This window comes from Haemaphysalis longicornis, unplaced genomic scaffold (genome assembly GCF_048455015.1).
Source record: "Haemaphysalis longicornis isolate Haplotype H1 unplaced genomic scaffold, Haemaphysalis longicornis Haplotype H1 scaffold_10, whole genome shotgun sequence".
Classification (NCBI taxonomy): Eukaryota; Metazoa; Arthropoda; class Arachnida; order Ixodida; family Ixodidae; genus Haemaphysalis; species Haemaphysalis longicornis.
The window spans coordinates 137610793-137854585 of record NW_027526204.1 but is presented as its reverse complement, the minus strand read 5'-3'; the positions used below and the strand labels follow the sequence as shown (position 1 = coordinate 137854585).

Genomic DNA, 243793 nt, shown 5'->3' with positions numbered 1-243793 from the left:
TATGACCACGTTTCCCAACACGGGCGGCTGATTAATAGTTTAGTTTTATAAAGTTAATTTTTTTCCATCACCCTGTGTCATTCTGTATGACGCTGTCAGTGTGACCCTTCGTCATACTTGCAGGCATTATTGCGAGAAAGATTGTATGCGTGAAGGCCACACGAAGGCTGGGGTCATTCCACCAACTACGCCGTAAGGAGCGCCTCCTTGCTGGGCCATCTCTGAAATGGCTAACTGTTCACCGTAATCGTTGCGTAAAATCTCGTGGAATTAAATACAAACTCGCCTTTCAAGCCGTTATACACATGCAAAAGTTCCCAGCAGCGCGAAAAACGGTGTGTGTGGGCAACAATCGCCTCGTCTGTCTTGCACTTAACAGATACGGACAATTAGGCATTTATCGATGCATTCCTTTCATTTCCCACGCCCTGTAAGGCTGATTCTAGCTCAGGGGACACGAAATGACCGAATGCCCGATCAAAAGGAAATGGGTGAAATAATATAGCGCTATAACGAGAAAAAGAACACGTAGAAAAATATACGATATGATCGATGAGGTAAAACATAGAGCTGGACATCAAGTTTATATTCTACGATACTGAGCAAACGAAAAGTAAGCATATATAAAATAATATCAGAACTGACGACCGGAGTTCTAAGCAAATAAGCCGGAGTAAAGCGCCCGAAAGAAATACGCACACATTGTGCAAATGGTAGCCCCGGCAAAGGAAGCGGAGCCTCAGAACTGAAACTCGATTTGTTAACCTTAACCGTATATTGTTAGCGCAAACGTTCAACGTCCACGCACGAATTCCAAGATCAAGTTAAGCGAAGGGGGAAACTGTTACAATCTGTCGACATCTACTTCCACGCTCTTTTTAAGGTACGCCTGTGATCAATTTAGTAAACTCTGTTAATGGTACTGATATTATAGAAGTATGGTTTTTCTTAACAGTGGAGAGTGTATGTGGGGGCGGGGGGGGGGGGGGGGGGGGACAACGGAAGGTGTGTTGTATACTTAAAAACAGTGTTGGGTTTGGTAACCGGCGTCCGCAAATCGAATGCGTGAGGTCACTGAATACGCCTATCATTGATTAACGACTACATAAAAATGACAGAAACTTGGAAGTTCACCAAAGAGTTCAACTTAAATTGAGAACGACTCAGCGAGCAATGGACCGGAAGATGATAGGTGTGACATTAAGAGACAAAAAGAGAGCGGAGTGGGTCAGTGAACAAACGCGTGTTAAGGACATATTAGTAGAAATTAAGAAGAATAAATGGGCGTGGGCAGGGCATGCAATGCGAAGGCAAGATAACCATTGGTCATTAGGGGAACAGAGTGGATCCCTATAGTGGGAAATCCTGGCAGGGGGCGGCAAAAAGTTAGATGAGCAGATGAGATCTAGAAGTTTGAGGGGATAAATTGGTCGCAGTTAGCGCACGTCCGGGATAATTGGAGACCTATGGAAGAGGCCTTTGTTCTGCAGTGGACTTAGATAGGCTGATGATGGTGATGATGATGAAGAATTTTATGCCCCAAGGGTTGCATGAAGCTCACGCAGCTTGGGCGGCTGCTCCCGCCAGAATATTAGACATTTCACAGTGCCCCTGACGTAAATAAATAATAACAAAAAATCCAAAGGTTTTGTACAGTACGTCAACAACACCCCGAAGTCCTTGTTTTAAAATTCTGCGAGTGAGTTTTGTGGCCTTCCTGTTTTTATAGTTCTTGTTAATTCTTGCAATGTTCTCTCTTGCTCTTTCATTCCCTGGGTCCACCCCCCCTCCCCTTGTGGAATCCTACACTTACACTAGTAGATCGACGACCTACGCTTTAACGAACTACACCACAAAGAAGATTAATATTCTCTGATACGGTATATAGGGTACCTGGTAAAAAGGAGAGAGAAGCAACGCCACTTGTTGAAGGTTAATTTTGGCCATAAACGGGTGCAAATCGGCACGTGACCTTGAACCTCCAAGGTGCATTTCGTCCGTGTTGTGAGACCCATTGCCGCTGCTCAGGCAGCGATACAGCCTTTAACAAATTACGACGATGAAAAAAAGGCGATACAAAATTATTTCCCCACTAAAGGCTCTTTTTAGTGGTATAAAAGGGTTCATACAAGTGTTCATACATTCCTGCAATCTACTGGTCTCTGAGAACTGTCTGTTTTCCGCTTCTCGGTGTCGCAGTGTGCGCGGGGTCTGCATGCTCGTTTTAACCGAGTGAGCATAGATTACCTTCTCAGGTGCCTAACGCAAAAGAAAGTAGGCATGGATAAAGACAGCAATAAAAAACACTGAACCAATTTTATTCATTACAACAACAGAAAGAAGCAGGAAAAAAAGAGTAGGAGAAACTATCTTTTTCTCAGCGCCTACTGGAATACGTTTCGATCATGCTAAAATTTGTCGCATGCCTCAGGAGGAGGAAGACGTTCTCCACCTGGATGGCACTTGCACCGGATTCGTTGCTTGAGGCGCATTCTGAAACGCAGCCGGGTGAGTCAACCAGGACAAGTCTATGTGCGCCCCGTTCCTCTTGGCGGCGGCGAAAAGCGCGTGCCTTAGCGTGGGAACAAAGTCTGGGCTCTGCTCGAGAGACATGTTTTGCAATATAACCTTTAGGGGCGCTAAGTTCAGGCTGCTTGAGAAATTAAGGCATGGACTGCCGCGGTCGATGCACTGCTTCAAAATTCCCAGAACCAGGTCGTTGTGCCTGGGCCTCGTGGAAGGGAGCTGCCCGACGACTGAGAGGAGGATTTTTCTCGTATCCCGCATTTCAGGTCCTAGGTGGCTGAAAGAGGCATTGAACACCTCCAGGAGGCGCTCGGCGAGAACTGACTTAATATTGGGCCTCTTTTCGATCTGGTAAGCGTCATAGAGCTGCGTCAGTAGAGGTACCTTCCCTCCAGACTGGCCGTCCATTGCACGTTCCGCGGCCTTCAAAGTAACTCTTTTCTTCGCAAGGGGCAGGGGCGTTTCAAGCCAATCCTTCAGGTAGCGTAGCTCGGAAGGTGAGCTAGCGGAAAGGTAGTCATGGTGTCTGGGCTTCAGAATGATAGAGCTGCGTTTCCATCGCCTTATCGATATTGAGTCGATGTAATTGTCCTTGAGCGTGAGGATGAACTTTGTCACCTGGTTTTTGAGGTCCGAGGGCAAGCCGAAGCCATCGCGAATGCCGACGTTGCAAAGAGCGAATATTAGGTTGTGGATGTCGCTGGAGCTGAGCTTTCCGCACTCATGACCATCGCACTTGAGTGCAAGTTTGAGGAGGCGGATCCTTTCTTCTGTTTTGAGAGAGATGCGCTTGCTGTGGACGAGTTTGAGAAGCGCGATGAAAGACCTCACGGCTGGCTGTGGCAGTTTCCCGCCTCCCATTTTCCAGACTTCTTCGAGGTCATCGAGTCTCAGCTTCCGTTCAGCCTTGGCCACTTTTCTCACTTCCGCGAAGAACTTGCCGTACAGCAGGGCCTTCTCTTCATCGGAGATGGTGGGTTCCCGCAGTTCTTCCAAGAAGACGTCGTAGTCACCCATTTTGTAGTATACCATCTCATCACCGTCTTCGTCCTCTTCCGGTTGCAAATTAAGAGCCTTGGCAATGTCCAGCATGAGCCATTTTTTTTCATGAGCTTTATGCGGGAAGTACCGGTCCACGAGCATATCAATTGTGTCCATCACGTTTTCCGGAACCTCTTCACAAAGGATGCCGGCACACGGAGACTCTTCCACTTTGGTTCTGTTGCGGTCAGCGTAAAGAAGATGCACTAAGTGTTCCATGTCAGGGCACGAAAGCTCACTCGCCACGCTCTCCGAGATTGATATCATGTACGCGTTCTCCGACAATAGCTTCGTGATTATGGCCTTGTGATCAATGGCGCACAAGAATACACCTACAGACTTTACGACGACATTGTGGGGTATCTTCGTTCCATGCGATTTCAGGTAATGGGCGATCTCGTACGCAACTTTGATCCTTTCTGAAGGACCCAAATACTTGCACGATGCCTTAAAGTCTTCCAGGGCGATAAGCATGATTTTGTATGCTTCTTGAGTGCCAACTCTCGTGGTTTTAAGTAAGAAAGTATGCAAGACCGTAGCATTCACCTTAAACAACTTCAAATCAGCCCTTATGATAGCAAGCAGGGACCTTATTTCCTCTGTGTCAGGATTAATCAAGTCTGGGGGAAACGGCGTACTCATAACTTCGGCAATGACAGCCACACCACTAGATTTTGGAGTCATCGAAACGGAATACGGGGATGATTCTCCGAACTGGGCTGCGGTACTAACAGTAACAACTGTTGGTTGGGTGACTGCTGTCTTGGGGAATGGCGATTGCCAAGAAGAGCTGCCGCTGAAAACAGTTGGTTCAGAGACAATTTCACTTACAGTGGGTGCCCCAAAAGTTGACCCAAAAGGTGCTCCCGATGGCATTGGCAATTGAGTTGTTGGTATGAGCGAAACTCGTGGTGGTGCATAGGATTCTGTAAAAGGCGACAAGGTAGCTGGTATAGTGTGGGTACCAACAAAACCGCCATGCACAGGCAGTGTCCCCGTAGAGTGCGATGATGAAAGAATAGAAACTCGAGGTACGGTTTCACTTTCTGATGAAGTAACACCGCTTAAAATCTCTGTTGTAGTGGCCTTTGGACCCGCGGATTCTGATATTACTGTGGACACCATTGGAGTAACATTAATTGACTGGAGTGGATATCCCGACAAGCTTGGCACTGCAGTTGTGGGGACAACAGACACGCTTGCCACCCGTGTTCCTGTTTCTCCTTCGAAAGTCGACGCTGCGGGAGTGCCGGTAGTGGTTTCAGGAACTGAAACTCGTAACGAGACTGTTGATGCCGACCCTAATGTATGCGTTGGCCTTTCCGGCACTTGTGACACTTCGGTTGTAGGTACAACAGAAACGCCGGAAGGCATTGTACCTGTCATCCCCCCTTGGAAGTATGTCGCAGGAGAGCCTGTATCTGATATTGAAACGCCTACCGAGACTGTAGGCACTTTTCCTGGAGTTTCTGGCGAGATGCGAGATGGTAAAGACACTTCGGTCGTGGCTACGGCAGAGACACCTGAAGACAGAGGAGCTGTTACTTCCTTCTGAGAAAACGATGCGGAAGTGGCGGTTTCTGTTTCCACAGCTGTAACTCCTACTGAAACCAAGCTTGCAGTCTCACCCGGTACACCAGATGGCAGGGACACTTCAGTTGCAGGCACCACCGAAACACCTGAAGGTAGTGTTCCTTCCGGAATCGTCGCAGGAGTAGGAGTGCCCGTTTCTGGTATTGAAACGCCTACCGAGACTGTAGGTACTATTCCTGGAGTTTCTGGCGAGATGCCAGATGGTAAAGACACTTCGGTCGTGGGTATGACAGAGGGCAGAGTAACTGTTACTTCTTTCTGAGAAAACGACACGGGGGTGGCGGTTTCCGTTTCCACAGTTGAAACTCCTACTGAAATGGTTGGTACCAAGCTTGCAGTTTCACCCGGTACACCAGATGGCAGAGACACTTCAGTTGTAGGCACCACCGAAACACCTGAAGGTAGTGTTCCTTCCGGAATCGTCGCAGGAGTAGGAGTTCCCGTTTCTGGTATTGAAATGCCTACCGAGACTGTAGGTATTATTCCTGGAGTTTCCGGCGTGATCCCAGATGGTGAAGGCACTTCGGTCGTGGGTACGACAGAGGGCAGAGTAGCTGTTACTTCTTTCTGAGAAAACGACAAGGGGGTGGCGGTTTGCGTTTCCACAGCTGTAACTCCTACTGAAACGGTTGGTACCAAGCTTGCAGTCTCACCCGGTACACCAGATGGCAGGGACACTTCAGTTGTAGGCACCACCGAAACGCCTGAAGGTAGTGTTCCTTCAGGAATCGTCGCAGGAGTAGGAGTGCCCGTTTCTGGTACTGAAACGCCTACCGAGACTGTAGGTACTATTCCTGGAGTTTCTGGCGAGATGCCAGATGGTAAAGACACTTCGCTCGTGGGTACGACAGAGGGAAGAGTAGCTGTTACTTCTTTCTGAGAAAATGACACAGGCGTGGAGGTTTCCGTTTCCACAGCTGTAACTCCTACTGAAACGGTTGGTACCAAGCTTGCAGTTTCACCCGGTACACCAGATGGCAGAGACACTTCAGTTGTAGGCACCACCGAAACACCTGAAGGTAGTGTTCCTTCCGGAATCGTCGCAGGAGTAGGAGTTCCCGTTTCTGGTATTGAAATGCCTACCGAGACTGTAGGTATTATTCCTGGAGTTTCCGGCGAGATCCCAGATGGTAAAGGCACTTCGGTCGTGGGTACGACAAAGGGCAGAGTAGCTGTTACTTCTTTCTGAGAAAACGACGCGGGGGTGGCGGTTTCCGTTTCCACAGCTGTAACTCCTACTGAAACCAAGCTTGCAGTCTCACCCGGTACACCAGATGGCAGGGACACTTCAGTTGTAGGCACCACCGAAACACCTGATGGTAGTGTTCCTTCCGGAATCGTCGCAGGAGTAGGAGTGCCCGTTTCTGGTATTGAAATGCCTACCGAGACTGTAGGTATTATTCCTGGAGTTTCCGGCGTGATCCCAGATGGTGAAGGCACTTCGGTAGTGGGTACGACAGAGGGCAGAGTAGCTGTTACTTCTTTCTGAGAAAACGACAAGGGGGTGGCGGTTTGCGTTTCCACAGCTGTAACTCCTACTGAAACGGTTGGTACCAAGCTTGCAGTCTCACCCGTTATACCAGATGGCAGGGGCACTTCAGTTGTAGGCACCACCGAAACACCTGATGGTAGTGTTCCTTCCGGAATCGTCGCAGGAGTAGGAGTGCCCGTTTCTGGTATTGAAACGCCTACCGAAACTGTAGGTACTATTCCTGGAGTTTCTGGCGAGATCCCAGATGGTGAAGGCACTTCGGTCGTGGGTACGACAGACGGCAGAGTAGCTGTTCCTTCTTTCTGAGAAAACGACACGGGGGTGGCAGTTTCCGTTTCCACAGCTGTAACTCCTACTGAAACGGTTGGTACCAAGCTTGCCGTCTCACCCGGTACACCAGATGGCAGGGACACTTCAGTTGTAGGCACCACCGAAACACCTGAAGGTAGTGTTCCTTCCGGAATTGTCGCAGGAGTAGGAGTGCCCGTTTCTGGTATTGAAATGCCTACCGAGACTGTAGGTATTATTCCTGGAGTTTCCGGCGAGATCCCAGATGGTAAAGGCACTTCGGACGTGGGTACGACAGAGGGCAGAGTAGCTGTTACTTCTTTCTGAGAAAATGACACGGGCGTGGCGGTTGCCGTTTCCACAGCTGTAACTCCTACTGAAACGGTTGGTACCAAGCTTGCAGTCTCACCCGTTATACCAGATGGCAGGGGCACTTCAGTTGTAGACGCCATCGGAACACCTGAAGGTAGTGTTCCTTCCGGAATCGTCGCAGGAGTAGGAGTGCCCGTTTCTGGTATTGAAACGCCTACTGATACTGTAGGTACTATTCCTGGAGTTTCTGGCGAGATGCCAGATGGTAAAGACACTTCGGTCGTGGGTACGACAGAGGGCAGAGTAGCTGTTACTTCTTTCTGAGAAAATGACACAGGCGTGGCGGTTGCCGTTTCCACAGCTGTAACTCCTACTGAAACGGTTGGTACCAAGCTTGCAGTCTCACCCGTTACACCAGATGGCAGGGACACTTCAGTTGTAGGCACCACCGAAACAACTGAAGGTAGTGATCCTTCAGGAATCGTCGCAGGAGTAGGAGTGCCCGTTTCTGGTATTGAAACGCCTACCGAGACTGTAGGTACTATTCCTGGAGTTTCTGGCGAGATGCCAGATGGTAAAGACACTTCGGTCGTGGGTACGACAGAGGGCAGAGTAGCTGTTACTTCTTTCTGAGAAAACGACACGGGGGTGGCGGTTTCCGTTTCCACAGCTGTAACTCCTACTGAAACCAAGCTTGCAGTCTCACCCGGTACACCAGATGGCAGGGACACTTCAGTTGTAGGCACCACCGAAACACCTGATGGTAGTGTTCCTTCCGGAATCGTCGCAGGAGTAGGAGTGCCCGTTTCTGGTATTGAAACGCCTACCGAGACTGTAGGTACTATTCCTGGAGTTTCTGGCGAGATCCCAGATGGTGAAGGCACTTCGGTCGTGGGTACGACAGACGGCAGAGTAGCTGTTACTTCTTTCTGAGAAAACGACACGGGGGTGGCGGTTTCCGTTTCCACAGCTGTAACTCCTACTGAAACGGTTGGTACCAAACTTGCAGTCTCACCCGGTACACCAGATGGCAGGGACACTTCAGTTGTAGGCACCACCGAAACACCTGAAGGTAGTGTTCCTTCCAGAATCGTCGCAGGAGTAGGAGTGCCCGTTTCTGGTATTGAAACGCCTACCGAGACTGTAGGTACTATTCCTGGAGTTTCTGGCGAGATGCCAGATGGTAAAGGCACTTCCGTCGTGGGTACGACAAAGGGCAGAGTATCTGTTACTTCTTTCTGAGAAAACGACACGGGGGTGGCGGTTTCCGTTTCCACAGCTGTAACTCCTACTGAAACGGTTGGTACCAAGCTTGCAGTCTCAGCCGTTATACCAGATGGCAGGGACACTTCACTTGTAGGCACCACCGAAATACCTGAAGGTAGTGTTCCTTCGGGAATCATCGCAGGAGTAGGAGTGCCCGTTTCTGGTATTGAAACGCCTACCGAAACTGTAGGTACTATTCCTGGAGTTTCTGGCGAGATGCCAGATGGTAAAGGCACTTCGGTCGTGGGTACGACAGAGGGCAGAGTAGCTGTTACTTCTTTCTGAGAAAACGACACGGGGGTGGCGGTTTGCGTTTCCACAGCTGTAACTCCTACTGAAACGGTTGGTACCAAGCTTGCAGTCTCAGTCGTTATACCAGATGGCAGGGACACTTCAGTTGTAGGCACCACCGAAACAACTGAAGGTAGTGATCCTTCAGGAATCGTCGCAGGAGTAGGAGTGCCCGTTTCTGGTATTGAAACCCCTACCGAGACTGTAGGTACTATTCCTGGAGTTTCTGGCGAGATGCCAGATGGTAAAGACATTTCGGTCGTGGGTACGACAGAGGGCAGAGTAGCTGTTACTTCTTTCTGAGAAAACGACACGGGGGTGGCGGTTTCCGTTTCCACAGCTGTAACTCCTACTGAAACCAAGCTTGCAGTCTCACCCGGTACACCAGATGGCAGGGACACTTCAGTTGTAGGCACCACCGAAACACCTGATGGTAGTGTTCCTTCCGGAATCGTCGCAGGAGTAGGAGTGCCCGTTTCTGGTATTGAAACGCCTACCGAAACTGTAGGTACTATTCCTGGAGTTTCTGGCGAGATCCCAGATGGTGAAGGCACTTCGGTCGTGGGTACGACAGACGGCAGAGTAGCTGTTACTTCTTTCTGAGAAAACGACACGGGGGTGGCGGTTTCCGTTTCCACAGCTGTAACTCCTACTGAAACGGTTGGTACCAAGCTTGCAGTCTTACCCGGTACACCAGATGGCAGGGACACTTCAGTTGTAGGCACCACCGAAATACCTGAAGGTAGTGTTCCTTCCGGAATCGTCGCAGGAGTAGGAGTGCCCGTTTCTGGTATTGAAACGCCTACCGAAACTGTAGGTACTATTCCTGGAGTTTCTGGCGAGATGCCAGATGGTAAAGGCACTTCGGTCGTGGGTACGACAGAGGGCAGAGTAGCTGTTACTTCTTTCTGAGAAAACGACACGGGGGTGGCGGTTTGCGTTTCCACAGCTGTAACTCCTACTGAAACGGTTGGTACCAAGCTTTCAGTCTCACCCGGTACACCAGATGGCAGGGACACTTCAGTTGTAGGCACCACCGAAACACCTGAAGGTAGTGTTCCTTCCGGAATCGTCGCAGGAGTAGGAGTGCCCGTTTCTGGTATTGAAACGCCTACCGAAACTGTAGGTACTATTCCTGGAGTTTCTGGCGAGATGCCAGATGGTGAAGGCACTTCGGTCGTGGGTACGACAGACGGCAGAGTAGCTGTTACTTTTTTCTGAGAAAACGACACGGGGGTGGCGGTTTCCGTTTCCACAGCTGTAACTCCTACTGAAACGGTTGGTTCCAAGCTTGCAGTCTCACCCGGTACACCAGATGGCAGGGACACTTCAGTTGTAGGCACCACCGAAATACCTGAAGGTAGTGTTCCTTCCGGAATCGTCGCAGGAGTAGGAGTGCCCGTTTCTGGTATTGAAACGCCTACCGAAACTGTAGGTACTATTCCTGGAGTTTCTGGCGAGATGCCAGATGGTAAAGGCACTTCGGTCGTCGGTACGACAGAGGGCAGAGTAGCTGTTACTTCTTTCTGAGAAAACGACACGGGGGTGGCGGTTTGCGTTTCCACAGCTGTAATTCCTACTGAAACGGTTGGTACCAAGCTTGCAGTCTCACCCGGTACACCAGATGGCAGGGACACTTCAGTTGTAGGCACCACCGAAACACCTGAAGGTAGTGTTCCTTCCGGAATCGTCGCAGGAGTAGGAGTGCCCGTTTCTGGTATTGAAACGCCTACCGAAACTGTAGGTACTATTCCTGGAGTTTCTGGCGAGATGCCAGATGGTGAAGGCACTTCGGTCGTGGGTACGACAGACGGCAGAGTAGCTGTTACTTCTTTCTGAGAAAACGACACGGGGGTGGCAGTTTCCGTTTCCACAGCTGTAACTCCTACTGAAACGGTTGGTACCAAGCTTGCAGTCTCACCCGGTACACCAGATGGCAGGGACACTTCAGTTGTAGGCACCACCGAAATACCTGAAGGTAGTGTTCCTTCCGGAATCGTCGCAGGAGTAGGAGTGCCCGTTTCTGGTATTGAAACACCTACTGAGACTGTAGGTACTATTCCTGGAGTTTCTGGCGAGATGCCAGATGGTAAAGGCACTTCGGTCGTGGGTACGACAGAGGGCAGAGTAGCTGTTACTTCTTTCTGAGAAAACGACACGGGGGTGGCGGTTTGCGTTTCCACAGCTGTAACTCCTACTGAAACGGTTGGTACCAAGCTTGCAGTCTCACCCGGTACACCAGATGGCAGAGACACTTCAGTTGTAGGCACCACCGAAGCACCTGAAGGTAGTGTTCCTTCCGGAATCGTCGCAGGAGTAGGAGTTCCCGTTTCTGGTATTGAAACGCCTACTGAGACTGTAGGTACTATTCCTGGAGTTTCTGGCGAGATGCCAGATGGTAAAGACACTTCGGTCGTGGATACGACAGAGGGCAGAGTAGCTGTTACTTCTTTCTGAGAAAACGACACCGGGGTGGCGGTTTCCGTTTCCATAGCTGTAACTCCTACTGAAACGGTTGGTACCAAGCTTGCAGTTTCACCCGGTACCCCCGATGGCAGAGACACTTCAGTTGTAGGCACCACCGAAACACCTGAAGGTAGTGTTCCTTCAGGAATCGTCGCAGCAGTAGGAGTGCCCGTTTCTGGTATTGAAACGCCTACCGAGACCGTAGGTACTATTCCTGGAGTTTCTGGCGAGATGCCAGATGGTAAAGACACTTCGGTCGTGGATACGACAGAGGGCAGAGTAGCTGTTACTTCTTTCTGAGAAAACGACACCGGGGTGGCGGTTTCCGTTTCCATAGCTGTAACTCCTACTGAAACGGTTGGTACCAAGCTTGCAGTTTCACCCGGTACCCCAGATGGCAGAGACACTTCAGTTGTAGGCACCACCGAAACACCTGAAGGTAGTGTTCCTTCCGGAATCGTCGCAGGAGTAGCAGTGCCCGTTTCTGGTATTGAAACGTCTACCGAGACTGTAGGTACTATTCCTGGAGTTTCTGGCGAGATGCCAGATGGTAAAGACACTTCGGTCGTGGGTACGACAGAGGGAAGAGTAGCTGTTACTTCTTTTTGAGAAAACGACACGGGGGTGGCGGTTTCCGTTTCCACAGCTGTAACTCCTACTGAAACGGTTGGTACCAAGCTTGCAGTCTCACTCGGTACACCAGATGGCAGGGACACTTCAGTTGTAAGCACCACCGAAGCACCTGAAGGTAGTGTCCCTTCCGGAATCGTCACAGGAGTAGGAGTGCCCGTTTCTGGTATTGAAACGCCTACCGAGACTGTAGGAGTTTCTGGCGAGATGCCAGATGGTAAAGACACTTCTGTCGTGGGTGCAACCGAGGGAAGAGTAGCTGTTGCTTCTTTCTGAGAAAACGACGTGGGAGTGGCGGTTTCTGTTTCCACAACTGTAACTCCAGCTGAAACGGTTGGTTCCACGCTCGCAGTCCCACCCGGTACACCAGATGGCCTGGACACTTCAGTTGTAGGCATAACGGAAACACCAGAAGGTAGCGTTACCGTAATACCCTCCTCCGGAATTGTCGTAGGAGTAGCGGCACCTGTTTCTGGCATCGAAACGCCTAAAGAGATTGTGGGTACGGCTCCTGGAGTTTCAGACAACATGCCAGATGGTAAAGAGACTTCTGTTGTAGGTACGGTGTAGACACTAGAAGGCGGCGTATCTGTTACGTCTTTCTGTGAAAACGACGCAGGTATGCCGGTTTCTGGTTCCTGAGGAGAAACGCCCGCATTGATAGTTGTTACAATGCCTGAAGTGTGAACAGGCATCTCAGAGGGTGCTGTCACTTCTGTTGTAGGTGCAACAGAGACACTTGAAGGAAGCTTAGCTGTGATCACCCCTTCCGGCATCGTCTCAAAAGTAGCAGTGCCTCCTTCTGATACTGAAATGCCCTCGGAGAGTGTGGGTACGAAGCCGGGAGTTTCAGGTGAGATGCCCGGCGATAATAACACTTCTGTCGTCGGTACGATGAAGGGAGCTGATTGTGCGGTAGTGAAGGTATCTTCTTGCGGGAGCAATGTAACGGGCGTAAATCCCGTTAAATATTCGTTTGACTCGTCAGTCACAGGTGCCGCGGTAATCGTGTAGTCGTGAATTGTTGGAATCTTTTGGGTATGCTCAAGCGTTCGCAGTGTTGTAGAGGTGATATTGTACCAAGTCCCCGGAGTTTCAGCCGCCGGTATTGTGGGGAAAGTTCCAGGAGTGGGCCACACTGCAAATGAGAAAAGACTAATTTATTTAAAGGCAGAGGTTAAAGATAAATTTCAAGAAAATGACTGCTTTTTGTTCGCAATTAAGGAAGTTCAGTTACTTTTGCACATTTCTATATTGGCAGTTTTCTTAGGAAGTCGTATTTCTCTCTCAAAAACAGTTTTTCTGTAAGCAAGTAGCAACTGACCGCATCATCTTTAAGAATGTTTTTCGTATGTATTTTTATTTTTTATCACGAAACTTCCAGTTCCAGATCAAAACGCTTTTCTGGGACCAGCTTTATTAAGAAATTGCATAGAAACCATTGCATAGCTGATTTTTCAGCGAGGGCAATCAAAAGACGCTGTTGCACGTTTTTTCCACATTTGTCCTTCGGAGACGCACGCGAAAAAACACCTTTCTTGGGCTTCACAAACTCAAGATTGCAACATTGTATGCTGTTCTTTCATTCACTGATGATAGCAACGCATGAGCCAGCATTTTGAAATGATTCGGATCATAACCTGGACCCAACACCACCATGAAGTTGCTGAAAGAGGTTGACCACAAGCGAAAATATTTTGCGATGTATAATGGTGCACAAAATAGCCAAAGAGGGACAGACTATAGGCTGAAAAGCAAAAAAATGACGTCGATGGTGATTACAAAGCTGGGGCTTTTTAAATAAATGGCTGCAGTAGTGTGTTTGGCAAAAAAGTATTGCTTATCACATATATTTTACTTTAAAATCAATTATCTCAAACCAATGTTTTTATTACATAGGTACCATTATTTCCTATATCTTCTAGGACAGCGAACTGATTTCCCCCCTGTCATCTACATAACCTGTCACACCTACTGTACCAGAACTGAAAATACGCACGCAACCGCCTTTATGTTACGCAACTTTTATTACTAAAATAATGCCACAATTTAGGTACCAGCGGAAAAAAATCATTTTAATTTAATTTTTGATGGATCTTCCTAATTCTGCTGCAGTTAAAAGAGCGCAAAATGTGAAAGAAAATTGTATGTACATTATGTAGATACCTTTATTAGGTGCCGAGAAAAATGTACCTCAATATGGCCAAAAATGCACGGGAAGTATAGGGCTTACCCTGTGCCCTTAAAAGAGTACTGAAACGCAAATTCGCTTTTCAGAAAGTAATGTAATTCGCTTTGTAAAGGAACTAGGATGCCTTCCGGCGGTTATAGGTGTCAAACGTAGCTTGGAACCAGTTTAAAGGTTATTATATGCCGCACTCTGGAAAGGCCAGGAATTGGCGAGGCTCGGGTGCTGTGTGACGTAGAACTACATTACGGAGGTATGTGACGCAGACTATTCTATCTGGTCAAACCCGCTGCTGTCTGACCTAGTTTCACTAGATAAGGTTACACAGTATCGGCGCTCCTTTCTTCGATTGTTCCTTGCCCCGCCGTGATCGTTGGTCATATTGGATCCCGTGACATTTGTTTACACTGCGACGGTTCATGGGCACCGCGAATTTGTTGTTTATGCGTCTTCTGTCGGACAACTGTGGTAGTCTCATCTTGTCCACCCTGCTCCGCGGTTGCGCGTGACTGCCGCCGTTCCGAACGCGAATCAAAGATAACGCCGTTCAATGCATTTCAGCTGCAGAAGTGTGTCAGAAGATGCCGAGTTGCTGAGTCTTCGGCAGTGTTGTTTACAAATGGCCTCGTCAAAGTTATCGGGGAGGCCGCTGAAGCGTCAGTCTGTCAACACTGATAAACACCAAAATGGCCACCGTTGCTCAGTTGCGTGCCTCAGTGACAGTACTCTCTATCTTGTCTAGTGACACTAGTCTGACCCATCCCTCTACGGGAGCTTCGCCGCTGCGACATTCCAAAGAGAACACAAAAAAACAACGTGACGTCGTGGGCAGTCTACTCTCGCTACCAGGCCGCTGCTTGGTGATGATCTCTGCGCCCTCATGCGTAAGTTTCTTTTTTTTCTTCTGTTTACATTTTTCGTCGTGCCCATAATGGCAGCTTAGAGCTGTGTTGCATGTGCACAATGTTCGGTCGCAGTTTTCAGCAGCGGCAGTGGCGGGTTAACCACCGATTGCCAGCGATGCAAGATAGTGAGTGTGGTGAGTACTTCCAGTTAGTTACGATTCAATGCTTTTAATGCCTCTGCTTCTCCTTCTTTGCTGTGTTGCCCCGTGACTGTTGTATTCGTGCGGACAAATTAAACGGGCGATGGCCGTAAATTTACTGCAGCCTCTCGTGACTGTTGGAATGCGTTTGCACTAGCTGCTAATAGGCCTAATCTTAGATTTTTCTTAACCAAGCTGGATGCTTAGCGCCAATGCAAACGAATGAAAATACAACAGAGCCCGCGAGGAGGACTAGACAACTAGCTGCCTTGGCATTTAATTACAGCAAATTATTTGCATTATGAAAATTGGTGAGCTGTCGCGATCGGTATACACCACGTTAAAATCACATTATCGCAATATTTGTTCCTTAATTGAACAAGGTACAAAGGTTCCTTCTTCTCGAACAAACAAGAACAAATAAAACTACAGAACGAACAAAAAAGGTGTAGTCACGTGTGATGAATTACGCACGCTCAGACACACCCGTCAATCCATGTGCCAGGAAACCCACGAAATCCAATTTCTCTCTGATAGGTGCAAGGATTGCACGCCGATACAGCTGTCTCGCACTCTGAATGTTTACTGCTTCTACTATCTCCCTCGTGCACCTGTCCCTCAATTTGAAGAGCGTCTCACATTTGTCAAATAATGAACTGCCAGCATGATGTTTGCAGTGGGCAGCTAAATGTCCCTCAATGCTGCGGTGTACATTATTTGCCAAGGTACCGTCCCGTTTGGCCTGCGTAAGGCTTTCCACATTTCAAAGGAAGCCGATAAACGTCAACACGTCTAAACGACCTCTGAAATATGGAAAGTCTTACGTAGGCCAAACGGGACAGTGCCTTGAACGTTTGTTTGCATGAACATGCAAATAATGTACGCCGCAGCATTGACGGACACTTACCTGCGCATTGCAAAGATGGTGCTTCCAGTCTCGGATTTGACAAATTTGACAAAACTGAGGTGCATATCAAATCAAGGGAGATAGAAGCTGAAAATATTCAGAGTGTGTAAGAAAGCTGTATCAGTGTGCCACCGTTGCACCAGTCAGCCAGAGACGGTCAATTTCTTGGGTTTGCTGGTGCGCGGGGTTGACAGCGGGTGTGTCTGAGCGTGCAGAATTCATGTTCTGTGACTACCCCTTTTTGGTTCTTGCTTTTTATATAGGTTTATCTGTTCTTAGTATGTTAAAAAGAGGGTGTCTGTGTACTAAAATTCAGTTGTAGTAGCGCACTTGTCTCTTGTCCTTTCACAGACCTGGTCCATTTTTTGCGCTCAACTGTGCAAACCATGGAGAACAGTACATATAAAATTAGTTTACAGGAACAGATAGAAAACTTGTTCCTGCTGCTGGATGTTTCTCCCGTTTCCGCTTTTCTGGCAATAGGTCCCTTAAATACGATTGCTTAGATTTCTGGTTTAAGCTTGTGAACTGCTCAGGGTATCTCCAATGTATACAGAATCAGTGCATTACTTACCACGCACAACGCCTTGCAAATACTTCCCAGTGTCCGACATGTCGTTGTAACATCCCAACCCTGCTGTGATGAATTTGCAAGAACAGCCAAATTCTTGGATTATGTGGCAATTTAATGAAAGTGTTAAGAGTAATAGTATTGTATTTTCAGTGCCCATCCTTTTTTTGTGTTCACCACCCTGACCCCAAACCCCCAACCCTGAGCAGTGGGAGGCCGAGCTGACCATTTCAGTACCACAGCGACAGGAACGTCCCGTTGTTTTCTTTGTGTTCTCTTTGGAATGTCGCAGCGGTGAAGCGCTCGTCTTCACTCTCAGCAAGCGACGGTTGATGAGCATGTCTTCGCCGGTTGCTTCGTACCCTGCCCCCCTTCCCACTATTTTGCGTGGGCCCGCAGCCAGGATTGTAGAGAAAAATAAAAATAAATCAAGAACAGCAGTGGCACATAGCTTGCCCGCAGAGTGGGAGACGCGCGCATCAGCAGCGTGGGCTCGCAGCGCCGGCTCCTGGCACCGGCCGCAGGCAGGAACTAGGCCCCTTGCGAAGGCCGTACCAACGCGCGCACGCCGCCGCTCTAGCCCGGCCGTGATACGGTATATCTTCGGATTGTATACGCACCGACGCAACGCAGGCGATGAGGCGCGCCGTAGTGGAGGGCTCCGGATTAATTTTGACCACCTGGGGATCTTTAACGTGCGCCGAAATCTCGTACATAATAAAACTTGCTGCTGGGCTAGTTGGTTCATGATCATAACAACTGGGATTAGCGCTTTAAAGAACAGGACACACGTAAGAGAAAACGCCAGTCCTGTTTGTTTTCTCTTATGTGTGTCCTGTTCTTTAAAGCGCTAATCCCAGTTGTTAAAATCTCGTATACACGAGCGTTTTTGCTTTTCGCCTCCATCAGAAAAGCAGCCGCCGCCGCCGGGAATCGAACCCGCGACCTCCTGCTCAGCAGCGCAACGCCTTAGCCACTGAGCCACCGCGGCGGGTGATATGGTATATCTTATGGGGTAGCACGAGTAAACCAAGGGTAATTGCACTCCTACTCGCATTGCGGTTAAGAGTACGAGAGTTGCTATAGTGCTTGGGGAGGCGTTTTCTGTGCAGTATAGCAGAGCACGAGGCGTGTTATTTCTGTATTTTCTGCTGAAACTCCTTCAAGAGGAGATGCTGTAACTAATGGTGGTTCCCACGACAGAGTTTCTTACTATATATACTAGAGAGGAATCGGGCGCTAGCGTCTATGCGGCTATGCGTCATGGGTCGCCATAATACCATGCGCTCGCCTTTACTGTCATCATTGGCTTGGATTAAAACGCCTGAGTGGCTGCATATTCGAACACAGTGCCACAAAAATGTAAACAATGCTAAGGTATTGTAAGTGGAAAATAAAACAGGCTGCTCTAAAGCTATGAAAAAAAAGGAAGTATAGCGTATTTTGCCAGAACAGTTGTGCCTACTACTCTGGAGACCAAGCTGGTAGTTAACTGCAATATTAATACTTTGGGGGAAACTTATTAGGGACTTGATTTTATTAATTTTACCATTATTTCAAATAACTTGTTTGAAGAGGCTGGAAATATTTTTGAGCGTGCCTATGAAAACGTCGCCTTCGTGGCGAACCGGTGCACTGACCGCCAGCTACAGTTTAACAGAACCTCTTGCCGAGCGACTTGGTTCATACTGGAAGAAAAAGGAAAACGTGGCGTTCAATTCGGGGGCGAAAACAAGATATCGACGGCCATAGGCGCCCGTATCTGTTGTATCTGGTCTGCGTCGAAGTACTTTTGATTTCTTTTTTTTTTTCGTCAGCTACAACTTTCGCGGCGGCATATTACCCGCTCAGTCGTACGTTCCTTCGACTCCGGCATGACCAACGTTAAGTGCGATCACGCACTGCCTGCTCTTTCAGCGAACACGCAGTTGCGACGGCTCACGGCTACCATATAACAGGGAGGATTCCGGCTACCTTGTATCTCGTAGACGTGTGAACACATAATGAAGAAAGCAAATCCAAAAAGCCGTTGAAGAATCCAATCGTCATGCCAAGTCCAAGCCAGAAGCTGGGGTCTCACCACACAGTAACAACATGGACACCCAGGTGCAGTTTCTTCTCTAGTATACTTACTAAGAAACTCTATGGTTCTGACCCTCTGTCGCGGCCCGCGGGAGGGCACGCGTCAGTTCGCGCCATACAGTTATGGCGCGAATGCCTCTTTTTGCAAGTTGGTGGCGCCATCTCTTGGATTTCATGCAAAACGCAATCCAAGCGGAATTCTCCCGGCACATACAAACACCATCTAGACGTACCTTCTCCCTCGGTAAAGACAGGTTCAGTTTCTGTCGCAGGATACTCAGTGGTGGCCACAGTAGGAAATGGCGGCAGGGTCGTTGGCGGTACTTTCCTTTCGAACGCACACCTGTCCGTGCCTGCGAAGGAGGAAAGGTGCGCCTTATAAACGTCACGCTGTTTCTGCGACCTGCGCAGCGAAGTACCCCGTTGTCTCAATTCTCAGCACCACCTAATTCCGGCCACCCTCCACAGCTGTCAAAGTTTTTATCAAGATATCCATCTCAATATTGTAGGCCTCAAATAAAAGCACCTCTTTCATGCGAAGTACATGCATGCGCGCTTAAGAGAGGGGATGCATAGAATCGAGAAGTTAATGCCAGGGCAGCGAATAAAGGAACGATGCGTCACGTGCGTTAAGTTTCAAGTCAAGACTTCAGTGGAGTGGTCACCCGAAGCGAGGCCTTCAGAGACGAAGGGTTTGTTTAAACCGGAACTGTGAACGAATGAGTGAAAGTTCATTCCTTATGTACCACCAATCTCAGTATCACCTGCGGGGATCATTAGTATCTTGTGCATTGCTTACTGAACATGCGTAACAAGTACAGAAAGTGTGGAACTCCCTAACACGTTTGTCTTTATACTTATTTTTAATGTTATATTAAGCGCTCTGTTCAGTACTAATTAAGGTTGGTGTAAGTGATATTAAGCGCGGTAGAACGCTCGCGTTCGAAGGCGATTAATTGCTTTCAAAATGTCGCCATCTTATATCTATGTTTGGAAGTTATGAAGCCTTTATGTGCCTTCGTTGAACTGAAAAAGGAAAGGAAACGAAAAAGTCCACACTCGATTACTTTTGGGAATCTATATGTGGCTGAGCATGTTGCCGTAGAGCAGTGGTGTGTGAAATATTCCTAGTGACAATAGGCGAGGCGAAAGGGGCTCTCCGTCCCCCACCTTCGCAACTCCTAGATAGCGTATGGGCCGGCAATCATTGCAAATTCAAAACGTATAAAATGTGTAGTTGAGAAGAAGGAGGAAAAGGAATGTGCCGGCGTGTTGTCAAAAATTACGAGTCTTGCGATACCTTTGCATCTGTTGTAGTCGATGTATAATCTTTTGGGATTATATTTTTGTACCACCAGTTCGACAATGGATGTCATCACGGGCGAAATAAGATAGATTGTGTGTGTACCAAGGCCTACCCGAACCAATGTTTTTTGCGGCACAAAATATTCACAGACAGAAAACTCACGCGTGCTGCTAGCAGAGCTTCGATAAACAGATGACGGCATGTGGGGTGTACTCTTTTCGCTATACTGACGCCGCCCTTATTCAGAAAAATTACCTGCCAAATCGTCCGGCTCTTGATGCTTTGGTAGTAATGAACAAAACTTTTATTTACAACGACATTGTAGAGTGTAGGCGACCCTTGTATCGGCCTCCCCATAGGAATATCTCGGGAAATAAAAGAAGGTGTTGCGGACTATAGTTACTGATTGACTGATTATGAGTTTTAACGCGGCGACGCTACACGGGCGATGAGGCGCTCCGTAGGGCTTCGGATTAATACACGTCACAAAAAGCATTACACTTAATACACTTAATACACGTAACAAAAATATGCCAGCAAAGCTTTCGCCCCTAAAGTCGATACAGAAAGTTCGAGAGAATGCTTGCCTTGACCTTTGCCGTCATGTTCACCATGAGATAGGGAGCTCATTGCTCTCGCGCGCCCAGAGACGAATACCCATGGAGGAAAGAAAAGGTTAGGAGAGGCCCTGACGTCACATTTGTGAAGCCGAGTCCCGCCATGACTTGAGCCCACTGAGCCCAGCACTCTATACCATCATCCTTTGCTATCTCCGGTTTGATTTGACTAACATGGCGTCGCCCTGCCCTCCCGCTTCGCAGCGAAAATAGCTTCGTCGCTAATTCCTCGGTGCGATTCCATGTTCTAAGCTGTTGATTTCGCCTTAAATTTGCCCATTCTAACCCTCACCCAAAGTTTCAATCGAAAAACGGCCTTGGTTTTTGAGATAGAAGGACGATTTTTCAGCTCTTAAGCCTGGCAAAGTAGCGTTTGTCGTCGTCGTAGCAACAGGCTCGAGGGTAGCCGAACGCATACGAGTTAAGGCCGCCTCCGACGGCGGAGTTTTCAAACTGGCCTAATCTAAAAACGTTTGTCGTAGTGACTGTACTGGTTTGCAAGCGTTGCGAGGCAGCCACATACCAAGCGCATTAAAAATTTGTCCGTTCTATTTGCCCAAATTTGGCCGCCGCAGTTGTAAACAAGTAAGCAACATTGTCCATGGGCTCAAGAAAAATGACGCCACTTCCTCCACACTTTTCGCAATGCATTGGGATGCTAGGGGCCTCTCCTGAGTTTCTTTCCTCCATGCGAATACCCTTGCTCACACTGCACGCTGGGCACTTGGGGAATCTTATATCCGATGTTAAATCCGCGCTCTGCACGCCACGGTCATGGGTATCCGATGACGCCTACGCTCAGTCCGTCGACTGGCCAGAGTGATCGGGTGGCCCCTGAGAAACGTCGTGATGCCGTCATTCTACAAACGTGGTATGAATGAACTGATTTCCCACAGAAGCTGAGCACGGCAGTTATACGATTCTTAAGAATCTCTAAGGCTTTGGAGAATTTGCGAGGAGCCTCCACAGCCACGCATCATGGCAGCGAATGTACACGGCGTGTAGAGTTGCTGTCCCGATAGGGGACGAGAAATCTACATGGCAGAGCGAAAGTTTGATGATGCACTGTGCTTACGGAATCCCCACTAAAACAACCAATGAGTGATGGTAATTGGCCGAAGCGTTTGCATGAACGTATGTGCGGTTCCCGCTGTAAAATATGCTCGAGAGTGCTTCAGCGCTAGATTCGGCCATGGAATTCGGAGGACTGCGGATTCGGAGGACTGCAATAAATTCATCCCATGGCGCTAGTATCCCCTGTGACAAAGCAACCTTGATAGACGTGTTAAACCTTTGCCGCAAGCAAGTCTTTCCCAAGGCATATGGAAGCGGTGGGGACGCTAGAGTCAACGGTGCCTGTCGCGACTTCACGTTCGCGCCTCCTGTGGTCCCCACCATTTTGACGTCTAGTCGGCGTCACTGTTTCGCCGTACGATAGAGCTATTTTGATTAAGGAATGAACTTGTGGGAATGAAATGAAATGAAATGTTCACTATTATAGGAGGTCCCGTTTCAGTCCCTGACTATGGGACCTCCTTCTGTATAGAAAAATTTTGTAATCTATCGATTGCCTAATAAAATCCTTTTCTGATTCTGATTCTGATTCTGACACTGCAGCCCTAATATAACGCATGACGAACAGAGTGCGGAACGTGCTCGATGACACGTGATGTAGAGTGAGATTCCAATTACAGAAACGACATGAAGGCACACGACAAAACCCACAGCTTCACCTACAGGGGGGAGACAAATGTTCTGAGTGGGCAGAGATTAATTTGATGGTTTTCGCGGGATAACAGTGGTTGGATGCCGCCGCTGGGACCGTCGTTTCTCCCACACACAAGAAGGCAACAGAAGGGTGGTGGTGGCGGAAACACCCTCGAATCTGTCCAAATCGCGCCAATCGATTTATTTTGTCTGATTACTCCCACCATTCAAGCGTGCTAGCGTTAAAAGGAGAACTTATCTTTCCTACACTTCAATATCGCCACAAAATAGCTCGACTGTATCTTTACCACAAATTCGTCCACTCACAACAACTTAGAAATGAGCACTTCCTACTAGCCCACCGTATATCCCGTGCTAGTCACACCAACGCAGCCTATCCGGAACGTGCCCATACTAATACATTCCAACAGTCATTTTTCATACGCACATCCCGAGACTAGATTGACCTGTAGTACCTGCTAAAGTTGTTACCATCATTGACCAATCCAGTTTCAACCACGCCATTGAAGAAGTGCCCCCATAATTAGTGTAGCCAGTCTGTTGCTGTTACTACGTTGTTGTAACCCTACTATCTAGTACTGTATCATACCCGCCCCTTATATAGAAGTGCCGCCATAATTACTGTACATTGTCTGTTGCCGTTACCATGTGGTTACCCTTCTTTCAAGTGCCGAGTCATGCCTACCTGTTGTGTAATGTCCCAATGGGACCTTTGAGGAATCAATAAACCCATAAATCGACAAAAACGACTACCGCCATGATATATGTGGAACGTTCACCACAATCAGTGCCGAGACATTACGAGCCGGCCCGGCTATTACGATATGTAGTGACGTAGTACTAAGCCCAACACGCAGAGGCCCATATTGGAAATGGCTGACGTTACGCCCCCGTCAGGAAGTCAGGAGATTTGAGTTGTGTCCTCGTCGCCGCCTTTTCGCTTGTGCTTGGGCGTCAAAAAAGAAGAGCGGCTTCCCCCCGGCTCGGCAGAAGTGAAGCTAACGACCGTTCCCACCAAGAACTGGGTCACGCGCCGATCGTATTTTAGCAGAGATCGTGCTTCACTTATGTCAACCGGTGACGATTGGCGAGGGAAGAATAAGGCCACCGGGGGCGGGGGCGGACTCGGCCTGGCACGTCGTTCTTCTCCGATGCACACCTGTGTTTTGACCCGCGGCAGAAGCGCTCCCCGGAAACACCGCGGCGCGTCTACGCAGGGTTGCGCGCAGGTTATTGAAGTTGTCGGTGGCGGCGGAGCAAACCGTCTGAAATTTCAGCCTGGCTCCGGTGTGGTCCCTCACATATCTAGCACTACGCTGCAGACAAATTCACAGATTAGGATATCAGGTTTAACGAGTGTTGGACGTTTGCACACCGTAGCTTCACCAGTGTGTACGCAGTAGCGCCTAATATACCCACGGGGGCACAGGTGAATACGCAGGTGGTGAACCGTGTACACACCGGGTACGGGTTAATACAGTCATCCGGAGGCTCCCTTAAGTTCGCCGCAATCTTGAACGGGCCGACGTTTCTGTATTCGTCTCTATAATAAATTCAGTGAGATGGTTAGGACTGAAATGTTCCACCCCATGCACCCATGCAATAGAATGACGGATATGCTGTTACCCTACCGGATAAATTTCCCCCACTGGAGAAAACCAGCGGCCCTACTGGAGAAAGAAAGCTTTTATTTAATGCATCTGCCTCATCACTGTAGCAGTTTCACTACCCACATTCGCTTCATTGCAGTATATATGCACGGTGCCTTACTTCGTAATGTCGCCCCTTTTCAAAGTAAATCATACCGACGATACAGTGCGCAAAGATTTATCCTTGAGGCTTATTGTGTTGCGTGGTGGTTAGCAATTATTTATTCGTAATTAATGTAAATATTGCATGGTACGTTGGACAAACGACCACGAGTGTGTGCCACGTCCACAAAGAAAAAAAGGTGGCGTGAGTTAAACCGGTCTTCTCAGAGTGCGTGGCCGTTACGAATTCAGTATTCCGTTTTTTATTTACTGAAAGTCAGTTCGTCGTGACGCAGCCAGTTAACGCAGGTGTCAGCACCGTTTCGCCGCATGCACGCTAACAAATCTGCGGCAGTAAAGTAGGAAAGGAAAAGGCATCCACAAATGGCCAAATGAAGTTATCCTGATGGCCGACAGGCCACTTCGACCTCACGGTTTACGGCCGTCTGTTGATCGAGGAGTCCTTCTGTTTGCAACTAGCAGTTCCGGGAGTTATACGCTCCAGCAGGTGGCTGCGCACAAGCGAGCCTCCTGTCTCCAAGTTCGGCTGCTATAGAGTACCGCAATAGAAACAATGAAAACAAAAACCGGTCTGTTCTGTTCCGGATGAGAGGAAAAGCGTCGAGGCCTTTTCCGATAACGCACTGGCCGTCCCAATCGCTCAAGCGACCCCGCCACGAAAGTACAAACACACACACGAGCGAAACAACCCGCAGCTGTTTCCGTCGTTCTAAGCATACCAGCCAGAACTGCTGAGAAATCTTTTCGAATAGCAAGCTTTCCTACCTTAATTTTGTATGTGCACTACATGTGTCCTTCAGCGCACTATTCCAGATCATGGGAAAACTGGTGAAAAGATGGAAGTTGATAGCAGAGTGATATAAGCTGCACAAACATGAAACAGGGCGAAGATACAGATGGGAAAGAGGACCGAAATTCGCACGTTTTTCCGTTCCCTCAGTGATGGCGATGATGTTCATGATTATGATGATCTTATTTATGTTGACTACAAGTCTAAAACGTCTCGTATCTTTCACAGACTTCAACCAGCTCCACCTATATAAACGACCACACCCGGAAGAATTTGTATTTTGCGCACTGGTTCCACTAAAATCACTTCGTGCTTTAAATTACTTAAGATTGATGACTAATTCTTCCACTTTTAAATATGCCCGTTTTATTGGGACTTTTCGAATTACCCCAGATGTCCTTAGAGGATTTATGAGAGAAGCGAGGCATGTCAGTCACCCGTGCCCCTTTGCTTCGGTTTGAAACAAGGCTCCCACTGCCGTAAGCGTCGCAGTCGACGTTGATGCGGTGGCGCTTTTCCTTCGCACGGAGCACGTTTCCCTCTCGTTCCTTCTCGTATCAGTTCTACTTCAGTTACAAAGTTGGCAAAGCCACATTTCCCAACTTTGTAACTCCAATTAGGTCACGCGTAAATTTGATTTGCACGGAAAGAAACCGCGCTGCTTGCGCGTTTCGCTTTATACTTTTGTGATCGCGTTACATTTGTACATGACCATACATTTGCGGAACTGAAACGACGTCTTAATATAGAGCGCTGGATTCAAAAACCGCTAAAACAAACGGTAGTATCAGAGTTGGCGGTACGTGATCGTAGCTTCACAGCAAAAAGAGGTGGGTGGAAATGTCGTTATAGGCGAAATTGCAATCGTTTCACTCTCACCATTCAAGTGTCATCCCGTTCAATTCTGTTGGATGTAACGCGACTCGCAATAAACAAGATGTCAGTTGTTATACGGAGCAAAATATACGCCCCTAAGAGATGGGAAATTACAGCGCCAATTATCTGTCACCGCTAAATGTATAACTTGTTATTTGAGAACTATCGTGATGCCAGTAGTCAACAGTGGTTGCGGATAGAGCCACCAAAAGAGCGGCTTTTGCTTAGTGCATAACAAGGAAACTGGCCAATAAGACTCTTTTGAGACACATTTTTCTTCACTGTCTGACTTAGCCATTGGGTTGGTTTAACCAATGTGGATGCTCCCCTTTTGCTGGCAAGGAAAATAGCGTTCCGTTCACCACCTCCATTCACAGATATCGCACGTGGAGCAGCTTTGATTTGGATCAGTTACCGGCAAGCATAGGGCAAGCGGAGAACAAAACTTCTTTTTCTATGCAGCGAATGGTCTTCGCTGAAACCGTGCTTCATAGGGCGATAGCGTTGTATACCCATTGGTGCCGTAATAACCAGAAAGGCGCAACACGTCGCACGTGCACGAATTCGAGTAAATCAACGCCGAGGGGGCAGACAGCATCACGACCGTCGATTACGTGTTGACGAGGACGTCAAATACATCACACCCCTCAATTATGCACGTCCACAATGAGGTGTCAGGTGAAAGAAAAAAAACAGGCGCAGTATAGCGTAGCCTCGTTCTTTCTACCTGCAGTACGTCTCCTCCGAAAGAGCTCTGATCTGCGTATAATCGCAAGTGTAAAGGCGGAATGCATTTCACTCTCCCCTTGTATCCTAGAAGCTTTCCCTCATTATACTGTTTTCGGATTGCGAATGCCAGCAGCAATCGTCAATCAGTCCTAAATACTTTACGCGTGTCGCTTTTTTGCGGAGCATTGCGATTCCTGCAGCGTGACTCCTGCACTTACCTTAATTCAGACTTACAAAGGTCATGGGCAGCAGGTATTTACACCGTGTGTAGACATTGGCCAATGGCTGATGGCAAGAGGAGAGGGGCAGTCTTCTGACGCAACTTTACCCTGGCGAAGATGAGCCGTAGCGGTATGGTAGGAATGTCCTTAAGCATGCCGCCTCTTATGCGGTTTTCGAGCAAACATGAGTTCCGAGATAATTGTCATACGCAGTCTCAGTAATTATGAATAACCGTCCAATCCAAGCGCAAAATAAAGCAGCCTTTAAAGCATCTCCAAGCTTTTGAGCAGAGGATAGTTTCGAAACCGCGAACTACCACCCGCCCTACCGGCTCAGTAATCTCGCGTAAGGATGATTTAAGGCACCAGGAACCACAGCTACCCACGCGAAATATTTTCGAAGGGAAGGCAACGATTATTCTGCCTCGTGCCCGCGGCAAAGCGCGGATTGCTTTGTGCTTGGTGCCGACTTGCAAGGGTGGAGAGGCCCGTCAAGAAGTGCGCATTCCCTTCTTTTTTTCTCTTCATTCCCACTTCGTAAAATTGATTGATTGATTGATTGATTGATTGATTGATTGATTGATTGATTGATTGATTGATTGATTGATTGATTGATTGATTGATTGATTGATTGATTGATTGATTGATTGATTGATTGATTGATTGATTGATTGATTGATTGATTGATTGATTGATTGATTGATTGATTGATTGATTGATTGATTGATTGATTGATTGATTGATTGATTGATTGATTGATTGATTGATTGATTGATTGATTGATTGATCAAACGATCGATCAACTGACTGGCTGACTGACTGAATGATTGAGCCAAAGTGACACTGGTCCGAACCGAATGTTCTGAGGAAAGCTAGCCTGCATTCTGTTGGGAGGATAAATTGACCTCAGTTAGGAAGTTCATTTGTGGCCGCCTGCTTTACATACAGGCATTACTTGGTCACGACTATTGAACTGGTAATGGAACACGCGCTTCACTTGGCCCATGGATAACACAAATAACAGAGCCCTGCGCAGCCGATCGGCAAAAACAAAATGTAAATGATAAAACCCAATGCATGGTTCAAGCCGATCAAACCGATAAAGCCGTTTTCAAGCCGATCAAACCAATTCCGTTAGTCTGTTTGAGAGCGCGCTATCCATGTTAACCCCGGCTGATAAGGCTGAAAAAATTGCCGCCATGTGAAAGAAATAAGTTTAGGCCTGCGAATGACTTCACTGAGCTAAGCGTTCGAGGTTTGAAAAAATGATAGCTTGGACTAAACTTTAGTCGGTACCGGAAAAGGTCATGTTGTTGGGGCCTGTCGTGCTCATTTACAGCCCACAACACAGAAGCCAAGAAAGGACTGAGCCTTCACACGGTCACATTTTCCCGTGAAAGCAACGGAATTAGAATGTTTTCATTCGCTGATTTACTTTTATAAACCCGTTAGCGCAACACTGCCGTAGCTTCACGTCGAGATGATAAATATTAAAGCGGCAGACAACCAAATTTTGTTGGGTATATTTTCTTTATCCCAAATGAAAGGGCATCACTCAAAACACCTTAACCCGATATGGTCTTGGTGAAAGCGCTCTAGAACTTTTGAAATCAGAATTTTTAGATTTACCAGCCAAACATGACTCGCCAAAATGAATGCTGGCAACCATGGCAGTGTGCTGTGCGGCAGCATACTGTTAACAGCGCGTGAGATTAAAACAGGAATACGAAAACTTGGCCCCGGCTAAAACAACAATAAGGTGCAACCTTTCCTATTCCTTCGTGCGGTTTTCGAATCACGCGCTGAAATCGATGAACTTGTTTCGACATACGTGGCCTCCGCGATCGGCTGCCGGCGGCGCGCCGTTGCGCCGCCGGCAGCCGATCGCGGAGGCCACGGGACATATAACGTAGTGTCACGTTGAGACACTAGATGGCGCCACCTTTCGGACTTCCAAAATTTTATGACAAAATTAAAATGATTTCCACCTATTTATTAAAAAATTCCTTTCGGTTACCCCAGTACATTAAACGCTGGCTTTCAGATGAGCTAGACGGCATGCACTCCACAAGAATCGGTTGTCTGTCCCTTTAATAATTATCATTCCATCTCTTCGGGACGCAGTGACCAAACGCACTGCACAGGCTTTGCCCAGTTTGGCCGAACGTTGTGGCGATTAGGACTCACTTCTTCCTCGCTCGAGTGTGCAGGTGAACGAGTTGCTGGCGTCCCTGCCATCCCTGAAGATGATGACGGCGTAGTTGTGCGTCAGCTCCACCGGTAGCCTGCCCGGCACGTTGCTGTCGCAGTACCTGCGCCGTACAAATCGCACATTGCCCGACAATACGCAACGCGTGCCTCTCGGTGCTGTGCCAGAAAAGAAGATACATTCACGTGTGGTACGCTCGTACACCGTAAGACATGTCCGCCGTGCATTCGGCTTCTGCGATCCCAGCCTACATGGTGAGCTTGGCAGTCTTAAGCTAGGAATATGCAGATACAAGACAATGGCAGCTAGGGCTTACGCAGAAAGTCCGCTCTCAGGGGGTGCGGGTAGAGGTTTCTTGAAAAAAAAAAAAGGCCGTGTCTAGAGTGTCGTCCACCGTTAATATAAGCACTCCACTATGTCGACGTCCACAGGCGTTTCGTAAAAATAAAATGGCACGTCTGGCTCCACATCGAGTTGCCTAACGTAAAGAAAGGCAACTTAACCTAAACTGACCTACACTATCCTAATTTAACATGAAACGACCAACATTTAAAACAGAATAAAATGACCCACGAAAATTTTAATGCAATTTAGAGATTAAAAATAAATAATCGAGGCAAGAGCCGGTCTGCAACCACCGTCGTTGGCATAAAGAAGCTATGACGGAACCCCTACGCCACAACACAGTCCTAAATGTTTGAATGTCGTTGGACGGCACTATAGCCATTCCTACAGCGCTGAGCTAAAGCGACATCGGAGGGCGCTCTAGACACTGAAAAAAAAACAATACGGTAAGAAAAAATCGAAACAAAAAATTGGCCGCGCTTCTGCTCACTTCGTTGCAAATGGCATTTCAAGACGATAGTCATTTGGCGGACCTAGTTGCCCCGGAATCAAGTCAAGTTTACCGCGCTCCACGGCTCCGCTATGAGGCCCTTCACGCCATAAAGTTTTACACAATATTATATGAAACTCTTATATGAAAAACAAGAATCAGGCTGGAGGCAAAGCAGTTGGGAACTACGGTCTGGGCTGTAGAAATAGCAGGGGGTACCTACTAGTCGAGTTCGCTGAACGGAATAACCTACGCATCATGAATACCTTCTTCTGCAAACGGCACAGCCAGAAGTGGAGGTGGAGGAGCCCGAATGAGGAGCATAAAAATGGAATAGACTTCATATTATGCGATAACCCTGGCGTCTTGAAGGATGTGGAAGTGATCGGAAGGGTAAGTTCTAGTGACCACCGCATGGTAAGATCTAGAATTAGACTAAATTTGAGGAGGGACATTAACAAGCTAGTACGAAAGAAGCCGATTAATGAGCTAACAGTAAGACGTAAAGTAGAAGAATTCAGGATCGCGCTTCAGAACCGATATTCAGCTCTTACCGAGGAAGCAGATTTACGACACAGGAAGCCAGCGACGACCTTAAACGCACTATCACAGAGTGTGCAGCAGAAGTCGGGGGCACAATGGCTAGACAAGATACTGGTAAACTTTCCTAGGAGACGAAAGATCTAATTAGGAAACGGCAAACCATGAGAATCTCCACCCCAGCTGACAGAATAGAACTAGCGGAGCTTTCGAAGTTAATCAATAAGCGTAAGACAGCTGACATACGGAAGTATAATATGGAGAGAACCGAATACGCTGTAAAGAACGGAGGTAGCCTGAAAGCAGTAAAGAGACGTCTTGGCGTGGGGAAAAATCAGATGCATGCACTTAAGGATAAGCAAGGCAATGTCATCACAAATAGGGATAAAATAGTCACAGTGGCCGAGGAGTTCTATAGGGATCTGTACAGTAGCCGGGACATACAGGATAATGCCGAACGAGACAGTAGTTCAGAGGAGATAGACATCCCACCAGTAACGACCGAAGAAGTAAGGAAGGCTTTGAAAGAAATGAAAGGGGGCAAAGCACCTGGTGAGGATCAGATAACAGCAGACCTCTTGAAGGATGGCGGAGACATTGTACTTGAAAAACTGGCAAACCTGTATACGCAATGCCTAATGACCGCAATGGTACCGGAATCTTGGAAGAACGCGAACATCATCCTAATCCATAAGAAAGGCGACATGAAGGACTTGAAAAACTACAGGCCGATCAGCTTACTGTCAGTCGTCTACAAGATATTTACCAAGGTAATCGCTAACAGAATTTCTGCAACGTTAGATTTCAGTCAACCTACAGAACAAGCAGGGTTCCGTAAACCCTATTCAACAATGGACCATATTCACACGATCAATCAGGTGATAGAGAAGTGCGCTGAGTATACTGAACCCCCATATGTAGCCTTCATAGATTATGAGAAAGCATTTGACTCGATCGAAACCCTAGCAGTTATTCAGACATTACGGAACCAGGGGGTAGATGAGCATTACGTAAGAATACTAGAGAATATCCACAATGGGTCCACAGCTACCATCATCTTCCATAAGGAGAGCAGTAAAATACCTATAAGGAAGGGTGTCAGACAAGGAGACACAATCTCTCCAATGTTATTCACAGCATGTTTACAAGAAGTATTCAGAACGTTGAATTGGGAACAGGTGGGAGTAAGGGTTAATTGAGAATACCTCAGTAACCTCAGATTTGCTGATGACGTTGTCTTGCTAAGTAACTCGGGGAACTAATTGCAAAGCATGCTTTCCGCACAAAGAGAGAACCGTGGGCCTGGAAATTAATATGCAGAAAACCAAAGTAATGATCAAAAATTACACCATCTTCCCACGTGGGAACCCTGAGGGGATGCAAAGCCGTGGAGTAGTAGCGTGTTAATTGGTTGTTAGAGTAAAGACACGTGTAGTAGCGTATTAAATGTCTTCTTTATTTATCAAGTAGTGGGGAACGTTTTGCGGCTTCTCGTTCTCGAAGCGAGGAATCCGCTCTTCGACGCTGGCGTTTCGAAGCGTTGTCACGTTGCCGAATGCTATCTGAATCAGCTACTCGCCGCTGGCGTTTCAAAGCGGCTTCTCGTTCTCGCAGCGAGGAATTCGCTGCTCGACGCTGCCGTTTACGTTCGGCGTCGCGAGCTCTCCTCTGTGAAGTCTTGTCTTCAGAGGTGCTCGCGGTTCTGACAGTGTGCTGGCAGGCGCTAGTTGAAGGAGTGCCAGCCAGTTCGCTGACGGAATCGTTGGCGTCCATTTCCAGTCATCCGACGGCGCAGCACCGAAGAAGCAACTGAGCGGAGCGCGGCCCGGGTTTATTTGCAGAGTAGAGGGAGTGGAGAGGAGGAGCAGCGCGCAGGCGCGTGATTGGACAGCTGCTGTGTAGAGGGGAGAGGAGCGCGCGTAGCGCACGCGTAGCGGACAGGTGGTGTGGAGCGCGCGCAGCGTAGCAGCGCGCGTAGCGCACAGGTAGTGTGGAGAGGAGGAGGAGAGAGAGCGGTGTTATCAGAGCTGTTGTGGAGAGGAGGAGAGGTGCGGACGCCGGACCCCGGACGACGGAGGGTCGATAAGAGATGCTTTGCCTCTAAAAAATTCGGGACAGCACAGCGGTTTGAGACAGGTGGCGAGGCAGTGGAAGTGGTACGCGAATTTATCTCTACTTAGGCCAGGTTGTGACCCCGGATCCCAACCTGAAGGCAGAGATAATTAGAAGGATCAGAATGGGGTGGAGTGCATACGGCAGACATTCTCAGATAATGAATAGCAGTTTACCATTGTCCCTGAAGAAGAAAGTGCATGACAGCTGCTTCTTACCGGTACTCACCTACGGGACAGAAACGTGGAGGCTCACTAAGAGGGTTCAACTTTAATTGAGAACGACTCAGCGGGCAATGGAGCGGAAGATGATAGGTGTAACATTAAGGGACAAGAAGAGAGCGGAGTTGGTCAGAGAACAAACGCGCGTTAAGGACATATTAGTAGAAATTAAGAAGAAGAAATGGACGTGGGCAGGGCATGTAATGCGAAGGCAGGATAACCGTTAGTCATTAAGGGTGACAGAGTGGATCCCTGAAGAAGGCAAGCGTTGCAGGGGGCGGCAGAAAGATGGGCAGATGACATCAAGAAGTTTGCGGGGATGAATCGGTCGGAGTTAGCACAGGACCGGGGTAATTGGAAATTAATGGCAGAGGCCTTTGCCCTGCAGTGGGCGTAGATAGGCTGGTGATGATGATATGAAACTCCATGCTTCATGCCAGGTTGCCTGGATGCACACGCTCCCAGCACTCCTCAGCGGGTGTCAGCGCGTGCACCCAGGCGCCCTACTCCACGCGCGGTCCACGCGCCATCTACCAGAATCTCTCATTACTGTTGAACAACTGCGAATGCTGCGAGGAGCTATGGTGGTGCGAGCTATAGCAGGCGAGGGCGTGATACAGCAGATGTAATATTTCATGAGCTATCAAGCACCTTGAATTTTTTTATAAAGGAACACTGCAAATATCCCTTATGTATTCATTCTATGCAACAGATCCGCGTTAAGTCTTTTTTTTTGTCCGACAATGTAGACAAATATCAACACTGCAACGACACCTAGATGATTACGAATGGTTGTGGGTATAAGAACGTCTTGTTCAACGTTAGCTAGACTTTAGCCGGCTGTCTGAAGGAGGGACAGACAGACATATTCCGTATATTGCTGCATTTTTGAAGCGAATGTTTTTGTATCCTTGTTTCCCTCGCATGTTAATCTTTCGGTTGTTAGAAACTCTAAATGTTTGTATGCTAATCTTTTATCTGCAATCAACTTGAAACTGTTTGTGTGTATCTGTAAGTGTCTGTAATTGGCAGCCTTCGGGTTCCGTTAGCTTTGTAGCAACAGGCTCTGCACTTGTTTAATTGTTTCTGGTTGTTACGTTGTATCATCGATACCAGGATTTTGTTATAATAAATTCCTTTCAAGACACACGTACCAAAATTTATGCGTTCAAGTCACCGAAGAAAGACTATCGTCCTTACGGAGACGCCTGTGCACGTCTTTTTTTCATACAACACGGCCCACTACTTTTGAGACGAAATACAGGCTTTCTTTGGCACGCGATAACAGCTAACCTGGTCGGGCCTCAGGTACCGAAGTGCGGCGGCGGAATGTCCGGTCCTTCACGATTGTATTTTCGTCCTGGGCCTCCACTCTCTCTGGAGGGCACGGGTGGACGCGGTTCAGTGCGCGGTGAGTCCAAAACCGTCCTGGCGCCAATTCGTTTAAAAGTAAACTGGACGACGAGTGCACTAGAGGGACCCGAGTCGGAAGACACACTGCGCGAGGTACTGGTGAAAGGTGGTAAGGCGGCGAGTTCCTTGAAAACAGAGGAGGCCATCCGCTGGACAAACGCCTATCTGTCTCACCTTCTGATGCCATGTCGCACATACGCTGCAAGGGGTGCATGGGCATTGAGGACATGCACGCCAGATACTGCACGTGGCAGTACTTACCTTATCCGTCTCTTTATTTCTGTTTTCTTTTCTTTTGATTTCTCTCGTCAAGCCTGATTCATGCTTTGTATATATACCGCAGAGTCCGAAACCTGTTATTGGCGTTTTTTCCTTGATGCATTGTGAAATTAGCTTTTCATCCTAGAAGCCTCGTTATTGTCTGCAACCGAGGCCCTTTTCTATGTATGTATGTGCCTGTGTGTCTTGTATTAAAAGCCTTGTAGGTGCTCTTGAGCTTTCACGTCATATCCCTTGCCCCGTGTCAACTGTACTTATATTTATTTCTGTAAATAAAGTTATTGTTTAAATAAAAAAAACACTAAATCGGAGAAGCGCAGCGACACGCCTTAGCAGCGGCATCCAGACGGCCGATGTTCGAAAGAGAAATTACGGCCCATAGCTCATAAAGACCAAAATTAATAACTGCACGTATAACCCCTGTACGCCGTGTCATCTAGCTATGTAGTATTAAATTATATTTTACGCTTGTCATGACCCAAATGTGCATTAAATGGGCTGATACAACGTGCACAGCGGCAAAAGCAGATGCCCAACCCCTCTGTAGGATAAAGCACCTGCGAAACACAGGAAATCGTTCCCCAGCGCCCGTTAAGACTACATTGTCAGTGCGCCAGATTAGGCCGAAAGAAAGTTTGCCCTGTTGAGAAAGCATGTTCGTGATCCTGGCAAAACTTAATTCTACGCCAACTGCCCACCCGATACGCCAAATACTGTATCGCACTCACTGTCGGTCGTTGATTTTCAGGTAGCTGTTGGAGCAATCTTGGCCCGACTGTATGTTGAAATCCGAACAAGTCATGATGACTTCGGAATCAGGTGGAGCCTGCAATAGCGCGCTGTCAAGCACTCCGCAAGATAACAAAAAATAAAAAGAGAAACCATAAGAGGTTTACAAATGAATCGAAGAGGCAATGCGGCGCAACAAGACTGATACAACTTCGCACACGCAAAACGGGACACTGCGCACGCTCACGCAATTTTACCCGAATGTCAGCATATCAGCATACACCCTTCCACAGTACTTCAAGCAAAAGCTAAAGTTACTCGTAACAACTCTAACCATGCAAATGAGGTGCTTGAAAACACCAAAAAGCGAAAATCAAGGAGCCTTGCTAGTCGCGTAGAGACTGAGTGATCAGATGCGACGATGTGGCGACGTCGTTATGGATCCCATCAAGGTTTATTTTCAACTTTTATTTATTTAAATCAACTTAAAAGTCAATTCGCACCACATGCTAGCATGATCTGTTTTTCGATGACAGCGCATTTATTTCGTATTAGGCCAATTCTTGCCGGCTACCAATCACTGATTGATTGATTGTGGGGTTTAACGCGCCGACGCAACGCAGGCGATGAGGCGCGCCGTAGTGGAGGGCTCCGGATTAATTTTGACCACCTGGGGATCTTTATCGTGCGCCGAAATCTCGTACACACGGGCGTTTTTGCTTTTCGCCTCCATCAGAAAAGCGGCCGCCGCGGCCGGGAATCGAACCCGCGACCTCGTGCTCAGCAGCGCAACGCCTTAGCCACTGAGCCACCGCGGCGGGTGCTACCAATCACTGTTGGCTGCAAATTTTTTACCATGTTCTAGCGGCAACGGGACTCCTGCTAAAAGAAAATTACCTTTGAAGTAGTGTCATGGTTCAATTTTAGCCTCTAACTTGGCGCGGCTAATTCAATGACATCCTCCATATCGAGATCACAGGGATCTCCTTCTCCACTACATACACCACCAGGTACATACAAGTCACCAGGCCGTCCGCACTTTCAGGTATGCGGTGGCTATCCGGACAATGAACACTTATATTGGCGCTGTGTACGGGTGACTTCGTCTTCCACATTTCTTTCCACCAATCCCTTCCCCCCTGATATTCCCTGCTCGTGGTCTAGCTTTGCAGCTCCCCCCGAAAACCTACGGGCCACCCTGCCTTTTGGCTGCCCACACTGAAACTCTTTGTGCACCTCCGCCAAGCCCGGCACCCTCGGAGGATCGTGGAACACCCCCTTCCTCCGAGGACTGATGACTCTCTCTCTCTCTCTCTCTCTCTCTCTCTCTCTCTCTCTCTCTCTCTCTCTCTCTCTCTCTCTCTCTCTCTCTCTCTCTCTCTCTCTCTCTCTCTCTCTCTCTCTCTCTCTCTCTCTCTCTCTCTCTCTCTCTCTCTCCATATCGAATTACTTGGTGTTACGTAAGACAGTTGAAATTTGTGGCGGAAGGAGACCATACAAGCACACTTGCGCGTGCACCATTTAAACATTTTCTTAGCGCGAAATACCCCGCGGAAATTCAGTGAACTCGCACGTGCCAGACGTCATGGAGGTTTTGTTGTTGGGAAAGTAGCTTATGTGCTTAGGTGCGATGTTAGGTTAGCCGATTTTACCAGTGCAAGTTGATTAATGCACAAAAAATGCAAAAGGACCAACTCAACGACATTTCTTTTGGGGCTCCCGCCATCGTCTTATGTGTTCACTAGCCCCAAACACGGCATTTATTGGTAGCTCACTTCGAATCTGTGTGAATTTTCTTGAGTTTACAGCCATGTCATGTATGCTTTGTCACCTGCCTTGATAGGCAAATTTATACTGGCGCCTATGCACCCAGGTTTCACAGTAAACAGAGGCACTAAACTAGTATTAAAAAACAGGATAAATCTGCACCTACCAGGACGTAGTAGGTGATGGTTTGCGAGTCGTGGGGGAACATCCTTCTCGAAGGGTGTTTCTGAATTGTGGCGGAGTTCTTGGAGAACAAGTCCAAAGTGTATGTACCTGAAACCTATTCGAAACTTAGCCAATTTTCGGGAACACGTGTAAAGCTCAAGAAATTCATCAATTCACGCAGAAAACAGACATGTATATCAGAGCGCTGTGTTTCCAGATGTGAAAAAATGTAGACAAAAAGAGAGCGTAGACACTCAATTGAGTAGATCTTGAATTACGTAGGGACATCAATTGCACTTCGTCGGAGGCCGGTCGCCGGCAGGAACGCTAGGGCAATTCCGGTCCCAGCGACAGAAAAGGTTACGTTCTATAAAAGACAATTATGTTCAAGACTTTTCCCAAGCTGCTGGCACTCTTACAGTTCTAAGGCATGAGGAGAATGGTTTGGCAACCTTGAGTAGTACTGCGTGAAGGGCTATAGATTAGCCTTTTTCTACAGCTCAACTGCGGAGACAAAGCCATCCTATCACGTATTTTTCGTCCTGGGAAAGGGCAAATCATAAATACCTTGATAGGAAAAGTCGGATTAGATGCAGGGACTGTCATTATGTTTTTTTTTTATTTCATGAATCAAAAGTTAGGCAGCACGAGCATACCACTATAAAAGAAAGAATGTGCGAACGATGCGCAAGAATTAAAAAAACGTTTCACGTTTCAGGCATTTAGTATAAATAATCCCTCGAATTCGACGTGTAATGGCGTTTCAATAAATTGTGAGGACTATGCAGGTTCAAGAGGTTTGCTTGCAGAAAAAAAGATTAAATATTCATAACCCAGTTGTATGCCGGCTTCCATTGCTGCGGTCCTGGTTCGAATTCTTTTAGGCCTAGAGACGTTTGCCATGGCCTGGAAAATTTCGGCAAAGGCTGTACATATCGCGGCCAACCTGTCACGCTCACGATTTGGCTGGCTGTTTCTAAGCTGCCGAGGACATGTTTCGGTGCCAGATCCCACCTGCACAATTGTCCGCTTGTACTTTGTTTTACTGTATTCTTTTGTACTCTAATGTACTTTACTGTGCCTTTCCCATATTGTTCTTTAATGACTTGTGCTCTACATGTTACTTGTATTTTTATAACTCAAACATTAGAATTTCCAGCTTATTTTATTTTGCTTCTTCATTGTACTGTACCAGAGGGGGCTGGGGCCTCTGTCAGGCTTTTTGTAGCCTTTAGTCCTAGCCTGCCTCCTCGTAGTTCTGAGGAAATAAAATCTTTGTATTTGTATTTGTGTTTGTAAAAGGACTACTCTATTTGTCACTTTAGACTGCCCAGAACTGCGCCAGAACTACTCCTGAGCAGCCTAATATTTTGTTTTCGTAGAATTTCTATTACGACAGCCGCCCTGCACTGCCCGCGAACTACTCAAAAGTATTCCGGGGTGGTAAATCGAAGAGAGCTAAGGTTCGGTACGTTGGTGCAAACTTCTACAGACGCGGGCCTCTGCCAGCCTCACCTTTCGTCTGCGGCTCTCGGTAGAGGAAGCACGAGAAGCGTCCCTGGCGCACCCCCGCCCGCTTCTTGTACGTCAGGCTGTACGTCCCCGGGTCCTCCAGCGAGCCGTACGAGTACGTGAAGTCGCGTGGCCGGGAGTGACCGCACAGCCTGCGGGAACACGCGCGCGACACGTCATCGAGAAAGTTCCGAGATGTTTGATAGCGCGAGGGTGCATCATTCGCTGCGTATATGGCATCAGTGTAAACATACAAAACCAACACATTTATGGTAGACCTGCTATTGCTGCAGCATCTTAAACAGAATGTTAGAGCTCGAGGTGTCCCTGATTTTTCCAGAGTTTCGAGCCTTGTTGCTGCAAGAATCAGCGCACATTAGCTTTTAAGCATTTAAGCAGCATTTCAAAGGTGAATACTAAAACTCGCGCTGGTAGGGAAGGCGCAGGGGATTCACAGCCGAACACAAAATAACGCCCGCTCAATTGTGGCATTGGCTTGGTGTGCCTGCAAATGTGATAGCTGCAATGTCTGTCCAGAAAACGACTCATTCTAGCGGCATAAGTTGGCGTGCAAGTTATTGATGGGCGACGTAAACCAACGCCTTTTATATACGTGAAAAGCCTACGCGTCAGCCACTTATCTATGGTTTTGTCGTTGAGTGGTTGGCCACCATCAACTCACTGCAGTTGCATTTCATGATCTCTGTCATGAGGGAGGGTCAAACGCATGTCGTTCCTTTGACTGCCAGGACGCAACGCAGGTGCTTGCTTCCTGTTTGCCAGGCGTTGCCTAAACACCACTTTTCCCTACTTAAAAACATGACTCGGCGCCTTGTAAGGCCCTAATATTTCTTGTCTGTGGCAGGTTTGGTTATGACGTGTTCTGCGCATTTATTTCAGTGTAAGTATTGATCCTACGCACTTAAACAGAGGTACAAATTATATTTATACACTAGTAGTTACCAAAGGGGTCTTGCCTGTGGTTGTAGTTAAACCAGTGCAGCCTTTCTTTCGAACAGTCTGTGTCGAGCTTGAAGTCGTTGCACCACAAGTAATGAACCATGTGCGGCACGCTCTTTGGAAAGAAAGATCGGCACAACACATAAGTTATAGGAGCCTCTTTCCATGGGGGATTCCCTCTGTTTAGGGATTGCAAGACGAGCGGAACGCAAAAGACTACATTAATGTGGCAGCTCGGACAAGAGTGCCCAAAACTAACAGACATTTTGTTCAGTTTCTTTCCTCGTAATTGGTTAGCATTCATATTATTATGCCGAGTAACTATTACACATTTTTCATATTACCAGGAACATGAAAAAACTACGTTGCTCCCTCACTGCAAGCGTGAGTTTGCATTACGCAAAAAAGGACTCTGCATTGGTCTTATTTCTTATTTTCTATATTTTATTCCAGCTAAGCTGCGGTTTGTTTGTGTTTATATTTTTTGGGGGGTTAACCTTGGGGCTCCAAGTTAGTGACCTTAACGTGATGAACGTAGAGTCAACCATCAACATAGTTTTCATCCTAACTAAAACAAACATCTGCTGGGACCTCTGGCAATTAGATTAGGTGATAAATTTATGAAGCATACCATGACTTCGTAGCGAACGGACATGTCCATCTCGGTTTCCATTTCATCCCTGAAGGGTGAGACAATCTTCACTATCGGGCTGGCAATCATATTCACGCAGATATGAGCTGGAAGAAGGGAAAACATTTCTATATCTTGCAATATTTAGGCCTTTACGTCGACGAAAAAAAAGAACAATGTTTCTTCCTTTGCAATATGCAACAGAAAGATATCAGACCCCAAGATCATTCGTTAATTATATCTGTGGCACATGGTTCAGTTGACTGCGTTTATAAATAATAATATGTGTTGCAAGTTATTGTGCCAGGTGCCTCACAGGACTACAAAAAATGGCGAGATTGGGGGCTTACGAAATATTTCCTCGTCCCGAGCATCGCAAACGCACTGAACCCCCTATGTGCACTACGAGCAGCGCCAATGCAAGAAAGAAATAAGAAGAAACATCGAAGGATTCTACCAAGAGCATTCTTGACTGTCGGGTGTTGTCTGTTGACACTTCAGCTGTTGAACGCGATTAGTAGTCGTGACAGTTTCGAAGTTGTGAAAAATACAAAAGCAAGAAAAAGGGGAGAACTGGAACAAGCGATACCTCGTTGTTCTGGGATTCCGACGTAGGTGGGTGTGTTGGGGGATTCCACACACGCGGTCTTCTTTCCTGGTCACAGGGATGACAACACAAAGTACCTTAACAATGATTTGTCAGGGTGCTCCTGGTAAAAGCAAAAAGCTTCGATGATTGATTCAAGAAGAAATGTACGTACAAATCGAATTAAAATTGCATTCCTCACTGGAAAAGACAGTCGCTCAATTGGGTAACAGAAAACAAATGTATCTCCCAATGAGCGGAGCATGTAGTACCAAGCCACGTATCAAGCTACGTTGCAGCCTTGCAGGGCCACCTACATGTAATGTCCTGGCTACGTGCAAAGAGCGTATAATGAAGTGTGCACACGAGACTACGACTCGAAATGGCCAGACCTCGCAATTTCACCTCGTAAAAAATGGTACGAAGCCTGGTGCTTGCCTTGTGTACAATAGATACGTGTACATTTATAGTACAGAGGGTGAGTACCAGGTTTTAGTGGCCTGAGCTTAGATCCACATTTCAGCACATTAACTCTTTCGGGACCGCTCCTATAGGCCATCGGTCACATATGATCGATGGTTTCGCGAGCGTGCAGAATAAAAATTTTCGCTCGATGGAACACCTAACGACATCTAGGAGATAGTTTGAAAACTAGAGTTTTCTCTTTTGTGAAGTTTCTTTTTTTATCGCCAGGCGGCAACGCATCAGATATTTTATTCTGACGGGAGGTGGTTCGGAATGTAAACATACTCACGCGCGAGCGCGATAAGAGATCCGCGTCGTCTAGTCTCGCATATCTTCGCCTTCTACGGTGGATTTTTACGATGAGAGTGGCAGTGAAGAGTCGAAATGCGACTTTAGAGATCGCATTTCAGCTCAAGTGAGGATTCGGGTGTCGATCAGCCTGGAACATGAATCGCGCTCAAAGGTGGGTGTTGGTTTCGGTTTCAATTGACTCTGGAATAGGTATGTGCGCTCGAAATATGTTCTGGCTAGTTTATATCTGGTCGCTAGGGTGTTAACTACCTATTGTGGTGATCTCCTGCCACCAGCGCAGAAACGGATCAAGTTTTCGCCGAGCCGAGAGCCCGGCGTGTACCTGGGCGACGACGTAGCCATGGCCCTAGTGCCAAAGAAATCACACACAAAACAAAAAACCAGTTACACCTAGCCGCATCAAACTTTCGTGATGAATAAACAAAGCATTGTGTTAGATTTTGTATATCCTGAAATAATTTTATTCTTTTTAATTATTCTTAGATTTACGCTTTTTTCTATCTTTTTCAGTAGTTTTTTTGCGAAGTTCTTACTTTCTGATTTTTTCATGGTGCTATCGTCAGTGTTGAAGTAAAACACGGTATTGTATGTCAAAGAACATATAATTAGCTGCATTTTGGTATATGCTAAAGCAGGATGGTATCTTTGCTTCATGTAATAAAAAATTTTCACCGAGACCTCCCTTTTTCATAACTTTTTCCGGCGGTCCCGAAAGAGTTAAATATTTGTGTCCGATGCACTTTTTCTGTCTGTGTTTTGGGCTGTGCTCACGGCACACAAAAAACCATGAACCTCTTTAAGTTCTAATTACAGCTAGGCCTGTCGAGAAAAGCCTGACCAGCTGATGCGGTATTAAAACGTTTGCTCGTTCTACTGCAGGTTTCGCAAAAACAAAAACAGAAAAGGTCTGCGCAATGGTCATACTCTTCTAAATGTCCGATATCTTTAATTCTACTCAATTTGTGCGTCGCAGCGTAAATAATATGTTTCCCTCTTAAAAGAACTGCGAGAACAGCTTTATCCACCTTTATAAAAGACCTTCCCAGGTGTATTATCCACATCTCGGTACATACGAATACATGAAACAAAAGGTATTGATGTTGCATAATAAAACGAGGAACTTTTAATGCAGCATCAACCGCTGAGGCCTTCCTCCACAGGCCTATCTGTAATTAGAACTTAAAGATGTTTGTGTTTTCCTGTGCACAGTGAGCACAACACAAAACACAGACAGGAAAATTGCATCGGACACAAAGATTTGAAAATACCGGAAATTGCGAGCTTTTTTTCGACTGCAACGTGGGCATACCACTCATGCAGAGGGGAACAGGTGATGCAGAATAGCTCAGTCAAGACCACGCGCAGTACAGCCGTGGAGACATGTTCATTTGGCCCAGTAGTTGCATCGCATTGGCGTGATTTTGGTGAAAAGAATTCTCTACGTAAACAAACCTGCATCAGGTTGATTCGACCGGAAAGCATAATATAATGCTCCCCTGGATGCGGGAATGGCTTCAAAAAAGACTTCTTTCCTTTGAGAAATTTCGATGACAAGGTATTATTAAGAAATTACACGCATATAAAGCTGCATCCGACATAATAAATATCTTCTGTTCCTTTGGCACGCTCCAACTTCTGCGACGCGTTTGGTTCTCTCCAAAAACTGCACAATTACTAGAGGAAAAGATTTATTGTGGAGTTTAACGCGCCGAAGCTACAACTGAGCTGCAAGGCGCGCCGTCCGCGTCCTTGGGCTCAGCAGCACAACGACTTAGCCACTGAGCCACAGCGGTGAGTTTCTAGACAAAATGACCAACTCGCTGCACGCCAGCTGCATCACACGAAAACAGAAAGTCTATGTCACTGTGAAAGCAACCTGATGAGTATACCAAAAGAGGGCAATCTTACCGGCTATCCTGTGTAAAACGCACTGAACTCGATCCGTGATTGCTGAAGCCAGCCGTACTTTTATGGACGCCGTACTTGTCGGTGGTATTTCGATTTCGACCTTGTGCGCGGTGGGAAAGTGGCAATACCTGCGGCGTGAATATGGTAACAGGTTAGAAATGTGGCGACGGTATGGAAAGTTAGGGAGGTTTTGCCGAATGTACGTAAACTTTCTTGAAATATCCTAAGAAATCACTGAAGGGACGTTTTTATACAACAACATAGGTAAACCTTCACTGGATGGTGGCCCTGGCGTCTAGGTCTTGCTATTTTTAAGTGGAAGTTGCAGTGCTGCGGGAAGTTTCCCGATATTATGCCACGAATGTCGTTTAGAGTTTGACTAATTAAGCGAGATGGTCACGTGCTGCGTGGCAGATGCGCCTGATGTAGGCTAACGTAAAACACTGGTCGCAAAAATTATTCAAAGCTTGTTTAGAAATCGTAACGTAACATGCCTCTACGCTCTGACCCGTCATCAACACATTATTGTCTTTATCCGATATAAGTTTAAATAAAAATATGCGCCTGTCGTTTACAGCGTGAGCAAATAAATGCCAGGACGCTGAGACACACTAAGCGACGTATACGGGAGCAATTTTGTCACTTGCTGCTTTGAGCCTCGCTTCCGCCTCGTATGTCAGCGGTATACCAGTTTTCTTAAGGTCATCAACTAACTCACTCGGGAACAAAGAAAATAAATTCACCGTCACTGGGGGCTTACTTTTGCAAGTCGATGGTTATGTAGCTCTGTCTACACGGCCAGTAGTCGCTCACATCAAACACTGGACAGCGCATGACGACGAATGATTTCCTAGGAGCCTGCGAGAGTTTTGAGGATGAAGATGAGACGAGATTGCGTATCAAGCAAGAATGTGCTATTATAAAAGAGTAGGCTATTGCCAGTACGTCAGAATACCTCGCGGTGTTGAAGATTGGTATATTGAGAAAACTTAGAACAACTGCCTCCAATAAATGCGAAATAGTATTCGGCGCAGTGAGAGATCTTTAATTTTTTTCATGCCATTGAAATGATTCGAAGGAGCGTCATTCCGCGATCCTGCCGTGCACCACCGTTTTGCATGAGTGCGTCAAAAAACACCAACGTTTACTACCCCGAGATTGCTTAGAGCCTAAGAAAGCGGCGTCCCCAAAGTACGGCAAGCGCATCGGTAACCTAGTGATGCAATATTAACTTTAACGAGAGCTGCGACTATTTCCTGCTATCATGCGTGCCGTTCCGCCTGTATAGCTGTAAGGATGTGGAGTTAGCTATAGATATAGTTTACGCGTCTGGATCTGGTTCACTGAGCGCACGGTCGTGAAGTCTCAGTACGATGCAGTTGCGCCCATTGCCCGCTCTAGGCGCAAGCTAAGTCAATTTTTTTATTCGAGAATTGCTTCAAAAAATTTCACTAAATACACGTCGTCTCTCTGCTAGTACGCGTCGTATAACAGCAAATAAACCTTTTTAGCGACAAAAGTCTCCCGTGAAGCTCTACGATACATAAGACCACCCTACAATTAATAATTTAATGTCGTTAGTACGTCAATCACCTTTGCCTGTTTACATCATCTTCATTTTATTTTGTTTTATTTCAGAACGATGAAGGTTGCGAGCGCGACGGCACCACGACAAAGATATCTGCAATTTCAAACTTGTATAATGGCTCCCTTATATTGTGTGAATCACAGCAGGCTACGCATGAATACTGTGCCTGAGCGTATATCTACGTCGTGCTTTAATTTTGTACCGTTTCTGTATAAAAATGATCAGCTGAGTTGGCTGGCGCAGAGTGGTTGGGCGTGAATATTTGTTTTCGTCTAAGATCTTTGTTCCCCTCATCTGTAAATCTCTTGCATTTTTATTAACGTGCACATTAAATAATAACAAACTTTGTTCATTTAGCTTTGTTCGGTTTCAAAGTTGTGTAGGAAGATTCATGTTAAAGACACAAAAGAACGATGCAGAAGGAACCGTTCATGCGCTCATTTAGGATATTACCCAGACGCAAGAACTAAGCATGTTAGTAGAAATGTGGCAATCAATTTTTTTTTTGCCTATTGAAGACTGCTTATTTCTCATATATGCGGTCCTACTAAATCTTAAGAACGCGATTCTAGAGATAGTTGGGATAATGATATTAAACGATCTGTAAATCCGGTTTACAGTCGTGCTATTTGCTTTTTATTACAATTCTAACAAAAAAATCGGTTGCCTGAAGCATCATGGTAGCAACATGGTAACGAAGGACCGGTGTACGCCTCCAGGATTTCTGGCAAAAAAAGAGCCTCAGGGATACTGCCTGCTGCACTAATAGCTTAAAAGCTATGAGAAAGTAAAAAAAAAAGATGTAATTATAAGGTTGGGGACACAACTTCCTAGCGAAAGAGTTCAGTTTTCTATAGGCAGTTGGACGTTCTTTTCTCTCCCAAGCATATTTGCGCGCAAAAACCCACTGCGCACACTCGCATGCTCACACACGCGCACAACTCGCACAGACACGTATAAGCTCACCAAAATGACGAACTCCGATTCGTCCCTGTGTGTCGTACCACTGACGTCAAGCGTGTACTCGACGTTTTTTATGAGGTCGATGATCTTTTTGTTCTGCCCTGGAAACAACGAGACGACAACACTTTCAACAGAAATGTTTTATCCAGAGAATTTCTTCCCTGAAGTCGAAACTTAGCATCACGAAAGACCGCTGCGACGGAAGTGGCAGTAGCAAATCCCAAAATGAGCTTACAGACGGTCAAGCAGAAAAATATCAAAGTTTTCCGTGCGACACGATTGTCTATAAAACAAAGGCATGTGTTTAAGAAGAAAGATAAGTGTAAGGGATAATAGTTGGGCGTCCCGCAGATCTGCAGTTTGCATGCTTGCGTCCTTTCCAGTCTGTTTTCTTGGCAATCATGCGTTAGATGTACGCCAGTTTTAGCATAAAATCATTAATACATTGTCCAGTGGGCAACGCAGTATGTAGGCATGCTGTGTACTCACTACTGATAACTTGCAGCTCGCAGTTGTAAGCGGCCCGCTCTGGATTGGCCGTCTTGAGCACGATCATGCTCTCCTGGGAGCCAGGGTTGCCCGACATAAACGTGTACGGAGCCTGCGGAAACTTGTTGTTGCAGAACCTGCACCGGGGATAGGCACAGTGAATGGCCTCAAGCGGAACCGCGGGCCTGGGTCGGAAGTTCTTTGAACACCGTATTGCCAGAAAAAAGCACCAACGCTGTCTGTTTGAAGTCAGTGACCACATGAGAACTGGTTTACGTTAAAATACTGCTTAAATGTATTGTACATTTGCAGAGAAAATATACAAAGGCACGAGGCCCATCCCTCAAACGGATATAGAAAGGGGAGAAGCAAGAGGTACGCCAAACATTGATCACTGAAGCAAGCAACCGAGGAGATGGTGTAAGGGAAAGTCAGGAATTACGTGCGTGCTCTTTAGTCAATTTCTATCAATTTTTAGCGATAAAGGGATGGTGGAAATGACGGCCAATGCTGGGATGGTGGAGATGACGCAAATGACGACCAAACTACATTGATAACCACTTTTAGAAACTTGTAGCTTAAACTATAAATCTGAAAGTGTCACTTGTTCTAAAATCGCAACCAACAAAATGTCGTTAACAAAATCCTGCGAAATTCTAAAATTCTGGAGCCCTTCTTAATTTCAACATTCAACGTCTATAGGCTATTCCTTATAGTTATAACTCTTGCTTAATGTGTAATTTCGTGCGGCTCCGAAACTCCGAGGCCCCTTACACGCCCCAGTAGCTGCCCCTTAGATCGAGAGTCCTCGTGACACGGAACAAAAATTTTGGTGCGAGCTCAAGCTGCTCCGTAGCCAATAAGAGCAACGCAAAACGCACAAAAAAAGAGTGCCTTCCCTACGTTCCCGTAGCATAGCGACCGCCGCGGAGCCTGCTGTCCTCAGGCTCCTCATAGACAGGCCGCAGACCCGCTCTAGACAATCGACACGTCGTAGACACGCGAGTCACGGCAGCGCCCAGGGTTAAAAAGAAGGTGCCTTCTCTCCAAATTGCCGGAGCGGCACCGTTATACCATCCCCAAGCGTAGGAAACGATTACATGCACATATATACTCAATAAAGTGGAGGGGAGCACAGCCTCTCTGCTAGCCTATAGTTGATACGACATCGGACCCGGAATTCCGAAGGTCGTAGGTTCCGGTTCCGCCTGGGAAGCACGTTCCGTTACTTTATTTTTTATTTTAGAGAAAAGGCACTCTAACACGGAAAACGACTGAATTAATTTCCCTTTGCCTTCCTTGCCTTCCTTGACTGCTGGCCTTCCTTACTCTGTTCCATCAACGAGCCTCTCATTCCCCATTCTTATTTGCAACATACATACATACATACATACATACATACATACATACATACATACATACATACATACATACATACATACATACATACATACATACATACATACATACATACATACATACACTGATTGTCGGGTTTAACGCGCCGACGCAACGCACGCGATGAGGCGTGCCGTAGTTGAGGGCTCCGGGTTAATTTTGACCACCTGGGGTTCTTTAACATGTGCCGAAATCTCGAGCAAACGGGCGTTTTTGCTTTTCACCTCCATCAGAACACCGGCCGCCGTGGCAGGGAATCGAACCCACGACCTCGTGCTCAGCAGCACGACGCCTAAGCCTCTGAGCCACCGCGGTGGGTGCATACATACATACATACATACAGACACACACACACTCATACACACAGAAACCAAATACATACATACATACATACATACATACATACATACATACATACATACATACATACATACATACATACATACATACATACATGCATGCATACATACATACATACACACACACATACATACATACACACATACATACACACATACATACATACATACATACATACATACATACATACATACATACATACATACATACATACATACATACATACATACATACATACATACATACATACATAGAAAGGAACGCCAGTAGTCTATAGCGCTAAGGAAATCATAGGAAAAGTAGAGAGTTTTCAGAGAGAAAGAGCCATATTTTAAATGTTCGAGACAAAATGGAGAAAAACACGCCCCAGTTGGATACCAAACCGCCAATCTTTGGATTACGCTTTCAATGCGTTTCCAATTCGGCTACCGGGCCGGCCTTGTTCCCTCTCCTTTCTTAGGCGTTGATGTGTACCAAGTGCTAGCTATCCTTGCCGGCGGTAGGCTCAAGAACTAAAAGGGGCAAACAAGGCTGCCCTTACCCTGCTCCCCCCCCCCCCCCCCAGGAACAGTCGGCGAGGATACTACAAGTTTCCGCCTGGTAGAGTGATCAGCGACGCATTGTGGTATACAAGCAGCGCAAACTGCGGCTTTACAATCCCCAAGCAAGCGGCGCGGCTCTGATCACCCGCACTCAAAAGAATTTCAGCTCGCCGAAAAAGAAAACACTCGTTTGGCGATCTTCCGCCGTGTTCCCCTCAAAGGCTGCCGCTTTTCTCGACCCTTCGGCCTAGTAGTGAGCATCTAGTATCGTAATAGGACATTGTTCGCCGACATATCTGCATGACATTAAGCCCTGGCCAAATCTGTCTGGCTACACTTGTCCGTCGGCTTAGGGTGAACTGAGCTTATTATGATACAGATCCCCATAAGGGAAGTCGCGTCTGTCCCTTGTCATTCATGAGGGCCGTAGCAACAACGGCTTAGCAGAAGCACGTCTCGGGCGATGAATTTTGTTAACACGGGCGCTTGTGGAAGCGGCACAACAAAACGTTACAGCTGCTTAGGATAATGTACAGCCCAATTAGACTGGGCGTTTGATTTGTAGGACCAACGGGCCTCAGTCTTTTTAATGTAGATACAAAAAAGATTGCTTCTTCATGCTCGATATCAAAAATAACGAAGCCAGCGCGTGGCATGCACAGATACCTAAGGTATCCGAATGGGATCTCATAAAGGTATACAGCATCATATAGTACACAGGTGAAATTTGCACGCCCACAATTCCCAGACTTTACTGGCTTATAACCGAATTGGTAAATTCATAGCAGCAGCAGAACATAGCAAAATAATAATTATGTGAACGGGAGCAGACTTGCTCAGTGATTTATTGTCGGCTTTGAGAAACATTGCTGTATAGGATTGACGCTCGAAACAATTGCTTTTGGCGCGTACTTGGCGCACATAAATACTTTTGCTACAATGCAGATTGTTGAAATAGCTTCACTCTTTACTGCCTACCGTGATACTTATTGCGTCATCTTAATTTTGTGCTGAAAGTAACACTATATTTAACTTCAAGGCTGTTTACTAGTTGCAACTATCCTTGTTATAAATTTGCCACAACTAAAAAAGGAAAATGAAGGAGGGAGAATTTCTAGATGTGTTCAAAAATTCTAAAAAAACTTCAAACGCGATGGTAGTCAGCTGGCAGGTTCAGTAAAAATAAAATTTAAGCTGTTTTACTGTTCCATTGTGTTAACGAATGAGACGCAGAAACCCTATGCTAGATGCTCTCGGAGACAATAAAACTTGCAATATGTGTTAATGAACCTGCTTATGGCAGCGGAAACCCAGAACACTGGCAGATGCCTACTTATCGTACGGGTTACGGTTTGCAAAGTGTATCGAACATGTTGCCGTGTCTTTTAAAGAAATTCCATTCCCGAAATGTTGATCAGAAATAAAAATTTCCTATGATAGATACAAGCCCATGTTAGTACTTATCATTTTGTATCTTTATCTTCTCGTATTCACCGTTTTTACACGTACGGATTATTGTTTTTGTTGTTGTTGTACTTTACAAATTGTAAGTGTTGCACTTTAAATCTTGCTATGCCAGAATGGGCCTGACACAGGCCGCTCAGTGGAAAGATGAAAGTGTCTACGGCCGTTTCTACAGTTTTCTGTGTGTGAGCTTTATTGTCTACACTGCCTGTCAAACCAGCTTCGTTTCTTGAGCATATTTTTGCCCCCCCCTCTCTTTTCATTTCTCTTTTTTTTTCGGGCTGCAATGTAAGGCGGTGATGTCATGCAAACTCGATAATTTTTTGTATGTGTGTGCTGCTTCAGTTGCCTGCAACTACATGTCCTGTTTAATTGCCCACTGCTGCCATGTCAAGCTGCTTTGGAGTTTTTTTTCCTCAGCCCTTTTCACGTAATCAATGTATAAACGGGCAAATAAACTTATCTTTATCTTTATCTTTATCAATAGTGACGTCTATGTTCGAAACCGGTATGTCTTTGCAGTATTCAGTCGCGTATATATTAACTTAATTTGGAAGCGAATTTTCTTGAACGACCGATTTGCTTGATCGGTTGTCTTGATTTGAAGCAGACATTCAAAAAGGTCGGCATCTCAAATAAAACTCTTTGGTGATAGCTTTTTGACAAACTTTATATGTACAAACTTTTTACGGAGAGTCTTGTTCCACGAGTGAATTCTACCAAACGATGCTTTGTTGTATAGCTGCTTCGGTAACCCTTCTAAGGCACTGACCCGACGTAAAGTTGCGAACTGAGCACTTTTTTTACTTTAATGTTAAACGTGTCGACGAGAGTTGTGTGTCCGAAATTAGTCATGCGTTAGTGAATTTCCAAAGTCTCTGCGATAGCACTTTCTACAAAAAAATGTGCGACACGTAGTTGTCGAACGACAAAAAAGAAGAACTTCACTAAATTATATATTCACAAGAGGAAATGTGGAAATTTTTTTAAGCCTGCATGAAAAGACCTGAAATTGGTATAGGAAGGAGATAAGCAAAAAGTATGTATATTCACCTTAGAGCAACTTTATTAAAACTGTTCTGCGGCGAGATTTTACTACTGTTTGCTTCGACCAATGGTTAAACCACAAACAATTGTTAACTTTTGATAACGCTGCATAGACGGAGGCGGTAGCTTACTGTTGGACGCTCCTAGCTTTAGGCTTTAGCGGCATAAAGAAAAGCTTGTGCTCTGATTACCTCTCACTGTTGATCATGAGGTAGTTGTGGGAGCAGTTGAACGTTGGACTCGGCACCCTCACCGTAGAGCATGTCACCTGTATTGTTGAGTTTGGTGGAATCTGCGGAAATCCAATAAGGGAGGTGAAGAATTGCTTTATTGCGGCACGGAGTGGGGTAGGGAAGAGTGATAAAAGTAGTAAGAAAGAAGGAAGGGCAGACATTAGAGGATCAGTAAAACGTTCTGCCATTGGGAAGCTTGATTAATTTGTTTGGACCACTATGCTCCACACAGACATGTCGATTTCCCCAAAACCTCTACACAGACGTGTTTGCCGGCGTGTTAATGAGAAGCAAAATATCAACCGTAAGGCTTTTTATTGCTTCCTTGGCAGCTCCCCAGCCGATCCAATGCGAAATAACAAAAGTACGCCTCGATATTTTCTATTCCAGTGCTTGGCTTAGAAGAATGCCTGGTATTCCTGAAAGCAGACGTTTATAGTGAAGCTTTGTAATGATGTTGGGCTAAAAATTTGCTATGTTGCGTTGAATAGTAATCCCCTCAGAAAACATTTTACTCGTATTTTCTCACCCGAAGCTACATCGGTGAGTTCACAAAATTAAAACATAGGATCCGGTCAAGTTCTTTAAATACCATCTGAACTATTGGAAGAGAGATCTGCTAAAGAGCAAGAAAGAAGCCAGACCACGCCAGCGGTACGAAACACACTCGAGCGTCCGCACTTTTCGTGCGGTGTTGCTCTCTCAATGATGGCCAAATTCCTCCCTCGAGCTCTAAGCGATAAAAATCCAACATTACGATTATTTTATAGGGCACACGCTACGTCAGTACAATTATCTGTACAAACGGTTGGTGCATTTGGACTCCAGACAATGTTTTGAACTGCGTATTGCTGACCATGAGTTCGTAGCCCTCAGAGTAGACGTGTGTGACCCTGGTAAGAGTCTGAGTGAGCTTGTCGAACTTGATGTCAGGAACCGAAGGAAAGCTGGTGACGCGAGGCCCCGCCACCACGGCGCTGTCGCTGTTCACCAGGTCGATGCACATCCACTTCTGCACCTCTGCGATAACATCAGTCGGCGGGTTTAAGCGGCAGAACAGGCTTGCAAAGAAATTAGGGCCCACCAGAGAAAAATTGAAGAGAATATGCTGAGTACTCTGCATGATTACGTACATCTTTCTTAACCGAGCTTTTGTCACCAGCGGATCCAACAGGGAAGGAAAATTTGACATCCACCTAAAATGCAGCCGTATGGCTTAGGGCTGGTCCTGAATGTCAGCACGGCTATCCTGGACCAGGACGAATTTTTCTTCAACTGCGAAATGTCGAAGAAAGTTGTATGGCCCTCCTCTGTAGCTGCGGGGCTGCATTTAAGGTGGCTGACAAATTTTCCATCGCAGAAACTTACCCCATCTTGGGGATTTCGCCTAAATGTGGTGGAGGTTAAGAACGATAGACATTAGGCTCGTAGGAAGGGTAGCGTTATATTCTAATATCCGTAATTGGAACGCTGCATGTTACTGTGAAAGCTATCCTCCTGGCGCTTTGTTACGCCTATCAGAAACGCAGCGTTCCAGAATTTTTTGACAGGGCTGGGTTTAGTAACAAAGACACACAGGGAGGGCAAGACACAAACTTGTTAGTTAGTTGCACACCCTTTACGCCGCAATTCCAGTGTCCTTCTTTGTAAGGGGAAAATAATGGTGCACGCCCTGGTGTAGTTAGAAAATTGTTCTAACGTACACTATTTTAACCGTTCCATGCGCTGATGTGTCTTAGAAAAAAATTACGCAATGTGATTGTTCTGATTCAAATCCCCGAGTTCGCGTGTCCGTGACTGTGCGTTTAGTATCGTGCAGTGGAATAATTCACAAGAAGAATGCACCGTGAAACCTCGGGATTCACATTTTTCTATTCTGGCTCTTACCTTGCATAGAAGCCGGGGCAGCCGCTTTTTTTGTTAAGCATGTTTCGGGCCCTACGCTACGGCCTTCTTCTTCAGTAGAACGGAAAACTGAGCTAGATGGACCTGATTCATGTTCTCATTCTACTGTTTCTTCTACCGTATGCGTAGCTGTAACATTACATATATTAATAAAAATAATTGTAGTTTTATCTCAGTTTGATAGAAGTGGCGATCTTACGTCCTGTAGCTTTATTAAAGCTCATTTAAAGGAATTTATCTTCCTCCCAAATGACGCCTGATTTGCCATGCATTCGGTGGATGCATTTGGGAAGAAACCGCGATATAAAGAGGATATGAAGGAACCTACACGACAGGATAGGGCGCTACTCGTCACCTATTCGTAAGCAAAACCTTACATCCACAATGCGTAAACAATCAGGAAGGGCAAGTGGTGGAATAACCGACGAATAAATAAAACAAAAGGAATTGTTCTAAGCAACGAAAAACATATATCTGTAATCCAAATGATGGTACCGTTGATAACCTCATGCAGGCACTTTCATTCTTTTTAGGCCCCACAACACGTCTGCTCAACAAGCATTAGTATATTTGATAATTACGCCAAGAAACTATTGCGAGCAAATTCCGCGAACTGCGCGGTGATTCCCTGGTCCGAGTGCTCAATAGGGCTTGTCGAACATCTCGCCTTATTCAAGGCCATACAGCAGTCATGTTCCAGTCAAGCGAGAAAAAACAAAGAAAGACGTCAGGAAAAGGCATCAAAACGAGCCTCAGAACCACGGTCTCTTAGAAGACGAAGTTAATGTATGCGCGTTCTACAACGAAGAAAGGTGTGGTGTGTGAGTTGCTTCCCTATTAAGTATGTCATTACCCGAGCCACGTTTTCCATTTGAAGAAATAAATAACATGAGAACACTATTATTACGAGGCGTCAAGTGGTCCACACGAAAGATGTTAAGTTATCAATGCCCCTACACCTGTATAACTAAGCGATGTTCAGTGTTGAAATGCTAAACCTTGGACAACGTCTAACGTCGAACAAAATTACATAGTTTAGGTTTTTCTTAGAGTGCATTTCTTTACCTGTTTTAAATTGTCCCCTCCACTCCTTCAAACAATCTGAGTCTGGGAAAATTAGTTAATTGTCCCTGGCTAGGTTAGCCAGCTTTGATTACGGCTTGTTTGCTTAAGCTCTTCGATGTGTTACTTTGTGTTGCAGGTAAAATGAGCTTCAACACATGCTTATTAAATCACAATCAAAAGTTCCGTTCCCGTCGAGGTTTCCTGGAGTGGCAGATTACAAGGAGCGACTCTCCGCTCTTTGAGCGACACCACGCGGGACAAGACTTGTAAGCATTCGTATGCCATTGACTCTGACAGCATATTCTGGATGCCCGGCGGCGGACTGCGCAAGCGTGATGAAGGGGGCCAACTTTGAGTCCGTTTAATAGTGGCTTTGCAGATCACCGGTCTTACAAAATTCGGCAAGTTGTCTGCCCCCTAGTACTGACTTGACACTGTACATGTCTGTACTCTGGCTGAAGGATCGTCCCAGCGTATACGCTTGACCATTGCATTAGAAGACCTCTTTATACCACGGGAACATTCCGGCACAGCGCTTCACACAACAGAAGCTGTGCTGCGCTTTTTGAAGGACGGTGGCCTCTCAAAAACGCAGTGAATAACCTTGCAAACCAGCCTGTCTGCGTCTTTATGTGTGGATATGTGTTAGTGAACAACTTGGAGTCATCTTCATCCCCACCTGACGTATCATGGCTAGCCCACGAGACTCCCTTCGTCAGTTAAATAAATCATTATATCTCTTTCTTTCTATCGCTCTCTATCTCATACACACGTGAGTACGAAAAAACAGAAGCAAAGCTCTTACCTTCCTCGCAAATGTCCGAAGTGCTCGTTTTTCCTTGCTCCACCGGCGGATAGCCGCCTGCTTGTTCATCTGGGAAGTGCAAAAACGTGCAAAAAATAGGCGCGGTAATCTGAACTTAGCTGGGAAGTCATATTGCTGCATGGATACCTGACACTACAGACAATTGCCTTTTTGTGGTACGTACAACGCGTTGGGAATATTGCAGGATGTTGACATCGTGCGATGCCCCCGTTGGGGGTACGTGTTATGTGTGGTAGGCTGTCCTATAGCCTGAAGGCGTCGGCGTTTGAAGCACGAGATATTCGCACGTGTGTTGGGATGGATCAGCCATACATATCGAGAGCAATCGTCTGAGCGTCCATGCTTCCTTGCCTCTACAGTAAGGTGCCACGCCTTCAAAATAGGTTTACCTCCTGCCTGCATTTTGCGTCAGCGCTATCGAGACGGAACAGTATGTTTCAACGTTTCAAGGCACACGAACTGGATTATTTGCTGACGGCCAGCAGCACTAGATAGGACAGGCAGAAAACTGCGTTAAAAAGGCGGCCCTCTGTCAGTCTCCTAGTAACTTTAGGCAAGAATAGATTGCTGGCAAAGCCGCTTAGTAAACGTATTTGCTTTAATTTTTGACAAAATGACCTATAGTAGCAGCAATCTGAAAACAGTATCGCTTCCCCGAACATAGTTCGTATTGTTACTCAGTTTGCGACCAGCCTATTGTTTCCTAACTGTCCAAGTGTCGCTGTTGAGTGAATGCTGGGGGAAAAGATTTCAGCTCGTCATCACAAATATGCCGCATACATTTCTTGAAAAGCTTAACTGTCGCCAAAATTTCTCTTCCGAAGAAACGGCCCACCCAGCCCCATTTCGAGGAGCGCGAACGTATAAGCGAACAGAAGCTGCCCCACGCCGCTATGCGGCCAAGACGCGTGAAGCCCGCGCTCTCACACAAGGCAGATGGCGTAGCCCCATACGAGCAGCCTCCTGAAAGTCGGAAGCACGGGAGGCCGTTCAGGAGCAGCGTCGAGAAGTCGGCGAGCTGAAGCGAGCGGCCCGAGCGGCCGCGTACTCCTCCGGGACAGTGGACGGCCAGCTCGAGAAGCACCTCACTAGCTACCGGTTCACAACGTTATATAGCGATTGCAATAGAATCTGATTCTCATAAGACGTCCAGCCATGTATTCATGAGTCATCATTTCATGTCTACAAAACAAGGAATACTTCACAGTACGTTGAGTTGAAGTGGAGTCGTTGCTGCATGAATTCTTTATTTTCTATTTTTTGTGTGCGGATGGTCTGAACTTGCATCATATTCATCAAGGGAAATAACCTAACAAGTTCTACGAACTTTTTAGGGCGTTTCTAGCTCCTCTTCCCGACTTAACGACGTTCTAAAAGTATTCTATAGCCCTTACATGCGGGATATGACATGGTTCTACTCGTCTCACGACTCAAAAGCGGGGGCAATGTGTCCCCTGAGAAAGGTGTGCTCAGCTTGATTTATTGCGGATGCTTAATCTAAAATTATATTTGAAAGGTGAGGGACGGCAGCCGTTTTCAGATTTTCTAGGGTATATAAAAGGAACACCCGGTAGATATTGCGTAACTTTTCGGCTTTGTTTTCTGACGTGAGGACCCACTTTATTCACCCGGCTTCTGCATTTATAAAACACGAAACTCATAAGTACCTGCTGGCCCTTTTAAAAGAATGATCAAATTAATAAAATGCCACGATGAATCTCAGCGCGGATGTTTCCTCCTGAAAGAACAATTTAAGTAAGAGCATAGAAAGACAGCAGACAACAAAAAGAAACAGCAGAGGAATGGCTGAAATACAATTCATTGAAGAATATGCGACAGCGTTCTGCTTTTTTGCCGTCGATAACCTCCAAAACGTGCCGCGTTCCACACAAATAGTTTTCGCCTGCAAGCAGGGTTTAATCAAGGCCGCTAACGCGGCCAGCGGACATAATCGTTGTCTTACAAATGTGCCGTGGCACCACCTGGTAATGTATGGCACATATTCGCATTGTTCATGTCGGTTTAACTGCAGCTCTCTTCTAAACAAGCGCACTTAACGTTTAAAATAAAAATTGAGCGCGTTGCATTACCTGGAACGATAGCATACGTCGTAAATTACAGCTGCTCTGGCAGGACGAAACACGCGCATTTCCTCGTGAAATCTCAGTGTTAGCTTGAACAAGGTAGCCGCGCTCTGTGCAAGATCTCATTTTTCCGTACTAGTGGGGCGTAGCTTGAAACCTGAATAAATAAACGTTTCTGAAAGTAAACATGCTTGAAAAATAGAGCTTTATCTGGTAGGGTTTTAACACTATACTATAAAACCACAGCCGCAACCAGGTCCCTAAATAAGCTAGAAGAACAGGTCCCGATGTTTTACAAATGGCCTTAGTCTATTTTGGAAACATATAGGCAATCCACACAAATAAAAAAAAATGTAATAAGGGCTGTACTAAACATATTTCGTGGTGGTGGCCTTCATAACGTATTTTAAAAAATAAGCACCCTGTTATTGCATGGTTGTGCGATTATTACTGTTTTCTAAATATCCTTGCCTCTTTGTTGGTCTTTAAAGCACAAATACGCAAAGGTAAGCAACTGACATGGCCTAAACTATTTATTTATTTATTTATTTATTTATTTATTTATTTATTTATTTATTTATTTATTTATTTATTTATTTATTATTTTTAATCATTCATTTACGAACAGTGATGCGGTGCAACATGCGCTTGATCTCTATGGATAGAGACAGGAAATGCCGTGAAATTCCGAACAAATTCAAACAAATGCTAGGTTCGTGTACTATGCACTGTCAGGTTCGACAATATATGAGTTTACGAGTTCCTCCAACGTCAAAGCTCTGCTAGCGTAGTTGGCAGCCGCGGTCCGAACGCAGCTCGCAGGTAATTTTGCTCGGTAAAGTACAGGGACACATGCAAGGGAGCACTGAAATAAATAGACACACGAGGAAATATTACGATAGCGACGATGACTTATGTGGCCTTTTCGATGGCCCATCGGCAGACTGCGGCTGAGTGCCTGGGCACATATGCAAGCTAACGAGCTTAACAAGCGTTTCTCCCACTGCTCTTAACACCAAGCTTCCAGTATTCCAGCAACTAGTAAACATTCTCAGTTTTTCTGATTTTAATACGTTTATCTTTTGATCTTGAATGCTTTGGTCCCCAAGTTCCTACCAACAACAAATGTTTTTTTAATCAGTAAAATTTGATTGTCTCACATCGTACTGCTTTGTTGTTTTTGAACTTATTCTGCTTGTTTTGCAAAATAATTTTTTTTTGTATTCTTATACCGGCAAAAAATTTTAAAAATTGTAGTGATGCCCGTAACGGAAGATTGTGGGTTGGATGCAGAGAAAACCAGGAGGCCGGAAATCGACAGTATCAAACACCTCCAGATAGGCTTGCGTTAAGTTATGGCAAAATGAAATGAATTTCGTTGAACGTCATTATCACTCAATCGGTCACCTGATAGCGCTAGCATAAGAATCTGACGATTTCATAGCCCAAAGAACGAGGACAAGAAAGAGGACACACAACACAGCGCTGTGTTGTGTGTCCTCTTTCTTGCCCTCGTTATTTGCGCTATGAAATCGTCAAAATCGCCACACCAACTTGCCCGAGAACCCGTACTCGTGAACTTTACAGCATAAGACATTTTAATTTAGATTCAAGCGTGCCCTTCAATATACAAGTAACGACCCATGTATTGGGGCTCTATAAATACGGATATAGGGAATAATGCGAACAGCCTGGCGTTAATCGCTCAATTGTCGCAGGGGATGGTGGGCGTTATACGCGGCAATGTTAAAACGAGGCTATGGGGCCCGCCGTGGTGCAGGGCTAAGAATTCATTTAGACCACCTGGGGACCTTCAATGTGCGTCCAAATCTCGACATACTAACATTTTCGTTTTTCGCTTCCATCAGAAAAACAACCGCCAGAGCCGCATTGAGCCCCGCCACTGGGCTCAGCGGCACAACCCCTTGGCAGCTGAGCTACCACTCGCGGAGGGTGCGGGATTTATCTTGTGACGAAATCTCACGCATGCTGACTCTTGTGGATTCCTTGTCATCGCAAAATACACCGGAATTAAAACGCGCGACTCTAGGCGTGTCCAGTCGACATCTTTAATTTCGACGAGAATTTTATATATAGCTCCCTGTGCACAGGGAAGAACATATGTGAAGTTATTTTGCGGGAAAACATTCCCTTTCTCAAAAAAACTTTCCGTAAGCCGGCTCGGGTCACTGACGCGTTGAGCGGCTCGCGGAAAATTGGAAACTTTTATCGCTGTAAATCAAGAACTACTGCAGCCGTCGCACTAGTTATTTTTATGTAAATACTTCACATACTCTGAAATGATTTAACATATTCGTGTTCGGCGTGTAGAGCCAATTACGTTAACATAAAAATTTCCCAATTACAAAAAAATTTTGAAAATTGCCTAAATGTGGGGGCTTTTTTCTCGAAATTTATAAAAGCTAGGTGGTTGAAATTTTCTAGTGCTATTCGTCTATCCTTCTTTATTCTTCGCAACAATTTTAGTTTATATGATCAAGACGGTTCAGTATGAAGAAAGTCCTGTATTGCCGCAAGGTAACGCATTTGGCATATTTTGAAAGCTAATTAAAAAAGACCATCTTCAATTTTTTTCAAACTTTTACAAATTAAAGACAAGGTTGCTCTCTATCACCTACATCAAAAACATGTTGCACTATTAAACCGAAGCTTTCTAGCTCTACCAGCCAACGGTTCTTTAGTGGCGTGCAGGACAACAAACTCCCAACGCGGTGGAGGCGGCGGCAGGGGGTAGGGGAGGGGGGGCGGGGAGCAGGGGGTTTCACTCACGGAGCACACTGTAGATAGCGCGGAGAATTTGCCCAGCGTTCCCCGCGCGGAAGTGCCTGCCAACCGGCGGCGGCGTCAGCGGAACGGCTTTGTCGTCTGCTTTAGCGACGGTTGTTTTGGGCCTGGTTTGGCGCAGCTTCGCGTCCATTGCGCGGTGCCTTCGCACGGCTTGATTAACTTATTCGACAGCACCTTCATCGTAACCCGCACCCGACGGAATTAAGGTGTCGTACGACAAACATACGTTAAGGATTGGTTTACAGGGCGGGAAAACAAAATGTACAAACCACATACAGACATCTGGCCCCTAGAGAAACGCTTCCTTTTGCGCAATGCTTGCCACGAATAGGACTCCGTTTTCTAAATTGGTGGACACCAATTCGGTTGTGTTTTAAAAGGCATTACAAAAGGCGAAAGTAGCAACTGGTTCTGATCAATAACAATTACACAAGTTCCCTCAGCTTTCTCGCAATTCTCAAACTTGCTAAACCAACTAGTTTAAATCGGTATAAATGAAATTACTAAGCTCACAGACCTAATTGATTCGGTGTCTGCGCTTGTGTCGCGTGGTGGTGTAGCCCCAAGCTAGCACATCAGAATGGCTAGGTTCCGCTGTCTCACCCTTCGAAAGACGCTCCTCTCCGCGTCCGCCGCTGTAGCCCGGCCGTAAATCGGGAGGAAGAAAGCGGAGAGGAGCGCCTTTCGAAGGCTGCCCGCCGCTCTAGCCCGGCCGTGGCCGACGCTTCTGGTGTGTTTGGGACGCCGCCCCCGCGAATTTTGTTGTTTTTCAGCGGCAAAGTGCCGAATAGGCCTTGTTAGCAGTATTTCGGTGACATACCCAAATGGTTTGTAAGAAGCTTACGACCGCAATGTAGAGCGAGAGATGGCTATTACAAAAATAAAATCATTAAATAAGCATAGCAGTGAGCATGCTTGAAAGTAGGCGTGAACGAAGTAACCAGCATTTTAACAAGTCGTAGAAAGGATCCCCAAGTGGGTTGTTCAAGCTAGCGCACTCGTTGATTGATTGATTGTAGGGTTTAACGCACCGACGCAACGCAGGCGATGAGGCACGCCGTAGTGGAGGGCTCCGGATTAATTTTGACCGCCTGGGGATCTTTAACGTGCGCCGAAATCTCGTACACACGGGTGTTTTTGCTTTTAGCCTCCATCAGAAAAGCGGCCGCCGCGGCCGGGATCGAACCCGCGACCTCGTGCTCAGCAGCGCAACGCCTTAGCCACTGAGCCACCGCGGCGGGTAAGCTAGCGCACTCGCTCTTCTGGAGCATCTCTTCATGCGCTGCTCAGTGTTGTTGTGTGAGCGTTGTGTAGGCCCACTCGCATATACAGACTTGGCATGACGATCCGGACCTCTCACGAGCGACCTAGGAGCACAAGCTAGGCTCGAGCTTAGTCTAACTTGCAGCGTCGGGGTAAGAGTTCTTGCGGAAATAAATAACTACTGAAGGATGGCGGCTGAACTTCCTGCATAAATTCAGAAAGATATGATGTCATGGTTCCCAGCAAAACTAAAAGTATCAAACAAAACAACTAGCCATGACCTACCCACCGTGAGCGATAACAGAATCAGGTGGCTTAAAAAAACCGCCCTTGCTAGCAACGGTTCCTGCCTGATCATCGCCTACGGCGATTCACGGACATCCCCGTGTCAAAGGAGGCTAATAGCCCAAAAGTAGTGAGGAGTGCTTGCTTTGGGCTGAGTATTCAACCGGGCATAAGGAAAAAATTGTCTCAAGAAGGAACTTCCTTAACGTGAAAGACTTGTACCCTGGAACAAAAGATAACGTTCAGCCGGCTAACCAGCATGTACGTCCTGGTCTGTATTGAAGGTCGTTAGATGACTGCCGCCCTGGGACTGTTAGCATCTAAAAGGCGTTGGTTGCCGCTATCCCGATATTGACCATTTTAATCAGCCCCACTGTCCTCTTGCTCCACGCTCAAGTGAACGACAGTGCAGACGTGCGGCCTCGTCGGTGCTAAGTGCTCTGCAGTAGCATACAGTACCACAGAGATCCACGGGATGTGTACTTCGTTCATGTGTACTTCGATTTTCAGTGTATAGACAAGTGCACAAGGGTGCTATTTCTGAAGTTCGAATACAGCGCAAGTACCAGATCAGAGACCTGAAATGCATATGGTTCGAACATAAAGATACGTTTTCAGTCTCGGTTCATTATAGACATTTTTGTATCCGTCCATGACTCCGCTTTTTTCATCCAAAATATTACGGCAATCATTTGAAGCCCAGAACTGAAAAAGGCCAGGCCTCGAGTTGCGCGGTCGAGACCAAACCAGTCGATAGTTATACACACGACCAAACATGGGCTCGGAAGCCGAAGCTTGAACACGGTGTTTAGGTGCAATCTACTTTATACGCGTCCAATTTCAAAAAAGGGTGCTGACTGCAATGTTTTTTTTAATGATTTTCTCTTTGTAATGGCCATTTATCGCTAAACTTTGCGGTCATAAGTTTCTTAGAAACAACTTGGGTATGTCACCGCAATACTGGTAACAAGACCATATTTGGCGCTTTGTGACTGCAAAACAACAAAAATAGTGCAGTACGTTTTTGATGTATTAAACGAAGAGTACAAAACATTGTTTTATTTGCTTTTTATTTTCAAGATGACACGCCATCACCCCGTTTCAAAGGGGATACCACTAGCAATCAAGTAATCAATAAAATGTTGGTGACAGAGAGCAATCGTATCTTTAATTTGTGAAAGTTTGAAAAAAATCGAATATTGCCTTTTTTTTATTGGTTTTCAAAGTATACCAAAGCGTCTTACCTTGCGGAATTATAGGGATTTTTTTTTTACATTGAACGGTTTTGACCATACAAACAAAATTAGCGCCATGGTTGAACAAGGATAGACTAATAATACTACAGAATTCCAACTACCTAGCTCGTTTAAAGCCCGAGAAAAAATTCCCACATTTGGGCAATTTTCAATTTTTTTTTAAATTTGAGATTTGTTTAAAGTGATTCGCTCTGCAGGCAAAAACAAACACGTTAAATCATTTGAGAGCATGCAAAGTTCTCGCATAAAGATAACTAGGGCGATAACTGCAGTAGTTTTTGTTTTGCAGTGGTAGAAGTTTCCAATTTCCCGCGAGCCGCTCAACGCGCGAGTAACCCGAGCCGGTTTTCGGATTTTTTTTTTTCAGAAAGGGAAACTTTTTTCCTACAAAATAACTTCACATATTTTTTTCCCCTGTGCACAAGGGGTTGTATATATAATTGTCGTCAAAATCAAAGATGTCGACCAGACACGCTTGTACGGTCTCTCGTGAAAACACCCTGCTGCCACTTTGCTACCACTATGGGAAACATAACTAGCGTTGTAAACATAATAGTATTAGCACTGAACAGATACGTTTACTGAGAAACTGTTGAAACACGAGCACGGATTCCCATATTTTAAGAGTATGGATCACCATTTGAGGCGTAAAGATTCAAGGGACAATTATCACTGCGCCCTGGTTTTAGCCCGCTAAGCTGTCGAACCGTGGTTCCGCTCATTTGAAGCAAAATCAAACGAACAGCTTACATTCTTCTGTGGACTCGGATGATGAGCTTTCTTCTATCTGAAAGTAAACACAATGGAGAAAAGAATGTACGGCTTAGAATTCCATTTCTATTGTCGCAAAACGGTGTATTCCTTATGGAGATTTTGCAGCAAATTTATGTTAAACAGTAAATTTACTTGCTTATGTTGTTTGGGCACTATACATATAAAACATTCGGAAGCTGCGTACGTCGCGGGTTTTATTTATAGTTACAAAAATGCGACGCGAACAAATGATTTTGTTAATGAACCTGGTGAGGTTCCCTTGCTCTAATGTCACTATTTTATGCAAACGAACGAAAATAGAACATGCATACTGCTTTTTAACTGGTTGCTGCGTGTTTTTTTTTAATTCACGGTTATTTTGAGCGGGATACCAAGGCGTTTCAAAAGTTTCTCGAAATTCCTAATGACTCAGTTTAGAGGACGATGTCAAATGAAATGTGCAAACTTTATTTTTTTCAAACAGTCTCTATTTTAAGATAGAAATTTGGGTAAGATAACAGAATCTTCGTGAGCACAAAGGTAAAAGTATCCACATTACAATATTCTTGTAGTGTTCATGTACACAGGAGTGCAGGGTTGATAAAGTTACATGGGCACATAAATTGCTACCGTGGCCTACGCCTTTAAACCTACACCAGGTAACAGTAGGTATCGCCCTTGCTTCTTAAATTACTCCTGCGAGCTCAGGTCACGTGTACGAAATGGTCAGATTAAAGTGTTAGTGTTGGAAGCCTGACTGGGCGAGGCATCATAGATTCCACGTCAGCGTCTGCGCCCGAGTCTTTATCGCTGTCCCGGCAGGTTTGATGTGCCTTGAGTGCTTTTAGAGCATAGGAAGAAGGAGAGGGAATCGGAAGCAATTTTTGTGTGTGGAGCATGTAATGGAAGTGAAATCACGCACATCATGCACATCCAGATTCCTGTTCTTATCGATCCATATGCGTACCTGCCAGGTTTCCCGAGTTGTCCGGGACAGTGCCGAATTTTGATGGTTTTGTACGAGTGTGCGACCAAATCGAAAACATCCCGAATACGCACCCGTGTTTTCCCAAACCTTTTTTCCAGTCGGGCAACTCCGCGCCGTAGCTACCTGACTATTCAATCCAATCCTATACCAATTGACATAGTTGTCAGTGAACAGCTTAAAAAGCATAGTCGTTCATGCGCGCAAGTTGAACTGGTTAGTACCACAGAAACGCTGAATGCGAAAGCAGTTCAGCATATGAAAGAAACATTGCACTCAGTTCCGAGAATCCATGTCTCCCATCATCCTCATTCGCGTCCTTTTGGCGAAGTGTCGCAGGAGTGAACATTGCTACGCTCGACAGTATTCCTAGGACTTCCTGAAAAGGGCGGCGTCAGCCACGTCTAAGATTTGCAACTGACCAGTGGGGTAGCGTGTCAGTAGTTTTCACGAAAAAGTTCAGTTACTTCTCTGTTGTAACCAGCTTAAAAATGCATGTAAATTATTGCATTCTGTTGCTACTGTCTAGTCTACTGTCTAATGAGGGAAGTTTTCTTACTTCTAACAAGGGAAGCGTAGCTGTATTATTAGAGGAACTCTCGGATATTAAGTGGGATATAATAGGCTAGCTGAAGCGAAGTTAGATGAACAAGAGAAGGCATCATGGGACTCACTAGCGGGAATATTCTGTACTATTTAAGACGTCAACAAAAGAGAGAGCCCGGCGTGGGATTCTCAACCCAAAAGGAAACAGCATGAAACATGGAGTAATTTGATAGCATCAACGAAAGTGCGATACAGGCTAAATATAGTACAAGCCTACGCGCAGTTTCTACAAGGTCGTCGAATCAGCAATAAAGAGGAAAACAACACAATTAACGATTGTGAAGGGAGACTTTAACGCAAAAGTAGGTGAAAAGCGAATTGAAGAAAGGTCAGTGGGAAACCTTGGAATAGGAAGTCGCAACATTCGAGGAGATACACTGGTGGTATTTGCGGAAAGAAACAACCAAAAATAATGAACACATTTTTCTGCAAACGAAAGAACAGGAAATGGGCATGGAAAGGTCCGAACGGTAAAACAAAAAAAAAGAAAGCGAAATTGACTTAATTATAAGTAACAACCCAGTTATTGTGCAGGACGTGGAAGCAAGATTCGAAGCAACAATAATAGCCGGGTTAGGTGCAAAGTAAGTCTGAATATCAAAAGAGAAATAACAAGGCTAGCGAAAAGTAAAAAAAAAAAAACCGACATGCAGTTAGTCAGAGTCAGGACACTGAAGTTTAAAATAACTCTCCAGAACAAATTCGGGCTTTTAAACGGGGATGACGAGGAAGGTGTTGCACGTCTAAACGACAACCTAACAACGGCTATCATGGAATCAGAAGCAGCTGTGTGACAAACAGCCTGTAGGAAACAACCAGAAGAAGAGACAAATGGGCGAGTTGACACAGCGCGCACAGACGAAAGACAAAGGCAGAGAAGGCACAGACGAAAGACAAAGGCAATGAAGGCTCTCGTCCGGTCGCCTTCTTTGCCTTTGTCCTTCCCTTCATCTGTGCGCGCTGCTAGTGAGCGTGTAGGAAACAAACAGGAAAACTAACTCAGAAAACAAACGAACTGATTGTGAAATGTAAAACACGAAACTGCCGAGTACGGCGGATCAGATTTGTTTAGCGGAGCTGTCAAAATTAATTAACAGACGCAAAACGAGCGACATTCGTTGGTACAACATGGCAGTGATTGAAGAATTACTGGAAAATTGAGGAAGTTTAGGAGAAACTCAAACAAAGCTAGCGATAGGCAACGACAGAATGTACGCACTCGGGAATGAGCAGGTTAATATTATACAGAACATGGAGGAGGTAAAGTAGCAGAGCGAGTCTACATCAGGCTGTATGCCTTCGACGTTAGACCAGGGGAAACAACTAAGAGTACACGCCTAGTTAATCGACCAGATTTATCAGAATCCCCAAGGTGAGTAAGATTCTGTGAAGGAAATTTTGACATCCACTTAAATGCAACCGTATGGCTACAAAGGAAAGCGATACAGCTTTCTCAAAAACGAGTTTCTTTTCAACTGCGAAGTTTCTGAAGGAGCTGTATAGCTTTCCTTTTTATCCGTACGACTGCATTCAGGTGGACGTCAAACTTTCCTTTGCAGAAACTTACTCCAAACCTGGTCGATTAACACCTGTCCATCACTTCAAGTTGTTGATCAATTCGTTCTCGCGCTACAAACGACTAGCCTCCTGGTTAGCTCAGTTGGCAGAGTGACTGCTCCGGTTAAGCGGTGGTTCCGGGTTTGAATCCTGGACCAGGACGAATTTTTTTTTCAACTGCGAAGTTTCTGAGGAAGCTGTATAGCTTGCTTTGTAGGCCTAGTTAACGAAGTCCCACTAATAACCAAAGACGAAATTGAAAAGGCCTCAAAAACATGCAAAGAGGTAAAGCTGCAGCTTACGATGGCATAACCGTGAATATTTTAAAGGAGAGAGGAGATATTGCACTGGAAAAACTTGCTCCACTACTTTCGGAATTCTTAAGTACTCGAAAAGTGCCCATAGCTTGGAAAAACGCCATCATTATTCTGATTTATAAGAAGGGAGATCCCAAGGACCTCAAGAACTACAGACCCATCAGCCTGCTCTCAGTTGCATGCAAGCTGTTTACCAAAGTAATGGTTAGCCCAATAAGTAACAGCCTAGAAAGTATACGCAACCATCGATCACATCCAGGTCGTCAACCAAGTCATAGAAAAGTCCGCAGTGTATAATCAACCCCTTTACATGGCGTTTATCGACTACGAAAAAGCATTTGATTCAGTTAGCATCGCAGCAGTGCTGGAAGCACTGATAGTCCAGAGTATAGAAGAGACCAACATAAGGCTCCTAGATGACATATACACGCTGTTTCAGGGAAGATTTTAGGTAATTCAAAAAATAGTCTTTCGTAGGTAAAATTGTTTTTCCTGCGAAAGTGATCAGGGGCCGGGGCGGACGCAATAAAGCCTGTTCCAGTTGCTATTTAGGGCAAAACTAACTAGTACTTGTTAATTAACCTTTTAATTACTGCAGTTTCACTTGTGATCATAACGTGGAAATTGTAGAGAATCATCAGTCAACCCAATATCCTGCGTTAGATTTGCGAAAATTTTATTGCCCGCAGGCCTATGGACTGAGTTGAAGCTCGGCGTCTGCAAAGCGGCGCAAAGCCATGCCCACGTTACTCGGAGCACGCCGGCCTACTTTTCGCTGAAGGCAAGATAAATACACGACTGGTCTACAGCGGCGACGCTCACCCGCTCTAGCCCGGCCGTAATAAAGCGCGGCGTGCGTGACGTAACTGAGTGACGTCACGCATAAAGTCATGCTCTGGTGACGTCAACACGTGGGCATGGCTTTGCGCCGCTTTGCAGCCTCCGAGCTTCATATGCCCACGTCCGGAGGACTGAAGTACTCAGCCCATAGGTCTGCGGGCAATTACATTTTCATAAATCTTACCCTGGATATCGGGTTGTCTGATGATCCTCTACAATAGCGGGTGGGAAGTAAACTCTAGGCACGGCCACCAAAAAGAAAAAAAAGAATAGAATAATAAACAAGTAAACAATACAAACCGTGGAGAATCGACCCCGCGACTACAACGTCCGCAAGCTGAGGCGATGCCTCGATACCAAATCCCAAGGCGAGAAATGGCTTCTTATCGGGTGGGCGTTTTGCATTCCGTTTGGACGAAACTTTACACCTGCAAAATTTGTTCCGTCTGGACGGAACGCTAAAGCCCTCATTTGGATTCCGTTTGGACGGAAGCTTACCCGCAGCACTTAGTTCCGTCTAGACAAAACTTTACCTCTTGATATCGTTCCGTCTAGACGGAACTTTAGCACTTGTTATCGTTCCGTGTGGACGGAACGCTAGACACAGCCTAAAGAAAAAGAAATGGACTTGGGCTGGCCACGTATATAGTTAGGCGAAATGGCAATCGGTGGACCACCAGGGTGCCAGAGCGGACACCGAGACAAGGGTCTAGAAAGAGAGGAAGGCCATCCTCTTCAAACAGGAAGCCAGAGGAAGGGGATCCTCGATGCAGGGACGCAATAAGGCATTTCGGAGGCAAAGAGTGGACTCGAGCGGGACCGGAACAGTTGGAGGTCGATGGGAGAGGTCTTCTTCCTGAAGAGGGCTGTTGATGATGTTAATTTTTCTATCTCCGGGCAGATCTCCCTAATTCCACCCTGGCGAACCTGGCAGGTATGCATGTGTCTATGATGGGTGGAGTCTTAAACCCATTGCTCACGCCAATGTGTCGTAAAAAACAGGACGAGTATGCCGTTCCTTGGCCCGATCCTTAATAATGTGAGCTGCGAGACGGGGAACAGAAGATGTGTTATTCTCACAATATGAAACCGCACATACGCTACATTATTAGCATGCCACGAGCTACTGCTACGCTAGGTTGGTCCCCCTCGAGCACCACTTTCATGACTGATTTTCAAACGCTCAGCTGCCCTCGAACACAACACAGTCTGCGGAACTAATTAAAATGGCACCCTAACGTTTGTGTAAGCGAAACAAGACGTTCCGCCCTACCAAGGATGCTATTTTTACTGCCTCCACCATCGCGTAGCCATCAAAGGCATGAAAATGTCTTTGCCTTTTCTGTACCAACTTTAAATTTTCAAAATAAACTCGTACCGGCCCGTCCGCTATTTGTCCCACTCCGGTACTTTCGTATTGCTCTGCATATTGATGCGAGGAGCGGATGCCGTGTTAATTCGACGACCAAGAAGCTGTGTGTAGTGCGTAGCCTGCGCCGTCTCAGTCATGACTGTGTCTTGTAAATAGATCGTTTCGCCACCTACCATTGTTCATTAATTTCTTTCTGCCGCAAAGTAACAATATTAACCATCACAATTACACTTCCGTGCCGGCAGTAGCAGGGTCGACGCTCCTAAACATAATTTCCATCGTCGTCCACATCATCGTCATCAGATTTTAGTCCTCCGCAGGACAAAGGCCTCTCCCATTGACCTCCAACCCTTTCTCTCCTAAGCTGCCCGAGTGCGTTTTTTGTCCTGAAATTTTCTTAATTCATGCATTATTTTCCCGTTCCCACTATTGAGAACTATATTTGGCAATAATTTTGTCCCTTAACTTTTATAAAAAGAGACTTAATATTTCCTCAACATTTTGCGAATGTGTTTTCCATGGTTTGCGGGCTCACACGTTGTGTAAGGCTTTTCAGTGCGCACCAATCCGGCACCTTTTATGAAAATACGTAAAATGAAAATACAGGGTACAATAAAAATTTCGCACCAGCCGTTTCTATGTGTTATTTTGAGTTATTAGTCTTACACAGTGCGATTACTTTTATACCTGTATGTGTTGCTTAAAGGATGAACCAAATGTAAACCTTTTCAGTCATGAAACTGTGTGACTTCGCTTTTAGTGATGTCAGAGCGTTTTAATGCCAGTAATATGCCATGTCAGGGTGTAATTGCAGACCATGATTACTGAAACAATTCTGTTATTATACATTATTATTGTGCGCTTTGTTGACATGCTTTTAGTACTCGCTATCACATTCTGTGATGCTTTTTTTACACTCCAATGTACTTTTTCCCCACGTGCTATGATCTCTCACGAGATTGGCAGTATGTCTAAATAAATAAATAAGCCTCCATTACACAGTTATGTACTATGTAAGTGGGCACAATCTCGCGCACGCACTCATGCACGCACGTAATTGGATAGAAAAACTCGCGCTATAGTGCCGCTAGTGCCCCGTCCCAACCACCCTTTGAAACGCATTTCATAATTGCTTCACCTTCCTTCACAGCAGGACCGTAATCGGTCCGCCTACCTCCCTCGGACCAATGGCGTAGTCAGAAATATATATATATATATATATATTTTTTTTTTGGGGGGGGGGGGGTGTTAGGCCCCGCCGTTAAAAAAAAATAAAAAGTATAGTAGGTGGCCAACCAATATCCTATTTTAGTTTCCCCATCTTATTCTCATTTTTGCATTTAAATTAACAGATCAAGTGGGTAAAAATTGGCTGGTGATTACGATCCTCCCTAATGCGATATTTGGGCGCAGCATCAGTGCGCTGAGGCAGCACTCACTCGTGGGTTCTTTCGACAGCAGCGATGATGAGCCTCTGCGTCGTCGGCGCGAATCGCGTCTCAGGAAGGGACCGCGAACGCACATCATAGTCACGCGCACGCCCCTCTCCCGTTTTCGCCAAGCGTCGCGCCGTCGAGAGCCTCGTGCGGGCACAGCATACTGCCCCCCCTCTCCCCCACTGCACACTTTAGGAGAGCGCTGGCTTGCGCCGCCACGGCGAACCACCCTCCCATCCCAAATTCGCGACACTCGCCTCCTTTGCTTTCTTTCATCGTTTGATCTTTCTTTCACTCGTCGGTCTTATCATCGTTCACTCGGTTACGCCGACAACGCGGCTCAGGTCAGAGACTGCCGCTAAAGGGCTGCGCCCTAAACGGGCGGAAAAGCAGGCCGAAAGGAGGGGGTGGGATGCGCCACTTACAAACTTTCTGGGGGTGTCCTGACACCGAAACACTCCCCCCTCCCTCTCCGGCTACGCCCTTGCTCGTGTCTGTATGAACAAGTTTTGACACACGTCGGCCACTTTGCTGCTTTGCTACTTTAAACTCCAAGTTACAAACAATGCCAGTGCGTAATTTCAAGCTTGCAGTGTTGCCCAAACCTAGCAACAACTATTACATTTTAGTCTCGGGAGCAATCGCAAGAAATGTTATCGGTATTTTAGCAGCGTGCGAACCCTCACTAAACTTCCGAAACAAATTATCTTTTGCATCGCAATAATGTTTGTTTACGTGGAGTCCCCTGAGCGAAGATTCCCTTAAGCCCACTTTGCTACAAGTTTTCTTGAATGTGTCTCAAGCGAAGCTCTACTTGACACATACTTAGCACTATGCACCTTCAGAGGGTCAATAGCGGCGTAAAGTTTGGATGTCTTGTTTCTTGTTTTTGTCTTTCAATTTGTTGCAAAGGTTTTTCGTGCTGCCGTTGCGCGTTCCTGCTCCTTTCGTGATTTCTCGTGGTGTGTGCCCTTAATCTGCGATTTTACAATAGCCTTTTCACCTTTTATTTCACACTTCGAGAGATAGCATTGTTCAGAAGCGAAGAACCTTTAGGTGTCGGCTGCGCTACGCATTTAACCATCTTCTAAGATTGTACGGAGAACAAACATACAAAAAAATACATAGATAACAATAAAAAACATTCCCTGTCTAGGGAAAAAAATATTAGCATTACATGAAGTAAAGCAATCTCACGATTTTGTGCACGCGTCAGTTTCGCAACTTGTTAAAGATGACTTCGGGCATTTTTTTGAAAATTATGCGCCGTAGAAACTAATTCCCATATGTCCTTCTATGTGTTGGGACATATATAACAACTACAAGTTCAAGCTTGATGCTGGTAAGACAACCGAAATATATCGAACATTTCTCACGGAATTCTGCTTATGTTTTACAGCAAAGCTGTATATCTCTACCCCAACGGTTCCATCTCCGTGGGCAAAAAACACAAAGGCGCCAAGGCCTGAGACTGCGAGCGTATGCGTCACGCTAATCAGGCATACAGCATAGAGCTCAGAATTTTTGTATCCTTTATTTTCCCCCAGGGCATGATGAGGGGGTATGAGTTGATGATGACGACAGTTGATTAAACTAACATGAAAATGTTCAGTAGAACAGACTGTTGGGAAAATTGGTGCATACTTGGTAAAACTTAGAGTGCGATTTAACAAGGATGATAAAAAGAAAACGCTTGTGTTTGTCTTCTTTCTATCGCCCTTGGTAAATCGCGCTCTAAGTTCTCCCATGAAAATGTTCGCTTCGCGGATGAGGTGGAGGAGGGAACGATGATGAGGCCCTTGTATCCACGTGGTGTATGCGGTCGCGTCGTCTACGCGGAGGCCCGTGGTCGCAAGATGTCGCATCCTCGTTGGACGCCTCGTTTAAGGAAACCACAAAACAAGCATCGACACCGCATTATGGATGATAAGGCGCCTGTAAACGATGGGACCCCCCCCCGCACCCCCCTTGTGTTCCTTGTAAAGATTATAATTACAGATTATCCTTGGAGGCTAGGTAGGACCCCTGTCAGAGAAGCCGAGCGAAGTGTCGTAGATAAGGTATTAGAGTACCGCCACTGAGGCACGCAAGCCGGCAACGGCGGCCATTTTGGCGTTCATCAGTGTTGCTAGATTTCCGCATCTACGGCCTCGCCGTTGACCTCGACCGGGTGGTTTGTTAACAACACTACCGAAGGTGCAGCAAAACGGCATCTTTGGACACGCTTCTGCTGCTGGGGTCCTATTCTCGACTGCACAAATTGCCGGCAATTCGCCCATGTTTTTTTGTGTAAGCACGACGTAAACAATCAGTGATGTGCTTCCCCTATAGCTATGACGACATGCAGTGTAATTTGACGAGTCACTCATAAAGATCGCTACCAAGGTATCAAATATTGTGCAAGAAAGATATAAAAACACTTGGCATGTACTATAAAAATTAAGACGGTACCTGAGGCTGGCAAGAAAAACACATTTCTGGAGGTCAAATTTGGCTTCAACACCACAAGGCGATCGAGTAACGTTGATCCAAAAGCGAGCGAAAGGCGGATTTTGAGCTAAAGAAAATCACACAATTTTTTTTACCGTATCTATTTATTTCTTTCAATCGCTTTTAGTAACATAGCTGGGCTCTCTGCTTCAATGCAAGCTTTGTTGCGTTATCACCTTCCCTGCCGCCACCGCCGCCACGCCATCGTCTGCTGCTATGTTACAAGTTTATGCGTGATCACAGAAAAAGACGGCCGCGACCATCGCTTCTATGACACATAAGAGCAGCGAAGCGCTACGCCTGATAACCGCGGAGCGCACGGATGCCACCGATTCCCTCATTCGTCAAGCTCGACTGCAATCAGCGCTGTAATGAACCAAATAGTCACCTTTCTTTGTTATTTTTCTCTTGAGTTCGATCATGTGACCCAACAGCTTACTAAGAAGGGTATGGACAAATGCCATGCATTGGGTTCTCTTTGTCATGTACAGGCTTGTACTGTCCTCTTATGTTGTGGTTACGCCAAACAAGTAATTTTTATTTTGTTGCCAAACATGAAAGCAAAATACGTCACGTTATTTGTGTGCTTCATGATCGCTGACTTGGAAGCAGTTAAAACTATAATTTGTTTCAATAGGAAACATGCTTTAAAAAGCGCGCATGCGAAACTGCGCATGCTGCAAATTGCCGCACATTTCGCAGGCCGTAAGCCGGGGCAAATTTTTGCCCTATTTTGCTTGTATTTTGGGACAAAAACAGCCGCCATTTTCAAGCTGTTACGTAGCATTACGTCACTTTTACGCAGGCTGAAGTTGCCAATGCATGACGTAATCGTTCCCGCCAACGGTTTAAATTACGTCACGCCTTCTCAGCCAATCACAGAGGGGATGTGTATTACAAGCAGTATTGTTGTTGAATAGCAAAGACAGGCTTACGTTGTCATGTCCGCTGCATTTAGTCTGGTTTTTCATTGCCGGCCAAGAATTATGCGCCTTCAGTAACGATAAATAAGGCAAACTTTAGAACTGGTGTCCGTAAACGACATGACACGTCAAAATGACGACAGCACACACAACCGCTTTGTCAACCGGAAGCACGTGACCAAAATTGAAAGCCAATCAGAAAAGACTTCCGGTAAATTGCCTGAATTGCCGGCAATTTGTGCAGTCGAGAATAGGGCACCTAAAATGCTGTTACACGCGTTATCTTTGAGTCGCATTCGGAATGACGTCAGTCGTGCGCACCCGCAGAGCAGGGAGGACAAGCTAAGCTTACCGGAGTTGCCCTATACTAAAACGCATGAACAACAGAATAGCGGCGTCCATGCACCGTCGCAGTGTAAACAAATGTCGCGTAAAGCGAACTGATCAGTGATCATGGCGGCGGCACGGAACAATAGGAGAAAAGAGTGCCGATACTCTGAATCCTATTCTAGTGACACTAGCCGAGCGCAAGCGACAAACCCGCCGAGACGACGAGAAACATTTCATACCCTCCGCCATCCCTATTTGTAGTGGTTTACAACAGCTTTGGTGAACATCTACTTTGTCAGGACGCGATGGCAACCACAATTTTATGGCCGGAGATATCTGTAATTTTCTCGATTTTTCTAAAATCATGTGCACGTCCGCGACTCTTATAACAATGCCAAATTAATATTGTGCACGTATGGTAAAGCGGTGTTGGAACCACCCCAATCAATCTGCATTGCAGAGTTGTTGACGGCAACATTGACGCAGAAACAACTCACAGCTGACCACCGGGATCTTCATTGTTCGGAGCTGTCTGAGTGCCTCAACTTGTGCCAGGAAACGGTCAGCGATAGTTAACTTTGTGATATATTTCGCATTACATTTGCGACTGCAATAGCTAGAGTTTTTTTAGTGTGCTTCGAAACCGATGCGTTCACACAGTCGCCTTGCGTGGTGCCATGTGCGGGGATATTCAAGGGGAACTCTTCGATACCGCTGGCATTGTGTAAGGAAAAGAAAGCCGTTTCAAGCAAATTTCACTTCAGGTTGTATTAAACGACAGAACCACAGCTATGTGTCATAATTACCGCTTTTAAAGTCGATGTTTTTATGGGCTGGGGAAGTTCCCAAGTGCGTCCTCTTCTTCTGCTGGCCCCAACTTTGCTTTGTTGGTTTTATCTATTGCCTTGTCACACTTTTTTTACTCCAGAGCAATAAAAAAAATCGCTCTAAATCACGCCCCTGTCCTTAGACGATGAAAAAAAGCCATTCATAAATTATGGGCAAAGAAAGAAGCAACACAACAGCAAAGCATACAAAACATAAAAAGGCATTCACCGTTCGCTGCAGCAGGTTTATAGGCTTCAATAGAAGCTTTTTTGGTTGCGCTAGTCTGTGCGTTCAATGAAATAAAAGAGATAGAAGAAAAGAAGTAGTTGCCAAGATGCCGGAACCGTCTTTGAGACTCAAACTTGGTTTCTCCGCTAGTGTCGTCTGCGCAGTGCTGTGCTTGTGCTGGAGGGGGCTTGTGCCTCGTAAAGCCGCTTTCTGTCAACATGTAACCCTTAGGAACATGATTTAGGAGGCTACTCAAAACACCCTGTTATTCGGAGATGGCAGAGCCTAAAGGAGCCTGCGGAACAGTTAGGTCATATTTTAAGCTATGCAAACAAGATTGGAGAGAGAGAGAGAGAGAGAGAGAGAGAGAGAGAGAGAGAGAGAGAGAGAGAGAGAATGCTCTTCATGGTGAACTGGTGAGGTCAGCCCTGCTAGGGACAAGGCTTGCTACACCAGATGGGGGGGGGGGGGGTGACTACGTAATGAGCGGTGAATATTAGACATTAGCGGTACAGCAGGAAGAAGACAAACATGAAAGAAGCGTTCCACTTCATGCAATCCGAAAGCAACATATGACTTCTGCTCCGTCAGTGAGTTTTACAGTTCGGAAGCCTTTCGCAGTGCCATCGCTCTGGCAATTCGCAATTGAGGCACGGTGGTTCAGCAGTGTCCACTGCACTGGAAATCGCTTTCTGTACTACCTACTATGCAGAATGCGTTGATAAAGCTAAGGTTTGGAGCGAAAACTATGGTTTATACGCAATTGGGCTACTGTTAGAAGTACATTCATGCTTCCCAGTTTTGGCTTCACATGTCTATTATTCATACATTCATTGTTACTTCGTTGTATGCTTCCCTAAGTGATCCGCGGTTTTTGTGGGATGGACCAAAATTTTGGTCCCTTTTTTCGTGTGCTGCCAAAAATTACTAACGCCATATGTGTGTCGGTACGGGAATGTAGCATCTGAGCAAATTTTGCCGCAATAAAAAACACGTTTTCCATAATAAAATGCGCGAACACGTGGTAAAGCCTCATAGAGTGGGAGAGAAAACTGTGCCAGTTGCTCCGTATTCGCACCTTTAACAGACATACTGGGTGATGCAAAGAAAGCAAACCAGTGCTCGCCTCCACGCGCTGAACTCTCGTCCCACGGGTTTACCCTCGTGATCCTCCGGATGCTTTTTTGCGCTAAAAATAAATTATTATAAAACTCCTGCAACCAGAGATTCTGACCAGGGTCCTCTAGTGGCCATCAGCATGCTTAAAATATTGTACAAGGAAGGGTAAAGATAACCAGCATTGAAAAGTACCAAACGGAGGCCTTTTGAAATGGCTGAAAAAAAAAAGATGGCGACCTTAAGGCACAAGATACCAACACAAAATAACAGTGTTACTGCACAGCACTCGGGGAACTTAAGTCAATACAAAACTCCGAGGACACCTAAGCACTGCTTATTGCTTCTGAATATGAAATAGTTAATGTTGAAATAAACGCGATAGAGTGGAAGCCTTGTGCTTGTTAGTTATTCACATTCGGTTAGAATGCACAGCGCGAAAGACCAGGACAAGAGACAAGAGAAGTTGCAGGACAGGCGCTGTCCTGTGCCCCCTCACCTCTTGTCCTTGCGTTTCGCGCTGTGTGCATTCTGGTCAAACAATTGAACGCCGCTGAGTTCTAACCGCACAGCTGTTTAGGCCGACACAAATCCGTCCAGCGTAGACAGAAAACGCCGAGCGCACGCTAGCGCATGGCTTGGCGCGACCGCCCGGCGTCCCCAGCGCGAGACGCCGGGCCCGACCTTCGCGCAGTGGCTTTAGCAAAAAAAGAAACCCGGGCACACGTGAGCGCGTGCTTCGCTATGCCCGCGCTTGCGCGCGGGCATACGCCACATGAAGAGCTCCCGTTTTCGTCGTCGTCGTCGTGTAGCGACCGGCGCGTCACGGGTCCGCCGCGCCGAAGACGATGACAGCGAATCTGTCCAGCCATCTGCTCACAATCTACACGCGGAGACGGCCACCGAACCAACTGACGAAGAAGTGGAGGTCTACCAAAGCGAGGACGCGCTACAAGAAGATTTGCTCTACAACAAAGAGGATGACGACAAATGCTACTGAATAAAGCACTGCACATACTTTATGGTCTTTGCTTTGAAGTGTCGTCCTAAACTGATTTGCTCTGATGGGGTCCGGCTGTTCCCTCTCGCCTGGGATCCGCCGTCAGTGTGGGGAGAAGCTAGGTCGACCCTCAGCTCTGCTGGTTCTCCATCCTTGCACCACTAGTGCAAGTTGCGCCATTTTTTTTTTTTTCACTCCAGGTAATGTTTTCTAATTGCTTTGCGACGCATCAGCGTAGCACTGGTGTGGGCGGCCGCCATTCGATACTTCCCAGAATGTGGCCGCCCGGCAATGCAAATTTTTCAAACTTTACAGCAGTACGGTGCGTGGTTGGGCAAAAGAACCTGGTTCACTGTTGACTGTTGAGCCACTGGGTGAGGCGGCTATACGCGCTGCTGTGTGTGCATGTAGCACCATGTGACTATTGGGGCTCGCACGAAACAAAAAACCTCGAAGTAAGCATTGACCAATACACCCCTGCGGGTATGTTCCGTCCACCTTGTTAGGTTTAACGTACAGTAGTCCTAACATTCCCCCAACAGTCCCCAAGAACTGTGAAACTTATCATAGGTACATCAAGTTGTTGGCACCCGCTTACGTTGTTAAACCTCTAAGTGTAAGTTTAGGCTCAATGGCGGAAAAAATCCTCGGAAAGCTTTGGTCAAACGTGTGGTACACCTAGCAGCCAATCAGGAGTTTAGCAGCCGTTTTGCCGCTACAAACACGACATTCTGCTTCCAGGTCAGTGCACGACGGGACATCTGGGGTGATGAAGAATTTTAATTGAACGCGATAAAAGGCACACCTTCACATTTAAACTGACCTGAAAGATACCAACCAACCATTATTTACAAACAAAATGCACAGCACTGATCCGAGGAATAAATGTAATAGTCGAAGATATCACTAAAAAAACCCTGAGCCATCTCCACTAACGTGGAATCTGGGGAGGGGCGAAGCATGCAGTGTATTCAATGATAATAAGTCTCGCTCTTTACCACAGCGCGCGTGATTGGGCGCCGGAGAAGCACCGGTGGGAGGAGCAATCGCGCGCTTGCTGAGGTGGTGGCGCCCTCTCTCGCGTTGAACCGGATTTAAGCAATTAAAGGAGATACAGGCTGGCCGTAAGTTGTCTTCGTGTCCCACGCGACAGCATGCAAAGAAGTATGCTTTACAGAAGAAAACCTGGAGTTTGAAACCAATTTTGAGATGGATTTAACAAATTTTTTTGTTAATAATGCAATTACATCCTGACTACTCCTGTATTTAAAATTTGTCTAAATCTTGTTAGTTTATCTTGAACCGGTTTTATTCGTTACACACTTGATTTTTGACCATAGTTTGACTTTATTTAATGTGACGACAGCAGACGACGACAGGAGACGCCAACAGCCTGAACCCCTTAAAAGGGGCACGAATGCTGGGGCTCGAACCGAGGACGTAAGCGTTAGAAGCCCGACACTACCCGCTGAACCGCGGAGGCCTACCAGCAAGGTCGTTTCAGCAGTTCGTCAAGAAGATCGCGGCAGTGTTCAAAGCTAGTCACCAGACGTCGTTGGTTGTAAGATGAAGTGGCCGGCCTGCACTGACATGTGAGCGGAATGTCTTGCAACAAACACCGTACGCCAACGGATGACAGACGCTCGCCATTTTTTGCTCTTTGGGCCATCTATGGCTTTCCTATTTAAAAAGTAATAATAGGGACATTGAAATAAGTTCAATGAACTATACTTAAAAACCTGTGCGACAAATGCAAAGCTGCATTCCGTTCCAGCTTCTCAGCATTAAAAAGTCCGCTGCATTAGCCATCCCTGGAATCCGTCGCCATTATCACCGATTCTTTTACTCTCTCCTCCGCAAAAACCAAACCAGACCACAGTTCCAGCGCATCGTATATCTCGTTATTCTCACCCTAATGCCGCGTATTTGCCACGGGCCCTGACCACAATTTTTCAACGTTCATTCTTTATCTTCATTGCGAATGAATAGAACAACCTCCCCGCCAACATTGCCAATATGCTCAGCAATGTCAACTTCAGGAGTGTCATACAGCATGCGTGTCTTCTTTTATCTTCTTCTTTCCTTTTGTTGCCATGCTGCTGACGTGTTTGCCCACACCTCATGTCATACCCCAGTGGGAGATTTTTCGGGAATAAACAAATAAATAAATAAATAAATAAATAAATAAAAATAAATAAATAATATATGTCGCACATAAAATGGTATAAATGTTATGCCTGCACCGCCGTCGCAACAATTCATTTATCATATTCCCGAACAGGTGCGTTGTGACGCCGTTTGCATTGACTGACTGTAATGAATCAAAATTCCATGAGTAGGCAGGTGTTGTTCCTGAAAGAGTTAGAGCACATGTTTCCGTAAATCTGGCCCCCCATTTGCATACAATCAGCAAGAGCGCATCGGCCAAGAGAAAGCCACATAGACTGCGGAGCGAAGACAGCAAGCGTTCTTAGACAGTGAATTGCCAGGCGCGGTGAAATGAGGAGTCTTCGCTGTGACTCAACGCTTAAGAATTGTGAGGCCTTAGTACTGGTGCAATATTAACTGCGCCATTTGATTATCTTCTGAAGTGCATTAGCAAACTGCTCACATTCTGTTCTGGTGCATGACTTAGCGGTACTGGGAAACTGAACAACAAAAAACTGGGCAAGTTGGCATGAATTCCCTTACCAGCAACGGCGCTAAATCAACGAAACAAAAAAAAGAATGCTGCTGCTGTAAGGCGTTGTGCTGCTGAGCCCAAGGACGCGGGTTAAATTCCCAGCCGCGGCGGCTGTTTTTCTGATGGAGGTTAAAAGTAAAAATGCCCTTGAGTTCGAGACATCAGAGCCAGTTAAAAATCCCCCGGTGGTTAAGATTTATCCGGATTAATCCGCGTTAAACCGCAATCAATCATGCTGCTGCGGCTTAAAACTTAAAAGAAAGGTGAAAGAAGTGTGAACGCTTTCTAGTGAGAAAACTGCGTCAAAATTCTGTCAGAATCTTCGCTGAAAGTGTGTCCAATCGATCGTAAAACCTCCAAAGACCCAAGTCGCAAACGAAGAACGAACCCATGTGACGATTATTCGCGCACTAAGTAAACGCATGGGCGAACGATCAAATGTACACTGATAAGTGACTCGAGAGATAAAGGTATACTATTGTACTGCTTCTTCACGATCGACGGGTGTATTGTCTTGCCCAGAAGTGTACCTTTTCAACCAATTTGAAGTAACCGCTTTGACACAATGGAAACCCGGTTTAACGCACGTGTCGTGTGTCCAGAGAACTTAGCAGAGCTCTTCGGCCGACCAAACGGTCTATGGGGAAATGCGTTGCTTTTTTTAGAGGACGCCATTGGTCACACTAAGAAAACTTTCACTTTAAAAACTTCATTGTCATAACTGAGGGGGGGTGGGTGGGGTAGAAGACACACCGTGTCTTCTGGGTCCACTCGAAGAGTAGTTTTTTTGGCGGCACGCCTTTGGAGAAGGAGCCCTTGATCTATTCTCTTCCAACCTCCGTCACGCAAGTCTCTCCTAATGCACGTTAGAAGCAAGCGAAGAAAATTGAATACAAAAAATGCCGACGGCTAAATACACGAGCTGCAATTTAGACTTTCATGCTTCAATCCTACGTGAGCTTGAGCCACTCTCTTTTAACATTAATAATCACACAGAATCGCATACACTTATCGTTCAGACTTCGTTTCATTTGGATCTCCTGTTTTTCAACACTGCCTGCATGAGTGTGGAACAATCCCAGCTTTCTAGCCCAAAATTCTGAACACCAAGGAACATAGTAAAATCATTGCAGGAAACTGATGGTTCGCATAAAGCAAGAAGTCGGCTTCGATACGAACACTGTAAAACACTTTGCTGAACTCTGAGTAGTTTTCGCGTAATTCATTTTCAAATGCTACTGCGCATGCATTTCAGTGGAACGGTATCCATTGCTCCGGAGCGTGGTAGTGCAGCGTTCTAAACTTGGAACTGCGCAAAAAGCAAGCTTTCGGCTCCAATATTAGCTGTACAAAACTTCTTTGTATAACAATGAGTAACTCCAAGCTAATCACATCGGAAATAACTTACGATGACCCAGGAACCAGCCCCTACGGTATTACAGGGTTTGCTGTAAAATGACACTTTACTGGGGAAAGTATTATGTTAGTGTTGCGTAAACGAGGTCGGCGGCCCATCCTAAAAAACAAGAGTGGGTCGTGGGCTGACATCACACCAGCCACACGTAGAACGCGAACAAATGGGGGATAAGCAATTCGGCCATCCCCACATGTTCCCGTTAATTGCTTCCAATTTCATGCCAAGAGGAGGCTAGAAGTTGCGCCCCTTTATTATTATTATTTTTTTGGACGACGATCGTTAAAGAAAAAACGCGGAAATTCAGAGAATTTTTCACTACTGCGTAGCATCCTTATGCCGCTTGTCTAGATTGCGAGCTCTTAGCAGCGACTTTTTTTTGGTTTTTCGAAATTCTGTTCGACCAATTATCTACATTTACGCTATTATAACGATTACAGGTGGAACTTCCTTCACATCTGCATTTTTGGGGAAATGCAGGGCGTTGCACGGTTCGCCACTTCCCGCTATATTTTTTTCCATTTTTTTTTTGGGGGGGGGGGGGGTTGCACAATTATGATAGACAAATTACACTGTACTCTCCGTGGGGGTACTCGGCAAAGAATGCTACGTGGTGTGACTTCCTCAGACGACGCTAATCATGATCATTTTCATTACGCTCCTCACGAGCTGTCGCATGCTCACATGGCTGCGCCGACTCGCGCCCTCTGATTCCATTAAAGCTCCGTCCCATCAAGACGTGTAGTAGTATGAAACTTTAATGAGCCTCGCTCCGCTTTCAGAGCATCGCGGAGCAGCTGGAGGACCCAGAGGTCCAACACTACGCATTAAAACCACCAGACTCCCAAGTTGGGCCTGCTTTAAGAGAATGCGTTGGAGAAGCACCTCGAGGGAATAATTGCCCACTGCCGACTGTGACGGTACACTACACAAAAGAAGCAGGCAGCTGAACCCTCGAGGAACTCCTTTGCAGCTGATTTGGTTGCCTAGCAGGATTTAGGGGCCGTTTGTCTCCGCCTCGTTTGTGGGTAATAAAGACGGGCGGAATAAAACCAACTTTACCCGCCAGAGCGCATGCGCATTCAGAAATACAAAGAAAGGCAAAGAGGGATCTCGTGAACAATGAACACGGCAGTCCTTCTTACCTCTTGACTTGGTAAAATGGCCAACGGAGTCTCATAGATTACCAAAATTGTACAGTCGTCCACTGTCTTAGCTCGAGTGACGCTTTACCCCCTTATTCTCTCCTCCTACAAGCTTCCTGTAAGGCTATTTAGTCACAACTGCTCCATTCCTTTCATTTTTAACGGGCCCTGAAGTCCTCTGCATTCGTGTAAACGGGTTTTTGTGAGAAATTTGGAGATATTTCGCGCTAAGCTTGAATAAGATGTTCCAGTTAAGCCTGTTGACGGCTGTATGTGCCACAAATTGTGTTTTGTGCTCAATGGAGCACTTGGGGGAATCTTTCTGTCAGCACTTTGTGGGATTCGTGTAGTTATCACCAATTCGCCCACTTCTGCACGTGGCAGATTGGCGTAGTTTGCAGTATTTGTGCAAGTGGAGTACCACACAACTAGCCGCGGTGTGCAGCTGTGAACTGTCGACGATGCAGGCCGTTATTTACTTATTCGCGGATATAAAGTGCCCACCAGAAGAACCACGTCTTTTGGAAAGGCCACTACAAACGCTAAATACCGCAAATTACAATCTGGGTAATTCTTCATTTTACAGCGAAGCTGTTTATGGCTAGCATTCCGCAGTTTATCTTCAGCAGCAAAGCGGTGTATACAAGAATCCCACGCGAGCATAGCCCCGCCTTACGGAGCCCCCTCAAACCACCGGGATCGTAAATGTGCGTTCCACACCTTCAGCGTATGGAAAAAAATATTCATACAAAATGAAACAATGTCCTAGGGCCTTCATTTTCTCATATAAGACGCCTTCTATTGTCCTTGGAAATTTTTGTTCCCGGCGGCGCACTTATTTCTAAAAGTGAAACAGACTGTAAGAGTACCGGTGTAATCTTGGTCTTTGTAAGCTGGCTTTTTCGCATTGTGTGTGGCACAGTGAAGCATGGTCGTCTACGGAAAGAGTTTGATTACAGAAACCAGCTCGTACTCTTTTTTTAATTTGCTTTAATTTATACTGCACACGCGTAACGTCCGCGCCAAGGTACGCATTATCTAGAAGTCCGGTAGACACCTACAGTGCAACACAAAGTCCCCAAACACCCCTTACTTAAATTTTAGCAGAAAACCTCCCCGGCGTGGCTCCAGGCGCCAGAAATTGGCAACGCAGAGAAGCACTGTATTCACTGTTAAACCCACACCTTTATATTTCTACTCTCTCCCACAGCAAATGCCTTTGAGCTAATGGTTGCCCGAGAACACGCGCACAGCCATTCCCAGCACCAAGGTTCAGTCAAGATGCCAGCCCGTCGATTACACCTGCAGAGAAGACATCCTGTCGGGGTTAGCCACGGGCTAGCGGCAAGAACGCTGCTAAATTGCACAGATGTTCATCCTCACGTTCCAACTGTACCAGTGTATAACCGACTAGTTTAGGGGAAACACCTGAGGTGAGTCAATTTCTGCGAGGGAAAATCTGACGACCACCCAAAAATACAGCCGTACGGCTGCATTTGGTCCAGAGTGACTTTTTCTTCAACATCAAAGTTTCTGAGAAAGCTGCATAGCTTTCCTTTGTAGCCGCGCAGCTCCATTAGGGCAAACTTCAAATTTTCTCTCGTTGTGTCAGTGATGGTAAAGATGTAAACTACAACCTGACAACCCATCATAAGCCTGGTTGCAAGCGTGGTGCACCTAAGTTCCTACACTACCGACGGATGGGGACCTGATGACAAGATGAGACGGCCCACTGTACAACGCAGTGTCTCCCTGCCGTCAGAAGCCGCGCCTTCGGAGACGTTGCGTTGCGTCAAGCGGAAACAGACAAAGCCACACCGAAATTACGACGACACGCGCTAAAAGAGCATGGACGCCGAGAAGCGCGGGGGACGCAGGACGTCACGATCCTCCATCTGTCGCGCCGTCGCTACAAAGTGCCGGAAGGGGGGCCTTCGAGCATGAAAGAGCTCCGCCAACGCCTCCAGGTCCTGTTAAGCGGAGACAGTAACGCTACGGTTGCTCTTCCAAGAAAAGATAAAGGCACGTCGTGGACGGTCGGCTGAGGTTTCCTCGTACACGAGAACGCCTGACTACCCAAGCCTACATCTTCGACGTTCGTTCGATGTGGCAGCCCCTGTAAAACAAGTAACAAGTTATGTCTTGTGTATGTCTCCCGTCTTTCGTAAAGTGTGAATGTGCGCGGTGTTTACCAGTTAGGACGCCCCTCTGAGTGTCCCTGGGCCAAAAGCTTTCGGGAAGACTCAAACTAAGTGACGGGTTAAACCCCTGGTCTAATTCTAACGTGCCTACCGAGCGTCAAAAGCTCCATTGACATTCCTGTGAAGTGTAGGACTTCATCAGAGTCTACTTCATCGATGCGCAAAGACGCGCATCGTCGTCATCATAGCCATTATCATCCACATTCATCAAATTAACTTTTTCTTACACATCTGGTGTAGCAAGCTATATACGCTTTTTCCAGGCTAGCGTCATCCATACCATTGAAGACCCCCCCCCCCTCTCTCTCTCTCTCTCTCTCTCTCTCTCTCTCTCTCTCTCTCTCTCTCTCTCTCTCTCTCTCTCTCTCTCTCTCTCTCTCTCTCTCTCTCTCTCCCCGTCTTTCGTCGTCGTTCCGTGGAAACGCTCCACGCAGTCAAACATGAATCAGTGCCAGTTGGTCCCCTTCTTGGCGTTGCCGAAGTCAGTACATCCTTGTAAGTCTAAAGGCACAGGAAAACGCTTAGCATTTATGACTCGCTCCCCCGCGCACGAAACAAATAATTCCAAACACCCTGAAAGGCATGAAAGCTGCAGCTTTGGCAGGACTAGGCTCTCAATGAGCGTTTTCCCTTTCCCACCTGTAGGATAGAAACTTAGGCCATAGCCTGGTTAACAATCCTTCCTTTCTTTTGCCTTTTTTTCCTTCCTTCCTTCCGGTAAATCATGGCGGGCCAACATTTACTGCACTGCTTTTGGAGGCAATACGCACCTATATACCACGAATGCAATGCGTAACCATAACGTATGTGCGCAGAAACTACAAAATTAAGGGACACACAATTGATAACACCATCAGCCAGTCCGTGGTTGACTTTACCTCAAGGAGGCTCTCGTGCAACGATGCCGTTACGCACGCAAGGCGGGAGCGCGTCTCGTTCCCTCCCGCACCCAACGGATTTACTTTGCCTGACAAGAGAAGTGTCCATGCCCGGAACTGGTTCCCGCATCGCGACCACTGGCACCAGTGGTGAAGTCTCGTGAGAAGTCGAAGGACAATATTGTTCACCGCGCAGAGCGCATGCCGAGGTCCCAAGAGCCTCCTTTGGACACTCCATGCGCTCTGCGCGGTTGTACCGCGTCACTGAACCGGGATCGCGCCCACATGTGGCGGTTCCCTTTTACTCCGTATCCCAGTAACGAGGGGAACTATCTCAGTCCTTGCAGTGCTGTTTGACTTCTCGTTCCCCTGTTATTTATTTGCCCTATGAATAGGCAATACGCTATTACGATTCAGCGTCCGGTATCCTGTGTGCGCGTGCTGCAAGTTTTGTGTACTGCGGTAAAGCATCGTGTGCTCGGCGGTAAAGACTCACTCATAAAACAAGCTATGACACGCAGGATCGTTTGCTCCGCTCGGGTGCTTGCTGCGATGACTCACCCCTTGGCAGTTGCAAAATACAAAACGAACTGTTCTGTGTGTAGAGACTTGACACTGCCAGCGGACTCCGGTCGCCGAAATCTCCTCTCCCCCTTTCTCACAGACTCAGCGTGCGCCGCTACAGCCGCTATCCTGAGACGTAGAAAAACAATTCGTGCGTGTCTACTCTTTTCGTACCGCGTGCAAAGCACTGGGAAAGCTGACTGACCATTGGCGCTTCAGATTATAAATGCGCGTTTCCTCCGAGCGCAAATTCATCCGATCCGCAGCATCGGATCCTGCTGTTGCTCTGTACGAGTCATGCTGTAAGCTCGCCCGGAAGGGTGCTGTTCCTGCATCGTCGCTGTTCATCTCTCGCGATGCTGTAAACCAGTTAAGTTTTGCTCTAGGCTCATTGTCGTCAACACCAAGGCAGCTGCTTCTGCTCGTCGCTCGTTTACCACGCTACCACTACTTGACCGAGACGACGGAGCCTGGATCGGGGACGCCTTCGCCAATGTGACAACGCGTGTAATAAGCACTGCCCGTGATGCTTAACCCAGTCGCTAACTGTTTCTTCTGTCTGCCTCCGTGAACTTTGAACCCGCCGCTGTTAGCGATCGCTTTCGAGAGCGCTGATGACGGCAGGGAGAGGGGGTATAACTAATGCGAACATCCCCACTAGAGAAAAGAAATCGATCTGTGGTGCCACAGTAACTATACGTTACTTGCCTGCGAACGTTAGCTCCTGGAGGGCGAAATTTAGTTCAAACGAAAAAAATCCCGCCATCTCCACGAAGTGAATGATTATGAGAGGGGCGAAGCTAAAATGCTTACCGGTAAAACCGTGAAACATTTGCCCACACATCATATAACGACTCGACACGTCAAGCTTTCCACCGCTCCGTTGACAAGCCCGTCGACGACCTCGATGTTTGTGATGATTATATAGGGCTTGTTTGGGACGATGAGAATCTCCATGGGTAAGTTGGCGAATTTGGTGTGTGACATTTTAGCCACCTTGGCCGTCGCCTTCTGCAGAGCGTCTTGTGTCGCGTACCTCCGGTGCGTGTCTTCAGCTCGCAGGCGACGAACGACAACCTCCTCTTCTTCCTCTCCTCCTTGTTGGGTAGCAACGAACGCGTTGAACGTTTTGACCTCTTCGGTCAATCTTTGGTTGGCCAATACCTAGGGGGACCCTGCCACAATCATCATCATTCCACCGTGTATGGCAGCAACGAGGAATGGGACAGGGCCCGAGCAAGAGTCTTGAGCTCGCAGGCGACGAACGACAACCTCTTCTTCTTCCTCTCATCCTTGTTGGGTAGCAACGAACGCGTTGAACGTTATGACCTCTTCGGCCAATCTTTGTTTGGCCAATCCCTAGGGGGATTCTGCCACAATCATCATCAATGTGCCGTGTACAATGTGGCGTGTACGGCCGAGACAGGGCCCGAGCAAGAGGAGCTTCGCCCCTAAAAGAACCGCGATGCCGCATTCAAAAGAAATTATGCCCCCCTGGTAACAAAGCCAACAACATGACACAAGAAGATAACAGGGCAGAAACATGGCGCTGGGCAGTTTTTGTTCCCTCTTATATTCTTGTGTCGTACTGTTTGCTCTCTTACTAGGTATCACGTACCAACACACCCAATCGTCTGTTCTGGCGAAGTTATGCTACAAACTTCCGAACAAAAGCAAGCCTCTTCTCTCTCAATTAGTGGTTCATAGAGAAATCCCGATTTGTGTGCCAGGTTACAAATCGTCTTGTACTGAAATGTCTGACAGCGGATTTACATTTCCCCGTTCTCGCTTAGGTCGTGGCACAAAAAAAAAAAAAAGAAAGGAGTGCTACGAGTCGAAATAAAAAATTAAAATCGAGATAACAAATTCGAAGCTGCAGTAAGTTCCGAGCAAGCGACTTCATGCTTGACAGCAGCATAACTGCATGGTCACGACATCATTTAGGAAGGAATTTAACCAGTTGGGCTTTATTTTCTTCCTCCCCAGTCGTGCAAGCGCCAGTTGTTAAAATTTACATTTTTTTTTACCGTTCATGTATATTTGAGAACGGTTTTTTAACCTTGTCTCATAAAGAAGTCGTTTTTAGGGTCGCGGTGAACTCATTTGTGTTACGTGTGTTTCACGTTTTTCTCAGTGCTTCTTCGCATGCAGGCCCCAGCGTCTCACTTTTCCTTGTTCACTAGACCTCTTTGACGTCGCTCGTAATGAAACACAACGATATAACGTGATTACTGAAAGGTACATACCACTTCGGTTATTACATTTCCGTTTTGTAAACTACTTGTGTGGGCTCTTCGCCCATAACAGGCGTTCCTTGAATCATAGCCTTCTCAGTGGCTAAGGCGTTGCGCTGCTGAGCACGAGGTCGCGGAATCGATTCCCGGCCGCGGCGGTCGCTTTTCTGATGGAGGCTAAAAGCAAAAACGCCCGTGTGTACGAGATTTCGGCGCACGTTAAAGATCCCCAGGTGGTCAAAATTAATCCGGAGACCTCCACTACGGCGTGCCTCATCGCCTGCGTTGCGTCGGCGCGTTAAACCCTACAATCAATCATCAATGAATCATAGCCTTGCCGCGGCCTTGTCACGCCCATTACGGAACCTTTAAAACAGGGCCTTCAAAAAACCTTGTGTTCGACCACTCTGCATAATTGTCAAATTTAACGAAGTGTTTGGAGCTTAAAAGGCGTCAGCGCTACACATAAGCGCTAACCAATAGGACAATTATTAAGCCTGTCGGGGCATCACACTAAGCAATTTTGTTAGCAGAGAAGTTTGTTTTACATGACGTACCATACGAAACAATTTACCTCATTCATTTATCCTCATTCAAATGTTAGTTGTTTTTTTAGTGTCAGCAGGATTTCAACGCGAAAGCATGAGATGGCTCGGTCAGTTCAAAATCGGGCGTCCTGCGTAAGCAAGAAATGTAACACAATGTGCCCGACGGCCCAAAGCCAATAATAAAGAATTCAGTTGAGAAAAAATGCGTCCCTTTGGGTCTTCACGGGAATCTATTCCGCGCCCTCTCTGCCCATGTTGCGCAATCAGACATGATAGTCAGCCTGTGAATTTCATATGCCAATGGGTTGAGGAGGTACGTCTATAACGCCTCGCGGCCCCGGACCACACAAAAGTGGCGTTGACCATGAACGAAATATCAGCGTGAACGGAAAGACTTGTAGCAACACTTTGCGCTCCAACTGAAACCCGGCCGGTACCGGGCGCAGAATCGTAAGGCGCTGCTCAAAAAAATGGCGTGCGAGCAGGAGCGGAAAGTTTTCACCGATCGCGAGCCCAGCTAGCTCAAGAACGACAGGTGAATGATGATGCGGCGCGAAGGGGGCCCGATAACACTTTCGCTTTCCACGCTTAAAAAAACTCTGCGACACTTCCGATAAACGTTTTCACTCTTTCCTTCGCGTCTGGAAGCGCTGCGAAAGCTATACTTATCACCAGCACAGAGCGGCACTGCGTGAGTTTCTCGTCGCAGCGGGTACGCTTTTCGTTTCTGCTTTGCTTTTGTGGCTTTCTTTTTAAAGTGGTGATCGAACGCGTTCAGTGCTGCAACCAAAGTAAATACGGCCAATTTAGCCGCTACACCGCTGCAATGACTTCATTCCAGCGGTCGAAGAACGCCAAAACCGGGAAAGAGAGAAGAATCTTTTGAGCAAGTTTCTAAGTTATCTGATGGGCATAGATCCGTAATTTTTGGCTGATTGAGATACTTTGCCACTCCTTAGTATACGTATTGGAGGTGGTCGTTAACTACATTTTGCAAGCATTTAAGATTTCAAACAAAGATGAAAAAAGTCCTGCAGGGTCTTTTTAAAAACAAAACTTGAGCGTCCTGGAACGTTTTTGTTGTCCTATATGGCTGTAGCAGAGTCTATGCGAAGGATGGCCAGACGGCGGGCAAAGTAGGGAACAATAAAAAGAGAGCGAGCGGCATCAGACAGAGCCGGGAAGTATGCTGAGATCGCTATAATCGGTGCGGACTGGGGTTCACTGTGGTAGCGGCTTGCGTCGAGTAAATGTCAGCAACACAAGTTGTACGCCAGCTGGCCGCCTCAACCGCTCCTATCGGTTCGGACATGGTCTGAGCGACGGGAACTTCTGCTGGTGTATATGGACCCAACCAGCCTTACATTAAGGGCCGAGGGGAGAGGCAAATAAAGCGGTGAGTTAAAATTGAGCGTGAAATTGTTCGGTCCATTTGGTGGAGCACCTTTAGGAAAAGGTAGTGAGCGAGATATTAGAAACAGAAAGATTTTCGGGGCTGATTCAGATGGCGTGCGAAATATATGAAATTTGACAAAATTTATACAGTAGGTGATCCTTGTATAAGAAGGCATCTTTGTGAAATACCCGCCAACGATGACGAAATATGGTGGGGCTAACTGGTACTCTTGGGGGGCGGAATGCTGATATATTCTTGCCTTATATAAATGAGGCAGGGATCACTAGACCGGATCAAGTTTCACGTCCAGAATACTGTGCTTGTGCCCCCGCAACACGAAATCAGGAGAATGAGGTGGTGTTGTCGCTTCATCACAGCGCCATGCGCGAGTACCATGCTGACGAGCTCGTACCAGTCTTCCCTAAATCTAATGCGCATCCCAGGCAGCCTGAACACAGCGCGCCCTTAGGCACGTGCAGTGAAATAAAATCTCGAGCGACTAATATTGGGCAGGCGGCACATAGTTCAGCCTTCTGAACAGCAGCGTAGTAGACACAGACACGGCGGAAATAAGACGACAGAACGACGCTGTACTCTTGTGAGTACGCCATCCTGTCGTCTTAGTTCCCCCGTGTCTGTGCCTACTGCGCTGCCGCTCAAGATGCTTAACCAGTTATAGCTTCCTAAAATGTTGATCCTTTTGCGGCACGTTGTTCATATCGAAATCAAAGCCAGCCCAGTTCAATGCGATTGATGATTGTGCGAATTGTTCGGAGTAAAATGTCGCAACAACGATTGTAGATTTCTGCAGCAGTACTCTGTCTGCCTGCATCACAGTGCTGGTCTCAGGTGGTGGCTATACAAAGCACGTCAACAAGTAGACACTTGGCCTAACACCTCGTTTATGCCGCAGCAGGGCCCAAACGGGAGCCTCGGATGTCAGTTCGTCGTCAAGGTTTTTAACTTTGCCTGGCTATCATGAGAGGGAGAAGGGGTGATGAGGAAAGCGTGAGTTGGGTAGCCATTCATATACATCAGCTTTTGAGCCCCAGATATGAGCAATTTCCAACTCCTAAAGCTGCATGGGCTCTCAGACGTGCTAGTATGGCAAGTTCTGGACTGCTGCACGTTTAAGTAAACCCCTGGCGTCACAGAGTGTGGTCAATGTCTTCCCGAAGCTGTGCAGGTGAGTATCCAGCGGCGAGCAGTCAACGAGCTAAGTAGGTGCACTGAAACGTGTCACCAGCGATTGGACAAAGCGATGACAGGGGGCTTAAGGTGCTGCGCTTTAACTGTCAGAAACGGGATAAGGGGTAATGGAGCTCCTTGATGAAGGAGATTCGGTACTTGACCACTTCCTGTAAGGAGTCGCCGGCGATTCCTTTTAATTCCAGGGTCTAGGTGCGCTTATATTGTAAAGGTCTCCAATTGGAGTAGCGAGCTTTTATACGTGCTGCAAGCGATCCACTCACTGGTGACGGGAGCCAAACGGACATGGTATTTGTTGGGCGGTGGAAGCTGAAGTCTCTAAATCCTGAAGTTTGAAAGTGCACGTCTATTGCACCTTGTTCGTATTTTCGGAGGCCATAGCAGGTAGGCGCCTTAACGGGATGTCGTATCGGCCATTCTTTGCACGGAAGGCTGGGAGCAGAGTGCAAGGTGTAGCCTTTCGTACCTGGAGCAGATTTCTGTCTTAGAACGGTGGTTTGGGCTAGATGGTGCATACTGAAATTCAAAACAGCGCAAAAAGACGGGACCTTTTTGGAAAAAGACGGGACGGGAAAAACAGCGCCTTGTGTCGTCGTTTCCTTGTCCCGTCTTTTTACGCTGTTTTGAATTTCAGATTTCTGTCGTTCAGGACTAGCTCTAACGAGAAGCCAGAAGGCACTTCCACAATTGCATTGCTGGTGGCCCATGCACTCTCGTGCGTTCTCGCGGTGAGCGGAAGCGCTTAATGGTCATACACAGTCGGCATCGCCAGCACTGTCACTAAAAGGTTCAGATGCCCCGACGTGCACAGGCTCACAAGAGTTTCTTGCTGGGGCGCATCTTCGCCATCGAGGCGGCCGTCGGAGGTCGTAGAGGGACGTTGAAGCCGCCTGTTGGCTCTTCCGTGCTCCGTGTTTCAGTCTCCAAGCGAGAACAAGAGGTTGAGAGAAGATTCCGTAAAATTATTCATCCATAAAATGCACCCAAATCATAAATGCTGAACGACAATTTCAGAGCGATGCAGAAACACTGGCCATGGGTAAATACGAACTCTCGTCTCGAACCATCAACGATACCGCTTTACCTCTCAGTCAGCTCCCTCCGCAGGTATGCGCCATCGATGCTGTCGCGATTGCCAACGACGGCAATGACAACCACTGCGACGATGACTTCCGTTCCTGGGCGGCGCGGTTTCGTCAGTAGGTCCTATGGACAGCTGATGCTGTAGAATTTCCGTCCGCTTCTCTAGGATTCTGGCCGGAAAAGCTGGCCTACCGGTGATTGTAGGCCGGGGGGCACGACGGAAGCCGGCTGCTTCTCGTGGTGTTCTCGCAACTTCACCCGTGCGGGCCTCACGTCGACTTGGCGGCAGGGACCAGAAACTCTCAGCACCTACCAAAGTGTGCGGCAGCGGTGCGAGAGCTGCTGGTAGTGGGGCGGTGAGAACGAGGAGAGGAGCCGAGGGTGAGGAGAAGGAGCACGGGTGGGTAGCGCTAGTATGTCACGCTCACAAGAGCCTTAAAGTGGCGCAGCTGTTTTCTTCCACTCGGTACGTTAATTGCGGCACGTGCCGTGGTAGGCATGCAGAGACAAGTAGTTACCGTGACACGGTTCGAGATGGGCGTCTGAAAACATTCTCGTCGGCAACACGACGGTGTGTTCCCTGGACCCTTATCACAGCGCGTACTCTTGAAACAAAAGCGATGCATTTTACAGCTGACAAGCGTATGCTGTTAGTCTTCCTGTCTAAACCAGACATTAACTTCACTGTGAGACAGCGCAGCGGGGTCCTGAAGATTTATGCTGACAGCAGCTGTTTCTTTAACTGGTCCATAACTGCCCCGTCTGGCGTAGCGGACCACGCTGCTGGCAGAGCTGACCTTTCATGTTCACAATAAAGAGTTCCCACTCTGTTTTCTTTCTTGTTTCAGTTGTCGTTCAAATGAACGCATTGTGATCGTGAACAATTAACACAGTGTTCAAGACAGCCTATTAAGTTAGTACCACGGATGACTCGATGGAAAGCTATGTAGCTTTCGTCGCAGGCAAAGAATATTTACGGCTGCTCCCAAGGCTTGCTGCAGGTGCGCTTTACCACCGAAAACTGACAACGAGTGTCCTGCTAACTGAAAGGCGTGACATGTATTCCTTTTATTGAAGTCGCATAGGATGTTATCAATAAACAACAAAAACGGAGAATGCACTTCCCATCACATGGCATTAAATGCATCTCACTCAACAAAGCCAGGTTTCAAGTGGATTTCAATTGCTTATGACCCGTGCATTCACAAAGCTTTGTAAAGGAACTTGTCGCATATTTATTTATTTGTTTATTTGTTTTTGTTTGTTTGTTTGTTTGTTTATTTGTTTGTTTCAGGCCCTGTTAGCCTTTACAGGCCATTGCAGAAGCGGGCGAGTTTGTTAAATAACAACATACAAACAGGTACCAAAAAGGCACAAAAAAAGCAACCTATTATGCTAGAGAAAGAATCTTTCCAAGTTTTTTACAAAGCTCTAACTTGTATCAAGTGCCATAAAAACTCGTGAATGCACTTTTCGAATGCAATGCAAAATTACTTAGGCTATTAGACCAGTTGGATGCACGTGGCTCTATTTTGTGGGAAGCGAACTATAACTGTTTGTAAGGCGCAACGTACAACTAGCAGGGGAAAAAATGGTTATGTAAACGCTTTGCGTTCGGGACGTACACCCGGACCAAGCATAATTTGCGGCGTGACATTTTATCTCCTCCTCGTCAAATGAACAAGAGGAAGGAAAACTGTGAACAACAGAGTCGTCGTACCCTGTGCTTTCTGTCACAGTTGCATAGAACAGCTGAGTTACAGGGAAAGCCGAGCCTGCGCCCCGCACCATTAACCGCATAGCGCGCTGTATAATGCAAATGGCGCTCGGGCATGCGTGCTCGGATCTTCCAGGAAGGTGTGTTCATTTTACCCGCGTTGAGCACACGCGGGTAGCAGCTGCTGACTGCGCGTCGTTTACCATCGCTTGCCCTCGAGCGTGATTTGCGCACTATAGCGCCGAGACCCCAGACGTGACGATGTTCCACTGAGCCGGCGGATTCGCGTCTAAGGTCCCGTGATGTGACGACGACGTGTGACGTCATAACCCAGGCGCGTTCCTCCCGGAAGTCGGCGCTGTACTCCGCGTCACACAGAAATCAGAGAATGTGTAACGATGTTCAATACGAGAAAAGCTTTCAGTCTCGCAATCGCTTCAGTGCCTACCAAAGTATTTGCTCAGCCGGCCCCTGTGTGCTCCAGAGTATTGTGTGCCTTCCGCGACGGAGTCATTCAGGTGTCCGATGTAAGGGCGCTTCCCCCCACATGCGAGGCGGGAGCACTCTGCGCGGCATACAAATATTCCCGGCGTGTTTAAGACGGACCAGTCGTAATTTCCTTAGCGGAGCTTGGCGTGCGTGCCGCGCAAGCCGCGTATTCAATCGACAGCAGCCGCTGAGACCCCGCTTAAAAGCGCTGCGAGGAGCGATGAGTGGGCGCGCGAGCGTGTTCGCGAAAGGAACCGTGCGCACATGGGCCTCGCAGATGTCCAAATCTGAAAACAAACACTCCCCGTTCGTTTCACTAGCCAGCGCCACAGCGCCGACCCTCCAACCTCGGCGACCCTCTCAACGGTCGGTATTTGGAATCGGTGGCTGCGATAAGGGCGTAGGGTGCTTATCGAAAACTTGGGGCGCATCCTTTTTCAGCAAGCGCTTGTCATCATAGCCCAGGCACTGCATATGTCAAGCCCAATGCAGGTGTTTTGACCACGTTACGATGAGAACTTTCTGCAAGGAGAAAAGAAATTGCCGCAGCTTGTCCTAGTGGGGCAAGGCTGGACAAACAGTGGAGCTAGCTTCTTTCGTGTTTTTCTAGGTTTTGCTATGCTTTTCTAAGTTTTGTTAGGTTTTGCACTGTTCTTACAAGGCTAAGCTAAGTTTGGAAGGGTGAGGCCAATTCTAGCCTGATTTTACAAGGCCGTTACGGTCAGTCCCTTACCCTGACAGTGGATCCCAGGAGGAAGAAGCTAGGGCGACCCCCAGCTACGCTGTTTCTCCAGCCTTGCACTGCCAGTGCAAGCTGCGCCATTTTTTTTTAAATGCAGAGCATTTCTTAGCCTCGCCTGTTCCTGCGTCGGACGGTGTCAACAGTTTCGCGTCCGCAGCAGGTGCGCCTCTCCTTCCCTCCTCTCTCTCAACAGCAGCTGGCGCGCGCATGCGTCGTAGTCAGCCCGTTCGCTCCGTCGCGGTCTCGGCGTAACAGGTGCGTGATAGCAGCGCGGTGGGGCGTGGAAAGGCGCGCGCTGCTTGCGCATGCGCGCTCTCCCCCCCGTACTGCTCTCCCTCTACTGCGCGCGCTGCAAATATAGCGGCTAGCGGTCGCTCGTGTTTCAGTCACTGCGTTGCTCCTTCCTTCCTTGGTTGACGCTCGTGCCCACGTTTACTCGTGTCTGCTACTCCAGCATCACGGAAGAAGCGATGGAAGCAACACTGCCTTCAATCAGTACTGAGGCCCCAATGCTCTGCATTTACTCGTGTTCCCCTCGCGGGAAGGCGCGGGAATTTTTTTTATGTTTTAGTAGACCAAGAAAGGCTATCCCATTTAAAATGGTATATGAAGGGTGCGCATACGCATATGCAACAACGGCTCAGAGGTGCAGCACTCGCCTCGTATGCGGGAGGTACCGGGTTCGAATCCTGGTACCGCCGGGCCCCCACCGGTTTCTTTAATGGGTACAGGCGTCCCTTGGTCGAGTGCGGACCCTTGAAAGGGGAATCCACGCCTGGAAAGCTGCCTTTACCCATGCGAAGGGCCTATGACCCTTGTCCATCTGGCGGGGCCCCCGGCCATCACGCCGCGTTGCGCCATTGTCCTGCCACAGGCGGTTGCGAGTTGAGCACCCACCGTAGCTGTGGGAGGCACCATGTGCATTCGCGTGCCTTGGTGGTGCCGGGCACCTAGGTACAAGCGACTCCCCGGCCCGGCGCTCGGCCCTTGTTTGGGACTACAACGCTTGGGAAGTTCACTTGGCTTGCTCTTGAAATCGCCCCTATGGAAAGGGGCGGCTGCAAAAACGCAGGAACTTTTTCTTCTCGCCTGCTCATACCTGAGCAGGCGCGAAAGCCAGCTTCACTGTTTTTATGCACTATCTGCGGTGGTGCACCCTTTACAGGATGCGCAGTATTTAGATGCAGCGCATCTCATGCTCGCCCCTCTGTCCTTCCTGCGTCTGTCCGGCGTTGTCCGCACAGCTGCGCCTCTCCTCCTCTCCTCTCTCCGATAGCGAACACTCTCTCCCAAACAGCTGCGGGTTGGGGCAGCGCGCTCTCACTCCGTTGCTAGGCGCCGGTGGGCGGCGCTACGCTCGGCGCTGCGCATGTGCAGTACTCTCTCTCTCTCCGCGCTCTCCTCTCCTTCGGGCGCTGTGAATATAAAGCGGCATGCCGCACTCCGACGGTCTCAGTCGACGGTCGTCCGCGTTACGCTCGCACTCTATCGCAGTACTCGACGATTGCTTGATGCAATCGTCAAGCCCCTGACTGTGCACTTTACGGACCACAAGACACTCATTCTCGTCTGCAATAAAGATCCTACCTGAGCATACGTGTACTGCATGTGCATTGCATGGTGAAAATGGAAAATTACGCCCACCTCCCCTTCGCGTGAGAATCCCTGCTATAAGCGTAATCAATACGATGGAAAACGCCAATGGAACCCCCCATGAGATGCGTTGCATCACACCAGGGTTCCCGCGAGGGGAGGTGGGCGTAATTTTTCTTACAATCTTTTTGTTAGCGCCACCGGACCAATCTCAAGCTTCAACAGCTCCGCTTTTAAAAATGTGTTCGAAGAAGGTATATAACTAGCCATGCAATAAAGATAGGCTGAATTGTAATAAAAATGGAGTACATGAAACTTTGACTTAAACGTGGAACGCGATAGCGTAATCGGGCGCATTAACATCGCGATATCGTTGACTACGGCGCATTACACACTAGCGCTGACGTCGTCACGAACCCTCCTAGCGGCGCCCGCGAGCGGTGAAAACTTCCGCTCCTGCTCGCACGCGATCAGCTGGGCAGCGACTTACTATTTTTGGGGTTTAAGTGGACGCCGCTAGGTTACAATACGGCACTTTTCGCTCACGCCGATTTTCCGCTCACGGTCAGCGCCCCGCGGACGACGTCGGCTCTCCTGTGACGCGCGACCCTTAACACTAAGCGTGAATATAAAGCGTGACGAACACGTACACGCAACACGCCGGTGTTGTAATTGCGTGCGCAACACATGTGGCATGAATTTACGTTGTTGATCCGTTGACACTGAGCGACAGAAGAACAGAGGTAGGTGGGTAGGCGATTCGGGTGAAAAGGAAAGGAAGTGCACTCGGGATACTATTGAGCCCATCTGAAGGCTCACATGAATAGAACCCACAGGAGGGTGGTGGGGGAGGAGGGGGATGAAAGATTAGAGAGGAGAAAGGGGGTGATAATAGAGATGGGTAAGCTAGGAAAAGAAAAGCGTGGAGCCTCTACAGACAGACAGACAGACAGACAGACAGACAGACAGACAGACAGACAGACAGACAGACAGACAGACAGACAGACAGACAGACAGACAGAGGGACAGACAGAGGGAGCCCAAGAAAGACTATTGTTCTTAAAAATGAACTGCATTCCTCCGCAATCCGTCACTTCGTTGAAAGCAGGTGACACGCACTATCCGTCGTGAGTAGAGTGATTGTGATTACTCTCTTGGCGAATAGAGGAAAAATAAAGTTCGTGAGGACCGGGACGGCTCTCCTTCCCTGTTATGAGTTGTCAATTCAATTGTTTTCATTCTTTGGTCAAGTAATGACCAGCTGATGATCATTTTTGTTTCGGCGAACAAGAAGGATTAGAGGTCGCAAACTTGGTCGACGTTTAGACGTGCCTCGTATGCCCTATACATCTGATGTAATCTTCCCTGTTTCCCCAAGAATTGCGCTTTGTAGCTAAAAAATATAGAGGAGTTTATGTTAGCTAAGTGACTAAGGGAATAGCAGAATTATGAACTATATCCGCAGTGCATTATCGTCACTGCCGGCAACTTGTACAATTAAATAGGCCTACCTTCAAATTTGCAGGCGTTCGTGCTAGGCACACGAGCAATAACTTCATAATTCAAAAAAGTAACTACGTAATCATAAAGTAGGAATAATTTTAGCAAAAAACCCATCAAGATCCCGCGCAGTCGTAGTACTACGTGTAAGCACTTCCAAACGGGCTAAGCATATTTCCGCCTCCTCCTCCTCCTCATCCTCCTCTATCTCCTCCTCCTCCTCCTCTGCCTACCCTTCCTATTCCTCCTCTTCCTCGTTCTCCTCTTCCTCCTCTTCCTCTTCCACCTGCATCTTCTAAATCTGACGGCGTTCCCCGCAGCTGCGAAGGACACACAACAAGCCTTCCAAACATCACGATTCATAGCCGGTAAGCTGTTAGTTCGTTGCGTCTATCTGTACGTTCAAGAAATGCCTGCCTTAAATGGTTGCGCTTTTCTATCAGAAACCAACGAACGGGCTATCTACTTGTCTCTGAAACAAAAACATTTTTCACGTTATTTGCCAAATGTTTGTTGCAACACAGCTTTTTTTGTGCTTTTCTAAACGACGCTTCCTGCGGGTCCCACTTTTTTAATGACGAAACAAACGAGTGGTGCTTCGATTATTTGTTTGTTCTTTCTTTGTGGTGGAAAGTGGGCGAAATACAGGTGCATGTCCGTAGCGGCCACAGTACGCTGAAAAGTATGAGATGAATGGTGGCTCTGGAACATCGCCCAAGAGGCGTTCCTGAATTGTCAGCAGCTCTAGAACCTCGATCTTTTTTCTTCTTGAGAACAACGAATGAGCGACTATATTGCTGTATCGCTTGCACGAAGCATGGGTAGGAAGCTACCTAATAAAGGAGCACATCGTATTATCCATGATACGCGTGTTAAAATCTACGAATAACGAACTGCTAAGTCGCCACCTAGCTGTGCTAAACCTACACGAGCTACACAAACTACAGCGCAAAGTTGACTATAAACGTCAGGCCACTTTTGCAGGCCCACAATTTTCTAGAGCGAAAGCTGTATTACCTGTGCAAACCCAGCAAACACCTCGCTCTTTCAATCTGACCTTCAAGGGCAGCCAATGTCAAGCCACCGTATCGTGTGGTTGCGGAGTGAAAGTGTCTATACTCGAGGACAACTTAAGAACTGCAACGGGATTTGCAGCTGTGCCTCGTCACCGCATCCAAATGCTCCTCTGCGCTGCGCAAATAGTGCGTCACTGGAAATATTTTGAATATGGCGCGAGCCGTTCGCGTGATTTTTTGGACTGAATATGCTTATAAACTACTTCAGGGACGACAAACAAACTACGCGAGAAAAGGCAAACGATATTACGCATTCATAGCGATCTCCTTTCAAAACGGGCGCGCCCATTGACGTTTGGGTCCGTCGCTTAGCCGGAGTGATACCGTACGTGAGCTATTGCCGTTGTTAACTTGTTCCCGAGTAAAACTGCTCGTCATATACTAGGGATGGGGGTAAAGAGTAAGAAAGCGTGCTATCAGAAAATGTGCCAAAAAATACGTCAGAAAAATGTCAAACCGCCTGTGTTTGTTGCCTGTAGTGCAATTGTAGATGCGATAGCTGCTCCTACAACAGCGGCTGCCTGGCAGTCGCTTCGCCAGGATTGAGCTACCGACCGACAGAATCGGTTTAATCGCCTTCAAACATAGTAATTTCTTTTTTTAACGAGCTTCAGCAATTGTAGTTTCACACGGCGGCAGTTGCCGTGACGCCAAATGGCACTGACGTCAAAAGACCGCGTTCGACTGCGCCGCCAGTCTTTGAAAAAAGCCGTCCCTGGGCCGACCAAGAGCGAAACCACAGCGGGCCTTCTCAAAAGCACCGAGAAAGGCTGTCGTGTGGGTCGCCGCAACTCCAAATCGCAAGGCCGGGCTCGACCGCAAAGCCCGCCAAAGCGCACGCTCGGCTCTGAAGCTAGAAAAAAGTACGTTCGAGGAACGTTTAAAGCGGGAACTTGCACGCCTCTCTACAGCTCGCTTTTCTTCCCTCTGTAGCGAGCGGTGTCACACTCAAATGCCACGAGAAACTCACGCCTCAAAGAAGCTTTCACCAGCGAGCCGAAAAACACTCTCTTTGGTGGGCCTTGCACAGTTTTCTCTTACTATTATTCATTTTTCCGCCTTTCACTTCATACTCTCTGCCGTGAGGGCTATGTAGTTTGGCCCACGGCTGCGGCTAACAAATCTGAAAACGAGGCTGCAAATAATGTCGTTGTTATTTTTCGTCGGACGCCTTGTTACCGGCCCATTAGCGGGCGAGAAGCACCTCGAGCTCTTTTTTTTTCTCCCCTGCTAATTGCTCTGACGGCGTTAACGCCTCCGTAGACTTGTAACCTGGATCCTCAGCAGTTGTTACGGTCGTGAAAACGCAGTACAATATTATAGCTTTGTAGCATAAGTGCGTAATTCCGCATCTTTTTACAACGACATCCGCAACTTCGTGATTTTGGCGTGAAAGATCTGCTGAAGGTATGTATCAAATACACGTGCATTCTGAGTCAAGCTCTCCCGTTCCATTTCCCGACGACCCGATTGAAAACGAAGGAGCATTAGTCGTATTCATCATCGTCATTGGTCCCATTTATGCGTATAGGCCTCGTGCGCTGGAGTTTTGGCGACATGTAGCGCCCCTAGCGGCCGACGCCTCTGGGTAGTACAAAAGCAGACGACCCTCGCCGCCCTCCATGTGTTTTCAATTACAAGCCAGAGTGAAAGTTGGTTGCGGCGCTTTGTGGCGTGTTTAAATGACTGTATACTGTATGAAATAGCCCTTAAAGTAGTTGTAGAGGCTTAACAAAATAATATCCGCTAAAAGAAGCCGATTTGTCGGCTTTCTTTTGAGCGAGCTGTCGCGGTGGTCGCGGCGTGGGACAGTATCGCCAGGTCGGTTGGTTTAATTGTTTGACGACAGTTAGATTTTTTCTTCTTGCGTGCGTTCGACAAAGGAAAGTTCACGAGTAGCATAAACACGGAGCGCTGCTCATCCTATATCTTGACTGCAAAAGGTTGCTTCAGCGGGAGCATGCAAGCGAACGCAAGAATTGCGCAGCCGACTCAGCTGACACTGCTGGCCTGGCACCGCCTTTGAAACGAGTGGAAATTTTGTTTCGTATTTTCGAAAACTAAATGATTCTTGCGTAACGTTTTACACCGCACGATTTACGAACGGTAGGGTACATGTATACTGACGAGTAGGTGGGGCAATAGCGCCAAATAAACAAATTAAGCGCTATTAAAGGACGCAAAACATGCACCAAATCACACGCCCGCTGCCTGCAGAGATGTGTACTTCTACAACATCACATAACACAGCCGCATACACGGCGCGGGGCCCCGAATATTTACATACGATCATCACTGACTCTTGGTTTTCTAGTGCAGAGGTCGTCGAATCTGAACGCCGACACGCCAGTTTTGACTTCAAATGGGGTTAGACAGTGAGACAAGAACAGAGAATTGGCGTCCTCCAGTTGGATTGCCCCCCCCCCCCCCCCCCATCTTCACACTTCACCAGATTATTGTCAAATATTATTATAAATTCGCTGAATTTTTTCTCTTTGCATTCACAGCCCCCCTCCTCCTCCCACCCGATTTGCCATCCAGCCCTCCGCCGTGTCGGCTGCATGGAACGCGGCCGTTGCTGACCCTCATTCTAGGCTATTAAGTGCGAACTGGGAATGTATGCTGCAAGAGCTTAATTAAGTAAAGTGAGAGCAAACAAGGAAAGCGAGCGGCCTCTTAGTTCGCCCGACCACTTTGTTTTACGGCCACTAATTTCGGAAACGCAAAACAGATTTCACGCTTCTGACGGTCGTGGCATTTTGTCACTGAGACACGCAACAAAATGGCAAGCTAACGCTGCACCATGTATTCGTAACGGCGACGCAAACGAGCACTGTTTAATGAAAGTGCACGCATAGTGTGCAGGTACGCAGAAGAGCGGCGCACCGCAGCAGGCGAGCCTGCGGTCCGCCGGACTCGCTGGCTTTTTAAAGCGCGATCATCGCCGATTGCGTCACTCTTCTTTTTTGATCGGCTGTTTTTTAGAAGTCTTTGTCACCTAGAGTATTAGTTTAAACTAGAAATTTCACTTAAGATTTCACGAATTCGTACGACTATCAATCGGTGAATCTGCGAGTAGCAGACGCCGTCACGGTCCCGGCACTTTCGTCGGCGCTGTAAACGTGTTTAGCGCTGCTAAGCTTTTTCCCCTAATGCCAAGTTGATCGGTGAAATAGATCGGACGCGTCGGGGATGAGCTGGTGACCACGTCGCAAAATAATCGGGAGCGTCGAGCTCATTTTGTACAGCATGTTGTTGGGCTAGTTGGTGCAGCATCATGAAAGTAGAAAAAACTGCGCGTAAAAGACAGGACCGTGACAAGTAGACAGGACAAGCGCAGACTCACAACTAACTTTATTGAAACAATGAAGAAGAGTATATGTCATTTTTGGCACATGCGCACACAGAAGCCAGTTCGTTTATCTTTTCCTGTCAGTGCACCATCCTCTTTAAAAATTCAAATTCATTGCCGTACAAAGCAACGGATGGCACGCTAACACAATTTTTGTCATTCCTGCGTATAAAAAACGCCTCCATCAACTCTCGGGCGATTCGATCACGGCCGTGATCGAATCGCCCGCTTAATACCACTTAAACCAACTATACCTATGTAAAGTACAGCCAGAAAACCTAACGCTTAAATCGTGGAAGCAATACAATGTTGATTTGGCGCTCTTGAGCTAAATGTGCATACGTGTTATCTGTACTTTCATTCATGCTTGTTTTTATGTTGTACCATGGCGCAAGTTGTGAAATTCTCTAGGATGTAAATAAGGTGCATATTTGTTTCGTATGAACTACGCATTGTATATTGTACCATTTAGAAATTGTTCTGCTCATTTTTTGTTTCATCTGTTTTTTTTCTGTTTTTCGAACTTGTTTGGTCGACTGAGGTTCGACTTGTTTCTGTTCATTTTTTTTTTCTTTTTTTTAACATATGACACTTGCTTTGTAATTAGAGAACGGCAGTGCTGCGCTGCCGCGACGTGTGTACACGGGGTAGGGTCCTCGTCAAGCCAACGCCTGTGCTGGCTTTTTGACCCCTCTCCTTGCAACGTGACATGTAACTACATAAATGAATAAATTTGAATTTGAAAAAAACGGTTGTTTCGTGGCGTGCGGGACAACAAACTCCCAACGCGTTGGAGGCGGAGGAGGGGGGGGGGGGGGAGGGTGTCGGAGGGTGTCGGAGGGTTTCACTCACGGAACAAACTAGAGATGGCGCGGCGAATTACCCAGCGTTCCCCGCGCGGAAGTGCCTGCTCGCGGGTGGTGGCGGCGGCGGCGGTACGGCTTTGTCATCTGCTTTAGAAACGGTTGTTTTGGGCCTGTTTTGGTGCAGCTTCGCATCCATTGAGCGGTGCCTTTGCACGGCTTGATTAACTTCTTCGACAGCACCTTCAGGCTAACCCGCACCCAATGGAATTAAGTGGTCGTACGGCAAACATACGTTAAGGATTGGTTTGCAGGGCGGGAAAACAAAGTGCACAAACCACATACAGACATCTGGCCGCTAGAGAAACGCCAGCTTTTGCGCACTGCTTGCCACGAATGGGACTCCGTTTTCTAAATTTGTGATTACCAATTCGGTTGTGTTTTAAGAGGTATTACAAAAGGCGGAAGAAGAAGCTGTTCCTGATAAATAGCGATTATAAAAGTTCCCTCAGCTTTTCCGCAATTCTCAAAATTACTAAACTTAATAGTTTAAATCGGTGTAAATGGGAATCATTAAGCTTACGTGCCGAATTGTTTCTGTGTCTGCACTTGTGTCGCGGGGTGGTGTAGCCCCAAGCTAGCACATCAGGAGGGTTAAGTTCAGCTGTCTCACCCTTCGAAAGACGCTCCTCTCCGTTTTCTCTCTCTTCTGACTCACGGCCGGCCTACAGCGGCGGTGTCGCCCGCCGCTGTAGCCCGGCCATGGCCGACGCTGTTACTGCGTTCGGGACGCCGCCCCCGCGAATTCCAGGTAACGGCTGGCAGAATCTCTCGTTTCATGCTTTGTAGAGCCACGTGTGTGAATTAAAGTGACGTCGCATGAGTAATTGTTGTGAGTTTCATTTAAAGTATTGCTTGGGATTGGGCGGTTGGTTCATGTTCACTGGAAAACCTTCAGCTGGAACGTACGGAAACGAAGAACAGTCGAGAGAAGCACGGACACAATGCTGACTAACAACTGAAGTTTACTGAAGGAAAAACACACATATATACAGAGAAATATTGCACAACTTGGTGAAAATTTGGCACAATCAGTCAACGGGATACACCCGGAGACCACCCTTTGTCCGTTAATGTGACTGAAGCGGTGCTGACGCATCTGTCGCCCTTCTTGTCGAAAGCTTTGCTTTCCAACCACCTTCACAGCGTGGATTGGAGCCAATTTTTTTCTCTGTTTTTCTACACTGCCTCTGATCTACCTGTCATAATAAGCACGACTCACGGGCCGTATTTATATATGGAGGGAACCTTAACTATTGGGAACGAATCCCGCTTACTGGTACCGCGCCGGAAAATTCACATGCTTCAGTACTTAAGAGCGCTTCCCCGAACGTTTTGTTCAATTTCGTGACGATCAACATGAGCTCTGACTGCGTCCACATCATTAAATTATGACTGTTCGTCGTGCCTAACCTGTTTTGCCAACTACGCACTTCGAGCGGACAATGGGAGTCTGCGGCGAAGCCGAAACTGGAAAAGGCCAGTAGTGGCGAGTGCGGCGCTGGCGCCATCTGGCTAAGGCGGGCCTAACTTCTCGCTATAAACGGTCTACACCACGGACTATACGATTGACTTTACATTCGCCCACGCTAGGAGAGCAACTGAACCACCAAGAGGCCCTCATCTGGCCAGGTGTGCTCAACCCACGCAGAAAGAAGAATTTGAGGAGGGGAATCCGCTGGTTGGGACAGCGCGGCCGGGCGCCGGGTCAATGCCATTGTCGGGCGAGGACGAAATGCAGCTTGCGGAGCAGCACAACAAATGACGCGCAAGCGCGTTGCCATAGTTTGCATGTTCTTCTACGGACGCGAAGTACAAAATACGTACTATCATCGAATATATTTCTGAAAATTAGCAGATTTCTTTCTGTGAAATATATAAATAGAAGTGCTGGACATTTTAGCAGCAGCTATTAATCAATACTGCCCTTGTTACAAGCCGTACCACACGTGAAACGAAGCACTGGAAGGAATCCCGGAGCAGACGACGTCTGCGGACGCCGCCTTCTCGCCACGAGTGGTTCACTCTCGCCGCTCTCGCCTCTCGCGGGCTTCTCAGATTTGCGCACGCTTTTCATGTTGCACAGGCAGGGCGGGGAAGTTAGGACAGTAGAAATGTGAACTGATGGCATAGAGGATAAGAACCATCATTCATTGGGATTAATCATACCTAGATTCTCAACCACATGTCTTTTTTTTTTTTTCTTGTAGGTTTCGCATTCTAAAAAAATCGGAGCCCCTTCCCCTAACGGCAACGGGAAGATTTCTTCCGCCGCAAACCGACTCCAGTGAAAGTCCAGTCGCGCGAGAGATTCGTCGGCGTCGTCTGCCCATTGCGGCAGCCGGCTATGCACTGGCTGACCTTGTGAACAAGTATGAACCACGGCAGCAGCTTGACTATTTTGGGACGTCCCTTCCTATGCATGCGTCGTGTTCAAGCATTCTTTCTCTTGTCTTTAGGTCAGGCGGTAAGTGGTTGAATCAAGTGGCAGACAGACAGCCAGGCAAAGCTTTCGCCTTTAGAGACAGAGAGAGAGGAGACGATCTTTAATAAAGCCGGGGGTGTCATCCGAGCTGAGCTGCTGGGCTTGCTACAGCTGATGAATGCTGTGATGATGATGATTATAATGATGAAGAGAAACACATATGATTCTAACTGTTTACTAGGTCTGATCAAGAATTGTGTCGTTTAGGTACGCAATGAAGGCCTTTTGTAGAACGAAAGACACGTTTGGAACTACACCAAGTACCTGAAAAAAGCTCGCGTTAAGGCTAGTTGGTATTCCATAACGTTCATCTTTATGGAATACCGACTAGACCGAACGCAAGCCCTTCTCCAAGGGTATACGTAAGACAGACGACACGGTGTGTCAACTCCAGGTTACGCGAACATCAATATAACGTGCACAAAAGAAAGGCTGGGAACCTGTCAACTCACTGCGGCGAATGCCTCCAGTGTGAGCCGTACTTTCGAAACTGTGTGACATTGTTTCAGGACTCTGATCAGCGCACGCGTGAGATAGTGGAGCCAGCTGAAATGCAACTAGGCGATTTCGAGTGTGTCAGCACAACATCGATAGCTTTGTCCGATAAAGAGGCAGCGTTCTTAAAAAAGAACTGGTCGTGGTAATGACTGACACGTCCGGGACAGGGCCAAGTGATTCCGTTATTCTTATCTCTGCATAATCGTAACCTTTTCTCTATCTCGTCTTTTTTACTGGTATATATTTCACCCTATGATTCAATGAAATTCAGTTCGAAGTAGCGCTTGTCCTTGTCTTCTGTGTCCGTGTGTTTCTTGTGCGCTTAAGAAGTACGTAACCAAGGACCTAATACGCCCCCTCAGATCTAGTCCTACGGAGAGCGGTCGGCCCAGAGACGCTGCGAGACGCTCTTTGGGTACAAAATCGGGCACAATCGCAGGTGAAGAGTTTCAGGTCTTCAAGAACATCACACTCTTGGGACGGTGGCGCAGTCTATCGGTCGATTTTGTAACAGAAGTATCGCGTGTACACGACATTCAACCGCATACGGTGGAGTACTGCTTCATCATGCTTGATCCGGGTGGCATCTTAAAATTATAATGTGGGTCTATAGAGTAGAGGGGCGCGTAATGATGGGATGCGTCTGCTCAAATTGATCGCTGCATGCTCCATGTCACACTGGATCCAAGTGCTGAAGCATCTTTCCGAGAAAATGGTATCGGTATCATTGGTCCACGTTTTTCGTCCGCTATGGATGCTGCAACATCCGCCTCCACATTACCACTCATTCCGCAATGGGCAGGGAGCCACTGCAGTGCTCTCGGATGGAGCACCTGCAGAGCTTGCAGATGGAAAGCATGGCCATTAAGCACAAGCTTATCCTTCGGGAAAGACGCTAAGCATTGCAGTGCATTTTAAGTCCGTAAAGATGGCCCACACGTGCGAGGGCTGCTCGGTGATGTGGGCCAAGACAAGCCGCAGAGTTGCAATTACGTTTGATAGCCGTAGATGGCGCCTTGTGGCTGAGCATGGGACTGAGGGCGGTGCGTGATGGTAGTCCAAGATTGTCCTTTTTTAAAATTTCCCGCTGTGATGCAATCGCAGCGCACAATTTCTTGTTTCTGTGGCACGAAAGTTTCACATTCAAGTCAAATGCCACGAAGTAAACCATGAGTGAACTTTTCAGTGGTTTTTGGCGCAGCGAGATCCAATATCAGCTCCACTGCATTACTGAGTGTTTGGACATTAACTTGGAACATACCGCAGTAAAATTCGTTTTCGCTAGTGATCTTTAAACACTTAAGACAGCATTCCCATGGCCATAGAACATGCCGTGTTCAAGAATGCTATTGTCGTTTCCGAACAGCAGAGGACTCGCCCGTTAAACAGTATGGCCTAACTCCGCCATAGTCTGCAGAGGCGCAGCCTCTGTAGCCGTGGTCGCTGTTATGACTACTCCTCCAGCCCTCCTCGCAAGCGTATCAATTCTGCCAGCCCCACCTACGAGCAGTGGAGAGCTTCCCTGGCCAGCCCAGACCCGGATACCCAGCTCAAACTGGTGACCCGAGCAAGGACAGCCAGCTGAAGTCAAGGCACCCCGGTCTAGGGATGCCTTCCACGGGGCGAAGCTTATTCATCAGCCTCTGCTCGATAAATAAAAAAAAATATTTATCTTCTCTCCTCTCTCTCTATGACAACCCAACACCTACAGGCAGAAGAAGCGTCCACTGCCCCAGCCATTGTTGCACAAACCTTGTGCAAGTCATCATCATGAACTCTCGGCTGGCATGCAGAAACTTCCGCAGCGGTTTCACCGCACAAGTCGCCAGTCCAATTCTTCTGTAACTACCCCCTGCCCCTCAACATCTTGTAAGAATTATTTTGGCTCCAACCCATGCCACCGTGCCACGAAGCTGCCTGCGCACTATGCCCGAGAGTTGACCAATTAGGCAAGCCAGACGTTCGGCTGGCAGCGGCAGGTCTGTCCTCCGTTATCCATAAAAAATATCCCGCAGCAGTACCACCTGGAGCGAACAATATGGCCCCCTTCAGACAAAAACCCCAATAAAGAGCAGTAACGTCCTCTTCGATGCATCCAAACACCTTTCCCCCACCTCAGTGGAGCCCACATTCTAGTCCATACCCTATGCTCCGCTTCAGGGAGGCCATGGGCACCCACTATCAAATCATGCGATGGTCCAATCAGAACCCTCACCTAACCACATACGGTTGCCCCACACTAGCACTGAGAGAGAGCCCTGTCCAGATCGCGCCTTGAAGACCAGCTTCGGCGGTGAAAATATCCCAAGAAGCCGACGGTCTCAACAAGGGCTCCTGAATTATCGATTCTTAGGCGGAGCTGCTTCATAAAAACTTTATTCCTCCTCCTCCTTGGTCCCCAGCTAAATGATACTCATCAATGTTCTTTAGCCTTGAAACATGCGTAACTCTTGTGTCATCTTATGCGCAAGTGGTTAAAAATTAGGACAGATCCCCCGTGGGTTGCTCAGTGAACGCCGAACGTATAATTCACTTTCCTTGGGTGATGTTTGTCCCGTTTGAAAAAAAAAAACAGTCTGTATAAAATGCTTTCCACATAGCTGAGCTTACGCTGAAGCATGTTTGGACCGAGCGAACAAGGACGCACGGGCACGTATACAAAGCAGTTAAAACAATAGGACGGACCATCGGGACCAAGGCCGCCGTCCGATACGACGGCGTTATTGGCGGCAGTGGCATGGGTCACAGGACCATGGTGTCACCTCCGTGGGTCTTACGAGCAGTGCTTGACAGCTGCTCTCTTTCTTAAAATTACACCTCTGTAGGGTGGAATTGAGCGGATCTATTGCGCAAAAACCACCCCAACGCAAATGCCCTCTGCTCGGGCATCGAAAAAACTGACTTAACACACTGGTCCGTGTGCAAACGCGCGCCGTGAGAGTCACCCCACTCAAGGACGTACTCAATTACCCTCTAGCCCCCTCTGCCATTACACAAGGCTCTTAACCTCGCTGATGCACCGCAGGTAATCACGACAGGGAGGAACATGGAGCCGTGCCCCATAGGAGAAAGTGGTGGCTCATCTCTCCTTAGGGAGAAACGGAATTATCCTCGTGGAGGACAGGGAAATGACACGCAAAATCAGGACACCTCACCCATAGAAGGGCAGTGGCGTGCCGCCCTTACGAGAGGGAAGGGAGGGTTGGGGAGGCGCTTGTGTGTGTGTGGGTGTGCGTGTGCTTGCGCGTGAGCGTGCGCGTCTGTGTGTATGTGTGTTAATTCAGCATTGGTTCTTCGTTCCGAAGAATTGCTAAGATAATATAAGGCGATCATATATAATGGTCGTATTCATGAATGCCTGCGTGCGTGGATGTCGGCACGCGCACTCACGCGCGCGCACGCATTCATGATTACGACCATTAGACGTCATCACCTTATATTATCTTAGCAATTCTTCGGAATGAAGAATTAACACTGAGCTTCACGAGTGCAGGAGATTTCGTTAAAACCGCCACCCCCTAATATTCGAGCGATGTTCCTCTGAGGCCGTTTAGTAGGTCTGTTGGTTCCACTTTCAACTTCCCCGCATTGATGGAAGCATCGTATCTCCCCACCGTGAATCCCAACTTTCCCCCGTCTGATGCTTCGAAGACTTCCCTCCATTGATCTTGTCGTATATCTTGTTCGTGAAACCTTGGCCCTCGCGAGACCGTGCTTCTGTCACAAATAACCGAGCTGCAACCTGACGGACACCTCGTTCGGCCGCTCTCATTCTTTTCTCCCGCCCCGAGCATTCCTTCCCTTGAGTAACAAGGCGGCTAACCAGACAACGACGGGCCGCTTCTTACGCTGAAGCATTGGCACGGCCTCTTTTGTTGCACCTGTGGTTATCCGCGAGATCTCCCCCCCTGCCGTACACCAAATGACGCGGGCTGCTACGTTCATCCAGCGCGTCATCCCGCGGGCGAGCAGTTGGAACTGTCGCTCATTCACTGGCGCTCAGGTATCGAGCAGGCCCCGTTCTCTCCTCCTCCCTTCGGAGCTTTGCTTCCACGAATCGCGGCCGTGTTTCTGACCAGCGGATTGAGAACGCGGTTCGGCTTGCACAAGAGGGCCAGCCGGCGCGTAAATCAGCGGGGGCGCTGCTGCCACGCGTTCGGGGCTGGGGCCCACGAGCGCAGTAAATCAGGGAGGATCTGCCTCAAACACGCCGACTTTCCTGCAACTCAGGATCCCAGCGCCGGAAGCCTGGCGGATGCAGAGCGCGAACGCTGAGTGATCTGGCATGTTGCGGAACGTTGGATGCGCCATGGTGGCGAGAGTTCGGCAGGGCCACCGTGTACAACCTCTTATTAAGGTATCACCTCCCGTTCACCGCACATAACTTAACGCGGCTGGTTATGATCCCTGCTTATATACATGCGAGTGTTACTTACGCAGCGCGCATGACTGGCACATAAGCTCGGGACGGCATTAGGGTATTGTGACGTTGGAAGGCATACAAGGCGCGATACGCCTTTCTTTACAGCGGCGCCATACCTGGCTAGGCTTCCATACGTTTTTCTGTCCGTGTCGAGAAAATTCCCAAATAAAACTCTTAAAGCGTCGCGTCGCGTCTCTTTGAAGCGCGAAGCGTTCCATTGCAGACGATTTAACTCGCCAGTAGAGAAATCTGGCCGCCGGCGCCGGTACACCGGAGATGAAGTGAGTGAAAGGAGAGGCAGCAAAATACACCATTGTCGTCAACACTCCCGTTACACGGCGGCGGGAAGGAACAGCGGCGCAACGCGTAGGGCAGAGATAAAAGCCATTCGAAAGAGCAAGGCGTTTGGGAAGCGGGTTGCGAAGCAAGGCGTCTCAAGCGGCGAGAGGACGAAACCCTTCTAGAAAGCGCGGCGGAAACAAAACGTCTCACGCGTTCAAGTGGACGTCGGTGCTCTCGCATTCAGAACTCTTAAAATTAAAAGTGCTTAGTTTTCCTCGGACAGTCCTCGCATCGTGAGTTAGTTTGCGATGACACTAGCCTCGAGATCGTAGTCTAGGATTTCAATGTGGATGCGTCGGCACCGCAAAGGAGTATAGCTGCCGCGTATCGTGTTGGAAGCATTTGGCTTGCGATGGCACACCAATCCGGCCCAATCGACCAATCGACCACACTGCGGCGTACGTGCGTCAGTTATTTGTTGCTACACTTTCCACGTAACAATATTATCCAAGAGGCTCCTGCAGTTTCGAGTGTGTCGATAACGGTATGTCGCAGCGACAACAAAGCTATTGTGACCGACCGTCGTTAGTAAGTGACAATGGACGATGCAGTAAAGTCGTCACAACATTTTTTTAACCACGAAGTTTACAACTCCTCTGGTCATCCCCCTTCACAGGACGGAATGGCTTTGGTTTATATTAGTTTTTTAATGGCGTAATTCATTATTATGATTGCAAGCCCCATTTATGCAGGCCTATATACCTGTATTCGTCTTTTTAAAGAAGCACGGTGCCGGCTAGCCGAAAGAGAGCCAGGCTGTTAACAACGCCCGGCACCGGTTGAGAGGAAGAAAGCCCCAATCGCGCTTCGTCGCTATTCGCCTTGTATAAAGTGTCTGCAGGCCTCTTGCCTCTGTGAACACCCACCGGAAAGAGTGCTTATCATCTGGACGTCTTGACACACAGGTCAAAAGGGGGAATGAGGCGGCCAATGCCAGAGCTTGAGGTCTCCCTATCCCGGCACTTTGTACCAATCCCCGTCCTTCGACATGGCGATCGTAACCTTCCCCAAATATTTTGGCATACTGAGACAGAAGGGAAGAGCTTATTCCCCACGGGACAATGGTTTCACTAAAGAAGAAGAGCACAGTCTCAGGAGACGACAGGCAGACACACTGTGCGCACTGGTTTAACTGTGTGCACTCCTGGCACCCCACGCTATATTCTCCTTTAGTGCGGGCACACGGTGTGGGCGTGCCGGTACACACCAACTATACACCCAATCACAAACACGTCAAGGGAGCAGTGGGAGGCCATCCTGCGCAGCGATGATCCTGCCTGCCAGCGATGGCTGGTAGGGTGAGCTACAGCGGCGTTGGAGGCCATTGGAATCCTGCGAATAGGATAACCACCCTCTTTCCTGTCTCTTTTTATCCTTTGAATAAAGATGTTTCAATCAATCAATCAATCAATCAATCAATCAATCAATCAATCAATCAATCAATCAATCAATCAATTAATTAATTTCTGTCCACCCGTCTGTGTGGAGGCCAAACCGTTCTGGAAACAACTTGGCGGCATTGCTATGGGCGAAAAACGGGTTCAATGCCTGCTGGAATGGCTGCTGCGTCGACACCAGCAGGCACAAGCGACACGGGTGCGTCGGGCTGACGGAGCACCGACTCAACGCGCGGCTTCCATTGAAAGTGTTTGCGTAGCGATGCGTCGCCGTATCTAAGCACCAAAGCAGAAAAACGCGTGACAACCCATATTGTTGGTTATGTGCGGGGTTTTTGGTTATAACGTGTGACTGCCCTCGTCGTGCCGATTTGCGTTACGCGTAATGGTTTTTCTCAAAACATCTTCATAGCGTTCATAAGGAATAACTACCTGCAAGCTCGTTGATATTTTTAGCTGACAATTCAGCCACATCCCGCAGCACCTCCCTCCTGTGGGGACTATCGGCTTTCGCCGTTTCTTCTCTTGTAACATGAGGACCACAGATATTTTAGGGGCGAAGCTCCTAAAGCCATGGGTCTGTCCATCCCTTGTGTCTCGTGGTACGTGACCGCCGCATGCTTTCGGAGATGTCGCAAAGTGGGCCACGTTGCACGCGCAAGAACCGGCTGCAACCGGCAGCGCAAACTCGGCACCGGGAGCGCGAGCTTGTCTGTGTTCGCCAACGGAGGCGCGAGCGCACGTGCACTGCGAGGGGGAGATCACGCAAGAGATCACGCCACGAACGCAGGCAGTCGTTCTCGGAGATCGAACGAGACGCAAGGACCTTTGCTCGTTTCCTCTCGTCTTGTTCGGGCACAAGTTCGCCCTAAATAAAAGTTCTTTCTTCAAATACGCACTCAGATGTATCCATATGAACCCTACCACGATCCGAGGAACGTGTATAGACTTAGTGTTTGCAAACTTCCCATTGCAGCCAGTACAAGAACCTCTCTCGCTTCATTTCACAGATCATAAAGCCGTCGTAATGAAGGGACCTCGCAATCCAGTCATGACAACGACGAAATGAAAAGAACAAACGAAGAAACGAAACAACAAACGAACAAGAACAAAATAAAGGAACAAAATAAAAGTTGATTTGTACAATGTACGCACACAGTCTTACGTCTTTCTTAATGATGTAATGGGCGAACTTTCACGGGAGAGTTACGGTTACCGATGATCTCCCCCTCTCGAGCTTCGCCCCACTTATCATCATTCATTCCGTGGATATGGCGTGATTTTTTTATTTGTGCGCCAGTGCAAAGGCCCATCAGCTGTCTCTGGCAACGTCAATCAATCTGATTTTTTGATTGGTTAATTGTGTTATTGATCGCAGAATTAATTAACAATGAATTTGATTGATTGATTGATTGATTGATTGATTGATTGATTGATTGATTGATTGATTGATTGATTGATTGATTGATTGATTGATTGATTGCTTGATTGATTGATTGATTGATTGATTGATTGATTGATTGATTGATTGATTGATTGATTGATTGATCGATCGATCGATCGATCGATCGATCGATCGAGGCTCGAGCTGGACAACATGCTCTCCCACTGCTCACGGGGAGGGTTGGGAATGGGGGGAAGGTCGGGGTTTCGGTCGCACTCCCAGACGATTTGGTAGAGGGTGCCTGAATTGCCGCAAAAAGCACACTCCGGGGAGTATTGTGTGGGGAATAGATGATTTAATCGTACTGGATTGGGGAACGTGTTTGTTTGAATTCATCCTAATGTGTTTTCCTGCATTTTAGACAAACTGCGTTGGGCGGGGGGAAAGGTCCTTCTACCTAATCTATAATATTCCGTTATCTCAATCGTCGTTGGAGTGTGCTCCTCCTCTGGGGCCCGGATGGTGAGAGCGCGGGCCAATGCATGGGTTGTGTCGTTGCCCGGGAGATCGGAGTGGGCAGGGGGTTCTTAATATTCTGTCTTTATCCCTGCGAGGGGCCTTTCACCATTATTTTGTTCTTAACAGTAACGAATACATCATTTGTGGGCGTAGGTACAAGGATTGTTTTAGTCAGCACAAGGGTGTGAACACGACTTCCGAGGGTGCGGGTTTGTGGGGTGTGCGTCTAGGCAGCCAGGTATGTCAATCACGCATTTCGGCCGCGGCAACCATTTTAACAGCGGAGCTGTCGTACAAGCCGTAAGTTCGTCGTAGCAGGAACAAATACCAAGAAAATGCGGTGCGCTCGTGAGCGAGTGCCTCGCGGCGACCGCCGAGTCCTCGGCTCGCGTAGTGGCTTTAGCAAAAAAAAAAAAATTTCTGCCGCTGCCTTCAAGCGCTACCGCGCATGTCATGCCCGGCATGAGGAACACGACGATGCCGACGCATATGACGATAACTACTACTAGCACACGGCAAGCAACGGCAGGACATGTAAATAAACAATCTCAAAGTTGTACAAATGCGTCGTTATATGTCCTTAAGTGCTCACGTAAAAAGAAATCTTTCAGCTTCGCTTTTGTTCAAGCTTTGCACAACTTAGTGCAAGCTTCACCAGTTGAGCTTGGGGAAGTCTACAATGCTGAGGATCACTTTGCATCCACCACTCACCGCGAAGAAGACGACCACGTCTTCGATGCAAATGGCCACGATTACGTGCACCGCAACTACGCAAATTAACAATGATACTGAAACTTAGCTATGTCTCCGACAGTGCTCACCTACAACAGCTTCGCCATTCAAGTCTTGCGCGTGAGTGCAAGCGGCCCTGGATTTTTTTATGGTGAAAGTGAAAAATGGGAGACGTCTGTATGTCGACACTGTGGCGCACTTTAAGTATCCCTGGCCGGTCTAACTGATATGGGTGGCCTGAAATGGGTGGTCTAATCTGTAGCCGTCCTTTACATCGTGCCTCATTGCCCAGACGAAGCCTCTGCACCTGGAATCCCCAAATTTGAAGTTTTATTACCTATTAAAACCCCAAATGTGAACCTCACAACAGGGATGCTCAATCGGTTAACGCTACCCAAACGAGACGAGGGATAAAAATGACAATTCTTTGATTACCGTATTGATTATGGTATTGCGAATTCGTAAGGTATCAAAGTGTCTGCACTTTCATTTGTGGCAACAGGCAACACACATTCCGAAAAGACGTCATTGTGATAACGTGTGAGAGTCCGGTTTTTTTTTTTTTTTCATTTTCAAATCTATAAGCCAAACAAAATTTTGTTACTCTTCCAAACCCCGTGTACGTTGATGATCTTAAGTTATCATTCTTTAAATTCTTATGACGCGCTTAGAACCAAATCTGCAACTGAGCATGATTTGGAGGTCGGCGGCTGTCTTGTACGTGTGCTTGGCGCGCGTCGTCCTGCTGCTGGGTCGCTTCGGCAAAGGTGCACTGGCATCATTTCCGTGACGGATATGACGTCAGTGAAATCTTGGTGTATCCCAGAATAAAACACTGTCGCGTTAAAATATAAAACCCGAAAACGAACAACTCTAAGTGTAACGTACACTCTAGTACTAAAAGTTTCTTCCCCACAAGAAGATACCGTGTGCAGAGGTTCACCCTTTAGAGGCCGCTTGCTTCGGTGTACTGGCGTCACTTCCGTGACGTATATGACGTCATGGAAATCTTGGTGTGTCCCGGAATAAAACACTTTCGTGTTTTATTCCTGGGGCTCCTCCAGCCCGGCTTCGAACGGGTTCGGAGGAGCTCCAACACACCCTTCATGCCCTTAAACCTACTACAATAGGTTCAATAGGTTCAATAGGAGTTTATTGGCATAACTTCCATACAGATGAGAGCCAGAGGCAGCCAAAAGGCAGGAGCCCATACACCAGAGTGCCGGCTGCCTCCTCAGCTGTATGTTAACAATATATAGTACATGAGAAAATGATTATAACAAATATACAGATGAGTGGAGTTATAGTTATATATACAGTAGTATATACGGGTGAGGGGAGGTGCAGTGCAGTGCTCCCACATATCTGTACCGCACCAAGTCTTTGAATTCACCGACACTTTTGGCCCTCCTAGCGTCGACTGTCAAGGAGTTCCATAGCTCAGGGGCTTGGATGAAGAGGGAGTAGGAGGCACTAGTGGTGCGTGCGAGGCGCTGCTCGAGTCAAAAAATAATAAAATTGCCGCAACGCAGTCTTCGCTACTGCGAGTCAGACATGGCGTCTCAGCGCACCGTCATACTGTCGGGAGTGCGACATAATAAACGTATAAAAGAAAGAATACAAGTTTCATGCCAAACCTCGCTTCCTTTACACTTTTCGGCAGCTAAGGATGTACCTACATAATTTCGTGGAGAAAGAAATAGAGAGAGAGTAAGCGAGTGAGTGAATGAATATGCGTAAGAGAGAGAGACAGAGAGAGAGAGAGAGATAGAGAGAGAGACAGAAGACATCACAGAGAGGGAGAGAGGAAGGGGGGAGAGTGGAAGAGGCTGATGACGAAAAATGGAGCACGTTATCTTGTGTAATCCTTTTTTTTTTTCATCCCTCCCCCTCTTCGGTGTCTCCCGCCTCCTTCCTTCAATAGCGCCATGTAAGCGACCCTTTCTCGAGCGTAGATACTTAAGCCGTGCCCGCCATCTCGCGCTCTCCTGCCAAAGAAGCCGCGTCCCTTGACCGCCTGTTTCAGAAAGTGTGCGAACGACGAGCAGCAGCTGGCTTGCAATCACGCCGTTGCTGCCGAGGTCTGCGACCGCGGAGTTTGGCGAGCCAAGGGAAACATTGTACGTGGTGGATACTCACGCGACCTCCCACTTTGTAAGGGATGGATCTTCAGCTGTGTATACCCATAAACGCATGCGAGGGCACAATTACGAACTGAAGGAAGCTTGTCGGGTCCCGAAAAAAAATGCAAGCACCAATAGGAAAGTGCAAATTGGTGTTTTACGTCGCATTATTGTATTTAATAGTTCGTGGCGTTTTCGTAAAGGATGGAAAATTTAATGGAGTTTACTCTACGAGAAAAACGATGGGGAGCTGAGGGAAAAGACATTTTTATTAATTGCGCGTGAAGTGTAGGCGGCATGCGCGCGGCCAGATGCATGTCGGTATCATTTCACACAGTAAAGTGGCTTTGCCACGTGGCATATTAATTACATATTGCAAGTCAAAGTCCGCTTGACTTTAAAGGCAGGAAAGTTACGATGGTGAAGTTGGATTGGCGGAAGTTAGCCGTCGCTGTAAAGTTGGCTTCGCGCATGCGCACATGCACGCACGCGCCCACACGCACACAGGACGAAGATTTACGACCGGAAGGTGATTAACAGCTGCCTGCTGCATAATAAAATATTACCAATTTAGTATTAAGAGTCCGACGTGGGCAGAAGCAACATCTGGGCTGAGAGGCGCATGGAAGAGGTGGGATGTGAATTAATATAGAGCACCTGGGGTTCGTGAACGGGCGCTGAAATCACGGTTTCTTTTTGTTCCCCGGCTCCGTCAGATAAACAACGACCTCCGCCAATATAGTCGAAGCTGTGACCTCGTCGCCGTCGCATTTTCTTGTTTAAACCCGGCTAGCTTCGTAATAAACTAAAGTCATTAAAAGCGCCGAGGGTGTTCGTCCTTTCGGTATCCGCTGACATAACTCGCGCTCCTCTTTAGAAAAATATAGCCTTAGAAACTGAGTCATCGAAGTACGTAGGTTCAGAAAAAAAGAAACACCGAAAGCAATACAACATTTCCTGCACTGCAAAGTGCTTGTTTTGGAGCAAACAAAGCAGCATAATCACGTTGTTCTATTTACGCTGCTCCAGTTCGATTCTTGCTTTCTTGAAAACGACGTTATTCGTTGTGGACCGTCTTCGCTTTTACTGCCGACACGCGCCTTCATTCTCGCTTCTATAAGACAAAATACCAGGAGAAGAAAACTGACCAACGGTTTGGCTTCTCTAAGCACGGACGATCGCGCGAAAGCTTAACACATCCTTCTTACACACCTCAGCGGGCATGCGCTACTATGAGGGTATATACAACGCTTCGGGAGGCTTCCGAATACAATACGGGCACAGATTCATTGTGGTCGACCCTCCTAGGTCTTGTAGTCTAAGAAAATTGACCGATTGTTCCATTGGCGGGGCATGCACGAAACCCGTAAAGCGTCGGCCAATTCGCCCCTAGATCGAACACAGTCGGCCCCTGGCGGCGGCGGGACGAACCGCTCCTAGTGTGGATGGCGCTCTCGCGTGGTAGACTCGTTCACGTTGCGCGCGGCGCAAGACTCGTGCTGCACATGATAAAACAACCAGTGTGTGCACTTCTTTGGCGGTAAGCAATGACATAGTTACCTCTGCCTATGCATTTCCTGTAAAAACGCAATAATCAGCGGCCGTTGCGGGTTAATGCGCTGGTTTAATTCCAGGAAACGTCTTCGTTTGAGTGTGAAACGTTTAATAAACATTGCTTCGACACATTGCACTTTTCTTATTGGTGAGTGCAGTCGCCTGTCGTTTCGGGAACGTCAAAGGGTGCTTTTTGAAGGTGGCGTGGTGGTTATATAAAGGATAAAACTTAAGTACGCGAAACGGGTAAGAAGCGACAAGACCTGTGGATACCCGTGGATTTGCCACACCCTTGTAAAATTGCGCTGTCTCGTTATAGAAAGAAGAAACAAATAAAAGCAATTACACTGCACACGACCCGTGTGCTATCGCCCATACTTACCATTACCGGGAATGCATTTTAGACCCGCAAGCGCCTGTGTGACCGAATTCATTCCGTACCTTTCGAAAATAAATACCATTTTTGGACAGTCGTTGCTTATACTGTGTTGCCAATTTTACTTATTATTTTAAAGACATTTCTGTGGATGCGAAAGATTATTTCGGGTGGATTTCTCGGTAAAATTAAGCAGTTGTGAGTTTTCGCCTGCCCTGTGGCATTTCGTGTGAATTTTTTTTTAAATATCCCATTTTCAATCCCGATCCCGATTTTCAAATCACCTTGTCCAGAGATGTGTTTCACTCAGCATAACCAAATGCCTAATATGGTCGCGTTTTAACCTCTTAAGGTGGACCGAAGTGTAAAGGATGAAAAATCGCGTAATATAATGCACGTTGTTACTCACATGTGTGGAGGGTGTGTGCCATGACTCACTTGATTTTTTTTTCCACAATGCTGGCGTTCAATAGTTCAATACAATTTTGAAAAAGGCGAGCCACAATTCCTGGACAATATCGCCCCAAAAGGGAGGTTAATCAGTTGTGAAAATACTGGCGTCTACTTGTTGAAGTACTGATTTTTCACCGCTACAGAACACGACGCCTAGCGTACTTTCAATTGGAAGAAGACGCGTTCGGCCGGCTGCGCTTGTTTCTTCTTGCAGTTCATTTTAAATAAGTTTCAACGTTTTGCGTGTCGAATTCGGTACGTCACATCAGTCAAGGACATGTTTCCTGCGGCGGGCGCAGCCCCGCCAGGGCTGCCGCCGGGCTCGCCTCCTAGTATGCTGCCAAGTGCTACGTCTGGATGTCACCTCTCTGGCCCCGTTCCGGAGGCTGCTACCGGTCACCTGGAGATGAACCCCTCTCATCAGGCAACTTCCGAAACGGCTTCTGAACACGCTCCTAACGTCTCTGAAGACGCCCCTAGCGCCTCCTCATTGGAATCGTCGCCGATACCAGCTGGTCAGGCAAGTCCCCTCTCATCTCCTTGCCCTTCTGATCAACCGCTGCCGGACGATGAGGATGCCTTCTCAGACATGACAGATGCAACCTCTGCCACAATTATTTATGCTCAAGAAAACTCGAGGAGTACGGACGAGCAAGAAAATTTCCAGACCGTGATGCCTCCTAAACGGCGACGTGGCTCTAAGAGACAGCATTTGACTCTCAGCTGCCAGCCTATCATTAAATTTCCGAAGCACGGGCGTATAGTAATTCTCAAACCCACAAAGGCGGAGAGCGTCATTACCCGTTTCAACCCGCTCGCTCTGAAAAGTGGCCTCGAGTCTATGGCACCAGATGGAGTCCTTCAAGTAAGGCCAAACTATCGGCTCAACCTTCTAGCAGTGGACACGCGAAACGCTGACGCTACTGCCCGTCTCCTGAAAATAAAAACCATTCAGGGCATCCCTATTCAGGCGTATGAGCCTCGCTCGAGTGAGTGCGGAGCAGGAGTAATCAGAGATGTTCCAGTTGATCTGTCGGAGCCTGAAATCCTCGTAGCTCTGCGTCAGAAAACCCCTGTCAAATCTGTGCGTCGTCTAGGCAAGTTATCCAAGAGCGTGCGGATTGTATTTGCCACTGAAATAGCGCCTGAACACGTTTTCCTAGGCTACACGCGCTACCGCGTATATCCTTATGTTGAGACGCCCAGGCAATGCACTAAGTGCCAGCGTTTTGGCCACGTGGCAACCATGTGTAGACTTCCGAGCCGCTGTGCTCGGTGCAGTGGCAGTCACGAAAGTTCTGCGTGTGACGCTGATAATCTTCGGTGCCCCAACTGTGGGAACAGTCACGAGTCGACGTTTGCCCGCTGTCCGGTCCTTCGGAAAGAGAAGGCCATACACAAGCTTAAGGGGGACAAAAACATTGACTACAAGTCAGCGAAGGCGACCCTGCATGATCAGCGGGGGAAGGGTGCTGCCTGGAAAAAGTCCTCTTCAGGAACCCAGAAGGCCGCCAAAAGGCAACCGCCAGCCTCCAACACTTCAGATGCAAGCTTCGGCGATGACTTCCCGCCCCTGCCTGCTTGCGGAGCCGTGAAACCTGCGGCGCCCACTACAGCGACACCCATGCCGTCATCCCAGTCGGCACCCATGGAGACGTCGGAGTCGCTTCCTCCACCTGCAGCCGCGTCCTCAAGCGAGACCGCGCCTCCAGCTGCGTCGTCGATTGTGACAGCGACAGCGGAGTCTTCCGGACAGCAGGCAAACCAGAAGAGGCCCAGGCGTCGTGTCCACCAAAACTCTGGCAACATTTTTACGCTCATCGTTTCAGTTGTGGAGGCCATTCGAGTTTTCCTGGCTCCGCTTTCATCTCCGGTGGCCAAGGGCATAGGCACAATCATTGACCTTGTATTGCCTCTCCTCACGCAATGGCGATAGGAGCTGTGACACCAAAAACTCTGGAAATACGGAACAAGGCCACTGTATTTCAATGGAACGCATGCGGTCTTCGGAGCCGCCTTCCGGACTTCCGACGGTTCATACAGCAACACCGCTTTCCAATTATCGCAATATCAGAGACGCGGTTACGCGCAAACATTCGGCTCTCTGGCTACACTGTTTTGCAGTCTAGAACAGGTGAGGCTCTTTCAAGAGTTCTGCTCGCGATCAGGAATGACCTGACGTACATGGAGCATACCTTGCCTCCAGACGACACAAACGAGTACGTCACAGCGACTATTAAGAGTTCTGCGCAGCAGTTTACCCTTATAGCGGCATACATTCCACCTGATGCTGCATTTAACGTGGATAGGCGGCAGCACATTGTACGCACGACACCGGCACCGCACGTGCTAACTGGAGATTTTAACGCGCACCATCCCTCCTGGGGCAGCATTAAGAACACAATTAGAGGCAGGCGCCTTTTCGATGCGGCTTGCCGTAACGGCTTGGCTGTCATTAATACCGGCGAACCCACGTTCAGCCGAGGCGCAGTATCGAGCACACTAGATGTCACCATGGTCTCCCTCGGACTATCACGTAGGGCCCAGTGGTACGTCGACATCGAGTCACATGGGAGCGATCACCTGCCTACATATATCTTGCTGGATGGTCTCTGTGGAGGGCCCTTCAATCGAGAAATTCGTTGCCTGGATTGGTCTCTGTATTCTGCTCTTATTGAGGAGCTCGATGGGAATTTTGAATCGTACAGCGACCTAATAGACGCCATGACACGGGCGAGAAGCTCCTGTATGAAGTTTTTCCGCATACCCTCGAGGTTCTCTGTGGCCGATGCGGAGTACCAAAGGCTCCGCGCGGTGCGTCGCAGGGCTGAAAGGCGTGCTCGCAAAACACGAACATCTGAAGATATGCAAGCCGCTAGACGAGCGCAGAGGCACGTACAGCGACATATGAAGAAACTGGCTAAGCGGGAATGGCAGTCGTTCTGCTCAAAATTAGACCCCCGAAAACCTCTTACGAGAATTTGGAGCTTAGTACGCAGCCTACGTGCACCACCTACTGCTCTGCATCCTTTCCTCTCTATCGCTTTGCGACAGAACCGCCGTGATCTAGACGTCGCTGAAGATTTCTGCGCCAAGGTCACAGCCTTCTCGGCTCCAGTCTTACCTGCCAGATTGACCGATGTCTCTCCGCCCTCTGCAAGTGTAACCGTCATGGACAAGCCATTTACAATGGCAGAACTATTTGCTGCCTTGTCTTCCGTAAACAAGGCTTCTGCACCGGGCCCAGATGGCATAAGCTATGCAGCTTTGTCACACCTTGGAGACAAAGCTAAGCGCTTCCTTCTCGGCACATACAACCACAGCTGGGAAACGGGCCGCCTCGAACCGGGCTGGAAGCGCGGTCGCCTTGTTCCCGTGCTCAAACCCGGCAAAATCCCTACGGAAATTGAGTCTTACCGCCCCATTGCACTCCTGAGCTGCGTGGGGAAGCTGATGGAGAAGATGGTCCTTGCTCGCCTAGACTGGGACTTGACAGAGCGGAACGTGTATGCCCCACAGATGACTGGATTCAGACAGTCCCGCAGCAGCATCGACAACGTGCTTGCCCTTGTCAATGACGTTAAGAGTGCGGAAGCCCAGCGTCGCATCACTCTAGCAGTGTTCATTGACATTAAAGCAGCCTTTGACTGTGTGGCACATGAGGCAATAAGATCTGCATTGGAGTCGGTAGGCATCGGAGGTCGCATGTATGCGTGGATATCTGATTATCTGTCTGACAGATCCGTCTTTATGTCCACGAAAGACGGCGAAACAGCCCCTCACAATGTCACGCGAGGTGTGCCACAGGGCGGCATTTTAAGCCCAACCCTCTTTAATATCAGCCTCATTGGAATTGAGAAGTGCGTGCCACACACTGTCGAAATATCGCTCTATGCTGACGATATCTGCATCTGGAGCTCTGGCCGCAACAGGCGAGTTTTACAAGCTCGCCTTCAAAAAGCCATCAATTCTATAGCGGACTTCTTGACGAGACGTGGCCTCGAAATCTCGGCTAGGAAATGTGCGGCAATAGCCTTCACCAGGCGTGATGTCTCCCGCTATCATCTTTCAGCGGCAGGGGTCCCCATACCCTTTGTGGACTCACACCGATTCCTGGGCGTAACACTTGACAGGTCGATGACGTGGTCCCCCCACGTTCGTCTCCTGAAGGAGAAACTGGGCTCCTTTGCTCAGGTGCTACGCATGCTGACCAGCGGCTCAGGAGGTTGTTCTGCTGGGCCCCTCCTACGTCTCTACACGGCACTCTGTGAAGGACTGCTCCGATACAGCCTCCCAGTACTCGGCCCTCTTTCCAAGACCAACACAAGGCTGTTAGAAAGTATGCAGGCCCGAGCTCTGCGGTTTTGTCTGGGTCTTCCGAAGACAACTTCTACGCTGGGGACCATACGAGAGTCTAGGCGCTTCTTACCCAGTGTACTGGTGAAAGAGGAGCAGCTTCGCCTACATCTGCGGCTGGCGACTAGGGCCCATGGACATCCGCTGAGTTCTAGCTCTGCTTTAGAGGTACAAGACACTCTACCACCCTTGTGTCAGAAGTGCCCTGCGCCGCTTCATCTCCCGCCCTGGTTGTACTCCCCCTGGCGAATCGTCACCACAATACCGGGCATCAGCAGTAAATCAAGGTTGCCAATTCCAGCCCTAAAGTACTTCACTCTAGAGCACATGTGGAATTGCTACCCTAACCACAAGCATATCTACACTGATGGATCGGTGACGGCCACATCATCTGCTGTCGGAATCTGGGTTCCATCAACGCGCACCACAATTGCGGCCAGGTTAAGCCACAAAACAACGTCGACGACCTCAGAACTTGCTGCCTTGCGCTCTGCTTTGCAGTACATTCTTGGGCAAGAAGCTTCTGTGTGGGTGATTTTCACAGATTCACGGGCGGCGCTACAGCAACTAGCATCATTCCCGCGCGAGCAACTGGCCCACGAAATACACACTCTGCATACACAAGCTGCCAGAATGCTTCACGAGGTAGTGTTACAGTGGCTACCTGGACATTGTGGGGTGAATGGGAATGTGGTGGCCGACGAAACAGCTTGCGCGGCCCACACCCAATCTAGTGTCATCATCCCGATTCCTTTCTCTAGACGTGACGCCGCGACACTTGCGTACTCCGTGGCGCGGCAGTCACAACTCTCCACATGGACGGACGGGACAAAAAATTATCAGCCACTATACAGAATCGATCCCGCCTGCACTTTTCGAATGCCGTGTGGCCTGGGAAAGCGCGACGAAGCAGTCGTTCACCGCATTCGCCTCAACGTCGCTTTTACCAGCCACTACCTGCACAAGACGCGCCGGGTTGCCTCCCCTCACTGTCAAGTATGCAGTGTCCGTGAGGACATAGAACATGTTCTGTGTGTGTGTCCCCGTTATGACACCCCGCGGCTAACCTGGAAGACAACTTTGGGACTGCGTGCTGATGCACCATTGAAGCTTTCTGACGCCATTGGTCCTTGGCACTCAACTGCCGCGGCAACACGGAGTACACGGGCTTTGGTGTCATTTCTCCGTGACTCCGGCCTGAACGAAACTCTGTGAATGTGTGCCTTAACTTCACTCCGGTTTGTGCGCCGTGTGCGTGATCCTGCATTTGTCAGTTTGTGTGCTTATTTGCTTTTGTAGTGTCTGTGTGAGTTTTTGTATTTTCGTTTCCCTTCACTTTCGCACATCTCATGTTCATGTGGAGTAGCAAGCCAAGCTCGCTGCCAGGCTGACTTCTCTTCATTCATTAAAGGCATTCCTCCTCCTCCTATACATTGTAATAATGATGACCAACGTTTGGCTTTTCGCGTTACATGTGTTCTATTCTCGCTGCGCTTCGAACGTTGGCAGACCCTACCCCCCTCAACAACAACAAAAAACCTAATACACAGAAAACATTTATCCGTGCCTTCTTTAACCAATCCTCAAGAATTAAATGCCAAGACAAAAGCGAGGTTCAGTTTACAACACAAGGCAGTTACGGGGAACCTGCTGCGCTGTTTCGTAACGAGAAATAAAAAGGAACGTTTTACTACATCTGCAACGCGACAACTTCATTTTCCATTTTTATGGCTCGTAAGCGACATTACACAAGAATGCAAGTACATCTCACTGTTCTAGGTACCTGTCAGATTTTAAAAGGAACGCAAATGGTCAGCTGTGCAGCCGTAACAGAAATTCTGTGCTCACTGCAGGGTCCCAGAAGCTTGGTTTACACACTGTAAACCTGCTTGTCACTTTGCAAGTCTAGCTAAACATGAGATGTTGATTGTACTGCCCGTGTTAGCAATTCAATTCGCAAGTTCACTTGCGACGAAAGCCTTAAATAACTTATCCGACGCCATTATTCATCCAACCTGCCTTCAGAGCACGGGGCAAGAATAAGATAGGAGGGGAAACGAAGCTTCCTAGCGCTGCCAGATAATGTCACAAGTGCTCGTCAGACGTTAAGCATATGCCGCGGGTGACGAAACTGCGCGGCCACCGCAATCGGCATTGCACTGGGCAGCCACGGAATGAATTGCGGCCGCTATCAGTTCGTTCATCAGGTGCCGGTATACCCTCTCCTTCGCCGTCACATCTACAAAGCTTTGCAGTCCGCCTTGGTTTTCATTGTGACATTATCTGGTCGCTCGCCCGCGCTTGCCGCAATGGGCCGTTTCGCCTCCGGTATATTCTTGCTCCGTGCTTCAGAGTCGCTAAAATTTTATTTAACTAAAGCTGCGCGCCAAAAACCTCTTAGAATGGTTGCATTCACATACCTGCGCTGGTTAAAAGTCAGTAAATTTTTACCTTCCGAAAACAAAAACAAAAAATCGTAAGCACTTACAAAAAATGTCTGGGCAGTTAGGTTGGTTAGGTGGTGTTATTATTACAGGGCATCCCACAAATGCAAGAATGCGTCATGCTACCAGTGAAAGTGATTGAAACTGCGGTTGTAAACTGAATTCAGAGATTGGGGGCTTCCTGATTTGTTTCTATTTATAATTTTATTGAAGGCTCGAAGCATAGTCTGGAAAGATCGAGCTTGCTACGAGCCATGGCGTACAAGTTCATGTCATTATTGCGGCCGTTCTGAGATTCCCGATGGGTCGCCGCTTTTTTGGCGTTCTAATGAAAACTTTTTGCCGCTTCCATGCTCTACATTGAAAGTTGAGGAACCGAACTACAGCATACCACTCTTGTCTGCACCTGTCGTGCACACATAAGGCGCGAGAAAGGCACGAAACGCGCACACAGTGTGCATTCTCCCGGGCCGCTCAGCGGAGCATGCACACTAGCAGCGCGACGCTGCCGCCACCTACATGTCGACCTCGCAGCGAATACCCTAGTTCGGATATGTACTCGTTTGTGGGTACGCATCCCCATCGATCGACAGTCACTGCCCCATGGACTTCCGGCAAGGTACCCAATAACTAGCGCCGCCGCAGAGATGCGAGTACGTAGTCTCTGAGCCTCAGGGGCCCAGGAGAGGTTTCGATCCATAATTATACAAAGGTATCTTTGAGTGCGCACATAATGCAGGCAACGACCACGAAGGAATAAGGGGCACTGAGTCATCCACTTGCGAGTGAATGCCATGGAATCTCTTTTCTCAAAGGAAGAGGTAGAGACGCTTGGGCTCAAGGTATTCAGATATATTTTTTGGAGCTTTCTGGAACCTAAGCTGTGTATTTCGACGTGACCGGGCTGCTTTTGAAATTCAGAGGTCGTCGGCGTAGACTGTGACTTTGACGGCAGGAGGAAGGACACACTTTAGGTTGATTAGTGCAATGTTGAATAACAGAGGACTCAGAACCGCTCTTTGAGGTACTCCTTTCTCTACGCTGTGACACGAAAGAGGGTCTTCCGGTGGGCTCATAAATAGCTCTCGTCGTTCCAAGTAGCTGGATATCCATACATACAGCTTCCCACCAAGACCAAGAGCAGCAAGGTACTCTAGAATGACTGAATGAGAGACCGAATGAAATATCGACCTTATGTTTAAAAGAACCACTGTTATGTGTCCGTGGTTTAATCCCTCTTCTAGAGACGCCACGAGAGCAAGGATGTTGTTGATGGCAGTCCGGTTTTCTCTAAACCCATTCATTTCCGGTGGAGCTGAGCCTCGTGCAATCCCTCTGTGCTCGTCATGTGGGGTGGTAGGAGATGTGGAACAACACTACGTAATGGGCTGCCCACAACATGCTGCAGGGAGGGCGACATACCGTATTTATTCGATTCTAATCATCCCCTTTTTTCCACGCTCGCGATGCCCAAAGTGAGGATTCGAAAACCATAACTTAATTACCCTCCACGCCACTTTTTCTTTGCGACCGTATCTCGACGAGACGGGCGCAAAAAGAATGTTTTATTTGGCAAACATTAAAAGAAAAAAAATCGGCCGCGTATCTGCTCCTTTCGTTGCAAATGCCGTCAAAAGACGATAGTCCTTGTAGACATTTGCCAAGGAAATGCCCCCTTTGCTTTCCCGCTCACCTCTCATGCTGTTCTTGTACCGTCGCGCTCATCCCAAGGTAAACACACTAAAGGTTTGCGCAAGGCGATTTGAATTTACCGCGTTCCACTGCTACAGGCCGGCTTCCTCGATGCCAGAGCTGCAGTACAGCGGAGACCCGCGTGAAGGGAGGCGGCCGACTACAAGGTTTATAGAACCGCGTGGCCGTGCTCCACGTGCGTTCCAAGCAGAACGTGGAACCTAGCTAGTGGAACCTTTCGTTGCTGTTGCCGCGTGATTTTTCATATGCCGCCACACTCTTAATCTGGTTCCATGTAAGTTCCAGTTAAACGGGGCGATCCACATATTTTTATCTGGATCCAAACGAAGAATAACTGGAACGAGAGATATAAGTGGATCTTATCTGGAACTGTCCATTTGTTTTCTTTAGGTTTGTGTTTATTATGTGGAACCGAATAAATGAGGGGATGCGCTGTCGGCCGTTCCAGTTACTGTTCCACTTATGTCCCAGTAAAAATTTTGGACAGTGCTTTTGTATATTTTTTGCTCGTGTCTTGTTCCACATAACTTGTGCGCTGCAGTGAAGTATGCACTGAATCGTGCATTAACTGGAACAATGAACCACATATATATTTGACGCGCTTTGGCGCACAAGCGCACGCACAAGCACTTGCACGCACACGCCCACAGACATAGATACAGACACGAACGCACACCCGCGCACCCACACATACACACACACATGCATGCAGTCACACACGCACACACGCACGCACCACATAAAATTTAATAAACTTCGTCGATATCTATCGAACTGTCTTAGAGCAGTTTACTTATATAAGACGGCTAAGACGTATTTTTAGTGACGTTATTTGACAGAAAACAATATGTCCACTGCTATAACAACACCGTACAAAGCATGAAAGGTGCGAGAAAAGGGTATCTTAGCGAAAATAGAAATTTCACGAACCCCTTTCAGGTTGTCTGCGGCGCTCAGACCGCTTTAGTGAATATCGTCTTTTGCTAATTGCAGACGCGCAGTACGTCTGAAATCACCAATGACTTGAATTTCAGAAGGACCAGATGTCCCCAGGTTCTCCTTCTGCGTTTGGGATAGAGCCATGGTAGTGCTGAAGAATTCATTGGGCTTTTGTGGATACCTCATAAAGAAATATATATAGTTGTTGAGACTATTGCAAGTTCTGCATTTGGTTCACAAAGCGTCGCAGAAACATTGTTTTTTGCTCAATGCTCAGCCATCCGCTCGCTGTGTTGTAGTACGTGCACAATTTTAAGTGCTTTACAGGAACGTATGAATGGCTACAATCTGCTGTAAAATAGGTACTTAGTCCACTCTATTTATGCCCTGATGCGGTATATACATAGTGTTAACCGACTGTGCCGCACTTTACACTGCACGCAGCAAGTCACGAATGCAGTTATATATGCTTGGATGTTCGTTAGCATTTTTCGTCTCGTGCATGCTATTAAGGGTGACTCACCTGATCCAATTCATATGGGACTCACTAATTCATGACGCAAATTCATGAGACTTACTAATTCAAAAGCACCATGTACCGATACAAGAAGTTTTACAAATTCACAGAAATGACACTAACGACCTGGTTTGCTTCTTCTAGAAATACAGTAGACCCTCGTTAAGACGAACTTGGTTAAAACGAACACTGATTAAGAACCACAACATTTTTCTCTTGTAACGTCCACAATGCAATACACCTCCGCTTAAGACGAATTTCGGATAATACGCATACATTTTTACGGTCCGTTCGGGTTCGTCTTAACGGGAGTCTGCTGTATATCATTTCTTTGCAGAGATAAAAAAAAACAAGAAACGCATTTTGGTTTATCCAGTCTTCACTGGAAGGTGCTAGCGGTCTCACCATGCGAGAGTTTTATTTCTTTGTTTCAGTAGAGAAGCGACATATATCTAAAATAAGCAAACTAGGCCGTTGTGAATATCGGTATGTATTTGTAAACCTATTCGTATTGGTGCACGATTTTTTTAAGTCCGTTGGTCATGACGTAGTAAGTCCGCTAGGAATGCTAACATGTGAGTCCCTTTTAATTTCCACAAGCAAAAACAAGAGCCTCTTTGCAAAGAGCGGTTGACTGGGTGAACGGAACTAAACCTAGATATACCACGTGATACCTGCATTATTTTGTATGTATTAATGCTGAAATGACATTGTAATTCCTAATTATGCTGTGCAGTAACGGCAAAAATACGCAGGGTTAACTTGCTGTTGTTGTGTCTTGTCATAGTAATTGAAGTTCATTGAATGACCCGCCTTCTCCAGCTGCTTCCCCAGTTGCTGTTTTCCTGTAGTATTGGTGTTCAGGAGGAAAAAGGGCTCGGAAACGGGCCGATGTATTATTACTTACTAATTAGCTGTAAGTAGCTTTATATAACGTGGGTATCTAAGAGCGTCGCAGTATATTTTATTGACTAAGGAAAGGCTTGTAGTCAAGAAAAGCAGTAAATGAAGCCACGCCCTTTTGCATTCATTGTAAACAGTAACGGAGAAATTGTCATGCAAAGTTAAGCTCGGATATCGCACGCACTCACGGCCCTCCGCGAGAAACAACTTTAGCCAGTACTAACGCGCTAACGCGGCTATTATCTGAGCTTTGTTTCGGCCTCAGCGGGCGTAAACGTCCGCTTAGACGCATACGCCCGTTTTCCGAATCCAATAAAAGCCATCACGTGGGCCGAGTTTGTATGAGTTCTTATGCGGGCGCATCTCCAAAGCCTCCGCGAGAACGAAAGTACGCCGAAGCCATGAGGAAAAGACCGCCACTCCAGTAGCGCATTCAATGCGCATGCGTCAGCAGCAGCACGGCAGAGCTGTTTTTGCGTTGATTCACGGTACAGTGGGGCTGCAACGGGTACGATGACGACGGATGAAAATCGGGACTGCGTCAACACTTTAAACGACAGCAGCGCTCCCATCTTCCAGGATTCCCTCCGCTAATTTTACGGTCTTCCGCATGCAGCGCCACCAGTGGCACTCCCAAGCGGGTTTCTCAATTGCTCGCGCCATGCGCGTGATATTTACTAAAGAAATTCTCGGTCACGCTGGCGAGAACCGTTAGCGCCGTTAGCAGTTTAAATGGTTTAAACAGTTTAAATTGGGTTGATTGCGGCGTGCAACTGCGAATTTTTTCATATCCCTGGGCTGTATTTCCTGCTCGACGAAGTGGAGCTTTGCCAGGAGGCGCAAAAAAGGTCAGTGCTGCTTATTTATGTGCTGGTAACGGTTGTTGTTCAGTGACATCCTTGTTAACTGCGTCCGATAAACATACCGCGTCTATGCCCGTTGTTCGTGTGTCGTTCATGCTTGTGGTCGCGGCGTGTAACATTTTGTGTTGGAGAAACGTTTGCAGCCGTAATTTACCAAAACTCCCGTGTTCGTGGGTCAGAGTCGGCTGGACATTTCTGACTGCGTACGTCAGAAGTTCCTGGTTTGCGCGTTTCATGAGTGGATGTTCCCTTACTGTGTGGCTTTGCTTAGTTGTATATTGACGGTAGCTGTGTATGTCTGCGGTAGCGAATCTTTTCGGGTTAGTCGCTCGCGATAATCGCGCGTGCACACGTGTACAACTTCCAAGAAAGTTTGTCGGAGCGTCCGTCCTTAGATTTATTGGTATTTTTAAAACTTGCGTGGTAATTGCGGCGTTGTGTTAGTCTGATGAGTAGAATGCCTTTACTGTGCTTACCAGACCGGGAGTCTTCGACCTTGCCCGTTGCGCGCAAGGTAGACGCTATTTCGAGTTGTGTTGATGTGCTTTCAAGGCGTCAGCTTACGTTTATCTGTGCAGTGTGTTATGCAGTTCCATGTTTCTTCCAATTCCTTTGACCAATTGAGATGATCTATTTTACATTGCCTGAAGTGTATAGAAATGGAAGGGACAGTGGTTGTCTTAGCAGTACCGCAGTAACAAACGTGTCTTTTGTAGAGGGGAAGAAATATGTGGAAACACGCAGCGGGTATATAGAAAGTGTGCTGCCGTTTCTATGCTGTTAATGTCAGTGGTAACTTGAGACTTCAGGATAATTATCCAATATCCATAATTAGTGGTTGCTACTTCACGAACCGCGTTATAAATAAGCCACTCTTGCATTTTTATGCCGTCAATGTCGGTGGTAACCCTAGAGTCGAAATAATTTCCGACAACGCTCCGGTGATAAGTTCTTGCATCACTATGTGCACCCAACATTAACCCATTTATGTGCTTCCTTGAACTTAGAAAATATACTGCGAAAGCAGATTGCTACATTCTGTATTCGATCTGTGTAACCTGTCCAGATGCAGACTATGGCTGACTGTGGAGAAATTTGTCTCTACACTGGTAGTTTGCGACAATTGTTTTCCTTTGTCTGAAGAACAGAAATTAAAACGAATTATTTCCATTCCTTACATATACCTGTGAAATCATGGCTGTGGCATTCACTGTGGCTGAAGACATCTTCAGCACGCCGAGGCGTCGTCGTGACAAGTGTGACAGATTGTGAATGCATTGTGGAAGTCATAAAGCCACGAAATAGTGCCTCCTGAGTGTTGCGTATTATACAGACGTTCACCACTCCGCATGGAGCAATGACAGGTGAGCCTAAAAATGTTCAAATATTTTTATATTTAAAATTGTTTCGCCTGAAAACGTTACCACGGCTCATGATGCAAAATAAATTTTAGCACAACTAATCAGGCCTTGTACGAGATCTTGTAGTACTCCCTTCTTAGAGGGAAGCGTAAATTTATGCTTCGATATTTTTATACTGTTTTTATTTCTAGGAAATAGGGCGGACCGGTACTTAAAACAATGGAACAAGGAATGCATACTGCCATTTTCCTGGTTCTTGAAGGTGTGTGTTCACCGTTCTTGAAGTCGTGTGTTCACAAAAAGGAAACACGTGAAAGCCGTTGTACGGGATGAAATCATTGCATTCTACAAGTAAGTACGCACTCCCAGTTCTGGAACTTTGATGGTCCCTTTTTAGGTAGTTGCATTATACGTAATGGCTTCGGAACACCATTTCAGTGACAACTTGACCTGTAGGTGAAAACGACCGTAAGAGCTTTTGGGAACACGTTAGCAAAACTTTCCTGGAAAATCACTCCGAGGAGGCCCTGCCAGGAACGCCTGCATCTTAATTTTAGTTGGGTAAGTTGGCATTTTATTTTTGTGGGACTCAATTTATGGTAGTGTTTATTGAAGCTGGCATTTTATTTTTGCGGGACTGAATTTGTGGTAGTTTTCTTTGTAGCAAAATCTTACTGTTAAGAATAAATCGTGAACTCCAAATTGGGAAATACCTTCACATTCAGCCTGTTTCGGATGCTGCAACATGTGGACAAAAAGGCTATTATTTTGCATTCAAATTTTGCAAACATTTTGCTTTCACATTGAGAGTTGCTGCTGTGATAATACGGCGCCACGGCCACGCCCAATGCGGTTGCTTTCCAAAATTAGAGAACTGCCATTGACAGTCTGAGCTAATATTTTTTGTACATTGTTAGCAGCATTCCCAGAAAAGAAACCAATAAATCGCTGATATTTCAATAAATTACTGTGCTATAAAAGGGGTATCCTAAGCAACTCACTCATTTAAAGCCATCGTCTAACAAAATTTTCTTGTTCCTTCCTTAAAGGTACATGACGTGGTCCAGTTATTCTCGACGTCCAGTTATTTTGAGAGAAGAGAATGGCAGCGTAAATATTGTCTGCAAGAAACACATCATGGATTTTCCGCCTGCATTGTCGCATCAAGATGTGGTCATCCTCCTCGCCGTATATTTCATCTTAATCTCCTGAAACTTATGCGAATTTGGAGAGTTCTTGGGACTTTTGCAGAGAGTTCTTGGCCATTTAACAGTGGCCTGGTGTCATTTAAGTTTAAAGCTCTGTTGAAAGACTTGATGTGGTCACTCTACTTGGGGTTTTAAATTATTGTTAGACGTTTAAGCCTATTCGGAAAGATATGTCGTGGTTCAAATGATTGGTAGATGCAAGCGGCATGTCAACTGCAAAAGTGAAGTCGTGCTTTCCTTTGCAATTTTTCATTATTGGCACAAAGCGCAGGCTGCCTTTGCCGCTGCTCTGTTACTCTGTTCATGTAGCTAATGGCACTGCACTGTAACGTTTTTATTATTCAAGTGCAGCTCGAAATTTTTTTCCATGGCAGTGCTGCTGTTGATGGATGCAAACGTGAGAATAATTATTTACACAGACGGTTTGGGGTTTTATTAATCAATTTTTGTGCTGTATCTTAGCTGACACCTAAGCCCTAGAAGAATGCGAAATATACATATTTGGCTTGAAAAAGTTGTTTACTTTGGACAAAGTTGCATTTCTCGCTTGTTAGAGGCAGTGCTTTGGTCACAAGCATACTGTCGTCATGATAGTAGGGTTTGTATAGCACGCAACTGAATTTTACCTCAGATAAATGTTTCGGCTGGAAAAATGCTTCCAAGTTCGCTTGGTAAAATTGGTCACCTGTATGTTTCAACGCTACCTGGCTTGGTTATTTGGGATGTCTGAATTGTTCTTGAGGGAACTAATAACGTCTTTAGAGTTAGGCTGCTTGATAAATTTTAAAATGCGTAACATGCTCCGAGCTATCTGGTTTGTAAAATTTTGTAAGATTCACACTGTGTGCTATGATCTTTTTTTGGATAAGTTATTTTAAATAGCTACAAATTGTCGGGGAAAGAACGCGGCTTCAGTGAAAGGCTTTTTCAGGGCGCGTATATAGTCGGTTTTGGCTACAGTTAGCTTGATATTACAGTTAGCTTGATATTGATATATGGTGTATGTTTTAGTTGTGCAATAGTGCCACATGCTTCCGGTAATTTTTTCTGCGCAAATGTTAAATTGTTAGTATTGGCTCCGGTGTTCTTTTCCTACACTCTTGCAGGTCTTGTGATAATTCAACCGTGTAGGCTTGTATTTTTGGCTTTTCCCTACACTTTAATAGCAAACTGCATTTTTTGGAACCGGGATGCGTAAACATGGTATGGCAAGCGCTGTGGGTACTTCCGCATTTGCGGTACCTGATTTCATGGCATAAAACAGCATATTTTATGCTCACTGTTGTGTAATGCTTTTTAAGTTACTGCGAGGGTAGATGTACAAGTCTGTTTGTGACGCGGTTGCGCTTAAAGCCATCTTTATTACCCACGTGTTTTTAGCAAAAAAGAATGGTAACTATTAGCAAAAATAGGAAAATGCCACTTAGATCGTTTTGGCCACTTGATATCGTTTTGGTATTTGATCCTGTACGCTGGTCATTTTCTGCCCAAGTGGAAACAGATATGTCTCCGTATCTCAAATGTACGCAATAATACGAGCGAATAAAATTTCCTTAGTGTTTTTAAAAGCATTGTATCAGTGCTAATAGTTGGTTTGGTGTGTATTTTAATGCGAGTCTTGTTTCTTTTACATGCAGCCAAAACCCAGAACAGGATTCGGCGGATGAAGCCAAAGTCTCTGTGTGCCGCTCCAGGTATCTCAGACCAACTTTTATATAGAACTGTGCTCCGATAGGCAACTGTTGGGAACTGTCAGGGACCACACTGCTGCGGCGGTTTCTGTTTTCCAATTGTTGGTATCACTGTGGGCCATATGTCAAGGCTGCGTTAGAATGGTGCTTGCGGTTTCCTTCTGATACCAATGCATCCGCCAGCCTGGCAAATGACCTCAGTTTATACCAACAGGAAAGCAGATATGTTGGAAAAGTGGAGTCCCATAGACAGCTTCTCAACGTCTATCGGAACACCGTTTTATATAAACAGCTGGTCTGAAGGTACCTGGAACGGCGCACCGGATAAATCCATAATCATTTTACGTGGATCAGTGTTCCAGTAACTTACACTACCAGTTTATTTGGAACAGTGATCCGTATATTTTTATTTGGAACGCCGATCCAGATAATATAGCTGCAAAAATATGTGGTGCACTGTTCCACTTACATTTTCAGGATATGTGGAACACGGTTCCAAATATATAAGTGGAACTTTTTTGCAAAAAAGTTCCAGTTACTAAGTGGATCTTATGTGGATCCAGATTAAGAGTGCAGGAGGCGGCAGTTTTCTGCAGTACATGTAGAATATCATTTGTTATCTAAAAACCAAGCATCCATGAATGTTAATAAAGGAACACTGTAAATATCCCTTGTGTACTAATTTCCTGTCTTGCATTTGCGTAATGTCTTGTTCTTGTCCAACAAAGTTGACAAGTATGAACATATAAACCGGGCTTAGACGTTTACATTTGGCCGCGAGTATATAAACTATTGCGCAGTAAGCATTTTACTTTGGCCGGGTGGCTGAATCGAGTTACAGACAGACCAAAATTTATGGGTTTAAGTAGCCCAAGAAAGACTATCGTCTTTAAAATAGGTACAGACAGTTAACCACCACTCACATATGATACTCAGTCAGCCTCACTACCATTCGAATTCGTTGTGCCGCTTGGGCCGCCACTCTCAGTATCCCCAGTAGGTCGCCTTCTGTTCCTTTGAAGTGGTGTGTAATTGGAAACTTCATAAATTCCTTGGTAACAACGTCAACTAGAGCCCGATTCCACGCTTCCGAAATCCACCTTGCGATGGTTGCTTAGAAGAGGGGGTGCTTACATTCACATGCAAACTTTTTTTCCAATTATTTTTTTGCGAAAGCAGGGGAGGGTGCTCCGAATCGGGGAGGGGGAGGGGGTGTGCTTAGAATCGCAAAAATACGGTAGTTCTCGTCGATGCACAAATTAACCGCGCCGCACACCCCTCTGGATCACGTGACCTTCCTAGTCAGGCATTTGACACTTTGTAGAGAGGTGGCACGTTTCGTTACTAGCTTGCGTCGGGACACAGAACTCGTGCACTCATTGTGGAGGAGTCATATATTTGACGCATCGGGTGCCACTGGAGTGCAGCAATTGCCGGTGTATCATGCAAAAATAGCACCCCCTGATACAACCACACCACCAACCAACCAAACACCAAAGCGAACGATTGCACTTGGTGTTAAAAGGCACAGTCTCTCAGGCGCGCAACCACGCAACCTTCACTGCTGGCTTCGGCTTCAAATGCCGCAGGAATTTTGCATTAAACCAGCCGAATAAAATTGTTTTAAATGTTGTAAGTTAGTAGACGTCCGTTCAGAGATGTATGACAATTTTTTTTTTTTTTTTTGAAATACGCGCTTTCTCTTTTCTGAAAAAAGAAAAAAAGAGTCATGAGCCATTGCATTTTGTGACGGTGAAAGACCAGCAAAACTGAGGTCCCACTGAATTTTTAACTACAATGCCAACTCTTGACGAAAGTCGTGCAGCTACTATTCGTTCCTCAATGTCATTCATCTCGGTAGATGACCTCCAATCGGAAGTTAGACGCATCCGTTCGTAGTGGAGAATCGGAGCAGGGTACATTTAAGCATAGTCTTTACTTCTCCAGGACACCTGGAAACCTTCGACGCCCTCAGCGTCCGGCGGTCCGGACTATACGCGGCCTCGCCATTACAACGTGACAAAAGAGGAGGGAAATTCAAAATGAATAATGGCATCTTCTTGGTTTTCTTCGCGTGCTCGGTTGGCAGGGTTAAAGTTTCCGCCCCAGCGGACACATCCTTCTGTAGCAGCTGGCAATAAGCAAGCAACCGCGCATCCAGACAGACAGACAGACAGACAGACAGACAGACAGACAGACAGACAGACAGACAGACAGACAGACAGACAGACAGACAGACAGACAGACAGACAGACAGACAGACAGACAGACAGACAGACAGACAGACAGACAGACAGACAGACAGACAGACAGACACGAACGCTTTACTCAGAGGAGCGCTTGCAGCTTCGGTGGCGCATGGGTAAAGTTGGCTTTTTTGTGTGTGTACGCAGAAAGAAAGTGCGCGGAACAATATCCATGAACAGTTTCGTTGTAGAACATAGAAACAATAAAAAAATGCAGAAACTCGCGCATGGGAAATGTCGGATGAATGCGTAAACCACCTTGCAATACACAGAGAACACTTGAGGTCGGCCTCACTAATATACACAAGTGCTTTGCTGGGAAGGCAATTTCCCAGGCACAATACAAGCGGACTGATATCAAAGTAGGGAGGCCCAAGGAACTTTTTAATAAATTTATGCTGCTGCATGGCGGCAGGGCAAATGAGACGAAAGATGGTTGATGGTTAAGCGTTGATGGTTGATGGTGCTGCCACAGAGTGATCAGATTTATGTACAGCGGTCATGATAACGCAAGAAAATTGCTTTTGTGCCAGCCACTGTTTCTCATTGTCGTCGGTGGTGGGTACCCCTGGCTCTATGCGTCAGTGTTCACTTCTGCTTCACGTAACAATACCCCCACAAGACCACACGTAAATCTTGGTGTAACTCTCTTCCAAGCCTGTTTAAAGTCGGCTCAACTGCTCTACACAAATTCTTTATTAGGAGGACATTTTTACAGGAGCCGCTCTAAAGATGGCTTCACCTCAAAATATCACTGTTCGAAGACCATTTTTAGGGGCTAGATATATAAGAAAACATGAACGCAATGGGGGCTGTTATTACTATAATTTTCGTATGCGGAGTAAATGCGACACACCGAGCGTTACAGACGGGCATAGGGGGTTGATAGTCTACGTAGAAATGCTTTCGAATTTAAAATGCACACTCATGATGCCAGGATCCTCTGTGACACGTTGATTTTACACCACAATGCACTTGGCGTTAGGGCAGGCGACACAAATATTAGTTCGACCATGGGCGAGCTACGGATTTCGAAAATTCGGAGGTTTCAACGTCCACCACTTTTTTGTCCCAACTGTAATCACGCAGTTTTGCATATGTCCCAGTTTAAAAGAATCCCGGGCCATCTCCATTAACGTGAAACGTGAGGACAAGCGAAGCATGCACTGTATAAGCCTATTCAAACATTGTAAGTCTCTTTTTTGCCGCAGGGCTCACGCTGATTGGGCGCGGTGAAGCCCCTGTGGGAACAATCGGCCGCTTGCTGAGGCGGTGGCGCTCTCTCTCGCGTTGAATCGGATTTAAAGGGACACTGAAGTGATTTGTAAACATTGCGGGATTAATAGCGCAAAGTGTAGTCCGGAGTCCATAGGCCATATTTCGACCACTCTGAGCGCGTTTACGCGAACTTATTTAGTAGAAAAATCAATTCGAAAATGCTGTCCTCCTCTCTGCACCCTCGCCCATTTTCTGCGGCGTTTTCGTGTGACGTCACCTGGAGATGAGCTGGCAATTGGCTGCGCTACTGCACGGCTCGCCGACCTTCCTACAGAGTCAGTCGGCCCAGATTTCAGTCCGCCGGTCGCCGACGGGTCGTCGTAATTCGCTCGCTCAGTTGAAACTAAGTCACAACACGTTTGTGAATGGAAGAATGTACCTTCCTTTACTTTGTTAGTTTGTACACTGTATCAAGCTCCGATCCCGGGTCGCTTCACACAAGCGCCGCACAAGTGCACATGCGACGCTTCGCTGACTGGTACGCTAGTCCACTGGTACGGGCAGTGGGCACAGGCCAGAATCAGCAGACCCTTGGCCTGGTGCGAACACGCGTTTTACGATACAGGCATGAGTGAGGCAAGCTCCAAATATGGGGGAACGCGGACGGCGTTCATCCACTGCGTAGGCCGCGGCTAGTGATTGCTACGATCCCAAGCCGTCCTGGGAATTTTACAGCCGACAACAAAGCATAAGCGCGCTACGACGATTACTGAGATATTGAGAATGCCCACCCAACGATGCCGTCGGATGTCAAGCATCTTGTTTTACAGAACCGAAACCAAAACTTGTTTGAATGCTAACCTTGGACATCGTCCAATCAAGGTGCACCTCTTGTCGTCACAGCCTTTAGTTGGTGCGGCCGCCACAGACCGCGCATGGTAGTTTTTCTTATTTCCCGCTTCATAAAATAATTACCCACTTATCAACCGGATAAGCGATGAAAAGTGTGGTACTTTGAGCCAGCCTACGCAGTGCAAGCAAAACCGGGAGCTTGACAAATTCACTTCAGTGTCCTTAGAGACAGACTGGCCGTAAGTTGTCTTCGTGTCACACGCCGCAGGATGCCAAGAAGTATGCTAAGAACTAACGCGAGGCGTTTGAAAACGAGTGTCCCGGTGTTGTAGTACCGTGATGGAGACGCCGACAGCCCGAGCCTCCAAGGTGCTTCGCCCCTGGCACGCGCACACCACCAGTTTGCCGGGTGGTGCGTGCACAGGGTTTGGCCATGGGTGGGGTGGGGGGGCATGCAGCTAGGTTTTATGCCCTCGCCGATTACATGTCCGTGCTGGTAGGACATTTCGACGTGGACGTGTTATGGTCCAACGCGACCTGTCTGCTGTCCTCCGTGGTCGTGCAGTTCGGGTTGATGTGTTACACAGACAGTCAGTAGCCTACGACGCGGAATAAAAGCGGACCGCCTCATGTTTGTCCGCTAGAATGAAGCTCCAGTCCTTCCAAGTTTCATTCAGCTAATGGGCTAGGAAGTATGCTCAATCGCAAATTACAAAAATTGTATCGTGCACTCCTTTGACTGCAGCCAAACTTCGCTGCCCATCCTGCTTGAGAAAGTGGAATGGCACTGATTCCTCCCTTTTTTTTCTCCCATGTTCATATAAATTTAATAAATGGCCGTGGTTTGCAAGTTCTGTCATGAAGCGGCGCGATGAGACAGAGAGGTAGGGACTGAGAAACAGCATTTTAATAATCTGTGCAAGTCGCCACGCTGACGATGTTCAGGCACACACCAACCATGATACGCATGGACGATAGGTTAACTACACGCCTAGCAAGAAATCCTACTTTGGCTGAGTCATTCCGCGATCATAGGGTATAGGTGACGTTCATTAGATCCGCCGCCGTCTTCCATATAAGCCGCGTCCTGACACAGAGTTTTTACGACGAGGCTGTTTATGGCTAGGATCCAGCAGATCGTCTCCGGCGACAGACCCAGTACAGACGAACAATTTTAAACGCACGCAAAAAATTCAGAAAAATGGAAATGAATTTCCTAGGGCCTCCATAGTTTGATATAAAACGGCTTATATTGCCCCCGGGAAAATGTGCGAGCATAAATGTAGTTGTGTGTAGGAGTGAAGCCAACTTTAGGGATACGCGTAAGCCTGGTCTTTGTAAGCTGGATTTTCCACATTGTGTGTTGCGCAGTGAAACACGACCATCTACGGAGAGAGTACAGCAACAGCCCCACCTTATTCTCCTCGCCATGGCCGCCGCCTCTTTCCCGAGTGCCTATCCTCCTCGACACGCGCCGCGTATCTCTCCCCCCGGACATTGCGCAATGCCGAGCGCTCTTCGGCAGCCACCTGTGCTCCGCACTAGAGACATCATTGTCTCTACCTACCAATCGTGTGGGTCCTTAGTCTGGGACGTAAAGGTGGCGCCACTGGCCTCATAATTTAATATAGGAAATCCCCAATATAGCTAAACACCAACATAGCAAATCCCACCAGAGCGACAGCTTCGCTAGACTTCCCTCTTCACAGAGTGACAGGGCTCTGATTTTGTAACAGCGGCGTTGTTGTTGTGGCCGTAATGTGTGTGGATGCGGCGTCACACACACACACACACACACACACACACACACACACACACACACACACACACACACACACACACACACACACACACACACACACACACACACACACACACACACACACACACACACACACACACACACACACACACACACACACACACACACACACACACACACACACACAAATGATGGGTCATAGTTACTCTCATCGCTTACCGCACACGTGATTAAGTGTTTTACGAGGAGCGCCCGGCGTTGTCTAGGCCTGCGCGTGGCGTTCGTAGAAAACACCACGAAAACAGTTCAAGTGCGCCCGCTCCTCAAAGGGGTAGCGCAAGACATCTCGCGCTAAAACCGCCCAGTTCAAGCCGGTTGCCGCCGCTTCTAGCGCGTGCTGACGTGTTCCACTTTGGGGAAAATGCAAAAGTCTACGGTCAAAACGATCTGGGCCCGCCAGTCATGCATGAGGAAGACGGCGATATAGATGGATATGACGATGAATACTACTACCCCAGTGAAAAACGACGACGGAACATGTAAATAAACAATTTCAAACCCTATGCAATGTGTGGTGGTGTGTTCTTGAGTGCTTACATAGAAAGAAATCCTCCATATTCGCTGTGGTTTCAGCCTTGCGCGACTTAGTGCAAGCTTCGCAAAGGATTGTTCAGCTTTCCTCTCGCTCTCCCGGATTCAATTTAAAGTAAGTGGTTTTTTATCATTTACTTTAGCAAGAAAACACGACTTGAATTTTTAATGAAGAGAATGACTTAATTTTAGGTTAGGTATTTGTGTATTGCGTTGAAACTGTCTTGTGTTACCTGTACTACATGCATGCACCATAGTTAGGAAAGGTGTTGCCTCTATTTATTTCGTCTTCAGACTCGCTGTTAGGAAATACACATAGATTCCGCTAGTGGCTTCCGGGACCAGAAAAAAAAACGAAGGAAGCTCATACTAACGCAGAAGACTTGAAGGTAGCGAAGCTGTGCGCAACCTTCACGGCTATCACGACGGTTTAAATCCACGATTGCAGCCAAGTTTTTTCTTCTTCGCTGCCGCAACGACATTTACTCCATCGTTGTAGCTATAAGTGTGCGCTTCCTTCATTTTTTTTTTTTTTTTGTAGTGGTAATCATTGGACATCACCTTGCGGGGCGTACGCTATGACGTGTCTTTCTTGCCCCGAGCAAGTGTTGCCATGATTACGGCAAATGCTGGAGTTTTTTCAGCCAATCTTGGCCGATCTAGGCCAATCTCCCTAGGTGGGTATGCGTGCCTTGACAAACGTGCGCCGGGGACGCTGGGCGGTCGCTTCGGGACACGCACACACGAACGCTCGGCATTTTCTTGGTTTCTTTAACTGCCGGGCGGTCGCTACGAGGCACTCACTGACGTGCACGCGCTAACGTGCATTGGAATTTTCTTGATAATTTTGAATTCAAGATAGCCCATCCCACCACTTCCACGGCTACAGAACTTACCGCCATCCGTTGCGCCCTTCACACCATTGAGCAAGCCTTATGCCGAAGATAGGCGATCTTCTGTGACCCGAAGCCTGCGCTCCAATAGCTCCAGTCAGCCCCGTGCCGTGGACCTCATGAACAGCTGCTGGCCGAGATAAGACTACTGTACGACCGTGATGCTCAAGCGGGTCATGACATTGCCTTCCAGTGGCTTCCCAGTCACTGCGGCATTGTCGGCAACGAAAGTGCGGACGCTACCGCCCGCTTGGCACAGCAAAAGTCAGAGACCATATTCATTCTATTATCCAGGACGAACGCCGCTAGGACTCCCAAAAAACTTGCCCGGGAGACCACGATAGCCAAATGGACTACCAAAGAGGACACGAGCTCTCGTATTCATGCTCTGGGCCCGCATCTTCAGCGTCCTCTTCCATTAGCCCTCCCACGGACTGATGCAACCGTTCTGTGCCTTCTCTGGCTTGGAGTCGCCTTCACAAATGCTTACTCCCATTTTATTGGAATGGAAGACAGTGAGGCGTGTGGAGTCTGTGACACATCGGAGACCATACGCGATCTTCTATGCGAATGTTTACATTTTTCATCGGCAAGAAGGCATCTCCCCTCAACTTTACGGAAGCTCGATTCTCGGCGGCCGTTCTCTGAGGAGAAAATCCTGGGCCACTGGCCTTCACCGTCATCTACGCACAAGGCGACAAAAGCGCTCCCGTGCTTCCTAAAAACAACGAGCTTGCACAGAAGTCTGTAGCACAAAAGACTGCTCTCTATGAAGTCAATGAACTCTATCGTCTAGAGTGCCGTAACGCTGGCCACATCTCTTTACTCTCTGTCCTTACCTTCCCCTTCTTTTACTGTTTTCATTTTTCCCCCATTGTTTCTCTTCCCCACGTGTAGGATAGCAAACAAGGCCACAGCCTGGTTGACATTCCTGCCTTTCCTTTACCTTTATTCTTTCCTTCCTTCCTTCCTTAACTGCGGACACGCAAAATAAAAATTTGCTAAACAGCTTCGCTGTTAAAAAAGCAGTGCGACACAAGAAGCTCAACCGAAAACTTCGTCGTAACCCCAGAACATGAAGGTACTAGCCAAGGAGTGCTACACCTAATAAAATGTCAGGGCCTCAACACTTTTGTGAAATGGGGAGCCAGAGACAGCTCTTCACGACGAAAAATAGGATGTAAAGGTTTTCATTCCCCACGTGTAATTAGAGGTCTGTGATAAATGATCTACGTGGACATGTAGACGAATGGTACAATCGACGTTAAAGACTTGGAAAGGGCGACATCTATGTCGGTGCCCTGCCTTTGCAACACTTTTTCAAGGCCTGTGAATAACCGCCATCGAGATTCGTAGCTCAGAGCTTCCTCGAACCAATTATTGCAAGTCTTTGTTGGGTCGTGTTGGGGTTCGTCTTTTCTGTAGACGTAACCGTAGACATTAACCACTGCGCGAAAAATTCCACGAACAAGAAATTATCCCGCTCTGCTCTGTCGAAGTAAAGGTTCATTCTGCAAACGCGTTATGGTGAAATGACGGAGCGTGAAGTTCTTGAAACGCGGCGCGGGTGTCACGATCGACGCACGTTGGTGGGGCGGGGTTTGTGACAGATGATGGATGCGGAAGTCAGGAAAAGAATGTGACGCCTACCGCAGACATCTATGTCCGCAAATGATTCATGGTTAATCTCTGTTTCAAAGGAAGTATAAAGTAATTTATGGTTAATTCATGATGGGGAGGGATTGGTAAGAACAAAATGAAATCTAAGGTTAGACGAAATCTCATCTGGTCGGATGGAATATTCAAAGTTAATAAACGTGGTACCTCCGACAAATATTAAAAAAAGGTGAAAGCAGTAATTAAAAGCTAATTAAAAGGTAAAAGCGGAAGCCTTGTTCACTGAGCCTTCCGTATGGAAACAAGGAGGCCGGAAGACTTTTCGGCTCCCGTTTGGATACCGAAACGTCTTTTTAACTTCTTAAATAAACCTTTGGTAAGCGATACCACGTTGTTTAACTATGGATTGGTAAGAACGTATGAAATGAGATTACAGGTCGGTATAGTTGGGGTATTCACAAAGGCGTACACGACGCACACACACACCAGTGGCGTACGCAGGATTTTGCTTCGAGTGGGGGGAGAGGCATTTAAACATTTAGAAAATAATAACAAGTAAAAATTACCAAGTACCGTATTTACTGGTGTAAGGAACGCACTTTTTTTTCCCCGTAAAACCGAAGCAAAGTTGGGGGGTGCATTTATTATGCGGGGTAATTATCCAGACACTTTTCAGGAGGGACAAAGAAGGCCACCACGAAACAAGATATTGCATTGGAAAACCTACCTTTCGAAGTAAATATACGCGTACACAATTTGCAAACACAGCGTTATTATTGAACTACACTCGTCTTCGTTTGTCAAGGCTTCACTTCGTCAATTCTGAAATGTCTGCCGGCAGCACCGTTCACATGCTCAGCTGCGTACTCTGCAACCTTTAACTTAAAACTGACCGTGTAACTGACATTTCGGCCCATCGCCGACTGAAAAGTCAAATACTAGCGGGAAAGCAAGCAACAACGCTATCACGAAAAAAGTAAGGCTAGACGCTCAATGGACTGAGCCGACTGAGCGTCGTGATTGGCTGTTCCACGACGCCGCGCCGGAGTGTTTGTTTTTACTTCGAAACATGGCTCTTGGTTGCATGCGCGATCATCATCAGCGGGAGCGAGTAAACTGGAAAAGCTACAGTATGGCCATTCGTGGAACTGCAGGGTGGAAAAGTTCGGGGTGCATTTGTTAAGCGGGGAAAAAAGAAACCCAATTTTGACGGCTAAAGTTGGGGGTGCGTTCATTATGCGAGTGCGTTTATTGCGCGGGTAAATACGGTATACTAACAAAAAAAACAAACAAAATTAATTAATCATAATAAAAAACAACAAAAAACAGAAACCCCAAAACAAAAATGGCCTGATCCGGCCTTGAAAATCGCCCCCGTGCCAAAAATTTCGAAGGGAGGGGCGTGGCCCCCTCGCCACCTTCCCCCCCCCCCCTTGCGTACGCCAGTGACACACACGCACACACCATCACATACCTACTGAGGGACACGTCAAAGCAGACGTCGCCCTGGAGGGATGCGTCCTAGACAGTCGGCACAGGGCGTTTATCAGGGGCGCTAGCCGAGAACACAAGCCTCGGGAATGATGGTGTCGATGGTTGTTTAAAGGAGATGACGTACGGCATCATGATGACAACAGCAGATGAATTGCAAGATAATTCTAAACACACAGTGCCAAGGCACTTTTATGTGTCCTCGATGTGGGAATGAGAGAGAGGGAAAGAGAGATAACATTATCACACACGATTGACGTCCGAATCGTAGACGTTTTCTCGATTAGGCGGTGATGGAGCTATTGTAGCGGACAGCTTGTTGCTCACACCACCCCGCCCTCCTCTACGAAAAAACGACCACCTGGGCTCAGCTGTTCACGCTGGAGACAGTGCTGTCCAGCCCCTGCTTCTCGTACCAGCTCCTGCTCCCCGAAAGAGCAACCGATACTAAGGTGGTTAATGGATTCCTGTGGAGAGGGAACCACTCCTGCAAGAAATGATCTCGATAAACTCTCTCTCTCTATTCCTCTTTCTTTCTTCACGCTGTGCGAGGCGTGAAAGGCCTGGATACGTGCAGAGAGACATCCGTACCCTAGCAACGATGGTCCGTAGGAGCGGAACTAGGAGTGACACGATAGTTGACGGAGAGGGTTTCTACCAGGCTGGTGCATGGGCCAATACGTCAATGAAGGAATTTCTCACAGCGTTCTGGCTTACGAACAGGCGTCCAAAGGGGTGTCTTGTCACTAGGAGAGAGATGAACATCCCTATGGGTGGCGACATGACGAAGCTTCCGGTAGTTTTGACAGGCTTCAGTGTGCAGACGAGCAAGGTGGCGGCAGTGATTGAGGCGAGAGACAAACTGTTGGGAGAACGGGCTGGATGCAGACACGGTGGCACTACGGAAACTACGGTTGACAGCCATAGACGAGAAATAAAGGGAAATAACCAATAGTCTCCTGAGTGGCACTATTAAAGGCAAACGCAACGAAGGGTAGAAGTGTATGCCAATTTGTAGCGTCTGGCCGGATGTACATGAAAATCAAATCAGAAAGTACGGTGGATTGATTGGCTGATTATGGGGGTTTAACGCGCCGACGCTTCACGGGCGATGCAGCGCGCCGTAGTGGAGGGCGCCGGATTAATTTTGACCACCTGGGGATCTATACCGTGCGCCGAAATATCAAACACACGGGCGTTTTTGCTTTTCGTCTTCATCAGAAAAGCGGCCGCCGCCGCCGGGAATCCAGCCCGCGTCCTTGGGCTCAGCAGCACAACGCCTTAGCCACTGAGCCACCACGGCGGGTAATGTACGGTGGAAACTCTTAGTATGCTTGTCTGCGCGGCGTAAGAGGATGCGGTTTTGTGCAATATGTTATGAGCGCGAAAAACTTCAACAACGTCACATAAGAATGTTCTGCCGCGATCACTCAGGAGTATTCAAGGAGCCCCGTTACGCAAAAGGATAGCGTGAAAAAAGTCGGCGACCTTAGTAGCACAACATGAACGAACGGGTGCCAACTCCGCCTGTCTTGTTAAGTGGTTGACAGCTGTTACGGCCTAGTGATATCGGGCATACGAAGAAGGTAACGATCCGTAGAGGTCAGTTCTAAATTGTCTGTAATGGTGCAGGAGGACAACGAATGGGCTGTATCAGCCCGGAAGGGGCGGGCGTTTATCATTTGCGCTGCTAGAACGCAACACACGACGCATTGTAGCGGGCAACGCAGGTAGCACGACACAGGGGACAGGTGACCAGGCCAAAAGACGCGGCCGCGGACGTGATCGTGTGTCTTAAGGAAACCCGAGTGGCCAGCTGGGGCATTGTCATGCAGTGCTTCAATATCGTTTGCGCGGAGGGAACACACCGCAACCGGAACCCAACTGTAGCCCGAGGAATAATCAGTTGACAGGTGAAGAATTCCGTCTAAAAACTGAAATAGCTGAAATTGTCTGGCCCAAATTGCAGCCGTAATTGTCTGCCATCGGCACCGGCTGTTCAGGGGTTGCTTGGAGCATGGAAGGCGGACAATTATTCGACGGCAATTTGGATCTAATTGCTGAACGGTTGCAAAGTCAGCGGTTGTCAGGTTCATTGTGGCTGGCAGGCGCAATGGTAAGGGCTGCCTCGCGTGAGGAGCTAGAGGTGGCACCAGCAGGCATCGTGTGAGGGCACCGCATCAAAGTGTTCCTTGACAGAACTGTAAGTGACCATGGAGTCATATTCTTGCAGTCGAATAATCCAGCGTCCAAAGTCGCCCCCGGGATTCTTTAGAGACTGCAACCAGACCAGCACAAACAATGATGGCCGGTCACCACTGTAAAGTGGGGGTTATAAAGATACGCTCGAAACTTCTGAACCATCCAAACAACAGCGAGGCTCTCCTGCTCGGTGATCGTGCAGTTCTCGGTGCGACTGGGAGAACGGCTGCGTACCAAACAATCCTTTCTCCTTGTTGGTCATCCGACTGCAAAAGAACAGCACCTATGGTATGCCATTCCGACTGGCGTCCATGCGAAGAATAACCGGTCTGGGGCGGTATTCTCGTAACTGTCCCTTTTGAAAACGTCCCTTTTGCGTCCCTTTCATCGTGACGTACTTCCGGTTAAGCAGTGGGCCTTTGATTCAAATACCGTAACTGTTCTTGCAAACTCATTTTAAAGAACTGAAACCGTATCAGAGTATCTTTTATGTGTTTATTGTTCCACGAGCGAACCGAAAATAAGACGACGAAAAATCGTCTGCTCCAAATCGTCTGCTCCGAGTAGCCACGGCTCATAGCTCCGCCATGCATGCATGGCGTTACATCCGGCTGTTCGCTTTTAGCCAATCAGGGCTCGCTCAAAAGGGACACTTCTGAAAGGGACGCAAAAGGGACAAAACTCGAGAATACCGCCCCTGGAGTCATCAAAGCTGCACAAGACTGGACCGGAAGTAAATGCCTTTTTCAACTCTTGAAAGGCCTCTTCTCGTTCATCTGACAACACAAGGGGTGTTCTGGACCTCATAAGCTTGCTGAGAGGGGAAGCCACAGTTTCGGACGAAGCGACGGAAGTACGAAGCCAGAGCCAGAAAACTGCGCAGATTCTTTTGTTGCAGCCAAGGTAGGAAGCTTATTACTGCGAAAAAAATGTCGGGATGGGGGGGGGGGGGGGGGTTCCTAGTTCGTCGTTATTCACTAGTTGCCCCAAACCTTTACACTTCGGGCAGCGAAACGAGATTTTTGAGTGTTAAGCTGACGGCCCGCATTTGCAAGGGATGTTAAACTTCACTCAAATGCTTTAGGTGCTCATGGAAACTTGCAGAAAAGATAACAATATCATCTAGATAACACAAGTATTTTTTTTCTATTTGATACCGCGGAGAACCGTATCAGTCATTCGTTCAAACGTGGCCGGGGCGTTGCAAGGCCTAAAAAGGAAGCACGTTAAATGCGTACGGCACGTCGGGGGTGGCGAACACGGCCCTTTAAACAGCGGAGCTGTTGTTGCTGGCCTTAATGCATGCGGCGTCATCAAAAACTCCCAAGTCATAGTTAGTTCCCGCAGTTTACCGCCCGCGAGATCACGCGTTTTACGAGGAGCGCCCGGCGTCGTCCAGCCTTGCTCGTGGCGCTCGCACAAAAATACCAAGAAAACATTTCACGTGCGCCCGCGCCTCAAGGGGGGAGCACAATTAACACAGCTCGCGCTACAGACGCCCAGTTCGAGAAGCCGATTTCCGCCGTTTGTAGCGCGTGCTGACGCGTTACACTTTGGAAGAAATGTGGAAGTCTGCGATCAAGACGATCCGGGCCTGCCATTCATGCATGAGGGAGACGACGATGTGGATGGATATGACGATTACTACTGCTAGCACAGTGAAAATCGACGACGGAGCATGTACATAAAGCATGTACATAAACGAAATAAATAAATAAATAAATAAACCTAATGGAGTGCGTAATGGTGTGTCCTTGAGTGCTTACATAGAAAGAAATCCTCCAGCTTCGCTATTGTTCAAGCCTTGCTCGACGTAGCGCAAGCTTCGCCAGTTTATCTTTAACAGGCTCATTCATAGAGATCTGCCATTACCACGAGCGCAGATCAAAACTTAGAAATTATTCAGCGCCTCTCAAGAAGTCCACGAAATCATTAATTATTGGCAATGACGACGCATCTTTTCGTGTCATCTTGTTCAGCGTACAATAATTGCCACAAAACCGCACTGAACTATCCCTTTTCTACACTACAACAACCGTAGATGACTAAATTTTCCGCTTAATCAATTCAACGACATTGTCGCCTATCGCTTTTTCACCCTGAAGAGGACACGCAGTAAGAAGGGCGGATAATATGGGCCCGATCACTTCGATGCGGTGCGTTATCACAGTTGTTTGACACAGAGCCGTACGTTTAGAGGCGAATACATAATTCTGTTCGTGCAAGATCTCGAGTAACGAGTCGGTCTCAGCAGGGGGGAGATCAGAACTGATTGTGGCGCTAAGAACGAAGTCTGCAGGTTAAGAAATCAAACAACGTGAAGGAGATGACACCGCACAGAGGGGGAAATATTGCCGCGGTTGAACGCGGTTAAACCAAGCTTGTCGAGCACGAACTCGGTTTCCATGCCCAGAGAGGGCAATGAACGCGCACACCACGGCCGAGTTGACAGAAGCCACTGTCGCTGCGGATAGGGGGTTCACAAAAGAGGTTAGCTCGAAGTAGTCAATCCTGCAGTGACAACAGATATTTGGTGACTCCTTGCACTGGTAACTGGGGTGGAGATTGCTAGTGCAGTATCTCTCCCAAACCCGAAGCCCTTCCCCACACGCGTAACTTTATCTCCTCCCTAGTGGCTAAGGCGTTGTGCTTCTTCATGAGCCCAAGGACGCGGGTTCGATTCCCGGCCGCAGCGGCCGCTTTTCTGGTGGAGGCGAAGAGTGAAAACGCCCGTGTGCTCGATATTTCGGCGCGCGTTAAAGATCCCCAGGTGGTCAAAGTTAATCCGGAGCCCTCCACTACGGCGTGCCTCATCGCCTGTGTGGCGTCGCCGCGTTAAACCTCATAATTAATCAACTTTGTCTCCCCCAAATTCTAGCGATCGGCGATAAGGAACCAGCGTCGCGTCATGTGTTCGCAGCCAGCACCATGTCCCATTACGCGAGTGGTGGCGAGGAACCGCATCAGCGCTTACCGGCCTCTAAGCCGGCGCATTTTCGGGTTAAGGAAATGCGGCACACGGCTCACCCTTTAGCCGAGCCGGCAGCATGCGTGCCGGTGTACGCGGCAAGCGACACGAACGCCGCTGCAACTGTAAATTTGGCTTTATCGCCGCCGGTGCGCTCGCAGCGCGACGCGACGGGTTGCTCCCGTCTTTTCATCCAGAGGCCGCTCTCCAGCAGTGGAAACCAAGTGGCAAAAGAAACAAAACGCTAAAGCCAAAAATTAAAAAAATAAACCGGGAACGTGCGAGCCGACTAAAGTTGGCACAGCTGGGTTAGTCCGGAGCAAGGTCACCGGGAAAGTTCTTAGTAGAAGCAAACGCGGCCTACTTCTGGAACGCGTTGAGCTTATAAGCAAGAAAGAGACGCGTATAACGGCCGAAGATACGGCGTGCACGTCGTTACCTGGCGGGTGAAGGGTAACCCTTCTTGAGCATCCGATCCTGCCATAGTTAGGCTGCGGATGAGGAACTTCCCGGGCGGTGCAATGACCACCAACACCACACCTCTTACCAAAATAGAATATGGCGACAGAGACTCTTAGAGCGCAAACAAATGTTGTAGCCCTTGATAGGCATAAGACCGCTGGCTCCCCAGGTGCGCCGCGGGAGTAGGGCATCCTAGTAGCGCTTCCGCAGCTGCCTTCTCGTTTTCCTCACGGCATCTGTCGCTGCTGCCGCCGAGAGAATGCGCTGAGAGAGGAGGGGGGCGGCGAGGAGGGAACGTTGACAAGACTTGTGACGTCGACCCTCTCCGATTCCGTGCAAGGCAAATTACATTTCTGAAAACTTCTCCTGTCAGGCCCAAGCAGCGCCGCCAAGTCAGCAATGAGTAAATCAAAAGGAAGATCTTACGCTGAATGGATCAAAATAACAGAGCCAAACGAACAAACTCGTGTAGACAGAGATGTCACGACCAGTTGTATATGGGACAATTCCACCCTGCCATAAAGGCGTTAAATTGTGCTTCGACTTCTTCGGAGTTACGACTTGACAGGCTCGAGCGTGTATCATAAGGCCGTACGAACAGCATGAGAATCGAATATAAAAAAAATTAACGCGATGCACTCAACGTGAAAGCTGTCAAGTGCGCAGCAGTGATTCGCCTAAGGGGCTTGGGCGCCTGTATCAGCCTGGCGTTGATACGGAAAGAGTCACGAGAGGGCGCAGCAGCCCCTGAAAAGGCCTATAAAGAGCCGCTGGATTAAGTTTTTATTATTTTGGGGTAATTAATGCGTTACTTCCATACTTTTTTTTTAATTTCAGATTATTGTGTACTCATTTGTGGCCTAGCAATGTCTGCCTCCATGGCAACGGCGCAGCGAAAAGATCACCCCCGACACTTTGCGTATGAAGAACGTGTCCTTGTGTGGCCCAATGGGATCGACATCGGCTTCGTAGCTCGAGTGATCCGGGTTCAATTCCCACCAGGAGAAGCGGCGGTCTTTTCTAAGCCTCTGTTTGGGTGGGTGACGCCATGTTACGCGTTACAACCGCGGCTAGATCCGTGACACCGGATGAGCTACTACGACAACCCGGGCCCCTAAAGTGCTCCGCAATCAATATGACGTTTTTCATTGCAGACAAGCTTGCGGTTCAACCTCATCCATTGCTAAGCTGTGCTCATTGGCGGAAGCTCCGCTTCTTCTTGTCTTTTATAATGTCATTGTATGATTTCATTTTTGTGAACCCTTCTTTCCCATGTTCATATTTTCAATTCAATGAATATATTCGTTCTAATATTAAATAGATTCTGTTTTAGGTAGGTGTAGGGGCGGCGAGGTGCATTGAACCACGTTTCATTCAAGTTCCTCATCACACCGGAAGTACATGTCCTACATAGACTTGGAAACGCAATGTCGCCTTTTTTGCTGATATGCTAGCGAGATTCCGCACCCATGAAAGCACAGAACCGGCGATTCCTGTCGCATTTTCTTTTGTTGAACCAGAAATTGTTCAAAGTAAAGCCATAAGATTTGCTTATAACTGCTATAGTTGGCGAGCATCTAACTTCGCAGTGAATAAGTGAGGACTGGATACATTGCAAAAGGGTCGCCAACGCGAACGGCTGAAGTTGTTAAATGTGTATTCACCTTACTACGATAAGCTGGGAATAGACAGGAATAAATTTATCGACAAGGTTAGTAGGTGCTCAGCACGATTTCAACACTCAAAAAAGATTTTAAAAATGAAGCTGCAAGACAGACACGTTTAAAAATTTTTTTTTCCCCCAGAACAACTCGCGAGTGGAATCGACTTCCATCCTATTCAATTGATTGGAGACACACTGGATTCATCCACCATACATTTTTTTGTATTTCCTTGGTCGAAACGCGTGTGTGACCGTAACAAATGACACGTCGTCGTAAAGCACTAATGTTGCTCTTATTTGCTGCTTTTTGTACACTCCAAGTGTGTTTATTTTCTTTTTCCATAGTGTATCTCCGTTCTGCTACTATTTCATTCCCCCTCATTGTACAAACTTCCCTGCTCCTGTTCTTTCCATTAACGTTTTGTTTGTCGTTAACCATGCTATCAGTATAGGTCTGGTCCGGATCACATAACGACCTTTTTTATGGTTCTGGCGATTGTCTTGCAGATACTGGTAGCACCTGTTGTTTATTTTGCTGGTGTTTTTTTTTCTGCCCATTGTTCTGAATGCTTGGCGTATGTTGATCCTATCGGTGCATGTATGGTGTTTATTTTCACGCCTTTCTTTCTTTGATCTGCCTGCCCTTGCCTAAGGACTATTTAAAAAAGGTCGGAAGTTCCTCTGAAGTGAAATAAATAAATAAATAAACATTTATCCGCAATCTACTGGCTCTTTTTGCAGATACCCGCTATTATTTTGCGCAACCATTAAAAGGGCTTGCTGTTCCTCCTGGTGACCTATTCCTACAGCCATGAGTTCCGACGCTAGCAGCCTGGGTTCGATCTCCAGCCGTTCAAGTGATAATTTTTTGCCATGTAACAACTTTTTTATGGTAATAAACGTTCTCTCAGATCAGTTCTAGGCATTATTTACGTAAATAAAAAATCTTCCGCTCCTTGTATGTCGGTTCAGGCACTGGGCGCAGCCTACCACCACGTTCGCGCCAAAAGCGACGGGCCTGCGCCCACACGGGAAAGGAATGTGGCGAGAAGCTATGAATGGGCCATATGGTAGCTTCACTGAACCAGAATGACACAAACGCAATGTCGCAGTAAGGTATCTTCACAGTGATTTCGCATTCAAAGCACGTAAGCCGACTTCAGTGTGCCTCGAAAACCGCGTTTCGTGTGGCCGACTTGCCTGTCACTTCGAGCGCACGGGGACAACACCCGTTCGTGTTGCGATTTTAGAGCGAAAGCTCTACTACACAACGTCTTTCGAGGTCATTCATCGCGCCGCAATGACCTTCAGTCGCCGGCGCATAAGCTTCCCCTTTCTTTCTCATCGTATCGCTTGCTCCTATACTCGGGAACAAGTTAAGAACGGCAATAGGTCATGTACGGTATCACTCCGCCTAAGCGACGGATCCGGATGTCAAAGGGCGCGCTCGTTTTGAAAGGAGATTGCTACGAATGCGTGCTATCGTCTGCCTTTTCCCACACAGTTTGTTTGCCGTCACTGCAGTAGTTTATAATCATAGTAAGTCCGAAAAATCGGGGAAACGGCTCGTGCCATGTTCAAAATATTCCCAGTGACGCACTGCTTGCGCCGCGCGGAGTGACACCCGGCTGCCGTTATGACGCACAGCGGCAACTTCCGTTGCCGTTCTTAAGTTGTAACCGAGTATAGCTTCCCCGCTGCTGTGTTACGTAACTAGGCGAGGGTGAAACGGTTGCTCCGCGTGTGCCGTATCACCCTACCGTGGCTAGGCCGTCTGTGCGTGCGGCTTTGTGCAAGCGGACCACGTGACTAGGCGAGGGTTTAACGTCTGATATATGAAAAAGCTGACTGAGTTTACAGGAAGGAAGACTACAGATCACATGATGTACGCATATGAAAGCGCTGCTTTGCCGACGCTTGGTCCCTCAGTGTGGCCATGGATGACGTGCCGACTGGGGGTCTCCGCGGGCCCTTCAGAGCAAGCGAAAAGATGAATTCAATCGTCCAGTGGATTGAGCTAAAGGGCAGACTGCAAAATCTCAAGCAAAGGCAAACCACTACGAAACACTTGTGCACAGTCTGCTTTCGATCGTGATAACTAGGTTAGGGCGTGTTAAACCTGAGCCAATCTTTTTTCATTACTTCAGTTAGAGGCACGTGTAAATTTTGGCGCATCCTGTGTTCACAACGTCAGGTTTTTCGCCTAACGGGGCACATAATGCTTTCGCATTAGTAATAGTAGATGATTGATAATCGACCAGATTTAGGGGAAATCCCCAAGGTGGAGTAAGTTTCTGCGAAGGAAAGTTTGACATCCACCTGAATGCAGCCGTACGGCTACAAAGGAAAGCTACACAGCTCTCTCAGAAACTTCGCAGTTGAAGAAAAATTCGTCCTGGTCCAGGATTACAGCCCGGGACTACCGCATAACCGGAGCAGTCGCTCTACCAACTGAGCTAACCAGGAGGCTAGTCGTTTGTAGCGCGAGAGTGAATGTTTCAAAAATTCGAAATAGGACGAAATAGCGAAATAGGGCGAAATAGGACGAATTTTTCTTCAACTGCGAAGTTTCTGAGAAAGCTGTGTAGCTTTCCTTTGTAGCCGTACGGCTGCATTCAGGTGGATGTCAAACTTTCTTTCGTAGTAGATGATTGAATAGCCCTGTAGTGGTGCTACCCGGCCAGTTTCTTCGCTGCGTGCGTAAAACGCCGCATCCGTAGATGACAGTTTATTTTCTCTTTCTTTTTAAAGTAACGAGCGCATTTCCGTACCCCCCGACATCGTCAAAGATTTTCGTAAAACTTTTTTTTAAACTGGTTTTTTGAAAACAATGATGGGCCAAATCTGTGCCATATACACTTTAGGACGTGCAGCAATCCAATACAATCATTTATTTTAGGATAAATCGCTTCAGAGAATCTACAGGAATCTGGAAAGTCAACGTCACGATGACGCAGTGACGAGGAAAACAGAAAGAACCATGGCGTGATACCGGTGGACCCGAAAGAAACGCACTGGATATTCCACATGAAGAGCGCAAGATGTAGGGCCAGAGCTACCATGTTGCCCTTGCCCACATGGCATTTGACGTAACCCAAGCTGCCGTGCTTGGGTAAGTACCACCTTCAACTACGTCGACGCGCCAGGCCATCTCCGACCGGCAGCCTCCTCGCCCAACAGCACTCTTACACCCCCCCCCCCCTCTCCACCTCTAGATCTCCTCACTCACTGCTGCCTCAGCCATCACAGATATCCTCACTCCCATCCTTGTCTCACTTGGAACGAAGCCACTGCCCTCCGAATCATAACCACTAACCATAACTTGTCGCACGCTCCTTAAAGGGACACAGACAACCGTTTTTTGTCGAGCATATTTTCTTTTTTCGAAATGAAAGGGAATCACTAAAGCACCTAATCCGAAAACGGTTTGGCTGATAGCGACCTAGAACTTTTGAAATCGGAATTTTGAGATTTACGAGCCAAACGTGTCCCGCCAAAGGGAATACTGGCAACCATGACACCAACCGTGCCGCAACACACTTTTCACTGAACGTGAGATTAAAATGGGCCTTTAAATACGTGTCCCTACCTAAAACAACAATAATCAGCAACCTTTTTATTCCTTCGTGCGGTTTTTGAATCACGTGGTAAAATTGATGGAAATGTTTGGACACGTTACTTAGTGTCACGTTTAGACACTGCTCGTCGCCACCTTTCACACTTCAGAAAGTTTAGTGCAAAATTAAAATGATTTCCGCCTGTTTATTTATAAATCCCTTGCCGTTACCCTAGTATATGAAACGCTGGCTTTTCTATGAGCTGGTGGACATGCACTCCACAAAAATCGGTCGGCTGTCCCTTTAATAAAATCTTCCCTACCCAATAACGCATGAGCTGTGCCTCCCGCACATGCTTTTGTACCCAGCACCACCTGGTATTGAAATGCCCGTGATCCCCGTATTTATGAACCCTTTCCAGCCCTCTACGAGCGGTGGGTTGACCGGCTGACCAGCTCGAAACCTTGCAGCACTCGAAACCTTACAAGTCGTCACCAGAGCATGGGCAGCCAATCAGGACTAGGGCAGGCGGGTTAAAGATGCACCCCCCCCCTCCCCCCGGGATGGTGCCCCTGGCGTCTTCCACCAAACTTGCCCGTTTTAATAAAATGCTTATTCTCACTCTGCTATCGAGTTTGCGGATCAATCATGAACGCGCCGGCCTATTTCCAGGTTTCGCCTTAAACCATTCTGCGCTATAAAAACGATAACAAGCATCGCCACCTCTACACATGTAAGCGATCTCTTGCACGGAATTAGTCTCTTCTTTTCCTTTCTCAGCGGGTAACAGCTTACGAAGGTGTAAGTGTATGCTTCATACTACTAATACACCCAAGTGAGTAAACAAGTTCCACATCCCACGTACTGCGAGGAACAATTAATTGACTACCACATTTTCGTTACGACCACTGCATAAGTTCTTTCAACTTTTACACCGTCCAACCTTGGCCGTGAGGTTACAAGTCACACGGCAAGCGAGGGAGATAGCACGTGTGTGTGTGCGCGCGCGTGTGCGTTCGTGTGTGTGCGTGTGCGTGCGTGGGTGTCTGTGCGTGTACATGTCTTTGAGTGCGTGTGCGTGTGTATGCATGTGTGCGTGCGTACACGCGTGCGCGTGAACGCGCGTGTGTGCGTGCTTTAAATAACCGACAAAGCCAGCCTGAAAGGCTGAGTGACTTGCTCCGTCAGAATTAAGGGCATTGCGAAGACCCTAAATTCAAGCCCACACACCCATAGGCTGGGTACAGCCTTGCGGTGATTCGCTCATTGTTCATGTCTCCAGAAACCATTGCGCTTTAAAGCGGCACAGCGCTTTCGTTGCGCGCTACGCCATGTCGGAAGATCTCCATTGTCAAAGAACGTGGAACCTGGTTTGGCCGTGTGAAGTGGTTTCTAGGAATCTCGCGCTTTTTAAGAAACAAAGCGCCACCACCAACAGCATCAACTGTATAGGCCTCATATTTCTTGTTCAGCAGCAATAAAAGTACGGGCGAAATGGATCATTGCATCCGGATAAGGCACAAAAAAGGAGGCAAGTGTCCGAACTCTATACGTGCTGTTAATATCCACTAGTTCGAAGTATTTATCTGCATTACTTGACACTACCTGCATGTACCAAGTGTTGCTGTGAGAGGATGTTGTAGCGTATAACCGACAGTCGGTCTGCTTTGAGCCCGAGATTCTGTAATGAAGCGACATTTTTTTTTCGTAAAAGGGTGCGCCATCACGCAAAGGTGGCGAGAGATTAGAAAAAACGCACTGACTTGCAAATGCGTTACCTTGTTCACAAGCCGCCGCGTAAAGCCCCATTAAAATGTCCGCCCAAAAGAAAAAAACACCCGACAGCAGCTGTGTGGGCAGCAATGGTGTCGTGTTCTTGCGTTTTCGTACTACTCACGCAGGCCAACTTCCTTCTTATTTTCGGCACGATTCTTTCGTACTCAGCACTTTTTCACTTCCTTTTGGGTCTTCAAAGGCGCCGCGGGAAATCCCAGAACTTACGTTACCAACAGAGCAACCAGAGACACCCAACGCCCTCCGTGGTACCTGAACTTAACATCGGTCTCAATTTCCTTTGAAATAAATCCCTGCTAATCCTTTCGTCATCGTCCCATAAAAGCGTCGCTTATCATGTCTGTAGATAACAGTATCTAAAGATTTCAACATATCGCCTTTCCTACAGCTGATATCCCGGGCGCAGCTGACGCTGCACGTGCCCAGAACATCCTGGACTGAGGTCGTCCGCCGCGCACGTGAACGGCTCCAACTTCTTCCGTTTTGCTCGAAATAAACGGTCGTTCCTCCTCCTCCTCTATTTCAGCTTCCACACGACGTTTGCCCTTCAGTTGCGAGAATTATGGCTCCTAATACTCCCAACTGTAACAGTTTTTAAGTAAGTAAACGCCATATTACAATGCGGGATGCCACATAGGGAAAACAGTGTTAATATCCGGCTGCCGTGAGGAATATAACTTAACAACGTGTGAGTTTGAGCTAGTTGGTACTCCATAAGCAACACCTATAAGCGCGGAAAGCTTCAAACGTAGGACGTAAGTTACAAGTACAAGTGCTTGTCTTTGTCCTTTACGACGAACGCCAGAAAATTTTCGCCCTTATAGGTATTGCTCATTCTCAGAGGAGGTGCGGAATTCGGCGTACCAATGCGATGACTGCTGCTGCACCCCGCCGGGAAACTGCCGGCAGTCACGACAGGTGTCCTCAGGAGGGCCCCCACTTGGCCCAACTATAAAAACATAACTTATGCCATGCGAGAAAAAAAAAGCACGGTTTTAAGAGAGAGTCGTTTAATACCGCTTCCGAGGAAATTCTCCGTTTCGTGATAATGTAGAAAAAAGTCAACTGGCCCTCTGAAGAAACAAAAACGACTGGGAACCCGAGGCTTTCCAAAGTCAATTCCAACACCAAATGAACCAACCAAGAACGAGCGCAGCCACATCACACCACCTTACCACACGCATAAGGCATTTTCTGTCGGGACGATTTACTGCACTGCGACAGTGCCCTATAGTGCTTTACTGATACGGGAATTCCATGGTTTTGCCTAGCGTTCAACCATCGTCGTCGCTAGAAGGAGGGGCGCACTTTCTGTCTACTTTTGCACGTCCATGCACTCCTCTCCAACTCCAAACTTCTTCGACCATTTCGGGGCGGCGCAAGCGGATAGATGTCGGCTTCATAACGCCAGAGACCCAGGTTCGATCCCGACCACGCGAAGCGCCTTAATTTCTCTTCTCTTCAGCTACTATCATCATCATCGTCAGACAAAGATTGCATTTCGTGCAGGGCGTTTTCGGTGGACTACCGACGACGTAAGTGAGACGCTGACAGCTTCTAAAACCGGATACTCATTGCAGTCAGTTATCAATTACGCTGATCTCGATCGGCTAGTCCCGGTGGGGGGACACAGGGCGGAAGGCCTGGACGACGCACATCCTAGGCTGAGGACGTTCCCCGCGCGAGCGAACGGCTCCACCGTCTTCCGTTCTGCTTAAGACAAACGTTCTTTCCTCCTCCTCGGGAATTCCTGAGTATATCGCACGCCCGTTAAGATATCGAGCTGGTATTTACTCATATAGGCAAAAAATACAAGTGCCCTGCTTATTTGGGTCACTGCATATCGAACCTCTGGTAAAAAATGCGCGAAAAACTGAGTCAAGAGTTCAGCGCTTAGCACACACGCATCACACTTGAGAGTGATCGTGGTTTAATATTTTACGCTTTTGCATGTTGCCGTGTTACATTTTCATTCAATCTCTCCCTCCCTCCATCCCTCCCTCCCCCTCCCTCCCCCTCCCTCCCCCTACCTCCCTCTCTCTCTCTCTCTCTCACTCTCTCTCTCTCTCTCTCTCTCACACAAACTCGCGCGCGCGCTCTAAGATTTCTGCGATATTCGAGCATCATAAAACAGCGGTGCAATTCGAAATATGTTTTAAACCAAGGACCCATAATGATTCTCTTAGTTCGTGTATTGCTTAAGGGGGTAGACTTGCGTACACGGGTAAGTACCAGTAATAGAAGCATGCTTACTCACCCTTAAAGGGACCCTGCAACACGTTTCTTCATCTTTTTCTAAATCCTAAATGCTTTCAAGTGTCAGAACGTAGTCAACAAACCGATGCAGTGTTTAGAAGAGGGGGTCACAAAGTACCTCAACCAAAAATTCCTGCTCTATGCCCATCAGGAAACTTAGAAACTTGCTCAAACGATTTTAACACGAAAGTGATAATTTTATGTCCGAGTACACCAAGATCTTACCTGCGTCATATCCGTCAGGGAAATGGCATCGGAAGATAAAGTTCCGTTGACGCGGCAGCACCCGGATTCGAGCCACGAACTCTCTCGCCGCAAGGGAAGGTACAACACAGCGCTCTGCCAACTGCGCTGTAAATTCAAACGGAAGTAAGTCTACCAACGCGCCTTATATCTTTCCCGCTACCTTCCTCATTCGGGTGGTGCTGCCGTCTAGGAGAGGCGAAGCGAAGTAGTTCATCATGACTCTAATGAGCGCCGACAGTTGGCACCGATCGATGCCAGCGTCTTGGTGAGCGCGGGACGCGGGTGAATCGAGGCACCCTCCACCACCTACTGCTTTCGGTTTCGGTTCAGTTTCGTTCACACGGTTTTGAAGAGGCTGTGGTTTCAGTCGGATTTACGAAATGTTCGGGCGCGTACAATCCAGTGTCTAACGTTGATGCGTATAACGGTGTCATACCGACGTAATAAAAAGATTAAACACACTGTTCGTCAATCTTTATATCAAACGGGGGCCTTGCTGATTCATCTGTAAAATCGGACCGGACGCCGTTATCACGTGTAAAGACCTACGAAAAGAACGAGTTGCAAGGGTGTGTCTTGCTTGGGGCGCTATCTCCGTTTTCATGCGAAGAGGCGGGGAGGGGGGGGGGGGGGTGAACGTATCGCCAAAATTTTCCAGGGGAGTTTTTCAGAAAATATTTTAACGTCGCACTGCAGAATTTATTTTTTTATTCTTTGATGAGCTCTCGACTCATAATGGAAGTGCAACTTTTATCGTTGGGTGCGCGATTTTTTGTGACGATACTCGCATCCGTTTTAGCCTTCTTTTTGCGTGGACTATCTGTCTAGTTACCCAAGGACTTTTTCTATTAGTAGTTTTGAATTTTTTAGGCACAAAGCATAGCACACAGTGATTGACCATCTCTGAGCACAAATTCCATAGGTCGTCTACGCTTGCGCCTGAGTCCGCTAGACCTAAAAAAAACACCCCCCTCGCAGAGCATTTCCGCGGGGGGCGCGCCTGCAAGTCGTATGGATTACGTATTGGTTGTTGTTGTTGTAATTGCTGTCTTCCAGCGTAGACATTGTCGATGAAGTCGATGGTGAAACGTGAAACGTGCCGTGAACCCCCTGCCGCGGCTATGACGCAACGTGGCGCGGCTATGACGCAACACAATCCAACACAATCCACTTTAATCCAATCCAATCCAAATCCAAACCAATCCAATCCAAGCCAAGCCAAGCCAAGCCAACCCAATCGAATCCAATCCAATGCCCCTCGCGAGAGAGTGTTATAGCGCCGAAATCGCGCCACCACACGAACGCGTGATGTTGACGTCACGATCACGCCACAGATGTTAGCGACCGGAGCGCGCGCGAACGAAATATGTGGTTTAAGCGCGAACCGACCGCGGCGAGAGAGCGCGATGCGAGCGTCCCCACCTGTTCTTGCGCGCGAACCGACTTGCTCAGCGCGAACCCAACGCGGCGAGCGAGGGTGTTGCGCACGTCCCCACCTGTTGTGCGCCCGAACCGAACGCGGCGAGAGAGGGTGTTGCGAGCGGAGAGAAGGCGAGGAGGACGCGGGGGAGAGGGCGCACCTGTGGCCGACGGTTGAATGAGTCAAGGATATAAGGCGCGTTCGTAACGTTCCATTCCGTGTCGGCTTTGTGGCGCAGTGGGCACAGCACCATGTACCTTGCGTTCCGCCCGCAGAGTCGTGGGATCGAAACCTGGCGCCGGTCAGTATTATTAGGGGGAGCGATGCGGACTACGGACGTCAACGCGGGTGACATCGTGAGTTACTGAAATGCTCTGCATTTAAAAGAAGTGCTGTACGGGGTCACAGGGACATCTGTGGTGTCGACCGATCAGATACAGCGAAATTACAGTGAACGGCCCTACGTTCGTTTAGATGCCCCATCCTACCAGCATGTCCCTTGGGAAGGCCCGGCGCTTGCTAGGTGATATTTGACAGTGACCGACCGGAACGAAATGCAAGGTACTGGAGTCTGCCTACAGGGCTACGGAAGTGCGCAGCAAGGAGTCCTAACGCCAGAACTGTCAGCATCTGGGCCATAGGAAAGATATATGCCCCTATCCGTCGGCACGCCCAAGTGCGGACAGCCGCTCGCTAAACACTCCGACAGGGCTGACAAAGCACCCCAGAGCCATAAATGTCCGAACTCTGGCCATTCGGCCGCAGACGCAGCCTGTACCGTCCTCCGCCGCTATGAGCAACAGACCAATAACGGGGCCGGATGTCGCCGAAGCAGACAGTCCCCTCTCAGCAACCCCCGCGAAGTCGTTCCACGCGCCTCCTGCAACAGGAGCCTTTATAGAAGCCTCGGCTTCAACTCTCTATGTACAAGCAGATGACGTGTCCCATGGGCTGCACTTGAAAACCAGGATGCCGCATAAGGAGCTCACTACACCTTGGCCACAACATCCCCCTCCCGTAAGCGTCGGTGCTGACCGCCGATGCCCTATGCGTTGCCCAATGGCCTTACTGGACAACTGGCAGGGTTATCTATACTTGAACACGAGGTGAGATTACACCGCCGTGCAGAAACCATTCGCAGAGACTCTATGGCCTGCAATAAAAATATTTTAAAGTTTCCTTGCCGAGACAATCTCGCGGCAGTACGACCTCGCAGCATAACTGCGGAAACGAAACACCCCGCCCAACCAGGTTGATGACCCATGGGCTACAACACTCGCTGATGTCGCAAAAGGGAGCTTTGCACCATCGTAATCGCTCACCTTGCTGACGGAATTGCTGCAGAAGCAGGAAGCTCAGCACTGACATTTGGGCTTTGTGCCCGAGCAGTAGACGCAGCAACTACAGGCATACGTTGAGCTCCTTTAGTAGCCCCTCACAATAGGGAGCTAAGCGCCTTGTCTAACTGCGTAGGTGTAATTAGCATCAGAGCGACGGACACTGCAAGACACGCGTAGTACCGATGGCCTGAGCGTACGCCAAGGTGTACGCGGTCCAAGTCACAATGGCAGCCCTAGAACTATGAACACCGTTCCCTCCGTAAAAGTGCAAAACGACGGATGCGTGTGCACATTCCGCAGACGCAACTGGACACATATGCTTGCGCAAACGTGTTACACGAGGTGACCGCAATGGGCTGTAAACGGTCGTTGACTATTTTACCTTTGTCTAGACGTATTTTTGCCTAAAACGAGAGCCAGGACCCTCGGCTCCTTCGCCCCGCTGCATCTTCAAGTATTTCCCCGATCGGATCATTATTGGTGGGGATGTCAACGCAATGCACCGTGCATGAGGGTATGACTCAATGCCACCGCATGGCGACGCGCTGGCCGAACTATTGAAGAAGGTGAACCTCTGCTTAGCAAACGACTTGCATTACCCCACTCACACTGCCCTTTGTGTGAGGGATGAAGAGACACTGCATTAGGCGCACGGGGTGCACGCCACAGTTTTTTCGCTGTTGGCGGCGATCCTGATGCATGTTGCAGCGAATGCCATTTACGGTGGATTACGCTCTATCCGGAAGGTTGTCGGAAGGCTCGACACGCAGTGTGCACTTCTCAGTGGACGAGTAGTACCAGCACCCCTACGCCAACCAGCTAGCAAAAGCACCTGTTCAAGTCGACACAGAGATGGCCGAGGATACCTTATCTCTCGAGGAACACATTATCAATATATGGGTCGCGCGCCAGCGCGCTCTTCAAGATTAGGAGGCGGATAACCACAGCTAGCCTGACTTCGTACTTGTCACACAGGACAAGTCCACCGGCACTCCGGAAGCACTGCTCTTCGGTCAAGGAGAAAACCCGCTAGCAGAAGTCCTGTGACACGTTCTGAGCCGCGGAGTCACAGCGCGAGCCATGCAACGTCACCGAAAACACCTTTGTCCAGTCGGAGTAGAGTGTCGCAGACCTCAGGGGTCAGTGCTGCCAGAACTAGCGCGAACCCGCTAGATGGTACCCGGTGAAATCGTGTCTGTTATGTGTGAAGCCTGTCAATCAAGGTCACAGAACGAAATAATGCCACGCGACAAAAAACGCGTGTTGTTGGGAAGCTCGCTCCGCCGGAGTGTGAAGCCTCCCAGCTAAAGGTCGCCGAGCTCCCGCGCGATTGCCGCGCGAGAAAGACAAGGCGCTGCTAGGCAACACCCAGGAGCGACGGTGTGTGGCGATGCAGGCGGGGGCGTTCGAAAGCACGTCGTCTGCTAGCGTGCTTTCCTCTGGCGCTGCTTATTCCTTCTACTGCAGTACTTGGACGACTCCAACGCGTTCCCGATTATAACGCGTAGGGAAGTTTACTGATGAAAATCTTACAATAGGAACTTGAACTGAAAAAATAATCGAAAAATAAATATATACGACAGCTGGTTAAGGCACGCCCATCGGGGAATGGGTACGACAAAATGCTGACGGATTGTTTTGAGTTAGATTGAGTTGGTTTCTGGGGGGAGTTTGTGTCTACGGCGATGCCGCTGGGCGCTTTGAAACCTATTTCGGTTTTACGCCGGTTGTGACGCGCACATTAGTTTGAAGGGTTTTTCGAGCGAAAAAAAGTGCGCGTCACAATCGTGAAAATGCGGCACTTCGGTTATTCTTAAAACCACCGCATTAGCGGCCATGTTGGAAACAGCGGCTGCTGCATGTGCCAATGAAGATCGTGATAACTGCGCCGACATATATATACGACAGATACGATACGATATATACGATAGATACGACAGTATCTAAAGGAGGTTAGCGTGAATACAGCCTGGTTTCGGCTTACGCGGCCTCACCTGGTGTTTGTGTGCAGCGATCGCCGTTATGGTCTGGCAACAGTTTCAGAGATTGGACGGACCAAGTGTAACTTCACTCCGTTTAGCTGCATGTCCGTTTATCTTTACGGGCTACCGAAGCTCTGATAGAGTACCTTCAACACACAGGTGTAGACCAGTCGCTGCAAATAACTCGCCGTATCTGTACGCATCAACTTCTTGAACATCATCGCCATCATCTTCTTCACGTCATCAACTGGCGTAGCAAGTTAGGCATTTTAGCCCAGCTAACATCGCCAGACTTCATTAAAGATCGCGCTCTCTCTCTCTCTCACTCCGTTTCGCGATATTCTTATAAATGTATAAAATAGAGCCAGAACAAAAATGAACACTTAGTTGAAAACTTTACCATCTCTTCCTCAAAGAAAGTTGAGCGAAGCGCGAAAGTTTCGTTCAATCAATAGAAAGTGCATCCGGTCCATCTTCAAGCCTTCAAAGACACAAATCGTAAACGAAGAACGAACCCATGCGACGATTACTCGGGCACCAAGTAAACGCATCTGCGGACGATCCAAACGTATACCGATACGTGGTGTATGAGATAAAAGTGTACAATTGTACTACTTCTTCGTGATCGATGCTTGTGTTGTCTAATTTGGAACCGTTCATTTTTCGCGACTTTCAAGTAACCGTTTTGAGAGAATGGAAGTACGGTTTAACGCACGCGCCGTGTGTCGGGAGACCATATCAGAGCTTTTCCGTCGACAATTCCGTCTACGTGAAAATGCATTATTGTTTTGACAGGACGCCATCGGTCCTAGTTGCAAAGATTTAAAAAATTGACCGGGCGAGTCAGGCCGCCAAGACTTCTGGGCTTCTGGACTAAGGGGGCACCCACCTGGCGGTCAACCCAACAACACCGAGTGCTTCATTAAACGCTTATTCCTCCTTCTCCAAAACAACGAGACAGAGGCTCTAGTTCGTCTAGACATCCTAACGCGCTCATTTTTACAGCGATTGACACCTTCAGAAAGGTCTGCGCACCCTTATTACCGCCTCGCCCACCGTAAATATCCCCCAGTACATCCAGAACTCACTCATTCACAAGAACGTACCTGGCGACTCCTGTAAACCCACACTATCCCTTGCAGGGCCACACTTTACCACATTCATCCCTCCCAGTACCCATCACCTAACTGCCCCGCGTGTGGTATCCGGGCTGCAGTTCCCCACTCTATGTGGGGCTGCCCTCTTGACCCCTTCCCTTCAATAACCTCTGACGAGCAGTGGGAGGAAGCGCTGGGTAGCTCTGACCCGGGAGTACAAGCCTCACTCGTGGACAGAGCTGCTACTGTCGCCGCCAGGCTTGTGCCGTCGGTCACCCCGCTCCTTTAACCTATTTTCACTCAAAAAGTGTCTCTCTCTCTCTCTCTCTCTCTCTCTCTCTCTCTCTCTCTCTCTCTCTCTCTCTCTCTCTCTCTCTCTCTCTCTCTCTCTCTCTCTCTCAATGAAAGACTTTGGCTGTTTGATATATTGTTACTTTGTTATCTTTCATTTGGTCATAGCCATCACAATTAGCGCATATCGATGTTTCTGACGGGCGTGCAGGTTTGTAATGTATTCCGTTCAAACCAAGAATGAGTGCGCTAACATAGCAGGAATCTTTTGGCGAACATAGAGACATGGCATGACTTATCACTAAAAAATGACTTATACAATCGACTGCAATAAACTGCGACACATACGGCATTTATGTCGTATCGGGATTATTTGGCTTGGTATTTACTTAACCACGACGCTCTTGTGTTGGGATGTTTTGCTTGTAGTGAAAGGCTTATCCAGAAAACACCTGGGGCTAGTTTCGTGGGCGTGTTGAACAAAAAGGAAGCAGTGAACTTTCGCTCGAATTTTGTTTTCTTCGCGGCGTGGCTTCTTGAAAAGCATTCTTGCACCTGAGACGGAGGTGCTCCGAAGCAAAAGTACAATCAGCGGATTTATTAGCGGATTTATAAGCGCGAAAGTGGGGCGACTGCGAAAGGCATGTGACGGGGCGCTAATGGGCTGTCATAAAGTTTATTACGCCCAACCAGGCTCTCGGTTGTCTATTTCGCTCCATGCGTGAACTCAAAAGCTGTCTTTGAGATATTTCGCCTTCAATTTTCTCTCCGCGCTCGTCGATCCCTCCGTGCCGTGTTCGTTATGATTTGTTGTTGCTGTTGTTCGCTCTTACTCGAGCGAGATGTGGAGCAATTCGATCGAGCAATGCGTCGACATTGGTTCGCGGCTCGACGTGACTGGCAGTTAAATATGCGCGCCTCTTGAAAGTCATTGTAAATAAACTTTTACTACTGGCGTGACTGCTGGATGTACGGCGTTCTTGAAACAGCTGTGCCGTCGCTGCCTTTTGTTGGTCTTGCCTTCGCCCAGGTGTGTTGCAGCTCCTCTTTTCGCCCGGACTAAGCGGCGAAAATTTGCCGGAGAAAAGGGGCAGCGTTTATATCAGAAAGCAGCTATTCAAAAAGCCTTAGCGGCATGTTTTTCTCTCTTCGCGATATTATTTTTATTTACGCGCAGGGCGCGGCTTTCGTTGAAAGGCAAGGGAAATATGACACATGTTTTGCGGCAGCGCTGAGCTGCGAACGATGAACTTAATGGCGGAGCGCTGGGCTTGTTTACTTTTTCGGCGTCAGAAATCCAGCCTAAAGACCCCGCCAGTCAATTCTATGAAGGAACTGAATTTTTGTGAAAGTTACGCGAGGCGAACTTGAGTGAGCCGAACTTAGTTTCGTCACGGCGCTACTTGTTTTTTTTTTTTTTTAGAATTACGAGATAATATCTCAATGTAGGATTTTTTAAATTGAAATTGGTAATCACACTTCCACACACAAAAAAAAGAAAGATGCTTGCTAGCTATTTATGCCCGCCTATGCCTGCCAAGCACAACTGCCAGTAAAACACAGCGTTGATTGCTAAGGCCTTTCAAGATATTGCAATTCATTCGGTTCCTGCCAACAATTTTTACCCTGAGTATCTGGCCAATACATCAGTTTGGTAAGTCGTCGCTTCACGTGCTTCGTTAAGTATCGATATTCCGTGTCCCATTCGCTAACGGAATCGTTAGCGAACAATTTCATCCTGTATACGACTCCACTGTCATTTCATTTTTTATCCGAATATCAAAAACACATGCACATACGCGAACACATACGCGCACGCACACACTCACACGCAAGCAGCTCAATACCTGATACAGTTTTGGAAAAGCACTAGCGCTGATTTGCCATGCATCAAGCAGTGGGAAGCCCTTCACAGTAGAGATGAGAAGTAACCAAACAGATCAATGCAAACGTAAAAAATTCCCAGAGTAACGGCAAAAGTTGAAGGTGCCGTCATAAGTAATTGGAACAAGGATTTGCGAATATCATAAAATATTTGTCTTACTCCCTTTATGACAGCCATTACCGGTGCACAGGAAGCTTTTTCTATTAGGGAGGACTTCTTTAAACGCACACCAACGCAGCCAGGCAGTTTCCGGAAGAAGAAATCCCTGTACATTTACGAGACCGTGTTCCAATTACTTTTACGGAACCTGTACATGTTAGTCCCAACAAGCTGAAAGTGTATGGAAGAATTTGTACGGTTTCTATAAATTGCCTTTGTACTTTTGCGCCCATCACACTGTTGTTGTTTATTACCCTTATCTCCCTTTGCTCACGGTAACTACAACTTTTTCAATTGTTATTTCATCAACAACGCACCATAAAATGGGTATGAGTCATAGCAGGCGATGCAGTGCGAGCCAAACAGCCAAAAGCGGTGCACGCTGTAGATTCAGTTATTATGAAGCACCGCATCACTTATACCCCTGGTTAGCGCGCTTCTCAATTGTCAAGGAAAACATTTTCATACAAACGCGTCTCGGGCGATGGGACTCTTCAATGTTTAAAGTAGGCTCCGGAGAAGCGGCCAGTAATCTTGCGGCCAAAGTACGGTCGGGATTCATTACTATATGTTTCAAATAGCCAGGAGTTCGAACTAGACGCACTGACGAGCCGGAAAGGTTCCGGCCGGACACTCCTCTACTCGTGGGGAATTTTTCTCAGTTGTCGCCACAACCGTCCGGTAGCTGAACAAAATTGATGCACCTCCAACCTCCCCCTCCTCCCCTCAAAAAACTTCCAGTATTCAAGAATGTTACGAGACAGTCTCTGGGAAGTAGATGAAGTGCAACCTGAGGATACAAAATACATAGCGAAACCCCGATTCAAAATGCACGGTCAGTTGTCATAGAGCTGCCAGTGTAGATAATAGACACATCATCTCCAGATTGACTGTTTTGGCGCTCTTTACCCCAGCCGGTCTTGCGCCGTTAACACCTAACCATCATCATCATCATCATCTCCTGATTGTTTGATTGATAAACTTTAATGAGAAAAAGGCAAGACGCCCAAGCAAGGAAAAGCTGGAATAGGGGAACAAGCAGGCGGCCAGAGCATATGGTTTATTGAAAAGCGAAAAGTTATAATCAGTTCTTGTATACTGCACTCGAGTACATAAAAACACTTAGGAACCCATTTCCTTAATTAAAGTACACTGAGGGGCACCATAATCGTATTCTAGTTTACGCACTTCTATTTAGAGCTCTACTAAAGGACAAACTTTTAAAAAATGCTGCTTTAAAGAGAGGACTCAGCAGCAAGTGAAAGGGCTTGGAATCGAGCTTAGCGCAATATTAAGTATGCGATCTGTTGTTGCCTTACCTGCTCTCTGCTAGCATCACCGCTCCCTGGGGCCGCGTCTCCTAACTGCCAGCTGACATCACGCTCATTACACGACACAGCTTCTAGACTAGGTGAACAGGGCGAAATACACGCTCAAATTTGCCAACTTTCTTAAATGGGAGTTTGGAGCACGCCGTCGAGGCATATAAGGCATGCATGAGTGTGCTGCAATGCAGATGTCGTCCTCTTCCCTACAGTGCACTCAAATGTCAAGAGGTTCCGATCTTGCGACGACGAAATCTTGAAGAGCCCCCGAAACGGAGTCGGACAAAACACGTTTTATTTTTAAATCTAAGCTTGCTTAGCCTCAGTTATGGCGACCGTACGCGAGAACGCATTGCACAAAAGCCAACTTAATACAATGAGAGGGTACATGAAGATGATCAAGCGCCTCAAAAAAAAAAAAAAACAGTTACCGTAGTCAGAATCAAACCTGGGTAGCTCGCGTTATGAAGCCGACGTGTATCCACTTGCGCCATTCCAATCACGGCCGAAGAAGTTTAGATTTTGGACTTTGACCCATGTTGAATGCGAGAAAGCTTCGCATTTCAACCATCTTTCTCTTAAAAAAGGGGCTTTGATTTTTTTCCCAGTGCCTTGAAGCAATGAGAATCCGATAGCTCTCGTGACGGACCTCCTTGACGGACTCAGCACACTGAACACTCCATCCAACCTTTTTTTAAAAAAACTGTCTCACTTGTTGCGCTGGTTTTTGAAAAACTTAAATAAAACATTTTCATGAATGCAACTAACATGAAACTCATAGGAAGCCGACCATTGTGAAAGATGTTCAATTACGGCACGGCGAGCCGCAAAGAACGCCAGGAATTCGAAGAAAGCAGAAAAAGGACAACACTCTTATCTGTATGCTATTAATTTTTTTTTTCCTATGTATGTGCTGGCGAAATGCTCGACTCAGATTATTTAGGACCTCATGGCCTCATGACGCGACACACTTGTTCACCAAGTCCCAGAAGCGTTCGATACTCTAAAGGAAGTACTACTCAACATAAATACTCGTTGCAGATCCACCACATTCTGAACAAATTCCTTTCTTTAGCTGAAAGAGCATGCCTTGCATAGCACTTTTGGTTTTGGTACGACTGCAAACGATCCCCTGCTTATTTGCAAATAAATACTGAACGAATGTATGCTTCTCTCCTCCGTTTCCTTTCAATGTTTTTTTTTTTAATTATTTTTCTGACATAGCGACTCACCCCCCGCCATGAGCAATGTTGTCTTGCAGTGCAACCATCTAATAGGAGCAGTAGAAAGTAATGCGTCATTCTGAACGCCATGATGAGCATTAAAGTCGCCTGCTGGTTTACAGTCAGCCAGCCATGTGGGGTAATAACCTCCCACTGTTGCAATTTGCCGCGGAAGGCGTAAAGGACATCGCTGCCGCGTGAATTCCGGGTAGTACACCTGGGTTACGCTCCCCATCACAAATTTTGTAGGCTGGTTTTATACTGAGCTCAAGCAGGTACGTGCCCAATAATGAAACCGAAACAACAGTGAGCGCATGTACTGCTTACGCGGGTCTGTCCATCTCTATAACTTAAATCGGGCACGTTCAACAAAACTGGTCGATTGCGTTTAATTTTATGCTTGCAGACATTTATCTCCCTGGACTCGCTACAAGAGAGCTCGGACAATCTCGGTCCCTCCCTCCTGAGCATCACGATTTGCGTCGCGAACAAGTCATTATGCTGTCAGCTAAGTTTTCGCGCTCTGCCAAATTTTTTAGGTAATAAACAACTGCTGCGACCGACAGTTGCGTATTGGTATTAGAATCAATAGGGCCTACCAATAAATTCAAAGCTGTTCCTGTGATTTATTATTTCAGCGTGCATGGAGTGTGTATGTGTGTGTGTGTGTGTGTATGTGTGTGTGTGTGCGTGTGTGAGTGCATGAGTTCGTGTGTGAGTGCATGAGTTCGTGTGTGCGTGCATGTGTGCGAGCATGCATGCATGCCTGTGTTTGGATGTGTGTGTGTTCGTGTGTGCGTATACGTGTGTGTATGTCTGTGTTCATGTTTGCGTGTACGCGCGTGCGTAGAAGGTGAGCCCATACACATTAAGAGAACGGTGTCTTCATCAAAACGGTTGCACCGACCTCTCTGTGCTCGCTGAAATGCATACTCTCTCAGCTAGAATTACGAAAACTCATCAACCGCCGCGCACTTTTTTTAAGTTTTACTGACCCTTATCGGTCAGCTATAACATGTGTAACAGTCAAGTACAGACAAAACGGGACAGGGAATGGAAGCGAACGTACACCGTTCAGGAGACTCTTTCATCTTGCTGTAACCATTGGCGTGTTTAGTTTTAGGTGGGCAATGAGCTGCCTTCATTGTTTGGTGTGATCACGCTTTTTTACGCCCGTAGATAGAGAAAAATCCCGACGTTTTTGACCCTGACTCATACTTCCTCGCTGGCCTTTTCTAGGCGGTGATTGCCCATCACGTGCCGGATTTTATGCTGTTTAAGTCTATGAGATCCCTAACGTGACTTGATGCCATGTCAAGGTCTGGCTGTATAATTTCAGCGCTATTTTATCTGCGATTAGATATTAGCCCACACTTTAGCAGCTCGGTCAATCAAAAACATAATACACCCGTCTAATAGGGGCCTCAACGTCAATGCATAAGAGTAGGGCTCCATGATGCCACAAAGTTCAGTTACTACGGTGCATCTTAAAATTATTTGTTATGGCAAAGAGTCATGCGTACATAGAATAACTGGACGTTTCTGTTACTGAAAAACTGACACACACTGCCAAAAGCTTTCAATACTTTGAATGTTAAGGCTACCCTTCTAGACCCACAAGTAAAAGGATATTTTTTTTAGAATTTTACATAACTTGAGGCAAACTACACTCGCTATTCTTATTTTTTTCATTGGCACAAGACTTTTTAAAAGTAACATATGGTGTTTGATTACAGTGTGAACGATAGTTTAGCTTCGGCGATAAAACCGACTGTTCGTAGCGCGTAACCGAATCAGGAACTACGCGAGGTACTCATAAGGTAACGTCAAGGGTGCAGCGGCTGCATAGGTATGCCCACGTGGTATGCGGGTTTTAAGCAATTTTTACGAAATATTTTAACGCTTCAGAATATCTATGAAAAAAAGACGACAGCGAGTTTTTTCGGTGCCAGTAAGAGCGAATAACAAGGTTGCTTATAAAACAAAAAGCTAAACAGCAGACTCGTCGTCACAAAAACCACAATGCAGGCGGCAAAACATGTTGAAAGAATCCCGCCATCCTTTACGCATCAAGGTTATATCGCCCAACAAAAATCAGATTCTTCCTTTTTCCCCTCGCCTCGTTTCCTTTTCACACACCAATGCCAATGCGTTTCCACAAAGTCGCCTTCCACGTTAATCGTGCTGGTATGTATGCGGAAGACGGCTCGTGCAGCTGGCGCGGGGTGCTATTCTCTATAGCGTGCGCATCACGTCTAGAAAGGGGCGACGAAAAACGGAGGCCTTACTTCGAAGGCGGCGGAGCTCGTCAGCAGGAGTAGCGGAAGCAGGACGGCGGCGAGTAACTCCTTGGCGTAGCCAGTGGTCGGAAAGATTCGCCGTTTAGTCCATTCCATGGTCGCCCTCCCCGTTGACGCGTGTGCCGAAACACACAAGCGTCCACCACCACCGTCGACAACCGCAACGGCAACAACAACAAAAAAACTTTTTCCCGCGACTCCCAGGCCCTCACTGCGGGTCTTAACTACCTGCAGCGAAGACTACCAGCCCGTCGCTGCAGCTGACATTATTTATCGCGCGAAAGGACGCCAGTAATTGCGTAGGCCGCCACGGCGGCGCAACTAGCAGCAGAGGCGGCGGCAGCAGCCAGCCAGCCACTTTCAAGACGATCACGCTTTTCTTTACCCCTCTCTCCCCCTCCCTCTCTCCCTCCCACCCCGGGTCCCTCAGCTGCGGGCGTGTGTTGCGGGTTCGGAGTCACAATCTTCACTTCTTGACGCGCCGCGAGCCGGGGAGAGCACGGTCTCTCCGAGCTTGCGGCGCTGGCTGGATGGACGCGTCTCCATTGGCCGCGTGCCGAAGAAGGATGCCCTCTCTCATTGGACGTAGATAGGGATTAATGGCGGCCGCCATTGGCGTGGGCAGCGCTCGTCTCTGACGCAGCCGGGACAGCCGCGGCCGCCCTGATTTAGCGTGCTCTGGAAGATGCAAGGCGAAAACACGCGTGACGGCTACCAGGTTTTCTGCTCCGGAAGGTTGGCGGAATCCGTGACGAACTTTTTATCTTTGGCTACTTACTCTGATGCTTACATTTTTTCCTGCTGTACGTTTGTGATACAGGCCAGGAAATCAGCATATGAGTCATCTTTTTGAATGCTAGCTAAGTTAAAACCGTTGGTTAACATTGAGGCGTCGTGCTATCCAGAATAAAGTCATCTTGATGAATAATAAAGGGACAATATCGGCTACCACTCTTTTGTGGAATTTTCTGGCCATGACGCAGTGATTATGAAGAAAATTAACAAGTACCGACCACCCGGGGACTTCTGGATTGGGGGTTCAGTGGTGAACTAATTTTTTGGTGTGAATAAAATTTATTCCTCCTCCTAGTAGCATTCGCACCATTCATTTCGGAGACCTGTCGTAAGAGCGTATCATGGAAGCAGAGCCCTTCGGAAAACAAAAGCCATTCTGAGTAAAAGAAAACTTTTCTTCGCAGAAACTTGCTACACCTTCGCGATTTCCCCCAAATCTTGTGTATTCAAAGCCACTTTGCTGGACCAGATATTATGAAGACGAAAATTCAAGCAGTTAAGTATCACTGAGAGTGAGCGGCGCACGAGTAAAGTCGCGTTCATGTTAGTACACGAAGCTTTGACCCATCGGTCACCGACGTCTTTTTTTTTAATTTCTACGGCAAATATTACTGTCGATTGGCTACATTCACCTGTAAAAGAGGGACATGAACTACTATGTAGAAAGGGGTTCAGCTCGAAGAAACGACTCTGAAAGAGATTACAAACGAGTGGAAGTCCACGGCTGATAATTAAAAATCCCGGAGAAACTAGCTGTAGACGTAGAGAATACAAAATTACCTTATGTGAGCTATTTATGTTAGTTAAACAGAAATCACTTGAGTAACACACTGTATGCTAAATGCCACCACTTCACGAGGATCAATAGTTAAGCTGTTGAAAGCTGTTTAGACGATAAAATGGACAAGAACTAGTAAACTCTAAAAATGTAACTTCACCCCAGCTCTGTCTCCCCACCACGGTGATGCAGGTGGGTTTCTAGAGGGGTGTACAACGTTTGAGCTTAAAAATACCAAGGGGAGAATGGCAACGTGTTTGGTGCGTGAGTGTGCACCACAGCGCTTGGTGCCCTGTTTTGCCCACTCAGGCGTATCGAATCTGCTTTGAAATTCAAATTAATTGATGTCGAAGAAACTGTTATGCCAAAAAGCACGCTCCACATTTCTTCTCTGCAGGAGAATGAGAGACAGCTGGGCGAGTTGGAAGGGGTTCATATTCAAAATTTACTTGCGCGAAAGACAGATACAAGAAAGGACACGGACGTGTCCTTTCTTGTATCCGTCTTTCGCGAAGTTAAAGTTCTCTGCAGGGTTTCAATCAAGTAGAGTAACTTAATTTGAGCGAAACAGCTATGAAACAGTTTTTATTAGATTTTTTAAAGGCTGGAAGCTTCCTTCCGCTTGCTTTTAAAAAGGGTCCTGAAATACCTTCCACCGATGCATAGATGTACATGTAACCAAATAAAGCAATGTATTAGCAATCTCCTTCTGCAAGAATTTCGTTAAAGCGATGAGTATTAGTTGATAAATCGTAAATCAAAAACCGCGCATTATCGTCGCGCCGTATTTTCTCTTCCTTTCAACTTTTTCTTCCCTGTCCTCGGCGCGCAAGCCTTCCCTCCCATGATGCTGCGCTCCTCAGCGATGACGTACTTCCGCTATTGCGCTCCTCAGACTGCCGTCTGCTACAGACAAGCTCTTTCGGCCTTTTCATCTTAGTTGACACCATGGACATGGATCCCGCACTCCGCTCAAGGCTGTAAAAGCGAACGAAAAACCTGGCCACATGTGTACGGTCTGGCCTTGCCCTTTCGCGGTGTACGTTGCTGCAGTTGCTATCGGCGGCACGTGAATTTTTTATGGGCGGCGAACTCGCAGCCGCCCGGGGAGAATCGTGCGCTCGTTCCCTTTGATGCGCCGCGCACTGTTTATCCAAAAAGCCGTCTCAGATGTGGCCTCGCTGGTGCCGGGTCTTATTTTGCGGTGGTGGTAATTATTACCGGCGGCTGTGAAAAGACATTTTAAACCGACACAGAACCCGTGCATAAAATGCGCCGGATCGGATCGCTTTATCAGTGGCGATGAACGGGAAGGTGCAGAGCAAACCAGCGCCGCACTCGAGCAGCGAGCACCCGTGTTCTGACAAGCTGCACCCATGTGTTGCATTCAACACTGCCGGGAAAGCGTTTGTTTGAACTTGTTTGGATAGTCGTAAAATGTCCAAGCACTCCGGCACTCCGCTAGCAGATCAGCCGGCGAGTCATTTCGCAAAACATTCGACAGATGGCGCCGTATGCATTAGCGTGTCGCTACGCAAAACTCCCTCGCGGTGTTTACGTAGCGGGACGCAAAAATTTAGCGTTTAGCGTGTGCAAAGGCAACAAACGCTGTACTAAAACTCTCTATTAGCAGCAAAACAGCGTGCGTACGTGAGGCCGCAACTTGGCGGCAGGTAGCGCGAGATGGAGGAAAGATTTTTTTGCTTCCGATGAACCAAGTTCTTTGACCCTGTGTTTTTAAATACGTCAAGTGGTTAGCACGTCGCCCTCACGTAGCTTTGTATCGTCGTAACATCGCTGTGTCCGAACGAACCTTGCAGGTAAGCCAAGGCAGCGACCAAAGCTGTGCGTGTGCGTGTGCGTGTGCGTGTGCGCGCGTGCGTGCGTGCGTGCGTGCGTGCGTGCGTGCGAGCGCGCGTGCGTTCGTGCGTGCGTGCGTGCGTGTGTGTGTGTGTGTGCGCGCGTGTGTGCGCGTGCGTGCGTGCGTGCGTGCGTGCGTGCGTGCGTGCGCGCGCGCGCGTGTGTGCGCGTGCGTGCACACGCGCATCACCTCCTGTGTTGTGGACGCGTTCGTTTCGCGATGAAATGCGACGTTGTACTTCTGTGGGTGGATAGTGCTTCCCATGGTCTGGATTATCTTTCTCGAGCGACGTACGACTCAACCTCGCATGGGGTATGGGCAGTGTGCCTGGCTAAAAGCCGTCTCAGCTTGCGCGCCTGAGTTAAGTGACTTGCTGTTCGTCCCCGCAAACCGGGCGCGAGGTGAGTGCCGAATTTACGATGGGCAGGAGGAAGCAACCGATCGTCTGTCAATCGCGATTCAGACTTGCAACGCATGTTGTGACGTTGTGTTTATTCGAAACGCATCTCTGGGTTGTTTTGAAGTTGAATAAAATGTATGCGTCAAACCCGAGCATTCGGCTCAGGGCGTTCTCTGCGATTGCACGAAAGAAGTGCCACGGGGTTTCGACGCTTTCTTTATGGTATGTACTCACGTAAGATAATATCGATGTCGTGTTATGGCCATCATTCAATACAAACAGTCAAGCGTTTGTTTACACTTGTTTCGTTTGTCGTAAAATGTCCAAGCACTCCGGCACTCCGCTGGCAGATCAGCCGGCGAGCCGACGCTGAGCAGACGACTCATCTCTTTGCCGAAGTGCGTGAAAAAGCCGCCCAATAGCAGGATCTCTACGTCATGACGAATATGTGGGTATCGATGACGTAGAGATGTGAAGATGGCGGCGTCCAAAAACACGCAGGGAAGGGTGAGAAAATGGCGACAAACTTTGCAACAAAAGTGTGAGCTTTACGCTGCGCGTAAAAGTGTAATACTTGGCACAGATGACGTTGACGACCCAATCTAACGATTGCGCTAGTTCATTTAGTGTACTCAAAACGCCTATCAGGGCCCCTTTAATAAGTCGTCGTGCTTTATTCCTGATAGAGTTTTTCAGCCCGCTAGGGGTGAGCGACCAGCCTACACAGGACACTACTTCTTAGCAGAAGGATTCCTGTGTACGACCCTGTAGGACACTGTAACAGTGCACTTGTATGGCTCTGAATCTCAAAGACTAAAACACATTCAACTAATTTCTCAAAAAAAAATCACTAAAATGAAGAAACACTATTCCTCAGAAAGAGCTCCGGCCACGTATACTGCTTTGCAGTAAAAGTAATTAGCGAGAAATGCAGTCACATCACTTCCCCTTCCGCCTGTACTGTAACGTCTATTTTTGCTACTTCTAGACTCTCTACGTCTATTTCTATAATTTTGGAATTCCTTTCATCATGAGGGAGCTCTTTAAAGCGTCTATACCGATCGTCAGCACGAGGCGCCGCAAGATTACTTACTCCACTTTAGTCCATCTCGGTGAGAACGTCATTCAGCAGTTGCTCTCCATATACAATAACTCCTGGAGCTCAGGGGGTACTAGCCAGCTGTAAGATCGGGCTTGTGAGACCAGTTCTCCAACCGGGCAAGCCACCAGCGGACGTGAGCTACTGCCGACCAATAACACTTTTTAGCAGTATTGGCAAGATTATGGAGAAGATGGCTCCGGGTAATTGAATGCACCTATGCAGAACCAACGGCAATCGATTTTACTGACTGTATTATGTTTAAAGTGGCCGTCACCAACATTTTTCATGTCCTGTACCTTCCGATGATACTTGATTTCACTTTTTCAGTCGGTCGTTTTGATTACTTTATATACTAAATAAATAAAAAATACTCAAGTAACTCCCGTGTGTACGAGATTTCGGCGCACGTTAAAGATCCCCAGGTGGTCAAAATTAATCCGGAGCCCTCCACTACGGCGCGCCTCATCGCCTGCGTTGCGTCGGCGCGTTAAACCCCGCAATCAATCAATCAACTCAAGTAACTCCCCTACCAATGTCGGACAAACAATATAATGCACGATGATGTGAACTTAAACTTTGTCTTGAGTAGGAATCGATAAATTCCACATAGCAATGACCAGAATCCCTCAGTAGCTAAGGCGTTGTGCTGCTGAGCACGAGGACGCGGGTTCGATTCCCAGCCGAGGCGGCCGCTTTTCTGATGAAGGCGAAATGCAAAAACGCCCGTGTGTACGAGATTTCGGTTAAAGATCTCCAGGTGGTCAAAATTAATCCGGAGCCCTCCACTACGGCGCGCCTCATCGCCTGCGTTGCGTCGGCGCGTCAAAACCTACAATCAATCAAATAAATGACCAGAATCCGCGTCTTTACTGAGTTGCACTTCTTCAATACAGAAAATTGGATCGAATGCATGAAAAGCATTTTACATAATGCGGCTAAGCACATGAGCTGTTCCCAAGAAACCTCAACGTTTACCTAAACGGTTTATTTCGGCAAGTGAGAATATAGGGTGGATTCGGAACTCGCGTTTCTGGGACAACCTGCAGACCAAAAAGACTCATCTTGAGAAAGAAAGAGCAAGAGCCCAATTCCATATTCGTACCTCACCCACATATAATGGCATAACCGCGAACATTTTGAATCCACATAATGCATCGTCGAACTATCGAACTAGCGATATGTTCACCCCAGCTTTCAGAAAAGGGCTCCTATCCAGTATGCAAGCGCCACCGAGTGAGTTAGAAATCAAGCAGCGTCCCCGGCTGCTCCTTTGCCGCCGTATATGAAACCTCTTCCCGACAACGGCGTTCTTTCGTCGCGCGACGACCGAAACGTCTACCTGACTGCAAGCCCAAAGGAAACCATGCAGGAAAGCAAGATAAACGCTAGCAAGAATTCCCAGTTCTTTGCGCTCGGCTACTAAGCCCCGGAAAAATTGCTGTGGTTTTGTACAGCGATGTCTCGCCAAGATTGTTACCTCGTCCTTCACGGAAAATTGCAAAGCCATAACTGAAAAATTGTTGACTTAAGCGTGGGATTTTATGACTGCCTCGGCCGTCCCATTTTCTCCTAGTCTTCCTATCCATCAGCCCTACACGCAGACTATTAAGCCTTCTGCTGCGTCTTCTCTTACGTCCTCAAAGCTTGCGCTACCCTAGTCCGTAAAGCACAGGGCACCCTTCGCGAAAACATCAACCGAATGCCGAAGGTCCTTCCTGTCTGCTTTTCACGCAGAAAACTAAAACTCATCCTAACAAAATTTTCTAAAGCACGAACCTTTTTTCATGACCCTACATTCAGAAAAAAAAAATGTACATGCGATGCCGGGTTAGATTATAACCGACTTCGTGATATTTTTTTCTCCCCATCTTCACAAGCTAGCCACCTTCTGTGGTTCTTGTACTCCACCGTGTGCCCGTTCGTGATGGCTCTTATGCGCCTTCCAAGTGATATTTTACCAGCGAGCAGCCTTAATAAAAACAAAAGCTGCTCATTTTGTGTTTGCACGCAACAAGGTTCATCGCAGCATTTTATCCCGGGCTGTGTTTTTTTTTTTTTTTTGTATATGTAGACCTTCCCTTCTATGTCAAGCTAATCATAGTTGTTTACGTTTACCTGTGGCTTGGTTGTGGTGTAAGTCAGGGTACAAGACGTAATAAAACAGGCAACAAAGAACAAAGGAATCCTTTCATTTCTGTAGACCTTCGTGCATGTAGCACAGTTGCTGTATAATTCCAGGTGTAAACGAGTTTTCATTCGTTAACTAACTATTTCAAGAAGATCATTAATAAAATACGTGTTATATCACGTTTATTGGATCTATCATTAGCTTTCTTCCTGTGACTCTGATAAGGCTGCTTATACCCGCGCATTTACGAAATCATGAAGTCACGTCAAGTTCACTTTAGTGTAGAGATTAAATTACTATTAACAGAAATGGAATGTATGACCGAAGTATTTTATGTGTAAAAAATTATTCAATAGCGTCAATGGTGAAGTTTTTTCCTATAAATTAGTATAGTATTGAAAGGTATATCACGCTAAAACTGCAGGACATTTATTCACTTCGTTGCACGGGTATACTGCAGGCACAAATGTTGTTTGTAATGTAATGCAGCTACAAGCTAATCAGTAATGAAATGCTCAGTGCCCTATTCTTTGGGCCCTTTGTTTCTTCGTGTTTTCACCTCAGATATTAGATTACACGCCGATGATACAAATTTGTTCTACCAATTTTACTACACATACACTGTAAACGCAAACTAGCCGGAAATGGAGTTTTAATCAAGTAATGTGCCCTGAAAAGTACTTATAGCAAAAAAATGTACTCCCTAGGCATGGTCTAAACAAGTGGACGAACCTCCATGGTAGTACCGCTGCCCATCCGTGTAGCAAAAGGGAGGATTTAGAACGACATAACACCATTTGTGAGATGGCGTTCGGTCCCTTGTAAACAACCACGTCCACAATAAACTCCCCATCTGGGGTAATCATCTCAAGCGGGCGGTCGCCATGTTAGTCTTGTGTTGTTTCCGTGTGTCAGCACTTCAACCGTGGACTAATGCTAATTAGAACGAGAAAGCAGGACGTGACAGTTGCATGCAGCTACAAAACCGATACCGTACGTATACCCGTATAGATGCTTCAGCCAGCGCGATCACAAGCAGACAGCGCAGCCGTGTTGTTTCAATCTGTTTATTTTGGCGGTAGATGTTGTCAAACTCTGCGGCTAACAAAGAGACAGTTCTCGCCGTTGCAAACAATTGCAATGTTCATCTGCTTCGCTTGCTTGCGCATATATAGACAATTTAAATTCTCGTGCCAGCGCACCAACGCACCCGACTGCAGCGACTCAACTTGCCCTGGCGGCACGACTTGCTGCCCGGATGTAAACAGCCTCCGTGCTTATCAATGCAGCGCGGCCGGTGACTTGGTGCGGCCGGAGCTTCAAGCGCCTCGCCTTGGGCCATCATTTTTTCTTATTTGAGAAGGACTAGTAGTGCCATTTGGTGGAAAGATTTTTATGTGCCCCTGTCACACGACGAACGGCCGCTAACAACATTTGGATATGGCGACAGCTGTGGACAGCTCGCTGGTAAGTGCTCTTTCATCAGTCGATGCGTTTGTCAAACGTTTGGATAGGGTTAACTGCGAAGTACCCGTGCCGCACACAGCACGTACACGCACGGGCAAAGAAAAAAGCGCACACTCGTTTTATTGTACTTGTTTGTGGCTTTTGGGGTATGCATTCGCATTCTTTTGTAGGCCGGTTTGTAACAGGGCATTCGATATGAAATCGTTTGTCGCGCGCGGCGTCGTTTCAAAGCAACGTGACGGTTACTCAGGTAGCCGAATCGCCTCCGACAGCGGTGCATCGTCGGGCCCGTTGGTGAATATTGTGGGACTTGAAAAGAAAAAAGCGCACACTCGTTTTATTGTACTTGTTTGTGGCTTTTGGGGTATGCATTCGCATTCTTTTGTAGGCCGGTTTGTAACAGGGCATTCGATATGAAATCGTTTGTCGCGCGCGGCGTCGTTTCAAAGCAACGTGACGGTTACTCAGGTAGCCGAATCGCCTCCGACAGCGGTGCATCGTCGGGCCCGGTCGGTGAATATTGTGGGACTCTGTCTCTCATATGCATCGAACTGCTCGTGTTCTTTTTAGTTAACTGCTCTACTTTGTAATATCTATTTGTTAACGCTCCTGATGGCTTGCCTGTCCAAATATAAGTCTTTGTGTTGTTTTCGTTCAAGGCTCTGACTCATTCTTAGCGCTCTGGTCGGCGAAAGCCGCAGATCAGACGGCCACCCCCTTCGAAAACTGTGCCCTGTAGATTCGGTGGGGTTGTTTGCTCGCTTGAGTCGACTCTTCACATCTAACAGCGTACCCTATTAAGGAAACGGTGACATGCGTAAAAGATGCTATGAGCTTATCGAACGATTAAATGCATATAGTGTGGACCACGACGGCGACGTGGTTCGAAACCGAAATGTTTGTATTCCCTTTCGGATGATAATGAGGGGTCTGTATACAATCGGGGCCCGTCAGTCGCCAGCTAAGGCCACGTAATTAAAAACACAAATTCATGCCCTTATGGAAGAGAACCGAGTTTGCCGTAGCATGACACAAGTCTGCCGGGCATAAAAAAGGATATCATTTTTTTAGAAGAACAATGTACACACTCATCTTTTGTTGGTAATAACTTTGTCATAATCAATAGTAAGACCATACACAAAAATTACTCGATTCATCTGGCACTCGATTTTGACACGGAGCTTGCAGCTCCAAAAAGTGCACTGTGGTTTTGCGTGACGGAAACTTCTATAATCACGGTAAATTAACTAAGGCAGGTGTGTGTGGCATGCAGCGTTGGTAAGTTTGCGAGAATAGCGTTTCCATTTCAGCTGTTTTTTTTTTCTTGCCATGCAATCACAAGTAATTTGGTGCCATGAACGAGGTTTACGTTAGCTAACAAGGCTGTAGTAACGGTTGCGGCTACAAATGACCTTATGCACCAATCACGCTTGTCAGCTCGGTGACACAGAATATTAAGGTGTCAGAATACGGATGACTGAGTCGCCTAGTTTATTACTACTGTAAAAAAAGAAAGTGTTTTCTGACCCAGTGAAGGACTTTCCTGTATGACTAGCTGTGTTATGACAAATGACCATACTTGATGAGACAAGCCGCAACAAATTAGCTTTGGATGTAACACCACGAGGGAAATAGGTGGAGGTATCTGCAAGTATAACTGAAACAGTGGGTGCCTGTCCGGCATGAATTCATTATTTGCTGACACGATTTTCTTCTGCAGATCCTGATACATGATCGAGTTGAATGACTTCATAGATCTTAAGGCAGGATAGGCTGTGCTGTACAAGGCAAGGCTGCATTCGGAAACCAAGTTGGCCCCTCCAGCAGAAGTGAGTATTGCCACGGCTTGCAACAGCCGTCCAGCTCGCAAAAGCTCCACTTTTTCTATGAAAGTGAGCCACCATGGTAGGGCAGAGGCAGTGTAAGGGATTGCATCTTTAACTGTGTGCCCACTCACTTGAATAGATGCAAGCTGGCATCTTAAAGCAAGAAACAGCAGTTAACCAAATCATGCAATACCAAAGTGTTTTTCAGTCAAAAACAAAAACTAATCTATCAACCTACAGAGACTTGCATTTTATCTTCACTGTCATTTAAAGTTGTGCTCGAGTATATTGTGCGAAAGTAATATCTTTTTATTGCTGCAAAAGCCACGACGGTTAATGTACTGGCACTTGGTTTTATGAAGCCTTTGCATTCCTAATTTAGGTACTGGAATTCGCAGGGAACCTGGCCTTACAATTCTATTACTGTACCGAATTAAGTTCATTTAAGCATAGTGTCTGTTTTTAATTTTACGTGTGGGGTATTTTTTTTTTCTTTTTTGCTTTTTCAGGCAGATGTTCCTCTGACTCCCTGCCTGCATTCCGTGAACGGGGAAGTTAGCCTCCTCATCGATGGCCAGCGTGTCTTGACTGCATCATCTTTACTGGGAGGACTGTGTAGTCTGTTTGCATCGTTCTGGATTTTCAACATTCAATATCCCAAGAAGGCACACAGAGCTCTAACGTTTGTGGAACATGGCTTTTTGGACCTTGCCTGCGCCAAACCACGTGTGAAGGATTTAGAACTAATTAACTTTTATCGCATCAATATCGCTCACTAATATTTGTTTTCAATCCTGTAATCACTGGAAAGTAGTCAAAAAGAATTCCGTATTATATTTCTGACTTTTTCTTTTTTCTTTTTTTTACTGAAAACGGGATATTTGATGGGCCGTTCTGTATGCTCATAATACAGCTATCTTTCAGTGAAGCAATAATATTAACAAACTAATTTAACTTGAAACAATTATCTAAATAATATTGGCAACTGGTGCGAAATGAAGCAACTAAAAATTATCCGAAAAACACGATTTTCATGGCTTTTTGTTCTCACTCTAAAGAAGCTGTCGCGATACCACCTATTCTGTTCTATATCATTGCAATTAACCCGTCAGACTCGGTCACTTTTCTTGGCGCATTTGTGTCTTTATCAAAACGCACTGGTATTTTCCGCAGCATATTTTTCGTTCTTTATATTACTCATTTATCCATAGCCATCTCACTGCAGTCTGTCTCCTACATCATTTATCTCTTGTGCCTTTACCACCTACAAAATTCTTGTTACCTTTCAATATCAAATCGTTGCACAGCTCTCGCTTATTTCACGACAAATTGAAAAATTGTTTTGTTGTTGTAAACTACTGCAACCATTTTTTCTTCACTTTGTGTACTTAGTACTGATGTGTACTGATAAGTTCTGATAAATACTGACGGGTTCTCGATCCTCTAGTATTATATAATGATTTCATTTACCATGCGGTTGTGTTTGTGCCTATCTGTTTTTCTAGTATTTCCAGTTCTTGTATTATTATTGTTTCTACAATTTGTTCAACTAACAGACAGCTCTCGCTCATTTCACCACCTACTGAATTTTTTTGTTGTTGTTGTAAACCACTGCATCCATTTTTTTTTCACTGTGTACTGAGCGCTGATGCGTACTGATAAGTTCTGATAAGTACTGACGCGTTCTCGATCCTCTAGTATTCTATAATGATTTCACTTACCATGCGGTTGTGTTTGTGCCTATCTTTGTTTTTCGCGTATTTCCAGTTCTTGTAGTAATATTGTTTCTACGTTTTGTTCAACTAGCATCGTATTGCTGTCTTCAATTCCTAACTGGCGTGTTATTTAGCAATGTACCATTTGTGATTTCTAATATGAGGACGCCATAAGTATTTATTTCGGAACCTCCTTGTGTACACCATGTACCATGTAAACTTGTCTGCGATAGTTCGTTCGAAATAAACCTGAAATCGAGAAAAACCGTGTGAAATCAGTACTCCCGCAGGGAACTAGAAATTCTCCCTTGTGGCCTTGAAAACCTCCTTTCGGAAGGCCTACAAAACTCCCCAAGCTTTCGTCAAACTCCATTCAAAAGAAGTAAATGCTTCCCTTGAACCTCCTAAAAACGCCCCTAAACTAACATAAGTACTTCCAAAGGGAGCCATAATAGGCTCCTATTCAACCGCCTAAAAATTCCATAAACATCACTTAAAAACGCCCTTCAGGAAGTGAAGAATACTCCATTTTGACCTCCTTAAATTCTCCCGAACATTTCTTAACACTCCCTAAATACCTCCTTTCTATAACCTAAAAACTCCCTGTTTTGAGGAGGTAAACAAAACCTCCCTGTTCCATGTAGTAAAAAAACTCCTACAAGGAGGACCACTAGAGGACAGGCGAAAAAGAACCTCTATGGAGTATATGGGAGGAAAAAAAGTTTAGAGTGTACTTCAAGTAGAATCGCTCACATATAGCTCGTATTGTTGTATCACTTCGCAAATCAATGTTGATAAAACAAAAGCATGCTTTCAGACCTTACAATCAAGCTCTTTAAATGAAACCTCATGTCTTCTTTTATGACACTGTGGTTGGGTTTTGTGTGAAGTACAAACGTATCTAAGCTCACGTTGTTTTAAAACATTGTTACCAATTGGTTTACCAAGTAATACTCCACATTCTTATCCTTGTTTGAGCGAGCAAATCTTTAAACCTGCTCAGTTAAGACTCCCAGGTTTGAGAAAAACGAAGTTTGTGTTTCAGTTCACGTTTTACAAAATGGTACGTAAACGTAAACGTAATGAAAGACAAGACTGCGATTTCAATTCCGTGGAGACATTTACTCGACGCAAATATTTTGCCACACAGCGGTGCTCTCGCCTTTCGCATCTATCCCGAAGTTAGTTGCTGTTCTTTTGTCATACGGTGTTGAAACTACGAGGCCGAGTGTCGAGAGTCACCAGACATGGAATGGGTGGCATGGTACACAATCACAATCGTAGCTATATTTAGTATATAGTGTGATGGGATCGGCGCAACCAATGCTAGCTGAAAAAGCACATATCTTGAGCTAACTTCTCAAAAAGGCAAGGTGGATTTTTTTACCAACCCGGTACAAAAGGGGTGCCATTATCAATTATCTTACTCACCGTCCATCTTTTAGCCTCCTCCTTAACAGTATTAGGACATTTAAATGAATATGCTTCAAAGGAAAATAAGTGCCTCGTTTCAACATCAAATTTTTTTCTATTCTTCCACGTGGGAACAGCATCGGGTTTTCACAGTGTCCCTCAATTTGTCATTGAAATGTGTCACCCCTAATTAGTGCCTTTCTCAGGTATGTGCACTTAGCTCATGGATAGAGCATGAAGCACCACGATTTTGACCTGCCTATGTTCCGCTAGGGAGAAGCAATATCCAGTACATCTTTTAAATCATGGCATGGTTTGATGGAACTACTGCTTATCCGTTCCAGTGGCGCAACCTTTTTTAGCTTACTTACGTCATCTGCTGGCCAATATGAGCAAAAATGTCATAATCTCCAAACCTCGTTGCACGAAACCAATGTTTCGACAGCAGATGAATTGGGCGCTTGCACGCCTTAAAACGTTCTAGACGCCCACTCAGGTATCTTCCAGTGTATCGAGAAATAACGCTGTCAGAATTATTGTCCGACGCTTGTATTCGAATTCCAAGCCTTTTTAGGTTGGGGGAATTATTCGATATTGGCTCACAGGCATACACATATCAGACTCCCTGGATCCTTCCCGAAGCGAAATCCTGTAGTGCGAAGTGTGAGTGGCACGAGTAGTGCAAGTAGCGAGAGTGCGTTTGGCTTCACCGCTATAGCACCTCTTGTGCTGTGCTGCACCCTTTACAGGTTGATTGATCGATTGTGGGGTTTAAAGCGTATTAGCTAAACTTGGGTTATGATTCGCGCCGTGGTGGAGAGCTGCGGATATAATTTCGGCCACCTGGAGATATTTGACGTGCGCCGAAATCTCGACACACCGATGTTTTCACTTGTTTCCGCCATCAGAAAAGCAGCCACAGTGGCCGGAATAGAACCCGTGCCCTTGGGCTCAGCAGCCCAACTTCTTAGCCCACCGCATCGGGTACCTTTTTCAGGTAATTCAGTTAACGATGACCTGGCCTGAGAGCCTAGAAAGGCTCGTAGACAGCCCGATGCCGCAAAGCCGGTGAAGAAGCTATAAATAGACGGGTGCCTCGATGTGCTTTTGAAAGGCGATCACTACAATGGCTTCCGGCATGCCGTTTTTTGATTATTCCGCCCTCGTCGCCAATAAAAAAATTCTACGTAATTTAGGCGACGTGCACTTACGGTCTTTCTTAAGCTTTGCGGAAAAGTAGGACACATATTTTGCCGCAGCAAGTAGGTTGTAGAGACTGTAAGATAAGCGGAATGATTCTATTCTATTGGGAGGATTGTTCCTGCTTCTGGTAACAAAGTTCTACACTTGGCGGAAGCACACACTGCCTGAGAACTGGGATTATATAAGCCCTGATGCATGTGGGGGTTCTGACTGACAATGCTGTTTTAGAAACGGCTTGATTTTCTGCGCCCTCTCTAGTGATCTTGGTATCTGTGTCTTTTACAGCGTCAACTGTGAACAGGAAGCATCTCAAAATCCCCGCTTGTCCCTCTCTATCAAACAGCTAAGAAAATGCCTCCCTCCAGCCTTGTGGGAACCTGTTAGGTCTGCGTGTCAGGTATCGTTGCCCACGCGGCCTTGTTCGTTCTCAAGTTTAGTTCTCCCTTATGCCAGCGCTCGTACCGGCTAGTCGGCGTCAACTAGCTGCGGCCGCAGTATCTGTAAGCTGGAGAGGAGAGCTCTTTATATCCAACCAGACAGCGATGACTCATCACCACTCACACCGGCCGATCGGGGCTCGCAAGCTAGGATATAAGAGGAGAGGAGAAAAAGGCACTTGGCATGCCTCAGAATCAGGCAGCTATATGGGGCCTCGTCGATTTACCAGCCCTGGACGGTCCGCAGGCAGTCCGAGGACTGCACTCGGACCGGAAGCTCCATAGGAATACATGGGGAAATCGAGCGCGGGATCGCGCCTCGGGCAGTCCGTGGACGATCCGGGACTGATAATCGAGGAGGCCCATGGCTTCGTCAAGGATCGTCCGCACACGCAAGGAAGTAGCAGCTGCACTGAAGCGTAACCTGATTCTTGCGCGTTAGAGTAAGAGCCAATCTGGAAGAAATATCTGCCTTAGTGGTCTTAGTCGGGATGAGCAGGTCAACGGACGTCACACAGTGAATGTTCGGGAAGACAAAACGGGATTGTTTCTTCAACAAAGCTGTCACCAAGACTCCCCCATTTCAAGAAGAAGAAGGAGAGCCAGAATCCAGTTCTCAAGATGGACGTAACTTAGCCCACTACTTTGAGTAATCGAAGAAAAACAGCGCAAAAAAGACAAGGACGTGCAGAGGGAGGACGAGAAGGACTGCACCGACCTCGTCGTTCTCTCTCTCTACCCCTGTTTTTTTCTTTGTGCTGTTTTTCTTCAATCATGTACCAACAGGCCCACTTTTCACTTCAAGTAATAGTTTATTATTTGGACTTCGCTACCCAAAACCACCAAAGCGCAATTACAAATATCACTCCCTTCAGCAAACGCTTCTTGTACCCCGAGGCAACACTGGTTATCGATAAATAAGTCACCTGCAACACCGTTCAAGTGGCGTCGACATGTAAACCCGCTTGCAATATCACGTCACATTCCGGTAACAGTAACACTAAAGGGACACTAAACAGTAACACTAAAGTGATCATAATCAGTATATTTGGTCATAGCTCGGCAATCTACAGGTGCACACTTTATTGACCCGTAACTGCGCAAATCAGCCCCTGTCTTTGTTCTCTTTTCGGCCGCTACGTTCTTTCGCACCAGTTTAAGCAAATTAGTCGCACCAAAATGCGAATCTCCCAACGGCAATCAATGTGTGTATCCTCTACTGTATACACTACTTCAACATGAACGCCGCCGACACACCATAAGTAGGGATACACGACCCACGACCGAAACAGATTATATTGTACGGCACTGACAGCTGATCTTTCTCTTGGGCCAAGCGTGTATTTTATGTTCAAGACTCCTTCGAGCGTTAGCCTTGTAACTCAGCCTAAGCTGAGCTTTGTTTATGCCAAACTAAAGCATCGGCAGGCGTGCGAGACACCTTAGATAGGCGGACGGCGTCAGCGCGTGAAATCTCGCACGGCCCTGATACCTGCAACACGCCTGCATGATCGCGGAGCCATTTTGCATGCCCACGTTGAATCACGCACAGCGGTTGTCTTCGCGTATTAGAACAGCAACTCTGTTTTCTGTAACTTTTTTTTAAGAAGGGAGAAGGCCGAAGACACCTCAGCAGTAATGAGTTGTGGATGCGAAAGTAACAATGCCTAGTTGAACGCCCCAGAGTGTCCTTTGATTGTGTATGGTGACGCTGTAGCCCACAAGATTTTGGTGAATCTGCCGTGAGCCTTTGATGGCAGTTAACATGGCCGCTTCCCGTTCCACTGAGTGGGTATGGGAGGATTTTGCTTGGTTATGCTGACATCATAGCCAAATGGGAATTGTTGAATCAGCAGTGAGCTTCTGAAGGCATCCATATTCGCCCTGGCTAATCCACCTGAGTGGGTAGTATGTTGTTATGCCATTATTCAGCCTTGTGGTTATCTTAATGCTGAACCTAACAATGGGCCAAGCAATGTAAAACTCATTGTACGTCGAGTTGCGTGTACCAGTTGTCGGCGTTTTGTAACAAAAGCATTTACTGGGTCCACCTTAAGTCAGCTAGATCCACAAAGCTGTTGGGGTATCTCACTATGACGAGTGAATTCCCACATGGTAGTTTAAGGTATCTTGTATCCCCCGATGTCAATGAAGCGCCATATTATTTTGTTTCCTAATCGCTTTGCGTAGTTTGTGGAAAACGCAAATGCTGGATATACACGCTGAACGCACGACTTCTCCAAGATCACAATTTCGTCAAATGATCAATAAACATAAAGATGTCTCCGACCAAAATGATCCACGCCCTGACTGAGATCCCCGTTCATCATTGCTCCCGTATTAAACCAAATGTACGTGATTTGCGGCGGTCGCTTTTCTGATGGAGGCGAAAAGCAAAAACGCCCGTGTGTACGAGATTTCGGCGCACGATAAAGATCCCCAGGTGGTCAAAATTAATCCGGAGCCCTCCACTACGGCGCGCCTCATCGCCTGCGTTGCGTCGGCGCGTTAAACCCCACAATCAATCAATCAAATGTACGTGATTGTTCATTGTGTTTAGTTTTGTGCTCCATCTTGTATTCAACTCACACGTATCTATACATAGTTGTAGATATGTGTTGCAAATATCATTTCATACATTGAATTGTAGTGCAATAAAGACTTTCTGGAAGACAAGAAAAATCTGGTGGTGTCGAGGATGCGTGCTCGGACCTCATTCCAGAGGTGCAAGGTTCGATTCACCTCAAGTCCCGAATTCTCTTATTTCTTCTCAATTTATTTTTTTTACTTTTATCTTTATGCGCCCGCGCCCATTTCAAGATTCGTTTCACTGCTACAGACGGCGGCGACAGATGGTGGCTTTTCTGGTCGTTGGGCCATTTAATGTTATCGCATTAAAAACTTTGCTGATTCCTTAATCTAGTTTGAAGCACTCTCTTGCTGCTACTTGCAAGAAGCGCACGCTGAAGCAGTGGTTCAGCAAAACCGCCGTTTATTCTCTGCTAAAAACAATTGAAGGCGGACGGTTAAGACCGACGCCGGGAACAATCTTCCAGGACTGGGTGATCGTTCAGAAAGTATCGCCGGCGGCGCGTGCACCTCCGGCGCGAGCTCTCAGCAGCGGTCGCCGATGCTTTGGTCAATAGCCGTGGCTGAAGGAAGGTCCCGTTCACAACGGCTGACACGTATGAGGAAGTGCGACGGAATCGGGGCAATAATCGGTGGCTGTCTCTTGGAAAAATAACCCACTCCCCCGAACCAGCATGCACACACGTTATGTAACATAGTCTGGGTCAGTGCGCATCGTTGTGCGCACGGTTGCTTGCGCAACGCCTTCCAGGCGTGTGGGGCACCGAAAGTACGCTGGTCCCTCATTCTCCACACTTGCACGTAAAGAATAGCATGCATTTAAGCTCAGAGCGAGCGGCGTCGATTCGTAGAAATTATAAGTGGTTGTGGGGACATAAACAGGGTGATCAAAGTTCAGTGTATAGGTTTTTTTTTTTAATTAGGCACTTATATCTACGTGAAGACCACCTCTACAGTGAGGTTATGCACGGAGGGGGACCCAGAATGAGGTGGTAATTATTGATCTCGGTGGCCAAATTAATAAATATGTACTGATTAACTTTTTACTTGCTGTGGCCAGCCAGGCATCTTTGCTTTAAAAAGTTAGACGGAATCATGTTTCTACACTGTTTCATTTGGCAGAATTCTTCTAGCCCATCCGTACTCCAACATATCGAACTGCAAAGTTAAATGGCCGTTCGCAAGATTAGGCATCCAAGGCAGCGAGAACCCGCGCAAAGCTCCTCCCTGTTACGTGCCTGCTTTGCACGGTGTTTAGTTTGACAACGAAAGGAAGCCATAGGCAAAAGTGATATCTTGCACCCGTTCAGTGTTGTCTTGCGTAATCGCAACTGCAGTGCTCGGAACCGCGGTTGTTCCGTGATTGCGCCAGCCGAGAGGGAAAGAGGGGCAGTTATCACGTGCTTATGTATCCGCCCCGTTTCCAGACTAAACACCGCACGTCACAAAAGGGAGGAACTTAGCGCCGGTTCTCCTGGCCTTGCATGCTTAATCTTGCGAACGGAAATTAAACTTCGCAGTTCGATATGCTGGAGTACGGACAGGCTAGAATGATTCCGCCAAATAGCGTAGAAACACCATTGCGTATAACTGTTCAATACAAACATATCTGCTTACTGTAGCCACTATAAAGTTCATTATTCAATTTTAATTAATTAGGCCACCGACATAAATATTTACCACCTCATTCTGTGTCCCCTTGGGCGCATAACCTTACTGCAGAGGAGATCTTCACGTACATCTAAGCGCATAAATTTAGAAAACATGTCCACTTAACTTTGATTACCCTGTATATTGTAATGCTCATAAGTGAGCATTACAATTTTTTTGTCTGAGGTGAACGTTTTTTGGTTTTTGTGATGGTGCATATAAAAGGTGCAAGTTTTCCGGACTAAAATTTCAGTTGGAAGTTAGCGCTCGTACCGTCGTCTTACTTGTCTTCGTTTCCCGTTCTTTGCGCTATAGTATTATAATGCTCATAAGTGGTTCCCAAGACAATTCTCTGCCGGGGCGGTATGCTGGATTGTTGCAGGGGTTACAGCGCTATGGAGGTACGTTGAAAAATGTCTGGGCAACCTTCCTTTTTGAGTAGATTGGCAAGTCCAAAGAACTTGACAAGTGATGTATTCACTGGAAGATCACCCTCAAAATCCGATCTGCCCTGACATCAGCAACAAATGACGCGCAGCTGCGCCTCTTAGTGGTGACCATGAGCACTCTCCTTAAAAGGGACGATGACCTCGGTCTTACACTTCACACATCGGCTGCTACCTTTCAGGGTGTCCCAATCCCACGTTTCGCTCGCTAACTGGAGCACCTAGTAAGTTTTACTGGCGCTGTAATCTTAAGGTGTACTGGTGGGCCTTCCACATGACGGATGTCCACCATTTGCGCTGTGTCCCGTGTGCTATGATGAGTATATGCTCACCAAGGTAAGCGAGCATCATGTGACTATTGCCACACAATGAGACCTTCGGAATGCACTGCGTCTTGAGTACAGTCAACAAAACGCTTGTCTATAACGCGCGAACAGCGTGCCCCGGACTGCGCGGGAGACATCTAGTGGTAACGCCTGGTTTGAGACAGGTAGAATGTGAGCATGCGCGACCCACATCAACGCCATGGCTGTTTCCCTTGTCGCTGTGCCCGTAGCCTTGGCTTCCGTACCTTCTTTCACCGTGAGAAGCGCTGCCTGCGCTACCATGCCGGGAAACAATTGTGGAGATTAGCGATTGTAAGTACAGCGTTGGCTGCGTTTATTACGTGCAAGGCTTAATTTTCGCGGTGCCATACGCAATTTAAACAGGAGTTTTTTTTTTTGTATGCGAACAAACGAACAACAATCGCCGAAAACACATCCCTGCCCGTGTTCTAGAGTGACTAGATATCTGTCCGTGATCCCTTGCACAGCGCATTAAGTATTGCGGCGTTAGCCCATCAACAGTGACGTGCAAAGCCGAGCGCAGAAACCGGATAGTGGTGCACGCTTTACTCATTCAGCGTATTGGCAGAACGATGACACAATGAACAGCTGTACGCCAGAGCTAATGCGGATGAAAAACTGGCACAACGCGCGCTAAAGCGGGTAATTTTGTTTCCTTACCCGGCAGCGCAGGCATGCAGCGCTTATTACGGTCAAACAAGGCGTGGAGGCCAAGGCAACGGGCAAAGCGAGAAGTGACACAGCCATCGCGCTGTTACGGGCCGCGTGTGCTCACATTCTACCGGTCTCAAACCAGGCATTCACTCGATGTCTCTCGCGCAATCCGGAGAACGCCGCTCGCGCGTTATACACAAGCCTTTTGCCAACGGTACTCTACAGTTCTGGCGGTCCTGTTTAATGGCAGAGACAAGCCTTGTCCGTCAAACAAACTACACCCAGTTCCACCCAATGTAAAATTTGCTTAAAAAGCGGGGCTGTGGTTCTCTTATGTCAGCTCGAACGTCAACGGCCAGGGTGCTCTCGACAACGGCAGTGCCGTTACCACGCACATTCTACGTTTAGCGCAAATGAATCGGCAGCTAAACGTCAGCGGCAGGATGCTCCCTGCCCTATCGGGAGGAAGAGGAGCCCGCAACCGGTTTCTGCGAGGCCACCTCCGTGACGCGCGACCTACAGCAGACTTACGAAAAGACTCGACCTACACCAGCTCCTCTGTTACACAGCCGTTCCACTGGTTATTCCGGTGGTCGTGCGAGCGCGATCGGGAGCAAACTTCCGGCATCACGCGTCCGACAGCATGTAGAGACAGCTGAACTTAGCGGAAGAGGAAAGTGAAACAAAGAAGGAAGGAAATAACGAGAACAAAGAGACGGACGCGCCTCCGTTGGCACAAGGTGCGCCACTTTGCGCCCGTCCAAAACGCCTCGGCGCCGCCTATCAACAAGGACGAGCCCTCGCCATTCTTGCTGGCTGGGCATTTCTTTCTTCGGGCCCTCTTTCGTTCAGGAGGCTTCAGAATCAATGCACCTGGCCGTTGCTAAGCAACGGTCATCCTCTTTCTTGCTGGCTCGGAATTTCTTTTCTTCAGAAATTATGATCGTGAGGAGGCTTTATTATCACGGCATTTTTAGGGACGACGTATAGTGGTTTTTCACCAAAAGTCATTCGGCTGCCCATATCGGGACTGCACTCGTACGAGGAGCTGACTGGTTTCCCTGTAGGCCAAGCAACTCTGCCTGCAAAACGTTGTTTTCTTGTCAACAGAAAAAAAAAATGAAGGAAGCTCACACTAACGCGTAATACTTGAAGGTAGCGAAGCTGTACGAAACCTATACAACCATCACGACGGTTTAAGTCTACGATTGCAGCCGACTTGCTTCTTATTCGCTGCCGCAACAACTTTTACTACATCTTTGTGGCTATAACGGCGAAGAAAGAAGCAAATCGAAAAAGCAGAAGAAACGAACGCAACGCGCACACTTCAGATAGGAGCACGCAGGTGCAAGGCATACCCTATCACATGTTCTGTGTCGAGGAGGTGGCGTGATTCCTCTCCTCACAGTCACAGCCGAGTGAGTAAGCCGTTTGACGCTCGGGTGCAAAACCACGGTCGTAGCCCAGTGGGTAAAACGATAGACTCCTAATCAGCTGATCTACCAGACACAGGCTCGAATCCGCGGTGCCGGTAATCTCAACGCCGGAATCAAGGATTGCTGAACAGTTGATAACAAAATTGCTTTTTCCCTGTCGTGCGCCAGCCTTCGGTTGTGCTACCATCTAAAACAAGTGTCACGCATGGCAGCACTACTTTGCGGAAACTATAAGAAACAGTTTTCAGTGTTTGCACAGCCGTTGCGAGGTGGCGTTCCTACGCGCCCATGTTATCCATGCTTTATTAGCAAGATAAGCTGCGTGGCCAAGCTCGGGCGGTGACGTAAGGCGGGACGCCCGCTTTCGCTCGCCACGCCACAGATGAGCGACCGAACTACGTAGCCCCACTGTTGTTTCCTTTGGAAAGCTGGCGACCCGACAGGCACTATTACACAGTCGGCGTCGGCCCAAGCGTAGACGATTGGCAGGTAAATAGAAGCGCACCCGTGACGCTGGTTGACGCAGAATGACGGTTTGTGCTACGATGCTCGGCTTGTGTGATAGGCTCTGACGTTCTTGCAAGGGACGTCAGGAAAGTCAGGACTCGTACGTGACACGACAGAGTCATGTCAGGTATCCCCTCTGAACATCGTCCGCTTAAGTGGCGACTTTGAAGCACTGAAGAACCTCGTGAAGTTATTTTTTCTATGAGGCAGAAAATAGCGACTTCAGCTAGCATCACACGACGCTTTTCGTTCGCACGGAAGCATGAGGCGTTGCAGTACGAAATGCGCGGTATCCTACGCGGCACAAAGCGGACAACGCGCCTGCACGGGAGAATTCCCAGATAACAGTGCCATATCTGAGATGGCGCTATCTTTAAGTGTCTATGAAACCCGCGAAGCGAGCAGTTTGGGGTTGCAGTAGAATCATTATTTTGCACTGTGAAACCAAACAGAGGGCCTACCGAAGCGCCGAAGCCCTATTTCAAAATATTTTTATAGACAAGTTAAGGTCAGCGTTTTACCCTGCTGTAATTTAATTTCGCTTTTGTCTTCTACGTTATGGGTCTGCATCTTACCCATGAACCTTAGCCCGGTGACAACCGGAGAACGAGGAGAAGCTTGAACAGCTCTTTGTTCTGTATTAAACGGTAGGTGTACACCCACAGCGATTACTCCAGAAGAAAGACAAATACATAAGCAACACTTTTTACTTGCGTATCATTTGGACGAATGGTGGCCTGAAGGATTACACATCATGTTGTATGATTAAAAGTCTTTTGGCATTTTTCTGCTTAAAATTATAGTTTGGCGTTGCTGAATGCTTTTAATTCCTAAAATTGCTGGTCTTCGCACCCACGTGGCATCGCACAAGTGCTCGGCAGAGAAAAGAAGACTGCGTTCTTTGGTTTGGGTGTGTGCGGTGCCGTTTCATCTCTCTCCCCCACTAGCCCACGCCGATCTTATCGCACCCACCGCACCCATCGCCTTTCCCCCGTCCCTGGGGGAGGAACGAGGGAGGATACACCAATCTCAACCCCTCCACACGAGGGACTGTGGTGCTTCACCCGGTTCCTTGCTACAACACAGATAACAATAGGAAGATCGGACTTGTGGAAAACCTCCGTACGGTGATTTGTCCAAACGAGTGAGCGAGTATTTAAACGAGAGCCCGCGATAACATCATCCCGCTGCTCGTTCATGGAGGAGGCTCACTAGCAGAAACACAAATCCAAATCTTTGATGAGCACTCTAATAATGCGAATTCCAGCGTTAAAATAAAATAAGCGCAGGTAGACTGATAGAAAACAATTAGTTTACAAGAGAAAGGAGGGAGGAATAGAACTAGATTACTCGTAAGCTCGCAATGCCAATATTTAGATAGAAGCCTCGCCTCCACTTCAATGCTGCACATGTGCCTGCAACATGCATGACGCAGCCACACCTCGGCAAAACTGTTCGCCACTCATTTGCACTCACTAACAATTTTTTTTACCTCAAACACTCACTCGCGCTCACGCTCATTAGTCCCCCTCCCCACCAGTGGCATAGCCTGGAATATTTTGTAGCGTGAGCTACACTGGCCGAGGTTGAGCAGTTTCGCGTGGCTCCTGGAGAGCCGTGCTGCGCATGCGGGAGGAGCAGTGACTTCCCATGGCGCACAAAACGTTGCTCTCTTCCCGGCGCCCCTCACACACACCACGCGCCCAGCGTCTTCGCCGACCTCCGTTCCGCACGTGGCGGCCAGGTCCACTGGTTTGATGATCATGCAAGCGGTGGCCGGGTGTGGAACCAATGGCTCGTGCGTCGCTGCAAAACCGGCGTGCGCCTGTGGAACCAGCTTAGCTCTGGGGCGATTGGTGACGCTGCGCCAGAGCCGCTTGATAAATGTACGTGTGTCACATAATGCGTATACCGTGTGTGTGTCATTGAAGCAGCAGCAAGTATGATAATCAAGCTAATCCTAAACAACCAGGAAAGCTAATAACCAGCTGAACCTTAGCTCACGCTACGTATATCCTGGCATGGCCGAGCTAAGCCACTGCTAATTTTTTCGGCGGGTGTTATGCGCCGCCAGTAAAAAAAGGAAAGAGAGCATGCGCCCAAACATACCGTTGCTAATTTCTCTGCTTGAATAAACCGACATTCTACTTATTGCTTTTTTTTTATTTTAGTAACTTTATGCGACATGTAAATGGCATGGGCGAAACAAGACTGAAAGGAGAGAGGTGCAGCGCTCAAGAAATTTTGTGGGGTGTTCTGACACCGAAACGAGCACCCTGGTGACACCCCTGCTCACCCCTCGCACTCTCTTGTACGTATGTACGAGACAGACAGACAGACAGACAGACAGACAGACAGACAGACAGACAGACAGACAGACAGACAGACAGACAGACAGACAGACAGACAGACAGACAGAGAAGCCTGAAACAAAGGCACCCAAAGCGTGTGTGAACATCAGTGACGAAGCGTCTGCGCACCACTTACGAAGCACTTTACCTGGCGCAATGACGTTGCACTCTAAGCCCAACTTCGCCATGTCCTGGCGTCCCTACAATTTGCTGATATACGATATATGATAGGGAATTCACAAACGCAGTCACGAACACCAAGCGCAACAATTCCCACAAACTGCAGCCAGAAAAACCTTGCTATTTCCCTTAGCTGTTTGCTGCACCTACTGTGGCTATTATTAATTTCCAATGATAGGAACATACATCAATTCGAGAAAAAATGACGGTTTACATAGCAAGCTTACCGGCAATCTTGGTTCCACGCTGATCAAATCCTTCGAGCCAGCGAGCTACACACACCTTCCGCAGGAAACTTCTTATTTCATCATCATCATGATTGGTCAGCATTAGTCAGGGCACACGTCCCAGAAACATGTCCTCTAGGTTTCTCCTCACCAACAGTCTCCTCCATCACCACTGTGACTGGCGCAAAAACATAGCTTACGCGCACTGCCACCCCCAGGACGGAAAATCTTTGTTGTGGCAAAGTTTCCCTCCAACGTCGGGTTTGGGAAAGGGGAACCTAATTAGTTATCTTTGGAAGGCTCCAAACGTCAGGAAAGTTCTCTTCACCCAGTTGAGAGGGCAGCGAATACCAACGGAAACTGCGCACCACCACCGACGATTGACAGTCGTCGTTTAGTCGACAAGGAACGGCCTGAACCACGTCTCGGTATCTGCAATACACAGCCGCGCAACTCGCACACCATCGAGGAAGGTACGTCCAACAGGCAGGCAACTACGCAGGCAACTACGCAAAACAGCCCGAAATCCAGACACAGGAACGAGAGTTCTCGGGGCGTCCCAAAGGCGCTGCAGCTAAAGCATCGTCTGCGAGCAAAGGCAATCGGCTGTCTAGACGGACGTGACGAGGCATCTTTGCACTGCGGGCGGCACCGGCGTCGGGCAGAAAACGCAACTTCACCACGTCATGGTATCGCCGGCGTTGCCGCAGGAAGCTCGCGAGCGCGTGCATCTTAAAATCACTGCAAACATTGCAAGTTATTACCGACCCCGGCAACCATCCTCTCGTCGGGACGAAGAACAAATGGGCAGCTCTTGGCTCGCTTTTTGGAAATTCCGAAGCCAGTGATGGAGGACGACGGAACAAAAAAACAAACAGAATAAACGGCATCGATGCGTGCCGATGAAAGCCGTCGTACCCTATGGCTGCCGATAGAGCGGAAGTGCTAAACAACTTCTGTGGCTGACGAATAACTGTAATTTAACCGTATTAATAAGGTTTAGTGGTTAGTCTCAGTGGCCAGGGCGTTATGCTGCAGATACCAAGGACGCCGATTTGATCCCGGCCGCTGCGGCCGTTTTCTGATGGCGGCAAAAAGCGGGAACGCCGATGCGTCTAGATTCGGTGAAATGTTGCTTTGGTGAAAAACATATCCTGCTGAACTTTCCTGCTAACGGACCACAACAAGAAGAAATACACACAAACGACCTATGTACAGCTTCGCTCTAAAAAGGGAACTTCACTGCACCGATTTTTCAAAGACGAAGTTGGGATAACCAATCGTTGAATAAAGCAAAACATTCAATTATAACACAATACAATATATGCGGAACATGCGAATTAGAATAACACGTTTTTATTGGTTTACTTTTACACAGACTTTCGGTGAACCTACCGGCACACTGACAAGGACGTTTCACCGCAGGGCGACTTCGGTACAAAAAGAGATACTGGCGTGCCAGTTATTGACTGAAAAAGCAACAAAAAGAACGGTTGAAATTAATTACAGAATTGTGGATGTTCCTGTTACTGCTTTAATGCGTTGCATTCTTTGCCGAGTGCCCCCTCAGCCAGTAAGTATTGTGTAACGGCTGCATTTCCACAAATGCAGATTTAGCGGACGGCGGTAACACCTTTAATCGTTATAATAGCGCAAATGAAATTTTTCAAAATTATCATAGGACAGAATTTTGAAAAACTAAGAAATAGCAAGAATATAAAAGAAATAACGAAAATGGCAAACGATTTGACGCCTTTGATTTACACAAAAATGCATATTTGGAGGAAGTAATTGCTATAATAGTGTAAATGGAGATAATCAGTCGGACAGAATTTTGAAAAACCAAAATATTTGGCTATAAATAACGCACACGCTAGACAAGTGGCATAAGAATGCTACGTATTAGCAGACGATTCTCTGATTTTTTTTATTATACATAACCATAAACGGACTCAATTTCTTGGGAACGATTTCTCCCATTTTAATGATTTATTTTATCAATATCTCTAAGAACCATTTTTCTGCATATTGTGGATGTTCCTATTATGGCTATTTTCCGGATAATTATTCTTGCGCGTAGTTTTTAAAACAATTTCTTCGGTAAATCTTTATTAAGGATCCTTTGTCGATCCTTCTTATTTTATTTACATTTCTCCCAGGTTCGCACTGAACGTTCTTTTAGACATTTTGCTGAGTTCTTTTCTTCACAAATATAAGGAACGTGAGCTTCAGAAATATCAATGAGCCGTGGTCAGTGTCAGCCGGAACCACCTTCTAGTGGCCAGTACCCCTTATGCGTGGTGAGTGGCACCCACACTTGTGAGTGGTTATCGGGGCTCACCACTCGCGAGTTGTGAGTGCACTTCACTCCCACTCGTCAGTGGTGAGTGGTGAGTGACGCTTACACTCATGAATGGTGAGAGGACTCACTGCGACTGGCGCTCACAACCCGCCGCGGTGGCTCAGTGGCTAAGGCGTTGCGCTGCTGAGCACGAGGTCGCGGGTTCGATTCCCGGCCGCGGCGGCCGCTTTTCTGATGGAGGCGAAAAGCCAAAAACGCCCGTGTGTACGAGATTTCGGCGCACGATAAAGATCCCCAGGTGGTCAAAATTAATCCGGAGCCCTCCACTACGGCGCGCCTCATCGCCTGCGTTGCGTCGGCGCGTTAAACCCTACAATCAATCATCAAATCAATCTGGCGCTCACACTCCCTCGCACTCGTCAGCCCAAAAAGATGGTGAGGTGCGGCTCACTCACCACTCACTCGCGAGTGAGCCTGCAGCTCTATAGACGCAGCAGTGCAAACGTGCGCGCTGCGTTAGAGAAGGCAGGCAAAACAAAACAATTTGTCTTTTGAGATATTGTCAATCTGTTAGCCCTCGAAAATAAACAGAAAAGGTGACCTGACATATGCTCACGACGTGTCACAATACGGCAACGAGATAATTGGCTGCCTCGACAGGCCGTTTCTTTACCAGTTCTTTTTTTATTTCTTCTCTGTTCATCGCACGTTTGAAGTACACAAACAGTTTGACGACGCGTTCGTTGTCACGTCGGCCCCAAATCGAAGGGCTGGCTCCTGCTTGCAGAAAGCTATGGGCAGCACGAGGGACTGCTTCCGTTTGTCCCGACACAGTTACGCCCCCTCACGACGGTGGCTGATTGCCGGAATCGTTCTATCACCCGTGAATTAAGCACTGAGTGCCTTCAGCTCGCACGTGGGCCGGTACAAAACACTTGCTTTGCGTCTCGGGGTTCAGGGAAGTAGCTTATTGAGTGCGCCAGGCCCACGTGTAAATCGCCGCTCGTTGCTTCCTACCAGCCGTGCGGGAGGCGGAGAAACTTCCTTGCCCCAGCCTCGCCCTCCCACCTTTGTGTTATATTTGTGTGACTGCGCAAGTTGGGAATGACGGCTGCCGCACGCGTACTCCGTAGTGGAATTCGTTCAGTTGTTCTCGGCTCCGGCTGTCTGGAAGGGACGCGAAAAGATGTACAGTCGGTTAAGAAAGGCAATAGTGCGCCCCTCCGCCGAAACGACGAAAGCGCGACGTCAACGCCGGTGACCTTTGAAAAAAAAAGATTTGCGTTTAACGCCGCGTGTGACCATCTGATTTGACTTTCTCACCGATATGTGGCTACACAATTTCCAATAGCAACAACCTTAAGTGACCTAGTTTTCTTTTTGCGTCTGCTTTTATTTTGCGCTTCCCAAAATACCCGCCGTAAGCAGCTGTTTGCGTCGTGTGGAGGAATAGACGTTTGCGCGAGTAAGGCGTAGGCCAACTTTGGTAGCTGTTCTCAACTCGTAAGCCAGAGTAGAATTATAAATGATACACACGTGGTAAACGCTTCTTACAGTTACGCTTTCTTACGGAACATGCTGACCCCACCCCCCTTTCTTTCTTGTCTGAGAAAACAGTTGAGCGTGAAGGTCTCCCATGAACGTTAGCGTGAGAGGGAGGGAACGGACAAGAAATATAGCGACACGCGAGTACTTGCCGCAAACCGTGTTACTCTAACACAGGCCGTCATCTTTTTGAATCGTCGTGCCATTGGCATCTTTCTAATAAAGTACCGTTTTTCCCGACCCTTTACCTTTGGCAGTAGATTTAACACTCATGGATCCCGACATATGTACCTCCGTTTTCTCTGTAGTAAGGATAGGGGTCAGAATAATATTGAGATCAATCTTCAAAACAACTACGGATATACTATTTACGGGGTTGTTACCTCGATCAAACGGGTCAGTATCAACTGCCCTATTGGCTTCGATGATATACGCGAACACGTTTTTCTCTTGTTGGGCCGCGGCTGGCTTATGCTGCAATACTGTCGGCTTCTTTCTTCCGGACTATTATCAAGGACTTAGTAAAAACACTCTTGTACCAACAGCCTGTACACGTAACCATTTAGCCACCCGTTATTTTCTTCTTTAATGTACGTACAATTAGGCTGCACATACATCCAGTTTTAGAGGGTTTTTTTATTTTAGTTACAATACTGCCACTCTAGTTCGAGAGCATACCGGTAGGTGTACATAATTGGCATGCAAGAACATACGAATAGTCTTTTTGTTTTTGTTTTTTGTTTTTGTTTTTTAAATGAGCCAAATCCGCCTAAAGCAAATTTGAGAAAAAAGCGGAAGTTCGTCACCGGACCTAAATGCAACGCTGTCAAAGCTATTATGTGCCACGTTTCACATGTCAGCTAGGGGAAATTTATGGCCGCAAGTAATTAAAAATTTTGCGGTGAATTTGCGCAATATTGGGATCATAAGTTCGGATTTGGCTCGTATTGAATTGAAGAAGGAATGAAGAAAACTTTATTAAGAAAGGATGGCCCGAAGCCGCAGGGGAAGGGGGAGGGTAGGAAGGACGCTAGCAATGTCCAGCCATCGAGGCCGCACAGACGATGCTCCAGAGTGCTGCCAAGGGGTCCTTGCCGCGCCAAGAGGGCCGAATCCACTCTTCGTATGAGTGAACCCACGCCGGGCGGTGTTGGGCGCGAAGTACGGCAAGGCCCTGGCAAGACCAGACGAGGTGCGGAAGGTCAGTTTTGGATGTGCCATGGCATGCGTGGGCGTCCAAGAGAGAAGAGGAGGAACTGGGGGCAGATCCGGTCTGTTGAAGTCCGGTCTGTTGCACAGAAGGGACGTTTCCCGCCGATTTTGACATCGGAGAACCTGCCGGCGGTATGCTGTTGCCTTGCTGGTATTCGCTGCCCGGGGGCTCAAAGTGAATGTGCCGCCCCGCCACCGTGCGACGATGTCGGCGGTTATGGCGAAGCCGGAACGGGCCCGGTTGAGAAAAATCTGGACGCCGCGAGATAAGCCAGGACGTAGAGGATGCGGATTCTGGGGTACTGATGACTGGAGGTGAAGGCGCCGGGCATATCGGTGACGCTACCGCTCCTCGTCAGGATCGAAGTGGGCTCCACTGGCAATGGTCTCCCCGGGCTGACGGCGGTACGACGAAGATGCCTCGCTCGCCAGCCTGTGGGCGCTTTATTTACCGAGATGCCCTCCATGGCCAGGGTTCTACCATACGGTTACGGGCGTGTGGAAGGTGTTGTGCAGGGAGCTGCATGATCGTTTAATGCAGTGTGCTAGAGAGTGTTCCTGTGGAATTCCTATAAGGGAGCGTAAGGCCTCGGCACAGTCCGTGAAAATGTGCACACGGTGGTACGCGCGCTGATTGCATGCCTGCCGAACGGAACGTGCTAGGCGTAGGCCTTGTTGAATAGCGCGCAGCTCAAGGTTGGTGGTGTCAGGAATGGAGTCGATGGTGTAGGCTGTAACGCTGCGTTCATTGCTGTCTGCCGCTACAGCTGCAAGTGCCACAGCGGCCGTGCGAGGTTGCCAGGAGGCGTCCACGTGCACACGTAATGTCCGCGGATCCGCAGCGTCGGTGGCTGCGGTGGTCTGCACCAGTGTGGCACATTGCGCCGCATAAGTGGCCCGAGCAGTTTTCCGGGGTGCTGGTCGCCGCTCTGTAATCAGCCCGTCCTCCCATGGGCTAACGTGCGGAGGGATGGGCGGCTCATCTAGTAGTCGCTCACCGTAGTGACGTAGCAGCCGGCGTCCCTGCAGTGTCAAGTGGGGACGGTCGTTGGCGCCTGCTATGCGTGCAGAGATGGTATCTGAATGCGTGATAAAACCAGCATAACGGTACAGCTCTTCGACGAGAGTGTGACGGGGCAGGCCAGTAATAGCCCTCAGCGCCTCCCGATACAAGACCTCTAGCTGGTGAAGTTGGTGCTTCGTCAGATCGTAACACATGGCGCCGTAGACCGCTCTAGGTACCAGCACCGCTTGTACTAGGCGTCGAGCGATATCTTGCGAAGCACCGCCAGAGATGCGACGTATTATGTGTAGGAGACGTCGCCACAGTGGTTTGATCTGTCTCAGCCACTCTTGAGCTCCCCCGTTTTCATGAAACAGAACACCCAGTATGCGGATCCAACCATCTGGAGCTGGCTCGAGGGATTGCCCTGCAATAGTTAAATGAATTCGCTCACGATTAGCGGCTTCGCCGCGCACAGCGAAGTAATTTGTTTTTGTTGATGGCCCTGAACGTTCCCCACAACTTCCGAGCTCCGGTTCGGTGAGAAAACGAAGCGCAATGCTCCTCCCAGCGGTTCCTCGCAAGTTGTCTCGTGTGACGCCGAATGCGGGCATTGTGTTGGTGGATTCGCACGAGATCTGAATAAATGCGGCCTCCAGCACAGTAGCCATCTTGTAAAGTGTCTCGAATCAGCCACAAGTTGATGAGGTGGCGGTCTGGAGCTGGTGTGTCAGGCTGTGTCTGTAAAGTTTGAGTTGAATTGAAACACTCAAGTTGTTGCGGTATGCTTACGAAAACTTTATTTGAATTAACTTTCAAGAATGGTGCGATATAGTTTTGGCAGAAAAGGCATTAAACATATGCCACGGGGCTTCAAGAAAAGTAGAACGAAACATCAAGAGCAGGGAGTCCTATTGGCATTGTCAGCGACTATTTTCAAAATCTTCCGCAGGACAATTTTCTTGGGCACGCCCGAAGAAACTCACGAAGTAAGCAAACTTTTCATTGCCTTGCCATGAATCTCCAAAACACTTCCAAAAAGGCTTGTCGTATCTTCTTCACCTTAATGAAGTGGCTCGTACCCACAAAGAGGAGGGGGGGACTTGGCATTGATTGTAAGCGGCGGCTATTTAGTTAAGTATTAAAAAGGTAAATATGGGCGTAAAAAAAATAAATATAACCATGCATATTTACTCTGTAGGAACGGGGGAGATGAGATGAAATGATTGTTTCACATCTCTCAGTTTCATTTCGTTCACTTCTTTCGTTCACTTTGCTGTCGACGCCTGGGGACAGATCTTTCGCCGATCTTCTAATTTCTGTCTGCATTCACAATAAGCCAGGTCCGAAAAGACAAACGAGAACTTCTGAAAACCCCCCGAGAAACAGTACGAACAGTCAAACAAAAGCCCACTCCCATTGGGAAACTGGATTAGGCTCAATTTGATCCGTGCCGCAGCAGGACCTAGCTCATTTTCTGCGTACACGTTTTCAAAGCGTTATCTCACCTAGTTTTTTGCCATCCCTTTTTAGGGGAAAGTTACCGAGTTTTTCTTGTCGCTGCCATTTTTTCTGACCTGGTTTCGGTTGTGGATTTCGCTCATTTCGAAAAGAATCGCCTTATTTATTATTGAGGAGGCTTCCTTCCTGAAAGAACATAAATACATGCACGCATATATGCACATAATTTACACGTACACAAGCGTGTACTACAAAGCTACAGTAACTAAAAAAAGAGAAAGAAACGAGCAGTTCAGTAGATTAAAAATGGTGCCACTACGAAGCTACGGCACTGAAAAATGCACAGAAAAACAAGCAGGTCAAGCAGCTAAAAATTGTGCTCATGCGCCAAGTTAGTCCAATGAGTGTTCGTCTTGTATTGACAAACCTAGCATTTGGCTGGACTTAGAAAACGAGTCCATGCTTGTTCTCGCAGAGTCTAGTAACGTACTCAACGTACTCACGTACTTCAATGGGGAAAAAACGAGTACATTAAGGTGTCGTTACTACAGGCATATTCGGATAACATGAGGTCATGTTTGTGGCGTGTAAGGGGAGTCTGAGAAAAAGATATGCACATATGCGTATCGATCTAAAAATTGTTATATAGACCCTGGTCTAAAGCAGCATGTATGCAGTCTATTCTAAAAGCAATTGTAATTTTACAAAACAAACGCACTCTAAACATTTTTTTAAGCACGAGTGTAATATTTTTCTATTCTTAGTGAATGTTTGTTTTTATAAATTTTGTCGAATATGCAGCTGAACTGCGAACACCTCTGTTTCCTAGACTTATCTATACTCATCGTTGTACTGGTGCTTGAGGGCAGTTATATTTTCGTTGAAAAGGCGTCCTTTTCCCTTTAAATGAAACGCCTTTCGCTCCTCCAAATTTTCACGTTGGGTTTGCATTTTATTTAACATTAGGTGTGTTCTCGATCAGGCGGGCTTCCATCCGACTCTCGAAGTCACATAAATGCTCCGTACTTTTCACTAGCAGCGGTGACCGTACACGAACTATTTCAGAGAATACGAAATGCCCCTTTATAGCCGCTTGCTACGTGGTAAACCGGCACGGTAAAGATAAAAAAATTATGGTACTGACTAACTGATGCATTAATTAGGGCTAGTTTGTTTGTCCTGAATTATACGGAGAACAAACAGCGCTAAACAAGGACAAGCGAAAGAATATACTGACACGAGCGCTGCCGCAGATTGACTCCATGGGTGCGCAAGCACGAGCTATGTGGATAACTCCCGGCGAATGGTAAATTATCTGACTCCCATCCCCTGAGCAACTCTCGTAGAGAATCCTTCTAGTTTGTTTTTACTAAGTACGCAGACGAAACTATTAAAATTGTTCACAAGTCGTCCGCCGAACAGTGTGGGCGCCAAATTAAAAAAAGAAATAGTATCACACGAGACAACGGCTACGGAGATTATGAGCCAGCGAATTTCGGGCACGTGGGCGCCGGAAAAGAAGTGTGACCAAAAAAATACGAAAGGATAGCGCGGAAACCTGTTTTTCTTTACGTCGCCTCCTGATGGCAGTTTCCGCGAAGAACGGCTCGCTAAATATTCATGAGACGCTGGGAAGTCCCAGAAAGTTTGGCAGTCACGCACCGCATATGGAGTTGGGTCGATTATGCGCCATACGAAGCACCCTGGCAGCCACTTTAGTCATTTCTTGTTGTTGTTTCCCGCTTCATAGTTAAGAAGTTTAAGCTATCCTTGCTGTATACAGGGGCAAAAAGCTCGGGAACACAAAGGGTTGCTCGAAAACGCGCTAATTGCCTCGGACAGCGCCTTCGCATAAAACCGTGAGCCATTCCACGCTGTAAAAGTGGCTGACCAGCGAAGCTTGTTGCGCGCGACATCGAAGTGACGCAGAATTTAGGAGAAAAACATGAGGTAATTTATTTCCCCTGAGCGTTGACGATGATCATTCCGAGGAAGAGACGCACAGTTGGAGGCATTTTCTGTTGAGCCTCCACGATAAGGTTGGCTTTGTCGCAAGGCGTTTTTGCACACGCAGAACAAAAAATCAGGCACCTTCCAAGATTGTTTTACCAGCCCCGGTTGCCGAGTTTGCCACCGCAGCGATGCAATAGCCGACATACAGCACTTGATGTGGTCTTGCCTCGCTTTGCGACCTACGAGATGGCGACATCTTGCGGTGACGGGCCTCCGCGTAGACGACGCATACGCATACTACGCATAGATATATGGGCCCCATCATCGTTCCCTCCTAACCTTATTACGCGAAGCGAGCACTTTCATGTTAATCTAATCAACTTTCCTCATCATCAACTCATACCCCTTGTCCATGCCCTGTGGCAAAATAAACGCTCTAAAAAAATCAGGCACCTCTCCGTCTAACGACGACCATGGTTGAATGCGAATATTTTTCGTGACGGATGATCGTCGTACTTACGTGGTGGGGTGCAGGCATTTTCTGTCAATTTTGAAAGTGCACGAACTTCTCTCCAAATCCAAACCGCTTCGACCCTGCCCCTTTGTCTCAGCACTCAGCAGAGTCAAGGAGTGAAAGGGTTTTGCGTACTGTCGTGCAAGGTTAAGGTGCTCACAGCTTGTGCCGATAATATAGCGTATTTTTGCACTGACAAAAGGAGTGTCCAGGAAGCCTTTACAGTGACTAAGCAGTTCTGTGATGTGTCTGGAGCGGATGTTAACAAGGAAAAAACTAAGGGATTTTGGATGGGACAATAGGGAACGAAACAATCCTGCTTCGCTGGTATTACTTGGGATAGCGCCCCACTTCAGTACCTAGGTGTGCCTTTGCATCAAATACGGAACACAGGGCCTCATTGGTTGTCAGCACCCACGTAAGTTAAGCGCGCATCGCAGGCATGAAATGGGCGAGACCTCTCCGTGTTTGAACGTGAAAGAAGTGTGCAATGTCTTCCTTGCTCTAAAGCTTCTTTGTTTGTTTCAAGTGCTTCACTGTGCGCGACCAAAATTTCCGGCTCTACATAGAGTGTTTGCAACATTTATGTGGGGTTCCCAATGGGAACCGATACGCAGGGACAAAAGCGCTGGAGGTCTTGAACTCATGCATTTGTTTGTGCATCAACTTGCGTCTGGTTTTTAAAGACGATAGTCTTTCTTGGGCTACTTAAACCCAGAAATTTTGGTCTGTCTGTATGTCTGTTTGTATGACTGTCTGTCTGTCTGTCTATCTGTGACTCGATTCAGCCATCCGGCCAAAGTAAAATGGATACTGCGCAATAGTCTTATATACTCACAGCCAAATGTAAATGTCTAAGCCCGGTTTATACGTTCCTACCTGTCAAATTTGTTGAACAAGAACATGACATTACGCAAATATAAGACAGAAAATTAGTACACAAGGGATATTTGCAGTGTTCCTTTAATGAAAAAATTATGGATGCTTGGTTTTTCGATAGCAAATGATATTCTACATCTACTGCAGAAAACCGCCGCCTGCTGTTACCCGCGCCATTTTCTGGCGGCATATGAGAAATCACGAGGCAACAGCAACGAAAGGTTCCACTAGCTAGGTTCCACGTTCTGCTTTGGAACGCACGTGGAGCACGGCAACGCGGTTTTATAATCCTTGAAGTCGGCCGCCTCGATTCACGCGCGTCTCCGCCGTACCGCAGCGCCGGCATCGAGGAACCCGGCCTCTAGCAGTGGAACGCGGTAAATTCAAATCGCCTTGAGCACACTTTTAGTGTGTTTACCTTGGGATGGGCGCGACGGAACAGGAACAGCTTGAGAGGGAAGCGGGAAAGCAAAGGGGGGGAAGGGGGGGGGGGCATTCCCTTGGCAAATGTCTAGAAATACTATCAACTTTTGGCGACATTTGCAACGAAAGGAGTAGATACGCGGACAGTTCCTTCTTCTACAAATTGGTTTATCACCCACTTTTACTAACTGTACTTCAACAGCTATAAATTTTCATTTGCCTCTTTTGCTTATGACATAAAAGCTGTCCCAGTTATAGCTGTTGCTGATCTCTTATGTGCTCCCTTACAGCATATCTGTAATAATGCATTAACTACAGGCATTTTTTCAGACAAAATGAAAATTGCGAGAGTTATCTTTTTACATAAGGGTGGTTCTTTTGCCAACATAAATAATTTTAGACCAATATCTGTACTTCCACTATTTTCTAAAGTTCTGGAATATGCCCTGAAAACACGACTTACAAAGTTTCTGGACGGCCAACAATTACTTGTGAAAGAACAATTCGGATGCAGGGAAATAAGGTCGACGGAAACGGCACTATTGCGAATAAAAGATAAGATATGCTCAAATATTGACTCAAAGGAGTGCACTATAGGGCTTTTCCTCGATTTTAGGAAAGCATTCGATTCCATCAAACATGATGTATTGTTTCGCAAGCTTCCCTACTACGGAATCTGAGGTTTGACCCTAGACTTGATACGTAGCTACCTAACTGACAGATTATAATATTGTTGTCTAGACGGGCACAAGTCTCAGCTACAACAGATAACATATCGGGTACCACAGGGTTCAATCTTGGGACCGTTATTTTTTATCGTTTATATAAATGACCTTGTTTTCATACCGGAAACTTCTGAGGCAATACAATATGCTGATGATACCAGCTTATTTTTTTTTCAGGTGATAATCTCGGTACTCTTGAACCGGCCGCTAATAAATGCTTGGTACAGTTACCGAGGTGGTTGGATTTCAATGAGCTCCAGTTAAATGTAGGTAAAACTAAATATGTTGTTTTCAAGAGCAGAAGCAAACCAGACAATTATTATGTCAACCATTAAATTTCAAAATAATGCGATTGAGTAAGTATGTACATATAAGTTCCGTGGCGTTCTCTTTATTGAAAACTTAAGCTGGGCTCGTCATGTGAACAAGATCCACGCAAGCATATCGAGATCAATTGCAGTTCTGTACAGAATAAGAAATTTAGTACCAAACTGGCTGAAAGTACAACTGTACTACTCTTTAGTTCAGTCCCATCTCCATTACTGTTTATTAATATGGGGTACTACAACTAAGTACAATTTAGAAAGACTAGTGGTTTTGTAAAAGCGAGCTGTACGCTGCATAGAAAACCTCCGACGAATGGATCACGCAGCGCCATTTTTCTACATACATAACCTGCTTACAGTTAATCAACTTTTTTACCTTAAACTTGCCATGCATATACGAAAGAAAGCTATAGTGAGTCAAGCTACCTGTTTTGAATCATTAATTGTAGTAAACACCCAGTATGATTTAAGACACAGCCGTTTTAGGACACCAGCCATTCGAACAAACTATGGAACACAAACACTAGCCTACTTGTTACCTTATTTTCTAAGTACACATCCTGGTATAATCGATTGGATTAAAAATTGTCGTTCTGATTACAAATGTAAAAATAACGTTAAAATGTACTTGTTATCAATCGCTAACAATTAATTTAAAAAGCGGACCGTGCAGCGTCTCCGGTAACAAATATATGGTGAACTTATGTGCTCTTGTAACTTTTCTTTTTGTTCTAATAAATGCGTGTGTGTTGTTAAACTTGTATGCCTCATGTATAAAACATTAGTAGAAATGTTATAATTATCTGATAAACATTATGTAAAACACATCTGCATGAGTCATTGTTTTACTTCCTGGTTATTGGTCGCTATTTGTTGTATAATTAATTGCTAGCTTGCTTGGTAACGCTTGAATTATCGTGCTTATGTTACTTTCCTTGCCAGTGAACTGGCCATTTCGTTGCTCATCGCTACTGTGCAATGTACTTTGGCTGTCAGGGCCCTAGTCAGGCAGCTTGTTGCCTTTAGCCCTCTCATCCTTGACAACGTATGTCTGAACGAAATTTTAAAATAAAAATAAAAAATACAAATAAGTGAAGTTAACACGAAGCCTCCATAGAGATTTCTCAAGGAGGTTGTGGAATCTTTTAACTTTCTTACCGGGCGGTTTCTTTTGGAAAGTCTGCTCAGTATGTGAAGGAAAACTATGACAAGCCCTCTAAGTGAAAGTCTATTAGCGGTTCCTATTCATCGCCAGCCTTACTTAGGCTACCAGAAAAGCAATGTGTGTAATGTGTATGTGTGTTCCCCCAAGTGCAAGAACAGTTTTTTTTTTATTCTTCATTCTTCCACACTCCCAGTTAAGACATGGCTGCGCGAAAAGGGGATCTCTATTCCTTTGTAGGAACAATTGCCGCCTATGCTATCAACCGGGGACCATTGATCATTGTTTTGTGTTGTGCCGTGGCGCTGTGTTCTTCTGGGACGTTACTGGGAGCTGGGACTACTTTGGGAGCTTCTTCTGGGAGCTACTCTGATTAACCCGCCACATAGAAAGCCGATTAATTGTGGAAACGCTGGAATCGTACGGCACTGTTCAGTCTGTAACCCGGGAGATTTGACGTCGCCCTGGAATGGACAACATGGAAACTTCGAACTGGGATGTCTGCCTAGCGTTGAAAGAAGGTATCTCTGTGACCAGTATCCCACACATTCTAGGTGTCTATGGGATCTAGAGCTCGGTACTCATTCCGGGAAGGCCACCGCTATCCCTTCGTTGTAGCAGAATTGGGCACGTGCGTCGGCAGTGCCGTACACCCCGGTGCTACCAATGCCGGCGCTATGCACATACGGTGGAAAACTGTGTAATGTCGTAATCTGATAAACTGAGTTAGGGCCAGGCGAAGACTACAGACGATGAAACTTCCCAACACCTTATGGATGCATCTGAAGTGGTGGATGCTTCAGGAGAAGTCAGCGTTGCTACCGACCTGGCCACCGTTTCCCAGCAGTCTCCATCTGCCAACTTGGAGACCTCAGAGCATGACCCTGTTCTCCGGGAATCAGAACCACCCGATGGTGTGTTTCCAGATTCCAGGAAGTGCGGGCCAGCGTGGCCTGTCTTGCCTTCAGCTGAAGATTTCAGGGACTTTGATGATGTTGACCAGTCAAAGGAGGCCGAACTTCTTGAGAACCCCTGCAACAGCGCATCTCTTCCCTGCAGCGGAGTTGCTAGGCAAGACCGCACTACTTCTACCAGCTTCATCAAGGCTGAGGATGGTTCTTGGGACCCTAATGGTTCGCCGTCGGCATCGTGGGCTGATGCTTCCCCTTTTTGTGAAGAGATGATGGACGCTGCGTCAGGGCCCCTAAAGCGGCCGGCCTCTCTTTATTCAGAGGAAAACTGTTTTAGGGCAGAGAATAGGCAGGCGCCTGACTTTGCAGCAGTTGCAGAGGTAGATCCGGAAGCTAGCAGCTTAAATGTGCGGCCCACCCTATGGAGGCATTCTAAGCGGTCGTCAAAAACTAGGGTGACTCCTTCTTTCTGTGAGGGGAGTGATTAGATGATTCCAATGGCCAACTTCGCAGCAGTACACGTCTCCTCACTTAATGTAAGCGGTTTAAGCTAAAAACGCAAGCAGTTTCAGCTGCTGCAGCTTATTCAGGGTAATTCTAGAACTATTGCGGGCATTCAGGCGACCAAGCTAAGTACAGATGAAGACACGCAGGCAGCTCTCCAGCCTTTTTTATCTGAATACAGTGTTTGCGTTAGCCACTCACTTGGCCTATCAGGTGGGCGTATGCTATTGTTTAGTAAAATCCTTCATGAGACTGTCCTCGCTTGCAAAGTGGATGATATGGGGCGGTTTTTCTGCTGCGACGTTGACATATCGGAAACTGAATGGCGCATTATTTGTTTGTATGCCCCCAACAAATTGACTGAGAGGAGGAGTTTCTTCCTCTCCTTGGCTGCACTATACACTTTACGCATTTTCATCGTTTTTCTAGTGCCCGTCAGGACCAAATTTCTGTGTCCGCGGAAAAGTGCTCGATTGTGCATGATTATGTTGTTAGGCCAATATTTTTTACTGGTCACTGCATGGTCTCTGCACGGATCGGTCCCAAGGGGCTGGTGCGCTCCTCCCATCCCTTGGGAACTGTGGCAGCTGAACAATAGTATACTCTTGGACGGTCCTTTTACACGCACAGTAGCAGCTTGCTTGAAAGATACATTCGAACTTTCAAGCCTCAGCATTTTCCAAAAACGGCACCTTTTTAAACAAGAGATTAAAAACTTAGCTATAGAGGCATCAGCTCGGTCATCCTTTTTGAAGCTTCACATGTGTGAACTCCGCCGTTCCTTGATGCAACTGCACAAGGCTGAAAGAGCTGAGGCCGGGCCATTTTTTGATGAAATATGTAATGTTAAAACTCAGATTTAGCAGCACACGACTGAAAAATATCGGGGAGCCCTTGTTCGATCAAGAACGCGCAGGTTTTTGCGGAATCCGCCAACACGGCGCGTATTTCGGGATGGCAGGCAGTCAGCACTAGGAAAAGACTCGAAAGCGAGTGTTGCCAAAGCTCTTCTGATACGCGCAGTGTACTTCGGGCATTCTGTCCCAATTATGACAAACTCATAGCAACTCATGGCAAGAGCCCGCTCATTGACGGTGAGCGGGCTCTTGTAGAAGGAAGTTGCCATTTCAAACCTGCAAACCCATAAATTACATGGACCTGATGGCCGCACTTCGGAGTTCTGCCAAAAATTCTCGAGTGTTGTGGCACCTTCCTTACATAAAGTATTCACAAAGGCCCATTAACTTGACGTTCTGCCTCCTGCATTTTGCCAAGGTTATACTGCACAAATCTCCAAAAGTGGCAATGCAGAAAAGTTGAAACGCGTGGATGGCCACAGGCCGATATCTCTGTGCAACGTGGATTACAAGATATTCGCGAAGGTGCTGGCACGCAGGCTACAGACTGTAATCCCAAGTCTAATAGGTTCACACAATACTTGCGGGATTCAGGGGTGGAGCATTCAGACGAGCATCCATAGTGCTCGTGCAGTACTGGAGTGCGTATCCGATGGTGCTGGGCAGGTTGCGCTCCTTCAAGTTGATCTTGCTAAAGCATTTGACAGGGTTAGCCATCCTTTCTTTTTTGCTGTTCTGGAGTCAGCTCGGCTTGAGGAAGCCTTGTATAAAGGCATATCCCTCTGTTACAAAAGCTGTACGACCTGGTTGATCATAAAACGCGAACTCTCTAAACCTATTCCCATTAGATCCTCCGTACGGCAAGGTTGCCCGATATCACCCCTTTCATTCGCTTTGTACCTTGAGCCCCTGTGAATCAGTATTCTCCAAAGCAGTGTCAGTCATGCTTTCTCACTGGCAAACTAAGAAGTCAAAGTTTTAGCCTATGCAGATGACCTTTCCTTTTTTGTACGGACAAGGAAAGTGTTTTGGAGGCAATGACGCTGACACAGCGGCTTTGCGATGTACAGAAGGGATTAAAAGAAATACGAACGACGGAGCACACAGCCTACGATGCAAGCCGCACCGTCTGGCTGCACTGTCGGTAAACTGCGCGCATGCGTTGTTCCTTCAGAGGATTAAAGAGTGGGGCCTACTGTTTGAGGAAATGCTTGATAAAGAAGCGATTCCGGTCATTTATGCTCTTTTTTTGGCGTCTTAGGCGTCTTTTTATACTCTGTCGCTACTGACCATCCATCCTGTTATCTATACATTAGGGAGCCAAGCGCGCAGCAGGCTGACTGCAGCGAGCATCATGCCCTTCAACGATCATCCTGCTCAGTGGCGACGCAGCGTGAAAAGGCGCCTGAAAATAAACGACTAGCGTCGCTTCTCGATCAAGCATTTTCCATAAATGTAGGTCACACCACGTTTATCTTACTCCGTGGGTCATACTCTCAAACGCTCTCGAAGAAGGGCGCATGAGCACAGTTTACTGTCTTTGCAGCCAGATGGTGCAGCATGCGTCGGAGGCTGTGCGTTCCGTTGTTCGCATTTCTTTTAATCCCCCCTGTAAGTGGATCTGAGGTGAACCTTGAAAAATCAAGGTTTTTGGAAGGGCTGGTGGGGTACGCAGCCGCGTCAATATGGAGGCACAACATGGGACTCTGAAACAATACAGTACCTTGAGATTCCTCTACATCAGATTCGAAACAGTGGACCTCATTGGTCTTCTGCGCTTAGTGTAATGAAGCGTAAAACGCAGACATGGATGGGGCGAGAGTTGTTTATATTTGCGCGTGCAAAACTATGAAATGTATTTCTCGTTTCCAAACTTATTTATGTTCTGCCGGTCCTTATTTGTGCCCTAAATAAGGTTCAAGCATTTCATAGAGTGTTGGCTACCTTCGTATGGCGGTCTAAGTGGGAGCCCACGCGCCGCGATAACCTCTTCCTCCCGTTAAGATCGGGTGGTGTTGGATTGGTGCACTTGTTTGTACATCAGCTCGTCTCGCGGTTCTCCTTTTTCGTAAAAGCTGATCATCCGTTTTTAAAGTTTTTATTAAGCCTAAATTGAGTGCTCATTTGCCTTTTTTATTCGCTCCAACTCACCCCGCAAATCCTAGGTCACTTGGGTCTTTATTAAAGAGGTTGCTGACATTTCTAAGTTTCTTATTGTGCGTTTTTCTCTGGAGTATTTGTTCGGTCTCTCCAAGAAGAAATTGACGGGCGTTTTAATTGAAAGTTTATTTCCGGTGCCCGTTTACCGCAAAACCACATCTGATGATTTTTGATAATAGTTTGCTGAAGCGAGTCAAGAAAATGTGCGTCCAGGCGGCTGCAAAAACTTTCTTTTTTAAGTTGCACACATCCACGTTGCCTGTTAAAACATAGCTCAATAGTAAAGGTGTATATGTGGTTTGATCTGTTAGCTGTCGCTTGTGTAACCAGCCTGAGACAATTGATCACTGCTTTGTTTTGTGTCGGGATGCTGTGTTTTTTTTTTGTATGTTTTTTTGGGGGGGAGGGTGTTCTGCAGTGGACTCTTAAAAGGACATAAACATCACCCCCTCCAGTATGCGATTCCTGCCAGTGATGAAGAACTGTTCACTGTTCCGTTCCCTGCGACCTTTTGTGCTGATTGGATTGTTTAGCCTATGGAAGTGTCGCATGATATAAGCGCAATGAGGAGGAACCTCGGGGAATTAAGTCCATTTTACGCGAACAATGTGCGCTTGTGCATAGTGTCTATGCGGCACAATCGCAGCCGCCGGACTGGTTGCACCTTCTTGAGGTGTGTGTGAGCCTGCCTGACTTTTAAAATATGTGTCAGTGAACGTACTCTTATTGTAGTTAGAGTGTGACTTTATAAAGCTTTTCGACCTAGTCTGCCTTATACCTCGAAGCTCTGTGCCTTAGTATTCAGCAGAGTCAAAGAGTAGGGGGTTTTTCCTCACTATCCTACGAGGTTAAGGTCCTTGCTTACGCGGATGACATTGCCTATTTTTGCGTTGATAAAAAAAACGTTCAAGAAGCCCTTAATCTGACCAGGCAGTTTTGTGACGCGTCTGGAGCGGCTGTGAATATGAAAAAAAAAGGATTTTAGTTTAGTGAATGGGGTGCAAAACCCTCCTTATCTGCTAGCATTACTTTGGATAAGGACGCACTTCAATACCTAGGTGTACCTTTGCACCAAATAAGAAACACCGGGCCGCATTGGTAATTGGCACTCCAAAAACTCAAGCGAGCCTCGCAGGCATGGATGGGGTTAGAACGTTCTGTGTTTGCGCGTGCGCAGGTTTGAAATGTCTTCCTTGTCGCAAAGCTTGTTTATGTGCTGCAAGTACTTCATTGTGCGCGTTTTAAAGTACAAGCTCTACATAAAGTTTTTGCGACATTTGTGCGGGGGTCTCAATGGGAACCTATGCGTAAGGACAATTGGTTTCTTCCTTTAGTGTCTGGGGGTGCTGGGCTGACACATTTGTTTGTACACCAGCTTGTATCTCGGTTTTTCCTCTATAAAGTGATGCATCATCCACTTCTGCTAAACGTTATTCAACAGCGAATAAGTTTTCATTTACCGTTTTTGTTTGTCTCCTCGGGTGAAGTTAGTACGAAGCCACCATGGGACTTTTGGGACTTTAAAGGAGGTGGACGACACCTTTCATTTCCTTGCTGCGAGGTTTGCCCTGCAATATCTGTTTACCCTTTCCAGGAAGGCTTTGACGAACACTTTATTAGAGAATCTGTTCCCAGTGCCGGTTTATCGCCAGCCTTACACTGGCCACCATAAGGACAGTGTTTTGAAGCGTGTCACACGTATGTGTCTTCCTCCAAATGCAAAATCGTTTTTATTTAAGCTGAATACATCAACACTCCCAGTGAAAACATGGTTGCGCGAGGAAGGAACGTCTATTCCTTGATCTGACAATTGCCGTTTATGCAATCAGCCTGAAACCATTGATCATTGTTTTGTTTTGTGCCGGGATGCGGTGTTTTTCTGGGATGTCTTGCAACGAACTCTTAAAGAGGACATGGACATTGCTCTGAAGGGTACGTGAGGGGACGTTCCGCCTTCATTTACTGAGGACGGCCGAGCGAAGAGTAGAAGGCGAACAGCGGCGGAGACGGGCGAGCCCTGGCGCCGGTGGTGGTCCTGCAACGCAGAGTGCGAGCGCAGTGCTGTCGGCTCGGTGTCTGGGTTGCAACTGCCAGCCACGTGACTCGTGCCTCGTGGCTCGCGGCTCGGGACAGGATCTGCAGGCACGTGGTGCACTCCTCTGGCGGTGCGAGCTCCCTCGGCTGCCGCGGCTGAGCTGCTACAACCCCTTATACAATTCGGTTCTTGCTTTTCGAGATGTTACTGGAGTGCCCTATGATATATTTCTTGTGATGGGATTGTATAGCTTGTGGAAGTGCCGCATGATGGACAGGCACGCGGAACCCCCTCGCCAAACGAAGTTCATTTTTTTGGGAGCAAGCTGCGTTGGTGCGGAGCATTTATGCGGCGCAAAGTGACCCACCAGAACGGCTGCATCTGTTGGAGGCGTGCGTCTGCTTGCCGGAATTTTGGCGGATGGTTTATTTTAGCCACAGTGATGTGCATCTTCTTGGATGACTCATAACTTTTGTAGGCTGTAATAAGTGTAGTAAGTGCAGTTTTTTATGTGCTAAAGAAAAAATGTAGGAATCGGATAGACACCGGATTATTAACGCGAGGTACCCAGGTTCGACTCCGGCCACCGGAAGCGTGTTTTTTTTTTTTCTTCACTTCACCCGTTTCTGCGTTACAGACATCAGTGAGAGCACTAAAGCGTTCGCTTTTAAAATGCGCGGAACCCTAGCCTATCGCAGTCTTGCACTTGGACCACTTCATCCTGTAAGTTAGGTAGCATCAACGAAAAAGAAATCCCTTCTCAGCGCGTTCGGGGCGTGGGCAGCTGTCAACAAGCCCAAGTCCCGAGCTCCTTCCGGGGGTGGGGGAGAGGAACATCCCGGTGCATTGTATCACTTCATGATCACCATCGAAATCGTAGGCCGTTTTTCATGACGGGACACACACGGGGCATCACAGCCGCAGCTTTTAGTTAATTTGCACCACTAAGCGGGCCCGAATGGACCGCGTTTGCACGATTCGAACGCGCGCCTTTTTTTTCTCAGAGTGTCTTCCAATTGGCGTGCGTTTTACAATCTCACTGAAAACCTAAATCGGCTTTCAATGTTCCCCGCTTTATTTTTAGTGCCAGCGGGAGCTGGTAGGCAAATTTATGAAGCACAAATAATTTTGATTGATTGATTGATTGTAGGGTTTTAATGCACCGACACAACGCATGCGATGAGACGTGCCGTATGGAGGGCTCCGGATTAATTTTGGCCACCTGGGGATCTTTAACGTGCGCCGATAGTACACACGGGCATTTTTTGCTTTTCTCCTCCACCCGAAAGGCGGCCGCCGCGGCCGGGAATCGAACCCACGTCCTCGAGCTCAGCAGCGCAACGCCTTAGCCACTGAACCACCGCGGCGGGCAAGCACAAAAAATTTTGCTGCCACAATTGCGTGCGCCAAATTAAATGACTTCTTCTAGGTACGTGGTGTCATGTCTTTTATATCTGCGCGGTAAAATCAGCTTCAAAATATTTCCTTCAAATTTTCATAAGTAAAGTTACCTGCGCGTTCAAATACAGCATCTTGCTCGTTCCCTGTTACGTGTGTGCTTCAGACTTTTTTTTTTTTTAATCTTTCGAGCCGATCTCCCTTTCACCCTTCAGAGCTATTCGCCTTCCTTCTTCGCGCCGTTGCTGATCACGGAGGGCGTGCACACACGGGCACGCACGCACACATGATGGTTGCATGGCGCGGCTCGAGTGCACCGTTAGAGCGATTAGCGTTGGGACGGGTCGCGGCAAGGCTGCGCGTTGGCAGTAGCCTTTCTTGACTAGTCCGTATGGAAATTACCGGACAGCTGCGCTGAGGTTGCTTATATGACTGCTTTAATATCCCATGTTTCCTTTTCACCATCGTTGTAGCGTCTTTTTATGAAATCATCATACCACACACGTATGCCTATTATAATACACATATAGATAAAAAGCAGAAATGAAGGCGAAGCTATCAACCAGGTATCTGTCATATGTACCACGCTCTCTTGCGTTTCGCGTAAAAATTTTTACATCAAGTTCTAAGCTTCGCTTCAGTATCGCACAACGTGACGCGCAGTCGCTGTGACCCCGGATAACCGTTGCACCAGTGAGCATCATGCCGAGAGACAGTTGGCCACATTTGCCCACGAGCACTCCTGCTGTCGCGACGTGCCGGCCTCCCGGACTCTCACCTTTGGGCCATGCATCCCCGAAGCGTTGTCGCCCTGGCGATCGTCGCCATCTTCGCCGTGACCGTCATTCTGTGCGTGGCCGTGCTTTGGGGTGAGTTTCCTACGGAACGCGCACCCTCCTTTTTCGATGGCGGGTCATGCCAAGATGCACTCGTTGAAACGCGCCTGTTGCCCTGTTTCTTCGTAGGACGTTATTGCGCAGGGATAAAAAAAAAAACCGACCACATCAACGGTGTGTGCAAGATACATTTCTCAGGAAATTACACTTCAAGGCCCACTTCTCCGAGTAGTTTAGCCCCGGGCGAAAGCCTTACAAAATCAAAGCTACTCCATCTAAAGTGACGCGCTAATACATTCTCTAAGTTAGTTTAGTTTAGAGTAACACAACTGTTGTTTTCTTTTAATAATTGAACGCGCAGTTTCTCACTTGTAGCCCAATGAATACAGTAAAAGCTGGTTAATTCGAGCTCGAAGGGGACCATAAAATTGTTCCAATTAAGCGGAGTTCGAATAAGCGGGCGGGCGCTGAACGGAAATGGCGTCACACTGCGTGGGCAGAACCCAAAGAAGCCACCTCTGGACTCGTTAGAGCTAATTAGGCGCTGCTACACGTTTCTGGCGGGCGGTTTTGTAAATGTTTCGTAAATAATAATGGCATACGCCTGAGCACTGGCGCTGGTGGCAGGGCGCCCTCTGTTGAAGTGAAATAAGCTGTTGCAGGAGCGCATAGCGCGTGCCACGCTGTTGTTTTCCGGTTTTGTTGCTTTACATCTCTAGTAAATTTGGTTTAGTAAGCGATGGAAACTAGGGGATCATAGTTCGAATTAGCCGTTCTGTATACCGACGCGTTCTAATTATCGGGAGTTTCCCCCCATTGAATTATACAGGGCTGTGCCGGGATCAGGGCGTGAGTTCGAATTCACCGGAAGTTCGAATTCACCGGAGGTTCACCGGAAGTTCGAATTCACCGGAAGTTCGAATTCACCGGAAGTTCGAATTCACCGGAAGTTCGAATTCACCGGAAGTTCGAATTCACCGGAAGTTCGAATTCACCGGAAGTTCGATTTAACGCGATTTTACTGTATATGGCTGAAATGTTTCATTTTAAGAGAAGAATAACGCAGCCGGGAAATGGAGGTTACACTGACTTCTAGACCGAGCTAACCGGAGCACGTTTTCCGTCGCATCCACGGCTTGGGGCTTTTTTTTATCGTTATTGTCCTTTTTATTACAATCAGAGTATTTGATTTAATTTCATTTGATTTTATTTATTCTTGTGCAAATAAGATTGTGTAAGCATTAGTAAGTTTAGACCCGGTCGGCAGGCAGTTGTAACTGCATGCTTTCCTCGTCCCTTCACATGAAACTGCATCGGTTAATCTAACTACAGTGGGTGTAGGGGGGGGGGGGGTGGAAGAAAGCGACAACCACAAGCTGTAGAGCTCCTACCAACATATGCAACCTTATTTTGTGCCTAAAGTTGAAATACTTTAGACGACTCGCCCTTCCTCGTAACATTCCTTTTTCCTTGTCATCAAACTTAAAGATGACGCCCTTCTTTGTTCGTTCGCCACAAATTAAGCTTGAGTTATCGGTGAATAAAAGCGTCAATTCCCAATAGTATGGGCGTAAGGTGGAGGCGAAAAGTAGAGCGTATTGCGAGCGGAACTGAATCTTTTTCCAACCTAGCGCACTCGGGAAGCCCTGTACCATAGCTCGGCATTAAAAACAAACACGTTTAGGTTGGGCTGCTGACGGTGCGGCAGGCTGCAGCTGGCGCCGCAGGAAGCCGAAGATCCCGTGAATTCGTGTACGCAAATCAGCTCTGTTCTCACGACAGCTGCTTGGCACTAGAAACTATTGCATATTTTATAGCTACTTTACATTCACTTCGGTACTGCATGGCTGCGCACCAGAAATTGTCTGGTTTGTTTGTGATCGTACAGCCGGGGACACAATAATAGGAGCCACCTAAGCGCGTGGCGAAAACTGCTTCTGCGCAGTGTACAGGGGGGATTTAAAGAAATGCGAACAACCGAGCACGCAGCCTCCGGCGCATGCCGCACCGTCTGGCTGCACTGTCATTAAACTGCGCGCATGCGTAGTCCTTTCAGACCGTTTGAGGGTGTGGTCTGCTGTTAGGGGAGATGCTTGATAAATAAGCGACGCCGGTCATTTATTTTAAAGCGACTTGTTATGCTCTGTCGCCACTGAGCACCCTGCTATCTACTACATTCGGGAGCCAAGTGCGCAGCACGCTGATTGCAGCTAGCATGATGCCCTTGAATTCCGATCACCGTGCTCAGTGGTGACGCACTGTGAAAAGGCGCCCCAAAATCATCGCCTCCTCCTAAAAATAAACGACCGGTGTCGCTTCTTGATCAAGCATTTCCCAGTATTGTAGGCCACACTCTCAAACGCTCTCGAAGGAGTCCGCATGCGCGCAGTTTACTGACTTTGCAGCCAGGCGGTGCAGCATTAGTCGGAGGCTGTGCGCTCCGTTGTTAGCATTTCTTTTAATCCCCCTGTACACTCCAAAGGCATGGCGCCTGCTGTCGACATCAACGCAGCGTGCATGCGCGTCCTTGTTTATTCCCATGCACGCAAGTTTTCTCGCTTTCGGCAGCGGCGTTGCAATTGTCAGTAACGCGCCACGGGGCGATGCCTTGTGCGGTGACCATGCTATCCGATTATATATCTGCGGCCTTGAGAATGTGTCGATTGCCCCAGATTTTGCGCACGTGCTCCCTGTGTGTTGGTTTATTGTAACCCGGACTGGTTTCTTGATGTTGGCTGTTTTTTACCCATCTGCAACCAAACAAGAAATCTTTCCGAAGAATGATTAGTTAGAACATGAAGGCATGCACAAAAGCCGGTGAAATGGCCCACCTGGTTCTAGACTGGTCGTCGCGGCGAGACCAAAGCATGGTCATTGATATGTATTCGTCGCTACCTTGTCTGTAATGTGTGTACACTTCCCTTCCCTCCTGTTTGATCCTTACAGGACTGCAGTATGTACTCAAAAAAATGCCACAAAGGCGTCTAGTCGGCTAAGGAAGACTAGAAGGCTAACGATGAAATACGGAAAGAGCAGTGGAGAATCCAAGACAGCCAAGGTAACCAAAACAGAGGCAAGGCAGATAGAAACGAACAAATGGAGAGATAAAATGGAAGCTAAAACGTCGTTATGCGATGTACAGGGCTGAGAAATTGTAAATAAGAAAGAAAAATTTCTACGATAATTCCCAGGGCAGTGCTTTGCTTTTTGAGGCTAGAGCGGGTTGCTTGTGAACTAAGAGCTTTGTGGGAAAGTATTCACAAAATGAGGGGGTATGCGTGGTCTGCGGAAAAGAAACAGAAACTATGCGGCACATAGTGTTTGAGTGCGAGGGTATCCATCCAAATATACATGAGGGAAATATTCGGCTTCCAAAACTTCTAGAATTTAATGGTAACACAGAGGGAGTTCAAGATTGTCGAGGCGACGAAAGTATTATAATGCTGGTGGACGAAAAGCAGAGGGGGGAATATTGCCTAGGACAGCTACCACCTGTAACATAAAAAATTTGTGTAATTTTTTTTTTGTTTTTTTTGTGCGTAAAAAAGTATTTGTGCGTAATACGTTTTTTTAGCCTGCCCTAAGAGCAGCGCTAGTATTAAATGAAGATTATAAAGCATAGGTATATTAGTTGTTGTTTTTTTTTTGGTAAGGTGACACGTCATCACCCCGCTACAAAGGGGATACCAATAGCAATCATCATAATCATCATAGTGCGCCTGCCGAAGCGAGAAAACTTGCGTGCCTGCGAGGAAGCAACGACGCGCATGCGCGCCACGCTTGTCTCGACAGCAAGCGCCGTGCCTCTAGAGCGCGGAGCGGCAGTTTTCACCATGCGCTCGCGTGGTCCAAAGTATTCAGCAGGTCCCCGCCTGTACAATAGTTATGCAGTAGTAGCTGCGACGCATCAACCCGACATAGCCCCCAGACTTCTGTTGTGGAATGCGTGCATGAATGCGATTTAATCCATGTCCCCAACACTGCACAAAGTGCTGACCAGCCCCTGTGCGAATACCTAGTTTCGTCAGGTCAACTGCATAAGAGGCTGCCAGCTCTCGTGGTATCCTGGGACATCACCCAATTGACTCTTTTCAGCCATTGAAGTGTATTCTCTCTCTCTCGCTCTCTCTCTCTCTATCGCTAAGCTTAACCACTGCAGCCCCCAATTCCCATTTCTAGTACAGCCACAACGCCAAGAAGCGAGTGGTTGGTTTATGAGTGGCAAGTTTTTTATCTTTAACGAGCAGCTTCCAGTGTAAGTACACGTTCAGATTCATGGTGAAAAACAGCGCAACAAACACAGGGACAAAAAGAAGAGGGGACGATGCTAAGGGCTGTGCATCGTCCCCTCTTCTTTTTGTCCCTGTGTTTGTTGCGCTGTTTTTCACCATGAATCTGAATCTGCACCAACTAGCCCAACTTGCCATCTTACGTAAGTGCACTTATATGCCGTATGACCAATTTGCGCAAAAAATTTCGCGCATGCTGAATGGTACACTCATGAGCGTGTTCGCCAATGCCGTTGTCACCCTGCTTCTGCAAGCGCTAAGCTTGCGCCAAGAGTAGTTTCAGTTAACATTGCCTAGTATTCTACTCATCCAGCGCAGCCTTAGCGATGACTGGATGGTCTCACGGGCGAGCTTCAGTTGAGTCAGGAACTGTTTCCCTGTTTCGAATAGTACGGGCTGCCAGAAAACTACGCTTGGGGTTGATTCTAAAGCAAAATGTTTCGTAGGTCGACCGATGGCATCCTGTAAAAGAGCTAATGCATTACCCTTAGGCTGGTTGATCAACCGAAAAGCTCTGATAAGGTCTGTTTTCCACGGTGCGTGCGTGAAACCTGGCTTATATTGTGTCAACACGGGTGCTTGAAAATCGCGAAAAATCAACGGTTTTAGACAAGGCAACACACGCATCGATAGTGGAGTACAATAGTATATATTTATCTTATAAATCACGTATGGGTGTGCATTTAGATCATTGGTAGACTTTTACTTAGTGTGCGAAAAATCGTGGCATAAGTTCGTTCTTCGTTCGCGAGTTGGGTCTTTGAAGGTTTCACGCTTAATTGGACGCACTTTGAGCGAAGGTTTTAGCGCGGTTTTGATGCGAGGAAGTTTTCCCGCTTCTACCGACTTTCTATTTAAGGGATGGTAAAGGTTTTTTCACGCGCTCTTACGTAATTTGCTTTGTGCGCAGAAACGTCACGCATAATTGTGCACACGCAGCCACTTCTGCAATCATTGTACTTAAATGTTTATTTGCGCCTCTTTTTTTTTCTTTTTTTTTCTGCCATTTGAGTTTCGTTGCGTTGCAAATTTCAACTTTCACGCCGTGTCCTTCGGGCCTTTAAGATGGAGCAAATAAACTAAATAAATGAAATCAACACCGCGGGAGATTTTCCGGCACACCGCAGAATCGGGTCCCTGGCCTTAAATGCTTAAGCTAACTCATGGGTGTGGCTAGTGCTAGTAGAAAACTGGGTGGTGTTGTCAATTATTCTGAGTCAGCGGCCGCTCAAGGGAGAGGGAGGGGACCTCTTCCAGGCACCAAAAAAGTAGCACACCAAGTTTACAATGTGCGCCATGCGTCCTCCCCTCCTGTCCACGCTACTAAAGTATCTGCCTCGCTCCCCAAGGAGCCACTCGGGGCCCGCCCCTGTGCTGAGCACCGCATAGCCATGCGCCTTCTCGGTAGAATTTGAAGCAAATGACATTGCCGTTGTATTGGCATTCTCACAACAAAATTACCATTTTAAAGGAGTACAGGAGCTCTATCGTTCTCCATCTGCCCTCCATCGTAACTAGGCGTGACTCGGCACAAAATTAGTCTAGTTACATGCGTGGTATGAAACCCGTTAAACTGAATTCTGTGCATATCTTGTGAAATGTCGTAGCTATATACAGCCCTTGCTGTTTTGACATCGATGTTTGCGTCCAAGATGCCCTCAATTGCGATTGATTGATTGATTGATTGATTGATTGATTGATTGATTGATTGATTGATTGATTGATTGATTGATTGATTGATTGATTGATTGATTGATTGATTGATTGATTGATTGATTTTTCAGGTCCTAAACGCCAGTTTGCACACTCTCAAGTCCATCACCACTCGTCCTCTACGGCCCATCCTCCTTCAGTGCGCGCCACAGCAGCTCGCGACGGCGCAGCTCACGGAGTCGTCGGCTCCACCGCAGCACTGCCCGCCTCGGCGACAGCAGCCATGCAAAACAGTTCCATGATGGCTCGCGCTCACCCTGCCACGCTACCCGCTGCATTTCACATCGTCGCTGCGTCGCTGGGTCTGTTCCTGGTCTGGTTGGCCCGTACCTCGGGACTGCTGCTGCCTGCGCTGATCATGCTGGCACTGCTGGTCACACTGCTCCTTCCGCTGGGCAGCCTGGCCCGTTCCGAGACCGGCTCGTCTTGCGGCCTGAGCGCCATATGCCGCCTCACGGAGGCCGCGCGGAGCAACATCCAGCTGCGCCTCGAGGTGGCCGGCCTCCCGGAGCACTACGTGAAGCACCTGGAACGCCTGCTCTTCCTCCTCGAGAGCCTAAACTGCGACCGCGTAGAGGACAGCTGTCCCAGCCTTTCACTCGCAACCATACTGCCCTTTTGAAGGGCACCGCTACCCGGCAAAGCGGCACCGAAACTTTGACTCCGATACTACGCTTGTCGTTGCATGTCTTCACTCCTGAAATGGAATATTTCAAGAAGACTTAAATCATTCATTGTTGCACAAGACATTCAAAACTAAGTGATAGCTCAGGACGGCGCAAATGATTCAAGGCGGCGCCAGTGGCTGAAGACTGCACTTAATTGGAGACGAAGGGACAAAATAAAGACCTGGCTCGATGCCATTTTTATGCAGTACTCTTGTTTGCTGAAAGTTATGCTTCCGTGCTAAGAGTTAATGTCAATGTGGCTCATACGACTGTTGGCAATGCGTTTTTTTTAATGAACTGTTGTTTCAAAACGATCGCGCACTGTGCGGTGATCGAGTACCGCAATCACCGCTGGGCTGTGGACCAATAAAAACACAAGTTAATAAAAACAGTAGGAATAAACAGCAGTCCTAAATCTCTATGCGCGCGTGTAAAATATGCTATTCGGTATATATTGCGCAAAGATGCCATGCAGATCTAACAGCGCGACGTGTGATGGGTTAGGCTCTTATGCCGAACTACACTACCTTCAGCAGTTGAAACGTTCAGTCCAGTGCTAAGTGCTTAGTTTATCTGCGATCTGTGCCTGGTCGGTCTATTAGGGGACAGGCTTACCAGCACGTAAGTGAGCAGATGAGCTGCGCGAGCTCGCGGGTTCGATTCCCGTCCGCGGCGGCCGCTTTTCTGATGGAGGCGAAAAGCAAAAACGCCCGTGTGTACGAGATTTCGGCGCATGTTAAAGATCCCCAGGTGGTCAAAATTTATCCGGAGCCCTCCACTACAGCGCATCTCATCGCCTGCGCTGCGTCGGCGCGTTAACTAAACCCTACAATCATCAGCAGCAGCAGATATGAGCTGCGCGATAGAGAAAACGCATTTGGTGGTTTCAAATCGTGTTTACTAGAGGTGTGCAAATCTTAGGAGTCTTTAATATACTAGCGAATAGTGTTAGCTATTTGATTCAATTCGCAGAGTGCTTTATCTCCGAAGTATTTAATGTTTCGGAATGTTCAAAACTTTATAATAATAGATCAGAGGAAGCTTGCTCCGCAGCAGGGCACACAAGCTTTCAAGCTTCCCCGCACAACTTTGTCTATTGGGTTGGCTTTTTGCACAGCGCCACAGCAATGCAAAAAGCCTAACACGTGTCATCTTCTCGCGGAACAAGTGTGTGCCAACTCTGATGTATGTTAGCTGAAGTGGAAAACTATTTGCGTGCAACTTCTCCACCGAAACAAAGTTTCTTGTTAATATTTTGTTGGTTTGAAGTAAATTACATGCCATTAACTAGATGTATATAGCCTCAATGACTGCAGGGACAATGCAAATATATTTCCTGTATTCAAGGCATCACGAAGAACAGGAATTTCTTCAAGGCAAAATGATGCAAAATTTTGGTTTCACTGCTTTGCTATCTTGGAGTAATCCTTCATTTTTAATTTCCTGCAGTACTTGTCCTTTCCTGCACTGTATCAACCACTAATGCATGTTCACTAAGATGTTTTAAGCCCTGACTGCGTAGTTATCTTTTCTTAGGAGATCTATACACGTTAAAGCAAAGGAACTTGTTTTCCGAAAATATTTGTCTGACTCGCAGCCAGCTTTTGCTATTCGTATTCTATTGGCAGTTTCAAATTCCGTATTCACACACCTCTGGCGTTTACACGTTACAAGATCCCAAGACACGTTAGAAGAACGTACTATGCTCATTGAGGGATGGCAAGTCAAGATTTTAAGGTTAAGTCAAACGTCAGCGGAAAGACGTCATCGCCGCCAACCGTAAACGACGGTGGCGGCACCCATAAGCGAGCGCCCGTCTGAAGCTGGAATCGAGCTTCGGTGGAAACGATACCACGGCGGCGAATAAAGACATCATTTCAAGGATTCCAGCAAGCACCACGCCTGCGGAGTGAACTTCGCTCTCCACCGTCGGAGCTCGGGCTGATGAGTCATGGTTTTCGTATTCAGAAGGCACGTTTCACTGATATTTAAGGCCCCAGCGGCATTTTACACATCATGGTGGTATCGGCGGTGAAATGTTTGAGCGGCTACCCCTGGTTCATGACGTCAACCTAGGGACTCCTGCCGCTGTCGTCTGCTACATTCCGTGCAGGGCTGCAGATTCTGTGCTCAAACATGCCAATTTTGGTCATTTAACAAATGTCGGAAGAGGTTGAAACCGAGATCGTCACGTGAACAAACAGAAGGCTATGTTGAGCTCAGCCTACATTTTTTCCGACCTTCGCTGGTGCATGCCGCCATACTCACATGTCATGACAACGTAAAGTGACCACACAATACTTTCGAGCATTCTTCCCAGTGTGTCGAAGCGGAACCGGAAACAGGAACCGAACCGATATTTTTCCCGAACTGAACCCGAACCCGAAGCGTTATTTTTTGAGCCCGCTGAACCCAAACCGGAACTGAATCCTGTCTTTCCAATTCAGGACGAAACGGTTCGACCACCCGCTGTTGATAATACGCGGTCAACACCATTTGTGGCTTTTTTTTTTTTCACTAATCATGGACTCCGTCACTGCTCACACAGTGTCTTTTTCATATCATTCACAAAAATGTGAACGCTCTCTTCGTCGTTGCAAGATGAGGATCGGTATGTGCATTAATGCCCCAATGGTATGCTACTGCTGGTAGTGCGAGAAAGTGCTTGGGTGAGAAGATGAAATATCACACTCTCGGCAGCCTGCAGACGATATGAAGCATCGAATTTTCCCTTTCCTCGCCGCGACTGTTTAGGAACAATCGAGCCGCAGGATTGCTGCAGTGGGGGCACTATTCTCGGCTGCTTGAATTCACAGTGAATTCGCCATGTTTTTTGCGTAAGCACAAAGTAAGCAATCAGTTATGTGATGCGAGTTTGTCTATGACGACATGCAGCGTAATTTGACGCTTCACTCATAAAGGTCACCACCAAGGTATCAAATATTGTACATAAAAATATACAAACACTTCGCATGTATTCTAAAAATTAGGACGGTAGCTGAGGCTGGCAAGGGAAACACATTCCTGCAGGTCAAAAATGGCGTCAACACCACAAGGCGATCAAAAAACGTTAAACAAAAAGCGAGCGAAAGGCGGTTGTTGAGCAAAAAAACATCCCACAATCTTTTTTACCGTATCTATGTATTTCTTTTAATCGCTTTTAGTAACATATTTGAGCTCTCTGCTTCAATGCAAGCTTTGTTGCGTTATCACCTTCCCGGCCGTCACCGCCACTACAGTATCGTCTGCTGCTATGTTACAAGCTTATGGATCACAGAAACAGATGGTCATGACTAGAGACCGGAACTTTAGGCAAAATGCCTATTTTTTTATTTGAGCCCGTATCGAGCCTATTTAACATATAAGCAGGAACTAAGGGAAGGGGAGCATTTTAAGCAATAGTTGATTGTGCCTATACGTGCCTATTTTGAGGTTCGTGCCTATACAAGCTTTTAAGTGCCTATAAATGCCTTTTTTGTGCTGTCGAGTACAGATTTTGCCTAAATCAGTCGTATATCTCGATAGAAAAATGGTAGATTGAAAAATGGCAGCAGCTTATATGCATAAGGCTGGTGCACTTATCAAGGTTTTTTTTATCCAGAATTATTGCACGTCACTTGTCTTGCTCACGGGATTCATCGGGTGGATGAACAGCTACGAAAGTCGTTCAGTTCGGTCAATGAACTGACAGCTGCAGGGAAGGCGGTGTTCCTCAGGGCTCCTTCCCGCGTTCGTTCTTTCAGGGAGCAGTTGCCGGGTGTACCTCTTCCACCGGAGCCTGTTGTTACCCGCTGGGGAACTTGTCTGAAGGCAGTGGAACACTACAACCAACACTTAAACGGTGTCAAGGCTGTTGTTAGCAGCTTTGCAGAAGACGAGGGTGTCGCCGTGAGAAGGGCCTGGAATGTTCTACATGACGGTACACTTCCATGTGACTTCGCCTATTTGTGTGCCCATTTCACGTTCTTGGCAACAACAATACAGAAACTTGAAAGTTCGGGCACCACGCTGACTCAAAATATTCAGCTGATTTTGGACGCCCAGGAAAGGTTCGCTAGTGCTCCCAGGGGACCTGTTGCTGACAGAGCTATAGAGAAGCTTAAGTCTGTCTTGGACAGAAATCCTGGTTTTCCTACGCTGAAGGAACTGTCTGAGGTTTTGAGTGGCGGACATACCGCGATTCCACATGGAATCAAAACAACCAACGTGCCGATGTACAAGTACGCTCCGCTAACTCAGTAGATGTGGAGCGTTCTTTTTCTGCGTACAAGCAGATATTGACTGACGAAAGGCGCAACTTCAATCCCGAAAACCTGGAGATGGTGCTTGTTTGCCACTGCTTCCACAACCTTTCGCACAGTGTTGCGTCACCATAGATATTTTGAAAGTGCGACCCTTGAGTGTTTCATGAAGAAATTTAAATTGCATTTTCGAAATCCCGATGTTTGTGTCCTGTGTTTACTCAGAGCCGAAAAATTTCACTGAAATACGCCGCCTGAGTCAATATTATTAGAGCCTATATATGCCTATAAGGTAGTACTTAGCGCTTCTATATGCCTAAATTACGATTTTGAGTGCCTACAACAGGAGCCTAATACCCGTTTTTTAGTGCCTAAACTTCCGGTCTCAACTTATGGCTGTATAAACCCCTTGGCTTTCGAAGCCTCTGGGGTACGCCGCGAACTACAGCGTTGCCACGGGACGCCCTATTGCTCTACTTGGGTTCAGCGAGCGAGCTACGACGACAAGGCGCAGCCCTAAACTGCTCTGCACTTAAAAACACGGCACTAAATAAGTAGGTGACACATGCATAAAGGTAGGCCGGTCCCGCACTATCACATTTGCCCAGCGTTCATACTTTGCGCTCGTTCTGCTCTTTTGTCTCTCTCAGAGCTTCTTTTTCGGAGATTCACTTCACAGATTGGTATAACTCGCTGCTCTGCTGCCGCTGCTGCTGATTCAGGAGGGGGAATACTGCTGTGGACAAGTTAATGAGAGCCTTCCCAAAAGCGTTCCATCTGGAGCTTCAAGCATCCAATCATCCTTTCAGTTTGTAATCGTATAGCCTCTTACACGATTCCGCAACGTAGCTGATGGAACGCGGACGATGGCCAGCCTGAACGGAGACGTATTCATGTTAACGCACACATCAATAATAGCTATCTGTAAATGCATTCCAGTGATCAGAGCAACAAAGAGTGACTGAGGGTTCCTAAAGCTCAATTTCTACAAAATTTTGGCTCATATTCTCCAGAAAGTCACTGCTAAAAAACATCCTATGCGGCCAAACAACCGAATTCATATGTAGCATTGACGCGGCTACTGCAGAACTTATTTTCTTATCCTACAACCGACAAATAAGTAAATCGCTGGTATAAAAATATAAAAACACGTCCTCTGCCAATGAATCTATACGGAGGTGATGCGCGAACCTAACTTCAGGGGTTTTATGTTCGGTAATAGGCAGAGAGAGGAGTGCGATTTCAAAAAAAAAAAAAAAAAACAAAGGAAGCGGAAGAAAGTACACCCCAAAAACAGTCGTGGCCCTCGGTGGGTGCTTTAAGGGCCAACTTTAAGGGCCGAAACGTGCTTTAAGGGCCAAAACGTGATATCCGTATAGTCTGTCTAAAAAAACTGCAAGATACAAAATGTGACAGATGAAATACTCGTGTCCACGGCGCAAACGACCATCAATAAATTGGCCGCGTATCTGCTCCCTTCGTCGTAAACGTCGACAAAAGACGGTAGTCTTTGATGACGTTTGCCAAGTAAATACCTCCCTTCGCTTTCCATTTCACCTCTCATGTTGTCCCTCTTGCGTCGCGCTCCCCTTAAGGCAAACAAGCTGAAGGTTTGCTGAAGTCAGTTTAAATTTACCGCGTCCCACTGCTCCAGGCCGGGTGCCTCGATGCCAGCGCTGCCATACCGCGGAGAAGCGCGTTAATCGAGGCGCCCTACTTCAACGTTTATAGAACCGCGTTGCCCTAGTCCATGCGCGTTCCAAGCAGAACGTGGAACCTATCCAGTGGAACCTTTCGTAGCTGTCGCCGCTTGAATTCTTAAAATGCCGCTAGAAGCTATAGTGGCGCGGGCGACAGCAGGCGACAGTGTGAATTTTTTTTTTTTCTGCAGTAGATGTAGTATTTCGTTTCGCAAAAATCAAGCATCTATGAATTTCTTTATAAGGTAACACTGTAAATAACCCTTGTGTATTACTTTTCTGTCTTATATTTGCGTATGTTTTGTTCTTGCTCAACAATGTTGACAAGTGTGAGCATAAAAACCGGACTTAGGCGTTTAGATTTCGCTGTGAGTATATAAGACTATTGCGCAGACTTCGTTCCAATTTGGTCGGGTGGCTGAATCGAGTCACAGACAGACAGACAGACAGACAGAAATAAAGCTAAAGGGCTATAATATAAAATAAAAGCCCAACGCGTACCACATACGTATCACGGGTGACGCCAATTAAAAATAAACAAACTGGACCGAGGTCAACTAGAGTTTTGAAGAGAAGGAAATACCCACCGAAGTGGAAAATAAAAGGGAAAAATGCTACACAGCGACACCACAGCCAGGAGAGCGGGCCCGGGGAGACTGCCCTGATCTCCCCTGGGACGGTAGCAGGAAGGGTTGGGATGAGGGATGCGGATGGTGGTAATAAGGAATGGGTTATGGGAAAGTGGGTGGGAATGGGGACAGCGAGGTTTTTGTTCTAATCCTTAGATGTCTGACTCCTAAAATAGGCCTGAAAACTCAGGATGGGCGTCAGACGGTTCCAATTGGAATTCAGCGGACCCCACTATAGGTACCGACCATCTGAGCTCCGACAGCGAAGAACAGGGAGAACCCGCGACGGAGTGACGACACCTAATCTCTGGACCCCTTTCACAACCAGCCCCCCGGCTAACACCCACCAGGTCCCCCGAGTACTCAAGAGACACCTGCCCAGCCTACATAGGTACTAATCCCCCTCGTCTCAACGGTTTCGGATACTGGTAAAGCTAACTGTCCGACAGACGGGGTAAACTGTACCCTGTACGCATCCGTCGATCCTATGTGCACCTGAATCACCTATCTCCATAGGAAAGCCTATGTGACTTATAGGGTTTCGGTGGACCTCTTATGTGCTCCTATGCCAACCACTCACCCACCAGGGAACCCTCCCCATACGGGCAGCAGTCATCATGTGGAAGGAGTAATCCTTATAGAGTACGACCAGCCCTACTCCCGATACTGAGAACGAGAAGCTTCCCTAAGAAGTGAGCCAATCCCTCTTTCCTCGGTCCTAGCAAGTGCGCGCCTCCTAGACTGGTCGCTACTAAAGGCCAGAGACATTGGCCATCATGAGCACCTATCGAAGGCCCTGGATCCTGTTGTCCAGGAACCTTCGTGTCGGCAGCGAGCAGTCGTGCCCGCGTGGGGTGACTGCGGCGGACCCTTAATAAGAGATCCTTTTTCGCCACTTTTAAGCCAAGTTCCCAGAGCCAACCTCGGTAGCCACCCAGGCTGTCCGGGCCTGCCTCCGCGTCCAGCATCGGCTCTGGGGCAAGGAACTGGCCCATACAGTTCCAGGGAGTCGCTGCCACTCCCTTGGGGTTTGCATCCCCGAATGAGACCTGGCACCCACCCACCGCTGCCGTTGGCAACTGACCAAAGCTAGGCCGCCGAAACCGCCTTTGCCCAGCCAGCTGGCAGGGGGGACCACTAGCAGGTGGCAGTCGGATTCACCCCCCCCCCCCCCCCCCCCCAGACAGACAGACAGACCAACATTTCTGGGTTCAAGTACCCCAAGAAAGACTACCGTCTTTAAAATCGGAGATTTTGAAACCGTAATGGAAAAGAGCGCGGCCATTGCGGTCAGAACAAAGTGACGTTTCAACCGGCCCAGCCGGCGAGCGAGCAGCCGCCCGTGGCTGGCCGGCCGAAGCGAACCTGCGCGCAGCGCTTCGCCCTCACCGAGCCCCAGGAACAGCGCACCCAGCGAAGATCGACCGGTTCTCCTGGCTGGCCGGAGGAAGAAGCACCCGGTCGGCTGCAATGTCACTTGCACTTCATGGCTGTTTCTGCGACCCGCCGGCAAGTGCAGCGTCGCCTGCGACGGTGCTATTGTGAACGCTTCTAATTATTTATCAACGCATTTCGCGGGGCTACCACTCACGTCCCAGACGGCTTGATGGTACGTAACTGTACGCTCAAAGTAAATTTGGTCGAGGTGAAATTTGAGTGCAGTTGTCCTTTAAATAGTCTTAAGGACAACATAAGGGCTGGGCTGGAAACCACCTTGTAAATCATTGCTACTTCTTCTGTGTCCCTTATTATATGGCCTAATTGCTTACTGTTTTCAAAATTTCACAACTTTTAGAGGGAAAGGCAGTGTTTTGAATTTGCCAGAATTGTATTTAGTGGTTATGGTTGCTTTACAGTACACTTTTTCGCACTTCGCTAAAAATTTCACTCTCTGAACCGGGTCGCGAACCGGTTAAAGGTTGCGAACCGGTTCGGGTTGTGATTTAGTCGGACCGGAACTGAACCGGAACAAAATAAATTACCCCGAACCAGAACTGTAACCGAACCGGTATTCCTTTCGGAGTCGACACACTGATTCGTCAAGGTTACAAAAACTCTTCTACATTCTGCTTGCAAACGGTCACTGAGAATGATACCTTCTAGCAAAGCCAAAATAACCCACGAATATAGGGCCGGGAATTTGCCTTGGTCTTGCACTTTTTTTTTTTTTGGTTGTGTGTTGTTGGAAGCTGGCTTGTTCTTCTTTTAAAAATTGCTAATAGAGAAACCAACGCCTTGAATATTCGACCAATGAGTAGCTCGAACTCTGCGCACATCGCACGGGTTCGGCTTCGCAAGGGATGTCGTGAAGCCGGCAAAGTTTCTCCCGGAGTGGTAACAAACAAACAACTCTGCTCGAAATCATGCCTTGAGCGCGTTTATACGGTTCCAGGTTTTTTTGTGTGTGTGATAAAACATTATGCGAAAACGAAATCTGCTGCTGGCGAGCATCAGACGTCAACCGAGCGAGAAGAAACAGCAGGGTGAGCGAGCACGAGTAAAGCAGAAGACCAATGCGAGTATGCCTAAGCCAACGTAACGCCGGAGCGCCGCCCGTGGTCGCGCTCACGGCTATAGTGTATACTAGGATACGCTATAATGGTGATGTGGGGCCTAATTGTTTCTTGGAAAGATCCCCTGCTCGCTACTGTCTCCGTTCATAAAATTCAATCTACGTAAGCCTCACCACTCTGCTTGGGTTATGAACAACCACATTTACTAGGCGTCAAGTAACCGACCTCAACAAAAAGAAAGCATCTAGGGTGGTGCTGTGATAAATAGCCGCGAGAAAATAATTGGTAGAGCGCTATGCTGAAAGCAGCAACTCCGTTCCAAAACGCTCCCTTATCGCGTCTTACATCTTAAGACGTAAGCATACACGCCCTCTTTTTCACTCAAGAAAAACAAATACATACAAGGCGTTACCGTCATAATCTTACCCAGGACGAGCTCAACCTGCCGCTGCTTTCAAAAGAGCAGTCTTTTATTGGCAGCTCTACACAGGCACTGCTGACGCACGTGGCGCCTGTTTTTCTCGTCACGTAAGCTTAGATTGTTTTAACCTTATTTTTATGGCATCACAAATAGCCCATTGAGTGAATAGCGGCACGCATCCGCATTCTTCGCAAAGGGCAGATAGGTGGCCATTATTGAGGCTATTTATTTACATATTTTACAACCAAGGGATTTGTTCAGGACAGAGGACAGAGCTCTGACACAGCCTGGACAGGGCCTGTTCAGGACAGAGGAGATAGCTCTGACATTCACCCTGTTCGCGATTACCTTCTGGGAGTACGTTGTTCTGTGTACGTATAGGATGGCAGCTACATTTGGTCTCTAATAGCTGCACCCCCATATTCGCTATTATCCATTCGTCCTTTGTTTAGCACGCTTTTCGCCACAGAGACAAGGACCGTTATTCTAAACCCTGGGCCAAATGCTGCGGTGGGCCCGAAAACTTCCGCCGGGACTTAATTCTCGCGCGCACTCACGTGACTGGCTCTGCGCGCCGTTATCCGTGACGCTTTGCGGCCGCGGTCTATCACGTAAGGCCGCGTGAGAAAATAACCCGGCCGGAAGTTCTCGGGCACCCCGTAGGATTTGACCCTTGGCCGACTATAAATGTTCGGACTGTTCCGACTAGACAGCATTTGATGGTGGCACTACTTTATGGCCTTCATCTATAAGTTTCCGATTGACTGACCGATTCATCATGGCTGATTCATCAACGCCATAACTACTAGACCTCAAGTTCTCAAACTTTGCGAGTACATTTCCTTGCACAGGTACTCAATGGGGCTGATTTTCTTTAAGTTGTACTTTAAGAAAGCCAAAAGGGTTTTAATGTGTTTTCGCGAATTCGTAATCATTTCGCAGGCCCGTTGGGATAGGGAACTGATTTTTGCGGATATTGGTAGCCCGTATAAATGCTACAAGAGCAAATTGGTGGCTTTGTCCAAAGCATTTCCTTATGCGGCGCATGGGGGTTTGAGGATAACTTACGTGCTTTTATTCCTATAGATCCGTTGAGGCATCGAATTTATTTGTCTTTACATGTGTTATCCCCTATAAATGTCCAAAGAATCTTTTCAGGAACTTCTTGGCCTAATAACACCCTAAAAGAACGAATCGAGATTTTTGTATTTTCCCGCCTTCCCCGCTACCTGTCAAAGCAACTTACTTGCTCTTCAGGCGAGCGCTGCTGACAACCGACGGACGATTCTGGGTGCTTTTCAGGGAAAATTAATTGCGCCAGGAACCCACAGGACCACCGACTACAGCCTGCGCAAACCTCGCACTTTCCCTCCAAAGTGCAGGACTCCCAGAGTTTTATGACCGCGGGGAGCCAGATAATGAAACAAGCGATGCCCTCTCACCAGCAAAACGAACGGCAAAAAAAAAAAAAAAAAAAGGAGCCATTCCACTTTGAGAATGTAGATGTCCAGCGAAGCTGTATGGAGTACACATCGCATTCATAGTTAGAAGCGGGAGGGTTCCGGCTAGTTGGTAATCCATTAGCAACACAGCGCAAAAAAGACCAAGGACGAGACGGAGACGACAAGCGAGTGTAGCTCATCATCATCATCATCATCATTCATAGATCTCCAATTATCCCGTTCCTGTACCACCGAACTGCGACCAATTTATCCCCGCAAACTTATTGATCTTATCTGGCCATCTAACTTTCTGCCGCTCCCGCCACGCTTGCCTTCTCTAGGATCCACTCTGTTACACTTAATGACCAACGGCTACCTTTCTTCTCCATTACATGACTGTGATGAATGGCAACGTGAGTGATTGGCCGCGAAAGTGAGCCAGCAGAGCGACAGCGACGATGACGAGGAAGAGGGGCCGCGGGTAAGTGATCGGCCGATCCCCTGATTGGGTATGTGCCATACCTAAAGGCGCAACAACAACAACAACAACAAGTGATCGCGGAAGCTGGTACGCGAACGGCTGGAAGCCAAGGGGCGGAACAGGGCGAGGTTGAGTGGGAACTACCCCGTGGGACGCTTGGTCCACGGGCCACCTGGAGCACAACCGTCGCAGCCTTCTGCCAAGGCTCGAGAGCACGTCTGGCCGCCGTCATCGTGGCGCTGGTGTGCCGACTGCTGATGTTCCGGTCAGGCTGTTGGGCGCTGCCGTTCCTGCTGTTGGAGCCGTTAGAAACGCGTCACGACTGAGAGTGAGCTAACTTGACTATTGGGCATTGCTCTCGGACCTTCCCAACTACGAGACTATGTTTTGTACCTTCTAACTACGGGCTGCGCGTCCGTGTGACCGAAGCCCGTCCTGTATATACCATCCCAGCGTCTACTGTCCCGTGCTTGTCCTTAGCCTTCTTAAATATAGTCTTCGACGTGTTATCCAGTGGTCTTCTCTCTGCCTGTGTGGTCCTCGGCCCATTCATAACAATGACCTGCTCACTTCCATTTCTTCTTCTTAATTTCTACTAATGTTTCCTTACACTTGTTTCTTCCCTGACCGACTCCGCTATCTTCTTGACCCTTAATGTTACACCTATCATCTCCCGTTCCATTGTTCACTGAGTCGTCCTTAATTTAAGTTGAACCCTTTTAGTGAGCCTCCAAATTTCTGCCCCGTAGGTGAGTACCGGTAACATGCAGCTGTTATACACTTTCCTCTCCAGGGACAATGGTAGGCTGCCATTCATTATCTGAGATTGCCTGCCGAATGAACTCCGCCCCATTCTTATCCTTCTAATCATCTCAGCCTTATGGTTGGGATCCGGGTTCACAACTTGGCCTAAGTATATATATATCAGAACGTAGGTTTAGTGCCCTATGTAGATATATTAGCACGTAGGTTTAGTGGTAGCTAAATCCCTTCTCAAACTTTTCTTCCTAAGACGTTTTTTAAGATCGACTACACCAACTGTTCGTCTCCTCTCTTACAATGCCATTATCCGTCCTATACTGGAGTATGCTGCGATCATATAAGACCCGTTCACTAATAAAAAGGATCTTACTGCAAAGCAGTATATGTCTCACCCCCCCCCCCCCAGCTTTCATTCCGGTGTCATCGATTCACTCGGCGCCGCTCCGAAGCTCCTTCTCCCCACGGCTGACACCACCTTCACAACTATTTTCCCCCTCGCCTCCATCGATGCCCCTTTGGCAAGTTGAGCAGTCGGCAGCTAACGGCGGTAGTGCGGTTATCAGATGGTTGCGAAAAATAAACAGAAGCCCGGATGGGCGTAAAAAAATGCACCGACGATTACTGCACTCCCTAATATGAAATTTGGGCGCAGCGCGAGCTGCAGTCTTCTCGGTCACGGTGCATTTCTGCTGCGTCTTAGGAAGTGTTCGCGTGATCAGTGAACGTACGGCGGCGTGCGCTACTCCGCTGCTACCCCTCAGTGCGCCACCTGTGGCGGCCAGCATGTTGCAAATCGTGTTTGAACCTCTTGCGCAAATGTCACGTGGTTCGGATTAGGCCCACGCAAGGGAGCAGCAAGCATGTTGTTGCATATCGTGTTTGAACTTACCGCGCAAATGTAACATGGTTGGATTAACGGAGAATGGAACAACGTCTGGGGAAAGTGTCAGGGGGAGGGAGCTCCTTTGTGGCGACACATGAAACATGTGTGAGGGAAAGGCAGTGAGAGAGATGACGCCATAGCCGCACGTGTCGTACTCCACTTCACCCTTCGCTAGACACTCCTCCCCGTTTTCTTTCTTTCGTCGCTGCTGAATTCGCTCACTCGGTTACGCGGACATAAACAGACGCCGCTCCCGCGAAGCCCACGTAATGGCTGCCAAAGGGCTACCCCTAAAACGACCGAAACCCGCCGTCGCGGCGTATGTCACGTCTAAGCACGCGTACACGACCGGTTCCCTGTTTATGCGAGCGCAGTTTTGTAGTGAAAAATAGTGGTAGGCAGGAGGGGAGGCGTGCACCCGCAGCTGTGGGTTTCATGCCCGTACTGATGGATGGTATGTCTGTTGTGCTGGTACGAGATTTAAACGCGGACGTTAACCGGCCCAATGGGACCTGTCTGGAGTCCTTAGTGGTAGAGCGGGTTGGGTTTGTGTGTTATGTCAAGTTCAGACTACCGACGCAAAACCCATATTGTGATCTATGGACGTCAAAAAAATGCCATGTCACGCAGTTTGGTTAGCTGAGACGTGAAATAACGTCATTCCTTTTTATTCATTGCGACAGTTGCGGCAGCAGTCTGAACCCGACCTTGCACAAATATTAAGATTCTTACGACGCGGGAGGGACACAGGCAGTTCTATGTTTATCTGCAAGAACAAAGCTTGGAT

The 243793-nt window shown here is 47.4% G+C and overlaps 2 protein-coding genes and 1 long non-coding RNA gene across 3 annotated transcripts; 2 read left to right on the top strand and 1 right to left on the bottom strand.

The window, feature by feature from the left end:
* Nucleotides 1–2311: 2311 nt before the first annotated feature.
* Nucleotides 2312–201604, bottom strand: LOC144160122 (uncharacterized). Its single transcript, XM_077691725.1, has 20 exons — nt 201059–201604; nt 63708–63744; nt 55241–55309; nt 52322–52485; nt 51424–51524; nt 46422–46558; nt 45936–46033; nt 44142–44239; nt 43382–43509; nt 40700–40765; nt 40111–40217; nt 39497–39594; nt 38523–38671; nt 37009–37115; nt 35075–35172; nt 28925–29049; nt 18932–19051; nt 11875–13043; nt 6423–8490; nt 2312–5864 (listed from the first exon to the last, which is right to left on the bottom strand). The coding sequence occupies exons 4-20, from the start codon at nt 52469–52471 to the stop codon at nt 2428–2430; spliced, it is 8256 nt and encodes a 2751-aa protein (XP_077547851.1). The 5' UTR covers nt 52472–52485; nt 55241–55309; nt 63708–63744; nt 201059–201604; the 3' UTR covers nt 2312–2427.
* On the top strand, nt 134253–136583 carry LOC144159444 (uncharacterized). Its single transcript, XR_013320298.1, has 2 exons — nt 134253–134368; nt 134857–136583. It is a non-coding gene; the product is annotated as an uncharacterized LOC144159444 (long non-coding RNA).
* Nucleotides 201605–223002: 21398 nt separating the features above from the next.
* Nucleotides 223003–230142, top strand: LOC144159443 (uncharacterized). The gene is made up of 2 exons (XM_077690934.1): nt 223003–223297; nt 229338–230142. The coding sequence occupies exons 1-2, from the start codon at nt 223216–223218 to the stop codon at nt 229886–229888; spliced, it is 633 nt and encodes a 210-aa protein (XP_077547060.1). The 5' UTR covers nt 223003–223215; the 3' UTR covers nt 229889–230142.
* Nucleotides 230143–243793: the final 13651 nt, after the last annotated feature.

What these genes read in the sequence shown, in the direction of transcription:
- LOC144160122 (XM_077691725.1), bottom strand. Translation starts at nt 52,471, where the DNA reads ATGTGCATCGACCTGGTGAACAGCGACAGCGCCGTGGTGGCGGGGCCT. An exon ending in CCATCACCTACTACGTCCTG is followed by an intron (nt 35,173 to 37,008) that starts GTAGGTGCAGAT and finishes GCGCTATTGCAG; the next exon opens with GCTCCACCTGATTCCGAAGT. An exon ending in TGTCGTTTTCTCAAAAAGAA is followed by an intron (nt 8,491 to 11,874) that starts GTAACAGCTACT and finishes TCGTTTTCTCAG; the next exon opens with AAAGAAGTAACAGATACTCT.
- LOC144159443 (XM_077690934.1), top strand. Translation starts at nt 223,216, where the DNA reads ATGCATCCCCGAAGCGTTGTCGCCCTGGCGATCGTCGCCATCTTCGCC. An exon ending in GTGCGTGGCCGTGCTTTGGG is followed by an intron (nt 223,298 to 229,337) that starts GTGAGTTTCCTA and finishes TTGATTTTTCAG; the next exon opens with GTCCTAAACGCCAGTTTGCA.